Raw genomic sequence first — 288,358 nt, forward strand, 5'->3', positions numbered from 1 at the left:
TACTATTACAGGCTTCTAAGGGACACTGTAACAACCCTGGTGAAAATTCCACATAATAAAGGTTAAAAACAATAACCACATATGACTGGGACACTTGTTCCAAGCTAAATGATGGGAAAGACATCCTAGAGGGTGTTCATTTGGTTGTTTATGGCTAAGGAAATTAGAAAAGGGAATTTCTAAGGAATTGGAAAGGAAAAATGGCATTTTAGCACAATTATTTATGAAAATAATGGAAAATAGGAGAAAAGGGAGGTGAAAGGTCACAAGTTTCATGTCAGGAAGAAAATGAAGGAAAATAATGGAAAATGAAGAAAATAGAGGCCTCATTCATAAAAAGGATTCTAAGGATCAGTTGGTAACCTTTTTTCAGTTTAGCTTTGGAGCTCATTCATTATTCTCTCTCTCTCATACTCTTGGATACATAGAGTTTTCTTGGAGCACTTTGGCATTGGTGCAAGAAAGGAAAATAAGGAAAGAGGAATTAAAGATCAAGAAGGGAAAGGCAGGATCAAGTAGCTACAACATGATTCATTACAGGTATTGACTTGCATGTGTATTTTCTTTGCTAGATTTCACATGCATGGCAGTGCATGTGGTTCTTTTCTATCATGGCATGGGTGTTGCTAGGTGTGAGAGTATTTTTCAGCATAACCTTTCCATTTCTAGATAGCCATGGTGTGATGGGGTTCTCATGTTTGGTTAAGCTAGATTATCGTATGGATTTTCAAAGCTGACTGAGGTGGATCTCCAAAATCATAGAGCACATGGCCTAGTCACCACTGAACCTGACTGTGGGTTGCAGTAAAGTTAGATTTTGTGTTGCTTCGAATGGCCTAGGAATCCTTGTTGGTGAATGGAAAGATATACGGTAAAGCCTAGAGGTGGTTTTCTCTCTGTTGGGCCTAGTAATCCCGGGTTTGGGATGTGTGATAAAGCTTGGAGAGTGGATCTCGATTTAGGGCCTAATGATCTGGGTTTGGATTGTGGTAAAGCCTGAGAGACTAAGATATATGAAAATTCCTCATGGTGTAGGTGGAGAAATCAGTGGCATCCATACTTGTTTGGCCTAGTGATCAGGTGGAGATCATGGTAAAGCTGGTTATTATGTGTTCATTGTGTTGGCCTAGTGATCCGAGATGGATTACGGTAAAGCCTGGTTTCTATTGATGAGGGTGAGATGGTTTAGCCTCGGTGTGTCATGGTTGATTTCTTTTGGTTTGAGTCCCACATTCATGCTTGGAATATGGCATGGGCGTGAATGGCTAAAGAGATATTTCGCTCATCCATTCTATGGTCAGGTGGAATATCATAGTCCCATCTCTAGTTGGTTGATTGCATTTGTTAATGAGAAATTCAATTCATTCCCTTGATTTTCGTGTGAAAATGTATAGATGTATATATGGATTTTGATGGCTGATATGTTTATTGTATTTTTGTTCCTATTATGCTAGTTATATGCACATTTTATGACACTGTCTATGTATGGCTCTCAGCATGTTTTTACTTGTAATTGAATGGATATGGTATCTATGACCTAATATATGATAATGCAGAAAATGAAATGAGGGGAAAATGGTTCATAGAGATTCTCAAATAAGTATGAGATCCCTACACTTAATTCTTCTATTTACACCTGTAGGTTACATGTTGATGATATGTTTGATGAAATGCATATCATGGCTAGTAGGGGTTTGTTTAAGGTCTTGATGAACTATTTACTTTTGCACCATTGTTTCCCTATACTTTACTTGATTATGAGATTTCATTCCATTATGGGTAGTGGCCTGGGCTCTGGGCCTGAAAAAGGGCTTAAATCCTTGGGTTGTTGGCACAAAACTCACAATTTTGGTCTTCTTGTGCTATTCAACCACCCCCCATTTGCTAATAGTAGTAGCCAAGATTACATTAATAAATGGGGACCCTTTAAAAAATCCTTCCAAAAATAAGTTTAGCATTTATGCATTTTCCTTATTAAATTTTGGAATAAAACAAGATATCAATCAAACACCTTTTCAAAAAACTAGTAAATGCCTGCCTTTCCCACATATTGCACGATCAAGCGTGATTGAAAGCCTTGGTAATCCACCAAATCTAGTGAAAAGCAATCAAAAGAGGACTCTACACTATAACACTATGAAACAAGTACGTTTCTTATATAAACTAAGTCCTAAGGCATTTCTTATTAAAACTAAGGCCTGCATCGCATATCACTATTTTTAGAAGGCACACCTTAATGAGTTACTTTAAAATGTATGAGATGCGAAATTGCGATGACAACATATCCCTTATCGCATCACATTTCGTACATTAAAAAGAACACCACAAACTTACCATCCGATGAGATTGCGAAATGCAATTGAGACTCGGACCCACTGCCGAGATACATCACAAACGAGTATTTAGTTTCGTTGCTTAATAAAAAGGCCTTAACACAAGAAAACCTGACAAATGAGTTATGCTTTAGAGACGATATTAAGCAGCCTGCATTTTTCATCTCGCACAAACAAAAGAAATGATAAGGAAAGCATACAAACATAATGCGATAATGTGATCTGCGATATTGCTTCACAAATCACAAAATTGGCATTTTCGCAATTTAAAGGCTCGCCACCCTAGAAGCTTTCTTACCAACTTACAATGCAGGCATTAATGAGCAATAAAGCTAAGAGATAACGAACCATTAGTGGGCATTTAATAAAGTTTAATGGCATTTATGTGTGAAAATCCATTCAACGTGATACGATATCTTCTCACTTGCGTTCAAATAAAACTCCTTTCTACGTGGGAAACCATGTATGATTTGTTAGAAGAAGAGGAGCCAAGACCTCTGGAAAAAAATATCACAACTGACGGTAATATTTCCTCAGATGCCTCCATTTTTTAGACGACATGATCATTTCTTCATCGCATAGCCGCACGAACAAAGATAATTCCTTATACTGATATGGTCAAGTGGATAATTGATCAGGTCGATATCTAAGACAGAGAATTTAAGAATAGCAGCTAAGAAGTTATGGGATCTTTTTCACCAAACAACCTACAGCTTATGTACCACCTACTAGAGCCAAAAACAATCTACAAAAAATAGTTCCTCAAGAAGTTTTCCAAAGAGAACGAGGACCCAGCAGATGTCACGAGGACTTGGTTGAAAAATGAGGGCAATATCAAAAAGGACAAAGTGGGTATGTACTCTACTACATCTATTTCTCCCTGTTATTTTTTGCAGCAGCCATGCTATGTAGGATGTTTGGAAAGCCCGATAGCACTAAATTTTCCCTAGAATGGTTGTCATTAATAGATGCAGCCATAAACAAAACCATAATGAATTGGACCCAAATTCTTTCTGATAATTTAGCAAGGACGATAATCGATTATAGGAGGAAAAGGAGTATCTCTTCGAGGGTTTACCCTCCATTTTTTATGAGTGCCTATGTAATGTACACAATTTGTTTTGGTTCAAAATTTCCTATCATGGGATGGAAGTGGACTGTGAAGGATCCACTTCCCATTCATATATATCATAAGGACATGTGGGAGTCTCAGTTTCACCCACATTTTTACAAAATTTGTCATGGAGTCGTGCTGCCTATCCATAAACGGGTTTACAACTAAAATGCCCATAGGTTTTCTAAGGAAGCTAAGGTAGATATTCTCCCATTGGCCTGTCACACGGAATCTGTCAAGGGTGCGGACACGACTGACCTTCCTAGAAGTCTAAGACATTCTAATGACAAACAAGACAAAATGGAGTGATCTTTCTCTAAATACACCTTTTACAACATGAAAACTACAAGTGTTTAGGCTTACCTTATTCCAAAACGCTGTTGTTGAAGTCCGTTCTTGACGATCCGGATGAGCTCCTCCTTCAAGTCAATTCCTGCAACCACAAACAATCAAACAATTACCAAGCACTTGCATTTCATATAATAAAACATATATTCAACATGCAGACCAAGGAACACATGAAATAACTCATTAACACAAGCTATTGAGAAAAATAAACCAGTTTGTATTAATAACGAAACAAAGAAACTCTTACAACCTGGCCTTGGTGTTGTGCAAGTTCCTCCCAGGGTCCATCAAGGGTTTTCCTCTACTTTGACAAAGCTCACCCTCTCCCAAGTAGAATCAAGTGAAGACAATCTCTCCTCACAAAGGCTCTAATGGAAGACCTAAATCCTGCAGCATTTACCCAAAGAAAATGTATAGCTCCAACCTCCTCTCCTTCTGGCTCAATGCCTTCATTTATAGTGCTGTAAAGAGGTTATTCAGGTCCACTATCAATGGGATCATCCCCCTCTATGGGTGGGATAGCTCCCTTATTGATGGGATAAGTTCCCCCTTAATAGAGATACATGAACCAACTGGAGGCGCATCCATTTCATCAAACCGACCTCTAGAATGTTCTAGAAGTAACCACAAGTAACTTTTTCAAGATAAAACTCGCGCATTTTGCCTTTTACAGAGGGACGCACCTGTCCCTTAACATACAGAGCGTCTATGGACGCAGATTTTGTGAACATGGTCAGCGTCCCCGCAGGTAAGGCTAGAGAGAACCTGCGACCCCAGAGATAAACATGATTTTTATAAGACTTTCTCTCTTCTTTGAGTTTGAGATGGATAACAGAGGCATGAGACTTGCCTAAGAGGGTAGCATGACTTGTTGATTTGAGCCATACTAACTGTAAGTAGTCAAGGTGACATTTTTTAGTGTAACAGATTGCCCCCTAAAGTGCGAAGCCTGGAATAGAATAGGGTTTTGTAATTCTAGGAAGGGTGAAGCGCTTTATCATTTCAAGGATTGCCTTGTGGATGGCCTGGTTGGAACCTGCAATTTTCAACACAAAATACATGGATAAGATTATATCATCACTGAGGTAGGCATTCCCATACTCAGATTCAAAACTTTAACTAATGGACTAACTATCCTGATACAGGAATGATCTTGCAGTACATTATTTTTATAGACTTTTGTAGACACAGTATGGACGCAGCCATCTGTTTATGATAAGTCTACATAGACAATGAATACAAAACTCCTCGCAGCCTGGATGGTAAACTAGATCCAGGGTCTTCACTTCTACTTCCCGAATTGGTACGATTCTAGTCATGTGATTAAATGATTCGATGTCGAACATGGTAGAAACCACTTGATTACCAGTCAATGATGTAAACTGTTAACAAGTGTGAGAGAAACCACCAGTAATGTCAATGGTTCTCAAAGTACCAAGCACAACCCGTGAAATGTGAATAGATGTTTTGATGTCGAACACTTCACGGAATCCTCTGATCGAAAGTCAATGATGTAAACTGACGTCAAAGGCGAGAAACCTGCCATTGATGCATGCAGACTTCAAGGTACTGTCGATTCCTAAGTCATCTTTCTAGATAATGTGTCGATGTCGATAGAAAGCGACCCGTTGCAGGCAAGCCCGCAACACGAAATCATTGTTCAAGTTGAAGAAATGTTGCTGTAAGGACTGACTCAGGGATGGTCAATGGATGACAAGTATTTTGCAGATGAAAGTTTTGCTTGCAGACCTCTTGAACACATAACGACACAACAGATGGTTTGGTGACGAATAACTCAAAGTTGATCCCTGAACCCGGTTAAAGATTTTCAAAGTGATTTAGTCAACTGTGAGGTAAAAGATTTCCCAACCCAGGTGAATGAAAAGTGTCGTGTTCAAGAGCGGTAATAAAGTTTCTTCTGAGGCAAAAGGTGACAAATAGGTTCATTCTTCTCTTTTTTCCCCCACCATTTCTGGCAAGTACCTCTTTATTTTTAACAAGCTTGAGGAGGATAACATATGCTTGATTATAAGCTCATCCTTCGGACGAGTCCAACCTAGTTTAAATGCGAACCCTAGGAAGGAGTGGTTCGTTCCTGTTTGTAATTGAACAGGTCCTTTACTGTAAAAGTTTAACGAGCCCAGTATAGGAGAAACTCGGCGTTTTTCAATTTTAGAGAGTCTGAAAAACTTAAGGAAACTCCACGTTGAACTTTTTCGTATATTTGTGTCCCTCAAGCCCGAAAAAGTATAAAATAATACCTGGGGGAACCGCTTGATCTTGCGACCAAGGAGTACTTTCATAATAGTATCGTTGACCTGAAAAGTAAAAAGCGATCAAAGACACGTCGTTTTATTTCCTTATCGAGTTTGAAACGACAAAAACCCGGCAATCTTTTCCTGATTTTGCGGTCAGAAAAGAGCTAAAAGGGGACCGTCTTTTAATTCCGTTTTAACGAGTGAAAAAGAAACACTCGGCGATCTTTTCATGTTTTAGGAGTCAGAAAAGGGCTTAAAAGATGACTCTGAAATTTTGTTTGTGAAAAATTACAATTTCCCTTGAAATCCCTTCGTCCTGCACAAAAGCGACACATTACTCATACCTGTTTAAAATAGGCAAAAATACATTTGAAAACATCTTTTCATGGTAAAAAATGAACTAATTCATCCAAAAAACCTATAAAAAGACCTTTTACCATGTCATTTTTACCGTTTCACTGTTGAGGTTGAAAAAAGAGCTTTTGACAAGAAACTTCCCGTGGTTGCTGCGGAAAATCTGACCGTCGGAATCGAACGCCGCTTCACCGAGGTATTTTACACATCCCACTCTTCATTTTTATCCGTTTAGTTTTTGTTTTTTTTGGTCTCTGTTTCATTTTTTGGGGGGGTTTTGGGTTCAAAATGCGCCCCTCGGCGGACGCAGGTGCCCTTCGGGTGAGCCGCGTCCCCCGACTTTTTCTCACACGGGAAAAAGGTCTGGGGACGCAGTCCGCCTTCAGGCGAGCTGCGTCCGGACGCCCTGTGCTAAAAAGCCGGGGTGCGTCTTCCGCAAAGGGCGCATTTCAAAACCCTAACTCTCTCAAAAAACCACCAAATTTTCTCAAATTAATTTCTAATTGACTCTTTTGATGTGCAGGGCCCAAAACATGTTAGACTGGAGAGAGAGAGAGCACGTAGAAGACGATGAAGCTGCGATTAACCACCAACCCTCTCTGGATGCCTTAAGAACATGTGGATTGTACAAATATTGGACCATACCGGGCATGAGGGGCCAGGTAAGATTTTTGGAATGGCTAGTTGAGCGATGGAACGTTCAAGATCAATGCTTTTACATTGGAGGGCACCAGCTCGAGATAGAGCCCTCGGATGTATACTTTCTCACTGGCTTGCCAAACAGAGGTGAGCAACTCAACCTTGCGGGGACCAGGCCGGGTGGCCAATCCCTTGATGATCTCCGCGAGGAGTGGTGCAGACCAGGGACTCGCCATAAAAAAGGCGTGGAGATAAAGCACATCACTCTGGCGGAACTTAGAGTTATTGCATTTACGGTCACTAGGATTTGTGGCGCGGCCGCCTTGCACATTGCCTCCGGATCCCAAATGCGGATGGCAGTTGACTGTTACCAAGGCACCATCTTCAACTGGTGCGAAGCTGTGTCGGCTCATATGAAGAGCCAACTAACCAAGGCAAAGAACGGACGACTAAAGACTTTTGGATATGGGCCTCTAGTCGTGAGCTTTGCCTTGGAGAGAGTTCCTATGCTGATCCCTCAGCAACTCACTGTTGATGACTTGGGTCCTCGGGAGCCAAAGCTTGTTCGATGGGTTGCGGTGATGGCCCGGCATCCTGACGAGGGTGTTGCAGTGGTTCGATTCTCAGACAGTTACTTCGACTGGCTAGAGGGCCAGCTTTTTGTGATACAAGACTTTCCATATGCCGGAATGGATTTCAGAGGTGATCCGGACATGGTTCTTCCACAGGGAGAACAATGGGATGACAGAGGTACTTTCATTTTCACAAGTTTCCTAATTATGTATTTTTTATTTTTCATATATATCGTCTCAAAGTAACAGTAAAATTTTAAAAATGCAGATGTTGGACCACAGCGTCCAGCCAATCTCCGGCCTTACGACAGACGACATCCAGCTGCACCGGCACCGGCCTTACAGGATGCGACAGCAGAAGTACTAGCCGATTTGGAGCATGATCTAGAGCGTCTCACGGCAGATATACCTGAGACTACTATGGATGATATTCCAATGAGGCTTCAGCGCTTCGTGGTCGCAGTCCCTGGACCGTTTAGGAGATTTCTGCGCAAGATAGCCCGCGCAGTGGTGTCGTACAGAGAGCACCACCAGTGATTGACTAGTCACTTTTGTAGTCACATGTGACATTTTTGACTTTTTGCACTATCATTTTGCCGATCATAAGGTGTGTTAAACCTATGATCGAAGACGATGTATATATTTTTGGACACACTTCTATCTATATCTATATATCACTATTATCGGCTTATCTTGTTTAACATGTATGATAAAATGTCTTTAAATTTACTTGCATGATTATTATAAATGTTTGTCCAACACTTGAGAAGCAATTGCATCTGCTAATGTATTCAAAGACCTTGGAATATGTTGATATTCAATGTAATCAAATTCACGTTCCAAGAGACGCACTCTCAAAAACAACCTTAATAACACAGGATTTCTAATGGCATAAACTCTATTAAGCTGTAATACAACAAGTTCAGAATCTAACCTCACTATCAAACGTCGAATTCCAAATGAAATAGATTCGGATAATAATTCAACCACTGCACTGTATTCTGCAATGTTATTCGTTGTTTGACCGAGGCTTACCCCATGCATAGAAACTAACTCGTCAGAGGGCGAATAGATAACCCAAGCTGCGGAAGAGATATTCCGTGTACTACGACAAGCACCATCAGCAAATCCAATGTATGTTTGGAGAGGCGTCGACATCTACAATATCAAGAGTAAAACCAAGATGAGCAAAATAATGACGAAAAACCACACTTGCTAAGCTAAGCACACTGACTAAACTAACACACTTGCTAGCTAGAAAGGAAATCTAACCTATCTAAAAATTTCTCCATCCATCATTTTAAGCATAATACCTCTTTAGGTAAAGTCCATTTCTGGGTTTGCCCAAAGAGTCCCCATCAAAATCAACTAACTCATAAGCCCCTTTTGCTAGCTTTCGCTTTACAATGTAGGGCCCATGCCACATGGGAACGAATTTTCCAGCACCTAGCTTATCGTTCGCTTGATCATATAATAGTACTAGGTCTCCTTCCGAAAAACTTCGAGGGGTTACATTTTTATCGTACTGAGCTTTCATTCGTTTCGCGTGAGTCTCGATAGCTAAAGTAGCATCACGTCGAGTCTCATCTAATTTAGCTAAGTATAACAACCGTTTCTCCTCTTCGGAAGTAGCTGGAAGTAATTCGACAGCCATTTGAAGTGATGGGATTTCGCACTCAATAGGTAACACAGCTTCTAAGCCATAAACTAGCTGAAAGGGGTGAAACCTGTTGAATTTTTCACTGAAGTTCGATATGCCCATAGTGCCGAAAATAACATGTTATGCCAATTCGTTCGATGGATACCAATGATCCGTCGAATCATGACGACTAGAACTTTGTTGATTGACTCAACCAAACCGTTGGCTTGCGGATAATAAGGTGTAGAGCTATCGTGGCGCAAACCAAGCTGGCTTGTAAGTTCAGTCATCATGACATTTCGAAAATGGCTTCCATGGTCCGTAATGATTGCTTGTGGGACACCAAACCTAGTTATGATATGATTGAATACGAAAAGTGCAGCTGTCTTGCCGCTTGCGTCGAATGTAGGCATCGCCTCGGCCCACTTAGTAAAATAATCAACCGCAAGGATGATATACGCATGCCCCCCGGCCGAGTGAGGGTTACAAGTAATAAAGTCAATGCCCCATTTGGCGAATGGACCAGCGGCAATTATAGGGTGGAGAGGAGCAGGTGGAGCGTGCATCTTGCGATCAAACACTTGACAGTTGTGGCATTTTCTGACGGCAAGGATACAATCTTTAAACATAGACGGCCAGAAATAGCCAGCGCGCAACACCTTCTGAGCTGTGGCATACCCAGACATATGACTGCCACATGCTCCAGAGTGACAATCATTCAAAACTCTCTCAGCCTCATCGTGAGTTAAACAACGTCGAAAAACTAAGTCTGCCCCCAGGCGATAAAGTGTATCTCCAATAATTCTGTATTGCTGGGATTGAAACCGAATTTTTCGACGGTTTTCCTTGGAAGTTTCAGGCCGAAAGGTTTGGGTTTGGAGATAGATGATTATATCCCCATACCACGGATCTACAGTGCTAATAAGAAACAAGGATTCGTCCGCAATGGACTCCTCTGCCACAGTCTCTGTGTCAGCACTCGGGAAATCACACATCAATTCCGCGAAGACTAAAGATTTCTTAGACTTGGACTTCTCAAACTCCAAGTCGAACTCTTGCAGGATGACGATCCATTTAGAGTACTTGCCCCCTAGCAGTTGTTTTGTCAAGATATAAATCATAGGGTTGCAATCCGAAATAACAGTAGTTTTGCGGAGAAGAATGTAGTGACGAAAACGCTGGACAGCTTGAACGGCTGCCAGGGCCAATTTCTCCACATGCGAATATTTTAACTCAGTTGGATTTAAGGTTCTGCTAAGGTAATATATCACATGCTCTGCCTTGAATTCATCTTCTTGAACTAACACCATTCCAATGGTGGAATGCGAAGCTGCGAGGTATAAGAAGTAGTCCTGGTTGTAGTTGGGAGGATGCAATAACGGTGCATGGGTCAACGCGTGTTTCAGTGCATCAAAAGATTGTTGAGCAATCTCGTCCCAAAAGAATTGTACGTTCTGTTTCAACAACCGTGTAAAACCTTTAGTGACCTCGGCGTAGTTAGGGATGAATCGGCGTAAAAAGTTTGCTTTCCCTTGCAAGCTTTGGAGTTGGCGCAAACTCGAAGGAGGAGGCAATTGGATGATAGCCTCGACTTTCGAGGGATCGACGCGAATGCCGGTTTTGGAAACAACAAATCCCAGCAATCGACCTGTTTCTATACAGAAAACACACTTGTGGGGATTCAACCGAATTCGATAATGCCTACACCTCATAAAGATTGCTCGTAAATGGACAAGGTGATCAGCTCGGTGTAAAGAATGAGCAGGCAAATCATCGAGATAGGGTTGCACAATGTGCTTGATGTCATGAAATGCATAAGACATGGCCCGTTGAAAAGTAGCACCGGCATTCTTAAGGCCAAAAGGTAATTTGCAATAAGCAAATGTCCCCCATGGACAAATGAATGCTGTTTTTGGTTGATCGGCAGGTAGAATATTGATTTGATTATACCCGGAGAAACCATCCATGAAGGAAAACATCTCACTTCCGGCACAATCATCAATAATTTGATCGATATAAGGCGTAGGATAGTTGTCTTTTGGACAAGCTCGATTGATATCCCTATAATCGATACAGATTCTTATTGTTCCTTGTTTTTTATTGACGGGAACAATATTCGATACCCAATCCGTTAACGGGATCGGATAAATGAAACCTGCTTTCAACAGCTTTTCGACTTCGGCTTTGATTGCAGCTGCTTTTCGAGGGTGAATCTGACGCAACCGTTGCCGAATGGGTTTAGCATCCGGGTAGGTTTTGATTTCATGAACAACAATGGCAGGATCGATTCCTGGCATTTCTTCGTAGGACCAGGCAAACACGTCGCGGAATTCTTGGAATAGGGCCTTGTAAGTTTCAATTTCTTCGTCAGTACATGCGGCACCTATATGAATGTTCTCCTTGATTCCGGGCTTCACTGAAATATCAATGGGAATAGTACGAGAAATATTCCCTAAATTCAGCTCTGAATCAGAATGTTTCGTTGGATCCTGAGCGTCTTTGACATATTCAGCGGTAAAGATAGATGAAAAATCATTTTCAAAGGCATCATCCTTAGGTAAAAACGAAGATCTGTGATGGAGATCGTCCCATGGTAGATCATCTACACTTAGGATTTCGCGAAGTTGTTCGTCAGATGACACTTCTTCGGGAAACGTTATCCGTTCTAAGGGTGAGGTGAAAAGTGACTCTTCACTGACCACATTCATTTGGTCGGTTGAATGAAAGTCGGTAAAAGACATAAGAGCTTCATAAGCAATCTCATACGGACTCAACGGCATAACATCACCGAGTGAGTCTAGCTCAGAGTCAGAGGGAACATACCAAGGATCATCATAAATAATGTTTTCTGACGTGATCATATGAATTGTTGCGAACGAAGGGTCTGCATTGAGTGGAGGGAGAGGAAAAGTTCCCAGTAAACCGGAATCCTTAACTAAACCTACACCAATGTCCCTATAAGGGATTGTCGTTTTACCAACATGCTGGATAGTTTCTAAAGAGGTTGGGTCGGATGAAAAGTATGTCAGCTGATCAATAGTCACGATCTTACCGTTATGTGGAAACTTAATGACTCTGAAGACCGATGAAACGACCGCTGTCATAGCATATGACCAACTTCGACCCAAAAGAAGGTTGTAGTCTAGAGGGGCATCAACCACTTCCACATCCAGACTAACGGTTTTACCTTCGACCCCTATAGGCAATTCTTGTAGAATACCAAACGGACGGAACCCACGGCCATCAAAGGCCTTAAGGATGGTGGGGGATTGGTTCAACGAAGGAGAACCAAGCGATCTCCAACATTGAATCGACATAATACACGTAGAAGCTCCCTCATCAATCACAGTCCGATGAATAGGCCTGTTTTTGACTATCACTGGAATTTGGAAAGCCATTTGATGGGGGAGACGCGGTGTACTACTTTCTAGATCAAAGATCATTAGGTTCGGGTCCTGAACATCGACAGCTCCAATAGCCGACAAAAGCAATTTTCGTTGCGCTGGACATGATTGCAGCACTTCGAGTGCCGACATTGCTGAAGGTGAAACAGCTAAATCTTCAACAATGTTGTAATTCTGGGCTGCTCTCGCATGTGGATTGAAAGCAGACCTTCGAAGTACACCCTTGGCGGGCGGCTTAATCACTAAGTCTGGGTTAGGTTTTTCGATCTGTAGTGGATCGGAACCAGGAGCTGAGGTTGATGGGTTAGAGTTAGAAGATTCTGCTTCTTTACCATCAACAGGAGCCTTACTACCATAATCTTGCGATCGAGTCGCAATCCTGACATGAGACATCATCAAAATGGGTTCTTCACTGGCATTCGAAGAAGAACCTATCATCTTATTTTCCTGCTCGGGGAATGGATTCTTTAACACAGCAGGAGTCGGAGAACCTTTAACTATTTTCACTACCTCGGCCCGATGAGGGCAGTCTCTCGTAAAATGATCTTCTTCACAAATGAGACAAGGATAACGAGGTTTGCGCTTTTCGTCATTAGTTTCCGACTTTTCCGTTTTCTCCTTTGGAGCCTTGTCTGCTTTAGCCTTCTTCTTTCCTTTCTTCTTTCCACCGTTTTTGGATTTGGCCGTAGATGACTCTACAGCGTGAATGTCGGCGGTAAGTTCAGGAGGAGAAGACTCTCCTGTCGGAGAATCAGGCAAAGTGATAATTGGAGTATTGGAGGTCTTGGAAGACTTCTTCTTACTCTTCGTAGTCACGATACCGATCATACCATCAGCGGCATGAGATCCCGAAGGAGCAGCAGCGATTTGGTTTGACTTTGGAAGATCCGGAATTTTCTCGTGTAACGTACCCGACTGAGTGTAAACTAAGTCAAGGTATTGTGCCTGAGCAATGACTTGCTCCTCAGTAACTACGCCGGCCTTAGCTACATCTTCAGTAATTCTTGGTAATAATGATTTTACAAACCATTCAGCTAAAATTTGGTCCGGGATAAAAACTTTCACTAATCTCCTTCGACGTCTCCACTCATGGATGTGATCAGAAATGTACGTGGATGTCGATTGTTTTAGCGAAGTTAATAATTCCGTACCATTATCGTATCTGACTGGTAACTGAAAATGAGTTAAGAATGAAGTAGCTAACTGGCTAAAGTTGTAAAAAGAAGCCCGTGGCAACTCAATGTACCACTTGGCTGCGAGACCAATGAGTGTACGCTGGAAAAGACGTAAGCGGATAGAATCATCTGAGATGGAATTTGATGCACACCAGAGGTGGTAAGTCATCACGTGATTAGACGGATCCTCTCCAGACTTACCTTCGAACTTGGGTATATCGCTGGGCAACTTATTTGGCATTGGCGGCCAAAACGGAAGATATTGAATTGGATCGTTCGTTAGGCGCGTCAAGTCGGGTAAATCTAAAGTCGCAATAAATGGTAACTGCCGGTTAGGATCTCTGAAACTCTGAGTCACAATACCAGCCCCAGGAGGAGGATATCCAGGATAACTAGGAACAGGATTCGCATTGGGGATATTATATCCTCCTGGAAAACCAGGATTAACCGGACCGTACTGGGGTTGTTGAGGTGGTTGATAATTGTACCCAGGATACGGTTGATACTGGTAAACCGGTTGTTGGGCAGCTTGACCAGGTTGATACTGTCCCTGGTACGGAGGTTGAACAAATTGAGGTTGAGTAGTAACAACCGTACTTGTACCAGGTTGACCTGCAGGCATCTGGACTGTGGTTTGAACCGTGGGTCCAGACAACGGTACAGATGTCTGAGGAGCGGTTACAGGGACAGTAGAAACCGGAGCTGCCGATACTCCAGATGTAAGCATGGTAGATGAAGCGGTAGCTGCTGCAGCCGTGTGAGGTGGAGTACTCGGTGCAATTGGCGGCTGAGTAACTACAGAAGTTACAGGGGTCTGAACACTTGACTGGACAGGTTGCGGTTGCTGGGGTGGACCAGGAACTGCAGGTTGTCCTGCTTGAGGTACCGACTGTATACTTGGTTGCGACATCTGTTGACCCTGTGACGGATCCCATGTTAACATTCCAGGGTATTGACTCGTAACAGGTTGAGGATACTGAGATCCATAGCCGTATTGAGGATAGGGTTGATAACTGTAAGGTGTAGTCCCATATGATTGCCCTTGAGGTGGTTGATAACCTTGACCAGGGTATTGACCCGTAGGTTGATAACCTTGAGGTAAATACGAATACTGGGGTTGACCTTGACCTTGAGGTTGGTATCCTTGAGGTTGATACCCTTGGGGTTGATACCCTTGGGGTTGCCATCCTTGAGGTTGCCATCCTTGAGGTTGATACTGATACTGAGGTTGACTTTGGGGTACGTATTGAGGCTGGGGTTGATACCCTTGGGGTTGATACCCTTGAGGTTGCCCCCCAGTCACAAATGAAGTACCTTGAGGTTGCCCCCCAGGCATTAACGAAGGTTGCCCCCCAGGCGGTAATTGGCCACCTTGAGGTTGGTTAATGGGAGTTGAACCTGACATCATATAAACTTCACCTATACTCAATGGTACATTACCACTGTTTCCAACTAATAACCCATGATCAACAGGTTGAGGAGATGCTCCCGCAAAGGTACCAGAAAGTGACTGATACCCAGTAGGAACAGAAGGACCGCCATGTAAAAATGATTCAGGACTTTGTGAAAACACAGACGACTGACCAGACATATTTACAGGAGAATGAATTCCTCTAGGTGGAACCGGAGTACGAGGTGTAGAAAAACCTACTGAGTTGTCTAAAAAATTGGTTAATGCAAGGTACCAAGACTCACTTCTAGGAGGACTGTAAAAGATGGATTCACGCTCCCTTAGATCAAGGGTAATTAGATCTTCAGAATCAGAAACGCCTATTTCTTCCTCTGGAACAAGTTCTTCTATAGCAATTAATCCAACAGGAAGATTTTCGGTGATAATTCTTTCTATTCTTGGTGAATCAGGAACACTAGGAGTTGGAGTAACAGGTTCTGAAATTTCAGGTTCTTCGCCTGTTTCACTGGCAGATGAAAAACTACCAGCAAGCTCGGAAACTGTAACAGCTTCGGGATTGTAACCTGTTTCTAATCTTTGGTAATCTGGATGGACTACCAAAGAAGATTCTCCTTCTTCAGGTGAACCTACTCTACTGCCACTAGGAGGAGTTACAAGGACCTTTAAACCCTCTAAATAACTGGGGTCGTCTCGAGGAGGTGAACCCCTAAGTTCACGGGATCTTCTCAACAATTCGGCCACAGAAACAACTTCAGGAGACTGGCCCGCAATGCGACGGGACCTTCTCGGTAATTCCGCCACAATTAAAGATTTTAACTACAACACACGAAATCAAAGTAAAAAATTTCAAATCAAACCACCTAAAGTCTTCTAAAGAACCAATCAAATTTGAAGCACACGCCTAAATAATCTAGAGCGTCAAACCACACACAAACAGTAGTCTTCCGGACCAAAAGCGCTAGTTGGTGATTAGGCCCAACCTCGCAGGATTCAGTACAGAAATAGTGGGTGGAACAGTTACCCCGGCAACCTGCTTAATGAATAGACTGGACCAAGTTCCTCCACTTTAACCGTCTCGAAGTGAAGCGAACCCCCCAGAAAATCCAAGTGAGTATAACCGACGTCTGCTCCAGGTACAGTGGGACCTTCCCTCCACCGTCACCTTGGGTAGAATCCTAGATATTATGGCCACTAAGGTTACCAATCACAACAATTACACCTGGGGGAACAGTCTAAACTCCGACAGCACGCAAGGGCAGAGTAGCAAGCTCCAATCCCCTTACCGGCTCCTTGACAACAATCCAAGGTTTACCGATAAGTGACCCCTGGCTCCTCGACAATGGTTAATCCGAGGTTTACCGTTTGTAATACGTACTGCCTGGCGTCGTTCCCAACGAGGGAGGAATGATCCCCTCACTGGTTCGGACACGAGCTCGTGTTTCTCCTTTAAGAGGAGCTTTCCCAGAATGTAACTGAAACAATTGGATTTGTTCTACTCAAGATAGACTATCTGTTTGGTTTTGTAGTCTTGGAGAGTTAAGTACTCACCTACTCCAAGACCCTAGCCTAAGCTATGTTGGTGCTTCAGAGCCCTAGAAAAATAAAGATTACTAGATTGATTTTAATTTAAGCGTTACTTTTAAGGTTGTTTCTTAAGTCAAAAGGTGATGGAAGTGAAACTAGTGGTATGTTGACTCGACTCGAAACCACTACAAAATGCACCTAAAATGATTTATCCACTACTTTACTTTTTCGATGAATTGCTTAACTAAAAAGTTGAGAGAATGCAATCCTTATAAAAGCAACTTCTTAATTGAAGACAATCAAAGAAACAATTCGTTTTTCTTTTCCAAGCATAAAAACATAACTTCTCTTTACATGCACGAAAAAACTCTTTTCTTCTTTTGAAAACAAAAAGCTACTTGAAACAAGACTTTTTAAGAAGATGTTTTTGTATTTTTCTTTTAATAAAGCAAATAAATCTAATATAACCCAAAAAACAATCTTAAAAACTCTTAAAATCTATGAAAATGCACTCATAAGCAAACTAAAGGCAAATTTACTCTAAGCAATCTTAACGAGGCCAAAACTAACAATGATTATTTCTAAGGTGTTTTACTTGATCACAATCAAATCAAGGACTAGCTTATTGCAGAACCAAAAACTAGTCAAAACAAAATTCTAATCTTTTTGTCCTTTTTGAAAATGGAAATCAATACTTTAAAAACAAGCAATTCGAAATTTGACCCAAAACAACTCAAATGACAAGTTGCTCAAACAAGGAGACTTTACGGCAGGCTCAACTTCTAAGAAGGTTGACTAACCAGAGATATCTAAGGCTGGACAACTTTCTAAGCTCAAAGTCACTACAAAGCCTTACCAAAAATCAAACCCTAGGTCTAAACTTCGTTGAAAACCACTAAAACACTCAAAGCTCACAAAACGAGTTCAGGTGAGAATTCTTGACAGGGTACTAAAGGATCTGGGCAGAAAACACTAAGAAAAAACAAAATCTAAAAGTAATTTAAGGCAAAAATGGAATTTTCTTAACTTTTACAGGAAGACGCAGGCCAGCCGTTGTCACAGGTGCGGCCCCGCACTGTGCAGTCGACAACAGCGCGTCCAAGGACGCACTGTGCAGCACACAGAGACTGCGTCTTTCTGGAAAAAGGAAGAAAAACTAAAGCCAACTAAAGCTACAGCTAAGCCACCCAAATACTAATTCTCACAGTCAAAAACCAGAAAATAAAAATGATTTTCTCAAAGCAAAGTTCATATAAAGGAAAAGACTCTCTCATTAATGGATTCCCCAGCGGAGTCGCCAATTTGTCACACGGAATCTGTCAAGGGTGCGGACACGACTGACCTTCCTAGAAGTCTAAGACATTCTAATGAAAACAAGACAAAATGGAGTGATCTTTCTCTAAATACACCTTTTACAACATGAAAACTACAAGTGTTTAGGCTTACCTTATTCCAAAACGCTGTTGTTGAAGTCCGTTCTTGACGATCCGGATGAGCTCCTCCTTCAAGTCAATTCCTGCAACCACAAACAATCAAACAATTACCAAGCACTTGCATTTCATATAATAAAACATATATTCAACATGCAGACCAAGGAACACATGAAATAACTCATTAACACAAGCTATTGAGAAAAATAAACCAGTTTGTATTAATAACGAAACAAAGAAACTCTTACAACCTGGCCTTGGTGTTGTGCAAGTTCCTCCCAGGGTCCATCAAGGGTTTTCCTCTACTTTGACAAAGCTCACCCTCTCCCAAGTAGAATCAAGTGAAGACAATCTCTCCTCACAAAGGCTCTAATGGAAGACCTAAATCCTGCAGCATTTACCCAAAGAAAATGTATAGCTCCAACCTCCTCTCCTTCTGGCTCAATGCCTTCATTTATAGTGCTGTAAAGAGGTTATTCAGGTCCACTATCAATGGGATCATCCCCCTCTATGGGTGGGATAGCTCCCTTATTGATGGGATAAGTTCCCCCTTAATAGAGATACATGAACCAACTGGAGGCGCATCCATTTCATCAAACCGACCTCTAGAATGTTCTAGAAGTAACCACAAGTAACTTTTTCAAGATAAAACTCGCGCATTTTGCCTTTTACAGAGGGACGCACCTGTCCCTTAACATACAGAGCGTCTATGGACGCAGATTTTGTGAACATGGTCAGCGTCCCCGCAGGTAAGGCTAGAGAGAACCTGCGACCCCAGAGATAAACATGATTTTTATAAGACTTTCTCTCTTCTTTGAGTTTGAGATGGATAACAGAGGCATGAGACTTGCCTAAGAGGGTAGCATGACTTGTTGATTTGAGCCATACTAACTGTAAGTAGTCAAGGTGACATTTTTTAGTGTAACAGATTACCACCTACTAGAGCCAAAAACAATCTACAAAAAATAGTTCCTCAAGAAGTTTTCCAAAGAGAACGAGGACCCAGCAGATGTCACGAGGACTTGGTTGAAAAATGAGGGCAATATCAAAAAGGACAAAGTGGGTATGTACTCTACTACATCTATTTCTCCCTGTTATTTTTTGCAGCAGCCATGCTATGTAGGATGTTTGGAAAGCCCGATAGCACTAAATTTTCCCTAGAATGGTTGTCATTAATAGATGCAGCCATAAACAAAACCATAATGAATTGGACCCAAATTCTTTCTGATAATTTAGCAAGGACGATAATCGATTATAGGAGGAAAAGGAGTATCTCTTCGAGGGTTTACCCTCCATTTTTTATGAGTGCCTATGTAATGTACACAATTTGTTTTGGTTCAAAATTTCCTATCATGGGATGGAAGTGGACTGTGAAGGATCCACTTCCCATTCATATATATCATAAGGACATGTGGGAGTCTCAGTTTCACCCACATTTTTACAAAATTTGTCATGGAGTCGTGCTGCCTATCCATAAACGGGTTTACAACTAAAATGCCCATAGGTTTTCTAAGGAAGCTAAGGTAGATATTCTCCCATTGGCCAGATGGTTTGGGGAGGAAAAATTCACATATATCAGAGTATTTGGTAGCATTGCCTCACCACATTTCATCCCATATTATGTCCCCGACAAATTGATGGTTAGCCTACCAAACAACGAGTGAGGGTGGGTTGAGTAAAGGTAAGGAGTCAAAAAAGGATACAGCTGGATCTATAGAAAAATGAGCTGAGCAAACTTTAGCTAAGAAACAGGCTGAAATTCACTCCACCTCCACCCAGTCAACAAAATCCCCGGTGATTGATTTAGAGAGAGAATGGGAGCATTTTAATAAAAATATCCATACAGATGGACAAGCACCTGAGCTACATAATCCACAACATAAAGTAACTCAACAAATTACAGTACAGAAAACTGTAAGTACTCAAGAGGTAGAGCACATTCCTGTCATTCCTACCTTTGAAATTGTTTTGAGAATTGAGGAGATTCCTCCTTTAGATGTATTCTATAGCCCAGCCCACAAAGCCATCGTCAAAAGGAAAAGAAAGAAGAGGAAGTTGGATGCTACAGTTGCTACTACTCCTGATAATGAATCAATAGATATTGTCTAGAAAGATTCACACATCGATCCATCTAAGAACCTTACTAAACTGTCGCAGTTTGTAGGAGCCTATGCTACAATGACTATTGATAAAGAAAAATAGGTACAAATGTTGCTCAGAGAAAGGGAAAATAAAATTTTGTTGTTGGAACAACAGATAGAGAAAGAAAAGTCTAACCAACAAGCGGAATTGCAAATAGCCAAGCTCCAACAAGAATTTGAGCAGATGCAAATAAAACATCAAGCCATCTTAGCAGAAAAGGAAGCGCAAATACAAGAAATAACAATCAAGTATAAGGATAGTCCAAAAATTGATCAGTTTATAATTGAAGCGCTCATCCTTAACTCCCAACTAACGCACCACAAAGAACTTCTATGCCATAAGATGTCGCAGTTGAGTCCTTATTGCGAGACTAGTGACAAGCTAATGAGTCAAGTCATTGACATAAGATTTGAATATGATGAAGTCTTGAAAAGAGTTTCTGACTTCATCACTTGGCAGAATTTAGAGGATGGGAGAAAGGCTGATTTACCTAAACTGGAAGAGTCACATAAAGAAATTTTATTTGTTGACTAGGATTCTTGGCTTAGACAAGCAGAAAAGGCAACAGTGGTCGCATAAACAACAACAAATAGTGTTATTGAAAACATCAATGAGAATTTACACAACGCCAACCTGCTGGTAGAGATTGTACCAAGCTTTTTTCCAAATGTCAAACAGCTCTAACAACAATGGAGGCAGTCAACACAGGAAAAAGAGGAAGCAATTAGGCAAATGACCAGGTTAAATTGGGAAGCGTACTAGCAATGTTTAATTAAACCTTATAGCTAGTGGATGACCCTGTGATGCCTAACCACTTCCATGTAGAAAATGGTGCCAACACTAACCGATGTTGTGTTCACTGGGCAGTTGAAATCTACAATCGGTCGATCGACACAACTCAAACTAATGACGTTCATCTGTGATCTCAAGGATAAAATGCAAAGGAGTTAGTCACCATGTTTTATTTCTATTTTAGTTTTGTTTCGCATAATTTGAGGAAGTTCGTTTAAACCTCCTCAACTATTTTTGTAATAATCTATTCTTAGGATTTATAATTTAGTATTTAAACCCCTCTCATGCATTGAGAGAGGGTTCCAGAAATTTTATCAGAAACAATCTTCAAAACATGCAATTCTGTCCCTTTGAGGAAGTTTTGGTGAAATGAATGGAACAGGATTTAGTTTCATTTTATCTGGCATATTCTACTAAAATTGTACTTTTGTACTCTTAGATGGTGTTGGATTGATTGGAAGTAGGTCAATATTGTTGAAACACATGAGCAAAACTTATTACAAATGGTACTTTTATCTTGTGATTTGGTTTTATTTATGTATAAAGAAATACATTTTTCTTCAAATTGTTTATGTATGAATGTTTAATGCTTGGTTATCATTATTGAACTTTTGTATGGCATTGGCCTAAATTTTATGCTGAATATGTGAATAATTTATTATGCGATATATATTGCACAATCGTTTCAGCTAACTATTTATCCGAAATGATTATTGTTAAAATGATTTCAATTCTTATTGCAATTGAATGATCTTTATTACCAATTGCTCTAGGATATTATTGTAGATTGCATATTTCAATTTTATTCTCAGGTATAGTCATAGTTAGATAGTGTATAAATTCGGATATATGCATGTGATTATTATTTTAGATTAGATTAATTTTAGCTTAAACATTCCTTCAAACTATCATATATCACCCCATCAACACTATCATTATTTATATTAAGAAACTTGTCCCATTATCCCCAGTCGGAGCCACTACACCAAACGGAAAAGGAACTGCCAACCAAGTTTTGGACTGGGTGGTTTTCCCCCATGTTGTAAGCAACGATTTTCGAGGCATCAAAATTGGCACTAGAAGGAGGGTATAACTGTGAATGGAAATTAAATCCAAATTAACTGGCCATTCTAAGAGTAAAAATCTCTCACCATCACCTCCAACTTCTCGATCGCATTCCAAATCTCCTAATCCTAAGCGAGAAGTTATAAGGGCAACTTCATAGCCCACTGCTAAAATCCCAAAGAAGCCAGATCATTCTTCTTCTACCGAAGTGCCTGAAGTCCAATATTTTATTCATAAATTACAGGGGATTTCAATATCTCAAGAGGAATTTGAGGTATCTCAAGATAGTGTTGCCTCTCAGTTTACCCCATCTCAACGGTTAACTAGAGCACAGAGTGAAAATTTTGGAATCCCACCATTCGAATTCCCTCTACCAAGCCATAAGAAAGCTAAGAAGACATTATATGAATCTCACAGCGAGGTTCTTTCATCAACACAATCATCATCTTCATTCATTCCATCCATACCATCACAAGACCAATCATCCACCTCACCACTCCAGATCGTGATTCACATAGGTACTAGAACTCCATCTTGCTCTACCTAATCACCTTCAACCACTGGAACATCTTCCTCTTCTCAAATACCAAAAATGGCTCAACCTCCTCAAAGGCCATGGAAAAATCCAGGAGTTGTTAGGATAGATGCACCTTTACATTAATTGCCAGCTCATCCAGAGAAATGGTTTCCAAAGTTCAATCCTGATAATAGCCTATTAGTTAAGGAACACATAAACAATTTTATGTTGTCCATTAACTTGAATGAAGTAGTAGAAGAAGATGTAGTTGTAAGATTATTTCCATATGCTTTGCAAGGAGTAGAAGGATCATGGTACTTCTCATTACCATCAAGTTCTATTAATAGTTGGGATGCTTTTCAAGAGAAGTTCTTAGCTAAATTTGGAGATGATAGATCTATGGCTACCCTAATCAATGACCTCTCCAATTTGGAAACTGAACCTAAGGAACCAATAAAAGACTTCAACTCTTGCTTCAATAAATTATTGAATAAAATACCAACAACATGTAAGCCCAGTGATGAGGTCCAAAATGAGTGGTATATTTTTGATCTCCCTTCAAATACAACTATTTTCGTCGATAGAGCTGCCAAACCAACTTTGGCAGAAAATATGAAAGAGGCAATAGCTGTAGAAAAACGCATTCTAGCTGTAGATAAGAAAAATGCATTAGAAGAACAAAAATCCAAGAAAGTGACTTTTAGGGATGAATCCAAGAAGAAACCACCAAAAGATCCTTTTGATCTTGAAGGTTTTCAAAAAGTCCTCAAAACCATGTCTAATGAAATGGTTGATATTAAAAAATAGGTAGCAGAGACTTCCTCTAAGAAATCATTTAGACCATTTAAAAGGAATTCCCCTGCTGATCCTAAACCTCCAAACGCTATATCAAATATCGAATCAGATGGAGAGGAAGATTAAGTTTCAAAAAATGAAGAACAAACAGATGATGAAGAAGTGGCAGAGTTATAAGGAATGGGGGATTTTATACTTCCCAATGAAGAAACGCAAGAAGCACTGCACGTTTCCACCCAAAGTAAAAACCTTGTTGATTTGCCACAAACAAATCCAAACCAGAAGGCTTCAATGCCACCTCCCAGGGACAAAACAATAGGTAAGAAATCTTCACCAAAATCCACTCAAACTACTCCTTCTCAATTGAATTCTTCACCTTCAACTAAAACCCTGATAGTATCTGATGAAATGGAATATAATATTGTTGATGATATGAAAAAGACTAGGGAAAACATCACCTTTCATGAGCTTAGAAAGTTGAAACATTAGCAGAAGCTACTCCTTAAGGAACTCAAAGCAGTACCTACTTCACCTCTTCTTGCTGCTGTGATCTCACAAGCTTCCCAAGAAATGGGAAGACCCCCTAGCACCTCTTTAAACAAAATTGATCCAACCGACATTGCTTTGATTGGAGGAAGATCTAAATCCCATACTCCTCCATTTCTCCTTACTTTTGAAATTTTTAATAGAAACTTACACAACTGTTTAGTTGATTCAAGAGCTTCATCTAACATTTTACCTAGAACAATTTGTGCAAAGTTGAATGTTCAGCCCCAAAAATCTGTTGTACACATTGTGCAGTTAGATCGATCTCAAGTCAAAGTTGTTGGGGAACTTAATCAAGTAACCATCAGACTCTCATCAAAACCCAAATTCTATCAAGTCATTGACATTCTTGTAGATGATATTCCCGAGTTCTATGTCTTAATGCTTAGTAGAGACTGGTCAAAAAAGCTTCATGGCTATTTTGTGACTGACTGGTCTCACATGTGGCTTCCCTATAATGGAAAGCCAAATCAAATAAGGGTTGATCACGAAAAACATCAAAAGTACATAGTCACAGAGCTAGAAGGAGAAAATGAACCAGTTGCATATAGCAACAATATCATCGGAAACTACTCAGTAGAATCATTTCTAGGAAATTTTAATGCTTATACTTCACCTTTCTTGGAAAACTCTGTTGTATCTCAAGTTGAAAACTTTTCCCAAACAGATACTTCTAAGTGTGTAAATTTTGTAGATAAACCTGTAGTTAGCTCTTTATTTTGGAAATTATTTTTTGATGGATCTAAATCCAATGATGGAGCAGGAGCAGGATGCATATTAGTTAGCCTAGAAGGGGAAAAGACTATGTTAGCATGCAGACTTGAATTTGATTGCACAAACAACACTGTTGAATATGAAGCATTAGTTCAAGGTTTGTATAAAGCCATTGGCCTTAATATCAAACACCTCCAAGTGTTTGGAGATTTAGAAATTGTGATAAAGCAGGTAAGAAATACTATACATTGTTTTTCTGGACATTTGAAACATTATCAGTTGTTAGTCCAAGACCTGACTTCCCACTTTACAACGTTTAATATTTCCCCTATTCTGAGACTCCAAAACGCAAGCACCGATATCTTAGCTAATGTGGCTTCCAAGCTTATTCCACCAAGAGATTATAGTCCTGATCGCTTTTCTATTGAATTGATTTTTAGGCCTTCTATTCCCAACAATATCACCAATTGGAGAGTCTTTAATAACGATCTTGATATCATAATATTTTTGACATCAAAATGCTCTTATGAACCAAATAGTTGATGAAGATCAGCATGACAACCAACTTAAGAAAGAAACAACCAATAATTCTATACCAAGTCTGTGGTTAAGTTGGAAGATTTATATGACCTCAAGGACAGATTCAAACGATCCACCAATTCAAAACTTCAGAGTTCAACTATGAGGTTTGAATTGATTAACCTTGGAACTGACCTTAAACCTCAAAATATTAATCTAGGTCTCGGATTTAAGTCAGATAAGAAAGCAGCCTTTATACATTTGTTGAAGAAATATAAGATTGTTTTCGCATGACACTTCTATTATTCAACATACTATCCCCATGAAATCTGATGAAAATCCTGTTCAGCAGAAATTAAGAAAAATCCATGTTGAGAAAATCAAATTAAATCTAAATTGAACAAACTGCTGAAATCTAAGATTATTTTTCTTGTCAGAAATTCCAGGTGGGTCTCCAACCTTGTCCCAGTCAGAAAGAAAAATGGTGATATTCGAATATGTATAGACTTCCACAATCTAAACAAAGCCTATCAGAAGGACAAATTTCCATTGCCTCCTATGGAACAGATATTGCAATCAGTTGCAGGCTCAGAACTAATGTCTTTCCTGGATGGATTCTCAGGTTATAATCAGATCCTAGTACATCCAGATGACCAACTAAAAACTACATTCAGGACAAAATGGGGCACTTATGCTTATCAGAAGATGCCATTTGGACTAATTAATGTTAGTGCTACTTTCCAAAGAGCCATGGACATAGCCTTCAAAGGTGTAGTAAACAAATCATTAGTAATCTACTTAGACAATATAATTGTATATTCCAAAAAACGCAATAATCATCTGAGATATTTAAAACAAATCTTTGAGTGTTGTCAAAGGTATGGAATTTCTCTTAATCCTAAGAAATATTTTTTCGCATTAAGAGAAGGAAAACTCCTCGGATTTGTTAGAGCCTAGATTTACCTCAGGCTGAAAATCTAAGATTCTAGGTCCACATCAAACCACGCTCAGCCTCGTAGCTAGCCCTATGAGGACAGGAGAGGGCTCTCTCCGGGTCAATCTCAGCAAAAGATAATTAGTGGGCCTTGAGATGACTGATTTAACAACTGATCTTAGGCTAGGTATGAAGTGCAAATATTTGTTTTGGCTTTTTGGGATTTTTGTTGGAAACAAGGGAAAGGCAAATTTGGGTCCGGGGATGAGGCCAATTTTTCGCAGAGTTCCAGTTGGGGCAAGGTAGGCAGTAGTTTTGATGCTTTAGATTAAATGAATGGATGGAAAATACCACTGAGGAGCTAAGGAGGGCAAGATGGTACCAAGAATCCTCTTCAAACTGGAGAAAACATTGAAAACTAAACAAAATTTAAGGCAGAGCACAACAAACTCATGAATTCTACCATTGTCACTCAATTTGTTTAATTTCAAAAGAAAAGAGAAGGGAAATTCCATACATAAAACATCAATGAACTTATGATTACATGAAGAAACACACCATCAAAACACAGATCCACAAGGATCCCAACAAGTGCTGCAAAACCCTGGTCTTTCCTTTGCCAAAAATGCAGAAATCAGATGTACAATGGAATGCCAAGCAATCCCAAGTGTCCAACCATGCTAATGACTAAAAAACAACATAATATAGACAAACATAGCTCATCCTTGCCTCTAGGGGTCGAGCTCATGAGTTTAGGAGCTGATCCAACTAATTCTAAACTGAGAACTAGAAACTAGGCAAGATAACAACATGCCTCTAAAAACAAGGGAACTGATTCATTTAGTTTGAAACAACCTCTAAACTGATGAATCTACCTCTACAAGTGAAAATAAAACATATTTACATCATAATCCATCAATTTTCATCAAATTACATCATAAATTTTCCATTAGGAAAGTGAAAAAGTCAAACTAGGCGAAACTGGGCGAAAAACAGAGCAAAACTTGGTCAAACTGGCAATTTTTCCTCTATGCGTAGCGCATGATTCTCTATGCGTAGCACCTGTTTGGACCCACTTTTGGAGGCCTTCCCGATGTCCAAATGATCTCTAGGTGTGCTTGCTGGAAAGATCTTCCTTTCTAATTTCCAACCCAGGTGGAATGTTTCAATTTGGCCTCCATTTTCCCCTCCAAAAGTCCATTTTCCCAACACTGCTTCCTATGTGTCAAAATAGGGGCAGTGAGGTCATTTTTGAGTGTTTTTTTACCTTTTGAGGGCCCAAAACCTACCCAAATTTCTTCGCCATAGGTAGACATGTTAATTTTACATGAAAATTCCAAAAATGCAAAGTTTTTGTGATTTATAGCCCCCTAGAAAAGCGAGCGCCACGTGGCGCAGCACATAGGGAGGAAAACTCTATTTTTTGTGCCAAAAATTTTCAAAAATACAAAATTTGCTCCAAATTTCTTGAAATTTGGGTTGAGTCATCTTTATCAAGTGTTGTGATGGGCCAAGGAAGTCTCAACCAAGATTTGAAGTCCTTCATCCTCTTTTTGCCTCTTTGATGCTCTCTTTAGCTTTGCTTTCAAATTCCTGATTCTTGCTTGGCACACCAAGTTTCGGGACAAGTAATGATATGAAAAATTTCTAAGCATATTATTCTCATTTATTGCCTTCTCCAGTTTCCTCTCTAGGTGGATATTGACTCTCTTGAGCCATGACTCCCTATCGGCATTGATCTCTTGCTCCAAGGAAGTGAATTCCATCCTCCTCCTTCGGGCACTTTGGCGGTTTTGCCGAATGTTCTGTAGTTCCATCACCACCTGCTGATCGTCAAGCTGCTTGTTCCTATACTCCAAATACTATATAGTCCACTGGGCTCTATCCAACTTGGTGGATAAGGCATCAATGTCCGCCTGGTGCTATTGAATGATCTCTCTAATTTTTGCACTCGGTGGGCCCATGTCAGTATCATCACCCTCAATGAGGATGAAATCAATCTCTCGCTAACCTGATGGTCCTTCCTCCTGCAGAGGCCTCTTGCCTCGGTCCTGAACCTACTGTGCTGATGGACGAAGCGAGGCCCCTTCCACCCTAGGTGGAGATAACACTCACTTCGCTGCTGCAAACAACCGTCTAGTGCCTCTCTAATAAGAGATGAACACCAGCACACTAACGGTCTCATGGCCCTCATACTGATGAGAAGGTCCACCTGTCTCATGCTTAACCTCTGATGGTCCCTGTGAAGCTCTAAAAAACTCACGTGAGATGAAGTCATCCCAAGTGATGCCCTGTAATCCAAGCTGATGAACAACTACAATCTTGATGAAAGCAAAATGATAAACATTGTTAAGCTACCGCTGAGGGATCTTGTGTTGCACAAGGGTGGTCATACTTTCTATGTTTCGGCATATGAAATAAGGAATGTTCATCATCCGTACCCGAGTGAAATGCATCAACAACCTGATGTGATAAGCATACAAGCGGGAGAACCGGCCCTCACATGGGAAATACTTCATGATGAGTTTCATTAAAGGAGCATACTCATCCTTGAGAAATTGAAAAGGAAACACTCTCCTAAGCTGCCTCAGAAAACCAGGTTTGATGTATGGTTCATAGTGTTTCTGATCAATCTTTTGTCTCCTATTCCATGGTTCTCCAATGTTTGGTATGTCGGTTTCCATTGAAATGGTTTCTGGCGTTAATGTGAAAGTAACACCAGAAAGAGTGGCTTGATCACCATGCAAATGCAACACAAATAAGCGAGCCAACTCACGATGATACTGAATATGAGCAACCTTCTCACAAAATTCATAGCATGAATGATGCTGGAAACAAAACATGGCAAGAGGACAGGCTTGCAACTCAGTAAGAGTGGTGGTTTCTTCTCTGATATGTCTGCCATCTCTATGATGCCTCCGGGGTGCATGTCCCTCCGTGGGTGAATCACTTTGGGTCTCCTCTTCAATATCATATGAAGGATCTAATGCCATAACTACTGGTGAACAAACTGCCTTGAAGAAATAGGTGTTGATATGTCAAACTGTGTTTGGACTGCCTTTGAAGATTGTTTGACCTCTATTACCAAGGGAAAATAGTGAAACAAGGGACTGTTAGGAGAGGGAAAAATAATGGGAAATTTGGGATTGTTGGGATAGAGTTAGCTAGGGAAAAAAGGGTTGTTATGGGATTTTTTGTGTAGGATTAGGGTTTAGGATTTTATAATAGGAAATTTGGGAAAGGGAACTTGGGATAGGGGATTAGTGAATTTAGGGGGTAGGGGAACTTAGGGAACCATGAAATAGGGAAAAATGGGGTAAGGGAATGATGGACGGAAGATGAATTGGTAGCAAAATAGATTTTCAAAACTCTAGGCATCAATTTTTGTTTGAGGAATTTCAAATGATAGGGTTTGATTGTTTTTAAACACTCACCACATCAACCATCATAACATCAACACCAAACTTGGATAAACATTAGAGGTGAAGCTTAAGCTACTTGGAACAAGGTGAACTCGTGTGATTGGAGGTCATTCTGGTGATTTTCGGGTCCTTTGACTGTATGCACCGTGCAACATACCCAGTGCACTGTACCCCACCAGTGCATCATGCCCGTGCAAAAATACACTATGTTTTGAAGCCCAGTGCACCGTGCCTCCTGCTTAGCGCGCCGCGCCGGTCTTCTTACAAAGATTTTCGCCCAATGCTCACACTCACTCACCCAATTTGTTCTATCTTGCTTCTCTTTTGCAAATGAGCTTATTACATGAAGGAATCACTTATAAACAAAGAGATTTTGAAATCTTGGCTTATGAAACCCACTTTTATAATGTTTTGTATTTGAATTCATTTTACAAACTCTATTTTTGGACATTTTTCACTGCTTTTTCACTTTGTGATGAATTTAATGACCCGAGCTTGCTTTTTTTTGCAGGTGTTGGAGCTTCTAGGCTAAGGAAAGAAACCAGGGTGCAGATGAATTAATTTACAATGAGGAAAACAAAAACTTTCATGATTTTGTACAATAAATGCTAAATACTCTGTTTTTTCCTCAAAACAGAGTTTTGATCTGTTTTGAGGAAAAACACATTTGCGAACACTTAGCGATGAAATTTATTGATGTTGAAACATCCTCATGGCCTGCTGGAAATTATTGAACACTCTGACACATTTTTTGACGAAACCCTAATAAAACCCTAAACCTAATTGACCATGAAACCTTAAAGACAACTTTTGCAATTTTCAAGATAAAAAGGTTGTATATGTTTTTTTTTAAATGAACACACATGAGCCAACAGGTAGATAACATGAGGGGAATGAATGATAAGGCCCTTTCGTCAGATAATGACATGCCCCTAACGGAATGCAGATGAATGAACTGTATGAGACACCTAAAAAATGAAATGCAATAAGAGAAATGATCTCTGATGGAGGGATGTAAAGACCGACTCTAACATTGGCTCCAATGGGGAGGTAGCTCCTGGGAGGTGCCAAGAATGGTATATCTCTGGGAGAGATAGACAGTGCCTTCATCCATTGGGCAATGGAGTCAAAAACTCAAAACACCCAAAAAACAATTACTACGAAACTTTGACTCAAGACTCATAGTTGAACTGACTAATCCAAAACTAAAACAAGACTCTCAAAAGTTGAAACTGGACACTCAGCTAAAACTATCTTTAAACTGAACTGACTAAAACAAAAAATGACTCAAGACTAACTTAACTGAAACAAGTACTTACAAAGCTTTCAAAGGGCAGAAATCCATCAAGATTTGAGGGCTTCAAATCATGATGACAACTACCTGCTTACTAATGAAATATGTACAATCATGTGAAGTGGGCCTTCCAATGTAACCAATCCAACAAATGGCTACTCAATGAAATTCTGCTCTCACTTTCCCCGAGTAGGCAGAACGATGTACATGTAGGAAACCCACAATAACCACTGAAACCAAGGCTTATGATAACGAACCAGGCAACATTTATCTTCTCTAATGCTTGCAAAAGAATGTCAAAGGGATCTTGATAATCCTGAAGCACTATTTTGTCTTGAGATCCAATAGCAAAAATATAAGTACTCCCTTCATTCTGATCTGAAAGAACCACTGGTTGCTGAGTGATAGGAAGGCACATAGAGATATAAGCTTCTGCCATTTGAGTGTTAGCTGTAAATTCCTCGAGCATAAAAAATTCTGGCATATTGTCTCTCTCAGGCTCGTATTCCTCAATTTCATGGTCGAGGTCATTCTTAAACAGAAAACAATCTTCCAGATTATCAAACATGATAGCCTTATCATCTTCATGAAAGAAAAAATTATATGTTTGCTGATCTATAAAGCTAATTTCAAGACTATCATTATTTTCAAAAGTAGAAGAAGTTTCTCCAACTATTTCTTGACCATGTGCACACTGCAGATCTCCGTTAACTTCAGTTGTAACATGACATTTTAGGAATTGATCTATCTCATCTTCAGACAGAGGAGATAAGATTTTTTGTTTCCTTTTGCTCAAGCAAGTATTTTCTTCTTGAAATAACATTTCTAAACATGAAAAACCTGAATGACAGTCATCAATTCCCTGATCTTCTGAAATTTGAAGACATTGTTGATCATCATATGACATGGCAATCAAATTATCCAAATTATCATTTACCACTGAGTTATCAAAAGAAAATTTTTCACTTACTTGAACAAAGGTTTCATCTTGTTTTTCATCAAATGACTGGATTACCTCCTCATGAAGGCTTTGTTCTAATGAAATGAGAACACTTGGGTCAATAAATTTGTCTTCTTCATTCCAGATGATCTCAACAACAGAGCTCTCCTTCATGGGATTCAAAACAAGGTTGTCTTAATCATCACAATCTGAATCTAGATCTGAAATAACCCACTTGACTTTATCACATTCTGAAATTGAAACTTGACTTTCCTGCATGTTGTCTTCTTCTATGGACAGATCTGAAATAAAACCTTCTCTTTCATCGTCTTCCACTGTACTAAGATCTTGATCTTGCTGAAAATTTTCCTGATCATCTTGATAAGTATCACTCTCTTTATGCTGTTGAAATGGATTTTCATACAGGGCTTCCATGATCTCATCATCCATGAAGTCATCATGTTCATAAACTTTCTCAAGGTTTTCAATAAAACTATAAGCATGTTTGCAACAGTTCTGAACTATATTTAATGATGGATAAGATTCTTTATACCTTTCAAGGAACATGGCATGGAAATATTTTAAACAGTAAATACAAGCAGGCGGCAAACTTTCATACCAAGATCGGGCTTCACCTTCTAGAGTGGCCATGAATATCTTCATCAAGCAATCTTCAGGAAAATCAACCTTCAACTTGCGAATATGCATGTGAAATCTAACTATATGTAAAGCAACATCCTTCCTATCATCATCTTTAAACGTAGGAAAATTCCTTTGCCAATCTACCTTTGGAATTTTATTTGGAAAACCTGGAATGTGATCTCAGCTCATGGGAGCATACCGTCGAGCAAGCAAATCCATTTCGATAACAATGAATTGACCAAGAAATTATTCAGGCTACTGATTCTTGAAGGGTAGAGTCGCCATAAAAATTTTGAACCTTGGGATTCTTCAACACTGGAGTCGCCAGGTGAATGATTTCAGCCTTGCTGCGTCTGATCGTTGTCCACCATCAACAATCAGATCTGAACTTGATACATGTTACTCGGGAAATTTGCAAGTTATATGTTTCCGTTTATAAGACTAGACCAGAGATTGACTGAAGCAACGTTTATCTACTTTCGCTAATGCAAAGCAAGAGCGTTTTGAAGGCTACCTGGCATAACTTCAGGCTCTATCTGTAGTCTATAAAACAAAGAACACTAACAAACAAATAAACTTTTCTTCCCCAGTATGGTCACCACTATGTTAGAGCCTAGATTTACCTCAGGTTGAAAAGGTAAGATTATAGGTCCACATAAAACCACGCTCAGCCTCGTAGCTAGCCCTACGAGGACAGGAGAGGGATCTCTTCGGGTCAATCTCAGCAAAAGATAATCAGTGGGGCTTGAGATGACTGATTTAACAACTAATCTTAGGCTAGGTATGAAGTACAAAGATTTTTTTTGGCTTTTTGGGAGTTTTGTTGGAATCAAGGGAAAGGCAAATTTGGGTCCGGGAATGAGGCCAATTTTTCGAAGAGTTCCAATTGGGGCAAGGTAGGCAGTAGTTTTGATGCTTTAGATTAAATGAATGGATGGAAAAGACCACTGAGGAGCTGAAGAGGGCAAGAGGGTACCAAGAATCCTCTTCAAACTAGAGAAAACATTGAAAACTAAACAAAATTTAAGGCAGAGCACAACAAACTCATGAATTCTACCTTTGTCACTCAATTTGTTTAATTTCAGAAGCAAAGAGAAGGGAAATGGCATACATAAAACATCAATGAACTTATGATTACATGAATAAACACACCATCAAAACATAGAGCCACAAGGATCCCAACAAGTGATGCAAAACCCTGGTCTTTCCTTTGCCAAAAATGTAGAAATCAAATGTGCAATGGAATGCCAAGCAATCCCAAGTGTCCAACCATGTGAATGACTGAAAAAAAAAAAAAAAAAAAAAAAAAAAAAAAAAAAACAAAACAAAAACAAAAACAAAAAACAAAAAACAAAAACATAATATAGACAAACATAGCTCATCCTTTCCTCTAGGGGTCAAGCTCATGAGTTTAGGAGCTGATCCAACTGATTCTAATCTGAGAACTAGAAACTAGGCAAGATAACAGCATGCCTCTAAAAACAAGGGAACTGATTCATTCAGTTTGAAACAACCTCTAAACTGATGAATCTACCTTTAAAAGTAAAAATAAAACATATTTACATCATAATCCATCACATTTCATCAAATTGAATCATATATTTTCCATTAGGAAAGTGAAAAAGTCAAACTAGGCGAAACTGGACGAAAAACAGAGCAAAACTTGGTCAAACTGGCAATTTTTCCTCTATGCATAGCGCCTGATTCTCTATGCATAGTGCCTATTTGGACTCACTTTTGGAGGCCTTCCCGATGTCCAAATGAGCTCCAGATGTGCTTTCTAGAAAGGCCTGCCTTTCTACTTTCCAACCCAGGTGGAATTTTTCAATTTTGCCTCCATTTTCCCTCCAAAAGTCCGTTTTCCCAACACTGCTTCCTATGTGTCAAAATAGGGGCAATGAGGTCATTTTTGAGTGTTTTTTGACCTTTTGAGGGTCGAAAACCTGCCCAAATTTCTTTTCCATAGGTAGACAAGTGTAATTTTGCATGCCAAATCCAAACATGCAAATTTTTTGTGATTTAGAGCCCCCTAGCAAAAGCGAGAGCCACGTGGCGCGTTGCATAGGGAGGAAAACTCCGTTTTTTGTGCCAAAATTTTTCAAAAATACAAAAATTGCTCCAAATTTCTTGAAATTTGGGTTGATTCATCTTTATCAAGTTCTATGATGGGCCAAGGAAGCCTCATCCAAGATTTGAAGTCCTTCATCCTCTTTTTTCCTCTTTGCTGCTCTCTTTAGCTTTGCTTTCAAATTCCTGATTCTTGCTTGGCACACCAAGTTTCGGGACAAGTAATGATATGACAAGTTTCTAAGCATATTTTTCTCATTTATTGCCTTCTCCAATTTCCTCTCCAAGTGGATATTGACTCTCTCGATCCATGACTCCCTATCGGCATTGATCTCTTGCTCCAAGGAATTGAATTCCATCCTCCTCCTTCGGGCACTTTGACTGTTGCCGAATGTTCTGTAATTCCATCACCACCTGCTGATCCTCAAGATGCTTGTTCCTCTACTCCAAATACTCTATAGTCCACTAGGCTCTATCCAAATTGGTGTACAAGGCATCAATGTCCACCTGCTACTCCTGAATGATCTCTCTAAGTTTTGCACTCGGTGGGCCCATGTCAGTATCATCACCCTCAATGAGGATGAAATCAGTCTCTCGCTCACCTGATGGTCCTTCCTCCTGCAGAGGCCTCTTGCCTTGGTCCTGAACCTGTTGTGCTGATGGAGGAAGTGAGGCCCCTTCCACCCTGGGTGGAGATAACACTCGCTTCGCTGCTGCAAACAACCGTCTAGTGCCTCTCTGATAAGAGATGAACACCGGCACACTAGCAGTCTCATGGCCCTCATACTGATGAGAAGGTCCACCTGTCTCATGCTTAACCTCTGATGGTCCCTGTGAAGCTCTGAAAAACTCACGTGAGATGAAGTCATCTGAAGTGATTCCCTGTAATCCAAGCTGATGAACAACCACAATCTTGATGAGAGCAAAATGATAAACACTGTTAAGTTGCTGCTGAGGGGTCTTGTGTTGCACAAGGGTGGTCATCCTTTCTATGTTTCGGCATATGAAATAAGGAATGTTCATCATCCGTACCCAAGTGAAATGCATCAGCAGCTTGATGTGATAAGCATACAAGCGGGAGAATCGGCCCTCATAGTTGAAATACTTCATGATGAGTTTCATTAAAGGATCATACTCATCCTTGAGAAACTGAAAAGGAAACACTCTCCTAAGCTGCCTCAGAAAACCAAGTTTGATGTATGGTTCATAGTGTTTCTGGTCAATCTTCTGTCTCTTATTCCATGGTTCTCTAATGTTTGGTATGCCAGTTTCCAATGAAAGGTTTTTGGTGTTAATGTGAAAGTAACACCAGAAAGAGTGGCTTGATCACCATGCAAATGCAACACAAATAAGCGGGCCAACTCACGATGATACTGAATATGAGCAACCTTCTCTCAAAATTCATAGCATGAGTGATGCTAGAAACAAAACATGGCAAGAGGACAAGCCTGCAACTCGGTAAGAGTGGTGGGTTCTTCTCTGATATGTCTGCCACCTCTATGATGCCTTCGAGGTGCATGTCCCTCCATGGGTGAATCACTTTGGGTCTCCTCTTCATAATCATATGAAGGATCTGATGCCATAATTGCTGGTGAACAAACTGCCTTGAAGAAATAGGTGCTGATATGTCAAACTGTGTTTGGACTGCCTTTGAAGATTGTTTGACCTCTGCTACCAAGGGAAAATAGTGAAACAAGGGACTGTTAGGAGAGGGAAAAATAATGGGAAATTTGGGATTGTTGGGACAGAGTTAGCTAGGGAAAAAAGGGTTGTTATGGGAGTTTTTGTATAGGATTAGGGTTTAGGATTTTATAATAGGAAATTTGGGAAAGGGAACTTGGGATAGGGGATTAGTGAATTTAGGGGGTAGGGGAACTTAGGGAACCATGAAACAGGGAAAAATGGGGTAAGGGAATGATGGAGGGAAGATGAATTGGTAGCAAAATAGATTTTCAAAACCCTAGGCAACAATTTTTGTTTGAGGAATTTGAAATGATAGGGTTTGATTGTTTTTAAACACTCACCACATCAACCATCATAACATCAACGCCAAACTTGGATAAAAAGTAGAGGTGAATCTCAACCTACCTGGAACAAGGTAAAATCGTGCGATTTTGGCGATTGGAGGTCATTCTGGTGATTTTCGGGTCCTCTGACTGTAGGCACCGTGCAGCATACCTAGTGCACCGCGCCCCACTAGTGTGTCGCACCCATGCAAAAATACACTGTGTTCTGAAGCCCAGTGCGCCGCGCCACCTGCTCAGTGTCCCACACCGGTCTTCTTACAAAGATTTTCGCCCAATGCTCACACTCACTCACCCAATTTGTTCTATCTTGATTCTCTTTTGCAAATGAGCTTATTACATGAAGGAATCACTTATAAACAAAGAGCTTTTGAAATCTTGGCTTATGAAATGCACTTTTATAATGTTTTGTATTTGACTTAATTTTACAAACTCTGTTTTTGGACATTTTTCACTGCTTTTTCACTTTGTGATGAATTTAATGACCTGAGCTTGCTTTTTTTTGCAGGTGTTGGAGCTTCTAGGCTAAGGAAAGAAACCAGGGTGCAGATCAATGAATTTACAATGAGGAAAACAAAAACTTTCATGATTTTGTACAATAAATGCTAAATACTCTGTTTTTCCTCAAAATAGAATTTTGAGGAAAAACACATTTGCGAACACTTAGCGATGAAATTTATTGATGTTGAAACATCGTCATGGCCTGCTGGTAATTATTGAACACTCTGACACATTTTTTGATGAAACCATAATAAAACCCTAAAGATGACTTTTGCAATTTTCAAGATAAAAAGACTGTATATGTTTTTTTTTAAATGAACACACATGAGCCAGCAGGTAGAAAACATGAGGGGAATGAGTGATAAGGCCCTTCCGTCAGATTATGGCATGCCCCTAATGGAATGCAGATGAATGAACTGTATGAGACACCTAAAAATGGAAATGAAATAAGAGAAATGATCTCTGATGGAGGGATGTAAAGACCGACTCTAACAGGATTCATTATATCCAAAGTAGGGATTCACATTGACCTTGATAGAATAAGAGAAATATCTGAAATTCCATTACCTCATAACAATAAATCCATGCAATCTTTCCTAGGACAAATAAATTTTGTTAAAAGATTTGTACCTGAATTCTCACAAATTGTTTTACCTCTTCAATCAATGATAAAGGAAAAATCTCTTTTTAAATGGGGACACACATAACATGAAGATTTTAATTTGATTAAATAAGCAATCATTAATGCTCCCTCCTTAGCAACTATGAATTTTTCAAATCATTTCATTCTGTATACTTTCGCTTTAGAGAAATCGTATGCAGCCATATTGACGCAAGTCAATGAAGAAAAAGTTGAAGCCCCAATCTCTTTCTTTAGCTCCAATTTGTAAGAGGCTGAATTGAACTACTCAGATGTTGAAAAACAAGCTTTTTCTATTTTCAAATCAATAAATCGCTTCAGACCTTTTCTCCTCAGAACCCACACTAAAGTAATAGTGCCATTCTCAGCAGTGAGAAATCTATTGATACAAATGGATGTAGGTGAGAAGAGAGGAAATTGGGTGACAGATCTGCAAGAATATGACATTGAAATTAGGCCAGCGAAAATTGTAAAAGGTCAAGGTTTTTGCAGGATGTTAGCAGGAGCATCTAATTTATCAACACTACAAGACTCAGGTGATGATGTACAAGTTTATGAGGTAAGCCTTAATGACATTGAGTCAAGATATGCTAATATCATATTTTACTTAAGAAATGGATATGCCCCAATGCAATTAAATTATAAGAAGAGAAGGGCCTTGAGGCTAAAAGCTATATAATATCAAATCGTCAATGTGTTGTTTAGAATAAATTATGATTCTTTTTTGCTTATATGTCTTGAAAAAACTAAGGTAGAGAATGCGTTGCAGGAACTCCATGATGGACCAGCTGGTGGACATTTTGGAGGAGATACCACCGCACATAAAATCCTGCACGCTGGCTATTACTGGCCAACATTATTCAAGGATACACACAGTTATGTAAGGAGATGTAAATTTTGTCAAACAGCTGCTGGAAGACAAAGAAAACCTGTGTTACCATTATAACCAGTCAATATTGAACAACCATTTGAGCAATGGGGATTGGACATAATAGGTGAGATTGTTCCTCATTCTTCTAAGCAGCATAGATATATCCTTACAGCAATTGATTACTTCACAAAATGGGTGGAAGCCATTCCACTCAAGGTAGCCAATTTTGAAAACATCATTGAATTCATCGATCAATTTATCATTACCAGATTTGGTCTGCCATCTACCCTGATGTTTGATAATGCATCTTATTTTTCAGGCAATGCTATGATAGAATTTGCTCTTAAAAGAGGTTTTAAGCTTAAATACTCTGCTAACTATTATCCACAGGGAAATGGGTTAGCTGAATCTACAAAAAAAAATCTCATAAGGATTATTAAACGAACTATTGACCAAAATCATAAGAACTGGCATAAGTATTTAATATTCGCTTTATGGGCAGACCGAATAGCTCAGAAGACCTCCATTGGCACTTCTCCTTTTAATTTGGTCTATGTGAAATAAGTTTTCCTACCTACAAATGTAGTTATTCCCTCTCCAGCCCTAGTTCAGTTCATTGAATAAACTCCTTCCTCCGCTATGCAAGTTACACAGTTACAAATCCTTAAGCTTGAAGAGGAAAGGGAAAAGGCTAGAATCACACACACACATCATCAATAGTTAGTCAAAGCTTCCTTTGATTCAAATTCTGTAAGTTAAAAATATTTTCAACTCGGAGACCTAGTATTGAAATGGTTTAAAGCCCATGAAGAAAAATGTAAACATACCAAGTTCCAACACATGTGGCTTGGCCCATTTCAGATTGTGGAACAAATAGGCCCATCAACCTTTTTATTGTAGGATTTATCAGGCAAGAGAGAATCTCTACTTGTTAATGGGAAGATCTTAAAGAAATATTTTCCATAGAAGATGATCTCTTCTATTCCCTGTATATTATTGCCTTTATTTTTATTTTTTTAGAAATAATAATACAAGCTGAAGAACATTTACTTTTGTCTTTACAAATAATAGTCTTTTTTTATTTTTGACTTTTCGCTTGTATAAGTAAAGATTGTTATGAAAATGAATTTCACACATAAAATATAAGGTTAAGTTCTGTTGCTTTAAAATTGCTTGTTCTCTGCCAAAATTATTTGATCTTTGATAAAACTTAACTTCAGAAAGGAACCTTGCCTCTACATTAGTCAAGAAAAGTATCAATAACAAAGCAAAGTTTCTCTAGAGAAAAGCATCTTTAAACTCTACAGTTGTCATTCAGAAGCTCTTAAGGAGCCAATGATTCTCCCCATCTATTCAGTTTTCATTTTTAGAGTGTAATTCTAAAATATACTTAAACTTAAAGGATAAGAGGTCTCATCAAGATCCGGCTTACCATGATCATAAGGTTATAACTAGCTGACATTACCAATACTGCATATCAAAACAGGGTAATGGCTTGAGATTGTATTGATCAAAAGATGAGGGGTCTCATTAAGAGCCAACTTGTTCAGTTAAGTTATAATCAAGTGAATGGCATTGTCAATTTTGGTCATCAAACCAAGACATTTCCCTTTAAGGGATAAAAGATGAAATTTTGAAGAAAAAGAATTATTTTAGAAAATAAAAGGCATTAAGTATACAGATATGAACTTATCTTTAAAAATTTCATTCTAACCTAGGTGGGATACTGAACCATTGTTGGTTAAAAGGTAACCCTTTCGAGGCTATGAACACCTTGTGGCAGCAGAGGCTTTACCTTTGACAACTGAGTATACCAAAAACTGATCTGTGAAGTGCCTCCCTGTTTTTATCTTTAAAACCAAGTAATGACTGATGTAGACAAAGTAACTTTCTTATGTGAAGATGATAATCAAAAGGATGATAGTTAAGTGGATGTTGTTTAAATATTCAAAGAGTAGTATTACTTACCTTATATTTCATGTAATTTTTATTTTATAAACCATCTTTATTTTGGAATTTCTTAGAAATTTCAAAACTCTCAGAGATAACTGGTTCTTCCAAGTGAATCGCCAATTGTTGTGCTATTCAAAAACCCCCCATTTGTTAATATTAGTAGTCAATATTACATTAATAAATGGGGACCCTTTAAAAAATCCTTCCAAAAATAAGTTTAGCATTTAGGCATTTTCCTTATTAAATTTTGGAATAAAACAAGATATCAATCAAACACCTTTTCAAAAAACTAGTAAATGTATGCCTTTCCAACATATCGCACAATCAAGCGTGATTGAAAGCCTTGATAATCCACCAAATCTAGCAAAAAGCGATCAAAAGAGGACTCCATGCTAAAACACTTCAAAACTAGTACATTTCTTATATAATCTAAGTCCTAAGGCATTTCTTATTAAAACTAAGGCTCACATCGCATATCACTATTTTTAGAAGGCACACCTTAATGATTTACCTTAAAATGTGTGAGATATGAAATTGCGATGGCAACATATTCCTTATCGCATCACATTTTGGAAATTAAAAATAACACCACAAACTTACCATCCAGCGAGATTGCGAAATGCGATTGAGACCTGGACCCACTCCCGAGATACGTCACAAACGAGTATTTAGTTTCGCTTCTTAACAAAAAGGCCTCGACACGAGAAAACCTGATAATGAGCTATGTTTTAGAGACGATAGTAAGTGGCCTGCATTTCGCATCTTGCACAAACAAAATAAACGATAAGGAAATCGTACAAACATAATGCGATCTGCGATATTGCTTCGCAAATCGCAAAATTGGAATTTTCGCAATCTAAAGGCTCACCACCCTAGAAGCTTTCTTCCTGACTTATGATGAAGACATTAATGAGTAATAAAGATAAGAGATAACGAACCATTAGTGGGCATTTAATAAAGGTTAATGGCATTTATCTGTGAAAAGTCGTTCAACGTGATACGATATCTTCTCACTTGCGTTCAAATAAAACTTATTTCTTATCACCTTTTCAAGTTATATGTATTATTCCATCTTACGTTCATTCTTATCTCTGTATATCTAATAGTTATTGTTTTCTCCATTTTTAGGAAAAATCCACAGAAGGAGTCTTTGAGATCAATGGCAAAGAAGGGAAAAGCAGCTGTGTCTGAGAAATCAGAAATGACTCCTTTATTCATAGATACTATGTGCAGTAGAGAAGGAGGAACCTCTACGTGGGAAATGATGTATGATTTGTTAGAAGAAGAGGAACCAAGACCTCTGGAAACAAAGGTCAAAGATGATGGTAATGTTTCCTCAAATGCCTCCATTTTTGAGATGGCATGCTCATTTCTACATTGTATAGCCGTGCGACCAAAGATAATCCCTTATACGGATATGGTCAAGTAGATAATTGATCAGGTCAATATCTCAAACAGAGAATTTAATAATAGTAGCCAAGAATTTATGGGATCTTTCTTGCTAGATAACCTACGACTTATGTACCACCTACCAGAGCGACAAACGATCTACAACAAATAGTTCCTCAAGAAGTTTGCCAAAGAGAACGAGGACCCTATAGATGTCACAAGGAGCTGGTCGAAAATTGAGGGCAAGATCAAAAAGGACAAAGCGGGTATGTAATCTATTGCATCTATTTCTCCCCCTCATAGTTTTGGAGCAGCCATGCTATGTAGGATGTTTGGCAAGCCCGATAGCACTAAATTTTCCCGAGAATGGCTTCCATTAATAGATGCAGCCGTAAACGAAACCGTAAAGAATTGGGCCCAAATTCTGTCTGATAATTTAGAAAAGGCGATAATCGATTATGTTATGCTCTTAACCTACAAGATGATTACCAGAATACCAAATATGCGAAGAAATATACCCAAAACATAGAATAGTGAGAAACAAGAGCAAGTATTTTATTATTTAGAAAGCAATTGTTCACTTGCCTCTTCGAGGGGGCAACCTCCAATAGAGCAGAGCTCGATTACAAAATAAGACGCGATGCTCCTCGCAGGGAGTCTCTACCCTTTATATATGACTCATACATGCAATACCATGGATCAATACCCTGGTTCTTAATACCATCTATCTAATACCATGGCCCATTTGCAACTAACTGTGGTCCCATCATTAATTGCGGGTTAACCACTTACAATTATTAATATGGGCTTTATTGACTCTTTACTTAACTATAACTATGACTCGATCCTACTACATAAATAAGGGGTTAGGGTGGGACCCTAACATGCCCTCCCCCTTAAGAATATCCTTGTCCTCAAGGTTGAAGCTGCGGAAACTGCTGAAGAATAGTGGCTGGTTCCCAGGTTGCATCTTTCGGAGAGGTGTCTTTCCACTCATGCAGCCACGCAGGTGCCGTTGTCATGTGTCTAGGACCCGTTTAGGTTGGAGCAAGATTGACCCTTCTTCATCCAATTTAGGTAGACTGGTTTGAATTCTATAATTGTTCCCAATCACTTTCTTGAGGCATGAGACATGGAAAAATGGATGGATTTTTGCAATGGGTGGCAAAGCTAGCTTATAGGCCACTTCTCCAATGCGCTGAAGTACTTGATATGGTCCGTAGAATTTTGGATATAGTTTATGACAACCCTTGTATTTGAGTGAAGTTTGCTTATATGGTTACAGCCTCAAAAATACCTGATCCCCTTCTTGAAATTGGCGCTCTGAGTGGTGCTGATCTACCTGTTGCTTCATGCAGTTTTGAGCTTGATGAAGATTCTCTCTAAGATGGGCGAGCATGGTTGTGCGGTTTTGTAGGAGTCTATCCACTGCTTGTACCTTTGAGCACCCCTTGATATAAGAAGTAGGGGAAGGAGGGAGTTGACCATAAACTGCTTCATAGGGAGTCACTTTGGTGGTGGCATGATAGTTGGTGTTATACCACCATTCAACTAGAGGAAACCAGTGTACCCATAGATGTTGCTTTTTTGAAGTGAAACAACTAAGGTAGGTTTCTAGAAATTTGTTGACAGCTTTAGTTTGACCATCCGTTTGTGGATGATAGGAAGTACTAAGTTTTAGTTGGGTGCCTTGTAGCCTGAAGAGTTCCTGCCAAAAATTACTAGTGAAGATCGGGTCACGATCAGACACAATAGAAGTGGGCATGCCATGCAATTTGAAGATCTGATCCATGAAAGATTGAGTGACCAAAGTCGGTGTAAACGGTTGGGGTAGGGCACAGAAATGAGCATACTTAGAAAGTCAGTCCACAACCACCATGATGACTGACTTGTTTCCTGAATTTGGAAGACCTGTAATGAAATCCATAGAAACCTCCATCCATATAGATGTCGGGATGGGCAATGGTTGTAATGCGCCTGGTGCTTTGACTGTCTCCCCTTTGTGGCATTGACAAACATCGCATTCTGCTACAAAAGTAAGGACGTCATTTTTCATGCCTATCCAAAAAAATGATCTTATAGTGAGACCATATGTCTTCTGAAAGCCTAAATGTCCTGCAATGGGGGATGAGTGCAATTATGCCAAAATGCAGCTTTTGAGGGTGGATGTTGGTGATATTACGACTCTGTCCTTGTAGCGAAGAATCTCATCCTGCCACGAGTAGCCCTTGGTGGAATTTGGATCCGCCTGCAATTGAGTAATGAGTTGGGAGAGCCAAGGATGTGAAAACCATTCCCTATGAGCCTCTTCAATCCATTCTGGAATGGGAAGGGAAATTGCGAGCAAGGTACTTTCCTCCTCAAATTGGCGAGATAATTCGTCTGCTACACTATTTTCGTGCCCTTTCTTGTAAATGATCTCATAATCATATCCCAGTATTTTGGTGATCCATTTATTTTGTTGTGGGGAGGATAGGCGTTGCTCCAAAAAATATTTAATACTGTGATGGTTTGTGCGGATTTTGAAACGTCGCCCCAGTAAGTAAGGTCACCAGGTATCTACTGCATGTAAGATGGCCATCATTTCCTTATCATAGGTAGATTGTCCCAGATTCTTCCCACTTAGTTGCTGGCTTGTGAAGGCCAAAGGTCGACCTTCCTACATTAGGACTGCCCCAATACCCATACCCGAAGCATCACATTCAATGACAAAAGATTTGGTGAAATCAAGTAGTGCTAAGACTGGAGTGGAACACATGGAATTTTTGAGAGCTGTAAATGCCTGTTGTGCATCATCATTCCAGAAGAATGAATTTTTCTTGAGGAGTTGAGTGAGGGGCTTCGCAATGCGACCATAATTGTGGAAAAATTTGCGATAATAGCTTGTGAGACCCAAAAATCCTCTCAAGCTCTTCAAGGTCTTAGGTTGAGGCCAATCCTGCATTGCCTGGATCTTTTTGGGGTCCATCTTGACACCTTCACGCCCCATAATGTGGCCCAAATGAGCAACCCGGTGTTAGGCAAGTTGGATGACATTAGAACTACTTCCTTGGACTCATCTGATTGCGTACATTAGTGCCCGCTAAGTGCTAGAAGGGGTTCAACCCTATATTCAGGGAGCTTTTTCGAAAGAAAGTATTGGTTTCGGGGTCAACAGAAGAGATAACGGGCTCTATCTCCAATACCTTTGCTTTTCTCTTAACCTCCGTGGGTACTCTCTCTGCTGCTTTTGCTTCTGATGGCACAGGATCCAACCGAATGGCATGACCAGGAACTCATAATGGCCTTCATGAGTTATGAAAGCAATCTTTGGAATGTCGACTTCCTTCATGAGAATTTGGTGGTAGCCTGAGCGAAGATCCAGTTTAGTGAAGAATTGAGCCCCATTGAGTTCATCCAGCAAATCATCAACAACTGGGATGGGAAATTTATCTTTGACTATCAACTTATTGAGGGCCCTGAAGTCTGGACACATCCGCCATTCCCCATCTTTCTTGAGTACCATGACCACCGGTGATGAATAAGGACTAATGCTGGGACGAATGACACCTGCTTCCAAAAGTTCCTTGATTATTTTTTCTATTTCATTCTTTTGGGTGAATGGATATCTGTATGGGCGCACATTTGGTGGTTGGGCCCCTGGAACCAAGGTGATGCTATGATCATGTTCCCCTCTCGAGGGTGGAATCTCATGAGGCTTGTCAAAGACTGGCAGATGGTTATTTAAAATCTATTGCATCTCAGGATGAATCGGCAGAGAATTGGGTTCGATGGCTTGGATGGCATTAAATTGAGCTATAATTCCATGATGGCCCTTTTTTAGCAATTTTTCCATCCTATGTGAGCTGATGATAGAGGAAGCTCCCGCCTGGAGTCCATGGAGGGTATGTGTGGAGTTGTTCTGCTTAAAGCTCATATATAACTCCTGGAAATCCATTGTGATTGGCCCAAGAGTGCGAAGCCATTCGGCACCGAGGACAATGTCGCACCCTCCCATGTGTATGGCAAACATGTGGGTCTTCAACTGATAATCCCCCATTTGAAGTTTGACATTTTCATAGCGGCCTTCACATTTCCTTGTTCCCCCATCCGTAATTTGGACTTGGAAGTTAGAAACTGCTCGTACAAAATAATGCACTGCTTCCGCGACTTTTTGATGGATGAAATTATGTTTACTTCCACTATCAATCAAGACTACTACTAGGCCAAGCTCTGGGGGTCACAGACTATTTTTTTTTTCTTCTGAAAACTCCTAACAGAGTTTTACTTCTTGCTTAGGAATACTGCAGTAGACGAATCCTCAAAATGTCAATGCTACCAAAAGTCCTGTGAAAATCACGCCCCGGTATAGGAACCCCACACAACTACTCAAATCTAGTGGATCTGAGAGATATGAATGGCTAATCAGATAACTCTGATCGGCGGATAGATTGCTGTTGCAGATTTGATGGATCTAATAGATTGGAAAGGCTGGTCTGCTAACTCAAAATTGTGGGACTGATGTCTGCTGCTGCTGCAAACCCCCTTGCGAGATCTGATCTGACAGAGATTATGCATGATCCCAAGATAGAAGAGGGAACTATGGTCTCGAGGAATGTCAGGTGCTACAAATCGCAATATACATAAGGGTGTGACAGTAGTACTCGGCCCAATGTTTCAAGGCCTAACTAAGGAGGATCAGCCGTACCCTTAGCCGTACAAACCGACTACCCTATCATACAGGTGAGTAATCTCTCCAAGTGTTGTTCTCGGTGTACTGTAGCAGCAAGACGGCTAATGGTTTATCTATGACGAGGTTTCAAAGGAGCCAGGGGGCTTCCGATATACCCAGAGGGTACTTGGAAGACAGTCCGTGCGCGGTAATGTCTAATGCGCTACTACTCGAACGGGTACCCACAGGGATTACAAGGGAGTCCAACAAGTGTGACCACCTCTTGTATTTCCTGCATGCATGCCTCCCCAAATCCGCAGGTTTATGCGCTCAATGATAGATCGCATGGTTTAAAGACGCCAGAACACATCTCTAGCCAAAAAAGAATTTGCTAAGAAATGGAGATCCCACCTGCCATGGAAAGTGCTCTGATACCTCTTGTTATGCTCTTAGCCTACAAGATGATTACCAGAATAGCAAATATGCGAAGAAATATACCCAGAACATAGAATAGTGAGAAACAAGAGCAAGTATTTTATTATTCAAAAAGCAATTGTTCACTTGCCTCTTCGAGGGGGCTACCTCCAATAGAGCAGAGCTCAATTACAAAATAAGACACGATGCTCCTCGCAGGGAGTCTCTACCCTTTATATATGACTCATACATGCAATACCATGGATCAATACCATGGTTCTTAATACCATCTATCTAATACCATGACCCATTTGCAACTAACTATGGTCCCGTCATTAATTGCGGGTTAACCACTTACAATTATTAATATGGGCTTTATTGACTCTTTACTTAACTATAACTATGACTCGATCCTACTACATAAATAAGGGGTTAGGGTGGGACCCTAACAGATTATAGGAGGAAAATAAGTATCTCTTTGAGGGTTTAACCTCCATTTTTTATGACTGCCTACATAATGGATGTAATTTGTTTTGGTTCAAAATTTCCTGTCATGGGATGGAAGTGGACTGTGAAGGATCCACTTCCCATTCATATATATCATAAAGACATGTCGGAGTCTCAGTTTCACCCACATTTTTAAAAAATTTGTCATGGATTCATGCTGCCTATCCATAAACAAGTTTACGACGAAAATGGCCCTAGTTTTTCTAAGGAAGCCGAGGTAGATATCCTCCTAGTGGTCGCATGGTTTTGGGAGGAAACATTCACATATATCAGAGTATTTGAGAGCATTGCCTCATCACATGTCCTCCCATAATATGTCCCCAAACAATTAATGGCTAGAGAGATGGCCTACCAAACAACACGTGAGGGTGGGCTAAGTAAAGGTAAGGAGTCAGAAAAGGATACAGTCAGATCTACAGAAAATGCATCTGAGCAAACCTCAGCTAAGAAACAGGATGAAATTCACTCCACCTCCACCCAGTCAACAAAATCCCCGGTGATTGATTTAGAGAAAGAATGGGAGAATTTTAATAAAAAGCGCCATACAGATGGACAAGCACCTGAGCTACAAAATCCACAATGCAAAGCAACTCAAGAAATTACAGTAAATAAAACTATAAGTACTCAAGAGGTAGAGCACATTCCTACCACTCCTACCTCTAAAATTGTTTTGATAATTGAGTAGATTCCTCCTTTAGATGTGTTTTATATCCCAGCCCACAAAGTTGTCGTCAAAAGGAAAATAAAGAGAGGAAGTTGGATGCTACAGTTGTTACTACTCCCTATAGTGAATCAATGGATATTATTTGGAAAGATTCACCCATTGATCCATCTGAGAACCTTACTAAATTGTCGCAGTTCGTAGGAGCCTGTGCTACAACAACTATTGACAAAGAAACAGAGCTACAAATGTTTCTTAGAGAAAAGGAAAATAAAATTATGCTATTGGAACAACATTTAGAGAAAGAAAAATCTAATCAACAAGCGGAATTGCAAATAGCCAAGCTCCTGCCAGAATTCAAGAAGATGCAAATAAAACACCTAGCCATCTTAGCAGAAAAGGAAGCGCAAGTACAAGAAATAACAAACAAGTATAAGGATAGTCCAAAAATTGATCAGTTTATAATTGAAGTGGTTATCCTTAACTCCCATCTAATGCACCAAAATGAACTTCTATGCCAAAAGATCTCGCAGTTGAGTCTTTATTGCGAGACTAGTGACAAGTTAAATTGTCAAGTTGTTGACATAAGACTTGAATATGATGAAGTCTTGAAAAGAGTTTCTGACTTCATCACCTGGCAGAATTCAGAGGATGGGAGAAATGCCAATTTGCCTAAACTGGAAGAGTCACATAAAGAAATTTTATTTGCAGACTTGGATTCTCAGCTTAGACAAGAAGAAAAGTCAGTAGCGGTCGCAGCAGCAGCAACAAATAGTGTTATTGAAAACATCAACGAAAATTTACACAGCACCAACCTGGTGGCAGAGACTGTATCAGGTTTTCTTCCAAATGTCAAACAGCTTGAACAACAGTGGAGGCATGACACACAAGAAAAATACAAAGAAATTAGGCAAATGACTAGGTCAAATTGGGAAGCGTATTGGCAATGTTTAGTTAAACCTTACAACTAGTGGATGACCCTTTGATGCCTAACCACTTCCATGCAGAAAATGGTGCCAACACTGATCGATGTCATGTTCACTGGGCAGGGAGTCTCTACCGTTTATATATGACTCATACATGCAATACCATGGATCAATACCATGGTTCTTAATACCATCTATCTAATACCATGACCCATTTGCAACTAACTATGGTCCCGTCATTAATTGCGGGTTAACCACTTACAATTATTAATATGGGCTTTATTGACTCTTTACTTAACTATAACTATGACTCGATCCTACTACATAAATAAGTGGTTAGGGTGGGACCCTAACATATTATAGGAGGAAAATAAGTATCTCTTTGAGGGTTTAACCTCCATTTTTTATGAGTGCCTACATAATGGATGTAATTTGTTTTGGTTCAAAATTTCCTGTCATGGGATGGAAGTGGACTGTGAAGGATCCACTTCCCATTCATATATATCATAAAGACATGTCGGAGTCTCAGTTTCACCCACATTTTTACAAAATTTTTCATGGAGTCATGCTGCCTATCCATAAACAAGTTTACGACGAAAATGGCCCTAGTTTTTCTAAGGAAGCCGAGGTAGATATCCTCCTAGTGGTCGCATGGTTTTGGGAGGAAACATTCACATATATCAGAGTATTTGAGAGCATTGCCTCATCACATGTCCTCCCATAATATGTCCCCAAAAAATTGATGGCTAGAGAGATGGCCTACCAAACAACACGTGAGGGTGGGCTAAGTAAAGGTAAGGAGTCTGAAAAGGATACAGTCGGATCTACAGAAAATGCATCTGAGCAAACCTCAGCTAAGAAACAGGATGAAATTCACTCCACCTCCACCCAGTCAACAAAATCCCCGATGATTGATTTAGAGAAAGAATGGGAGAATTTTAATAAAAAGCGCCATACAGATGGACAAGCACCTGAGCTACAAAATCCACAATGCAAAGCAACTCAAGAAATTACAGTAAATAAAACTATAAGTACTCAAGAGGTAGAGCACATTCCTACCACTCCTACCTCTAAAATTGTTTTGATAATTGAGTAGATTCCTCCTTTAGATGTGTTTTATAGCCCAGCCCACAAAGTTGTCGTCAAAAGGAAAATAAAGAGAGGAAGTTGGATGCTACAGTTGTTACTACTCCCTATAGTGAATCAATGGATATTATTTGGAAAGATTCACCCATTGATCCATCTGAGAACCTTACTAAATTGTTGCAGTTCGCAGGAGCCTGTGCTACAACAACTATTGACAAAGAAACAGAGCTACAAATGTTTCTTAGAGAAAAGGAAAATAAAATTATGCTATTGGAACAACATTTAGAGAAAGAAAAATCTAATCAACAAGCGGAATTGAAAATAGCCAAGCTCCTGCCAGAATTCAAGAAGATGCAAATAAAACACCTAGCCATCTTAGCAGAAAAGGAAGCGCAAGTACAAGAAATAACAAACAAGTATAAGGATAGTCCAAAAATTGATCAGTTTATAATTGAAGTGGTTATCCTTAACTCCCAGCTAATGCACCAAAAAGAAATTCTATGCCAAAAGATCTCGCAGTTGAGTCTTTATTGCGAGACTAGTGACAAGTTAAATTGTCAAGTTGTTGACATAAGACTTGAATATGATGAAGTCTTGAAAAGAGTTTCTGACTTCATCACCTGGCAGAATTCAGAGGATGGGAGAAATGCCAATTTGCCTAAACTGGAAGAGTCACATAAAGAAATTTTATTTGCAGACTTGGATTCTCAGCTTAGACAAGAAGAAAAGTCAATAGCAGTCGCAGCAGCAGCAACAAATAGTGTTATTGAAAACATCAATGAAAATTTACACAGCACCAACCTGGTGGCAGAGACTGTATCAGGTTTTCTTCCAAATGTCAAACAACTTGAACAACAGTGGAGGCATGAAACACAAGAAAAATACAAAGAAATTAGGCAAATGACTAGGTCAAATTGGGAAGCGTATTGGCAATGTTTAGTTAAACCTTACAACTAGTGGATGACCCTTTGATGCCTAACCACTTCCATGCAGAAAATGGTGCCAACACTGACCGATGTCATGTTCACTGGGCAGTGGAAATCTGCAATCAGCTAATAGACATACCTCAAACTGATGACATACATCTGCAATCTCAAGGATAAAACGGAAAGGAGTTAGTCACCATGTTTTATTTCTATTTTAGTTTTGTTTCACATAATTTGAGGAAGGTCATTTAAAGCTCCTCAACTATATTTGTAAGAATATATTCTTAGGATTTATAATTTAGTATTTAAACCCTCTCATGCATTTAGAAAGGGTTCCAGAAATTTTATCAGAAACAATCTTAAAAACATGCACTTCTTTCCCTTTGAGGAAGTTCTGGTGAAATGAATGGAACGAGATTTATTTTCATTTTATCTGGAATATTCTACTGTAATTGCACTTCTGTACTCTTAGATGGTGTTGGATTTATTGGAAGTAGGTTGATATTGCTTAAACACATGAGCAGAACTTATTACAAATGGTACTTTTATCTTGTGGTTTTTTTGAATTTATGTATAAAGCAATAATTGTTTATGTATGAAATTTTAAAGCTTGGTTAGCATTATTGCACTTTTGTATGGTTTTGGCCTAAATTTTATGCTGAATATGTGAATAATTTATTATGCGATATATCTTTCATAATCGTTTCAGCTAACTATTTATCTGAAACAATTATTGTTAAAACAATTTCACTTCTTATTGCAGTTGAATGATCTTTATTACCAATTGCTCTAGGACATTATTGTAGATCGCATATTTCAATTTTATTCCCGGGTATATTCATAGTTAGATAGTGTATAAATTAGGATATATGCATGTGATTATTAATTTAGATTAGATTACTTTTATCTTAAAAATTCCTCCAAACTATCATATATCACCCCTTCAGCACTGTCATAATTTATATTGGGAAACTGGTCCCCTTATCCCCAGTTGGAGCCACTACCCGAAATGGAAAAGGAACTGCCAACCAAGGTCCGGACCAGGTGGTTTTCCCCCATGTTGTAAGAAATGGTTTTAGAGGCTTCAACAGGTCCACATTTTCTAGAAGACAGACCTATGAGATCAACTTTAGGTCTTTGGACACTTCCTTGCCCATAGCATGAGAGCAACTATGGCCTAAGAGGTCCAGAACAGTAGTGGGGCCCAGGGAAAGGTTGTATGAGTGGTTGACTTATCTTCTGAGGGTTTTGTTGATGATGTTGGATGACTTTGTGTGATGTTTCATTGATTCCACTTCCTTAAGGTCACCTAGGAGGTCAAATTTGATCATAGTAGCCTCTCGTCTCATGTTTGCCCCAGTTGGCATGGTTACTTAGGTAGATGTGGGAGGAGGGTGCAACAGAGTGGTAACATAGCATGGTTCAACTCTCAGATTGGATGGGTTGAATGTGTTAGCCATGTATGCATGTAAGTTGCATGTGTGTCTCTTACACTTATATAATTGTTTCAATTGCTTGATGTTGGATTAGGATTGTAGTATGGTTCTCATGGAGAATTTGATGTTGATTTCGTGAACAATATTTGACATGAGTATGTGACTTATTGTATATGGTTATGTGTCTCTTACATGTTTATTTGATGTCACCTACTTAAATCCTTGTATGTTAGGTTACAATTTAAATATTTTATTACATGCATCAGTCTTGTAGGTTGATTACAAGAACTAATCGATTATGTTCGACTACATGCGGTTATACATATTTGTAGTTGGTTAGGCATTGCTTATGCATATTGTCAGTTGCATGTAGCAATGTGTATAATGGAGTAATGGTTTCTGTCATGCATGAGGTCATAACATGCATTGTTGACATGGCTTTGCATTGATGACTGGATCCTAGTTAGAATGATGTTTACGTGTTGATACATTTACTTTCATATGTCGATATGTTGTTATGTTTATGTTGTACATGTATCACACTGATTTGGTGATATTACCGATAAGGTATCCTCCTTGAGCTATATTTAGGTACGTTAGTTTATTGTGATTTGGTTTATCTGACATATTATGCATTGTAGGAGGAGAAAGATCAAATGGCTAGCAAGGTGGTAGACTACATATAATCTCCCTATGCATCAGATGAGCAATGTGGTGTGGGGCATACTTCTAGTTTGGTCGATGCATTGAGAAGCATGAAGGAAGAGATAAGGAGTTGTAAAGTAGATAATGATAGGATCATACAGGCACAAGAGAAGCATGCAAAGGTTAATGCTATACTTCTTTAGAGTTTATCAAACTTGCAACGATAAGGGCCGCTTCATATCATCCATGCACATGAGGATGGGAATAATGGGGCATATGCTAGTATATCTCCTAGTAGACATAGGTCAGATAGATCTTATACAGTGAGAGATGGAAGATTGTTGGACATTCCGAAAATGAGGGGTGATGAGTACAAGTATTATTCTAGTTCTGGTTCTGATAGACATCAGGATCGTCACTGCTATCATCCTTATAGGAGGAATGATAGGGGATACTTATTGGATGAATTCAAGAAAGAAAATCCACCTACTTTTGACAGAGATGTGAAGAAGTCGGAAGATGCAGAGGCTTGGATACTTGGAATGAACAAATTCTTTGAGTTCCATGATTACATGGATAACATGAAGGCCGAAATAGATATCTTCATCTTGAAAGGTAAAGCAGACATCTGCTGGGAAGATGTTAAGTGGGTTAGATACATTAGGATAGATGACTTGAGATGGCTAGAATTCAAGAGGATTTTGAGGAAGAAGTACTTGTCAGAGAGGTACTATGATAGTAAGGAAAAATAACTCTATGAGTTAAAGGTGGGAACAATGACGGGTGAAGAGTACGTGACCAAGTTTCTAGAACTATTGAGGTATGCACCAGATCTTACTGATGAGAAGGATAAAGTTCAATAGTTTTTCAGTGGTTTTCCATTAGCATTTAGAGATCGGATTGAGTATCATGATCCTCAGTCACTTGAGGAAGTTATTGGGAAACTCAAGCATTTCTATGAACAATCAAAGCGTAAGAATGAATCTCAGCATGGATGGAAAGGAAAGGAAAAAGGTAAATGTAAGTGGCAACCTAAGAGGATAAGGCACCAACATGCATATTAGAAAGAGAATGTGGCACCACAAAAAAGATTTAATGCAGCTAGATATGGATATGAGTCACAACAGCAACATAGAGGTGTTGGTACTAGTTGGTTGGAGTGTTGGACATGTGGTAAGGAACACCTTAAGAGATATTGTCCACAAAATCAGGGTGGTTGGCCTCAGATATACAGTTCACAGGAGACACAAACTATTGGGGATGTTGGTTGGAGTATTCCACATATCTATGCAACAGTGAAAAATAGGCAACCAGGACACCATGCATCTAACATTGAGATAGATGGTAAGATTTGTGATCAAGTTATTTATATTTTGATTGACCCTGGATCTAATTATAACTATGTTAGTCCTAACTTGGTGGATAAGCATGTTTTGAATAAGGAGTTTCATGTAGAGTCTTGGTTAGTGCAGTTGGATACAGGTACAAAGAAGCAAGTTCATCATTGGGTGAGAGCTTGTGAATTTAATTTAAATGGTATGCCTACAATAACACATTTGAATTTGTTACTATTGGGATCATACAATATGTTGTTGGACATAGTTGTATCTACATAGAACCAAGGTAGAATGTTATGTTAAATCTATTGAGTGTGTTAGTGATAATGGAGAACCAAGAGTCTTGCAAGGTAAGAAGAAAGCCACATCAGTTAGGATGGTGATAGCTATGCAAGAAAATCGTAGCCATAGAAAATGGTGTAAGCTATTTGTAGTACACACTTCTAGTGATAAGGGTAAGGAGACTAAGGATGTGGATGTGTTGAACAAGCATCCAGTGTTGTAGCAGTTTTGAGATGTATTCCCCAAGGATATTACAGAGTTGCCACCTCACAAGGAGGTAGATGTTTTGATTGAGTTAGTGCTAGGAGTAGCTCCAACATCAATTACAGGATGAGCATACCAGAGTTGGTTGAGTTAAAGTTTTAGTTAAAGGAAATGTTGGACAAGGGATACATTAGGCCAAGTGTATCACCTTAGGGCACACTGACCTTGTTTGTGAGGAAGAAAGATGTTACTCTCAGATTATGCATTGACTATAGGCAGTTGAACAAAGTTACTATCAAGAACAGGTCCCATTTATCAAGGATTGATGACTTGGTCAACCAACTAAAGGGAGAAGTAGTGTTCTTGAAGATTGACTTGAGATCTAGATACCATTAGCTATGCATCAAAGAGGAGGACATTTAAAAGGTTGCGTTTAGGACCAGGTACGAGAATTATGAGTTTGTTGTTGTTCCATTTGGATTAACTAATGCTCCAACTACATTCATGTGTTTGATGAATAGTGTTTTGCATCCATATTTGGATAATTTTGTTATTGTGTTCACTGATGATATACTGGTATATTCTAAAAACGAGTAAGAGCATGCTGAGCATTTAGCAGTAGTATTGAGGTTGTTGAGGGAGCATCAGTTTTATGCTATGCTTAGCAAGTGTAGTTTCTTTCAGACTAAGGTGCACTGCTTGGGGCATGTGGTCTCCAAGGAGGGAATTTCAATAGAACCAAAGAAGATAAGGTCCATCATGGAGAGGGTAGCTCCTAATAATGTGGATGAGGTGAGATATTTCATGGGTATGGCAAGCTATTATAAGAGGTTCATCAGGAACTTCTCACAGATTTCTTGTCCCATTACATCCTTGCATAGGAAAGGTAAGAAGTTTGAATGGACTGAGGAGTGTGAGGCTATCTTTGAGAAACTTAAGAAGTTGTTGACACATGCACTACTACTATAGATTGCAGATCTCAACAAAGAGTTTGTGGTATGCACATATGCTTTCCAGAGAGGGCTTGGTGGAGTCCTTATGTAGGATGGACAAGTGGTATGTTATGAGTCCCGGAAGCTAAATGAGCACGAGAAAAACTACCTGACACATGATCTTGAGTTACAACAATTATACATGCATTGAAGATGTGGAGGCACTGTCTTCTTTGCAGGGGGTTTTTGCTTATGAGTGATCACATTAGGTTAAGGTATTTGTTAGACCAGCTGAATTTGAATGACAAGTAGGCTAGATGGTTGGCCATGATCAACGAGTTTGATTTTGAGATCAAGTACATCAAAGGTAAGGAGAACATGGTGGCAGATTCTCTCATTAGATGGGTACAGGTCAATCACTTGGTAGTTGTGAGCTCATATGGGATGGACTTACAAGGTAGGATCTTGCAAGCAAGATAGAAGGATTTGAAGTATATGGAGATAGTGAACAGGTTGCAGCAGGGTGGTAGTACAAGCATGGGTATAGGTGCAGGTGCACAGTGCATGGACTATTGTCTTACAATAGATGGATTGGTCAAGTTTCGAGACATGATATATGTATCAGATAGCAGTGAGCTCAAGAAGGTGATCTTGATGGAATTTCATGCAAAACCATATTCAGGTCACCCACGTTACTAGAAGACACTGACATCAATGAAGAGATCTTACTATTGGTTGAACTTGAAGAGGGATGTAGTAGAGTTTGTGGCTAGATTTTTTGATTGTCAGAGAGTGAAAGCAGAGTGTAAACATCCAGGTGGAATTATATAGCCGATTGCGATTCCAGAATGGAAATGGGAGGTCATTTCCATGGACTTCATCATAGGGTTGTTGAAGACAATGAAGCAACATGATTCCATCATGGTCATTGTGGACAATTTGACAAAGGCTGCATACTTCATTCTGGTGAAGTCTATGTACTCGGCTAGTGATGTGGCATAGGTGTTCATCAGAGATGTGGTTAGACTACATGGTGTTCCAAAGAATATTGTTTCAGATAGGGATGTGAAGTTCACTTCCAAGTTTTTGAAGGCATTATTTGTAGGTCTGGGAATAGAGTTAGCCTTCAACAAAACTTATCATCTACAGACATATGGACTGACAGAGAGGGTCAACATGATATTAGAGGATATATTGAGGATATATGTGATGCATCAGCAGAGGAAGTGGGAAGAGTATCTCCCTTTAGTAGAGTTTGCATACAACAATAGTTATCAGGGTTCATTGAGCATGAGTCATTTTGAGGCATTGTATGGGCAGAGTTGTAACACTCCCATCAATTGGAGTGATCTAGTTAGCAGAGTAATGATTGGACTAGATATGTTGGCAGACATGGAACATGAGATGCAAGTGATCAAAGAAGAATCTAAAGGCAACACATTATAGGTAGAAGAGTTATATAGATAGGAATAGGTTGTTCAAGGAGTTCCAGGTTGGGGAATAGGCATACTTGCACATAAAACCAAAGAAGATCTCCTTTTAGATTGGATCATGTGCCAAGATGGCACCATGGTTTTGTGGACCCTTCAGTATCATTGAGAGGATTGTGCCAGTAGACTATCGACCTGCACTGCCTCCGACAGTGAAAGTCCATGATGTTTTCCATGTATATTCACTTAAGAAGTATGTTAAGGATGATTTTCATGTGATTGACTGGTCTGTATTGCAGGTGGAACTAGATGGAGAATTCCAGCCAGAGCCTCAGTGTATATTGTAGAAAAAGGTGCTCATCCTCCAGAACTAAGAAATCGATCAAGTTAAATTGCAATGGAAGCACTTTGGGCCCGATGAAGCTACATGGGAGATGACGGATTAGATGCAGGCCATGTATCCTTCCTTGTTTCTCGGTTGAGGCAAAGGAGCTTGATATGGTGGTTTGGTATTTTCTTATGGTGGTCTAGTATTTTCTTTATGATGGTTTCATATTTTCTTTATGATGGTTTGATATATGCTATATGATGTTTTGATATATTCTTAGACATGGTGTTTAGTATACATTTTGATATTTTCTTTGGTATATGATTTGGCATATGTTTTGGTATCTATATTTTTGATGATGTTTCTATATGTACACTCAGGTATGGATGTAAGTATCGTAACGAGCTATGTTATAAATCTCCACTATGTGGTATGGGTGTCATGATATTATGCTATCATGTGGTTATGTTATCGTGATGTTATGATGTTATATGAGTTGGCACTCAACATGATGATCATTGTAAATATCATAATGAGTTGTGCTATAAAGCTGCACTATGAGGTATGTTGTCATGTTGTCATGATGTTCTTCTCTTGAGAAGATCTTTCATTGTAAATATTGCATCAGGCTCTGTTATAAAGCTCCATGAGAAGTATGTCTTCTTTCAGTAGGTTGATGAGGTATATGTGTGGTTGAACACTGAGGATGGTGACCCTTAAGGGGAGGGTCCTGTAACAGCCCTGGTGAAAATTACATGTAATAAAAGTTAAAAACAATAACCATGGATGAATGGGACACTTATTCCAAGTTAAACATTGGGAAAGAGATCCTATAGGGTGTTCATTTGGTTTTTTGGCTAAGGAAATTGGGAAAGGAAATGGATAAGGCTTTAGAAATGAAAAATGGAATTTTGGCACAATTATTTATGAAAAAAATGGAAAATAGAAGAAAACGGAGGTGAAAGGTCACAAGTTGCATGTGAGGAGGAAAATGAAGAAAATAGAGGCCTCACCCATAAAAAGGATTCTAAGGATTAATTGGTAACCTTTTGTTAGTTTAGCTTTGGAGATCTTTCATTATTATCTCTCTCATACCCTTGGATACTTAGATTTTTCTTGGAGCACTTTGGCATTGGAGCAAGAAAGAAGGTAAGAGGAAGCAAATATCAAGCAGGGAAAGGCAAGATCAAGTAGCTACAATGGGTTTCATTGCAGGTATCAACTTGAATGTGTATTTTTCTTGCTAGATTTGGCATGCATGGAATTGCATGCGGTTCTCTTCTATCATGGAATAGGTTTTTCTAGGTTTGATAGTGTTTTTTAGCCTAGCCTTTCCATTTCTGGATAGCCATGGTGTGATGGGGTTCTCATGTTTGGTTGAGCTAGATTGTCGGATGGGTTCGAAGCTGAGTGAGATGGATATTCTAAATGATAGAACACATGGCCTAGTAACCCCTGAACTGGACTATGGGTTGTGGTAAATCCATATTTTGGGTTGCCTCAGATAACCTAGGAATCTTTGCCATTGAATGGAAGGATATACGGTAAAGCCTAGAGGTGGTTTGCTCTCCGTTGGGCATAGTAATCCTAGGTTTGGGATATGTGATAAATCTTGGAGAGTGGGTCTTGGTTTAGGGCCTAGTGATTTTAGTTTGGATTGCGGTAAAGCCTGAGAGACTAGGAGACAGGAAAATTCCTCACGGTGTAGGTGGAGAAATTCGGTGGCATCCATGCTTGTTTGGCCTAGTGATTGGGTGGAGATCATGATAAAGCCAGTTATGATGTGGTCATTGTGTTTTCCTAGTGATCATGATGTATTACAGTAAAGCCTGATTTCTATTGGTGCAGGTGAGGTAGTTTAGCCTCTGTATGCCTTAGTTGAGTTCTTTTAGTTTGAGTCCCACGTTCATGCTGGGAATATGGCAAGGGGGTGAATGGTGGAAGAGAGATTTGGCTCAACCATTCTATGGTCAAGTGGAATGTGGTAGCCCCATCTCTGGTTGGTTGATTGCATTGCTTAATGATAAATTCATTCCCTTGATTTTAATGTTTAAATGTATTGATGTATTTATCAATTTTGATGGCTGATATGTTTATTGTATTTTTGTTCCTATTATGTTGGTTATATCTACATTTTCTGACAACAACTATTTATGGATATCAACATGTTTTTACTTGTATATGAATGGATAATGTGTTTGTAACCTAATAGAGGATAATGTAGCAAATGGAATGAGGGAACAATGGTTCATGGAGATTCTCAATTAAGTATGATATCCCTACACTTAATTATGTTGTTTACACCTATAGCTTACATGTCAATGATATGTTTGAAGAAATGCCTGCCATGGCTATTAGGGTTCTAGTTAAGGTCTTGATCAAATTATTTCTTTTTCATCATTGTCTCCCTATACTTTACTTGATTATGAGCTTTCATTCCATTCTGGGCAGTGGCCTAGGCTCTAGGCTTAAAAAAGTGGCTTAAATCTTGGGGTCGCTGGCACAGAACTGGTAATTTTAGTCCACAGTCACTGGCAGGTAGGCCTATGAGATTAACTTTAGGTCTCTCGTGGATCCCTTGCCCATAGCATGATAGATACTATGGCCTAAGAGGTCTAGAAAAACAATGGGACCTAGGGACATGTTATCTGAGTGGTTGACTTGTCTTTTGAGGGTTCTGTTGATGATGTTGGATGACTGTGTGTGATATTCTATCGATTCCACTTCCTTAAGGTCACCTAAAAGGTCAAATATGATCATAGTAGCCTCTCGTCTCATGTTTGTCCTAGTTAGCATGGTTACTTGGGTAGATGTTGGAGGAGCATGTTACAAACACTCTTCCTTTTCCCCTCTATGTGTTAGAACCCCCATGCATCTCACTTGGCTCATTGCAATATCACAAAATTTATTTCGAAAAATATATCACACTTACCTCTACTTGCTATCGCAGTCAAGGCATTACTTTACTACCCACAATTGGGGCTCCTACTCCAAATGGTCTGAGGTCTAGTTGGGACTTCTTACTAAAGAGATCCACTGAGATGTTGGTGGGTCCAGCAACGTCAACATTTCTGGCACTAGAAGGAGGTCCAGATGACAAGTTGAGTCCTCAAGGCCTATTTTGAATCTCTGCACATCTTTCATGACTTACATTACAATTAATCCTCTGACATGTCTGTCTCGTGGACGTGATTGTGAAGTGTTGGAGGATCTCATTAATGAATGTTCATGTAACACATATGATGGTGAAGGAAAAGAAAATTTTCTTAGTCACAGAGTTGGTTTCATGGGTTTTTGTTAAAGAAATGAAATTCATGTGTTAGTGTCGGTATCTTCATCCCTCCGTCAGTGATCAAATTCTCTTGTTGCATTGCATTTTAGGTGTCTCGCTCAGTCAGCTGCATTCCATTAGGATCATGAATCATTTGAAGGTAGTGGCTTGTTGTACATTTTCCCTCATGTCATTTACCTGCTGGCTCATTTCCATTCATCAAGATCATCTGCAGTCAATTTTTGTCTTTAAATTGGAAAAAGTCATTTCTAGGGTTTCAGTTTCATTTAGGTCTAGGGTTTCATTAAAAAGGTATTCAAAATCTCCAATAATAGTCAGCAGGCGCATGAGGAGGCTGAATAAAGTTTAAGTACCATGAAATTTCATAATCAGTTGCTCAGAAATGTATTTTTCCTCAAAACTCTATTTTGAGGAAAAACAGAGTATTTTAGGTTTTCATTGTATAAATTCATGTATTTTCAATTCTCTTGTATGTAAATCACTTTAGTGGCAACCCTGGTCACCTTGCCAAGCTTCAATAGCTCCATCCCCTGCAAGGCAAACAAAATCAAGTCATTCAGTTCATCAAAAGGCTCAAATAAAGAAAACTGCTCAAAAAACAAAGGTAAAAAACAAAGTCACATGGCAAACATTATAAAAATGGGTTTTATGAATCAAAAATTAAAAGGCTTTTATATAGAAACCATTTTTTACAATTCAAAAGCTCATTGGTATTCCAAGAAGAAAAAATTGACCAAGGTGAAAGCCGTGTTGGGAAAGGGAAGAAAATCGCAACAAAAACACAGAGTTTTGGAGGCACGGCGCACTGGGTGAGAGGCGCGGCATATAGGGCCGACCTCCTCAGTGTTAATTTGTACTAGCGCGACGCACACAGGGGGTGCGGTGTCTTGGGTTCGAGGTGCGGTGCATAGAGCTTCCAAGCCCGATTCTCTCACAAACTCCCTCAAATTGCCAAAATCGCTCAAAATTTCCAGTGTGCAAGTAAGTTAAGCCCTCTTCCTTGCTAGTAAAGGCGTTTTTCTTGAAAATTTATGGTGGTTGTGTGAATAAAATCAAACCCTATTTCCTTGCAATTTCTTAAACACCATTGCCTAGGGTTTGCACTATCATTTGCTGCCAAGTTTATTCTACCAATGCCTCATTTTTTCACTCCTCCATTCATTTTCTCAGCTTATCCACCCATTCCCTGTTATAGACATTTTTGGGCCCTACAACCCCAAGCATGAAATGTCCATAAACCAAGGGCTCCTAAGTCCCTAAAAGTGTTGTTCTAACCCCTAAAGGAACAAGGTCAACAGATTACAACTTCTCCCAGAAGTTCTCCATGAGAAACTGCTCAGAATTGGTCAAAACAAGATCATTGCAGCTGCTCCACTGGCTAGGTGCGTTCCATCTCACCCAAATACACTGTGAGGGTGCGTTGCATTTCAAAAGTCCCTTCTGTGGGGTGCGATGGGCGAGAAATGACAAATGGCAGTGTCATTCCGCAAGGTGGAGAGGCAATGGAAGCTTCCAGAATCTTCTCCTGTGACACTTGCCTCACTAAATTCGACCAAGGATGAGTAAGAGGCCCTCAGTATCCAAGTGGAAGCAAGAACTATCAGAGAGAAGACAATAATCAAATCACAAGCTGACTCATCCCCCTTATAGATATCTATATATGGATCCCTCATCTCAGAGATCCAGAGGCTGGAATTTTGCATATTGTAAGGAATTGTTGTTGGTTTCTTGAGACAAACATCAGATTGTTGGGTGATCTAAGCTTTGTTTGAGGTGAAGAGGGGCTTCTTTGCTGGGAGGTTGATACTGGGTCAGAACAACTGGTTGTAACTCCTCTTGGCTCTTTTCTTGTTTATCAATAAAAGCTATTTTAGTTTTCCTCCATGCTTTTGTGTCATTGATGCTTGTTACATTTGTATGGTCAATTTACATCTGATCCTAGATTGTTTATGATTATAGATCCATGTCTTTGTATAGTGCTATGCTTCTGTGATCTTACAGGTACTTTGTGAAGCTGGGCGTGCAAGGGAGCAGGTAGCTGAGGACTATCAAAGAAGAGAGGAATCAAATCAGGAGATTAGCGCAAGACAAAGGTTGGTCTTTCTGTTCCTCTCTATCTATAATTCATAAAGGAAAAACGAAAGTAGCTTTTCTCTGTTTGTTTCTAAGGCAGTTGTCACACCTTAGTGGGATAGAGCAGTTCTATATAGACACTTTTCCCCCTACCTGGCGCGCCAAAATGGCGACTCCACTGGGGAACTAATTAGTTTGTTTGTTTATCATTCTTTGTTGTTTGTTTCATAAACTTACAAGCAGCATTCGAACTGCATTTGCCATAACAAATGCAAAGTAGACAACTGCTGCTTCAATCCATCTACTGGATCTGTTTATGATTTAAACAACTGATTCACAAAATATCTAATTGCCCTTGTGATAGCTCTTAGATCCTCCTTAGATCTACCCCTGATTGTTGCATTACTGATTGCTTTTTGCTCGGCCAAAACCCAAGAACTGAACTGCAAACTGTGACCCAGAACCCGAACAGAGTCTTGTTTCTGGCCCAGTGCAGGTACTATTCAAAGATTCTAAATTTTAGCGTACTTCTTGAGTGGACAACCTGCGCTGCATTTCAGATTCTCTGTGTTACAGGTGCGCTGATCAGACTAGCTCTATGCAGTTGTGGTTTCTGTGGTTCATTCTTTCCAGTACTATTCCTGAATTTTGTTGCCTGTGATCAGTATATGTCTGTTTGAAACCCATTTTCCTTGCTGTTATTCTGCCTCCTTTGTACAAAATAATTGTAGATGTTTTTGTGTGTTTTTTGAGTCATTTACAGTTTTCCTTTGCAAAAGTAGCATAATCGTACTGTCGTCATTTGATTTGAAACTGTCGCAAGTGTCGATTTCAATCGTAGGAAAGAGTTTGATTGCTGTTGATGGTCGATTATCCTGTTACTTTTGCTTTTGGTCTGAATTTGTAATTTTCTAGTGTTAAGAACAAGTATTCATTTCAAAATCGTAAAGTGTTGTGATCTTCTCCATCTTTTGATTTCAAAAAGAAACTTGTTGATATTTGTCGCTTGAAAAGAAATTCAGATTTGTGCATCAACTTTCTTTTTAGCATTCATATATTAAGAAAGTGGAAAACAAATACATGCATGTGCATTTGCATATAGACTGTCTGATTGGCTTGATTTAGGAAAGTGCATTTAGAGTGTGCTCTTTGCTCTTTGTGAAAAGATTCTGTCTTTCTTTTCCCTAGTAGCTAGGATTTTCATTGCATAAAAGAGATAAAAAGTTTGTTTATCATCTTAGATTACATTTTAGGAATTACATCTACATCTCGTGGTGAACCCGAAAGGCAAACTTCATAAACAAGATCAACTTAAAATAAATTCAATGAATCTAACAATGCTTTGGAACTTGACGCACAACATTTAGAAGTCTAGGCTAGAGACGTATTCCGGCGTCGTAAAGCCTGGTAACTGTTGTTCTCACTGATGGTTGGGTGATTCCTCCACTTTGAGACGATAAGTGCCAGTACGGACTTGTGCTCCCACGTACCGTCAAGTATATTTTGGGAGACCCCAATAGGCTTAATCCTTTATCCATAGGAAGCCGTGTCTGCCACCCTATCGATCGCAATGCACTGAACACAGCATTCGGGAAGATTGACTGCCGTACCGTAAAAAGTATTCTGCAGTTTTGCAATTGGTTTGGTAATCCCTCTACCTAGATTTCCAGAGCAGTCCCTTTCATTTCTTTTCAGACTCCTTAATGGAAAAGGTCCATCTAAGCACTTGTCACTTCAGGCTCATTAAAAATCGAAGGAGACTAGAGTCATCTTTTGTTTTTTCTCAACTCTTAAAAATTGAAAAAACAAGTTGTGTCAAAGCGTCTAAAATTTATTTTAAATGGAATATTCATTACCCTTTCCTACGTTGATCTTGGGTTGAGAAAATGGAGTCCACCAACCAAGGAGTTCCCCTTGGAGGAAATCCTAGTCCCTTCTCCTCTTGGGGAGATGTTGGTGCACCCCATATGGCCACATTGTCGCTTCCAGGACTAACAATTGGTTTGCCTGTATGGCTCTTCTCAACCTCTGTCGTTTAGAACACCACAATTCCTGAACAATCGAATCAGCAATTAGACGAGTCCAGAGTTACCCACCAACCTTCTAATTCCTCTAATTCTTCCTCTCCTCCTTCCTCTTCGCTTGATGGGGCTGGTAAAGCCAAAAGTCAAGTACCCAAGGAGAAGAAGGAAAAGAAGAAGAAAGAGAAGAAGAAGAAGGAGCCAAAAGCAAATGGGGGCAAACGAGTGTCGTCTAGCAAAAATCCACACACTGCACCGACCAGGCCTAAATCACCATGTGTCATCTACAAAGGAGACCACTATCACAGAGATTGTCCTTGCATCCCTCAGATCTTAAGGGACTGGTATCCTCGTTTTCACAACCCGGTGTCATCAACCTCTGATGATCATGTTGGAAACGCACCATCAACTAGTGAAAGTGAAGCCCCAGGACAAAAAGGAAAATATAGATTTCCTTGTAAACTGTGCGAAGGCGATCACGCCATCCACCGTTGTCCCTTCTTAGACGAGGCTAAAAGAGTTTTGGACGATCGTCCGTTTCACTGTTACGACTTCCTCCTGGATATAAAAAACTCTTGCCGAGTCCGTCACCAGTTGAAAATCCGGCTGGCCCACTGAGGTGGTCGGCTGAAGCATCTATCATTGAAGATAAACCATCTGAATCCATACCAGATGAAATTCAAAAGGTCGAGGCGGCAGTTGGCCCAGTCTTGCCTTCAGAGGTTCCATCTTCAGATGATACAGTCACTGAAGAGAACAAGGATGACACCGTCCAAATTCTTTTCATAAGCACAGACTCCAACGAACATAGGGGCAATTTACCCATTCCTTTACCACAGGAAGGAAGTTCATCAGAGTCGTACCCGGCCGTCTATTCGGTCCCACCTCCAAGCAACCTAGTTGTCTCCTTCGACTGGAACCAACTAGGAAGACCCCGTTTACCAGCTAGTGTACCATTCTGAATTATTGTTCAAATATATAGAATGGTTATGGCTGGTACCATCATAGATGAGGGGGCTTCTGTGACTATCCTTTCCTCAACTGCGTGGAAAGCTCTTGGTTCGCCATCGCTTTTGCCTGAGATGAGAAATCTAACAGGCTTTGATAAAGGAACCAGTCGACCGTTATGGATCCTTCCCAATGTGCCCATAACATTGAGAGGGAAAACCATTCACATGAACGTAATGGTAGTTCAAGGACCCCTGGATTACAATCTACTCCTTGGACGAGACTATATTTATTGCATGGGAGTAATTGTCTCCTCACTCTTTAGAGTAATGTGTTTTCCGCACGAAGGAAGAGTGGTCAAGCTCGTAGACCAGCTTTCATTTCCCGGATCATACAGAGCAAATAGTAATATACCATCCCTGAATGGTCTTTTCATGCAAGAAATGTCTCAATCTCCAGTCCTTCCACCCGATGAGCGCGAGTGATTTGGTGGGACATGACTGAATCCCAGGGGGCATGCACCCTGGTCTGCTTCGGCAAGAAAACTTCGGGTATAGGGTAGGTTTCTGCGAGAAAATATGACTAGTCTGTACTCCCGTCCGTGATTGGAAGAGGGAGTTATTCTAGAACAAGATTCTCTTGTCAAAGTTATGTGAGTGGAGTAGCCTCCTTCACTCACCTTTGTTTATCTCAGTAGACATAGCCGAAGAAGTGTTTTGTTTGCACTGTGAATAGAACAATCTTTGGGTAACCTGTAAGAGGTAGGCCTCTCTCGGTAAAACGAATGTTTTAACAGACTAAAGAAGGGGTAACCTTGAAACTCTGTTTTATACCTAGGGGCATGCAAACCTTTTGGAGTGCAAGCGAAGAGCGACTATTTATTTTTTGAAATTTGTAGGTCCTCTAACCCAAATTAGTCATTTCCTAACTTGCATAAAGAAAGGATGTGGGGCAAAACTCTAAAAGTTGTCGTTTTTATATGAGACATTCTTATCACATGACTGGATTAATCGAGCAGTTTTAGCACATAGTTCAAGCTCGTTAAAAAATAAACATAAGACATGAGCAAATGTTTCCCACCGCATTCAAGCTCGTTAAAAATGAACTATTCCCTAGTAAATAACCATCGTGAATGTAGTACTTCAGTCGTTAAAGCCTTGGTCGTGTTTGCACCATCACCTCCACTTTTGCATTGGCCAATCATTCACCTCCATTTGATTGTTTACCCATTTTGAGGAATAGCTGCAAAGAGATATTTCACTAGCCATCCTTGTAACACTGTCATGATTGGAAAATTCCAAACCTTACCTGGAATCAGTTGCTATCCATTTTATCACTCGTTCCTCAAAAGACGAGTCTCCTTTAAGCTCTTTTCAACTGACTCGTAAAATATGAAAAGATTACCGAGCCATTGGCCTCTCCAGCTCGTTAAAGGGATAGGAAGTGCTATCCCTCCTCTAGATTTTAATCTTTTTGGACCTGAGGGATTATTACACAAAAAGATCGAGCGCTTGTTTTGTTCGGCTCATTAAAAGTATTGAAAATTCATCCATTCTGTATTGTTTTATACTTTTTCGGACTTAAGGGATTAGATGACGAAAAAGGAAATTTGGAGTTACCTTTACATTCCATTTCAGACTCTCTAAAATTGAAAAGGACCGAGTTATATTTGTCGTTAAACTCGTTAAAAAGATTAATAGCGACAAACTTGTCTATAGACGAGAACGAGTTTCACTATCGCTAGGCTCGTTAAAACATAGCGATGGGTTTGCCCGAAGGGAAAATTATAGAACAAGCATATGTTATCCTCCTCAAGCTTGACAAAAATAAAGAGGTACTGGTCAGCAATGACTGGGGAAAATTGGGAACAAAACTTGAAGAAACTTTGTTGGTAGCAAGTCGCTCTTGAACATGACACTTCCACTCCGTGTCCGAGTCGGGTTGGGTTGTTTCATTCACCGTTCACATCACCATGATCATGCCATACCATCCACATTTGGGGTTAATGCTACCAATCCATCACATCAGTGTCGTCGATATGTTCAAGAGAAGTCATTCAGAGAATTCACCTATGTCTCAGCCACTACCATACATTATACTCCATTCTTTCATGACCGCCACCCTGAACTTTATATCACCAGATCGTTTTCACCTCCATTAAAATCATTTGCTCCGTTCCGTGTCATCGATGTGGGATTCATTAAGGCCCTCCTCTGACGGATCACTTCTTATCGACATCAGCTCATTATCCAAGAAGTTGATCTAGGAACACCCCATTCAGTACTTTGAAGCTTGCATGCCTCAATGGCAAGTTTCTCACTTCTGGCGACAGGTCTACATCAATGGCCTTCGACCGAAAGATTTTGCGTGGTGTTCGACGCCAAGTCCTTTATTCATACCATGTGAATTGTACTGCAGTACCTTGAGGGTCATCATCATTATCGGTGATTCCTCTCGCGCTTGTTAACAGTTTACATCATTGAATGGTAATCAAGCGATGTCTTTCCATGTTCGACTTCAGAACATTTCTCACATGGATTGACTTGCACTTTGAGTGAAGGTCAGACGAGATTGAAGACCCCGGATCTAGTTTCATCCATCTAGGCTGCGATATATATTCAGGGAAATAAAGATATTAAATGTACATCATTGCTGAACAGATAATCATCCACTCAAAAGGATGATGGCTCTATCAGAATCATCAGTCTACACTCAGACGATTGTTTGTCCTATGTACATGAAAATGAATTTATAAAGCTGAGCATGGAAATGCCCGCCTTAGCTAGATCATTATGAAGATAATTTATTGTATTGTATCTTATTACAGGTCTCCTCCCAACATTGAAAGAACTTCGGATCCTCATAATAAAGCATTTCACCCGACACTAAAAGATTAACTGCCTCATACTTTAGGGGGCAACTGTTATAGACATTTTTTGGCCCTACAACCCCAAGCATGAAATGTCTGTAAACCAAGGGCTCCTAAGTCCCTAAAAGTGTTGTTCTAACCCCTAAAGGAACAAGGTCAACAGATTACAGCTTCTACTAGAAGTTCTCCATGAGAAACTGCTCAGAATTGGTCAAAACAGGATCATTGCAGCTGCTCCACTGGCTAGGTGCGTTGCATCTCACCCAAATACACTGTGAGGGTGCATTGCATTTCAAAAGTCCCTTCTGTGGGGTGTGATGGGCAAGAAATGACAAATGGCAGTGTCATTCCACAAGGTGGAGAGGCAATAGAAGCTTCCAGAATCTTCTCCTGTGACACTTGCCTCACTGAATTCAACTAAGGATGAGTAAGAGGCCCTCAGTCTCCAAGTGGAAGCAAGAACTATCAAAGAGAAGACACTAATCAAATCACAAGCTGACTCATCCCCCTTACAGATATCTATATATGGATCCCTCATCTCAAAGATCCAGAGGCTGGAATTTTGCATATTGTAAGGAATTGCTGTTGGTTTCTTGAGACAAACATCAGATTGTTGGGTGATCTAAGCTTTATTTGAGGTGAAGAGGGGCTTCTTTGCTGGGAGGTTGATGCTGGGTCAGAACAACTGGTTGTAACTCCTTTTGGCTCTTTTCTTGTTTATCAATAAAATCTATTTGAGTTTTCCTCCATGCTTTTGTGTCATTGATGCTTGTTACATTTGCATGGTCAATTTACATCTGATCCTAGATTGTTTATGATTATAGATCCATGTCTTTGTATAGTGCTATGCTTCTGTGATCTTACAGGTACTTTGTGAAGCTGGGCGTGCAAGGGAGCAGGTAGCTGAGGACTATCAAAGAAGAGAGGAATCAAATCAAGAGAATAGCGCAAGACAAAGGTTGGTCTTTCTGTTCCTCTCTATCTATAATTCATAAAGGAAAAACGAAAGTAGATTTTCTCTGTTTTTTTCTAAGGCAGCTGTCACACCTTAGTGGGATAGAGCAGTTCTATATAGACACTTTTCCCTGTAACATTCCCTAACTCCCATTTTCGGTCATCCCTATCCCCAATTCCCATTTTCCCAAATCCTAACTACAAATCCCTAAACCCTAATTGTTGTCCCTAAGCTTACATATTTTCCCTAATCCCCTATTTCCCAAACAAAATCCTATCCTAACATTCCCAAAACCCCTCATACTCTCTCCCCCCACAGTCCCTCATATATTTTTACCCTTGGTGGCAGAAAATTAAAAACACCATAAATCTCCTACTACTCATCAAGAAAACTCACCCACTAGCAAACATGGAATCTGATCCTTCATATGACCATGATGAAGAGACACACAGTGACTCTCCTACAGAGGTACATGCACCAAGGAGACCTCATAAGGGTGGCAAACATATACGAGAGGAACCTACCACACTTGCTGAGCTGCAGGCCTGCCCTCTTGCTATCACATGCTTCCAACACCAATCCTGCTATGAGTTCTGTGAGATGGTTGCTAGAGTCCAATATCATCATGAGTTGGCCTGGTTGTTTGTGATTCATCTACATAATGGCCAAACCACTCTAGCCAGTGTGACATTTATCTTCACACCGGAGTTTATTTCTCTAGCAACTGGCATTCCTAATGTCAGAGAGCAGTGGAATAAAAGGCAACAGATTGATAGGGAACACTATGAACCATACATCAAGCCCGGTTATTTGAGACAACTCAATAGAGTGTTTCCCTTTCGGTACCTGAAAGACTCATATGCTCCCTTGATGAAATTGATAATGAAATATTTCAGCTGTGAGGGCCGGTTTTCTCGCCTATGTGCCTATCCCTAAGCTTACATATTTTCCCTAGTCCCCTATTTCTGAAACAAAACCCAGTCCTAACATTCCCAAAACCCCTCATACTCTCTCCCCCCACAGTCCCTCATATATTTTTACCCTTGGTGGCAGAAAATTAAAAACACCATAAATCTCCTACTACTCATCAAGAAAACTCACCCACTAGCAAACATGGAATCTGATCCTTCATATGACCATGATGAAGAGACACATAGTGACTCTCCTACAGAGGTACATGCACCAAGGAGACCTCATAAGGGTGGAAAAAATATAGGAGAGGAACCTACCACACTTGTTGAGCTGCAGGCCTTCCCTCTTGCTATCACATGCTTCCAACACCAATCCTGCTATGAGTTCTGTGAGATGGTTGCTAGAGCCCAATATCATCATGAGTTGGCCCGGTTGTTTGTGATTCATCTACATAATAACCAAACCACTCTAGCCGGTGTGAAATTTACCTTGACACCAGAGTCTATTTCTCTAGCAACCGGCATTCCTAATGTCGGAGAGCAGTCGAATAAAAGGAAACAGATTGACAGGGAACACTATGAACCATAAATCAAGCCCGATTATTTGAGACAACTCAGCAGAGTGTTTCCCTTTTGGTACTTGAACAACTCATATGCTCCCTTGATGAAACTGTTAATGGAATATTTCAACTGTGAGGGCCAGTTTTCTTGCCTATATGCCTATCATATCAGGTTGTTGATGCACTTTACCAGGGTGAGAATGATGAATCTCCCCTACTTCATGTGCCGAAATATTGAGAAGATTACCACCCTAGTACAACAAGAGACTCTTCAGCAGCAATTCAATAGTATATATCATTTTGCTCTCATTAAAATTGTGGTCATGCATCAGCTTGGTTTGCAGGGCATCTCATGGGAGGATTTCATTTCTCATGAATTCTTCATAGCTCCTCGAGTACCTCCAGAGAATTTTCATGAGACGGGTGGACCTTCTCATTAGCAGGAGGGTCATGAGACACAGACCGCTAGTGTGCTAGTATTTATCACATATCAGAAGGGCACTAGACAGTTGTTTGCAGCAGCAAAGCGAGTATTATCTCCACCTGGGGTAGAAGGGGTCTCCCTTCCTTCATCAGCACAATAGGTTCAGGACAACGGCAAGAGGCCATTGTAGGATGAGGGGGCTTCAGGTGAGCAGGAGACCGATTTCATTCTCATTCAGGACGATGACACAGATTTGGGCCCACAAAGCTCAAGCTCAAGGAATTCATTCAAGAGAAACAGGCGGACATCAATGCTTTTTCCCTCAACTTGGAAAGAGACGAGTGGATAATAAAGTACCTAGAACAAATAAGCAAGCAACTATAGGATCAACAGACCATAATGGAGCTTAGGAACATACGAGAAAACCGGCAAGCTGCCAAACGGAGGAGAGTCAAGTTCACAACACTTGAGAAAGAAATCAATGTTGATCGTGAGTCTTGGTTGGAGAGGACTAATATCCCCTTGTAGAGGAGGTTGAAGAAAGCCATCAATGAAAATAATATGTTGAGAAACATGGCATATCATTATTTGTCAAGGAATATGGTGTGCCAAGCTAGAATCAGGAGCTTGAAGGCAAAATTGAAGAAGAGATCAAGGAGGAAAAAAGAACAAGATAAACTTCAGATCTTGGCTGAGGCTTCCTTGGCCCAAAAAAACACTTGATAGAGAGCACTCAGCCCAAATTTCAAAAAATTTGGGACGTTTTTTGCATTTTTGAAATTTTTGGGCTAAAACACAGAATTTTCTACCAAATGCGCTGCGCCACCTGGCGCTCGCTTTTGATGGGAGCCTCCAAATGACAAAAACTCAGCATTTTTTGATTTTTCATGAAAAATTATGCTTTCCTACCAATTTCCAAGAAATTTTGACAGGTTTTGAGCCCTCAAAAAGGTCAAAAACACCCAAAAAATGACCTCATTGCCCCTATTTTGACACATAGGAAGCAGTGTTGGGAGAACTTAGTTTTGGAGGGTCAAATGGAGGCCAAATTCAAAAATTCTACTTGTTCTATAAAGTAGGCAAGTAGACCTTTCCAACAAGCATAGTTGGAGTAATTTTGGACACAGGGAAGGCCTCCAAAAGTGGCTGCAAAGAGGCGCTATGCATAGCGAAATCAGCGCGGCTCATAGGGGAAATTTTGCTCCGTTTGACCAAGTATACTCTATTTTTCGCCTAGTTCCTTGACAGTTTGATTTTCCTCTTTCTTAATGTCAAACTTATGATGTAATTTAATGTAAATTTATGGATCTTTATGTAATTATGTCAAATTTTCACTCATGGAGGTAGATTCATCCATAAAAAGTTAGTTTGCAACTGAATGAATAAGTTCCTAGCTTTTAGAGGCATGTTGTTCCACTGCCTAATTTGTAGTTCTTAGATTAGAATTAGTTAGAACAAATCCTAAAATCATGAGCTCGACCCCTGGAGGCTAGGATGAGTTGCTGTTTGCCTATATCTTATCTTTTTTCAGTTATTAGCATGGTTGGACTTTTGAGAAAGCTTGGAGCTTCATTGTATACTCATATCAGCAGTTTTGGCTAAGGAATAGACCAGTGGTTTGCAGCACTCTTTGGGATTCATGTGGAATTTTGTTTTGGTATAGTGCTTTCTTCTGTAATTGTGAATTTACTTATGTTTTATGTATTCCATTACCATCTTTCTTCTTCTTAACTAAATCAAACAAGGGTAAAGGTGCAGTGCTCTACCTAGGGTTTGTTTTAGTTTTTGATGTTTTCAGCTGTTTGAGGAGGATCCTTGAGTTTTCTTGCCCTATTCAACTCCTCACTTGTATAAATCTCTCCATTTCATTCACTTTAAAGTGCCAAATCAGTTGTCTACCTTGCCCCATTGAGACCTCTGCAAAACTGAGCCTCATTCCCAAGACCCAGAAATTGCCTTTCCATTTGAGCCAACAAAACATCACCAAATTCAATCAAGCCCTTTTGCACAAATACCTAGCCTAAAATCAGTCTTCATTCAAGTCATCTCAAGCTTCATTGATCATTTTCACTGAGATTGACAGGAGAGAACCCTCTCCCAACCCGGCAGGGCTAGCTACCAGGTTAAGCTTGGTTTGATGTTACCCTAGATCCTACCTTTCTCAGCCTGAGGTAGATTTAGGCTCTAACAATGAGGATCACATTTCTTGCTCACTATTCACATTCACATTTTGAGGGCATGCATTGCAATGGTGTGTCACATTTCTCGCAACCTCCATTCACTCTTATGATTAGATGATCGGAGAGTTTTCCCACTATTTCTATCATTATGATCGTAAAGCACTCAATAAAAGAATTTTGGAATTATAGCCTGATGAATCCCTTTTGCAATTTTGGAAACACTTCCAAAATCTAACTTTTCAAATCCTAGAAGATGAAATTGATTGGAAATTTCTTCATGAAATATTTTATTATCTTCTTCACATATCTTAAAATCCTCACGTGTTAGAACCATTCCAACCCCTCCCAGCATACCTCGGTGTTAGAGCTGCCAAATCCAAGATAAACAAGGTTTCTATCACAAGTGACCCTCTGTCCACTTCTCATCAAACAACTTTAGCTCCACAGTGTGAGGTGAGAGAAGTTACGAACCCATATTTTGAACTGTCACATCCTCCCACCCCACCTGCTCTGGATATCTACGCAGATTTGGCTTGCAATCTTGTTGGTTGTCATGTGAACTTGTTCTCTCAAACTCCATCCTCTCGTTCTGCTGATCCTTCGGATTGTACTGTGTTGTGTTCTCCCATTTTGGACTCCACATCATTATTCATAAGGATTAAGTTTTTGACGAAGTTGGCATTGAGAAACCAACCTGTGTTATCATTTATTATGAGTATGCATGGGAATATGAGGAAGAACCTACCGTGAAGTATGACCTTCTTCCATCCACGCCTCATTCGTTGTTTCCTGACATCTTTTGTGATTTTTCCATTCTTGTTTTGTCTTGTGAAAATCCATCCCCAGATGTTACTGCTTCCGATCATTCACAGAACACACCAGATGTCAGTACGTCATTTCATTGTAGAGAGGACACATCTTTCTTTCTGAATCCACCCAATCTATCATCTTTTATTTCTAGAAACTCATAGGGTGAACATTCTTGTTTCTCATCAACCCCTCGATATGATTCATCATATCAAGAGTATGTCGATGAACATATCAAATTTTCTGATCATGGTTGTCATGATCTCTTTACTCCTTCATTCGATCACAATGTCGATTCACTCGATGTTGATATTTCTAAGCCACTGGTCTTTGATTATCTACCTGATGAAGTGGAAACCCCTCAACTTGTTGAGGCACTTCAGCCTGCACTGATTGTTTTTTCAGGTCCTTGTTGTCCTAAGGTCAATTCTACTTCCAATTAGAAATCTATTGAAACACCCCAGGCTCCTCATCACTCTCCTGTTTGCATTGAAGATCAATCTAGTTTACATATTTCACTTCATCCACCATAATCACATGATCCCATCGCTCATGCATTGGAGGAATCATACACAACGAGCACTCTTGCTATGTGAAAGTTCTCTTAATTTTTCATGTTTTCTCATTTGTCAAAGTTAAAAGAGTGTACATGCTCATAATATGTGCATAGTGTATTGTATCACCATGGTATGCCTGCGGAGTGTTTGTCTTTCACTTTTACTCTTTTCTTTGTTGTGACGCTTTTAAACTTCGAGCGTGTTGGTATTCATTGTCTTATTTTTTTTGTATGCTAGTTTACTTGTATATCATTTTGGTCGACTATGCCTTCACCAACATGGGTCAACCAATGCATTGGTGGCTGCATTGGAAATATCAATTTACGTGAGTAGGCACATGCACTATTTAGCGTAGGAGTAGGATGCTTTCTTGTTATGCACCTGTAGGTTTAGCTTCGCATGAAATCGTGTTTGGCTCTTGAGACAAGCAAGGTGAAGTACAAGAGGACTTGAGTAGTTGTCATTAAATTGGTTATTTGTTGTCCTCTCTCTTTATGAAGAGCTTTTTGTATTCATTCAATGATACCCTAATGAAAAATACATTCTGTTCAGAACGAGTCCTGGTGAAATCACAACGCTTACACTTTTAACTAGTACCACCTACTCTAATCAAGTTTTCTATATTCTTTTAACCCTTTTCAATTCATTCAAGTAGAGTAAGGCGAGGGGGAAAACCTTAACAAGTATGTCAAAGGTATATATAACATATTTATCTGAAGGGACAACCTCTTCTACTCTCAATAATTCGGGATCCCTCTTCTGCCTCATGGAATAACTAAGTGCATATGCACAATTTTCTGAAAATGAAAAAAAAAAAATGAAAAATGAAAAATAAAATAAAGGTTAAAGAAGAGAAAGGCTTCCTATGCAGAGAGGTGATGCAAGCAATTCCTTCGGGGTACTGACCAGGCTTACTAGCAACTAAGAGATACATGTGTTCCTACGTGACTCTGTTGGGGTACTGTCGAGGCCTACTGGCAGCAGAGCAACACCAGAGATGAAACTAAAACTCTGACAGTCTTATTACTTGTGCATCAATATACCCCTCTTCCCCAATCAAAACAACTCAGTTGACTTGGCTTGGTATGTGTGCTGACCGATCAAAAGAATGGCAGGGACTATATCTTTAACTCAAGGTAGTGAGGAAGACACGACAATCAAAGAATCAAATAATACTTCTAGACGAGTTAGACTCGCTTTACACAAAACAAGGTCCATAAAGTGAGCTGGAGTTCTACCATTGTGTCACCAATGTTGTAACAGCTACAACCACCCTCCAAAATTTTGCCTTCGCTTTGTTTTGGAGCCTCCCTCCTTAAAATATTAGCATCATGTCTTGCACTGCTTAGGTACTTGTGTTCCATTCAAGTTTATCTTTCACTTTGTAGCTTGTGTTCACTAACTTGTTTTGTTGACCAATCAAAAGCCAACCTCATGACCTAGTTTACATCTGGTTCTTGCACTGTCTTGGAAAACTACACAATCCTAGATGGCAACCAACCTTGATATCAGGAATTGCGCAGAGGAGCCTAGTAGTCAGCACTACTCTCCATAAATGTATAGAGTAGTCTGGCAGACAGCCTTGATCAGAGAAATTACACAAAACATCCCAACACTGGGCTTCGGATCAGGAATTATGCATATGTAGCTGACAACTTGTCTTCAGTTTAGACATTGTGCATAGCATGAAAGGCATCCATAGCCACTCATCCCAGGAATTTCATAGAAACATTCCTTCAGCCATTTTCCAATGCATGTGTCGGAAAGTTGCCCAGTTCCCTCCAGACCTGTGCAATCTTCCCATGCATGCATGGAAACCCTTTCCTAAAAAAGAAAAAAATAAAAAGAAAAAAGCATCCCTAAAAAATAGGGATCTATTTTTAGCACTGGGAGTTACACTCAAGTTGATTTTAGAAACTTCCTGCCACTTGTTGCTTTTTCTTATATTTTTGGCATGCACGTCATAAACCCTAAATCTACCAAACATATTTAAACAATTCCCCAGAGCTCATTCTAAACATTCGATCTTGCAGCTCTAGAATTCCCAAGGCATCTAGGAACCTTAGGCACAGTTGGCTTAACTTTTCTTGGTAAGTTTTACTTTTCAAGTATTTGCTGCTTTTTTTGTCTCTTTTATTCCCTTGGCTTGTGTGAGTTTTTTTTTGCGTGTTTTACTGAATGACCGCTAGAATTTTTGTTTGTTTTAACTTGTAGAAGTGTTGTTTCAAGTTTTGAATTATCTTTCTTAAGCGTCACATGCATAACACTATTTTTGCACTAACGGTCCTCATTGCGGCAACTCTCCCCACCACCTTCATTGTTCATCTGTTTGAATTATTCCTACATTAGTTTTGATTGCATGCATGATCATCCACTCCTATCCAAACCATCCTTCACTCATGCATTCATATCTACTCATTTTCAAGTTTCCCTTGGGAAGATATGGGCTGCCTTGGCTCAAATCTTTCTTTCCTCGGCATGCATTACACGTTTCTAGAACTCAGGGCTCTACCTTGGCTCTAGGAATTGTGTAGAGGGTGCCTGTCACTGGCCTCCAGCTGTGCTCTATGTAGTTCTGGGAGACAATGCCCAGTATTTCCCACTAGGATTATGCAATGCGCTGTCCCAGCCAACAGTCAAGTTGGACTGAACTGCACATTTTGCAGTTCCATTCCATAGTCAACCCAGCTAGATTATGCTTTGTGCAGTTCCAGTCAATAGTAGGTAATGCTGGCAGCTGGGACTGTGCAATGTGTAGTTCTAGCTGACAGTCTCCCAGCCTCTAAGAGTCACTATTGCACAATCTTTCCCAGCAGTCACCCAGCTTCTTGCGTGATCGATCCCTTAAGTGATTTCTGTTTTTTAACTGACATTTTCTTGTCGTGAGTGTTTGCTTTGTCTCCAGGTACATCATTTGTTGAGCAATCTCTCAGTAATACATGCATCATGGTTTCCAAGAGACCTGGATCAAAGGACACTTTAGAGAGTAGCATTGGAGACTTGGTTGAACAGGTGCCATTGAACTTGCCCATCTATGAAGACGCGCAGTTGTTCGTAGAGAAGGACATGAAGATCACATGCAAAGAAATAAAAGACATATTTGCAGGCAGTTTCAAGGAATCTAAGGAAGACCAACAAGTCTATGTCAACATTCACAAGTCAAGCTTGTACAGGGTTACATGCAAGTACCCTGCCTTCCCGTGCGCAGATATCATTCACTGGGTTGTCTCAAATACCGATCCCAAGATGATGACATTGAGCAATAACAGTGGGACACAACTTTCCACTTTTACGATGGAAAACTACCATTAGATGTATCACTTACTGTAGTCAATGACCTACATGGATGCACTGTTCTTCACTCCCAACAACAATGTAAACCCTAGAGGTATCATGAAGCGATGGGTAAAAGAGCCATTGAAGTTGAGGATGACACCCAACTAGGTGTACAAGACAAAGTCACTCAGGAAGGCTTACCAACTCCTGGTCATCTTTGCATGTCACTTGTATGGCCAAGAGAGCATGGAGATCTTCCCGCAGATTTAGGTTGTTATGTTAGATCAATTGGAAAATGAAGGAAGGCCTTTCAACTAGTCAGACATGTTGGCTCTCCAGCTAAAAGTGGATGTGCAAAATGCCCAGAATCCACCTAAGGATGGACAAACAAGATTATATATGTCGACGTATGTTCCTGATGCAATATGTGCCCAATAACAGTTCCTTAGCATGGGTTGGACATGGACACCATGAGAGGAAGTTGTGAACATTTATTGCAAGTTTCTCTCTAAGTGCAGTTACCGAGGAGTCATGGCAAGGTTGTTTGACCACTTCATCGGCCCACTATACATAATGATATTCAAATAGGACCCACCTTGCATGTCCCAGGAAGCAATGTAGACATTTCTTAACATTGTAGATTGGTATGCCTCACCCGGTGGCACCTTCATCAGAATCATCGGCAAGGAGAAGCCTCCACATGAGCTACCAAGGTTTGCCATAGACAAGCTATTCATGCAAGAGGTAGCATACAACATCTCCACAGGGTTATCAGTAGGACTACACAGGAGGAAGAAGGAACCATGGCCCACTCTTCCTTTGCGAATTGGGTTGTACGGGATTCATACCTTAAAATATGTAGATTTCGAGGCCGGGGACTTAAAGAAGTTTAGGTGCAACACCAAGAGTTTCAATGCATATGATTCCCACTACATATGCAAGAACCACTGTGCAAAGATATACTACCCATGGATCCATGGGGCATATCATTGGCCTGAGGAAGATCCTTGGAGGTATTGCTATAACTCCTTTAGGCTCAATGAACCAGTCAGCATGGTAGTAGAATGGAAAGTAGCACTGCAGGCAGCAGCACCATAGGAGGCAACAACAACAACAACAGTGGGTAGAAAACGGATGCAAGACAAAGGCAAGAAGATGATTTCCAAGAGTGCAGAGGCTGAGCAAAGCTACAAGTCAAAGAAAATCCTCTTGTTGAGAGAGTATATTTGGAGAGAGATGTAAAGAGGTGACAATGAAAAAGGAGAGTAGCACATAGAAAGAGGGAGAAGTAAAGATTGGAAAAAGTAGAGAGGAAGTTGTAGGAGACAGAGAAGAAGTTGAAAGTAGAACAAGAGCTTAGGAGCAGAGAAAGAGAAGAAAGGTAGAAACAGGAACATGAAGAAGTACAATGTGCACTGGTAGAGAAAAATGCATAGATATAGGTTGAGACAACAAAGAAGACAACAGAAGAAGAAGAGGGTAAGCATGTGTAGGTTTGGGAACTTTCTCAGCATGTTGAGAAGTTGGTTGAGGTAATAGATATGGAGATGAAACATGACCTAAAATACCAAGACATTGGTCTCATGCCGAGAGCATCCGAGGCTGCACCACAGTCTCTTCCACCTCTGAAATCACAACCAGTACCGAGCAAGCAAGGAGAAGTTGTTTTCCTTGATGATTATCTGGATATAGATATGTACAATTTGGCATTTGACAAGTCACAACAAAGGATTGTACAGACACAAAGAAAGAAACTTCTGAATGATCATACATCACCTATGGGCAAAGAATAAAGGGTGATTGTACCAGATGTTAGAAGACATCTAGTTGCCATGGTCGAGCCTTCTAAGGCCTATGTTGAAGCCACAAGTTCAACATTCAAGTTCTTGATAATAGAAAATGATCAAATTGTGAAGGAATTGCAAGAGGCCAGGTAGAGAACAAAGAAGTCTACAGGATTTGCCATGACAGAGATGAAGAAAGCGATAGTGGCGGAGATATCAACTTTGGAGGCCACCATGCAGATAGTGTACAAAATATTTGTCATCATGCATAAAGCAGTTGTTCATCTATACGATTTTCAACAGCAGTGCACGCAAATGGACAAAACTCTCAAAGACATTTACATTGCTATTGTGCACATGCAAGAATGGACAATGAGGTACAAGGGATCCCCGCTTTACTTGCACAACAGGATGAAGCCATAGGCTAAGCTAGATAAATGACAGATTCAGATGTTGATCTGGAACTATAAGCAACTCCCTCCACTGATGACTAGCATTAAGGCTTCCTATGCATGGTTGTTAAGGAATCTGGGTGTCATAGTGTGAACGCACAAGATCCCTTCCATTGGAATCCTCACCCAGGCCATGAGGAAGAACCAATTCATGCTAGATGTCCACAAGTACATAGAGCAATTGATGCACATAGCCACTAATGATGACTTGCAACTCAGCACAAAGAACATGCAAAGGTACATCAATGGTCCAACCACACTTAGGACAATGTTGTGCATGCTTCAGGATGAGATGGACATAGGTTTCAAAAACATATACCCCGAAGCCATGGAGGCAAGAGTATGCTTCGACAAATATGTCATCAAATAGTACGGGGACACAATAGTGTAGTACCAAGCTTGGTATCAGTTCATCAACAAAGATTAACACAATGAGGTTACTGAGTTTCTCTTTCCCCAAGACCCTGAGTGATGTTGTTTGTCTTGTCAAGCTGAATCAAGCCTATTTTTGTCCCACATGGGTATATGTGGAAATTGTATTCTTGTAAACATGTTGTAAGAAAAATTGCAAGTGTCATTAGTGGAATGTGAAAAATCATTGTTGTAATGTGAGGAATCATAAGGGTAGTCCAAGAGTAAAAGGGGAATGTCAAGGATCACCCCACCCTTTGGTATATATAGAACCTCATAACTCATAGTACAAGCTTTTGGCTAGGAATTGCTTAGAGAAGGACTAGAGAGTATTGTGACGAGCCTTGGCTTCTCCATAGTGTAGAGCGAGTACATATCTTTGGAGGAGTAGGTGATGTTGACTGTAATGTTCCACTATTGGGCTTAGGGGTTGCCAATGGTGTATGTATGGATGGAACTTTCACTTTATATATATAATAGAGCCAGTAAATTTTCATGCATATGTTGTTACTATAGTTGGACTAACCTAGTTGCTTTAGAATTGTATGTTATTTAACTTACGCATTTCTGTATGAAATATTTTATACGCAGTTGTATGAATCTTGTTGCAAATGTGTTGTTGGTTTAACCTGTCACTTTGGATTGTGGGCTATTATTCTTTCCAACTTGTGATGCCATTTTTCTTGTATGTTCCTTTCACGATACGTACTATTATAGGCTTCTAAGGTGTTGTTGCTAAATCTTGCACCTGTAGCACAAGTGTAGTAGGAGGCAAGGAAAGATCCCTAGAGAAAGCCTCTAGGTTTATTATAGACCAGTGCATAGGAAATCTTAAATATAGGAGTGCTTGTAAGGTTATATGTGAGGTGGTTTGTGGCACTCCAATTATCACGTAAAAGGTAATAGGAGGTGCTTGGTTCAATTAGCTTTCAAAGAGGTAGATTCAAGCCAACTGATGGATCCAAACATTGGGGTATATGGGGCAATCTCAAAGAGAAGTTGTTTCTTCATCTGGTGACTGACACATGGAAATGAGACAGCTTAAAATTGAAGTCATAGGAATGATGGAGAGGAAGAAAGGAAGGAGAGAAATAGATGCCTAGGGTTGTAACAAACATAATCCTAGGCAGCAAGTGGAATTCGATGGATAGGGTTGTAAGAAACACATAACCTAAACCACATTTTTCCTATGAAATGATAGAAAGAGGGGTGCAAAATAAGGCATCAGATCAAACATGACATGGGTATCATTCTCTACCAAAGCTAACATAGATCTAAGTTAATACAGGTCTTACAGGTTAGTCAAATGCACAAGTAAATCTGTAGTTTTACAGGTACTAAAATGCTTGTGAATAACACATATAGGTCTATGATAAGCATAGGTCCTGTCTTCTATGAGTAGCTAAGATAAACCATAGATTGAAGAAGAACCAACTACATTCATTTTACTATTTCAAGGGAGGAAAAACATAAGTGAAAGGAGGTTATAGAAGGGAATAATTATTGCACATTAATCATGTTAGGAATCACCAGGAAAATACCATTTAACTCAAAGGGTCCAATAACTATTCCATACACTCAGCATTGATATTAGTGAAACCCATTGTTACACTAAAATTTTTCACCATGACTATTTTCAGTTAGTATGGCTCCATCAACTGTCATACTATCCTCCTTGGCAAGTCTTATACCTCTGCTCTCCATGTCAAACTCCAAGAAAGAGAGAAAGTCTTTAAAAATCTATATATCTCTGGGTACGCAGTTTCTCTTATCCTTACCTGCGTGTACACACCCCAAGTTCACAATACCTGCGTACTTGTACGCTCTGTCTGTAAAGGGGAGGGTGCGTACTCCTGTAAAGGTCAAAAGGCGCAAGTTTCACTCTAAAAAAGTTACTTGTGGTCATTTCTAGAGCATTCTAGAAGCTTGTTTGACGTGTATGAAGCGCCTCCAGATGGTTCATGTATCCCTATGAAAGAGGAACTTATCCCATCAAGAGGGGAGCTATCCCATCCAAAGAGGGGCTTATCCCATTGATGGTGGACCTGAATAACTTCCTCTAGAGCACTATAAATACAGGCATTGGGCCAGAGGGAGGAGAGGTTGAAAGCTGAACATTCCTAAGGGTAGATGCTGCTGGAATTAGGACTCCCTTGTAAAGCTTGAGAGGAGAGATTCCCATCCTTTCCTAGCCTTATTTGAGAGTGGGTGAGCTGATCAAAGTAAAGGAAAACTCTTGCTGGACCCTAGGAGGGACTTGCACAACACCAAGGCTCAGGTTGTAATGGTTCCTTTTGTTTCCTCTTAATACAAATGAACTCATTTTTCTCAACAGATTGTTATTCATGATTTGTTTCATATACTCCTTGGTCTGTATGATAGATATGTATTGTTTTATGAGTTTATCAGGTGCTATTTAATATTTTGGCTTGTTCGTGAATGCAGGTTTCGAAGAGAAGGAGGAGCTCATCCGGATCGGCGAGGCTGGACTACTACAAAGCGTTGGACTAAAGGTATGTTAAAGATCCCCTGATTACTTGTATTTGCAATGCATGTTTAGAGAAAGGTAGGATTTATTTGTTTTGTTTGTCACTAGAAAGCTTTTGCTTCTAGGGAGGTCGGTTGTTTCTGCACTAACAACTCTTTCCGCATGACAAAATGGAGACTCCACTGGGGAATCCATTGATGTGAATGATTTTTCCTTTGTGTGAAACTTTGATATGAGAAAAGTCGTTTGTTTTCTGGTTTTTGGCTGTCTAACTGTGTGTTTGGGTGGGCTAGCTTAGGGTTAAATTAGATTTTAGTTTTTCTTGGTTTTGCTAGCAGTACGCACCCTCTGAGTTGAGCACAGTGCTTACCTGTACGCACTGTAGCTTTGTACACAGAGCGTACCCGCACCTGTGAAAACAGGCTGCCTGCGTACCCCTGTCAAAAGCCTAGAAAATTTCAATTTCTTCTTTTTTATCTTTTAGATTTTGTTTATAGCTTGTTTTTGCTGCCCAGATCCACTGTTCACCTGTCAGAAGCTTTCATCTTGTCTAATTTCATTGGCATTCCTGCTTTAAGCTTTCATTAATTAGGTGTTTTGAGTATCTTTTTTGAGAAATTCTTAATTGTGAATGAGTGTTAATCGCCTTTGAGTGTTTTTATTTTTTGATCTTTGGAACTCTCACCCAATTTTCTTGATTTGCACGTGATTGATTCTTAGATTACATTAGAATCGTCTTGTGTTTGAGAATTCTCTTACATAGATCACATTTGCATAATTAGAATTCTCAATTTTCAGAATATGAATGAAAAATGTGCATAGATTACATTTGCATACTTTTCAAGTGAATTGTGCATAGATTATAATTGCATAGTTTAGATTCTGAAAAATCAATCGTCGATTTAGATCAGTTTTCTTCGATTTGAATTTGCACAAAAATAAAAAATAAAAAAATGGTTTGGAATTGATTTGCATTAGTTTTTCTTGATAAAATTAGTGCATTAGAGAATTTGTTATATTTTCTCTTAGTGATCAATTTTTGCACTGTTGGAAGTGAATGGAAACTCTCTCCTTACTTTAGATAGGATTCATCGAATTGAAAAGATTACATTATCATATTCGATTGCATTCAGTTGAGTCGGGTCATAACACCATTGGTTTCGTATCCATTTACCCATTTGAGTAAAAACAGCCTTAATAACACATCGCTTAATTAAAATTCATCTAGTAATTTTTACATTTCTAGGGCTCTGAATACACCAACATAGCTTAGGCTAGTGCCTTGGAGTAGGAGAGTAATTAACTCTCCAAGACAACAAAACCAAACAAGTAGCTTATCTTGCAGTAGGATAAATCCAACTGTTACATTTATACTCTAGGAAAGCTCCTCTTAAAGGAGAAGCACGAGACCGTGTCCGAACCAGTGAAGAGACCAATCCTCCTTCATTGGGAAAGACGCCAGATACACACGTACTACAAACGGTAAACCTCGGATTATTGTCGAGGAGCCTGGGGTCACTTGTCGGTAAACCTTGGATTATTGTCAAGGAGCCGGCAAGGGGATTGAGCTTGTTACTCTGCCCTTGAGTGCTATCGGGTCGTAGACTGTTCCCCCAGGTTTATTTGTTACTGTTGGTGACCTTAGTGACCATTATCTTTAGGGTTCTACCCAAGGTGATGGTGGAGGGAAGATCCCACTGTACCTGGAGCAGACATCGACTAGACTCACTTGGATTTTCTGGGGGGTTCACTTCACTCGAGACGGTTAAAGTGGAGGAACTTGGTCCAGTCTATTCATTAAGTAGGTTGCCAGGGTAACTGTTCCACCCGCCACTTCTGTACTGAATTCTGCGATGTTGGATTTCATCACCAACTAGTGTTTTCGGTCCGGAAGGCTACTGTTTGTGTGTGGTTTGAATCCTAGATTTGATAGCGCGTGTTAATTTGTTTGTTTTTACTTTTTGAGACCATAGGTGGGAATTGTGAATTTTAATTCTTAGGTGTGAATTGTGAATTGTTAATTTTAGTTTTAAAAATTGTTAATAAAATTCACTGAAGTTGAATACAATGGCAAATGTTCCGGAATTTACCAACCTAGGAACCCCTCCTAACGAGAATCCTAGTACTTTTCCTTACTTTGGAAATGTTGGTCCTCCTTATATGGCTACTTTGTCATTACCTAGATTTACAATAGGATTACCGATATGGTTATTTTCAACTTCGTTGGCCCAAAGTACTCCAATTGTTCCACCTCAACCGGATGCTTCACCTCAACAGAGTTCACCATCTCAACATCACCAACCTTCTGTTGACCCTTTACCTTCTTCGCCTAATTTTTCTTCCTCCATTTCTTCCTCTTCGCTTGGTAAAAGCCTTGATGCTAGTAACCAGGTGGCTAAGAAGAAGAAGAAAGGGAAGAAGAAGAAGAAGAAGAAGAAGCAAGATAAGAAAGAAGTCAACCAACCAACCATGACTGTAAGTGTTAGTTGTGTTGAGGAAAACTCCGACATGCATCGTAAACCCAAATACCCTTGCAAGCTTTGTAAGGGTGACCACTTCCTTGTCAATTGTCCTGGTATTCCAAAGGTCTTGGAAGTATGGTCAGAAAAATCTCATCAACTTTCCATTGATCCATCAACCAGTGATAGTCAGGTTCCTGGGAAAAAGTGTAAAGTTAGGTTTCTTTGTAAGTTATGCAAAGGGAGTCATCAAACTCACATTTTCCCTCACATGGATGAAGCCTCAACATTGTTGGAAAAACTTACTGTTCCACAACGAGAATTTCCAACTGGTTACCGTAAACTTTCTCCCAACCTACCGTCAACTGACGGAGTGATTGATCTAAATTCAAGTACAGTCGATCACACTCTTCAATTGGAGAGTGAAACTCATGTCACTCAGGTTGATGATCAATTAGTTGATCAAGTGGTCGATTCAATTTCACATTTGGTCGATCCCACTTTCTCTTTAGAGAGTGAACTTCATACGGCTCAGGTTCTTCTTGTTACATCAGATTCTTCTATGCCGGGGGGCATTTCACCTGTTTCTACAGAACCCCCTCCAAGTACGGAGGTCTTTTCCTTTGATTGGAATAGACTGACAGAACCTTGTCTTCCTTCCTCCATCCCTTTCCAAATCATTGTCAAGGCTGGTGGTAGGGACATACATCGTACTCAGGTAGATGAAGGTGCTTCTGTTAGTATTTTATCCTCAACTGTTTGGAAAGCTTTGGGTTCCCCTCAGCTTGCGCCTATTACGCAGAATCTGAATGCTTTTAACCAAACCATTAGTGAACCTTTAGGGATCCTTCCTAAGTTTTCTATTACCTTGGAAGGTAAAACTGTCTGTATTGATCTTATGGTAGTTCGAGGTCCCTTGGATTTCAATTTACTCCTTGGGCGAGACTATGTTTATGCAATGAAAGCTGTCGTATCGACACTCTTTCGCGTGATGTCTTTCCCTCACAATGGCAGTATTGTGACTGTAGACCAGCTTTCATTCCCTAGTCTTGTTTCGGCTACCAATAATATGACACCCCTAAATGTTCCTGATTCTAAAGTGGTATCTACCCTGCCACGGGTTAATTATGTGGCAACTGGTCCCATGTTTTCCGTTACCGATGTAAGTGAGCCTCTCACTATTTGCTCATCTTCCTTTGATTTAGATCCGGTAATTGACATGGAAAACTCTATGGGATTTCTTGAACACGATGTTCTTATCCCTTTTGAGTCCCTTGACATGTGTTCCTTCTAGAGAACTATTCTTCCTTCTGATGAAGACCTCTTGGAAGCCATGATCAAGGAGTGTCCATTGACATGTTTTTCTTCCAATTGGAAGCCATGATCAATGTTACGAGGAAAGTTCCTTTTACTGTGTCGACCTCGTTAAAAAATGAATCAGTGAGTATGAGGACAGTTATTTTCCTGTGTCAACCTCGTTAAAAAATGAATCAGTTGTTTAGAGGAAAGTTCTTTTACTGAGTCAACCTCGTTAAAAAATGAATCAGGTGCGAGGATAGTTTTTTCATGTATCAACCTCGTTAAAAAATGAAATAGGCTGCTACGAGGATAGTTCCTTGTCTTGTGCCAAGCTCGTTAAAAAATGAATCAAGGATTTTTGAGCATAGTTCCTTGTCTTATGTCAAGCTCATTAAAAAATGAAACAAGGATTTTAGAGCATAGTTTCTTGTCTTGTGTCAAGCTTGTTAAAAAATGAATCAAGGTTTTTAGAGCATAGTTCCTTGTCTTGTGTCAAGCTCGTTAAAAAATGAATCAAGGTTTTTAGAGTAGAGTTTTTGTTAGGTAGATTGTAGAGAGTAGTTATGAGCATAGTTCCTTATCTTGTGTCAAGCTCGTTTAAAAAATGAAACAAGGGTTTTGAGGATAGTTCTTTTCCTGTGTCAACCTCACTAAAAAATGAAACAACTCCCACGAGTCTTTCCAAGATCTTGAAAGTAAAGCTTCATTCCATCCACTTCATTGAATGCAATGAAGCTTGGGGGGCATGTACCTCGTTTTGCGTCATTATGTTGGGGGCATGTGAACTTATAACAAGCATAGTTTTTTGTTTCAAGCTTGCGTAAACATGAAACTGAATCCGAGCATAGTTTTTTTTTCCTGTGTCAAGCTCGTTAAAAAATGAAACAAATCCTCCTTTAGATTTGAGTCGAGAGATTGACTAGATATCATAGATGTTAAGTTGTATATTTAGGTTAGTTATTTCAATTTTTGCATATTTTTCTTACAGTTTTAGGTCAAGTCTTTCAAATGATCTCGTAACTCAACCTTCATTTCATCCAACTGGTTGAATGAAATGAAGCTGGGGGGCATGCGCTCTAGCAGTTACGCTTAGGGGGCATCAAGCACAGTTTTCTCTCTGTTTCAAGCTTGTGTAAAAATGAAACCACTTTGAAGCATAGTTTTTATCTGTTTCAAGCTTTTGTAAAAATGAAACCTATCTCGAGTCAATTTCAGTTATTTTAAAGACTCGTTAAACTCATGAAAATCTCGAGATTATTTTGCTATCTTTCATTCTCATAAAACAAATGAAAATGCCGAGTTCTTTCCGTCTTTTCCTGCTCGTAAATTAAATTGAAAGTCGGCCATATGAGTACATTTTTATCATTTTTTCGAACTCATTAAAATTTACGAAAAAATGAAAACCATGAGTACATTTTTATCATTTTTTCGAACTCGTTAAAATTTACGAAAAAGTTCAACCTTGGAGTTCTCTTTTAAGCCCTTTTCAGACTCCTAAAACATGAAAAGATTGCCGAGTGTTTCTTTTACACTCGTTAAAACGGAATTAAAAGACGGTCCCCTTATAGCCCTTTTCTGACCGTAAAAACAGGAAAAGATTGCCGGATTTTTGTCGTTTCAAATTCGATACTGGAAATAAAACGACGTGTCCTTGATCGCTTTTTACTTTTCAGGTCAAAGACACTAATCATTAAAGTACTCCTTGGTCGTAAAAGATCAAGCGGTTCTCTCAAGTATTATTTTATACTTTTTCGGGCTTGGGAGACACAAATTTACGAAAAAGTTCAACCCTGGAGTCTTCTTAAGTTTTTCAGACTCTCTAAAATTGAAAAACGTTGAGTTTCTCCTATACTGGACTCGTTAAAATTTCACAGTAAAGGACCTGTTCGATTACAAACAGGAACGGACCACTCCTTCTTAGGGTTCGAATCAAAACTAAGTTGGACTCATCCGAAGGATGAGCTTATAATCAAGCATATGTTATCCTCCTCAAGCTTGTAAAAAATAAAGAGGTACTTGCCAGAAATGGTGGGGGAAAAGAGAGAAAAATGAGCCTATTTGTTATCCTTTGTCTCAGAAGAAGCCTTATCACCACTCTTGAACACGACACTTTGCATTCACCTGGGTTGGGAAATCCTTTGCCTCACAGTTGATCAAACCACATTGAAAGTCTTCAGCCGGGTATTAACTTTGGGTCAAATTTCACCAAGCCATCTATTGTGTCGTTATGTGTTCAAGAGGTCTCTACAAATAAACCATTCATCTGCAAAATACCTGTCATCCATCTTGACCATCCCTGAGTCAGTCCTTACAGCTACATTTCTTCAACTCGATCTATGATTTCGTGTTGTGGGCTTGCCTGCAACAGGTCGCTTTCTATCGACATCAGCACATTATCTAGAAAGATGACCTAGAAATCGTCAGTACCTTGAAATTTGCATGCATCAATGGCAGGTTTCTCGCCTTTGACGACGGTTTACATCATTGACTTTCGATCGAAGGATTCCGTGAAATGTTCGACATCAACTCATTCATTCACATCTCATGGATTGTACTGGGTACTTTGAGAACCATTGACATGACTGGTGGTCTCTCTCACACTTGTTAACAGTTTACATCATTGACTGGTAATCAAGTGGTTTCTACCATGTTCGACATCAACTCATTTATTCGCATGGATAGAATCGTACCTTTTCGGGAAGCAGAAATGAAGACCCTGGATCTAGTTTCCACCATCCAGGCTGCGAGGAGTTTTGTATTCATTATACAGTAGACTAATCATAAACAGATGGCTGCGTCCATACTATGTCTACAAAAGTCTATGATTATGATGTACTGCAAAATCATTCTTGTATCAGAGCAGTAGATAGTTAATTAGTTAAAGTTTTCAATCTGAGTATGGGAATGCCTACCTCAGCGATGATATGATCTTATATATCTATTTTGTGTTGAATACTTGCAGGTTCCGACTGGGCTCTCCACAAGATAATCCTTGAAATGATAAAGTACTTCACCCTTCCTAGATGATATGAAACCCTTATCTACTACAGGCTTCGCACTTTAGGGGGCAATCTGTTACACTAAAATTTGTCACCATGACTATTTGCAGTTAGTATGGCTCCATCAACTGTCATACTATCCTCCCTGGCAAGTCTTATACCTCTGCTCTCCATGTCAAACTCCAAGAAAGAGAGAAAGTCTTTAAAAATCTATATATCTCTGGGTACGCAGTTTCTCTTATCCTTACCTGCGTGTACGCACCCCAAGTTCACAATACCTGTGTACTTGTACGCTCTGTCTGTAAAGGGGAGGGTGTGTACTCCTGTAAAGGTCAAAAGGCGCAAGTTTCACTCTAAAAAAGTTACTTGTGGTCATTTCTAGAGCATTCTAGAAGATTGTTTGACGTGTATGAAGCGCCTCCAGATGGTTCATGTATCCTTATGAAAGAGGAACTTATCCCATCAAGAGGGGAGCTATCCCATCCAAAGAGGGGCTTATCCCATTGATGGTGGACCTGAATAACTTCCTCTAGAGCACTATAAATACAGGCATTGGGCTAGAGGAAGGAGAGGTTGAAAGCTGAACATTCCTAAGGGTAGATGCTGCTGGAATTAGGACTCCCTTGTAAAGCTTGAGAGGAGAGATTCCCATCCTTTCCTAGCCTTATTTGAGAGTGGGTGAGCTGATCAAAGTAAAGGAAAACTCTTGCTAGACCCTAGGAGGGATTTGCACAACACCAAGGCTCAGGTTGTAATGGTTCCTTTTGTTTCCTCTTAATACAAATGAACTCATTTTTTTCAACAGATTGTTATTCATGATTTGTTTCATATACTCCTTGGTATGTATGATAGATATGTATTGTTTTATGAGTTTATCAGGTGCTATTTAATATTTTGGCTTGTTAGTGAATGCAGGTTTCGAAGAGAAGGAGGAGCTCATCCGGATCGGCGAGGCTGGACTACTACAAAGCGTTGGACTAAAGGTATGTTAAAGATCACCTAATTACTTGTATTTGCAATGCATGTTTAGAGAAAGGTAGGATTTATTTGTTTTGTTTGTCACTAGAAAGCTTTTGCTTCTAGGGAGGTCGGTTGTGTCCGCACTAACGACTCTTTCCACATGACACCCATGAACAAGAAAATTAGAGCCAAAATGGAATCACAGAGTTCAGCCCTCGCGGGTCAAAAATTATGTAACTAGAACCTTTGTATTATGTTTCATCCCCATATTTATATGAAGAGGGGGAGAGCCTTGAATTACAATCGAACTATCTAAGCCTGATCCCCAGCTGTCATGCTAGACTAGATGTCTCGGCTCTGTCAGGGTCTGATATCACCTACCAAATATTACAATAGGGATTGAATTCCTTTCTTGGAAAAATATAGAAATAAATGCTCAAAGAAAGAAAGTTGAGAGAGGAAGGAGGAGGTGTCCCCTTGCTGCTTGAGTGGAGGCCTTGGATAGAGCCATGTCCCTACTGTCTTCCTACCCTTTTTAGTTGCTTGAGGCGATTCACTGTTGCTCGCCCGGCTTATGTCAATTCTACCTTTACTGCGTGGGTGACCTATTCAGTGGAGAAGGGATGGAGTGTTTCTTGGTAGTGTTGTGTTGTGTAGAGGAGTGAGACTCCATTTGTGGCATTAAGTCTCTGTAGAAGCCCGCCATACTATCATTTATGCACTACCCCCTGCTTTATTCGATGTCGGGGCTGCTGACCCATCCACCATTAAATCTTTGTACCATTCCCTCGGGGCCCTATTGTAGTGTAACAACGAAGTTTCTTGGTTGAGGGCCTTTTACCTTAAAATATGATCCCCCTTAGCACCTATGCCTTCAGTCCCTTTTGTAACTTCTCGCATATGACTGGGGGCTGGAACCAAGGGGTGAGCCCTTTGGGCGCTAAGGATTTCGATAGTTGTGTGGGGGCCTTATTTCCTTTGTTAATCAAAATCTCACATCCCAGTGTTGCATGCACTTTTCGTTAAGCTTTCCCCCTGGACAACTGGGATTGTTGATAGGCGAGATTGGGCCCACTGAGGACATCACAATCACAACATGGGGAGGGTAGCTCTTTACCACTTTTCCATAGCATGGGCTAATTGGTTCGGATGAAAAAAACTTATCACATAGATCACCATACTTTATCACATTCGGGGGCCACTTTACTTATCGCAATTGTAGCCGGGAATGAATTTTGGTGGAAGAGAAAGCTTTAAATTGCACGATCGCCAATTTCCAACTACAATGGGTGATGTCATCACTACCACGTGTCACCTAGTGAGTGGTGACATGTGTCACCCGGCAATGGCTCCATCTCACCCCTGAAAATGTTGAAACTGGGTGACATGTGTCCCCCGTACGACCACGTCACCCTTCATACTGCCACATCACTACTGATGTCAGTTGCCCTATCAGTTTTGAAGAAGAATCAGAGGCTGCCACATGGCCCCCGTAGAGGAGAGAGAAAGAGGCCCACCGAGCCCTATTTTTCCATGCTTTCCTTTGTATTTAAAAATCAGCCCTCCCTAGTGATTTTGGTCCATATTGTAATATCGACGATTTCTTATAGTTTTAGACTTGTGACCCCATCGATTAGCCAATCGTCAATGCCACGTGGAGGAGAGAGAAGGGGAGGCCGGACCTTGGTTTTTTGATGAAATTCCTTTGTTAATGGTTTTCTCGGCCCCCCAATGGTTTTAACTTTTACCGTGGCATCAGGCACTGCAAGGTATTTTAAGTTTAGAACCTGCTGATCTTTGGGACTGTGGGGTCACCGAGATGTAGGATGCGTGGCCCTGTAGGACTACGGGATTGTGGGAACTGTGGGGTCTCTGGAATTCAGGATGTGGGCAACTGCGGGGACCTGTGGGATTGTGGGAATCTTTGGGACCTGGAGTCAATATTATATGAGCTTTGTTACAAGAAAAATCTCCATGAGACTTTCCTCGTCACTCTAAAAAGCAGAAAATAAAAAAACTCTAACAACTATAAAGTAAATGCTCAACTGATGAGGTTATTTATATACACTCCTAATTATGAAAAGGGCTCAATTTACCTAAGTGAGTTGAACCCTCCAATGGATCCAGGCCAGCATTTGAGTAATGGGCCTTATGCCTTCACATTGCTGAAAAACAAAAATTAAAATGAGAATGCACCATGAAATTTTCTCAAACAAGGAACCTGATACATTCTCTTGAAATGACCTCTGGTGATGACTTAAGAATAGGCTCATGTACGTAGCCACATGGTCATGGAAAAGTTAATGAATGTTTGCAGCAGCCCCTTCTTCATATATGGTCTATTGGCCGATGTATTTTTGGTCATGGCAGCCACAAAAATTATCCAACTCTTCAGCTTTGGCCTTTTTTGGAAAATCTTGTTACTGCTGGGAGCCTTCTCCCCACTTGCTGGTAAAGGGCTCCTTCTGGACCTTAGTAACCATCTATCCCTCCTCTAAATAATATGAATAACAAATTGGAGGGGGGGCTTGATCTTGTTCTCCAGTTGAAGGATGAGCATTGCAAACTGGAGGCTCTTTGTTGACTTCCTGATGGGCTTCCTATTCTTGTGCAGCTTCCCCTAACTGGAAGTGTTGTGGCTCTGCATCACTTGACTCTTCACCAAAGTCGTATTCATCATAAGAAGGGGAAACGTCGTACTCAACTGACTTAGACCCCTGAGGGTTTGTAGGAAGCTTGATGATATTACTTTCTTCACTTTCTAGATTAGTGGGTGATGTTTCTTGATGCGAGAGGATGTTTTCTTCGAGTGGAGCTCCACAAACATCTTCAGTCGGGTCTTCGACCTCAGGAATGTCTTCACCATTAAAATTCATGTAGCAATCTTCAAATAGATCATTCTATGGATATAATTCTTTAGAATAATGATTGAATTCCATATGAAAACATATCAGGGAAGATATACTGCCATGAGATATTGTTCTATACCAGACTCTAGCACCCTCCTCTAAAGAATACATGAACAATTTCATTTGTACATCTTCAAGGAAAATTCCCTGTTGTTCCATGCATTCATGAAATTCTTTGAGGTGTTGGTCAGGCCTTCTAGCTGTGCTTCCACCGAATCTAGGAAAATAGGTATTCCATTCATGAAATGCAGGGACATGATTGGGATAACAAAAAATATAAGAGAAGTATAGTGGGGAAAATTTGTTGGACAGGAATGCAGGAATGGCCATCTCGAAAACATCCCTATATGAGTGATTGCAGGTTCAAAGGTAGGGAAAGTTTTCGGCTACTGCAACATTAGAGTGACTATGGGATTGTTTGAAGGCCAGGAGGATCAAATAGAGATTTGGACAGTGGAGTCACCAGGATGTTTACCATAAAATTGATAGTGGAGTCGCCAAGGTGAGATATCTTCAACCCACACTTTCTATTCTCACCTAACAGAGGAAATGAAATGTTTTGACATATCCAGGGAAAAATATTCTAATCTATTCCCGACAATGGTGCCAGAAAGATGTTGTCGCTAAATCTTGCACCTACAGCACAAGTGCAACAACAGGCAAGGAAAGATCCCTAGAGACAACCTCTGGGTTGATTGTAGACCAATGCCTAGGACATCTTAAATAGAGGAGTGTTTGTAAGGTTATATGTGAGGGGGTTTGCGGCACTCCAATTGCCACATAAAAGGTAATAGGAGGGGCTTAGTTCAATTATCTTTCAAAGAGGTAGATTCAATCCAACTCACCGATGCAAATGTTGGGGGTATATGGGGCAATCTCAAAGAGAAATGGTTTCTTCTTCTGATGGCTGACACATGAAAAATGAGACAGCTTAAAACTGAAGTCGTAGGAATGATAGAGAGGAGGAAAGGAAGGAGGGAAATAGATGCATAGAGCTGTAAAAAATAGAATCCTAGGCAGCAATGTTCCAGCAGAAAGTGGAATTCAATGGATAGGTTGTCAGTAAAATATAATCCTAAACCACGGTTTTCCAGTGTAATGATAGAAATAGGGGGGTGCACAAGAAGGCTTCAGATAAAAAATGACATGGGTATCATTCTCTGCCAAAGCTAACATAGATCTGAACTAATACGGGTCCTACATGTTAGTCAAATGCACAAGTATATCAGTAATTTTACAGGTACTGAAATGCTTGTGAATAACACATATAGGTCTATGATAAGCACAGGTACTATCTTATATGAGTAGCTAAGATAAATCCATAGATTGAAGAACAACCAACTGCATTCATTTTACTATTTCAAGGGAGGAAAAACATAAGTGAAAAGAGGTTACAAAAGGGAAGACTCATTGCACATTAATCATGTTAGGTATCACCAGGAAAATACCATTTAACTCAAAGGGTCCAGTAACCAGTCCATACACTCAGCAATGATATCAGTGAAACCCCATGAACAAGCAAATTAGAACCAAAATGGCATCACAGAGTTCAGCCCTCGCGGGTCAGAAATTATGGAACCAGAACCTTTGATTTATGTTTCATCCCCCTATTTATAAGAAGAGGGGGAGAGATTTGAATTACGATTGAAATATTTGAGCCTGAGCCCCAAATGTCATGCTGGGACTAGCTATCTCAGCTTTGTCAGGCTCTGTTACCACCTACCTAGGATTAAAATATGGATTGAATCCCTTTCTTGAAAAAATACAGAAATAAATGCTCAAAGAAAGAAATTCGAGAGAGGAAGGAGGAGGTGTCCCCTTTCTGCTTGAGTGGAGACCTTCGATAAAGCCATGTCCCTACTATCGTCCTACTCTTTTTGGCTACTTGATGCAGTACACTGCTGCTCAGATAGCTTATGTCAATTCTACCTTTACTCTGTGGGTGAGTTGTTCAGTGGAGAAGGGATGGAAAGGTTCTAGGCAATGCTATGCTGTGGAGAGGAGTGAGACTCCATGCCGAGGCATTAAGTCTCTGTAGAAGCCCCCCATGCTGTCATTTATGTATTGCCCCTTGCTTTATTCAATGTCGAGGTTGCTGACCCATCCACCTTTAAAGCTCTTTACCATGCCCTTAGGGCACTATTGTAGTTTAACAACAGAGTTTCTTAGCTACGAGCCTTTTACCTTAAAATATGACGAACACGCGGGCTTTTTTTATCTCTCCCTTAGACCCTATGCCTTCAGCCCCTTTTGTCTTCTCACATATGACCAGGGGCTGGAACTAAGGGCTGAGCCCTTTGGGCACTAAGGCTTTCGACAGCTGTGTGGGGGCCTTATTTCCTTTGTCAATCGGAATCTTGCATCCCAATGTTGAATGCACTTTTTGTTAAGCTTCCCCCCTGGACAATTGCAATGACCAATACATGGGATTGGGCCTACCCAAGACATCGCAATTGGGACACGGGTAGGGATGTTATTTACCTTTTTTCCATAGCATGTGCTGATTGGTTGGGACGTGAAAACTGTATCACATAGATCACCATACTTTATCACATCTAGGGGCCACTTTCCTTATCGTAATCACAACTAGGAAGGAATTTCGACGAAAGAGAAAGCTTTACATTTCCCGATTGCCGATTGCCGAGGGTGATGGGTGACATCATTATTGCCATGTGTCACCCAAAAATGGCTCCATCTCATCCCTGAAAATGTTGAAACTGGGTGACAAGTGTTCCTTGTACCGCCACATCACCCTTTGTATTGCCACATCATTGTTGACGTTAGCTTCCCTGTTAGTTCCGAAGACCAATCAGAGGCCACCACATGGCCCCCCTCGAGGAGAGAGAAAGAGGGATGTCAAGCCCTGTTTTTCCATGCTTTCCTTTTCATTTAAAAATTGGCCCTCCCCAACGATTTTGGCCCATATTGCAATATTGGTGATTTCTTAAATTTTCATACCTGTGACCCTGCCGATCTGCTAATCGCCGATGCCATGTGGAGGAGAGAGAAGGGGAGGCCCAACCTTCGTTTTTCAATGAAATTCCTTTGTTAATGGTTTTCTCGCCCCCCTAGAGTTTTTACCTTATACCACAGCATCGGCCCCAGCAAGCTATTTTAATTTTAGAAGCCACCGATTTGCTGAACTACGGGGTCACTAAGATGCAAGATGCTTGGTCCTACCAGACTGTGGAAACTACAGGTTGTTTGAGATGTGGGATGTGAGAAATGGCAGGATTGCAGGAATCTGTGAAATGCAGGATACCGCCACATGGAGGGGAGAGAAGGAGGGTGACCCCTCCTGCTTTTTTAACCTTTTTCTTTGTAAATATTTCTTCGCCTGACTCGAAACTTTAACACTACATCACAATATCAACCCCTGCAAGGTTTTGGAGTATTAGCCCATTATTCCGTTGGTGTGTCGATAATGTGGGATTGTGGGATTCATTGTGCTTAGGGCCCCCAGCTAATGATATGCAATATGCTCTGTGCCCGGACCCACCGATTTCCAATATGTGATATCGACGATGAGCCTACCGGGTCTCGATTGTGATTTTTCCTCCATACTTAGCCATTTTCCTCAATTAACGGGGCCTTTCAGGGCTAGTCTTCAACAGGCTCTAAATTTTGATCCAGGAATCTCTTTTTGGACTTCTATATACCACTGAAATTCTTTTTCCAATAACTATGTGATGGGGAGGGTATGAACTGGCTCTGATAGCTTCTGTAGCCCAAAATTGAGCATCAAACTTCACTACTATTGGGTATTTGAAGAAATTTCTGACTAAAAGAGCAGTGAGTGACAACGTTGGCTCCTACTATGGACATTTCCTTGCAAGCAAGATGTTGAGAACCTGCATACCAGTACCCTTCACCATTAGGCATGGAGTCAGTAAGATATGATCTTTGTAACTAGTAAAATCTCCATGGGACTTTCCTCATCACTCTAAAAAGAAGAAAATAAAAAACTCTAACAACTGGAAAGTAAATGCTCATTTGGTGAGCTTATTTATTTACACTCCTGCTTATGCACAGGGATCAATTCACCTAAGTGAGTTCAACACTCTAATGGAGCTAGGCCAATATTTGAGTACTAGGTATTATGCCTTCACATTGCTGAAAAACAAAAATTAAAATGAGCATCCACCATGAAAAATTTTCAAACAAGGAACTTGACACATTCTCTTGAAATGACCTATGGTGCTGACTTAAGAATAGGCTCATGTACATAGCCACAGGGCCATGGAATAGATAATGAATGTTTGCAACATCCTCTTCTTCAGATACGGTCTATTGGTCGATGTATTTTTGGTCATGGCAACCACAAATATTATCCAACTCTTCAGCTTTGGCCTTTTCTAGAAAAGCTTGTTCCTACTAGGATCCTTCTCCCCAATTGCTGGTAAAAGGATCCTTTTGGACTACTAGCACCATCTCTCCCTCCTCTGAATAATATTAATCACAAATTAGAGGGGGGCCTTGATCTTCTTCTTCAGGCAAAGGATGATCATTGCAAACTGGAGGCTCTTTGCTAACTTCCTAATATGCTTCCTCTTCTTACACAACTTCCCCTGACTGGAAGCGTTGTGGCTGTACATTACCTAAATATTCTCCAGAGTCATATTCATCATAAGAAGGGGAAACATCACATTCATTCGACTCAAACCCATGAGGGTTTGTAGGCGGCTTGATAATATTTCTTTATTCACTTTCTATCTCAGTGGGTAATGTTTCTTGATGCAAGAGGATGTTTGCTTGGAGTGGAGCTCCACAAACATCTTTAGTTGGGTCTTTGACCTCCGGAATATCTTCATCGTTAAAATGAACACAACGATATTCAAATAGAGAATTCAGTGGATATAATTCTTTTAAATAGTGATTGAATGCTAAATGAAAAAATCTCAGGGAAGATATACTGCCATGAGGTATTGTTCTATTCCAGACCCTAGCACCCTCCTCTGAAGAATACATGAACAATTTCATTTGTACATCTTCAAGGAAGATTCCCTATTGTTCCATGCGTTCATGAAATTCTTTGAGGTGTTGGTGAGGCCTTCTAGCTGTGCTTCCACCGAATCTACGCAAATAGGTATCCCATTCATGAAATGAAGGGACATGATTGGGATAACCACCAATAGAAGAGGAATCGAATGGGGAAAATTTGTTGGCCAGGAATGCAAGAATTACCATCTCGAAAACCTCCCTATATGAGTGATTTCAAATTCAAAGGTAGGGACAATTTTCGGCTACTACGACATCAGAGTGAGTATGGGGTTATTTGAAGGCTAGGATGATTAGATAGAGATTTTCAAAGTGGAGTCGCGAGGATGTTTACCATAAAATTGATAGTGGAGTCGCCAAGGTGAGAGATCTTCAACCCACACTTCCTATGCTCACCTAAGAGAGGAAATGAAATGTTTTTTCACACCTAGGGAAAACTATTCTAATTTCTTTCCTGGAAACGGAACTATAAATATGTTGTTGCTAAATCTTGCACCTACAACACAAGTGCAGCAGGAGGCAAGGAAAGCTCCCTAGAGACAGCCTCTAAGTTGATTGTAGACCAGTGCCTAGGACATCTTAAATAGAGGAGTTCTTGTAAGGTTAAATGTGAGGGGGTTTGTGGCACTCCAATTGTCACGTAAAAGGTAATAGGAGGGGCTTGGTTCAATTAGCTTTTAAAGAGGTAGATTCAAGCCAAATCTTGGATCGAAATGTTGGGGGTATATGGGGAAATATCAAAGAGAAATGGTTTCTTCTTCTGGTGGCTGACACATAGAAATGAGACAGATTAAAACTAAAGTCGTAGGACCGATGGAGAGGAGGAAAGGAGAGGGAAATAGATGCATAGGGCTGTAACAAAAAAAATCCTAGGCAGAAATGTTCCAGCAGAAAGTGGAATTCAATGGATAGGGCTGTAAGTGACATAGAATCCTAAACCATAGTTTTTTGGTGAAATGATAGAAATAAAGGGGTGCAAAGGAAGGTTTAAGATCAAACATGACATGGGTATCATTCTCTGCCAAAGCTAACGTAGATCTGAAATAATACAAGTCCTACAAGTTATTCAAATGCATAAGTAAATATGTAATTTTATAGGCACTGCAATGCTTGTGAATAACACATATAGGTTTGTGATAAGCATAGGTACAATCTTCTATGTGTAGCTAAGATAAATCCATAGATTGAAGAAGAGCCAACTGCATTCGTTTTACTATTTCAAGGGAGGAAAAACATAAGTGAAAGGAGGTTACAAAAGGGAAGACGTACTACACATTAATCATGTTAGGAATCACCAGGAAAATACCATTTAACTCAAAGGGTCCAATAAATAGTCCATATAGTCGGCAATGATATCAGTGAAAACCCATGAACAAGAAAATTAGAACCAAAATGGCATCACAGAGTTCAATCCTCACAGGTCAGAAATTCTAGAACCAGAACCTTTGTATTATGTTTCATCCCCCTATTTATAAGAAGAGGGGAGAGATTTGAATTACTTTCAAAATATCTTAGCCTAAGCCTCAACTATCATGCTAGGACTAGTTGTCTCAACTCTTTCAGGCTCTGTTACCAGCTACCTAAGATTACAATAGGGATCGAATCCCTTTCTTGGAAAAATACAAAAATAAATGCTCAGAGAAAGAATGTCGAGAGAGGAAGGAGGAGGTGTCCCCTTCATGTTTGAGTGGAGGCCATGGATAGAGCCATGTCCCTGCTATCGTCCTGCTCTTTTTGACTACTTTAGGTGGTTCACAACTGCTTGTCTAGATTATTTCAATTTTACCTTTACTGCATGGGTGAGTTTTTTGATGGAGAAGGAATGGAATGTTTCTAGGCAGTGCTGCACTGTGAAAAGGAGTGAGACTCCATACTGAGGCATTAAGTCTCCGTAGAATCCCCCCATACTATCATTTATGCACTGCCCCCTACTTTATTCAATGTTGGGCCTGCTGAGCCATCCACCTTTAAAGGTTTGTACCGAGCCTCTATGGCCCTACTATAATGTAACAACAAAGTTTCTTAGCTGCAGGCATTTTACCTTAAAATATGATGAACAGGCAGGCATTTTTATCTCCCCCTGAGACCCTATGCCTTTAGCCCCTTTTGTAACTTCTTGCATATGACCAAGGGCTAGAACCAAGGGTTGAGCCCTTTGGGCACTAAGGCTTTCGACAACTGCACGAGGGCCATATTTCCTTTGTTAATCGAGATTTCACAAATTCCCGGTTCTGAATGAAATTTTCGTTAAGCTTTCCCCCTGTACAACTGCAATCACTGATACACGGGATTGGGCCCACCCAGGACATCACAATCACAACATGGTGTGGGCGGAACTTTACCCTTTTTCCATAGCATGGGCTGATTGGTCCGGATGCGAAAAGCTTATCAAATAGATCACCATACTTTCTCACATCTAGGGGCCACTTTCCTTATCGCAATCGCATCCGGGAGGGAATTTCAGCAAAAGAGAAATCTTTACATTACATGATCACAGATTGCCGACAATGATGGGTGATGTCATCACTACCATGTGTCACCTAGTGAATGGTGACATGTGTCACCCAAAAATGGCTCTGTCTCACCCTTGAAAATGATGAAACAAGGTGACATGTGTCCCTCGTACAGCCACATCACCCTTCGTACTGCCACATCACTGTTGATGTCAGCTTCCCTGTCAGTTCTGAAGACCAATCAGAGGCTGCAACATGCCCCCCCTAGAGGAGACAAAAAGAGGCTCGGTGAGCCTTGTTTTTCTGTGCTTTCCTTTGTATTTAAAAATCAACCCTCCCTGATGATTTTAGTCCATATCACAATATCAACAATTTCTTATAGTTTCAGACTTGTCACCCTGTTGATCCGCCAATCGTCAAAACCATGTGGAGGAGTGAGAAGGGGAGGCTCGACCCTGGTTTTTGTATGAAATTCCTTTGTTAATGGTTTTCTCGACCCCTTGAATTTTTTACCTTATATCACAGCATTGACCCCCGTAAGGTATTTTAAGTTTAGAACCCGTCAATCTGTGGGACTGTTGGGTTGCCAAGATGTGGGATGTGGGGCCTTGCAAGACTATGGGATTGCGGGAATTGTGGGGTCTCTGGGATGAGGGATCGGGAAACTGCGGGACTGCAGGGACCTGTAGGACTGCAGGATGTGGGATACTACCATGTGGAGGAGAGAGAAGGAGGGTGGCCTACTCCTGCTTTGTTAACCTTTTTCTTTGTAAACATTTTTCGGCCCGACCTGGAACTTTAACACTGCATCGCAATATCAGCCCCCACAAGGTTTTGGAGTGTCAACCCATTGTTCCGCCAGTGTGCCAATAATGCGAGATTATAAGATTCACTGTGCCCAAGGCCCCTGGCTGCCGATATGCTATATGATCTCTGACCAGACTTGGTGACTGCCGATATGCGATATCAGCGATGAGCCTCCCAGGTCCCAATTGGGATTTTTCCTCCATACTTAGCCATTTTCCTCAATCAGTTGGGCCTTTCAGGGGCAATCTTAAACAAGCTCTAACTTTTGATCTAGGAACCCCTTTTTGGACTTCTATATACCACCAGAGATATTTTCCAAGCATTATGCAATGGAGAGGGTCTGATCTAGCTCTAATAGCTTCTATGGCCCAAAATTTAGCATCAAACTTCATTGCTATTAGACATTTGAAGCAACTAGTGACTAAAAAAGTAGTGAGTGACAACATAAGGGACACACTTGCTTTTCCCCTCCATGTTTTAGAACCCCCATGCATCTCACTTGACTCATGGCAAGGTCACACACTTGCTTCCAACAAATATATCAAACTTACCTCTGCGTGCTATCATAGTTAAGGCATTGCTTTACTGCCCATTCCTGGGACTTCTATTCCAAACAGTCTGAGGTCTAGTTGGGAATTCTTACGGGGGAGATCCCTTAACATGTTGGAAGGTCCAACACCGTCAACAATATCTTAGTTCTACCACTATAGTACTATGGGAAATCTCTCTTGCGATGATCTCCGCCAAAAGTCCAACACCGCACGAGCTCCTTATTATGTTCCTCATATCAGTGTCCCTGTACTCTATTTGATGCATTGAACCTCTTAGGTGGTGCAACATTATCCTTATTACCTGAATCGAGAGCTTTTTCTCGTTTTTTGTCCCATTTTCATTTATCCTTTGCATTGCCTCTCCAATATGGATTAGTTTCAGACATCCGCTTCAATTGTTCATATCAATGCCTTAGCTTTTGAATGGCCTCCTCTAATGATATAGGTTGATCAAACTCAATCCTATCTTTAAATGCAAGCAGTAATCCACTAATGAACCTTTGAATCTTGGCCTTTTCCTCTGTGAGATAAGGCACATACCTCAACAACTCTAAGAATCTTCTAGTGTACTCATCATATGTCATGGAACCCATATTTAGCTTATAAAATTATTTCACCCTATCATCAAAGTATCTCTCTAAAAAATACTTCTTCTTGAATAGTCGCTAAAACTCACTCCAAGTCAGATCCTCCTCATGAATACATCTAACGTTCTTCAAATCTTCCCACCAAACGTCTGCTTTACCTTTGAGACTGAATGTAGCCACTCTAGCTTTCATGTTCTTTGAATAGTCATGCAACCTAAAGAATTTCATCAAGTCAAGCAACCATGCCTCTGCATCCTGCAGTTTCTTCATCTCTCCATCAAATGTTGGTGGCTTTGATTTCTTAAACTTATCCGACAAATATCCTGTATCACTCCTCCTATAAGGATGATAACGATGATGATCATGATGCTTATCTGAATCAGAACTAGAATAATACACGTGTCTATCCCCTCTCCTATCTGGAGTGTCCAAAAATTTGTCATCTCTAATTGTGTCATCTCTATCTGATCTGTGACCACCATGCTACTAACTACCCCCATTAATTCTATCCTCCTGCTCATAGCTAATCTGACGTGGTCCCTGTCACGACAAATCTGAATAAATTTGAAGTATTATTGCATTTACCTCTGCTTGTTTCTCTTGTGCCTGCATGATTCTATCATTATCTGCCTTGCAACTCCTTATTTATTCTTTTAAGCTTCTTAGTGTAACTGCAAAATCATAAGAGTTCCCAACACCATACCACTCTTAAGATTCATAGGGAGAGTCTTTGTAGTCAACCATCTTGCTAGCCATTGATATTTCTTCCTGTAAGGTATATCATATCAACTAAACCAAATCAAAATAAACCAAAGTACCTTAGTATAGCTTCGGGGGGATACCTTGTCTACAAGATCAACAAATCAACATGATGCATGTATAACATAATCATGACAACATATAGAAACATACACCATAAGCACATGACCATGCAGCCATCATTCTAGCTAGGGTCCAATCATCAATGCATGACCTCAACAACAACACACACCGCGACCTCATGCATGACAACCACCATCATTACGTCACTATACATTTTACCACATGCAAACATCAGCATGCATAAGCGATGCATAACCATCCACACATATGCATAAACACATATGATCAAGCATGAATGAATAATACTTGAAATCAACCCTACAAGAATGACACATGCAACCAAGCATAAAAGAATGTAACCAACAAGAAGGATTGCAACTAAACATTCTACAATGATACATGTAAGTGACATAAGTCGACACGTAACCAGTCATACACTCACAACAAAGTATCCCACATCAAAACACATCAAATATACATGAAGAAATCACTACAACCATGAAAAGCATCATGCAAATGCAACAAGCACATGGAATAAAAGTGTGAGAGACACACGTGCAACTAATGTGCATGCCTGACCAACACATAGCCCATCTAGTTCGAGGGGTGAACCATGCTCTGATACCACTATGTAACACCCTCCTCCCACATCTACCCAAGAAATCGGGGAGCCACGGTAAACATGCGATGAGAGGCCACTATGATATGATTCGACCTCCTAAGTCACGTTAAGGAAGTGGAACCAATGGAAACACACCATATAGACATTCAACATTAACTTCAGAACCCTTGGGAACCAATCCAACACTTCAGACAGCTTGTCCTTGGGTCCCACTAAACTTTTGGACAAATTAAGTGTCGGTCTCTCTCATGCTATAGGCATGATAGTGTCGAGAGACCCAAAGTCACTCTCAGAGGCTTCTTGTCAGCGTCCAGAGACTAAATTTGTCAGTGTTATGCCAACGTCCCTGAGATTTAAGCCACTTTTTCAGGCCCAAAGCCTAGGTCACTGCCCATAAGTTCATGACACCTTCAGAATAGTAAAATAATGTGGAAATGATAGTACTAAAGAAAATTCTTGAATGAAACCTTGACTAGACCCCTACTATCCATGACATGCATTTCATCAAACATATCACGAAAATGTAATCTACAGGTGTAAATAACAATTTTGAGCATAGGGGTTTCATACTTAGCTGAGAATCGCTAAGAACAATTAATGCCTCAATACATCAACTACCATTCCATCTATTAGATGATCCATAGATACATTTATCATTCAATTACAAGTAAAAACATGGTGAAATCCATACATGGTTGTTGTAAGACATACATAACCAACATAATAGCAGCATAAATACTCATGAAAATACAACCATATAGACCACATATAATCCATCAAAATTCTCATATAAATACAAGGCGAAATAACCTTTTATTGATGATGCAAAATCCAAACTAAGGATGGGACTTCCACGTTCCACCCGACCATAGAATGGTTGAGCCAAATCTCTCTTCAGCCATCACCCCCATGCCATATTCCAAGCATGAATGTGGTATCTCATAGAAAACATCAATCAAAACTCATCCAGGGATTCCATAGGCCATCCACCTCAACCCATCAAAACAATGATTCCACCTAATGGCCATACATTAAAAAACCATCATCAGATTGGTCTCTATCCTAGCCATCCAGGGCTCTAGAGTGTTTGTTCCAACCAAGGCTTCAAGACTAGTAACTCAACCCACAGTCGTTGCTGGTCTCCAGAGTGTTTATCCAACCAAGGTCTCCAGAGCGTTTTCCCAACCAAGGCTATGAGACTAGTAACTCAACCCAAGCTGTTACAGGGCTCCAGAGCATTTTTCCAACCAAGACTCTAGGAACTAGTAACTTAACCCAAGCTAAGGAAACATGTGAAACAACCAAAAACAAACAATGAAAATAAACCCACAATCACCATGGCTATCCAGGAAATGGAAAGGCTAGGAAATCTACTGCCAATCTATGAAATCCTCCATGCTAATGACAAATCACAACCAACAAACCACATGCATATTCCATGCATGCCAAAACTAGCAAAGGAAACATACATGCAACTCGTTACCTGCAAGAAAATATGACGTAGCTGTTGATCCCTATGCTTTCTTGCACTTTCTTTCTCTTCCTTTGCCCTCTCTCTCCATGAATCCAAGTACGCCACACCCACCAAGAGTGCTCCAAGACATCTCTAAGTCTCCAAGAGTATGAGGGAGAGAGAGGATAATGAGAGAGATCCAAAAATGAACTGACAAAAGGTTATCAAATGATCATCAAAAACCTTTTTTTAAATGAGGCCTCTATTTTCTTCATTTTCCTCCTCACATGTAACCTGTGACCTTTCACCTCCTTTTTCTCCCAATTTCTATTATTTTCATAAATAAATGTGCCAAAAATGCGATTTTACCTTTCCAAAGCCTTAACCATTGTCTTTGCCAATTTCCTTAGACATAAAAAATCACAAGTGGTCCCCATCACTAGGATTTTCCCCAATATTCGGCTTGGAATAAGTGTCCCATCATCTGTGGTTATTATTTTTCCTTTATTTACTTTTATTACATGGAATTTTCACCAGGGCTTTTACAAACAACATATGCAACTATATAGAAAGAACAATAACATCATCAATGCAGAGCAACATAAGGGAACAATAGAAGAAAATCATTCACACATAGTGACACCAAGATTGGTCGAAGACCAGGAAAAAAACCACTACGGGGAAAAGGAATCTTATTCATCCTCCCTCTAATGGAGGAAACAATCACAAGCCTAAGCTTGAATCGTACAACATAACTCACTCAATATATGCAGGTATCTTAGTCACAGTTATATACGAGATTCTCTATCAACCATATCCCACTAAATATAATCACAATGTGTCCTTGTCATATCTAAAACCTGCTCAAACAACTCTCCAAAGAGCTTCTTCAACCTACTTCACTGCTAGTAATGCTAGTAATATCATACTCAACCTTAGTCGTGTTTGACGCTACAAACTTTTCATCAAAGTATCATGGTTGATATCATACTAAGATATCACCCAAATTTTCTCATATTATCAATAATGATCCTAAACAACATCAGAACATCCATGCAGTTACATATCATAGGAAGAATATCTTTAACCAAAAAATTGACTGTCCCATGCAAATATATCGAAGTGTTATCGGCAAAAAATCAATGTGTAGGAAGTGGCTCAATCATGGATTCACTTAGGTTGTTCTAAGAAAAACATATGTATACAAATGGGTGTTCACACGAAACATCAATGCTTTTGATTGTCAGTTGCCAAGTCAGGTTCAATAACATCTCTTCATAACTTCTTGAAATTCAATTAGAGTGTCCAAGGATTTTCATTTCCATTTTACAACAAATCTTCAGTAGCTTCATGATATAGATTTTTTTCTTTTCCGAACTTCAAAATGTAATTCATCATGCCATGATTCTTCATTTCGAACTTTAGAGGCCAACTCCCTCTTACTTTGATCATCAGAAGCTCATTACTTGTCAAGAATAGACCATCAAAATATAAAACCAAAATCAAAGTCATACCTAGACATCTTTCGAGGTAGAGGTTTTTATTTTCACATCTTCCTCGCTTCACAGGGTAATTTTCAATGTGGAGACACCAGGCTCATGAATCTTTCTTTATAAAATGCTTTTTGCAAACATAACACTTGACCAAACCAATATACTTAGCCTTACAAAAATAAATATTGTGCAATCAAATAAACCAATTCAAATTATAGATACCAAAATAAAACTAATATCAAAGTCATAAAAGTTTCTACTAATATCACTGTGACACACTCTTCATACCATGTGTCAAGTAGAGTGCACATCCAAATACTATTGTTATGTCAACAACTTGTTATTAAGCAATATAAAATTCTATCAGGCCATCATCACATGAGTTGTCTCTAGACACAAATGTGTGTACCAAGGATAAGTCACAATTGTTTATACTTCAACCAATGTTCCAAATCCAATGAAGCCAACATCACTCACTGAAAGTCACTATGCCCATATAACATTTTTATCAAGTCAAATCATTAGTCATCAATTCAAAAACCCTAATTTGTCATATCTTTGAATTCAATCAATCCATAAGGAAAAAACAAATGAAGCATCATTTCAATGTTCTAAATCATATTTATGAACTATTAAGCATCATTTTAATGTTATAAAGCATATTTATGAACTATCAAGCATCATGTCAAAACTCCAAACATTGCTCATCTATACTAATCAACCAAATCTTGTCAAACCCTTGCAACTGCCATCAAATACTGCCATACACTAACTTCAATGGTTAAATCATAATGACATGTTGATATGCATATTTTGGTCACCTGCAAACACTAGTTTAGTCAACACATTCACATTCTCTAAAGTAAAACATTCAAAATTCCCTACCTATAGAACTTTTTGATGTTTGCTACATATCTATGGGACTGTCATACTCTAGGTGCATTCCTGATTTTATGTATAAAGCTTCATATTTTGTGACCTGCAAGCATAACCCCACCCATAGTATTTATTCCATGTGGTTGGGGTTTAAAATAATGGAAAACCTCTCTTCTCAGACCCAAACTTGTCGTAGATTATCAACATCATATATTTATTTTATTCATGTCAAAAATCTTATTTCAACAATAAAGAATCTTCTATACATATAATGCAAGTGATAATAGATGTAGGGATCTGATGGAGAGATTCTCCCTCTGAATAAGAAGCCCCTTCATCCATTATTATTCAAGTCATCAATTAGTCTATAATATTTTCATGGATCAAAACTGTTAGATCATAAACTCAAGCTCCATCATATTCTAAAACATATATCCATCATGGTTATAGCTTGTTAGCATCCACTACTTCATAATCACATCAAACTTTCATCGGGGGTTTGTTGGAAATAATACTGAGAAGGGGGGGGGGGGGGTGAATCAGTATTATCAAGTCAAATATTTCCTTTTCCAATTCCAGATGATATACGCTACTTCTCTTAATAAAAACCGCGTATATACACAACTATAGATAAAGAAACCCATGTATACAAAGTAGACTTATAATTTGATTTATCTTTCAGATGTCAGTTATTAATCTGTGATTCAGAAGCAAATAACCAGTAACCAGAAACAGTAAAGCAGAGCAGAAAGACAATCGCACACAAGAACACAAGATATAAGGTGGAAACCCAATGTGGGTGAAAACCACCTGCTGCAATTCGTCTCTATCTTTTCTTTAATTAGAAACTTCTTTTTACAAATGTACTGGTGCAGTCCTTTTACCAGTACGCAGGCTGCAACCTGCAGAGAGCTACAACTCTCTCTCGTTTTCCAGCTTCTCCTGGAAGGGAGCTACAACCCCCTTAGCTCTTGCACTAGCCAAGATACTGGTACGTAGGTGCTGGCCTACAGAAAGCTACAACCTTCTCTTTCTTTCAAGGACCATGTTTCATAAATTTTCAGACTGGATCCACAAATAACATCAATCAACCATCAAGAATTTCTACATCAACCAATCCCCTTTTCACCAAAACTAAATCAACATAAACACCTCTGTGACGACTGTATCCAGATCACAGTAACAGTACCACACACCAAAACTGAACCCAGAACACTGCAGCAATAAACAGAAGCAGCAAAAACACAACTCAAAATGTATACGCTACTTTAATGGCCTGAAACCTGCGTGCATACGCTTCTGCGTATGGAACAACCTGCGTATAAGTTGTTTTCCTTCACTTAACCTGCGTATATACGCGCCTTAGCTGAACTGAACCTACGTACAGATCTACAAACATAATTCACTCTTTCAAGTATTCAGGCACTGATTAACCCAGATTATCAGATTTATAAATCACGCATGTGCCAGATATAACAGATCAAAATCATGCAAAGATATTATCATTCAAGCCAAGAGATTATGACCCATCAATAGAACTTATCCTTCTTTTCGCTAAGGTTCCTCCTTCATTCAGATCCAGATCTGCTCCATAATGCTAATCGCCAATATTTCAGATCCCGTACATTATCAGATATTCAATAATAATTCAGATGATTCCTTGTCACATGATCTCCTTCCTCTTTTATAGTTTTAGGCCTTCCACAATACCACGGTCCAAAACCATAATAAACCAATACCAAGGGCCCAAAACCTAGGGTCAACACTTTTGACGAGATACCTTGGTCCAAAACCATAGGTTTAAATTCCAAGGACTAACAACCATGGAACAAAAATAATTTTCCCACCATGTACGCGCTTTTTTGTGCATAAAAGTGCGTGTATACGCATACGCGACTTCTAAACGTATAACCCGCGTGTATACGCGTCTTCGGCAAGGTGAACTTGCGTATACAAGATTTCCTTCATTCTGAGTGCCTGAAATGAGGTTTGACACCAAAGTGAGTTGCCATCAAGGACAACACCTGTACCATAGGGCCACACCTGTGCCAAAATGCCAACAATCTCCCCCTTTGGACTTGATGGCAACCCCACGATCCTCAAAGTCATTCTCCCCCTTTGTCATCAAGGGCAAAGGGCTGTGCTCCCCCTGAGTACATGCTAATATCTCTGCTCTGTTGTGCTGAACATGCTCCCCCTGACTGTAGGCAAGATCTGCAAAAAGATGTTCTTCAAGAAGAACCATATACATCATAAAAGACCCTCCTATCACCAAAAGATTCAATACATACAACCATCACCCAACCAAGTGGGGATCCATAAGAATTTTACATATGACAACCAATCACATCAATCATCCCAGGCATAGTGGGGAAACAAAAATAGGCCGTTACATGACCTTGATAAAATAATATACATGACATAGAGACGAAATATCAAGACTTATGCAAATGACCAATAACTACTATCAGCAACTTCTGACAATCACTGTATATATTAGCAACCATGTTCTCCTTCTGATCTCCTTTCTGCAGCTGATCCACCTGAACCAAAAACAACTTGAGTACTAGAACCAAGAGCTTCTAAGGTAATGCCAACAATGAATTATTAGAAGATTATCTGCTCCCCCTGAACCCGTGCCTGATGGTCTCTGACAGACCCATATCAGACTCTCTTCAACCAGAGTCTGTCCTTGCTGATTTTCTCCAGATACGCGACTGCACCTGCATAAATCGGCGTATGTACGCGGATTCCCCTCATCCAACTCGCGTACACCAACTTTTCTTTGATATAGACAAGCTTCAACAGCAGGATGAAGCATCAACTACTCCCAGCTTCTGTCTGAGATATTCAAAAGTTTCCCTGGGCAGTGGTTTGGTGAGGATATCAGCAATTTGTTCCTTAGAAGGAACATACTCCAACTTGACTTTTTGCTCAAGCACTTGTTCCCGAAGAAAGTGATATTTGATAGGTATGTGCTTGGTCTTTGAATGCATGACAGGATTCTTTGAAATGCTTATTGCACTTGTATTATCACATAAGATAGAGACAGGTGGAGTACATGTGATTTGAAAATCCTGCAAGGTTTGCATCATCCAAAGAAGTTGAGTGAAACAAGATGCAGCAGCCACATATTCTGCTTCAGCTGTAGATAAAGCAATCAAACTCTGTTTCTTGCTGAACCAAGATACTAATCTGGAACCCATAAAGAATGCACCACCACTTGTGCTCTTCCTATCATCCACGCATCCGGCCCAATCTGCATCTGTGTAAGCATGAAGTGTGAGATCTGTATCTCTAGGGTACCATAAGCCATAGTTTTGAGTTCCTTGAAGGTACTTGAAGATTCTCTTGACTGCCTGAAGATGAGTTTCCTTTGGATTTGCCTGAAATCTTCCAACTATTCCCACTGCATGCATGATGTCTGGTCGGGTACCTGTCAAATAAAGAAGACTTCCAATCATAGATCTATAGGTTGGTTGATGCACTGCTGCCGATTCATCATTTTCACTGAGGCTGCATCCTGTAACCATGGGGGTACATACTGGTTTTGAATCTTCCATGCCATACTTCTTCAGAATCTGCTTGAGGTACTTGGTTTGAGACAAGAAGATACTGCCTTCATTTTGTTGGATTTGCAATCCAAGAAAGTATGTCAGTTCTCCAAGCAAGGGCATTTCGAATTCTTTCTGCATCACCAAGGCAAAGCTTTGACTCATAGATTCTTCATTGCTTCCAAAGATAATATCATCTACATACACAACAAGTATTAGAAATTTGTTATTTTCAATTTTTATATAGAGATTGCTATCTGCTGATCCTTTTGAAAAACCTTATTGATGAAGATATTTATCCAAACGATAGTACCAAGCCCTTGGAGCTTGTTTAAGCCCATAGAGAGCCTTTTTAAGTCTGCATACAAGATTTGGATCATTCCCAAGGATAAAGCCATCTGGTTGCTCTATGTAGACTTCTTCTTCTAAGTCTCCATTCAGAAAGGCTGATTTTACGTCCATTTGAAATACTTTGAACTTCTGGAAGCTAGAGAGAGCAAGGAACATTCTGATGGCCTCAAGTCTAGCAACGGGAGCAAAATTTTCTTCAAAGTCTATTCCTTCCTGTTGAGCATACCCTTTGCAAACAAGTCTGGCCTTGTTTCTAATCACTTCCCCATTTTCATTCAACTTATTTTTGAAGATCCATTTTGTTCCTATCACATTTTTGTCTTTTGGTCTAGGAACCAACTCCCAAGTGTTATTCTTTTCGATCTGCTGAAGCTCTTCATCCATTGCCTTAACCCAACACTCATCTTTGCATGATTCTTTTACATTTTGTGGTTCAGTGGAAGAGAGCAATGCCAAATAGCTTGAAGCTTCTGCTATTGTTCTTCTTGTTTGTATACCTGCTTCTTTCTGCCCCAAAATTTGAGATTCTGGATGATTCTTCTGAACGTACCTAGATGGAGTCTTTTCTTCTATCCTTATTTGTTCCTCTGGTGCCTCTTGGGGTTCTTCTTCATCATCTGTCTGATTTAGAGAGTAGTCTTCATCCTCATTGATATTTTCATGATTCACTTCCCTAGGGATGTATCCTTTTTCATCAACCACTACATCAATGCTGTCAACAATTCTTCCAAGCCTTTTATTGTAACACTTATATGCTTTTCTGTAGGGAGAATAACCAAGGAGAATGCCTTCATCTGCTCTAGGTTCAAGTTTGCCAAGCTGCTCATCAGTATTCTTAATATAGCATTTGCTCCCAAAAATTTTGAAATGCTTTACCGAAGGAGTTTCACCATACCAGAGCTCATGAGGAGTTTGAGTGTTGTTCACTCGGACATTTGTTTTGTTGAGAATAACAACCGTTGCGTATGCAGCTTCACCCCAGAAGGTTGCGGGAGTTCCAGACTCATCAAGCATAGCACGAGCCATTTGTTGGATTGTTCTGTTCATCCTTTCCGCCACTCCATTTTGCTGAGGAGTCCTAGCTGTAGAGAATTCCCTTCTTATTCCATGTTCTTCACAGAAATCAAAAAATTCATTTGAGGTAAATTCCCCACCTCTGTCGGACCTGAGGCACTTAATTTTGTAATCTGATTCATTTTCAGCCAAGGCTTTGAAGGATTTGAATTTTTCGAATGCTTCGTCTTTGTGCTTCATAAGTCCTAACCAAACAAACCTGGAGAAGTCGTCAATGAATAGTATAAGGTATTCTTCTCCTTGAGGTGACCTTGTCCTAAATGGACCACATACATCTGTATGGACTAGCTCAAGAGGCCTGCTAGTTGATCCTTCCTTCTCAGGAAAGTTAGTTCTGGTTTGCTTACCAAACTGACATGATTTGCATATGGTGTTTTCTGGAATTTTGATATCTGGAAGACCACGAACTGCCTGGTATTTGCATGCTTTCCTTATTTGTGAAAAGCTTAGATGCCCCAACCTCCGGTGCCATAACCAGTGTTCATCATCCTTGCTTAAATAGCATTGTTGTTGTCCTTCTTCAAATATGTATAGATTATTTGGAGTTCTTTTGCCTTTGATCATTGTTTCTCCTGTATCAAGATCACGAACACTACATCCATTTGATCGAAATATTACCTCGGTTCCTTGATCGCACATCTGACTAACACTTAGTAGATTATGCTTCAAGCCATCAACATACAAAACATTTCCAGCTTTGACCTGTTCTTTCAACTGAGCAGTGCCTTTTCCTTTTATGGCTGCAGGGGTATCATTTCCAAAAGACACCTTCTTCCCTTTTCTACTGCAGTATATGGTTCAAGTTTTTCTTTATCCCCTGTCATTTGCTTTGAACATCCATTGTCGATATACCATATATTTTCTTGTCTTTCTGCATAGAAGGCTATCCCACATCTTTCTGGTTGTGGTTCCTTCATTCTCCATGTTCTGGCACTTGAGGTATGTTCCTTCTGAGTTGTCTTCCAAAACCTGCTCCTGCATTCAGAATCTTCATGACCAAAGTTATTACAAATAGAGCATTCAACTTCATTTTCAAGGGCCGAAAAGTTGTTATAAGTCCTTTTCGTGATTCCATTCATATTCCTTTGTTTTTGAGCTTCTCTAGTCATGATTGTCTTATAGGCAACACATTGAGCTACTTTGTGACCAAAATTATGGCAAGAGAAACATTGGCCATTGAAGAAACTGCTACGATTATCAAATCTATCATCCAATCGATTGTAGTTTCTACTGACATCCATTCTTGAGGAAAATTGGGAAGATTTTACCTGTGGCTGATTGTAGCTTTTGTTTGTCCTTAAGGTAGCTTGTCCCCGATTTTCTTGATAGTCTTTATTCGTTCTTGAGGTAAACTGTCCCTGATTTACCTGATGATTTCTATTAGGCCTTTGCTCGCTCTTCTTTGCTGCATCAAGATAACTTTTGGAGGTAGAGGCTTGAGATGTTTCTCCATTATATCCCAGACCTGTCTTGATTAGTGGATAACGCTGCACATTGATAATCTCATCCAGATTTTCAGATCCTTTAACAAATTTAAGATTAATAGCTTTTGTTTTCTCAATCTCCTTTCTAAGACAAACAATTTCACATTCCAATTTTTCAAGATGTTTTTCCCTTTCAGCCAGTTGATATTGTAGAGACTCAATAATTGCACTTTTCTCTTCTAAGCAGATTTTGAGATTAGTCATCTCTTCAGAATAACCTTCTACATCTATAACATCCATGTAGTCATCATCTTCAAAAGCCATTAAAAGTTTATATTTATTACCTCGTTCATCTTCGTCACTATTTGAAAGTCCATCACTATCTTCATGAGTGTAATAACTTTTCTTATTTGCATTCTGTTTCTTGTTCCATCTAACAAGTTCCTTCCCTTTGTCAATCTTATCCTTGTGAGGACATTTGGCAACATAGTGACTGACTCTTCCACAAGCAAAGCATTTGAAAGGTAACTTACCTTGGAACCATCCAGTACCCCGTTGAAGATTTCTGACAAAATTTGATTCTTCTTCTTCTGGCACGCATCCTGACTCATAGCACTTGCCTTTGCCTGAAGCCTTGAAGGCAGCTTCTCTTATGTCTGATGGTCCTCCTTTCCTCATTTCATAAGCAGTTAGAATACCGTGCAGCTGTGACATTTTAAGGCTTTGTAGATTCTCCTTTTCTTCTATTGCATAAACTTTAGATTCAAACCTAGGGGACAAAGATCTTAGAACGTTTTCAACCACAACAACCTCTTTTATTTCTTCACCCAAATTTTTCATACAATTAACAATCTCATCTACATGAAGAAAATAGTTAGCCACACTTTCATCATTATACATCTTGAGATTTTCATACTGAATCCTGAGGGTTTGAAGTTTTGCTCGTTTTACCTGATCATCTCCTTCATAGCTTAGGACAATCTTGTCCCATATTTCTTTTGCTAATTTTAACTGCATAACTTTCACGAATTCTGATTGAGATAGACATCCCAATAGAGTATTGACTGCCTTTGCATTTGTTTCATATTTCTTCTTCTCAGCCGGATCTGTAGGAGTTGCTGCTGGAAAAGTATATCCTGTATCTATGATATCCTAGACTTCTGTACCCAACGATTGAAGATAGGCAGTAACTCTTACCTTCCAATATACGAAGTTTGTCCCATAAAAAACCGGTGGCTTGATTGATGCTTCCCTCTCGTAGTTGCTCATGATGAAGGATCTTCCTTCAAGCGATCAAGCTTTTCCAGAAGGAACTGCTATGATACCAATTGTTGGAAATAATACTGAGAGGGGGAGGGTGAATCAGTATTATCAATTCAAATATTTCCTTTTCCAATTCCAGATGATATATGCTACTTCTCTTAATAAAAACCGCATATATACACAACTATAGATAAACAAACCCGCGTATACAAAGTAGACTTATAATTTGATTTATCTTTCAGATGTCAGTTATTAATCTGTGATTCAGAAGCAAATAACCAGTAACCAGAAATAGTAAAGCAGATCAGAAAGAGAATCGCACACAAGAACACAAGATATAAGGTGGAAACCCAATGTGGGTGAAAACCACCTGCTGCAATTCGTCTCTATCTTTTCTTTAATTAGAAACTTCTTTTTACAAATGTACTGGTGCAGTCCTTTTACCAGTACGCAGGCTTCAACCTGCAGAGAGATACAACTCTCTCTCATTTTCCAGCTTCTCCTGGAAGGGAGCTACAACCCCCTTAGCTCTTGCACTAGCCAAGATACTAGTACGTAGGTGCTGGCCTACAGAAGGCTACAACCTTCTCTTTCTTTCAAGGACCACGTTTCATAAATTTTCATACTGGATCCACAAATAACATCAATCAACCATCAAGAATTTCTGCATCAACCAATCACCTTTTCACCAAAACTAAATCAACATAAACACCTCTCTGACGACTGTACCCAAATCACAGTAACAGTACCACACACCAAAACTGAACCCAGAACACTGCAGCAATAAACATAAGCAGCAAAAACACAACTCAAAATGTATACGCTACTTTAATGGCCTGAAACCTGCATGCATACGCTTCTGCGTATGGAACAACCTGCGTATACGTTGTTTTCCTTCACTGAACCTGCGTATATATGCGCCTTAGCTGAACTGAACCTGCGTACAGATCTACAAACATAATTCACTCTTTCAAGTATTCAGGCACTGATTAACCCAGATTATCAGATTTATAAATCACACATGTGCCAGATATAACAGATCAAAATCATGCAAAGATATTATCATTCAAGCCAAGAGATTATGACCCATCAATAGAACTTATCCTTCTTTTCACTAAGGTTCCTCCTTCATTTAGATCCAAATCTGCTCCACAATGCTAATCACCAATATTTCATATCTCGTACATTATCAGATATTCAATAATAATTCAGATGATTCCTTGTCACATGATCTCCTTCCTCTTTTATAGTTTTAGGCCTTCCACAATACCACGGTCCAAAACCATAATAAACCAATACCAAGGGCCCAAAACCTGGGGTCAACACTTCTGACGAGATACCTTGGTCCAAAACCATAGGTTCAAATTCCAAGGACTAACAACCATGGACCAAAAATAAGTTTCCCACCATGTATGCGATTTTCTGTGCATAAAAGCGCGTGTATACGCATACGCGACTTCTGAACGTATAACCCGCGTGTATACGCGTCTTCAGCAAGGTGAACCTGCGTATACAAGATTTCCTTCATTCTGAGCGCCTGAACTGAGGTCTGACACCAAAGTGAGTTGCCATCAAGGACAACACCTGTACCATAGGGCCACACCTGTGCCAAAATGCCAACAGGGTTAGAGTCATATGATTAGGGAAGATAGACAAGTGTATTATAATATTTGAAGGATTATGATCACTTCATCACTTCTTTATCATTAACCATCAAGTCAAGGCATCCAATTTTAACACATGTCATAATTACCAAGCTAACCAAGGTCAAATAAAGGATCATGAATATCAATCTTATTGTTACACTTCTATCATCAAGGTTTTCATGCTTATCACAAGAATTATCAATAGTATCGAGCTACCATATATAATAATTAATGAGATAGCCTTCTATATGAAATCCATCATGTCTATAATGAAATATGCATGCCAATTATCAAGTATACTAATATATAAAAAATCAATGTAGCTTTAGCATGACTAGAATGTAAGATACTTGTCCAATACCAAGTGCAACATCTCATCATAAGTACCATGAATAAGAATTACTTCATTTACATGAATGAGCCATTTGTGAGGTGATATCCTCACCATACCTTGCAGTATTCAAATACCTGTGCACCTTCTTATTTGACATTGGCGGTGGGAGAACTTTGTCAACTACCTTGTCATGGGAAACTATAGCTCTTCTCTTCCTGCACTAGCCATCTTTTTCGGCATCTCAGATGATCCTCAAGAAGGATCTACTTATCACATCCCATTATGAGGTTAGAATTATCAAATACTCGAATATACATGTAGGAAGCATAATAAATGATCAAATTAAATCTAAACAAAGGTAAAGACATAAAGAATCAAAAAGTACTTATCTTTTAATGAGAGGATATCATCTCCCTTTTGAACCAAACTTCAAGAGTCATGACTATCCATTATCAACATGACACTTATTTCCTTCAATACATATTCATCAACTTCATCAATAACCAAGGTTTAATTGAGACTATCCCATATAGGGGCTACATCAAATCTTTCATAAGTGCTAGAACATATTCACACTAATCATGCTAGGATTTCTAGATCTCATATCTCAATTAATTTCCATAAACCATGGTTTCTCTCAAACCCTAACCTCATAATATCTATCAAAACCTATTACACAAATTTCATATGGTTTCCTTCAAACCCTGGCATTCTTTTAGGTCTCCTCCATCTTCTTTTGCTTCCGTTAAAGGTGTCTCGATAGGGATGATCTTCAATGACTTTTCTTAAGCCCCGGATCTGATACCATGTAATTATTTCTTAGGGTTATATTGTTCTTTGCTTTGATAATTGCATTTGATTATTTCCCTATTAAATTCACCACATATCATTATAACATTATTCAGATTTACATCATTATTCAGTGACATATGAAACAATATAGAAAGAAAAAAACCATCAATGTAGTGGAACATAAAGGAACAATAGAAGAAAATAATTCACACATATAGACACCATGATTGGTTGGAGACTAGGGAAAATCCCACTATGGGGAAAACCCTTTCAAATTATTCTTCTTATTAGATTGTCATTGAATAATTCAGCAAGAGAGAGTACAATGATCTATATGAGAAACCGTAAACCTATCCAACAAAAATTAAATAAAAAATACTCATGAGATGAACCCAACCATACCAATAATCAAAACCAGATTCAAGAGCCTCTAATCAACTATCACTTTCTGCGGTTAACTTTAGAACTCTATGGTCAACTGGTGAAAACTTTGGTAAACTGAAAAATAAAATTTTAGATTCCAGTTACATGGAGGAAGAGAAATTAATGTGATTGAAGGATTCCAGTCACTACCTTCAGCATACAAGCCTATGACTACAATTGAAAATTACCTTTGACAAGCTTGTGATTGTGACCCAAAACCCTAGAAACACGTGTGAGCTTTGAACCCTGTAATCTCGAACCTATGCTAACCAATTTCCACAAAATTGCCTCATACTTGTGTGAGCCAAAACAAGGAAGAGAATAAAATAATGTCTCATGATGATGTCCAAATGAGTTTGAGGTTGCTTGTATTTATAGCCTTCCAAGGGTGTCAAATTTTCTTTAGGGTCGACCTGATCAAATATGCACATGTGGGATTTTAATTCAAAAACACACTTTCCCTTTTCCAAATTGGGTGCTTCAATAGTCAAAATTAGTCCTCTCTAAAAGAGGAATCTAGTCCCATGGTTGGAATTTGTCACTGACCTACCAAACTGCCAATCCAAACTAAGGTTTTACAACAATGTGTGCCATGAAGATACATAACATGTTGAATTCATATCTATTGCCACTATGTCACAATATTTGTTTCTCAAGTTAATATTAAACTAATAATGAGCCTATTGCATGGTTATTGTTCTTCTCATGAAGGAGAAATTTGTTGTATGTTTTTATAACAACAAAATGGTCATAGTTTCATTGTATAAACTAACAATCTTCCTTATAGAAATAGTGTACAACATGTTATATCAAGTACTATTGTTTATATTATTTACACTTAGTCCTAGTATATTTTGTTTTGATTCAAGATGGTGAACTTTAGGAGTCAAAATTTAATTCTATGCTTATTGTCCACCTATGTGCACTTGGAAAGTCTACATTGACTGCTTATAATTTTATAATCATCACATTCTTTCAATCATAATGGTATTGATGACTGAGGGAACTCCAAACCACCCTCCCTGGATATTTTATATTGATTACTTTAGTTCAGTTCAAAACCATGAGCAGCCAAGCATAATGGTTCCAAATGTGATGTTTTCATGGCTAGTTTTCAAGGTATGGTGTTTTATAATAAGAAGATTTTGTTTTCACTTGTAAATATATTATGCGTGGCTATTGGTGGAGGGAGGAAAACTTTGATAGAATACATAAAATTTGATATTATGTTATTGATGTGCCTACTAGTCTATTGTTGGGCTTGTTAATAGTAAAACTTGCACCCCTATAATCCTCATATTAATTTCCATATTGCTTATTGAGACTAATGCTAGATTGATGATCCTTCAAATTTTTGGGATGTGATGTGCCTAAAGTGGAGGGATTTATTGTAGAATGGGAGTATATCCCCATATTAAACATAAGGACAAAGTTATAGTGTTATATTATGTTGTTTTGATTGATACAATTTAAACCTTAAAACTACTATTTATGCATGATGTTGATGTAAATTTTGGTCATATGATAGTAAGGGTGGAAACTTATGCAATCTTGTAGTGAAAAATAGGACAAGAGTTATGAAAAAAAAATGGTAAATGGTGTTGAGAAGAGAATAAGGATAAGGATAAGGAACACTCCTTTTGATGCAAATATAAGGTTATAGGAAAAAATTATTTGCGTGACTTGTTAAAACTTCATAAATGGGCATGGAATTTCTACAACTATGCTCTAAATTATTCTTGTGTTTCAAGTCTACATGAATAGCTTAGGTTTTCTCTATCCTTTCTATTGGAACAATGTTGAACATCTATCTCAAGATTCAAATGTTCTATGGACTTTTTCCTAAAAGGAAACAAAAGGATTTTCTAGTTTTGAAGTATCAAAACATTGGATTTGTACAAACAAAGTTGGGACATTATGGGTTTCCTTTGCATGGTTTGTATGGGGGCATGATAAAAAAGTATAAGAGAGATGAATACCATGCAACTATAATTTCAAGTGTTAAAAATGAATTAATAGAGCAATGAAATACTCAAAATATTTTGGAAACACAAATACAAAAATGCTAAAACAAGAGAGACACACATATATGTGGTTCACCCAATTTGGACTATGTCCATGGAGAAACAACTAGTCCTTCCATTCATATTATCAAAAAAAATGAAGAGATACAACCTACAATAGATCCATTGTAATTTTCCATTATCTCTCACACAACCTCCTCTCTCTCTTGCTCAGAATAATAATCCACAACCACAATACAATTCAATCATATAAACCGAGGGTTGCCTTATGGGGAAAAAACCCTAAATTAACACAACTTCTATCGCCAAATAATTCAACTAATGAATGACCAAAATTGACTATGAAATTACCAAGGAAATTTTACATATATTTTTAGCTTCGAGGGCACTTCCCCCAACCCCTGCTGGGGAGGGCTCATAAAATTAATCGTCCCCCCCAAGACCCCTCTTATGATGATTTAATGGGCGATGTTGCCACCCCATTAGGAACAAGGATACAACACAGCTGAAATAAAAAACCTCTGAACAATTAGAAGGATAATCAGGCTCCACACCCAACAATCTCCCACTTGGAGAATAATTATATAAACTCCTTAGTTTCTTCACTTGTTGGACAATTAGTCCACTTGGACTTGGTTGTTTCACATATTAACCATCATACTTGAAGACCAATTGAAACTGAGAGGAATCTCAGTTTCTCCCTGGTTATAAGTTTTGTTAACATATCTACAAGATCTGGCTAGTGTGTATCTATTCTTGCCCATCTCCTACTTCTTTCCCAATTCATCCATAAGCCTTTTTAACCAAAGAATTTCTTTACTAGCCTATATAGCAGAAACATACTCTGCTTCTGTTGTTGAAAGTGTAATAATATTTTGCAATTTTAAAACCCAACTAGTAGTTGTTCCACCTATAGTAAACACATACCCTGTGGTGCTCCTCCTATTATCTCTATCACCTGCCATATATACATCAACATATCCTTGTAGAGAATTTTTTTTAACAACCAAATCATAATGCTTGATTTGTGGTACCTCTCAAATACCTAAGAATCCATTTCAATACCATCCAATGCTCTTTTCCTGGATTATTCATATACCTTCTTACAACTCCCACAACACGTGCAATATTAGGTCTTGTGCAGACCATTACATACATTAAGCTTCCAACTGTTGATACATATGAAACTTTACACATATAATCCATCTCTTACTAAGTCTTGGGACACATCTCCTTACTCAGTTTGAAATGGCTAGCCAAAGGTGCACTAACTGGTTTTTCATTTTTCATATTAAATCTTTCCAACACCATTTCTATGTACTCACTCTGAGACAATGTTAATTTTTTATTTTTCCTATCTCTAGTTATTCTCATACTAAGGATTTGTTTTGAAGCACGAAAATCCTTCATTGCAAATGAATTTTCCAATTTTCCTTTAAGCATATTTATTTCCTGCATGTTAGACCTTACAATAAGCATGTCATCTAATTACAATAACAATATAATATAGTTGCCATCATTTTTTCTTTTAAAATAAACACAATGGTCATAGTGACATCTAGTATAACCTTGTTTAGACATAAACCTATCAAAATTTAGATACCACTACCTTGGAGTTGTTGGGAGAAACCCAACTTGGCCTAAATTTTGGCAAAGACTTCGCATTTTGAGGAGCAAAGCACATAGTGGAGCGTGAAGTGAAGTGCGAAGTGGACCACACAATTAAGAAGTTGGAATATACCGCGTGGTATAAGGGTGTCAAAGTGGGTCGAGGTCCCTCCCTTTTGTAAAAGCATGTGATAATGTAGAGGATCAATGGTTTTAGTTGCTTGTTTTAGGGAGTCCATGGTATTTGGACCATGGTATTGTAACGATGTAACCCTTGATGTAATAGTATATATAAGGTGACATAATGAGAAATGAATCATCAGATCATTGTGATCTAGATATGTGTTATGGTTAAACTTTTGTGATCTGTTGTTTGGAAAAAGAAGGCGCGACTCTGTAGTTGAGTGCGCAGAGGCATGAGTCTGCAACTGAGTGCGCAGTCGACCTGCAACTTAATGCGCAGGTCAAGAACTATTTGTTGTACAAAGAATCATTATATTAGCAAAAATTATTGTGGATGTAGCCCCACATTGGGGTGAACCATGGTAATTTGGTGTCTTCATGTGCATATTTTCTTATTATTTGTTGTAGCATAGCAGTTTATTACAGTTGCACTTAATTTCATCATAGTGATGATTTATGGCTTTATATGATTAAATGAAAGCGACAAAGTAATTTATGAATGTCAAGTATAAAATATAATATAAAACACCACATCAAATCATCCCTCATGGTTGCAGAAACCTAATTTTTCATCCTCCCATAGTCATTTCAAGTGAGATTGCAATTTGCTTGCAGGTCATTGCCGAAAGGGCCAACAATTGAGAATTTTGTTGGTACATAGTATATATTGAACTTGGGTTGGCCCAAATTAGAAACCAAAAAATGGTTTCATTATTGGTACTAGGATATGTTTGAGGGATATGTCTATGTGGCACCCGTTAAAGAAGGAAATTCAAGTTCGGCTAGACTTGAAAGAGCGAGAATTTACAAATATAGAGAATAGAAACCCTCGTCTAATGTCCAAAGCTTGGTTACAGAAGCATATTTTTACATATCAATACGATATTTTCTTCGCAACATTTCTTATTGAACTGCATGAGATTTATTAAAAGAAAGACCTATTTTAAAGGCGGAGAACCTACGGTGTGGACTTCTAAACTAATACAGTGACTCAAGAGCATTGAAAATAGGATTTCAACGACTGTCAATTTCTGGATTTATAGCATCTTGGGAGGATTTATTACTGAGTTCACAGTAGACTCGACTGTGTCATACAATGAACTATAACAATTTTTCTTCATAGTACCGCGATGTAAGTATTTGAAATCTTTGAAACATTGGATTAAGATGATCCTGTGTGAAAAGGGAGTTTTACAGATGTAGTCAAATTTCTAGTTTACTTATGTTTGGAAGAAAAGAGAATAAATTTGAGCCAAAAATCATAGTAACAAAAAGTGGAAAGAGATATAGAGTAGATACCAGAAAGAGATCCCATGGAAAAGGCCCGAAGACATTTGTAGAGAATGAGTATAGTCCTATTTTGAGTGAATCTAGAAGTGAAAGAGAAGATACCCACCCTGATAAACCCCAAGTAACCTCACAATATTCACCTTCCCAGCCTGAGAGTTCGTAGAAACCAAAATCCAATAATAGCCAGGGTGTTTTTGGCTCTCCCCCTCCCCCTCCCCCTTTTCCTTCTCCTCCAAGAGTATGGCTGATGATATTAAGCTTCATATTTTCAAATAAATTGGATCAGAGGATCCAAAACAATTTTGGTTGTTATGTGAAGCTGTATGGACCATGAAGTAGATCAACGATGAAAATATAAAGAAAGTGCAACTCATTACAATGTTTCGAGATAGAGCCTTGACATGGTATATGCAGTATTCAAATAATTATATCAGAACATTTAAAGCAACATTGATAAGAGAATTTAAGAAATCAAAGTCTAAATCGCAATGCATCACTGAGTTGAAAGAAATTAAACGGAAACCTACTGAGTCTATTTGGGAATTTGATTAGAGATTTAAGCTATTGTTGGATCAAGTGATCTTCAACATAGTGCCACAACAACATCAATAATGGTTTATACTAGAGGTTTTACCACATATCAGATTACCGTTGATGCAACAAAAGATAACAAGTCAATTCTAAGCTCTATAGATTGTGATGAAGTTGGAAGATTCACCTATTGGAGATACTAATGCAGGTATGCAATAGTTTCAGAGTCATCTAACGAACCTAACCCTGCATATACAAGATATCAAGAAAAGAAAATAAGTCAAAGAAGAAGTATGGTGTATGAACTACAGATCAGAGGGCCATTCTAAAGAACAATGTCATATCGTTAGGGATTACATGGCTAGTGGGGCACTGAATCCATTAAATGTAGGATCCAGCCTGAGGTGCGAGATATGTAAGAAAAAAGGCCAACATCAATCAAAAGAATGTTACCTATTACAAAAATATGTGCAGACACCAAGGAACCTATATTGCAAATTCTGCAAGTCAGTAGGACATGATAGAATAATTGTCAAGCTTATGAACTAATGATGGAGCGCAGTGCTGAGACTTATAAAATGCAATCAAAAGAACATGGACATGAAGGAAGTGGAAAACGTGATGGTCAAGGAGGCTACCAAAGAAGAGGTTGAGGTGCTGGATCTAGTCAAGGACATGGATAAATAATTTCTTACAACTATAGCTAGGTAGATCATTTTGCAAGAGATTGTCAGAACCCTACAATGACATGTAAGTACTGTAAATCCTTTGACCATGTAATTTAAGAATGCCCTGTACTTATGGAAAAGATGCAAGAAAAAATGAATCAACAACCGACAAAGAATATTCAAATGATGACTGCTGAAAGGAGGACATACAAACCTCAAATTAGTATTATCACTAGAGGTGGAGCTATGACCGAAAGTGATAAAGCATATGAGAAGAAATAATTTGAAAGTACATGGGTTAGAAAAATTGTCGAAAAAGTTCTTGTTTTTTATATTCAGAAGGAAAAAGAAGTATTTATGGAAGCAAAAAAAATATTTATGGATGTTGGATATTTGACCTCCAGTGCGTAGCCAAAGCAGAGAACTAGTTGTAACGTGTCATCAAATTCGACATGAAATCAAGCTTCGATGCAAAACCAAGCTTCGACACATGATCAAGCTCCAACATAAGACCAAGATTCAACAAATCAAGTAGGTATTTTAAAGTATTTTCTGTAGACTTGTATGAAATTATTAAGAGATCAAAAGGTTGTAGAAGGACTTCAGGAGTTGATATATTCCTGTGCATCCAAAGAAACATTGTGAAGTGAGATGCGCAAAGTCAATAATTTTCATTGACAAAAAAGAACCAAAAGAGAGATGAGGCTTAGTGTGCAGATAGGAGTATATGAGATGGATCAAGTTATCCTGAATTTGGGATCTGATGCTAATGTATTAATAAATAAGACATTGGAGTTAATGGGTAAGCCAAAGCTTTTTTTTTCACCTATTCAGTTAAGGATGGAAAATCAACAAAATATCTTCCCCTTAGGAATACTACTAGGTGTAACAGTGTACATTGAAGGAGTTCACACTAGTACTGATTTTGAAGTAATAGAGGTCGTTGATGATAGTAAACCCTATCTTGCGTTGCTTGGACTTGATTGGGCATTCGAAAATATGTCTATAATTAATCTGAAGAAAGGATAGATGATATTTGAAGGGAATAATATGAGAGTAATTATTCCCTTGGATCGATCAGAAGGAGTAATATATATAGAACTAGTTAGAGAAGAATATTGCGCAGCTGATGTAGATAATATCTAGCAAATGATAGCAAAGGAACATGATTAGGTTAACCGTACTGCAGAAGGCAAGTTGAATTGGGAGAATGATAGTTTTTGTACCCCAGACTCAGAAGAATAGTTGGAAAACTGGTAGAATAGACTACATGAAGTATCCACAAGGTGTTGTGCAAGAATTACCAAATCAGTTCAATGTACGATATCTAAGGTATGTAATATGCATTCTTATGATGGCTTGGGTAATGTAAACAATTTTATTTATGATTATGAAGAACAGTTTCCAGAGAATCAAAGGTTGTTAGCCTTGGATATAGCCTTAAAACCTACCCCTGCTAGATGGTGGGGTGCACACAAGAAGAATATAGAAGGCTAGCATGAATGTCAAATATTGATGTGGATAAGGTTTTCCAGGCAGAGAGATACAAAAATAGAGATAAAATATGATGGTGAAACTAATTCTAGGAAGCATATCCAACTATGCACTACAATATGGAAGGATATTCCACAACAAGAATGGGTACATGGATTCATTCATACATTAGAGACAATCCATAAGAACTGGTACTTAGAAACAGAGCTTCAACATGGTACGGTAAATTGGGCATACATGTTTGATGGCTTCATATTAACATTCAACTTTGAGGATGATTTTCCATACATAGATTTGAATCTTCAGACAGTTAAGAAGAGTACCTTTGACAATATGACACCACTAACACGGAAACAACCTGATTGGGCTGTGCAGATAGAAAATGAACTAGAATCCTACAACCTTACTACAGAAGAAGAAGAGGATCCTCGCGACATCGGAATAGCAGAATCAGAAGGATACCACAAAGTAACTGGACCTGAGTTAGAGATACTAGATATAAAAAATCCACTAAAGACAAAGAAGGTGAACATAGGATCGCATAAGGAACCTAAGTTAACAACAATAGGAGACCATTGGGATGAAGAGGCAACCAGTAAAGTTACATAGTCACTTCATGAATACCAAGAATTGTTTCCCACCAAGTTTTCAAAGACGAAGGGTATAATAGGAGATCTAGGATTCATGAAGATTCCACTTAAGCCTAATGTGAAGCCCGTCAAACAAAGACCTTACTGTCTGAATCTGAAGTATAAGAAGAAAGTGAAAGTAGAGCTTGATAAGGTGATAGCAGTAGGAATTATTGAACCAGTAGAAGAATCAGAATGGGTGAGTCTTATGGTGGTGCAAGAAAAGAAGACTCAAGGAGAGATTAGGATCTGTGTGGATATGAGAAAGTTAAATAATGCATGTTTACATCATCCCTTCACTACCCCTTTCACAGATGAAGTGCTAGACAATGTAGGAGGTCATGAAGCTTACTCATTTGCAGATGGATTTTTAGGTATCATCAGATTAGGATTGCACCTAAAGATTGGCATAAGACAACATTTTCTACAGAATGGGGATCATATCAATACATAGATATGGAAGACCCTGATATAATGGAGGAAAGAATGTCGCATTTGATTTCTTTGGAAGAAGACACATTTATAGTAGGATTCCATCAACAAGTACAGAAAGCAAGAGAAAAATCTTGGCATGATAGACATATTAAGCAGAAGAAGTTCCAATTAGGAGACCTTGTTATACTCTGTGATAGTAAGTTTATGAAATTTCTAGGAAAATTCAAGATGCATTGGTTGGGCCTCTATATTATCAAGCATATTACTGATGGAGGCGTAGTTCAATTAATGAAGTTAAATGGAGAATTGATCCAAGGAAGAGTAAATGGTAGTAGGTTGAAGTTGTATAGGGACAACCCTTCCCCTATAGCCTTACTCTAAATAAGAAAGGGGAAAGTCTTAGTGCCACCTGTAGTTGAAAGTGGGCACTGGAATATAAACTACATTGCAGAGAGCCTTGACATAGGAAGTTACTTTGCTACTATTATGTGGAATTTTGCATCTACAAATAAATATAATTTCCCTAGGTGGGTAGCTACACCTAGAACAACAGAGTTAAAGTGTTTATCCTTTTTCTATAGAAGATAAATAAGACAAGGGACCTACCTATTATCTTTTGCTTTCCCTTTGTCTCCTTTGTATGGCTCCCATCACTCCTTCTTGAACTTAATATTCTCAACAAGTACCTGCAATCATAAACAAAGGACAAAAACCAATCAAAGCAAGAGATCTATCTACTATAAGCAAATGGAATTGAAAGAATTTACACATATAATCATCATACATAAAGACATGAATATGGGAAAAGGTGTAAATAGCTTTATTAAGTAGAAGGAAGAGTTACAACCATGAAGTCCGATCCAATGTCACTCCTCCAGCTTGAGTTCCATCCAACATCACATCAAAAGCACAACACTCTGGCAGCATAACAATACTTTCTTACAATCTCAAACCTCACACCAACAATATCTCCTTACAAATTCTCAAAGTCCAACCCTTGATCACTTAGATGAGTGCTCAATTTATAGGAAAATGGTGGTGGTTTGGTCATAAATGAGGGTATTAAATGGCCTTCCAAACTTAGAGTTAGTTTCCACGGAGGAAGGGAGGAGAGGATAGGAGGTTACTTAACTCATTCACTATCCAATTTCGAGCTCATAGGAGATGATAAGTGTGGGAATCTTCTAAAAGGCTCCAGAAGATAAGAATATTCCAAGAACCCTATGAGGATTTTGCTCAATCTCGCCCAACACAGGTCAAAGTGCATTTCAGTGCATTTCAGTGTATTGAGCCAACTCTATTCAACTGGTGTGAGGTTGTACTTTCTTCATTGAAAGAGTAGCTGACAAAGGTAAAGAGTGGTAAGACGAATAATTTTAGCTATGGATTGCTCTTAATCGCTTTTACCTTAAAGAGAATTCCATTGATGCAACCTAAGCATGTAACACTGGGTGTAGCTAGTCCTAGAGATCCACGAAAGCAGAGGTTGGTCGAATTGATGGCTAGACATGCTGGTGAGTCATCAATCACATTTTCCACTAGTGCGCTGAAATGCACCCTGACATGGGCCTACCTATAGTGAAGCACATTTACCCCTGACCAAGGCTATGTTGGTCCCTCAAGGAGGCATTTTTGGAGGGCTTCAGGCCAGGAAACGTTTAGGGAAGGAGGCATTTCTGGAGGGCTTCAGGTGAGGAAACGTTTAGGGAAGGAGGCATTTTTGGAGGGCTTCAGGATAGGAAACTTTTAGGGAAGGAGGAATTCAAAGTGATGACTTGTCTAGGCATGTAGTAACTAGATTAGGGTTTTATGAGCCCTAATAGTATTGATCTAAATGCTTGAGAGTGATGTGCCCAAATGGATCTGTAATAGCTGTCCCCTAAAGAATGAAGTTGAAAATGATAATGTCGAGTGATATGCTTTACAATGTGATGAGGAGGTTCCAAAGCGGATGCTGATCTGCATCAATTACAATACATAATATCATGATATTTTGAATTTTTCATGAATCGCTGAGGGAAGGCATACTCATGCTTAGCATATAAAATTTCATTACAAGTACATAGATAGTCGTCTACAGATATAGACCCATGATGGGATGACCATCAGTGCAAATCCATTGTACAATTGATTTAGTACTATCCTGAAATTGCAACCCGAATGGATGAAACTAGATCTGGGGTATTCTGTCTCGTTCAATCATTTTCTCAAGTATGAGTCTAACCATGTGAATATGTTATCTGAAGTTGAACATGGGAAGACACTGTCTGATTACCATCCAATGATGTAAGCCGTTAAAAGATGTGAGAGAAATCATCGATAATGATAATCATCCTCAAGGTACTGCAGTACATTCTGCATGGTGTGAATAAATGTTTTGATGTTGAACACCATACAAAGTCTTTCGGTCGAAGGCCAGTGATTTCAACTTATTGCCAGAAGCGAGAAACTTTCCATTGATGTATGCAAGCCTCAAGGTACTGAAAGGGTGTTTCTAAGTCCACTTCTTGGATAATGTGCTAATGTTGACAAAAAATGACTTGTCACAGGAGGGCCTTGATGTATCCCACATCAATGACATGAAATGAATGTAATGCTTTTTGGAGATGGAATTTGACTGACGACACAAGGTTCAGGAACGACGGTCATGAAAATGAAGGTTTATGAGTATTGCAAAGGATGAATTTAAATTAGTGACTTCTCTTGAACATGTCAGTGACACTAAATGAATTGGCATCATTGACCCAAAACCAAAGTAATGGATGGTCTGATAGACCAAGGTATGATGACCATCAAGCAAATAACCCAACCCAAATAGTCACAGGGATGAAGTGAAATTGTCATGTTCAAGAGCGATCTGCTGCCATAAAGTGGTTTAACCCTTTTCCCATTTTCCCCAGTTATTGCCGATCAATACCTCTCTATTTTTTATCAAGCTTGAGGAGGATAACATATGCTTGTTGTATAATTCCACTCTTTGGGTGAATCCATCACGATGTGATGTTTTAACGAGTCTAGCGAAGGTGAAACTTGGTATTGTCATGATGGACAAGTTTTTCACTATTTGATGTTTTAACGAGTTTAACGACAATGATAGCTCGGTACTTTTCATGTTTAGAGAGTTTGAAAAGGGACAAAAAGAAAACTCCACAAGTTATTTTCTTAGATTTGTCTCTCAAGTCTAAAAAAGCGTAAAATAATATGAGAGAGAACCTATTGACCATGTTCGATCAATGTATTCCTTTTTCGTAAATAATTTATCTTAGTCTAGAAAAGGGTTAAACTTATATTGAGTAGATGTCGTTTCCAATCTATTAACAACCTGAAAATGACAAGCGCTTGACAATCTTTTCATATTTCGAGAGTCTGAAAAGAGCTTAAAGATGACTCCAAGGGGGTTCCTTTTTCGATGTTTAATAGAGCTCGAAAAAGAGATAAAAGTATGCTTTGTGGTCAAAGTACAATTCACGATTGTGCACATCAAATTCTATAAGTCAGCTATAAATCTATTCAAAACAACACAAGATGGATCAAGCATACCTGTTTCATTGGTAAAAGTAGGTAAATACTAAATTTTACTCAATTAATGATCATGAAATAAACATAAAACAAGAATATACCATGTCATTCTCACCATTTGATATTTACCATTCAGTTTATGCTCTGAACCTGTTTTTTACCTCGATCTTCAGTAGCTAATTGTGAGAGATTCTATGGATAATTTCTCATGTTGTCTAGACTAGGTAGAAGACCTACCCCTCCTCTTTCTTTTCATGTCATTCTTTTATAGTTTCATGAAAATTGTTAGGGATTTTAGGGCCCCTGGGGTTAGAATAGTTAACCCTGGGATCAACGCAACCTTCCATGTCGAAAATTATGCTACAGAGCACCCAAACAGAAGGGTAGATGCTCTGCGGTGCACTGTCTCCTTGCCTGGGCTGTGCTATGCAAGTTTCACAAATTTGTTTCACCTGTTTGGCCCAAAATTTCTCCATTTTTTTGCATTGATTTCAAGATTTCATCAGATCAGAATGTCTATTACTTGGTGAGAAAGAGAGCGTGAAGAACAAGACATGATTTCCCTAAATGATCTGGGTACTGTTGAGGCCCTAAAAAATTGTGGGTTTGTCAAATACTTCAGGTTGTCTGGGATATGACAACAATCAGAACTATTGCAGTTCCTAGTTCATGCATGGGATCCAACGGATCAGGCTTTTCACATAAGGGAAAAAGTGGTCCCTATTATGATCGATGATGTTTAATTTCTTATAGGGTTGTCGAGACATGGTGCCCCCATTTCTCTTTCAGGTTCTTCCCGTGGGGGTGAATTAGTGAGGGACTATGTTCGAATTTTTTTTTGGCTAGGTACACAACCTAGAAAAGACGAAAAGATAATCATCAAAGATATTTGTGATTTTCCTTTGATAACAATGCTTTTCACTATCGCAAAGTTGGAAAGCAATGTGATACCTCATCAGGCGAACAGATCATATGTGCAATATGCACTTGAGTGTATTGAGCCAACTCTATTCAACTGGTGTGAGGTTGTACTTTCTTCATTGAAAGAGTAGCTGACAAAGGTAAAGAGTGGTAAGACGAATAATTTTAGCTATGGATTGCTCTTAATCGCTTTTACCTTAAAGAGAATTCCATTGATGCAACCTAAGCATGTAACACTGGGTGTAGCTAGTCCTAGAGATCCACGAAAGCAGAGGTTGGTCGAATTGATGGCTAGACATGCTGGTGAGTCATCAATCACATTTTCCACTGCATTCTTCTGTTGGCTCAATCGACAACACATTGTCGTCGAGGAGCATCCATATGTAGGGATGGATTTTTGTGGAGATCTAGAGTTGAGTTTACTAATGGGCGCTCAATGGGGTGCTATAGGTAAATTGTTTTTTGATCAAATGTTTTTGTTTTTTAAGTTTCTACATGTTTTTGTGTTTTTTATGTTTCCAAGACTAAACTAAAATTGTTCTCATGCATACAGATGTTGGTGCTGTTCGACTTATGGGACACCAATAGGAGGCAGGTGGACCAGCACAGAGAAATGTCGGGAGGGCAATTCTCCAGGATTTGGATTTTACCAAGACACTGGTAGAGTTGCAAGATCATGTAGAGGGGTTAACCCTCGATATTCTGGATATCTAGATCGAGGAGTTACCTATGAGGCTGCAGTGCCATACTGTTGGTGTTCCTAGCCATTGGATGAGGCTATTGTGCATGATAACTCAGGCTGTGACCTATTATCATGAGCATCACTAGGTCTACTTAGGATGATTTTTGTATGCATTTTGATTTTTTAGGTCAGATGGCCAAACATGTCTTGGATACAAATTTTGTAAAAAAAAATTAAAACATCTATCTATTTTTACTTTCAAAGTTTTTATATATGGTTATGTGCAATCCTATTCAACTAATGATGTGAATTGAAAATTTACTTTTACATGTGCCGCAAATGTCTGGCTAACACATAGTTCGCTAATGAATCAGTTAATGTGTTAAACTTTCTGGAAATATGTTGAAATTGAATATACTCAAAATGTCTTTCCAAAAGATGAACTCTAAGGAAAATATGAAGAATCATTGGTTTCAGACGATATACACATTTTATAGTTGTAGTACGATGAGTTGTGTGTCCAGCCTAATGATGATTCAGTGAATGCCAAGTGGAATAGAATCAGAGAGAAGTTCTATCAATGCGCTATACTCAATGATATTGTTCATAGAATGACTAATACAAATCCCTTGAAAACTCACTAACTCGCCACTTGGAGCGAAAATGGCCCATGCTACAGAAGATAGGTTCTGTGTAATATGACTAGCACCATCAACGTAACCAACAAATGGTTCCAAAGATTCTGATATCTGTAACAAATGCAAAGCGGATTACTTAACCACATAAAAATTCTAAAAGACACACTGACACACACACACATGCAATTAAAGCATATATACAGTGATTTTACTACACTCAATTAAGCATAGTAACGTTTGAGGTACAACCCATTTCAATGTTGTGACAATGGAATTCCATCACAATCCACCAACTCGTAGGCACCTTTTGCCAAAACACGCTTGACAATCTAAGGGCCCATCCATAGTGGTTCAAATTTTCCTGCTCCTAGTTTATCAGTTTCTTGGTCATAAAGCAAGACCAGGTCTCCTTCAGAGAAAACGTGAGGCTTGAAATTTCTGTCGTATTGCACCTTGATTCGTTTCTTATGTGCTTCATTAGCCAATGTGGCTTCACAGATATATCCAATTTTTTATGTGGAATTTTGCATCTACGAATAAATACAATTTCCCTAGGTGGGTAGCTACGCCTTGAACAACATATTTAAATTGTTTATCCTTTTTATATAGAAGATAAATGAGACAAGGTACCTACTTGTTATCTTTCGATTTCCTTTGTCTCCTTTTTATGGCTCCTGTCACTCCTTCTCAAGCTTAATCTGCTCGATAAGTACTTGCAATCATAAACAGAGGACAAAAACTAATCAAAGCAAGAGATCCATCTACTATAAGGAAATGGAATCAAAATAATTTACACATATAACCATCATACGTAAAGACAAGAATATAGCAAAAAGGTATAAACAACTTTACTAAGTAGAATGAAGAGTTACAACCATGAAGTCTGACCCAGTGTCACTCCTCTAGCTTGAGTTCCATCCAACATCACATCAAATACACAATACTTCAGTAGCATAACAATACTTGCCTACAATCTCAGCCTCACACCAATAGTATCTCCTTGCAAATTCTCAAAGTCCACCCCTTGATCACTTAGATGAGTGCTCAATTTATAGAAAAATGGTGGTGGTTTGGTCATAAATGAGGGTATTGAATGGCCTTCCAATTAGAGTTAGTTTCCATGGAGGAAGGGATGAGAGGATAGGAGGTTACTTAACTCATTCCCTATCCAATTTTGAGCTCATAGGAGATGATAAGTGTGGGAATCTTCTAGAAGGCTCTAGAAGATGAGAATATTGCAAGAACCCAATGAGGATTTTGCTCAATCTCACCCAGTGCATGTCAAAGTGGGTCTAAGTGCACTAAAATGCACCCTGACATAGGCCTACCTACACTGAAGCACATTTTCCCCTGACAAAGGCTGCATTGGTCCCTCAAGGAGGCATTTCTAGAGGGCTTCAGGCTAGGAAACTTTCAAGGAAGGAGGCATTCAAAGTGATGACTTGTCTATGGCATGTAGCAACTGGATTAGGGTTTGATGAGCCCTAATTGTACTGATCTAAATGTTGGGAGTGATGTGCCCAAATGGATCTATAACATCTACAGTCTCGATTATGTCAAATTTCGTAGTAGCCTTGATGTAAGATGAGATGTTTTCTACAATATGGATGTCTCGAAGTTCGCCGGAAAAATAAAAACATGACCATTAAAATGGGAAAGTTAACGTTAAAACATGCGGAACGTTACATTTATGAGGACAGATTGGCAAGATCTAGGGATAGATATGAAATTAAAGATTATAAGGAGAAGATCATCGTATTACAATTTAAATATGCAATGTAGATCAATGAATTACAAATTAAGCTACATCTAACCACGTCGCAGGTGCTAAGAGAGTAGAGGGAAACTAACCTGAAGACCGTAATCACCAACATCTCTATAATAGTGGCAGACTATGGAAAACTTTTAAATGAGAGTTTACATATTTGGAATTCGCTAAAGGAAGATCCAAATGTACAAAAACTATAGGAAGAGATTCAACAGAAGCAACAATAGTGGGAAGAGGTTTGGGCATCTTGGAAGACATTACCAATCTCATAAAAGCTAGCCAAAATAAATGAGGGAAAGGCCCTCCAGAAGAAGATCGTGGAATTGAAGAAGGAAGAACAAGTTTTAATAGAGAGGACTCAGACATGGAAGGATGAGACTCTCCAACTATCATAGGTAGTAGATGAGAAGCTCCAAGATCTTTGATAGAGGGAGACAACAATGGTGCAGAAGGTTGCAAAACATGTCACAGAAGCACTATCGGAAGAGGTGTATAGTGAAGAAAAGCAGTTCACAAAGACTCTACAATAGTTCAATAACACTTACAACAATTTTGTAGTAAAAATCAAAGGCAAAGCAGCTGAGTGACTCGCGATGAGTTACATGTGGGTGTTGGGGGCCTGTTAGACACATCTCAACTTGGCCTAAATTTTGGTAAATACTTTGCATTTTGAGGTGCGGACCACATAGTGGAGTGTGTAGTGGAATGTGAAGTGGACCACACATCGAAGCAATTGTAATATACCTCATGATATAAGGGTGTCAGAGTGGTTCAAAGCCCCTCTTTTTTGTAAAATCGTGTGATAATGTAGAGGATAAATGGTTTTAGCTTCTTGTTTTAGGGAGTCCATGGGATTTGGACCATGGTATTGTAACGATGTAACCCTTTATGTAATAGTATATATAGGGTGAAATAATAAGAAAAAAATCATCAAATTGTTGTGATCTAGATCCGTGTTATGGTTGAAATTTTGCGATCTATTGTTTAGAAAAAGAAGGTGAGGCTCTGCAGCTGAGTGCGCAGAGGCTTGAGTGTGCAGTTGAGTGCATAGATGACCTATAGCTTAGTGCATAGGTCTAGAAATGTTTGTTGTACAAAGAATCATTATATTAGCAACAATTCTTATGGACATAGCCACACATTGTGGTGAACCACGGTAATTTGGTGTCTTCACGTCTATATTTGCTTATTATATGTTGTAGCATAGCAGTTTATTACTGTTGCACTTTATTTTAGCAAAGTGATGATTTATGGATTTATATGATTAAATGAATGCAGCGAAGTAATTTATGAATGTCAAGAACAAAATATGATATAAAGCACCACATCACATCATCCTTCAAGGTTGCAGAAACTTGGTTCTGCATCCTCCCATAGTCACTTCAGGTGAGATTATGATCTTCTTGCAGGTCGTAGCCAAAAGGGCTAATGATTGAGGGTTTTGTTGGGGCATCGTATAGATCAAACTTGGGTCAGGCGAAATCATAACCAACAAGATCTTGTTTTAAGAAAATCATGCTCTTTTTCATTTTGCACACTAATTTATCCTTCCCTTTAACCTCATACCCTTGTGGTTGTTTCATATATTTCTTCCTCCAAATACCCATGGAGAAAGGTTGTTTTTAAATCTAACTTCTCAAGGTTCAAATCTTCTGCTTCCACTAGAATTAAAATAGTTATGATGAAGTCATTTTAACAATAGGAGAAAAAACTTCAACAAAGTCTATACCTTTATTTTGTGCAAACCCTTCACCACAAGTCTAGCCTTATACTTCTATTTACCTCCATATTCTTCCTTGAACATGTAAACCCATTTATTCTGCAACGTTGTTTTACCTGCAGGAAACTTGACTAAGTCCCAAGTCTGCTTATGCATCAAGGAGTCCATCTCTTCTTCCATGGCTTTCTCCCACTTCTTCCTGGTTTCTACCTTCATTGCTTCTTCATATATTTCTAGTTCACCAAAATCAATCAAGAATACATAATATAATGAAGTAGAGAATCGTTCAGGGGGTCTACTTATCTCGGTATATCTTCTAAAACCACTTTCAGGTGTTTGAGGTGTCTGTTGTTGTTGTGGTTGTTATTGTTGTTGTGGTTGATGATCATTATGATTTTCAGGCACCTTTACTTTTTCTACAATCTCATCAAGTAGTATGTATTATTTTTTTTATTTTTCCTATTTCTTTCCCGGCATTTGATCCTTATACAAGACCTTTTCATTGAATATGACATCTCTGCAGCTAATGATTTTGTGATTTTCGTAATCATATAAGTGATAACCCAAATCATTTACACCATATCCAATAAAGGTACATTTCTTTGATTTTGCCTCAAGCTTTGTTCTATTTTCTTTATTTATGTCGACAAAGCCTTCACAACCAAAAGTCCTTAAAAATTAGTAGTTTACCTTTTTACATATCCATTCCTCCTATGGAATACTACCATCCAAGGAACTGTAAGGCCCTATATTTATTAGATAAAAAACATTATCTACAAAACATGTCCAAAATTATAAGGGCAATCCTGCATGTAATCTCATGCACCTTTCATGCTCCCTGATTATACTGTTCATCCTTTCGGACACACCATTTTCTTGTGGTGTTCTTGGAACTGTCTTCTCTCTGCTAATTCAATGCTCTGAACAATACTTATCAAACTATTTGATGAAATATTCACTTTCATTGTCTGATCTGAGACACTTCAAAATATTTCCTATCTCATCCTAAACCAAAGCTTTCCATTTCTGAAAAGTATCAAATACATCAGATTTATTTTGAATATAATAAATCCAAGTTTTCCTAGTTGCATCATCAATTAAAGTAACATAATAGCGAGAGCCACCAAGAGATGATACTTGAGTAGGTCCCCATACATCTATATGCATAAGATTTAATTTTTCACTCTTCTTTTCTTTCCCAACTCTAATAAATTTGACTCTCTTATGCTTTCCATAAACACAATTCTCACATAAATCAAAATCAACATGCTTCAAACCTAGGAAAAAAATTTCTTGAGTGAAGAATATGCATTCCTCTTCTCACTCATGTGCCTATGCCTACAATGCAACAATGTCGTATCTACTCCTATGGAGGTTAAACCATTAACAGAATTAGAAATACCATTGCATAATACAACATACCAATCATTTCTCCTTTTTCTATTATTCGGGCTCCTTTAGTGACCTCTTAGCTGTTTTTTTTTTTTTTTTTCTGTAAAAGTAGTTACATAACCTTCACCACCTAACTACCTTGTTGAAATTAGATTTTTCTTCAGATCTAGAACATTCCTTATCTCATTTAACAACCATTAGTTTCAATTCTGTTGTTTTATAAAAACTTTACCCATTCCATTGATTTTACAGGGCTTATCATCACCCAAATGAACCTGTCCAAAATATACTTGAACATAGTCATGAAATTGTTTCCTATCAGGTGTGCCATGGAATGAGGCCCCTCAATCTACCACCTAAGCATCAATAATATTTTTTAATGAAAGAATCAAGTCATCTTGAAAAAAATCACCTACCACATTCGATTCATGATCATTCTCTTATTGTCCATCTCCTTAATTTTCCTTCCAAGATTTATAGTCTTTAAGTGTCCTTTCTTCCCACATTTCCACCCCACTATCCGTGATCTAGATTTGGACATTCCTTTTCTTGACTTTCTATGATTTCCTGGGCTCCTTCCTCTTTCCATTTTTCTTCCCCCAGTCTCTACAATCAAAGCATTACCTGATGTCTCGTTGAAGCTTTTCCATTGCATTTCGTCGCTAAGGATCACACCAACAACATCATCAAACTTTAAAGTACTAGATCCAGAGAAAGAGTTACTAATATCCATAACCAAGAAATTCCAACTTTATGGCAATGAGCACAAAGCCCTAACTTCATCATCAAACTTTACCCCTACAGAACTTAACTTGCTGGTAACCATGTTAAATTCATTTAAACGATCAGAAATAGATCCACCTTCTGAAATCTTCATATTAAATAAATGATTCATAAGAAATACCTTATTTGAGGCCGAGGATTTTTCATATATTTTGGCCAATGTCGTCATTAAACTTTTTGTTGTCGTTTCCTTTGAAATTTAGAATGCCACTGATGCTGCCAGACACAATCATATTCTTCCTAGTGCCTTTCTATCAAGAATCTCCCATTTTTCATCTGTCATTGTTATGAAACTAGCTCACAAAAAGATAGAAAAGAGAGATCCACGCCTTAGAATTCAGCCTCTTTGAGGAGGCAACCTCCTTTACATTACATAAATGAGCAATTCTTGGATGATTCAAATGACAAAACCTCCTTTCTATATATAGGAGTCTAAGGAGTCACAATATAACCCAGTCGACCTAACAATAATAATATAAAGCCACAAAAATAACAATGAGGGATTCTATGGAGCACAATAATAACAATATGGGCACAATAGGGGCACAACAATATTAATAAGGGATACAACTACAATAGTAATGGGATAATCACTAGTATTATAGGGACCCAACATGCCCCTCTCCTTCAAAAAAGTGTTGTCCTCAACGCTTCAATAGTTCTGGATGCTTCTGTATAAAATTCTCATCCTCCCATGTGGAATATTCAACGAATAAGTTCTTCCACTTGATAAGATACTCCGAAATTGATCAATTTTGTAACTGTCGAGTTCCTGTTTCTGTGATTGCTTCTGGTTCCAATATAATTTTTCCTTCCTCGTAAAGTTCTGGCAATATTGTTTGAACTGGGAGCTTGTCGCCTATAACCTTCTTTAAACATGAAACATGGAAAACTGGGTGCAATCGAGAAGCTTCAGGAAGCTCCAATTTGTATGCCATAGTACCAATCTTTTGCAACACCTTGTATGGACCATAATAATTTGGTGATAATTTATTATCCTTCTTAGCTTGCTTGAGGGACATTTGCTTATATCGTTGTAGCCATAGGAATACCCAATCACCTACATCAAAACTTCTTTTGCTGCGATGTTGATCTGCCAGTTGTTTCATTCTATTATGTGCCAACACGAGGTTATCCTTTAAGAGTTGGAGGACATGTTGTTGATGTTCGATGTGATGTTCCACTGCTTGAACCTTAGAATTTTCTCTTAAATATGATGTGATGGATGGTGGCTGATATCCATAAAGTGCCATAAATGGGGTAATTTTTGTTGTTGTATGGAAGGAAGTGTTATACCACCATTCAGCCAGAGGCAACCATTTCAGCCATTGTGTCTGTTTATCAGATGCAAAGCAACGCAGATATCCTTCCAAACATTTGTTTACTATCTCAGTTTTCCCATCAGATTGAAGATGATAAGATGAGCTATGAGCTAACTGAGTACCAAGACAAGAAAATATTTCTGTCCAAAAATTTCTAGTGATAATGGGATCTCTGTCACTTACAATAATCTTTGGGTTTCCATGTAGCTTTTGAATTGTTTCCATAAATGCAGTAGAAACTGTACTGGCTTTAAATGGATGTGATAATGCACAAAAGTGTGCATACTTGGTAAGTCTGTCAACTACCACCATGGTGACACTCTTTCCCTTAGACTTGGGTAAACCTGTGATAAAATCCATTTAAACCTCCTCCCAACGTTGGCTTGGAATGGATAAAGGTTGTATATAGACCCGGTGTCTTAATTGTTTCAACTTTATTTTCTTGGCAAACCAAACATTCCGCCACAAACTTTTGAATATTTGATTTAAGGCCCTCCCAAAAAAATTCCTTCTTAACCCTGTGGTAAGTTTCTAAAAATCCTGAGTGCCCTCCTAAGGGAGAAGTGTGCAATTCCATAAGAATCTTTTGTTTTAGCTGGGAATTCTTACAAAGATATAAGCAATCATTGTACCATAACGAATCATTTTGCCAGCTAAATGTATCAGACATACTGGAGTCTTGTTGTAACTTTCGAATAAGTGCCCACACTTCTTCATCATTCTTCCATTCCTCCCTTGCTTCGTTTATCCAATCTGGTTGGATAATAGAAATGGCGCACAACAATGCTTCCACATCCTCATCCTTTCTTGAGAATGCATCTGCCACCGCATTTTGCTTCCCTTTTTTGTAGATGATTTCAAAGTCATAACCCAACATCTTTGTGACCCACTTTTGTTTCTCTTCAGAGGATAATATTTGTTCTAAAAATTATTTAAGGCTATCATGATCCGTTTTTACCTTAAAGTCTCTTCCCATTAGGTAGGGTCGCCATTTCTTAAGTGCATGGAGTATTGCTAGCATTTCCTTCTCATAAATAGCTTTGTGTAAAAAATTTCCCTTGATTTTTACGACTTTCGAAAGCAATGGGTCTTTCATCTTGCATTAAAACAGCACCAATTCCATTCCTTGAAGCATCACATTCCACAATAAAGGTTTTTGGGAAGTCTGGTGTAGCTAAGACCGGTGCTTGGCACATTGCCCCTTTAAGATGCTCAAAGGCCTTTGTTGCTTCTGGAGTCCATGAAAATGCATCTTTCTTCAATAATGTTGTTAGAGGTGCTGCTATTCTCAAATAATTCTTAACCAACTTGCGATAATACCCTGTCAACCTCAGAAAGCCTCGCAGATGCTTTATGGATGTGGGGATTTTCCATTCCTTAATGGCTTTAATTTTGCTAGGGTCTACCTTAACTCCTTCATGAGATACAATATGACCCAGATATTCCACCTCTTGTACTCCAAAGAAACATTTGGATCTTTTTGCATATAATTGTTTCTCCTCCAATAGTTGTAGCACCTTTTCAACATGTTCAACATGATCCTTCCAAGACTTGCTGTAGATTAGTATATCATCAAAAAATACTAACACAAATTTTCTAAGGAATGGTTCGAAAATGGAATTCATCAAAACTTGAAATGTTGAAGGTGCATTGGTAAGGCCAAAAGGCATGACCAAAAATTCATAATGACCCTCATGAGTTGTAAATGCTATTTTCGAAACGTCTTTAGTCTTCATTTTGATTTGATGATATCCTGAACGAAGATCCAACTTGGTGAAGTAAATTGATCCATGCAATTCATCCAGTAATTCATCAATGACAGGAATGGGAAACTTATCTTTAATAGTGAGCTTGTTGAGCTCTCTATAATTCGGACAGATGCACCATGATCCATCCTTCTTGTGCACCAATACTACTGGAGCAGAGAAAGAACTTTGACTCGGTTGAATTATACCAACCTCTAGCATTTCTGCAACCATACGTTCAATTTCACTCTTTTGGGCATTGGGATATCTATACGGCCTAATGTTTGGAGGAACACTTCCTGGAATCATATGAATAGCATGATCATGATCACGAATAGGTGGGAGACCTTTTGGAGTCTCAAATACCTTGGAATGTTTGTCCAAGAATTTTTGGAGATCTGGAGAGATAGATGATTCCAATGTGGAAACATCTAGCGAACATAATTGTGCAATTACACCTCTTTGTTCCTTTTTTAGAAGCTTTGTCATACCGTTAGAGCTGATTAACTTTCCCGATTTCCCTGCAATACCCCTTAATTCAACTTCTTTTCCTTCCATAGAAAATTTCATGAAAAGTTCTTGAAAATTAAAAGCTATTGTACCCAAGGATTGTAGCCATTGGACTCCTAGTACAACATCAACACCTCCCATTGGAATGGAAAGCATTGGGCTAGTCAATACATATTCTCCTATGGATAGCTTGATATTATGGCACTTTCCAGAGCAATTTATTGTTCCTCCATTTTCAACCATCACTTGACACTCTGGTGCTGGATATAAGAAGAAATTCAATTCTTTTGCTACATTACAATGAAAAAAATTGTGGCTACTTCCTGAATCAATCAACACTATTACCTTTTTCTTCTTGATTTGTCCTTCTATCATGATGGTTTGAGGAGTGGTAATTCCCGCCAATGCATTAAAAGATATGGTCAGATTCATTTCTTCTTTATCTAGGCTTTGTTCCTAGAGTATATCCTCTTCTTTTAACATTTCTAGCTCCTTTTCTTCTTCCTCTTCACAATCTATGTAGAATAATTTCTTCTTACCACACTTATGACCTTTAGTGTATTTGCTATCACCACTGTAACAAAGCCCTTTTACTCTTCGTTCTTCCAATTGTTGTGGAGTCAACCTTATAGGTTGTGGAAGACTAGGGGAAACAACACTTCCATCTTTATAGTTGTGAGTGGTATGCTTCCTGGTTTCCATAATTTTGCTTTCCATTTTTCTTGCTAACCTGAATGCCTTCTCTAATGAATCAGGTTCCCAAAGCTGAACATCATGTTGGATATTATCCTTTAAAGTCCCTATGAACACATCAATCCTATGCTCCTCTGGAATATTTTTTACCCTTATGTTCAATTTTTGGAACTCCTCAATGTGCTCCATTATTGAACCCTTTTGTTTGAGACTTATCAATTGGCTAAAAAAGGTGTTGCTTGTTGTATCCTCATAATGTGTTGTCAAATCTTCCGTAAAAATTACCCAAGTGATAATTTGTTTATGAGAGCAAAGGCATTGATACCATAAAACTAATTTGGTTCCAAATATAAAGTTGCAATACGTACCTTTTGTTTGTTTTTCACATTATTGAGATCGAAAAATTGCTCCATTTGGAATATCCATGTTGCAGGATCCTTGCCATCAAACTTCCTCATATCGATTTTTGGAATATGGTGGGTCTTCGATCCAACATTAGAGTCTATGGAATCATGATTAACATTTCTTTTGTTCTCATCATGAGTTTCCTTTACCACCCTTTCGCCATTAGTGACCATTTCTTGTAGCAACTTATTCGTATTTATCTTCAATTCTTCCATCTTATCATCCATGCCATCAATTTTAGCATCCATGCAATTCATCTTAGCTTCCATGCCATCCATCTTAGCTTCTACACCTTTCTTTAAACAATCCATCTTAGCTTCTACACCTTTCTTTAAACCATCCATCTTAGCTTCTACATCTTTCCTTAAACCATCCATCTTACATTCTGTTGCTTTTTGTGCAAGTGACACTTGTTGCACTTGGTCTCGTAATTTTGATATATCATGTTGCATTTCTTCCTATTCTTCATAATTCATGTTAGAGCTTTCAGGTTGCTTACTAGGTGTTTTCATTTTCTTTCCTCGGGGCATCAATTACTGATTCAAACTAATTTTTCAAACCAAGCTTATGCAAAAATTTAAAAAAAAACTACACACCTTTTTTCACTTTGTAGAAGCTTGATATTGAATCTGATGTATCTCTGCAATTTCAGATCATCCAGTTCTAAAATTGCAACCTGTAGTAGCCCTCTCCTCTTTCCAATGCCACTAGTCTGATCCAAGTTGGATTCTCCAAGGAAGAGTTATGCACAATCTCCCAAGATGACCTGATTATAGATTAGTTCAGTAGAGGGAACTTGTACGATGTGCCACGAGGCACTGTTTCTACCTTTGGATCTGAAAATATATAAAAGAAACTAGAGTCCGTCCTCTTTCTGTACGTTCCTATGAAATTTCAATCCGATGCTCAGAGAGAAAGTTATGACAATTTTCCCCAGGTCACCTGTTTGGAATGTAATTCAGGAGTCTGCAAAAGACCAACTTCCTTGGATCATATCTCCATAAATATAGCACGAAAAGCTCTGAAATTCAGACCCGAGGTTTAGTACAATGTCTTCTCAAAAGGGTTTTTTGTTTAGCTTCTGAAATTTCGTAGAAAAAAATTTATAGCGAAAATTCCACAATGACCTGTTTGGAGCAGCAAAACCCTAGAATCCAAAGCTCTGATACCAAATGTTATGAAACCAGCTCACAAAAAGATAGAAAAGAGAGTTCCACGCCTTAGAATTCAGCCTCTTCAAGGGGGAAACCTCCTTTACATTACATAAATGAACAATTCTTGGATGATTCAAATGACAAAACCTCCTTTCTATATATAGGAGTCTAAGGAGTCACAATATAACCCAGCCGACATAACAATAATAATATAAAGCCACAAAAATAACAATAGAGGGATTCTATGGGGCACACTAATAACAATATGGGCACAAAAATATTAATAAGGGATACAACTATGATAGTAATGGGGTAATCACTAGTATTATAGGGACCCAACAGTCATACTCTTCAACTTCTTTGATTTTCCGCTCAATGGTGGGTATAGATCTTTCTAATAGAGATAATCTTCCATATGTATCTTCCACATTTAGTAGTTTTGGACATTAAATTTCTTGACCCTAAACTTACTATCTTCTACCATTGCTCCCACTCGAACCAGGAACCCTTCTCTCCTACCACTTTATCAACCAAATAAACCTTCAACTCTGATACCAGATGTTAGAGATTAATTAACAGAGTAATGAAATACACAAAATATTGTGGAAAAACAAATACAAAAATTCATAAAACAAGAGAGACATATATATATGTGGTTCACCCAATTTGGGCTATGTCTATGGAGAAATAGCCAATCCTTCCTTTTATATTATCTAGCAAAATGAAGAGATAAAACCTACAACAGATCTGTTGTAATTTCCTCTTCTCTCTCACACAACCTCCTCTCTAGGGAAAAAAAGCCTAAATTAACATAACTTCTACCATCAAATAATTCACCTAATGAACGACCCAGATTGACTATGAAATTACAATATTTTACAAGGAAAATTTACATCTATTTTCAGCTTCAGGGGTGTTACCCCTGAACCCCTTTAGGGGGCAGCTCATAAAAGTCATCGTTGCCCCCCCATGGACCTCCCTGACACAAATTAAATGGGAATCTTTGCTACCCCATTAGGAACAGGGGTCCAACATGGCTAAAATAAAAAACCTCTGAACAATCAAGAAGATAATCAGTCTCCACACCCAACATCAAGAAACGAAATAGGAGTATATTTATTGATCTAGGTGTATATTGGTGGCCACCCACCTATTCCAATTGGACCCCCACCATTGTTTCTTTCATTTTTTCAGTTTCCTTAATTGTAGCACAGTTTACTATTTTTGGCAGTTTTTCAGGTCCTGAACTTCCGGAGCCATTTTGATGTCCTAAATGATTTTTTTGGGAAAATCACTAGTGGGGAATATTAGCTCTCAACTTGATATTCCCTATTAGCAGTTGTAGTCCTCAGATATATCTTTCTAACAAGGTATTGTGTGCGTCAAACATAGATCGTATGCCAAAGTTATGACCCCAGGAAGTTGATGTACCAATTTACCCCAACGGGGCCCGTAGTTTGGCGTTTCATCTCCTAGGGTTAGGTTTTTGTATTTTTTAGGGTTTTCCATTGTTTCTAAATAGTAAATAGGCCTTCAAGCCTCATTTTAACACATTTTAGAGGCATGTAGCCACCACATCTCTTCTCAAAGATAAGCTACCATCACCCGAGCTAGTTTATTTCCATTCTATATGTAAGCATATTTCAGTTATTTGACATTAATGAAATGAAGTTTTATTTCTACTGAATCACTGTGTTTATGGTTATATCTGTAATTTTTTTCATTCCAGTTTAAATTCAGATCAGTGGTATCAAAGTGGTCTTCTCTTTCTTGATCCTTCTTTGCATTTCTCCAATGCGGTTGGGCTATAAGGAGTTAGGGCTCGATCTAGTTGAGCCTTTGCAAGATCAACCTCACAAACCCCGACTGCTGCCGATGGGGGAAGGAAATAAAGACATGGGAGCATAAGATCTTATCAAAATATTGCTCGAGGAGGCCTTAGAGAAACAAAGGAATGGGTTGATGGATAAATTTTCCAATATCCTTCAATGGTTGCCCACCGGTGGTGCATCCACATCCAGTAGCCACTCTGGAGGTGCCACTCCTTTTAAGGTACAAGTAAAATTTGACATTCCCATATTTGAGGGCCAAATAGATGTAGGCACCATAGATAAATGGTTAAATATGCAATAAGGATATTTGTTTATTCATGATTTTTCCAGTGGGGAAAATATTACTTTTTCTCTTCTCAAAGCTGCCTCGCACGTCAATGACTGGTGGGAAACCTACTATGAGTAGAAGGATGAAAGTACGCACTCACTTTTTTCAGCCACACCAACTTGGAATTCATTTCGGGATTCCATCAAGGAGTAATACTACCCTATCAAGAGCTATGAGGAAAAATACATAAAGTGGACCACACTGTAGCAAGGAAGGGACCAAGACTTGTCGGAGTTTACCAATGTTTTTCATAACCTTCGCACAAAGTTGGGTATCAAGGTTTCTGTGAAACATTTGGTACTCAAGTACTATGGTTTCCTACACAGGCACATCTAGGATGAGATGGAGTTCCTGGACATCTCCTTGCTCAGCATGGCATACCGATACACTGTCAAGATTGAGTAGAAGCTTAAAAAGAAAAAGCGAGACTTTGGATCTGTGAATCCGAAGCAAGGGAAAGGTGTCCCTGAACTGCAAAACAAAGGAAAAAACCAAGGCGGGGTGGCCGAGGACAACCCACCAAAGCTGAAAACAAATAACAACACCGTAAAGCCAAAGAAGGACACGGGAAAGTGGTTTGAGTTCCATAATAGCTCCACTCACATAACAAGTGAGTGTCGGGCCAACAGTCACTAGTGGCTGAGCTGAAGGCTTCTGAATCAGACGCATGTTCTGACTCTGAGTAAGAACTCGACAAGGGGAATTACAAAGGGAAGAAGATTATCGATGTGTAGCCCAATGCCACCATTTCCACCACGAAGATCTAGAGGAGGTGGAGCACCTCTTCCACACTGAGATATGGGTAAAGCGTTCCCCAATACAGTTCATTATTGACAGCGAGAGCCAAAAGAACCTCATTTTAGTAGAGGTCATGAAGCGGATGGGCTTACCAACCACAACAAACCCACAAATGTACACCATTGGGTGGCTTCACCAAGGACAAGATCTTCGCATCAACCAATAGTGCTGCCTTCCATACAACATCAAGACCTTAACAGATGAGGTATTATGTGATGTTTATCCTCATGATGTTTATGATTCATTATTACGCCAACCATACTTATGGAAGCGACATGATTTGTATGAGTCAAGGCCTCATGTTGTTATTGTTACCTTGGGAAATAAGTTGCATAGTATACCAGAGGTAGCACTGCCTACTGCCATCTCTTTGGTTACTACAAAACAATGTAGTAATCTCATTTCCAAAACTGGGAAAATTATTTTCCTGATGATGCACCCTCAAGGAAAGAAGAAGATGGTGGTCACGACCTCTAGACAGGTCCCCTCCACATGAAAACAAAATATGGACAAGGTCATGGGGGAGTACGAGGACATCTTCACCTCCCCCACAAGGGTGCCTCTACAATGTGAGGTCAAGCACTATATCGATCTGACCCCAAGTGCATCGTTGCCTAATGGACCAATATATCAGTGATTTGTTCTAGAGAACAATGAAATCAAGAGGCAGATTTAGGATCTGTTGCAGAAATTTCACATCCGACCGAGTTCATCACCCTGTGGGAGCCTGATCGTGTTGGTACAGAAGAAGGATAGGACTTGGAGACTCTATATTGACTATTGGGTGTTGAACAAGATCACTATCCAGAATAGGTACCAGATCCCACAGATTGAAGACCTTCTGGACCAACTCAAGGGAGCCAAATATTTCAACAAGATCAACTTGAAGTTTGGATATCACTAGGTACCAATCGAACCCTACGATGTGTGGAATATTGCCTTCAAAGCGAAGGAGGGCCTTTTCAAATGGATGGTTATGCCTTTTGGGTTGACGAATGCTCCTGCAACCTTCATGATGCTAATGGATGACATCTTGTGCCCATTAACCAAATCATTTGTAGTGGTATAACTGGATGACATCTTGATCTTCTGCCAGAGTTAGGAAGAGCACCTCCACCACATTCAACAAGTCCTCCAAACATTGAGGCAACACAAGATGTGTGCCAATTTGGAGAAATGAACTTTTGGCATGACCTAGGTTATTATTGATGAACATGGGGTGCATGTGGATCTAGCCAAGATCCAAGTCATTCGGGATTAGCCATCCGCAACCACTCAGATCGATCTCCACATCTTTCTAGGTATTTCCAATTTCTATCGCAGGTTCGTGTTGGGGTTCTCTCATATACCTTGGCCTTTGAGTCAAGTCACCAAGGGAGGAGTGAAAGAAAAATTATTTTGGTCTAAAACTCAACAGAAGGCATTCACAAAGTTGAAACATCGCCTTTGCTCTACACTGGTGCTCACATTACCAAACTTGCAACAACCATTTGAGATCGAGACAAATTCCTTTGACTATGCTATTGGGGTAGTCCTTACTCAACAAGGGCATCTAGTGGCATATCATAGTGAGACACTTTTAGACAATCTAAAAGTATATGAAAAAGAAATGTGTTCCATTTTGAAGGCTTGCTGACATTGGAAGCATTACATTTTGGGGAAGGATACGATCATACACACAAACCACTGACCCTTGTAGCTCATATAGATGCAAGGGAAGTTGCAGAATGAGTGTCATCAGAAGTAGTCCACATACCTACAATAATTCCATTTGAATATCAAGTACAAGAATGTTGCAGATTGCCTCATCCAACCACAGATCATGGCTTTAACCACTGTGCTCAACTCTTGTGGGAACGAGACTTCTAATTGGCCACTTCTCTACAAAAGTCACCCAGAATTTGGCCATGCATACCAAACGCTCTTGGAGAGTTAGAAAGTTCTATATTTTCGCCTTCAGGATGCACTGTTATGCCACCTGGGAAACGTTTGTGTTCCTTCAAGAGAGCATGCCAAGATGATTTGGGAAGTGCAATACAGTAAGTTCGCTTGGAATTTTGAGGTCGACAAAATAGTGGCAAACTACAGAAGTATTTCTATTGGTTGAGTCTTCAACAATATGTTAGGAAGTACATTAGATACTGCACTACCTACTCCATTTCAAAACTCACCATCAAGAAGTAAGGCCTATATACTCTTCTTCCTACCCCTAGTTGACCTTGGGAATCCATCTCCATGGATTGCATTTCATGCCTTCCTTCCACTAAGCATGGCAATGAATGTGCTTTGTGGTCATCGACATATTCTCAAAGATGGCCATTATGGCAACCTGCAAGAAGAATATCACAGTAGAAGCCATTGCTAAACTCTTCTTTGAACAAGTGTGGGTACACTTTGGGATCCCATAGTCTATCATCTCAGATTGGGACAACATGTTCTTAACTACATTTTATTCCAGTATCTAGTCAATGCTGGACACCAAGCTCACTAAGTCCACAAATTTCCATCCCCAAACTGATGGCCAGACAAAGCTTGTCAACAGGATGATCGTACACATTCTGCGCATGTACAACTAAAAGCATCCATGCACATGGGATGAGAGACTCCTCTATGTCCAATACAGCTATAGCAGGGCTCTCCACATCTCGACTAGCCACAGACCTTTTCAGATGGGCTTGGGATTCCATCCATTATGTCCCATTGATGTGGGCATACCATTTACAACTACTTAGGCAAATTCGACTCATGTCTAGTATGAAGCCAACAAGATAAAAAACTTCATTGAGAACATTCAACACATCCACCAATAGGTCAATGACATATTGGACAAATCCAATGCTAAGTACAAGCAGCAACATGATCAGCATCAAGTGCCACACAAGTTCCAGGTGGGCGGCAAAGTTTGGCTACATTTGCAGAAGGATCACCTCGTTGGGCCTCACCGTAAGCTTTTTCCACTCCAATATGGACCATACACCATCACCAAGGCAGTAGGAGATAATTCCTTCGATCTCAATATTCCATGATTCCTTGGTTTGCACCCAGTGTTCAATGTGGACTGCCTTCATCCCTACTTTCCACCATTGTTGGACACATTCGACATTGCAGAACAACTCACACCAACAGAGTTAAACCTAGACTGCATGGAACAAACCATAACTGAATGGATCATGGACACATAGATCAAGAACATGCGATAGCAAAGGGTCCAAATATATTGAGTTTTCAAAGCAGGCCAACTCCTTCACCAGGGTAAGTGGTTGATCAGGGACCAAGTTGAGCAAAAATTTTCTCATCTCATGGAGGAAATCAATGCAACGGTGACCATTGCTTCCTAAGGGGGGATGAATGACCTAGGTGGATATTGGTGGCCACTTGCCTATTCCGCTTAGACCCCCACCATTATTTCTTTCAGTTTTTCTGTTTCCTTAATTGTAGCACAGTTTAATATTTTTGGCAACTTTTCAGGCCCTGAACTTCGGGAGCCGTTTTGAGGCCCTAAACGACGTTTTTTGGGAAAATCATTGAGTAGAGAGTACGATTTTTCTACTCAATATCTACCATTAGCGGTTGTAGTCCTCAGATAGATCTTTCTAACGAGGTATCATGTGCATCAAACAAAGATTGTATGCCAAACCTAGGACCCTCGGAAGTTGATGTACCAATTTACCCCAACATGGCCCATAGTCTGGCATTTCATCTCCTAGGGTTAGGTTTTTGGATGTTTTGGGGTTTCTGTTATTTCTCAATAATAAATAAGCCTTCAAGCCTCATTGTAACACATTTCATAGGCACGTAACTGCCACATCTCTTCTTAGAGATAAGCTACCATCGCCCAAGCTAGTTTATTTCCATTCTGTATGTAAGCATATTTCAGTTCTTTGATATTAATGAAATGAATTTTTATTTCTACTGCGTCTCTATGTTTATGGTTATATATGTACTTTGTTGCATTCCTGTTTAAATTCGGATCATTTATCATAGCCCAAACTATCTTGAAAATAAATGATATTCAACTAGACCTGAAACTAGAAAAAAATCCATTGTTAAGAAAAGAGGGGGGTTATTTTACAAGAACCACACAAGAGTGTTGAAAAAGTAACTAGGTTTGGTCTTCATAATTACCATTGTACTTGTATCAATATGTATTTCATGTAAAATAAAAAAGAAGAAAAATAAATTTTATTATTATTATTATTTTCTAGTCAAAGCATGTTCTTCATGCATGTATGGTTATTTGAGTCAAAGATACTTTATTCTTGAGTCAAAAAAAATGTTTTTGAGTCAAATCCTCAGTTGGAATTCTTGGAAGAAAATGAAGATTTTTTTTTTAGTAAAAAAGAGTCAAAAAGTCAATTTTTCCCTTTACCAGACCAAGTCAGCCCTCCTAGACAAGTCAACCTAGAATAGACACCTATTCAATCTCTTGGGAAGTTTATAAATACAAGAGAAGTTCGACCTCTTTAGCATCCATCATCACTTCGATTTCTATGCAAAAAAAAGAGGAATTTTAGCGAAAATTCAAGGAAAATAAAAGGAGTTAAGTCAAGGGGAAAAAACAAAAATTTAATGCCATCTTTTGTTCACACATGCGAGTTCTTCCACAGTTGTTACAGAGCTGAGATTTCAGGAAGGCTGAAATTTCAGGGATATACTAGAATTTAGAAGCTTATCCAACATTGACTTTGTTGACTTTGACCTGCAAGAAAAGGGATAGAAGGAGGGCTAACTTGGGACATTTGCGAAGGTTTTGGTCTTAGTCTTGGGTCTTGTATACCTCACTTTGATTTGATTCTATAAGAAAAATATTTTTTGGGGGTTTTCCCCCTTGTGCGGTTTTAGACTTGGCTTGGAGAGCCTAATTTCGTATGTTATCTTGTTTCTTTGTGATCTCCATGTACATTTTGGTAATTTCTTGATGAAGAATAACATAACATAATAATAAAAATCTTACAAAAAAACTCACAAGTAATTATCATGAAAAATAAATCTACCCTAATTTGTTACACTATTGATTTCTCAATATGGTATCAGAGCTAAGGTTTATGGAAGGTAGTTTTAATATCACATCTTGTTGGAACATTTAAATACACTTCTACAATAGTTACACCTCTTTCTATCGAGCCTAAATAAGAACACATGAAGCAGGCCCATAATCATTCTCTAGAACACATTGTTGGAAGCTCTCCTTTGATAACTAAGTATTCTAAGACCGAAGCTTATTGGGATATTTTTCGTGATGCAAAGTCTCTTGAGGAAGAAATTTGAATCATTCTGAAACATACATACCTTCATCCAATTTTGATTTCTTCAAGTTATCTAAGACATCATTATATCAATATGACATGGTGTTATTTCCTTACAACTTGGATTGAGACCTCTAAGACAATATCACAAGAAAGTAGTATATGAACTCTTAGGAAAACTACTACATGAATTACCCAAAAGGTTCTATGGCACTGTGATTGTCTACAAGTTCTAAAATTATATACCTAAAGGTAGAAGAACATAAATTGCATTTGAATTATATGACCTCATTCAAGAAAGAAAGGACAACTAGTTTCTATGATTAGTGAACTATCCATAGCTCCATAATATACGAAGTTCTATTTTGAATTTTGATAAGACCTACTCAAATGGTCTATAATGAACAAACAAGGTTGAGACTATGGTAGAAAAGAAGTATCTAAGCCCTCTTTAAGACATTTGAATCATATATGATAATGTCAACATTCGCTAGGGAGAGATAATTTGATACATATACAAGCTACAAAACAAGCATTCATAATAATGTCAATCATCTACATCTTACCTACAACACTATATCAATCGCAAAGAAAGGAATCATATATAATAGATCTAAACCTATAATAATGACATTTGATTTTTTTATGGCATTCAAGTCTTGAAATATTTGTGGCATCTGAAGTTATATAACCATAAGGAAAGTCCAAAATTAATTCTAGAACGAGACATAAAAATTCTACATATTTTTTGTACATTATGAAGTTAATCTCTAAGTTGATACCTAGAGAGGTTAGTGATTAGATAGTGACTTAGAACATGAATAGTAGACCTATACCATTTTGAAATAGTGGAAGGGACCGAAATTATAAAGCTCACCTTTGAAGTATAACTAAGAGAAAGTAATCGAGGCATATACTTAAGACAAGGACAACAATTAAGAAAATTTCACCTTGTTGTGATAAGTAAGATCCTTTCCAAAGTTATAAACCAAGACATTGAGGAGAAGACTTATCAAAGAAGTATTTTTATATCTTTCTAAAGCAAGGACCATAATATATGAAGTTTCTCTCTGTAGTACAAACATGTGAAGTAGCCACACTACTAAGACTCTTTACCTATACATAATAGAAGAATGGATCTCACCATGAAGTTGATCTATTCGAATTTTTGAAGTATGAGAAGCATAAGGCTTTGCATAGGCATTTATGTGCTTCGTATCCTAGGATGAAGGATTTAGATCTATATTCAACCTTTTGAAGACTATATGATGGCTTAAGTGTGTGGACATAATTGAATGAAATGTGAACAAACTAGTACCACACTCAAAGAATAGGTAAAGTTAAAGGAGGTATGTATAGACTATGTTCATTTTCAATTAGTAGTGATGCTAATTTCTTGAAAGATAGGAATATATTTAGAAATAGTTTTTGTATATATCATTAAGATTTTGAAGTATTTCCTTGCATATAAGAAATAGATATGAAATGAATTCTATACAAAGCTTTCTATTGGTACTTCGAGGGTTTGTGAATATATTAAACTTGAATTTTGAAAGTTGATATATCTTAAAGATTTTTTTGGAATTTAGGGTTTGTGAAACCTAGCAGAGTTTGGATCAATAAGCACCCTAGAAGAAAAACCCTATATAATCATGTACGTTGTTAGAGGTATATTTAACCCTTTATGTTTAATGTGAGAACAAGGTTGGTGAAAAGTTCCAAGATTAAGAGGAAGATATTTCATCTCAAAAGGTTAAGGGATTTTTTATCTAAAGCTTGAATAACAAATGAAATATTTGAAAGAATGTGGCATAGCATGAAGATTGTGAAGGAAGGAGAAGTTTGATGTATCAAAGAAGACAATTAGATGGAAAGAAGTTCACATAGGTCAGATGGATAGAGGGAGTTGTAAAGATATTGATGGACACAATATTAATTGAAGCTTGGCAAAAATCCTAGAGAAGGTTACAACCAAAATAGATGATGATTGATCTAGGACAATGTCCATAAGCAAGAAGGTGAAGAGTTATGATAGTTAATTGGTTCATTCCAAGAACACTTTAAAATTGACAATAATGATGTTAATAGATTGAAAGATGAATAACATGAAGCATAACTCTGTTGCAACATGAAGAAAGAACATGCAAAGGAATGTTAACCTCAGAGGGAGTGAGTATCAACATTTGACATAATATTTGGAAACTCTAATGATTTTTTTGCTTGGGATATGTTTTGGCTCCCTAGAAAGACATTGCAGAAGTATATGCAAAGGATGAAAGATAACAGTTGAGATAATTTGTTTCCAGATGATATTGATGTACCTATAGTTGTTTGCTTTAATTAAGGAACATATGGATTGTGTGGAAAACACTAATGATGGTTTTGTTGCTACGACAAACACCCTCCAAAATTTTCCTTACATCTGAATTTTGTAGCCTACTTATGATCTGATGATCTTTCACTTTAGTTTTTCTTGGTTACTTTGTGATTGGTTTTGTTGAAACCACTTTCTTACACATGCTCAGTCCTTGATGTATTGATAATCACACTCCCTTTATAACAAGTTTAGTAACCAATTTTTATCCTTGAGAATATCCATTGTGTAGTTCTTCAAAGTAAGTTTTTTGTAGTCTCTATGAATAGTGCCTGCGTAATGTTTAGTTACAGTGTTTTGGTGGTCCTTCTGGATAGTGACTACGTAATCCATAGAGATAGTAAACTGCATGATATATGTTGACAATCAATGCATAACATCACTTGACAGTCTCCCTCTCACTCTCAGTTGCATTGTATCTTCATTTTAGTGATTTTTTTCAATTGTCTCTTTTGCGCACCTTCACTTTCGCAAGTGTCTCTTTCACTATTGAGATTGTCATTTTTTCTTTCTTTCACTTTAATAAGTGTTTCTTTTTCTTTTTCTTCACTCTAGCATGTGTCACTTTCATTTTTTAAAGCTTTTTTAAGTGTCATTTTAACTTTATTTTACCGTTAACTTTCGCTTTAACTATTTGTACTTCTGCAAGTGTTGCATTTTAGCACATCATTAGAGGCTGATCTAGTGCATTATTTTACATTAGTTGATCACATATATCATAAGAATATGCACTGTATACTCTCTCACAACTCAGCGTACTTTCTGATTTCATTCGACACTCTTGTCGTAACTTGAATTCTAAGTGTTGCATAGTGACGTTTCAATTTCCACACTTAGAAATAAGTGTTGCTTCGCTATTTTTTTAAGGCATGCATATGGATATTGAGTTATGTGTATTATTTTGGTGTGTTTTGATTTTATCTGATTGTGATATCACCATTTCAAGACTTGTTTCCATGCCTTTTTCTCTCTTGTCTTATTGATCCCACACCTAGCCATTTTGGAGTTTCCACTGTCTTTGCAACTTGCTCAATATTTGACCTATATTTCTTCCCCTTGGTACTATGCACTACACAGTCCTAAGCCACAGTGAAGGACCCTTTACCTCTTGAAACTACGCATGAAACATTCCTAAGCTAAACTCTCCCTCCAATAGCACATTGAGCAACCTTGAAGCTTAGGCCATCAATCTAGTTGCCTAACCTTGACAACTATGAAGTTCATGTTATCTCTTGCCTTAGATTATGTATTACATAGTTATAGTGGGTAGTGATGCCTCTATATGTCACTAAATTTCTAAAATTCCAATTTCCTAAGCCTTCCCTTCAGTTATTGTGCATTGAGTAGTTTCAATGAGAAACCCTGCCTCCTTGTCTCTCTGAGGTGCTCAACTGTGTAATTGTATTCATCATGTGGGCCTCCCACTATGCATTGCATAGTTTCAGTGAGCAAGGGATCACTTCTACATCACTCAAGTCTTTAACTATGAAATTCACTGAGCTTGTACCTTAATCACTATGTATTGCACAGTTACAATGATTATTCATGCTCCTCCAGTTCACTAAGACCCCTCACTACGCAATCCTTTGTCCTGGATTGCTTCCTACTATGCATTGTGAACTTCTAGTGGATAGTGAGGCATCCCCTTAGTCCCTGTGATGCCCAAATGTTCAATCTCTGTATCTTGCTTATTGGGCCCTCACTGAACATCATCACTCAGCAAGCTCAATACCTTTACTTTTGGATTCCCTCACTATGAAAGAAGACTTTTCATTCCCTCCTTTACTACACATGAAATTATAGTCAGTAGTGAGGCATACTTGATTTTCTATAGCCTCAACTGTGGAATTCCTAACCTCCTTCTCTCAAAACCCCTACATGTTTCCTCATCTAAATAAACATATTCCATAGGTAAGAAGAGGTAGATTATGTGGTTTTTAAAGTAATGTTGGATTTTCATGAGTGGTCTCCATCTGCAAGTTTTACCATTACAACGTGACAAGGTAATTATTAAAAGAGTTCATTGAGGAGAGGGTAAAAGAGAGCACTTGTGAAGAAGGGGAAAAAGAAGAACCATCATGAAGAAACCATAGACAATGGAAAAATGGTGACATCTGATGCTAACTTGGAAGGTTTTGATAATCATCCAGATTCTTTGGAGGATGAAGATGAAGAACAAGAAAATATGAAAATTCATAGCAACAAAGAGAAGATCTTGGAATTTCTACATCATCATGCAGTTTCATGTCATTATTTCTAAGTCACAGCTTGTACAAGTGTCATCAAAAGAGTCTCATGTGTCAATGTATTTTGCCACATCATTTGTGGATGTAATTATTGAATTAAAAAAAATGAGAAATGTAAAATATGTGGAATACCAAGGGTCCCACATGGAATGGGAAGAGTCACTAGAAAGTTCTAGAGTCATTAGAAGCTTAAATGTCATGCAAAAATTTGAAAATTCATTGTAGAGGCTCAAGCGTCATGAGGGAGGTCAAGAGTCACATGGGAGGTGGAGAGTCACCTCATTTGTTATAAATCAAGCCTCATAACTCAAGCAAAGGACTCTGACCTTTGGATGTTTCACCTTGGCTTCTCTATTTTGGCATAGGAGAGAAGATATTTCTTTGGAGGAGAAAATAGTGACTTAATGTTCCACTATTGGAACTAGTGTGGCAAAATTGTATTTGTATATCTTGGGACTTTCACTTAATATATATGAAGTTCTCAGAGCTGATGCACTTTCATGCATATGTCGTGAATGGTTATGAGATTATTGTTTCATTGTTTGTGGTGTATGTTCATGTTAACACATACTAATGAAAATGAACTATTTCATTGGCTTTAATATGCATCTTGTTGAATGTGCATTATTACTTGCTTTTATAATCGTTGTTATCTTGTGAACTACTTTGAAGATTAACTAGTGATCCATTTCCATGCTCTTGTGTGTATATTTTAGGATAGTACTATTAATTTTATTCCAGAGGCTCACTCTCTCTTTTCCCACACCCAATTGGAATTATTTTCGAGATGCCATCAAGAAACAATATTATCCTATTAGGAGCTATGAAGATAAGTACATAAAATGGACCACACCATGGCATGGAAGGGACCAAGACATGTCAAAGTTCACAAATATATTTCATACCCTTCACACGAAATTTGGTATCAAGGATTCTGAGCAACATCTAGTGCTCATGTACTACGACTGTCAACAAAAATACATATAGGATGAGATGGATTTCCTTGACATATTCTCGCTTGGCACCGCATACCAATACACTGTCATGATCAAGCATAAATTTAAATAGAAGAAGGGAGACTTTGGATCTATGAATTTGAAGCAGGTAAAAGGCACCCCTAAAGCATAGAATAAATAATAAAGCCAAGGCAAGGTGACCTAGGAAAACCCATCGAATCTGCCAGTAAAGAATAGCACCACGAAGATGAAGAAAGACACAAGGAAGTGGTGTGAGTTCCACAAGATCCCCACTCACAACAAAAGTGAGTGCTGAGCTAAGCAATCACTAGTGGTCGAGCTGAAGGGGAATGAAAAAGGGAAGTAGATTATTGATGCAGATCCCATCATCATTGTTTCCACCACTAAGGTGTAGAAGATAGAGCCTAAATATCCAGAGGAAGGGGAGCATCTCTTCCACTCACAAATGTGGTTGAAGTTGTCTCCACTGCATTTCATTGTCGACAATAGGAGCCAAAAGAATCTCATATAAACAAATGTCATTAAGCATCTAGGCCTACTGACCACACCACACCTATAGTCACACACCATCGGGTGGCTCCACCAAGGATGATATCTACACGTCATCCAATAGTGTCATCTTCCCTACAACATAAAATCCTTGACGGATGAGGTATTGTGTGACGTTTCTCCTCTTAAAGTTTGTGATGTATTATTAGGCCAACCATACTTGTGGAAGTGTTATGTTGTGTATGAGTCTAGGCCTCATGTTGTTATTATTACTTTGAAAAATAATATATATATGATACCAGAGGTAGCTCCACTTACTACCATCTCCTTTATCTCTTCTAAGCAATGAAAAAAGGCCATCTCCCATACCGGGAAATTCGTTTTATTTTTTATTTGCTCTCAAAGTAAGGGGAAGACCGTGGCAACATCCATGGCCCTCAAGAAGGATTCCTCCATGTAGTAGAAGTAGGTGGATAAGGTCAAGAAAGAATACATGGACATATTCTCCTCACCCTCGGGGGTACCCTTGCACTATCAAGTCAAGCATTTAATCGATCTAACCCCAGAGAACCTCTACCTAATAGGCCAATATATTGCCACTCCATTTTGGAAAATGAAGAGATCAAGTCGCAGATATAGGAGCTGCTACAAAAATGGCACATTCGACCAAGTTCCTCACCTTGTGGGAGCCCAATTGTACTTGTACAGAAGAAGGATAGGACCTAGAGGCTCTGCATTGAATATCAAGCACTAAACAAAATCCCTGTCAAGAATAGGTATCTGATCCTATGGATTGATGACCTTCTTGAATAGCTCAAGGGGGCCAAGTATTTCAGCGAGATTGATCTAAAATATGGCTATCACTAGGTTCCAATAGGTCCCACAGATGTATGGAAGTCTGCCTTCAAATCCAAGGATGGCCTTTTTGAATGGTTGGTCATGCCTTTAGAGTTGAAAAATTCCCATGGAACTTTTATGAGGTTGATGAATGACATATTTTGGCCCTTCACCAACTCGTTCATGGTTGTATATGTGGATGATACTCTTATCTTCAACAAGAGTTGGGAAGAGAACATGCAACACAATCGACATGTCCTTCAAACCCTACAACAACATAAGCTATGTTCCAGCCTGGAGAAATTCACCTTTGCCATAATCTAGGTCCAATATCTAGGTTACATAATAGATGAGCAAGGAATGCATGTGGATCCATCTAAGATCCAAGTCATTTGAGATTAGCTAGTGGTGACCATTCTAATGAAGTTTCACATGTTTTTTGACCTTGCCAATTCTTTAAGGAGGTCCATGTTGAGATTCTCTCATGCAACTTGGACTTTGATTCAGGTCACAAAGAGTGGACTGAAATAAATGTTTTCCTGGTTCGAGTCCCAATAGAAAGTGTTTGTTTATCTAAAACAAAACCTCTACTCTGCGCCTATACTCACAGTTCTATACCTACAACAACCATTTGAAATTGAGATAGACACCTCAAACTATGCTATTGGTGTAGCTCTCATCGAGAAAGGGCATCCGGTGGCCTATCAAAGTGAGACACTTTCTAATACAAGTCAAAAATACCCCACCCATGATAAAGAGATGTATTCTATTGTGCAAGATTTAAGACAATGGAAACATTACATTCTAGGGAAGGAGATGGTCATCCAGATAGATCATCGACCTCTTCAATTTATACAGACACAAGGGAATTTGCAGAATGATCACCATCAGAAGTGGTATACATATGGACGTAAATGTAAAAGAATGATATAGAATTTTCCAACGCATACCAAATGCTAGTGGATGGAAATCAAGTAGCATATTTCCACCTCCAAGAAACATTATTACACTACCTAGTGAGTGTGCCAAACTGATTTGGGAGGCGCACTATAGTTGGGACAAAGGACACTTTGGTTTGGAGAAAATTGTGGTCGTACTACAAAAGTATTTTTATTGGCCAAGACTGTGTAAAGATGTTGGAAAATATATAATATTGGGATAGTAGGTTCCTTAGCACATTCTGGTCCAGCCTCTAGACATTTTTGGACACCAAGCTCACCAAGTCTACTGCATTCCATCCCTAGACTGATGGTAAGAAAAAGGTCATAAATAGGATGATAGTGCTCATACTATGCCTATACAACTCCATGAATCCATGAAACTGGGAGGAGAGCATTCCTTATGTGAAACATAGTTATAGCAGAGCTCTCCATAGCTCGATTGGCAGTAGTCCCTTTCAAGTGGGCCTTGGATTTCAACTGTTGTGTCTGATTGATGTTGTCATGCTTCATCCGACTACACAAACATAATCTGTGCATGCACAATCCATGGTTGATAAAGAAACCAAGTTTATTGAATGCAGCAATCACATCTGATAGAAAGTGCACAACTTCTTGGATAGATCCAATGCCAAGTATAAGTAGCGATATGATCAAAATCGGGTGCCACATAAGCTTTAGGTGGGCGACAAAGTTTGGTTACGTTTGCATAAAGAATGCTTTAATATCAAAGCCCAATATCGAAAAATCCAACCACTCTGATACAATACTTACACCATCACCACAGTTTTGGGAGACAATTATTTCAAGCTTAGCATTCTCCCATTCCTTGGCCTACAACTAGTGTTCAATGTGGATCATCTTTGACCATATTTTCCACCATTCTTGGACACATCAAACATTGCAAGACAACTAAAACCAAAAAATCTCAACCTAGACTACATGGAACAATCTACAACTAATCAAATCATGGACACATAGATCAAGAACATTCACAAATAAAGGATCCAACTGTATCAAGTTGACAAAGCTAGCCAACTCTTGCACCAGGGAAGGTGGCTCAATAGGGAGCAAGTTCAGCAAAATTTACCCATCTCATGGAGGCATTCAACGCAATGGGGACCATTTATTACTAAGGAAGGAGGAATAATCTAGGTGGATATTGGTGGAAAATCACCTATTCCAATTGGATCCCCAACACAGTTTCTTTCAATTTCCTTAATTGTAGCACAATTTACTACTTTTGTAATTTTTTGGGTTGTGAAATTTCAAATTCATTTTGAGTCCCTAAACGATGTTTATTTTGGAAATTGGGAAAACTAATAGCTCGATCCATTGGTTTGCATAAAAAAGTTGTATTCGTCAGATATATCTTTCTAATGAGGTGTCATACGCATCAAATAGATATCATATGCCAAAATTATGACCCCAAGAATTTGTTGTACCAACTAACACCAACAAGACCCACAAACTTTTGGCACTTCAACTCTTAGGGTTAGGTTTTTGGATGTTTGGGGTCTTCCTTTATTTCTCAATAATAATAATTCCTGCAAGCCTCATTGGAACATTGTTCAGAAGGCATGTAGCTACACATATCTTCTCATAGATAAGCTACCATCACCTGAGCTAGTCTTTTTCCGTTTTGCATGTAAATAGTTTTCAGTACTTTGTTATTAATGAATTGAAGTTGTATTTTCACTATAGCTCTATGTTTCTCTTTACATCTATATTTCATTTTGTTCCTTCATAAATCTTGATCAGTGGCATCAGAGTGGTCTACTCTTTCTTTGCTTTGTTGTGCATGTCCATAACGACATCAAGGTACAAGGACTTAGGGCTTGAACTGGTTTAACCACTACAAGACCAACCTTGTCGACCCCAATGACCTCCCATGGTGGAAGAAAGGAAAGATGAGGGAGCAAGAGATCCTTTCAAAATGCTACTCAAAGAAGCTCTCAAGTGACAAAGGAATGAGATTCCCACAGGTGATGCATCTTCATCTAGTAGCCACCTTGGAGGCACCACTCCCTTTAAGGCACAATCAAATTTAACATTCCCATATTTGAAGGCTAGATAAACAAAAATGTTGTAGATAAATGGATAAATCTATTGGAAGGATTCTTTTTGGTTCATGATTTTTCTAATAGGTAAAATATCATTTTTTCACTACTCAAAGCCACCCCCCATCTCAAGGATTGGTGGGAAAAATACTGTGAGAAAAGGGACAAGAGGGAAACCTCATTATTTTCAGCTACGCCCAATTGGAATTCTTTCCTGAATGCCACTGAGGAACAATATTACCGTGTGAGGAGTTATGAACATAAGTACATAAAATGGACCACACTGTGGCAGGGAAGGGACCAAGGCATGCCAGAGTTCACAAATATCTTTCATACCCTTCGCATGAAGCTAGGTATCAAGGATTCTGAGTAGCATATGGTACTCAAGTATTGTGATTGTCTATACAAATACATCGAGGATGAGATAGATTTCTCGGACATCTCCTCGCTTGGCATCGATATCGATACGTTGTCAAGATTGAAAATAAATTTAAACAGAAGAAGTGAGACTTTGGATCTTTGAATCCAAATCAAGGAAAAGTTGCCCCTAAACCACATAATAAAGGATAAATCCAAGGAAATGTGACCCAATGAAAACCATCGAATCCACCAAAAAAGAATAGCACCATGAAGATAAAGAAGGACATAGGGAAGTGGTGTGAGTTTCACAAGGGTCCCACTCACAAGACAATTGAGTGTTGCGCCAAGAAGTAACTGGTGGAAAAGATGTAGGATTCAAAATTAGATGCATGTTCCAACTCTAATTTTGGCCCGACAAGGGGAATAAAAAAGGGAAGCAGATTATTGATGTAGATCCTAGTGCTACCATTGCCAACACCAAGGTGAAAAATATTGATCCTGAAGATCCAGAGGAAGGGAAGCATCTCTTTCACTCATAAACATGGGTGATGGGGTCTCCACTATAGTTCATTTTCGACAATGGGAGGCAAAAGAACCTCATCTTAGTGGAGGTTCACCATCAAATTGCTCCACCTACATCCATTCACCATCAGATTGCTCCACCAAGGATGAGATCTCTGCGTCAGTCAGTAGTGCCATATTCCCTACAACATCAAACCTTTCATGGATGAGGTACTATGTGATGTTTCTCCTCTTGAAGTTTGTGATGTATTATTAGGCTAGCCATACTTGTGGAAGCGCCATGTTGTGTATGAGTCTAGGCATCGTACTATTATTATTACTTTTGGAAATAATTTATATAGGATACTAGAGGTATCTCTGCCTACTATCGTCTCTTTGATATATGCTAAGAAATGTAGTAAGATCATCTCCCAAACTGGAAATTTTGTTTTATTTCTTATTCACTCTCAAATTAAGGGGAATATTATGGCCACATCCATGGCCCTCAGGAAGGGTTCCTCCATGTTGCAAAACTAGGTGGATAAGGTTGTGGAAGAATATAGGGACATCTTCTCCTCATCCACAGGGGTGCCCTTTCATTGCTAAGTTAAGCATTCGATCTATCTGACCCCCAGAAAACCTCTACCCAATGGGTCGATATAACGATCCATTTTGGAAGATGAATAGGTCAAGCGGCATATCCATGAGCTTATGCAAAAAGGGCACATATGACCAAGTTCATCACTTTGTGGGAGCTCAATCATACTTGTATAGAAGAAGGATGGGACTTGAAGGCTCTGCATTGATTATCAGACACTCAAAAAAATCACTATCGAGAGCATGTATATGATCTTAAGGATTGATGACCATCTTGACTAGCTTATCGGGGACAATTATTTAGAAAGATTGATCTAAAGTATGTTTATCACCGGGTTTGGTTCCAATAGATCCCATAGATGTATGGAAAATCTCCTTCAAATCCAAGGAGGGCCTTTTTGAATGGTTGGTCATGCCTTTCGGGTTGACAAATTCCCCTGCAACGTTTATGAGGCTGATGGATGATATCTTGCGACCCTTCACCCGCTTATTTGTGGTTGTATATCTAGATTATATTCTTATCCTCAACAAGAGTTTGGAATATCACTTGCAACACATTCGACCAGTCCTTCAAACCTTGTTATAGCAGAAACTATGTGCCAACCTAGACAAATGCACCTTTTGCATGAGCCAGATATAATATCTGGGTTACATCATAGATGAGCAAGGCATGCATGTGGATCTGGCTAAGATCCAAGTCATTCGGGATTGGCCAACCCCAGCCACTTTAATGGAGCTTCGCAACTTTTTGGGCCTTGTGAATATTTATCGGAGATTTGGGTTGGGATTCTCCCATATCACTTGGCCTTTGAGTTAGGTTACAAAGGGTGGAGTGAAAGTAAATTTTTCTTGGTCCGAGTCCCAACAAAAGGAATTCATTGAGATGAATCACCACCTCTACTCTACACTTGTACTCACATTGCTAGACCTGTAACAACAATTTGAAATTGAGACAGATGCCTTTGATTATGCTATTTGTGCATTTATCACCCAATGAGAGTATCTAGTGGCCTATCACAGTGAGACACTTTCTGATACAATTCATATGTACCCGACCTATGATAAAGAGATGTATTTTATCATGCAGGCTTGCTGAAAATGGAAACATTTCATTCTATGGAAGGAGATGGGCATCCACATAGATGACTGACCTCTTCGATTTATATAGGCACAAGGGAAGTTGTAGAATGATGGCCATCAGAAGTGGTCTACATATCTGCAACAATTCCACTATAACATTAAATACAAGAAGGGAAGCATCAATCTTGTTTTAGATTGCCTCAGTCAGCCCCCAATTGCAGCACTAAATACTTTTCTAAAATCTTGTGGCCATGAGACCTTTGGATGACTGCAATTGTACAAGAATGATCTAAATTTCGCCACCACATACTAGATGCTAGTGGATGGTGATAAAGTTCCATATTTTCACCTCTAGGACACATTATTATGCTATTTGGGCCACCTTTACATTCCTTGTGGTGAGCGTGCCAAACTGATTTAGGAGACACACTACAGGCGGGTCACAAGACACTTTGGTGTGGAGACAATTGTGGTCATACTAAATAAGTATTTTTATTAGCCAAGACTCTGATAATATGTTGGAAAATATATTAGATTGGGATAGAAGGTTTATAATCACATTTTGGTTGAATCTCTCAACATTATTAGACACCGGGCTCACCAAGTCGACTACATTCCATCCCTATACTGCTGGCTAGACAGAGGTCATCAATGGGATGAGAGCTTGTACAACTCCAAGCATCCATGAACTTGGGATGATAGCCTTCCTTCTGTGCAACATAGTCATTAGAGAAACCTTTAGGTCTAAAATAGGCCTTAAAATAAAAGTGTACAAAACAAATCAAATTTATAAGTGTTAATCAAGGTTATCATTGATGTCAATATGGCATTGGCCGAGATGGAAAATATTATTGAGATGCCTAGTTCTAGATGATGATGTCATGACTCTTGTTTGACAAGGATTCCATCAAATAATATGTCAAACCACTAATGAAGAAGTCTTAAGAAGTGCCAAGTGCCAAATTCCAATCACATGCCTTATTTGATGATCGAGACCTTAACCCTTGATGACATATGGAGGGCTACACTTGATGAATGACCACACTTGATGATGGAACTTGATTAGGTCTTGATAACATGGTTGGAATACTAGATGATGGCTTGGAAGATCTCATTTGATGGTTGGAAGACTACCTTGGAACTTTCCTAATGATGATGCCTATGACATATCACATCACCATTATATGGTGAAATGGGATGACACACTCATTGATGGATATTATCATGACGACATGGATGTCCTACATGATCTTATGATGATGAAGAAGCCAAACAATGGAGAAACCATACTATCCCAAAAATTCCTCATGTTATCCCAAACCTTTTATGAATAAAATTTAAGGACAGTCACAAAGAAAAAATATTTTTGGCACCTTAGAGGCATATTTTCTCAATGGGACCTAGACCATCTTAAAGAGGATTTTTTTCTACTTTCTAATGAGCCCTTACTTCACCCGAAACTCCCAATGGTTTCTGAGAAAATGAATTTTAAGTTGAGAAATCTATATTTTAATGCAATTCGACATGAGCCGACTCATGCAACTTGACATCTCATTGAAGTGACATGTCTCCTCACTATTGGGATAGGGTCCCCAAGGTCAATTTTGGGTTAGTTTAACCAATTTTTGTAAAATATTTTGTAAATGATGTAAAGTCTCTGCGAAATGTGGATGTGGAGTGCGCAGTTATGTAGGAGTTAAAGGGGATTTAGCCCCTTATTTGGGTAAGTGATAAGTCGGTTTTGAGACTCACCCATGGGTTGTGGGCCATGGTATTGTATTAGAAATGATATATATATATATTTGATTCATAGCGAGTCTAGTAAAAAAAATGAAGTCAGGGTAGAAGATTGGTTTGGAAAATGCTGAGATAGGAATGATTTGTTTCCTGTACTTAAGCAAAAGGGGAAGGCTCCTATAGATGAGTGTGTTGGAGACCTTGGTAAGTCCACAATTGAGTGTGCGATCCCTGCAGCTAAGTGCACAGGGTGGAAGAAGTCTATAAACTGAACGTTGAACTTAATAAACACTGATTTTGGGACAATTAACTTTCTTTTGAGTATTATTCTTATTTTTGTTCATGTTATGCTCTATCGCTCAATGATATGTTTGTTGCGGATTAATGTGTAAATATTGTGTGAACTTATTGAATATTTAATATTTATCTAAGAACTAAGTAATTATCTATTTTCGCAAAGATAAGGGTTAATTCTGTTATGATTTCTGATGAATTGGATAAATCTGCATGAAGGCATATTTAGGGTTATTAATTAATGCATGAAAGTGGACAGTTTGCTTCTTTAGGGTCTATAAAGTTTGATCACAGACCTTCGCGAAGGTTGAGAAGACGTTTTCTTAGAGTTACAGTAGCGGATCATAGAAAGATATATATCTGTGCAAAGGAAGATCTGAGCTACAAAGGCTTAAGATCACTTATCACACAGTCTCTAGATGTAGAAACCTGGTTCTAGTATCCCCCAATACTACTTCGAATGAGAATATAGCCTGCGGTATGTAGGTTGTTTCCGAAAGGGCCAAAAGTTAGGGATTTTTTGGTTGGCATGAGCAACTCTAAACCTGGGTCAGGCCCCCTTAAGCTAAGAAATGGTTCTGTTGCTGGCACAGGGATCTATCTAAGAGATGTGTGATAAATGGTTTCCTACAAAGAAAGAGATTGACAAGTGGATTCATCGAAATGTGCACGTGTTCGAGGCTCAAGAGAACAAGAGCCCTAAATTATCCAAGGAATAGTGCTTGCAGAGATTTTTGTACACAGATGAGACTGACGGGTTCTCCTATTTATTCCTTGAAGAACTACATGAGTGGTTGTTTGAATTGGCCAATAGTCAAGGGATGTAGATGCTTGACAGTCCTATAGTGTAGACTCCTGAACTGGTGCGATGTCTGGAGGCATCAGAAAGCAATATGGTGTGGCCTAAGGATCATTGGATTGATCGCACACTGGGAAGTTTTGTGACTTATTTCACAATCGATAGAAATATCAGCTATAACAAAATGGAATGAAGTCTCTTTAAAGCACTGTGAGGTAAGTGTTTGAAATCAATAAAAACTAGGATTAAATGTTGTTATGTGAAAAGAGGGTTATGCAGTTACCTTGATGTTTGGGGCTATGCAAAGCAGGAGATTATTTAGAAGAAACAAAGGATCAAGCCCAAAATATAGTACGCTCATTGAACCCCCTTCAAGCAACGATGAAGGGACGACGTTGACTACGCCGCAGAGTGTAGTTTAGTTAATTATCCAGGGTATCCTGAGGATACCTCATCCATCCACTCCACCTTTGTCTCATACACCTACACCTTCACCCCATCCAGGTCTACTTCCACCATTCAACATGGAAAATGTGATGAAGATGCCGATTTTTAAAGGAGTCGGGAGCGAAGATCCTGAACAGTTTTGGTTTGTCGCAGGATTTGTATGGACAACACAACAGACTACAAATGATAACATCAAGAAAGCGCAGTTAGTTATAGCCTTACAAGACCACACATTAACATGGTACATCAAGCATTACACTGATAACCCCAAAACGATGTTGGTAGAGACCCAACAAGCTCTGAATAAGGATTTCAACAAGCCTAAGTTAGATGCGTAGTCAGTAATTGAGTTTAAGGAAATTCGACAAAAGATAGATGAGACACCTTGGGATTCCGATCAAAGGTTGAAATGCCTGATTAGGAAAGCCAATATGATAATCACAGATTCCTAGCAACACGACTGGTATATATCATCGCTCTTGCCCATTTGAGAGTGCCTATGTCCCAACAAAAGATAGCAACACAAGCAAAATCTTTGGAAATTGCGATGAGGTTGGATTCTTCACCCATACAGGATACAAATCTGGGAGTGCAACAAATTCACTCACAACTGGAAAGCCTACACTTCGAATTGCAAAGTCTGAAGAAAGGAAAGGTGACCTAGCCAGAGGTGTGCACTGAGGTTTGGTATTTGAAGTGTAAGAGCCATGGACACAATAAGGACCATTGCCTGGTCTATAAGAACTATATTATTGGGGGAGGTCCTGTTCCCCATGGAACTAGAGAATAATGTTGGGATGAGCATGGGAGTTACACTATGGTGCACTGTCTTTCAGTTACATGACAACACGCGACTGATAACTACCAGTTACTAAAAAAATTGTACAGACCCCTCAGTGGTTGTTTTGAAATTTCTATAAATATGTGGGACATGATGAATGCCATTGTAGAATTTATGAGCTTATGATGGATGGAACCCCAACCTATCGAATGCAGGTAGAGAACCAGCCTCAGGATCAAGGCATAGGAGCAACACGTGGAGGATTCCAAGGCCAAGGACAAGGAAGAGGTGGTAGACCTGGTTGAGGGTGTGGGAAGGTAATATGCTATAACTGTGGCGAAGCGGGGAACTTCACGCGAGATTATACAAATCCCACACATCCGTCATGTTAATATTGTTGACAGTTTGACCATGTGATAGAGGAAAGTCTAGTCCTTAAGGCAAAGATGCAAGAAAAAAAGGTGCAACCCCAGAAACCTATGAAAAACATTCAAATGATGAGGGCTGAGCCCCGCGAAGAAGATCAGAGCATAAATATAGTAATGGGAAGTGGTATCGCGACTGGTGCAGATAAATGTAAGAAGCCTAAGGATGAAGGGTGGGTGCGCAAGGCTGCTGAGAAGGAAGTAGACATTGATATTAAACGCACTAAAGAGACCTTCATGAAGGAAAGAAGGACTTCGTTGAGGCCTCAACCTCATGTAGTCAAGAGAAAATGCCTGAGATGAGTGCGACACAAGAAGTCGATCCTTCAATAATAGCTACTTTCCTAAAGACCTGTATGAAGTTACTGCACGATAAGAAAGAAGTAGAAGGGTTGCAAGAGTTAATTGACAAGTGCACGAATAAAGAGAAGACTCCCGCTGAACAATGCACAATAAGTAAAATTAGTAAGCATAAGAAGTGCATGGGACGCGAGATGAGGCTGAATACACAGATAGGTGAATATGAAATGGACTAGGTAATCTTGGATCTGGGGTCTGATGTGAATGCCCTACCTGAGAAGATCTGGGAGAAGATGGGGAGACCCGCGGTGTAGTGGCCTCCTATTTAGCTACACATGGCAAATCAACATAATATTATTCCAATGGGGCACTCATACGGTGTAACGATGTACATTTAAGGTGCAAGCACACTAGTTGAATTTGAGGTCATTGAAATAGTGGATGATAGTAACCCATACCACGCACTACTAGGAATTGATTGGGCTATTGATATGAAAATGGTGATTAACTTAAGGAAGCAGAATATGACAATCAAAAAGAAGTCGCTCAAGGTTGTAGTGCCACTAGACCCTGAAGAAGGAGCGCATTATATGGAACATGTTCATGATTTTGTGGAAATTGATGATGATCTGGATCATATATACAAGATCACTGTACGAGATGAATATTGGATCAATCCTATGTCCGATGGATGAATTATGTGGGATAGGGATAGCTCCTGCACCTCAGATTAAGATGAAGAGCATGAACACTAGAAGAATCGATTGCATGAAGTATCTACGCTCCGTTGCAATATGATGACCAAATCACTATAGTGTGTCTTGAATGAGGTAAGAAATATTCTGCATTATGATGGTTTGGCTGATGTGGAGCTATTTTTGGATGAATTTGAAAGGGAAGTACCAAAAGAGCATCAGGTCCAAGCACTGTAATTGGCGCTGTGTGCTACCCCTGCCCGTTGGCGGGGTACACACAAGGAGAACTTCGCTAGATGGAAGGAATACAAAAGCATGATGAAATTATGGTTTGGGTATGCTAATACTAGGATGACAAAAAAATACAGTAGGAAGGATGATTCATGCGACCATTTGGCACGATGGACTAAGGCTTGGGGAACAAAACCATAACGAGAATGGGTGCACATTTTCTATCATTGCTTAGATACAATCCCAATGAACTAGTATTTGGAGACGGAGCTTCGCCATGGGACGACTGAATGGGGCATCTTAAGGGAGAGCTTTCTATTAACTTTCAGCTTTGAGGATGGGTTTGAGAGCATTGATGAAGCGCCCCAAGAGATAAAGTAGTTATATTCATAACAACGAAGGAACCGGTAGAATGGGCTCATCCAGATTGGAGTACACAGCTGCGCCATGCACTGGAGTGTTACAATGTGACTAGTGAAGAATAAGAAGAAGATCCATGGAATATTACCATTATAGAGATAGAAGGATAGCGCGAAGTTGAAGGTCCGAAGGTGGCAAACCCATATATATTAGAACCTTTGAAAACTAGACAAGTAAACATTGGGTCTGAATAAGAACCTAAGTTTGTGAAGATAGGAAACTATTGAGATGAAGATACAATTGATAAGGTTGCTCAGCTGTTGCGTGAGTACCAGGATTTATTCCCAACAAAGTTCTTAGATTTGAAACGTATCATCAGAGATTTAGGTGTTATGAAGATTGCATTGAAGCTGAATGTGAAGCCTGTTAAGAAGAGGCCTTATCGACTAAATCCAAAGTATAAGGAAAAGGTGCGCCAGGAACTAGATAATATGTTGGATGCTAATATTATTGAGTTAGTAGAGGAATCAGATTAGGTAATCCCAATGGTGGTCCAAGAGAAGAAACAAAAAGGTGAAATCTGAATGTGCATAGATCTCAAAAAGTTGAATGATGCATGCATGCAGGATCCATTTCCAACACCATTTACTAACGAAATATTAGAGAATGTTGGCATGATCTTCATTTGATGATATCCCGAGAATCCATCAGTAAATCAATACATTGGAAGATCAAAGAAAAACAACCTTCGCGACTGAATGGGGTTGCCTTCAATATATAGTAATTCCATTCGGATTGAAGAACGCGCCTGCAATATTTTCCTGGGTTGTGATCGTAGTGTTCAAAGAGTTTATTCATAAATTCCTGGAGGTGTATTTTAACGATTGGACTGTGTTTGGCTTGGTGAAGCGCCATGTTGCAAGTATGCGCCTTCTGATGGATACATGTCGAAGGCATCAGATCATGCTGAACTTGAAGAAGTGCATATTCTGTGTGCCCTTTGCGATTTTGCTCGACCATGTTGTATGTAAGAAGCGATTAATGGTGGACCCTGCGAAGATCACTGTAATTGTGAATTTCGAAGCTCCTAGGAATGTGAAACAACTGCGCACAACATTGGGGCACACTAAGTATTACAGGAATTTTATCAAGGCATATGCTCAAATAACTACGTCGATCGAGAAATTATTGAAGAAAAATACGATGTTTTACTTGGATAAAGATTGTCAGTGTTATTTGGATGTCTTCAAGCAAAAGATGGTGATTGCACCTATTTTGGTGTTTCTAGACTGGAAGAAAGTATTCCATGTGCATGTAGATGCCTCTTGTATTGCGTTAGGTGTGGTATTGACACAAGCAAGAGAAGGAAAAATTGATCATTTGATAGCCTTCGCTAGCAGAAATCTATCCAAAGCTGAGAAGAATTGCTCCACTATAGAGCGTGAAGGGTTGGCGATGGTCTACATGCTGCAAAATTTTAGGCATTGTTTGTTGGGTGGACACTTTAAAATGTATATAGATCACTCTAAATTGAAACCTGGAAGGCTGAATGTAGGACCAAACCATCTGTTAAGGATTGAAACAGGCGAAGAACCAAGTAGTTTGGAGGAAGGACTGTCGGAAGCCCAACTCTTTGCGGTGCGCGTCGTGGATGACCGTTTCGTGGATATCATTCAGTTTTTAACAATAGGAACAACTCCAGAAGGCTATTATACCCAGCAAAAGAAGGAGTTAGTAATCTGCATTGCATATTTTTCAGTGATTGCAGGTCATTTGTATAAGATGGGAACAGATGAGATACTACAAAGATATATTCTAGAGTTTGAATGTGCTAGTATCCTCACTGAAGAACATGGCGGAGTGGCAGGAGGTCAATACACCGGGAAAGTGTCCACACGTAATATTTTTCGTGTTGGGTTATGGTGGCCGACATTACACAAGGATTCTAGGGCATGTTGCAAGGCATGCGATGCTTGCCAAAGGACAGGGAAGCCTTCGTGAAAGGATGAATTTTCTTTAAATCCTCAGGTTTCATTGTAGGTATTTGATAAATGGGAAATTGAATTATAGGTCCAATACAACCACCAGGTAAGAAGACGGGTGTGCAGTATATCATTATTGTGACTGAGTATTTAACTAGATGGACAGAAGCACAACCAGTGAAGGATTGAACAACTGCCACTGCTACAAAATTTTTGTTTGAATATGTCTTAATGCAGTTTGGATGCCCTAATATATTGATGAGTGACAGGGGTACACATTTCTTGAATGAAACGATTAGCGCGATGCTTGAATAATTCTAGGTGTATCATCAAAAGAGCATTATGTATCACCCATAGGCGAATGGAATGGTGGAAGGATTTCATAAAATTTTGGGGAATGCATTAACGAAGGTCTGCAATGTGTAGAGGAATGACTGGGATATGCATGTGCCAGTAGTACTATGGGCATATAGGACGACCTGCAAAAATTTGACAAGCCAAACACCATTTAGGCTGGTCTTTAGAATTGAAGCAGTGATGCTTTTGGAGTATATTGTTCCAAATTTATGTATTGCATCTTTGACAAAGATGGTGGATCACGAGACCTTGGACAAATAGCTCACACAACTACTGGAGTTAAAAGAGGACCTCTTTCTTGCAGGATTTCACCATAAAGTACAAAAAGAACGCGAGAAGGCATGGCATGATAGGCATATTAAGTTGTGCACTTTTAAGATCGATGATTTAGTGCTGCTATATGACAACAAGTTCACAAAATTTATAGGGAAATTTCAAATTCACTGGTTAGGGCCATATGTTGTTAAGGAGATCACAGATGGTGGTGCACTTCAGCTCATCAAGTTGAATGGGGAACCATTCCTTGGGAAAGTGAAAGGAAGTAGGTTGAAGTTGTACGTAGGGGATCCTGCTCCTACGCAATGACTATATGGTAGCAGGACAGTCTTTGTAATCTAGGTAGTTGCAAGGGATTGCGAGACTATAAACTACCTTGCCTAATGAGGAGCCAAACGTAGTAGGGAGGTTGTGTGATAGAATATAGGAGTGTGATAGGAAAAACTGCTCTGGATGAGTTGCGCCATAGAGGATGGTGCCACACAGAAGGGTCCAAAAGTAGCCGTTGGAGTCACTATTCATGACTTGATGGAAAAATTTTCGTTAAGAGGAGTAGGTAGGCACCATTTATGGTGAAAATATTTATAGATCTGCCACCAAAGATGCATTTATGATAAAAAAAATCAGATGGAATGGTCATATTTGAATTCAAAACCTCCTATAAATTGGGCATATTGGTCCACCAAAGAACACTTTACATTCTAAGAATTTTCTATGAGCCTTGTTGTTTTAAGTTTATGAAACACGTAGACTGAGAAGAACTCTTATCATTTCCTTCATTCATAAACATATCTGTAGTGGCCCATGAAATTATCTTAGAATGAATGACTACCACAAATCCCGCAGAGGTTGTTAGTTTTGAAGCTATCGTCTCTGACATAGCGGCACCTAAAATAACGAGCATGGAAGCTACTCCCACTGTGCTTATGCATCGAGGTCATCTAGGCTGAAGCAATCAATTGCAAAAGAGAATCAGAAGAAACCTATGACAGTGAAACAGTCACCGAGGAAGAATACGGAGGTTCGACAGAAGGAGAAGAAGGATAAGTAGCTGGAGAAATTTGTGGATTTGGAGGAAGAGGAATTCCAAGTGGAGGAATTAGATGCTGAGGAGGGAGAGCCTATCACATGGATCCCAAAGTATATCCCTCCATGGAAGGGGAAGACAAAAGTTACGAAAGATCCTGATTCTGAGAAGTTTATAGTTTCAACACCCCTATTGCCAAAACATGTTGAATTTGAAGGCACGGTCTTAGTGCACATTCCAGTGCTAAAGATGGAGGATTGGGATCTTGCAGACCATGATAGATTCCCTCATTTGGCTACTAGCAAGTACATCAAGAATATTTATTACGAGGAGACTGGGGTTACGTGGTTGGAACCCATGAAGTGGGTCAGAGGTGTTGAGCAGGCTGGGTTGTTGCACATGCTTTGCGTCCCACACTTTCACAGATCAATCATCAACACGATGTGTGTGTGCTAGCTTCTCGTGCGGGTGCATGATGGGTGCTTATGGCGCAGAGAACTCATCACGATCATGGATATGCTCATCCATCGGATTACAAAGCTACCCTAAAAAGGGGGAGACCCTGCCAAGGAGTTTGGAGGGAAAAGTGGAGAAAAGGAGTTGGCAGATAAAATGAAGGCAAAATTTGGTCTCGTAAAGAAGTCATGTGGATACTCTATCTGCTCCATTCAGGACTAGGCAGTGTAGTTTTCCACCCAAATTATTGCAGACAAGATTATGAAGAAATGTCGTGCGACAAAGTTCCGACTCCTATAGTATCATTGGCTACCTACTACGCTAAGGGAGTACAATATAACTAGGAAAATTATTTGTGCAAGGAGTTCCTCGTGAATTTTCACCAAGCACAGGAGGACAACAAACTGTTTCATTATGCATGGCTCTTGTTGTCAGTTGTCTTAGTATCATGGAAATTTCCAGAGGATAGCCAGTTTCCTCCATAGGCAGAAGAGTTAAGAGAGGTAGTGAAGTTCGCTTTGCTGTGGGAAACAAAGGACCTGGAGAGGATGAAGGAGTCGAGTATTTTTGGGATACTAATGGAAATGGATCTTCGCATGGTAATCAGTCAACGGGAAAGGTTGTCCCCAAGCTTGTTCGAGTAGTTAAGGGCCTTCGTGGAGTTCAAGGCCAATTTCCACAATGTATCAATTAGGGCATGGAAGGACCCTAAGCATATATAGCAAAATCTCCCATACTTAGTCTCAGAGACGAATGTGCAAGAGATTGTGGGGAGTTTTCCAGCAGAGTGGCATGAACCCACGAACCTTGGTGTAGGTACCAGTAAGGGTGCTGAAAGCTTTGCTATGCAGTCGGCCACTATGCAGAAGTGTAAAGAGGCAGCACAAAAGGCAGCACGAGCTTTGTATGAACAGAAGAAGAAAGAAGTTTTTGCTAAGGAAACTAAGGAAAAAGAACACGCTACGAAAGAGCATGCTGAGGTAGAGCGCACAGGCACAGAGCAAGTCGAAGAATCGGCTTCCCAGAATATAGATGAACAGGAGCACTCAGAGAAGGAAGGAGGAAGTGGAGAGGGGAAAAGCACTCCCTTCACATTAAAGAAGTGTGGTATGAAAACGACTATCGGACAAAGAGAGAAACACAAATCTGACAAGCAGGTGCACATTGACTCGATGGTCTTCACATAAGGGGATCTTGATGAGATTGGCGACAAGGTCAGAGATACCACAATAGAGTTGTGGCAGCAATTTGAAAAACAATACATGAAAACGCTGGGGACCATCTAGAAGGATCTGTGTGAGCTGTAGATCCAAACTGGTAGGATTCAAGCAAGTGTTGGGAAAGAAAGCTGGCTGCAAGCGAGCCTAACATAAGGGAGAGAGAACATAGCAGAGCTGGAATGGACTCTGGACCTTAGAGTCATACCTTTACCAGGAGGATCTATTAATGTGGAATCAAAGGAATACTGCATTGTATTAAGTATAGTTATGGACATGGGGGTAAACTTGGTCGTGCTACCACTTCATAGCCTCCATGCGCTGCATCAAGGGGTTTCAAACGAGCTAAGGATCAGAGAGAAGCATGCCCTTGCAGTGAGTGGTGAATTCAAAGTCAACAACAAACATATGTTCTCAGAGAAATATTAATCTCTAAAGGAAAAAGAGGAGATGTAGGCATGAAGTCAGAGCCTGGAGACAATGATAACGCAGGCGTGCAAGATAGTTCCTGAGTTGAACATTCCGGAGGATGCCATAGCTACAAAAAAAATTAGAAAATTGGCTGTTGTAGTTCACACATCCAAGGATGAGATTGGTAAAGTTACATTCGATTTTTAGATGAAGATCTCAGATATTTAGCTAAATTTGTAGCCAACCACTCCACCAGAGGTATGGGAGAAACATGGAGTAGCGATCAGGGAAAACGTGGGCACATTGGATATAGCAGTCATGGACTGCGTGATGATGTTTGTTCAGGACATGGAGTTATGAATGAACTTGCAGGAGGACCTAAACTTGTAGAGGCTTAACAAATATATCAAGGAGACACAGTGCAAGTATAATGAAGTCTGAGCGACTACGTGCACTTTGGCGCCAACCCAACGTGTCGCGTGATTGTAGGAAGGAAAGCAATTGCATTCACAAATAAAAGAGATATAGAGAAAAGAGGCCATTCTCAAGGCCATATTATAGCCATGGATAGAGGAAGTCTATTAGATTACTCTATCACTTTAGGAAAAGTTAAGGATACTGTAGTAGAAACAAAGGACGATGCGCCTAGCATTTGAAGGCCCAACAACAGAGAAATAGTTAGAGTAAGTGCAGCAGGCTGCGGTGCATAACTCTACTGACATAGAAACATTACAAGTGGAGTTAGGTGGCCTCCACAACAAGATCAAGGCGCCAGTCGAGTGACTCGAGGGTGAGTCACCATATTTGTTCTGGGAGCCTGTGGGATAGGGTCCCCAGGGTCAATTTTGGGTTAGTTTAACCAATTTTTGTAAAATATTTTGTAAAGGATGTAAAGTCTTCGTGAAATGTGGATGTGAAACGTGCATTTAAGTAGGAGACAAAGGGGCTTTAGCCCCTTGTTTGGGTAAGTGATAGGTCAGTTTTGAGACTTACACATCAGCCGCTGGCCATGGTATTGTATTAGAAATGATATATATATTTGAGTCATAGCAAGTCTAGGAAAGAAAACAAAGCCAAGATAGAAGATTGGTTTGGCAAGTGTTAAGGCAGGAAAGCTTTGTTTCTTGTACTTAGGTGAAAGGGGAAGGCTCCTACTACTAAGTGCAGGAGACCTTGGTAAGTCCGTAGCTGAGTGCACGAACCCCTACAGTTGAGTGCGCAAGGTGGAAGAAGCATGTAAACTGAACGATGAGCTTAATAAAGACTGATTTTGGGAAAATTATCTTGCTTTTGAGTATTATTCTTATTTCTATTCATTTTATGCTCTATCGCTCAATGATATGTTTGTTGTGGAATAATGTGTAAATATTGTGTGAACTTATTGAATATTTAATATTTATGCAAGAACTAAGTAATTATATGTTTTCACGAAGATAAGGGTTAATTCTATTATCATTTCTAATGAATTGGGTAGATCTGCGCAAAGGCAGATCTAGGGTTATTAATTAGTGTGCGAAGGTGGACAGTTTCCTTATTTAGGGTATATAAAGTATGATCACAGACCTTCGCTAAGGTCTAGAAGCCGTTTTCTTAGAGTTACAGTAGTAGATCATAGAGAGATATTGATCTGCACAAAGGTAGATCTGAGCTACAAAGGCTTAAGATCACTTATCACACAGTCTCTGGATGCAAAAACTTCGTTCTAGCATCCCCCAATACTACTTCAGGTGAGACTACAGCCTGTGCTATGCAAGTTATTTCCGAAAGGGCCAACAATTAGGGTTTTCTTGGTTGGCACGAACAACTCTAAACCTGGGTCAAGCCCCCTTAAGCCAACACTCACCTAAACGAAAAACCAATATAAATATAAGTTCATCTCCTCATTCTAGCCATCAGATTTCATTGATCTTTTTTTAGATTGAGCATGGAATTCAAACAAAAATTACAAGAGAAAATAAGAGCCTGAGGAGGACATTGAAGTTTACTATTTAGGCAACTTTTTATGGAAGTTTTTGTCAAAGTTGTCATAGTTTCCGTGGTCGAAGTTGTCATAGTTGACATGTTCACTGTTGTCGTGATCGAAGTTTCCATAGTTGTCATGGTCACAGCTTCTGTAGTTGTTGTGGTTGAAGCTATCGTGGTCGAAGTTGTCATAGTTTCCATGGTCGAAGTTGTCACAACTGTCGTAGTAGAAGCTACTGTAGTTGTCGTGGTTGAACCTACCATGGTTGAAGTTTCCGTAATTTCCATGGTCAAAGTTTTCATAGTCTCATTGGTTGAAACTTTCGTGGTTGAAGTTGTCATAGTTGTCGTGTTCGAAGTTTTGATTTATTGGGATTCGACAAATAGAGCTTGTTGAAGTCTTCTCTTGAGAACAGAATAGGGAAAAGTTGGAGAACTTCGTGAAGCAGCATATTGAATATTTGTGGAGATCATTGAAGACCATGATACATTAAAGCCACCATGAGGTGACATTGAAGAAGTTTTGTTTGGGTAACATGAAGAGAAATGGTGGCACCTTCATGTGAACAACAAGGTTTTCATTGATGATGAAAAGTGGGGACTAAAGTGAAGGGATATCTAAAGATTAACAGGGCTCGTTGAAGAAGACATTGGGAGTCGTGAAGTATAACCAAATATATATTGATGAAGTAAAGCTAAGGGTTAGAGCCCAAGAGGTTGGAGCATTGAAAGGACAAGGTTGGTGCCTTGGAAGATAGGGTTGGATCCCTTGAGGTTGGTGCCTCAAAATTGACAAGGTTAAAGCCTTGGAAGTCCAAGTCGGTGCTTGGAATATTACAGGTTGGAGCTTGGGAGATTGAAGATCGGTGTCTTCATCTAGGGTTGGAGCCCTAAATATATTGTACTTGATTTATTGTAAAGAAGAAATTAATAAAAGCATTTATTCTTATTATTCATTTTATGTTCTAAATATAAGTGATCTAACTCGTAAAAATAAAAATTGAAAAGCAATACTGATTCACTCCCCCCAACAGATTGAAGGTTGATCCTTAGAACACAAATGGCAAAGCCAAGGAAGAAAGCCTCCAATCCTCCTAAAGATGTCTCTTCCTCAACAGTGAAAACCGAAGATAACCAAATAGGGCAAGTTCCATTGTTCAATGGAAATTTTGATGTATGGAAGATAAGAATGAGAAATTTATTAATGGCTCAAGGCGTTGAAATATGGGAATCAATGATTACTGATAGCATGATGAACAAATAATCCAAGGAGTACAATGCAAGAGAAATGAAGGAGATTTTGAATGGGCTACCAAATTCTATAAAGGCCAATTTGGATAAATGTTTGTCAGCAAAAGATATATGGGACAAACTTCATGACCTTCACTTGAAGGGAGTGTTGACCATGAACTCTAGTCAAGAAGATGATGGAAAGCAAGAAGGAAATGTAGAACCCATCAAGGAAGCTAAAAATAAGAGTAATGACATCAAGGCCATAGAAGACCTAGAAGAAGAAGAAAGTGAAGAAGACTTTGAAGAAGATCTTCTGGCTAAACTTATAGCTACCATGGAAGAGATTAATAGTTTGAAAAATGAAAATGAGGAACTTAAGAAGAAAGTGCAAGATGGTGACCAGGAAAAGACAAGGAAGGAAGTCAAACTTTTCAAGCTTCAAGTACAAGAAAGAGATGAGGATATCGCCAAGCTTAAGAAGGAATTTCATCAAAAAAAAACGAAAACATCATGAAGAAGTCATATCCATGACAAACCAATTAGATAAGGAAAAGAAAGGGAACAAACTTTGTCAAGCCACATTGAACAAAGACTCGAGATTTTAAAAAAAACTTAAGCATATATTGGTCAATACAAGGAAGAGGTCTCCTCCCTTAGATCTCAACTAGAAGAAGCAAGGAAACAAGCACAAGGAGCTAGAAAGGTGATGGAAGCTTTGGCATTCATAGAAGGACAAGTTGATGAAGAAGAAAAGGAGAGAAACACCATGATATGCCAACTAGAAGAAAAGGATGATGACATCACCAAGTTAAGATCAGAAAGCACTTCTCTTAAGGCCCAATCATGTGAAGCAACCAAGATGAAGGGAGAAATGGAGATCATTCTATCAAAGAAGGATGAATAATGCAAGACAATGAAGGAAGAAATTGTCTTTCTTAAAAAGGAAGTTGACTTACTGAATAAGAACATGAAAAGTTCTAAAACCCTAGATGACATCCTAAGTCATCAAAGGTCTCCCCTCGATAAATCAGGTCTTGTCTATGCAGGTGAATCCTCAAGCAATAATGATAATGCTTCAAACAACAAGGATGTGAGGAAGCCAAGAAGAAATGTTGATTCTCCCGGTTCCAGCAAAGGCAAGGAGAAGGGTTAAGACAAAAATGGAAGAAAGCTTATTCCAAGGAGACTTGCAGATGATGTCAAGAATACAAAAGGTAACGAATATCATCAAAGAATCCCAAGGAAAAAGGACTTCAGAATGACATCAAGGAAATCTTCATCTCCTAGGTATCAAAGTATATTACTTGGTTAATGCTATTCTTGTACAAACTTTGGGCACATGGCAAAAGATTGTAGGGCATATCATAAATACAAATATAATGGTCTCCGTCAATCTCCTAGAAGTAATTTAACAAGAAGAAGTCAGGATTTCTTATTCATGAACAAGATGGAGTGCTTCAATTGCCATAAAATTGGCATATGGCACGTGACTGTAATTTGACTTGGGTCCCTCAACAAGCTAAAAGTATGTCAACCAAGCTAGAGAAGAAAGTTACTCAAGTATGGAGAAGGAATAAAATTGGATCTAAAATTCTCTTGATCACTCCAACCAACAATACATGTTATTGATTTGATGAATTCATCCTTTATATTCCAAATATTTGATGGTGAGACTCTGCCAAAAAGGAGATCATGAATACAATTAGCAGGAGTTTATGATTCTTGAGCATTCTTGGAGAAGCTATCCATAAATGGGCCCTATGAAATCCTTGATGATTCATACATGGACAATCATCCTTTGATAGATATTCTCTCAGGAGCAACTCCATTAAAGAATATGATCCCTTTCTCATCCGGTGGACTATTGTTGAGGATCTCTTTTTTTTTATCACTAAGAAAGTAATCTTCTTGAGTAGAGGAGTTTATGCAGATAGGGGGAGTTGGTTCATCCATGACGAAATGAAACCTGGACAATATTGCCAGGTGAAAGAGCACCATGAAAGGGGGAGTAACATACCTATGAAGAACTACTATTGATGAAGAAAATATGATGAAAAGAAGCAGCTTCACAAGGGGAGTACTTGGGCACCCCATTTGCCATTGATGTCAAAGGGGGAGAGAATGTTGGAAGGGAAAGAATAATTCCATCAATGACAAAGGGTGAGATTGTTAATCAGGGTTGTCATTGATGTCAATATGTCATTGACCGAGATGGAAAATATTCTTGAGATGCCTGGTTCTAGATGATGATTTCATGACTATTGTTTGACAAGGATTCCATCAGTTAATATGTCAAGCCAGTAATGAAGAAGTCTTAAGAAGTGCCAAGTGCCAAATGCCAATCACATGCCTTATTTGATGATCTAGACCTTAACCCTTGATGACATATGGAGGACTACACTTGATGAATGACCACACTTGATGATGGAACTTGATGAGGTCTTGATAACATGGTTGGAAGACTAGATGATGACGTGGAAGATCTGATTTGATGGTTGGAAGACTACTTTGGAACTTTCCTAATGATGATTCCTATGACATATCACTGCACCATTATATGATGAAATGGGATGATACACTCATTGATGAATATTATCATGATGACATGGATGTCCTACATGATCTTATGATGATGAAGAAGCCAAAAAATGGAGAAACCATACTGTCCCAAACATTCCTCATGTTATCCCAAACTTTTTATGAATAAAATGTAAGGACAGTCACAAAGAAAAAATATTTTTGCCACCTTAGAGGCATATTTTCTCAATGGGACCTACACCATCTTAAAGAGGATTTTTTCCTCTTTCTAAGGTGGTTGCTGAGAAAATGAATTTTTATGTTTAGAAATCTATATTTTAATGCAAATCGACATGAGCTGACTCATGCAACTTGGCCTCTCATTCAAGTGACATGTCTCCTCACCTTAACACAAAACCAATATAAATATAAGATCATCTCCTCATTCTAGCCATCAGATTTCGGTGATATTTTTTGAGATTGAGCATGGAATTCAGACAAGAATTATAGGAGCAAACAAGAGGCCAAGGAGGACATTGAAGTTTACTGTTTGGGAAACTTTTTAAGGAAGTTGTGGTCCAAGTTTCTGTATTTTTTATGCTCGAAGCTGTTGTAGTTTCCGTGGTCACAACTTCAATAGTTGTCGTGGTCGAAGTTGTCGTAGTTTTCGTGGTCACAGCTACCGTAGTTGCTATAGTTGAAGCTACCATGGTCGAAGTTGTCATAGTTGCCATGGTAAAAGCTATCACAACTGCCGTAGTTGAAGCTGTCGTAGTTGTCATGGTTGAACCTACCATGGTCTAAGTTGTCATAATTTCCATGGTCGAAGTTGTCATAGTTTCCGTGATTGAAATTGTCGTGGTCAAAGTTGTCATAGTTTTCATGTTCGAAGTGTTGATTTATTGGGATTGGACAAATAGAGCTTTTTGAAGTCTTCTCTTGAGAGAAAAATAGGACAAAGTTGGAGAACTTTGTGAAGCATCATATTGAATATTTGTGGGGATCGTTGAAGACCATGATACATTCAAGCCACCGTGAGGTGACATTGAAGAAGTTTCGTTTGGGTAACATGAAGAGTAGCGGTGACACCTTCATGTGAAGAACAAGGTTGTCATTAATGACGCAAAGTAGAGATGAAGGGATAGCTAAATATTGATAGGGCTCCTTGAAGAAGACATTGGGAGTCGTGAAGTATAACCAAATATATATTGATGAAGTAAATCTAAGGGTTGGAGCCTTGAAAGGACAAGGCCGGTGCCTTGGAAGATAGTGCTGGAGCCCTAGAGGATCGGAGTCCTCAAGAAACCAGGTCGGAGCCTGAACTGGATATAGGGTTGGAGCCCTTGAGGTTGGTGCCTTGGAAGATAGGGTTGGAGCCCTAGAGGATTGGAGTCCTCAAGAAATGAGGTCAGAGCCTGAATTGGATATAGGGTTGGAGCCCTTGAGGTTGGTGCCTCAAAATTGGCAAGGTTGGAACCTTGGAAGTCCAAGTTAGTGCTTGGAATATTATAGGTTGGAGCCTTGGAGATTGAAGATCAGTGTCTTCATCTACAGTTGGAGCCCTACATATATTGTACTTGATTTATTGTAAAGAAGAAATTAATAAAATAATTTATTCTTATTGTTCATTTTTTGTTCTAAATATAAGTGATCTAACTAGTAAAAATAAAAATTGAAAAGAAATATTGATTCCCCCCCCCCCCCCCCCGACAATATTTCCAACAATAAGAACTAATAAGATTCAAGATGATGCTGTCAACCATGGGGGATGATTCACCTTTTTTAGAGTAAAAAAGTAAAAGGGCAAAAAATAATAAAATAATAAAACTACATTTTTAACTCGTATTTTCAACTTAACTCCCTATACTTTTACTCAAATTTTGAGTGGGAGCACTCATTGGATGCAGAACTCCATTCCTCACCAAAGGTATAACCATGTAACATACTTTCAATGGACCCTACTACATGGAAAAAAAGAAATTCATGAAAAATGTGATTGCCATCACGTTGTTTCATGTATTTTTCATTTTTCATGTATCAAGGTCCACTAAAAGTATGCAAAATGGGTTATGAGGAATTAAATTTTGCATCCAATGAGTGCTCCCACTCGAAATTTGAGTAAAACCATAGGGAGATAAGTTAAAAGTATGAGTCTAAAAAGTAGTTTTTCCTTTTTGCCTCTAAAATTTGATGATGTAATCTAATCTTGTTTTATTGTTTCCACCATTATTTTATAATATTCCTTAAGGGGCCCATTCTAGACCTAAAAATTTCTCTAATGTATAATAGATCTCTCCTTAGATCTATTGGTCGTATTCCCTTTCAAGTGGGTCTGGGATTTCAATCATTGTGTCTTAATGATGTTTCCATGCCTCATGCAACTACACAAACAGAATCCGCACATGCATAGTCCAAGGTTGATAAAGAAACCAATTTTATTGAACGTATGTATCACATCCACCAGTAGGTGGATGAAATATTGGATAAATCCAATGGCAAGCAAAATTAATGGCATGATCAACATCGAGTGCCACATAAGTTCTAGTTGTGTGACAAAGTTTGGTTGAATTTGTAGAAAGAACGCTTTTCCGGGGCCCATCAAAAACTCTGACCACTATAATATGGGCCTTACATGATCAAAACGGTTGTGGGAGACAATTATTTTGAGCTCAGAATTCCGCCATTCCTCATCCTGCACCTAGTGTTCAATATGGACCACCTTTGGCCATACTTTCCACCATTGTTGGACCCATCAGACATTGTAGAACAACTAACATGAACAGAGATCAACCCAGACTGCATAGAACATGACACAATTGATCAGATCATGGACACATAGATCAAGAACACTCACAAAAAAAGGATCCAACTGTATCGATTTATTAAATCTGGCCAACTCTTGCACTAGGGAAAGTGGCTCCCCATCGACCAAGTTCAACATAAATTTCCCCATCTCATGGAGGCCCTCAATGCAATCAGGACCATTGCTTCCTAAGGGGGAGGACTGATCCAGGTGGATATCGGTGGCCACTTTCCTATTCCACTTGGACCCCCGACACTATTTATTTCAATTTCCTTAATTGTACCATATTTTACTATTTTTGGTAGTTTTTCAGGTCCTGAACTTCCGGAAACATTTTGAGGCCCTCAACGACATTTTGTTTTTGGAAAACAACCAAACTAGATGCCTTTGGCAAGGGTTTACAATTTAAATTTGTAGTCCTCAGATAGATATTCCTGACAAGGTATCATATGTGTCAAACATAGATCATATGCCAAAGTTACTATAACAACCCCAGGTTAAAAGTTTATGTATTAAAGTTAATAGAGGAAAAATAAGACCAAGGCCATGGGACATGTATTCCAAGATGAATGTTTTGAAACATCCTAGTGGGTGTTCATTTGGTTTGTTATGGCTAAGGAAATTGGAAAAGGCAATGACAAATGCATTAAAAAGGAAAAGAGGCATTAACTAGGATTTTATTTATGAAAATAAAGGAAATTAGGGGAAAAGGAAGGTGAAAGGTCATAGGTTACATGTGACGAGGAAAATGAAGGAAAATGAAGAAATTATAGACCTCAATAATAAAAAGGCTTCTTAGGATCAGTTCATGGCCTTTTGAAAGTTTTTGGGTGGAGCTCTCTCTTCATTCTTTCTCACACACTTAGATAATTTCTTGGAGCACTGTAGCATTGAAGGAAAGAAAAGGAAAGAGAAAATCAAGTAAGGAAGAGTTGGATAAAGTGGCTATAGTGGGATTACATATAGGTATCAAGTTGCATGTATTATTTCCTTGCTAGTTTTGGAATTCATGGTATATGCATGTATGTGTTGGATCAATTGTTGCCATTGGCATGGGCTTTCTCAAGTGTGACAGTGGTTTCACCCTTGCCTTTCCATTTTTGGATAACCATGGTGTGATTGGGTTCTTTTACTTGGTTGAGTTGGATTATTGAATGATTTCAAAACTGAGTGGGGTGGTCCTAGGAAAATTCCCAAAGGCCTAGGAATCCTTGGACTAGTATATGGAGGGATACACAGTAAAGCCTAAGGGTAGAGAAAAGAAAATTTCTCATGGTTTAGGTAGAGAGATTCGGAGGAATCCATGCTTGTATAGGGCCTAGTGATTCCTTGACCGGTATATGGTGGGATTGCGGTAAAACCTAGGACGATATGTTTATTGATTTGTCCTAGGAATCCCTTGACCATTATATGGCGGGATACATAGTAAATCATGGTTGTATAAATGAGGGTTTCGGTCCTAGGAATCCCTTGATCGGTAATGGTGGGATACACGGTAAAGCCTGAGGAAGCTCTAGTTGTTTTTTTTTGAGTCCCACATTCATGCTTGGAATATGGCACAGGGGTGATTGGCTAAAAGAAAGATTTGGCTTAGTCCAATCTATGGTCGGGTGGTATGTGTAAGTCCCTGACTTGGTTGGATTTTTCATATGTTAATAAGAACTATTTTCCTCTTGTATTTCATGAGTATTCATACCTTTTATGATGTGGCTTTGATGGTTTTTTTATCATTGTTAATCTGTTGGTTATATGCTGGTTATATGCATGGTTTTATGATAGAATTTAGTTATGGCTCTCCTCGTGTTTTAGTTATTAAATGAATTTTTAATGAATGCATGACCTAATAGATGATAATTTAGCTATTTTGAGAGGACATTAAACCTTCCTAACAATTCTCAGATAAGTATGATATCACTATGTTCAGAATTGTAATTATGACCTATACATTACATGTTCATGATGTGTTTGACAGAATGTATGTCATGGTTAGGCCTTGATAGGTCAAGTTCTTGTCTAAGTTTTGTATGGAAGACTTTTTCCTTGTGTCTTTCATTGTTTTCAAAAGTTTCATCAAGTTCTAGGTAGTGACCTAGAGTCTAGCCCTAAAAAGGTGGCAAAGATTTCGCGGTAGCAAGAAAAAAACTGTGAAATTAAGATTGCAGTCACTCTCTTGCATGATTATGCATGCGATTGGAGACATTCATTCACATGGATTTAGGCTTGTGCATGCAACTAGGAGTTCAGGTCAGTGAAAAGTAAAGTTATCTTAGGGTCTGGGCACCTGGAAGGGTGGTTTAGCCTTTGGGGGTCATGTAGCACCTAAGGGAAGTCATTTTGGTTTTCTTTTGTCGATTCCACTTCCTTAAGGGGATCTAGGAGGTTGAGTCATATCATAGTAACTTTTCGTCACATGTTTACATTGGTAGGCCAATTAACTTAGGTAAATATGGGAGGAAGGTGTTAGAGGGTGGCATCACTACATGTTTCATTCTCTTTGGGTGATACCTGATACCATAGAGTGGTATCATGGCATGGTTCAACACTTGGACTGGATGGGCTTAATGTGTTTATCATGCATGCATGTTAGTTGTATATGTGATTGTTATGCATGCATTGGGATAGTCAGTGTTGTATTTTATGTCATAATGATTCTAATATGTTGGTTGTGATAGAGTGAGAGAAGAATATTATTAGAGCAAGGTTGCAGCATTGGACCTCAGGGTAAAAGAAAATCATCATACAAGTTTGTATGGACATGCATGTATGTTGTTTAATGGTTGATATAGGCATTATGGTTATGTATATGACTATCATCCTATTGTTGTTGTGGTTACATGCATGATAGATGCTAGTTGTTTAGTGTTGTCATATGTACATGAGTTAGATAGTCATGCATGGTAGTAATTTGTTGTTGTATGAAATCTGGCCATAAACATTATGATTATGGTCATTGCATTTAAGCTCTTGATGTTATATGTATCGTGATAATATGGATTGGCTTGTACATATGTGATACATTGAGGTATGAGTGTGATTATGTTTTCTATTTGGTTTATCTAACATTTATGTTTACAAGTTGTTTGAATGTTTGATTAATTACATGATATGACTATGTGTCTATAATATTGCATGAAGGAATGATCTTGTTTTAAGGAAAATGTACTAACATAATATGTGTTGAGCAAACTCATATGTACTTGAGTGAAAGTGGGTGCTAGCTTTAGCATTATGACTCTGAGTTGATTTTTAATTATGGCATGGTTGTTAGACATGGTCAAGTCTGATTTCAAATTAATAAACACAATGATCCAAGTGGATATTGGTGGCCACCCGCCAATTCCACTTGGACCCCCATTATTGTTTCTTTTAGTTTTTAAGTTTCCTTAATTGTAGCACAGTTGATTATTTTTAGCAGTTTTTCAGGTCCTGAACTTCCGGAGCCGTTTTGAGGCCCTAAACGACGTTTTTTGGGAAAAATAGGAGCAACATGCACCCATGGGCCTATGATCCTCTTCCCAAAGTTGTATTCCTTGAATAGATCTTTCTAACGAGGTATTGTGTGCATCAAACCAAAGTTACGACCCCGGGAAGTTGATGTACCAACTTACCCAAAACGGGGCCCATAGTTTGGCGCTTCATCTCCTAGGGTTAGGTCTTTGGATGTTTGCGGTTTTCCATTGTTTCTTGACAATAAATAGGCCTTCAAGCCTCATTGTAAGACAAATTATAGGCATGTATCCGCCACATCTCTTCTCAGAGATAAGTTACCATCGCCCTAGCTAGTTTATTTCCATTTCTGTTTGTAAGCATATTTAAGTATTTTACAGTAATTAAATGAAGTATTATTTCTGCTCTATCTCTATATGTATGGTTATATATGTAATTTGTTGTGTTCCTATTTAAATCTGGATCAGTGGTATCAGAGTGGTTTTCTCCTTCTCAGTCTTTCTTTGCATGTCCCCAACAAGGTCAGGATATAAGGATTTAGGGCTTGAACTGGTCGAACCTTTACAAGACCAGCCTTGCAAATCCCGACGGCCTCCCATGAAGGATGAAAAGAAAGATGAGGGTGCAGGAGATCCTATCAAAATCTTGCTCAAAGAGGCCCTCGAGTGACAAAGGAATGTGATGATGCACAAATTTGCCTAGATCCTTCAGTAGCTACCCAGGGGCGACAAATCTACTTCTAGCAGCTACTCTGGAAGCACCACACCCTTTTGAGGTACAAGTTAACTTTGACATTCCCATATTTGAGGGTTAGATAGATGTAGACGTCATGGATAAATGGTTAAATCTGCTAGAAGGGTGTTTTTCTATTCATGATTTTCCGGCCGCGAAAATATTACTTTCGCTCTTCTCAAAGACGCCCCCCACATCAAGGACTGGTGGGAAACCTACTACGAGCAGAAGGATGAAAGTATGGCCTCACTATTTTTAGCTGCACCCACTTGGAATTCATTCTGGGCTGCCATCAAGGAGCAGTACTACCCTATCGGAAGCTATGAGGATCAATACATAAAGTGGACCACGTTGCGAAAGGGAAGGTACCAAGACGTGTCGGAGTTGACCAGTATTTTCCATACCCTTCGCACAAAGTTAGTTATCAAGGATTTGGAATAGCATTAGGTACTCAAATACCACAACTTCTTGCATAGGTACATCTAGGACAAAATAGAATTCCTGAACATCTCCTCGCTCAGCATGGCATACGGATATGCTATCAAGATCGAGCAAAAGTTTAAATAGAATAAGCAAGACTTTGGGTCTGCGAATTCAAAGCAAGGGAAACGTGCCCCCAAACAACAGAACAAACAAAAAATCCAAGGTGGGGTGGCCCAAGACAACCCTCCAAAGCCACAAGCAAATAACAATACTGCAAAGCTGGAAAAGGACACGAGAAAGTGGTGTGAGTTCCATAAGAGCTCCACTCACAACACGAGTGTTAGGCCAAGCAGTCATTGGTGGTCGAGCTAAAGGTTTCAGAATCAAATGCATGTTTCAACTCTGAGTCAGAACCTGACAGGGGGAATGAAAAAGGAAAGTAGATTATTGATGTGGACCCCAACACCACCATTGCCACCATGAAGATCCAGAAGGAGGAACCTAAAGATCCAGAGGAGGAGGAGTGCCTATTCCACTCCTAAATGTGGGTAAAGGGCTCCACGCTACAGTTCATTGTTGACAGCGGGGACCAAAAGAACCTCATTTCGGTAGAGGTCGTGAAGCAGCTGGGCTTACTAACCACAGCACATCCACAACTGCACACCATCGAGTGGCTTCACCAAGGACGAGATCTTCGCATGAGCCAGCAGTGTCGCCTTCCATACAACATCAAGCACTTCACGGATGAGGTATTCTATGACGTTTCTCCCCTTGATTCTTGTGATGTATTATTAGGCCAACCATACTTGTGGAAGTGACATGCTACGTATGAATCAAAGCCTCATGCTGTTATTGTTACTTTGAGAAATAAGTTGTACAGGATACCAGAGGTAACACTGCCTACCTCCATCTCTTTGGTTACTGCAAAACAATGTAGTAAGCTCATTTCCAAAACAGAGAAATTTGTTTTCCTAATGATACACCCTCATGGACAGAAGAATACGGTGGCCATGACCTCTAGACAGGGCCCCTCCACACAACAAGTACAGATGGACAAGGTCGTGGAGGAGTATGAGGACATCTTCACCTCCCCCGCTGGGTTCCTCTACACTGTCAAGTCAAACACTCCATTGATCTGACCCCAGGGGTACTGCTAACCAATGGACCATTCTATCAGTACTCCGTTTGGAGAATGATGAAATCAAGAGGTAGATTCAGAAGCTGCTGCAGAAAGGTCACATCCATCTGAGTTCATCGCCCTGTGGGAACCCAATCATGTTGGTACAAAAGAAGGATGGGACTTGTAGACTCTGTATTGACTATTGGGCACTGAACAAGATTACTGTCTGGAATAGGTACTCGATCCCATGGATTGATGACCTCTTGGACCAACTGAAGGGGGGAAAATATTTCAGCAAGATCGATTTAAAGTCAAGATATCACCAGGCACCAATTGAACCCTCCGATGTGTGGAAGACTACCTTCAAAGCCAAGGAGGGCCTTTTCTAATGGTTGGTTATGCCTTTTGAGTTGACGAATGCTCTTGCAACCTTCATGAGCCTAATGGATGACATATTGCAACCATTCACCAACTCATTTGTAGTGGTATACTTAGATGTCGTCCTGATCTTCAGCTAGAGTTGGGAAGAGCACCTCCACCACATCCAATAGGTTCTCCAAACACTGCGGCAACATAAGTTATGTTCCAATTTGGAGAAATGCACTTTTGGCATGACCCACGTTCAGTATTTGGGATACATTATTGATGAATGGGGGGTGAAGGTGGATCTAGCCAAGATCTAAGTCATTCGAGATTGGCCATCTAAAACCACTCTAATAGAGCTCCACAACTTTCTTGGTCTTGCCAAATTCCACCATAGGTTCATGTTGGAATTTTCTCATATCACTTGGCCCTTGATTCAAGTCACCAAGGGACGAGCGAAAGAAAAATTCTTTTGGTCTGAATCTCAAAAGAAGGAATTCACAGAGTTGAAACAATGCCTCTTCTCGGCACCAATGCTCGCATTACCATACTTGCAACAACCATTTGAGATCGAGATAGATGCCTCTGACTATGCTATTGGGTTATCCTTACTCAACATGGGCATCTAGTGGCATATCACAGTGAGACACTTTCAGACACAGTCCGGAAGTATCCCACTTATGACAAAGAGATGTATTCCACTATGTAGGCCTGCCAATAATGGAAGCATTACATTTTGGGGAAGGAAATGCTCATCCACATAGACCAATGGCCCCTACAGTTCATACAGACCCAAGGGAAATTGCAAAATGATTGCCATCAGAAGTGGTCCACATACCTGTAATAGTTCCATTTGAATATCAAGTATAAGAAGGGAAACACCAATAATTTTGTATATTTCCTTAGTCGACCACTGATCATAGCATTAACCTGTCGTGCTCAACCCTTGTGGGCATGAGACTTCTGATTGGCCACTTCTCTATAAAAGCAACCCAAAATTCGGCCACACGTACCAGACACTCTTTGAGGGTCAGCATGTTCTAGATTTTCACCTCCAGGATGCCATGTTATGCCACCTGGGTCACCTTTGTGTTCCTTCAAGCAAGCATGCCAAGATGATTTGGGAAGCACACTACAGTCGAGCTGCTAGGAATTTCGGGGTCGAGAAAATGGTGGCAGTACTAAAAAAATATTTCTATTGGCCGAATCTTCGACAAGATGTCGAGAAGTACATCAGATCCTACACTGTCTGTGCCATTTCCAAACCTACCGTCAAGAAGCAAGGCCTCTATACCCCGTTGCCTACCCCTAATCGACCTTGGGAATCCATATCCATGGATTACATGTCGAAAATTCCTTTTACTATGCATGGAAACGACTGTGTTTTTGTGGTTGTTGATAGGTTCTCGAAGATGGTCATTATGTTGGCCTACAAGAAGAATATCACAGCAGAAGCCACTGCTAAACTCTTCTTTTAACGAGTGTGGGTACACTTTGGGATCCCACAGTCTATCATCTTAGATCAGGACAATAGGTTTCTCAGTACATTTTGGTCTAGTATCTAGTCGATGCTAGATGCCAAACTCACTAAGTCCATAACCTTCCATCGCCAAACTGATGGCGAGACAGAGGTTGTCAACAGGATGATCGTACACATTATGTGCATGTACAACTCAAAGCATCCATGGACATGGGATGAGAGCCTCCCCTTTTTTCAGCACAGCTATAACCAGGCTCTCCATAGCTCAACTGGTCACAACCCTTTTCAGGTGGGCTTGAGATTCCAGCCACTATGTCCCATTGATGTGTCCATGCCAGTTGCAGTTACTCAGGTATATTTGACTCATGTCTAGTCCAAAAGAAATAAGGAAAACATCTTCATTGAGCACATCCAACATATCCTCTAGTAGGTCCATGACATTTTGGAGAAATCAAATACTAAGTACAAGTGGCAACATAATAAACATCAGGTGCCACACAAGTTTCAGGGGGGCAAAAAAGTCTAGCTGCATTTGCAAAGGGGACGCCTTAATGGAGCCTATCGGAAACTTAGACCACTCTGATATGTTCCTTACACCATTACCAAGGCTATGGGAGACAATGCATTTAAGCTCAACATTCCCCCATTCCTTGGCCTACACCCAATGTTCAATGTGGACCACCTTTGGCCATACTTTCCACCATTACTAGACACATCCGACATTGCAGAACAACTCACACCAACAGAGTTAAATCCAGATTGCATGGAACAAGCTGCAATTAATTGGATCATGGACACAAATATCAATCACACTCACCAGTAGAAGATCCAACTGTATCAAGTTGTCAAAGTAGGCCAACTCCTTCACTAGGGCAAGTGGTTCACCAGGGACCATGTTCAGCAGAAGTTTCCTCATCTCATGGAGGAACTCAATGCAATGGGGACCATTGCTTCCTAAGGGGGGAGGAATGATCTAGGTGGATATTGGTGGCCACCCACCAATTCCACTTGGACCCCCACCATTGTTTCTTTCATTTTTTTAGTTTCCTTAATTGTAGCATAGTTTACTATTTTTAGCAATTTTTCGGGTCCTGAACTTCCAGAGCTATTTTGAGGCCCTAAACGAAAATTTTTGGGAAACCTGGGAGAAACATGGATCCATGGGCCTATGCTTTTCTTCCCAAAGTTAAATTCCTCAGATATATCTTTCTAACAAGGTATTGTGCGTGTCAAACGGAGATCACATGCCAAAGTTACGACCCTGGGAAGTTGATGTACCAATTTACCCAAAATGGGGCCCATAGTTTGGTGCTTCATCTCCTAGGGTTAGGTTTTTGGATGTTTAGGATTTTCCATTATTTCTGAACAATAAATAGGCCTTCAAGCCTCATTGTAAGATAGTTTAGAGGCATGTAGTTGCCACATCTCTTCTTAGAGATAAGCTACCATCGCCCTAGCTAATTTATTTCCATTTTTGTTTGTAAGCATATTTCACTATTTTACAATAATGAAATGAAGTATTATTTCTGCTGCATCTTTGTATGTATGGTTATATCTATAATTTGTTGCATTCATATTTAAATCTGGATCACACAATGTCTTGATCTTTGGAACATGTGACTGACACGTGTGAATAGTTTTAGGGCAACATGGTTTGTATTAGCATGACAAGGTAACAATTGATTCGTCTATATAACTAATAGTTGGGTGATGTGATAGCACCTAATAAGACTAAATTGTCACAAGGTAAAAGGTAAAAGAAAGGAATTGGGTGAGAATTCCTTTGGCTATTTTTGGGAACCAAAATTCCAAACGAATGAGTGCTTTGCAAGTAGGAAGTCTTCTTAACCTTGATTTTGTTTGGCAATATGTGGATATATGCTATATTTGTGAACATGTATTTGACAGGTGTAATAGTTGATTCTCAGTTATGGCCAGACTCTTCAAGGAATTGGAGTCCCTTGAGAGATGATATATGTACATGTTCAGCTACAAGGCAATGTTCCTAGCACAACAAGGTAAGATAACCGGTATATTGTTATATGTATTTATACACTGATAGTTATGTGTTTATGGTAGTATGACGTAGGGATTGTTGGAAAAAGAGTCTCCCATGGAATATTGAAGAGGACTTGGGTTGATATTTCCCTTGGAAGCATTGGGAATCCATGGGGATTGAATCATGGTGTTTGTTGCTAGTTTTGTGCTTTCGATGCTTTATGATTGTTTGCGCTTAATTTGTATTTTTTTCTATGTCTAGTGCATGGACATGCCACTTCATTTGTGGTGTCGTATTTTTATTGGTTTTCATGGTTTTCTTCTTATTTTTTTATTGTATTTCATTTTATGCTTTGAGACTCTTGGATTTTTTTTGGGAAAGAGGAAAGTTGATGGAGCTTGGGGAGAGATGAATGAAATCTAGTAGGTAATGTAAGACCCGGATGAATCTCGGTGCATGAGTAAAAGGAAACTAAAGGCAAGAGTATGACAATTGGTTGGATTGGTTGGGTCCATTGGTGTAAATGGATAGTGGCAGGACAGACATGAGAAAGTTAACAAGAAAGGTAAAATAAATATATGAGAGGTGACCGATGCCTTAGCTATGATGGGAACTGTTGTTCTCAATGTTATGCATGCTTTGCATGGATAAAGGGATTTATCTTAACCTAGAGCTTATGATATCTAGTAATTATTATTATGATCATGAGGATTCCTACCAAGAAGCTCAAGATGAAACTACCCCCATGGGATGAAGGTAACCATAGTGACCAATATTAGGAAAACACCCTATAGGACTGGTTGTGGGAAGTAGTTGGTTCTCTACCTTACCTATCTTTGGGAAACTCTTCTTCTGGGCATGAGATTCTATAAAGTAAGAAGTCCTTTGGAAGGCCATCTGAAACAATAGATCTAGTATTGTTTGAGGATTTAGATCACCTATAGGCTAGAGGTATTTTGCTTTGATAGGACTTGTTTGTTTGTATTAGAGTAACAACATTAAAATAGTGAGTTTACACTTGGCACTACTGCACTAGGTGTTTTCTTGTTGTTTGTTGCTCTTTTATTCTTATCATCACCCTTTAGTCCTTAGATAGCTATTTTCTAAACATCATTACGCCCCCTAGGCATTTGTCACGTCGAATTTGAGTTCTTCACCCTCAGCTCCCATTAGAACATATTACTCCTCCCTGTCGAGTTAGAGTATATCCTCCCAATCCTCCATTGAGTCATCATTTTGATTCTGATTCTTCTGATTCATCTAGTTCATCCTTTGATTCCGCATCTTATAAACTTTGTATCACCACTATGTCAGGCACCAATGTGGGTGTAGGAACCTAGGGTGATAACCCAGGTACCAACCAGGGTGCCCCCACCAGTGTGGTCACTCCTACTCCCTTGCTTCTTTTTATGGTTGGTTTAAGTCTCCTTGATTTTATCTAGCTTATCAATGATCCTCTTCTCGAAAATCCCACATGGCCAGATATGCCTACTAAACGCCCTTCAGACATCCCAAAGTTTGAAGGTAATCCTGGAGAAGATCCAACTAATCATGTTCGCTCCTATCACATGTGGTATTCATAAAATTCCAGTACTAAAGGCTCCATCCATCTTCGTTTGTTCTAATGCACGCTCACTGGATCTGCTGCTAAGTGGTATGTCAATCATCCCAGAGACACTCATTCCACTTTAGCAAATTTTTACACAACTTTTCTATCATATTTCTAGTTACCTCTCCATTATGATACCAGTACCAAACTTTTGACTTCTTTCTGTCAAACTTCTACCACTCACCTTTCCGACCATGTTCAGGAATGGTGTAGAAGGAGGAGTAATTGTAGAGATCCTGATTTCTAAGACTGAGCCTATATGGATTGGTTCCTTAGATCGTTGTTAGCCCCCATTGCTAAAGATTTCACGTCACACTTCCCCAGTCTGAGGAAGAGGCACTCCAAGTAGCCTTAAAATTTGATCTAATCTATGCCTAGTCAGGTTGTGTTTACACTGTCATCCCTGATCTGTCTTGGCCTAGTGTTGCTAATGCACTAGGGGAATCTCATGTCACAGATGGCATAGTTGGATCCATATCACACCCTCAACCATATGAACCACCTCAGATGAGTTATGGTCCACCTCAGGGAGGGACCATTTCCACTTACAATTATCCCTCCCTCAATCCTCCACCCGGCAGCCCTTATCCAGGTTCCAACACACCATATGCATATCCCCATCCACAACAATAGATGCAAAGGCCAACTGTTGCACAGTTTATTTATAACAATGTTTCCCCATCTCCTTATTATCAGTATGCACTGCCTAGCTCTCAAGCTCCTCTAGCACCAACACCCTAGCTCCCCATGCCTACTCCCCCTCCGCCACAACAATCACCTCCTCCATAAGGAAGAGTGTATGCTCAGCAGAGTGGATCCAATCCCTCCAACCCCAAGAAAAGGAAAAAGGGAAAGTGTAATCAAAACTATCAATTTCAAGGTAATCAAGGAAACTAGGGTCCTCCACCTAATGCCCCTCAGGGTCCTCAACCTAATCCCACAACCCATCAATAGGGTGATCAACCAAATCAAAACAAGGGTGTTCGTATGAAAAAACCTTGTGCTTGTTGCAACGTATATTGTCATTATACCCATGATTTTCCTCTTTTACCTCATATGCGGCAAGTATAGGAAGCTGCAAGAAGCTTCATGAGGATCACAACCCACCGCGCCTCCTCCCCCTACTACTTCATCTCAACCGGCAATGCTTACCATCCTTTCCCTCACCAAGGATATATAGCTACCCAACCTAAAAAATGTCAGGAAACTCAAACAGCTCCACCATCTGGTCATCATGATTATCAAATTCTTATGATGAATTCTCATGATTTCAGTATCAAGCAATTCAACCTTCAGACTTGATCACACTAGTATGATAAGCCACTTGCTAAGTCAGTGATTGAGTCCCAACCTAAAGTTTTCATTGAGCTTCTATCGTCATCCAATGGTACCTTATAGATCCCTTAGCTTAAGGTTGAGGTTATTCCCAAGATCCCCAAAAGTTTGTTACATCAAAATGTTGCTTCTACCAAAGCCACCCATACATATAACATAGTATATGACTTGGCGCAGTATCCTTCTACCACGTCAATGCTAGAAGTCCTCTAGATGTGCTCAGCCCAATCGAAAGATCTATTATCTACCTTGGGTGCCATGGATCCTCAAGATGATCAGATGATTGTCTTTCATGTTGACAAGTCAGAAAATCCTCCCCTACCTTCATCCATTACATTTCAAATACCAGTCTCCATTAGAAACGCCACTGTTCAGTGATGTATCATCAATGAAGGTGCCTCCACCTATGTGATGGTCGCCAGTGTTTGGAAGACAATTGGTTCCCTTGACCTATTCCCATCCACCATTACTCTTTGGGCATGGGATGGCCATCCTTCACAAGCCCTTGGCTTATATCACAACGACCTAGTCATAGTTGTTGGCTAGACTGTATGGATTGACATTGAAGTCATTGATGCTCCCCTAGACTATAACATCCTTTTGGGTCACAATTATACTTATGCCATGTCAGTTGTCACTTCTGCGGTTCACCATAATATGTGTTTTCCCCATAATGGATATATCTTCACTGTCGATTAGTTGACATACTATGACCCCAAAGCCCAAACTTCACCTCAGTTCAACATTTCCTTCATGGCTGACAATACGATTGTCTTGTCCTTCACCAATGTCTCTCCAAGGGTCTACAAATATTTCACTTTTCTTGGTTCTTACTATGTTCCACGACCTACCCCATCTGAGCCTAGCTCATCCACTTCTTTCATGCTCGAAGCATTGCAGGCCACCCACAAATGGTTCTGTATGCCTTCAAAACAGACCGAACCTTAACAAACTATTGGTCCTAACTCAACCCAGCCTCTTGGTACTACTCCTCAAGGACCCTTTCCTTCAGCTGGTGTCTCTCCTAATCGATTTCCTCCGAGAACCATTTCCTCAGGCCTTAACCATCTCAGAGAAGTTCCTCCAGGCCACTATCCTTCTGGTCAGATATCATTCTTATTTCCACCTCCTCAAGTTAATTCTACACCTATCATGGCTACATAAAGTCTACCTAACATTACCTTAGGGATCCCAATTTGGTACATCGATTCTCTCGCAAACACTCCATCCAATCAACTTAAACCATAGACTACTTTGACCCTGATCTAACCTGTTGTTCCTACCCCTACCTTTGCTTTAGTTCCACAACAACCTCTACGGGAGCCTACTCCTGTTGTAAAAGCATCTTGCGAGGGGGGAAAAGCCTAGAAAAAGGGAACTAAATACAAGGCTCCCCCAGCAACTCTAGCTCCTCCTAAGCCGCCAAAGCTTATTCCTCCATGTGCTTTGTGTTATGTTTCTAGTCATGCCACCAATAATTGTCTTGAACTGCCTCATGTTAAGGATGTGGTCGCTGGTACCTTCCCTAATTCTAACATTCTCGAGGTCCATGTCACCTTACCTTAGTCAGCTAAGAAGAATATATCCTTATGCAAAAATCGCCCATGTGATTTGTGTGATAATTATGGCCACTATTATCATCGTTGTCCCCATCTCGAATATTTCCGTGATACACTTCAAGTACTTCACGAATTAGAGGCTGCTCATAGTGAGTCCACATCTCCTCTACTTCGAATTCTGGTCCCACTCCTACACTGGAACAAGAGGTCTCTCAAACACCCATTGTGATCCCTCCCCCTGATGTTGAGATGATGGATGATACTGCTCCTATTCTCTACCTGTTGTCATCCATGAGATCAATGCATTGGAACTCCCCAAATGTATCCTATTGTGATTTTGTTGAACCTTCTTTGACAAACACCATGGTCTCAACATTGATAGATATTCCATATACTTGTCATATGTCTGCCAACCTTGACGATGCGTATGTGAACCTTGTCTCTCATGAAGATGCTTCAGGTATCTCTTCACCATCATGTGGTCATTCTTCCTCCTATCCATCCATCTTCCATTCTAATGAAGACATCATGGAAGCTATGACTGCTCTTTATTATCCTTGGGATGATATGAACTAGTGTGCATACTTCCTTTCGTAGCAAGCCCATGACCAATATTTTGTGGACTCCAAAGACTTCAACCACCATGAGGTCAATTGGTTCAATAACCCCTTACTTCAAATCCACAAATTCAAAAGACATACACCTTGTGGCCATTACATTACCACTCAATGTTTGGACAAGGGGGCATATTTGTTAGAGGGCCAAGAAGGATAAATCTTTCCCAATCCTAGAAATGCACTCTACCTTAAGAAATTTTACCCATAGCATTTCACATTGAAATGCATGTATATCTTTCTTTCTTCTTGAATTTAGGTATTTTTCATCCCCCACATTGTTACACATTTTATTCTTGCATCTTTCAGATGGATCCATCATCCACACCTTATCTCAGCTTTTCCAATGCTGCGAGTCACTTCACCAAGAATCTGGCCTCAACAACTTCAGCCATTTTCAACCCCATGCATTCTTTAGTCCACTCTAATGGCTTTTGCATTGGATTTTCCATCAATAAAAATACCTAATATGATGTTGTGATAGGTTTGTTATCCAATTCCCTTGATTGTCGCATCCTTCACTTCATTTTTGTCTTGATTCCTTGCTACTTATCATGCAATTGAATGGCATTTATTGTGTGCATAATATTGTCCTATTTATAAAATGTCTGCGAGTTAAGCTTTTCGTCCGTGAATTTGAATCCATTTCATTCAATCATGTTCCTACAGCCCAGAATCATTATCTAGATACCATTGCTAATAACATTCTAAATTGGCATTTATCACATGTAAGAAGACATCCATAGACAAATGGCAAATGACAATCATCACAAAAGATGCATAATCATAAACATGTATTGTAATGTATTGTTTTTAGTCCACTACTCTAAATACATCCAACATGATCATTTGCATGTTATAATAAAACAAAAATGGGGACCCACATGTCCCTATGCCTAATCACTATCATCTAGAGGCACCTGAGACAACAACTCCATTCCCCCGATCCGTATATCTCATACTGCCTGACCAGCCATTGCAAGGCGCCATGTGATTCCTCACCACTCCGAGGGAAGACCTGTGCACTCATATGTATACCAATCTTCTAGGTCATTCCACTTGCGATCTGTCACCCCAGTCAGTAGCACATCGAATCTGCATTGGAGATCCTCTTGTATAGCACCATCATCTGGTCTCTATCATGATCAGGTACCACCCTGATCTCCAACCCCTGGCACTACAGCTCGTCCTGTGTATTCTGCTGGCCTCACCGGTGCTATATATGCATACCACAAAGTTTATAAATAATTTCCACATACAGATATTTCTTAAACTATAAATGCATCAAATGTATAACAACTTTCACTTACTATTTGGGCCCCATGCTCATCCAGGTGGAAGTGGTAAGTCAAGATCCCCTTGATAGTTCATGCCAATATATGGATAGTCATCTATGTATAGTTTCATCTAGTCCCAATGAGAGAAAAACGCAGGTTAAAACACTTTCCCGACTCCCCCTCCTCCACCTTGTCTCAGTAGCTGCCCCTAGCGGCACATCTTGGGCTTCTGTGGGCCCCCTTCATGGATCTAAACATGAGGTCACATAGTGGGGATCTTCTCAAAGAAGAGTGAGCATAAAACTATCCCAAATGAAAAACTATCATTGGTCCTCCATCTGCATAATGTCAACTATTGTTTCAACAACGACAGCATCAACAAGGCCCACCCATAGTAGGTCCCTCCCAGTGCACTCTCCAATAGCATCATCTACCCTCTAGTGATATGGTGGAAGGCATGGATACCATAAATCTATAACACTGGTGCGGTTGTATCACATGTCTGAAGCCTCTCCAATTCATTTATTTGTATGGTCGATCCCTTTTTATGACTCCCCAGTACATAGTGACGATAAAAAAACTCATCTATGTGCCTCCCACGAGGCAACACTGGATGTATCTCCCCTACCACCCCCAAGGGGGATAGTTTTGTAAGAAAAATATGTCTTGGATCGTGATATTGATCCTATGCCATTGTACTACAAAGGCCTCCTGATATGGTTCCCAATAACTCACTATCCTTGACAACAAGGGCTCACTAGACCTCATCACGGGGTTCTCTAAGAACTTCATCATGCCATATTGTGCTAACACCCCTTTCACTGCTTCATTCCCATGAATGTCAGGATGGAGGGACTCCAAATATCATTGTCACTGTGATATATTTAACTCCTCCATACCTGCAAAATACCATTCTATTTTTTTAGTCAAGAGTCAAAGGCATTCATGTCCAATGCTTAGCTTCAGCGTCCATAATACCATCAATCCTACCCATCCTCTCATCCCAAAACGTAGTTTTTTCCCTCAAAACTACATTGGACGCACTTGTGGGCCCCATTCGTGCATTCTAGATTGTAGATTATGCCCCTAAAAGTGCATTGTCACCGTGAGGATGAGTAGGGATCCCCCATAGAGAGTTGAAGCCCTAATATGAAAATCTAATCCACCAAAAACGATGAGTAAGGTTAGGCCACCTACCTGCAATTTGTAGATACTGGTTCCAATGGTTTATTTTTCCGCTGCAATATCCACAAGTTTTAGGGCCTTCTCCTCCTCTCCAAATTCTCCATGGTTCACTATGCAAATGAAGAGGATTTGGAGTCTAAAGGCCCTTTTATAGGAAAAACCTAGTTTTTTCATCACCCATTGTGACTAAACCATAGCTCTGTTTCATGAATCGTCCACACCATTGGAAATCTCTCATTGAGTTCTATAATCGATATTTTTTTCTGGTAATTTGACACTTCACCGGAAAGAAATTTTTTCCATGAGGTCTCACTTTTACATCTCTTAAAACCAAATTTCTTCATTTGAGCCACTCGTACTTTTGGTACCACTTTACCTTTGCAATGGTTGACTCACGTGTCAATTTTAGTCATGAGTAACCATCATTTACTCATGTTTTCATGGTCCTCTCCTAGCCTCCCCCACATGGAAACATCATCGAGTCACCCTTGTTCAAAGCATCAGAGATGAGTCACCCTTGTATTTATGGAGTGTGCACTGTGCTCCCTTGTGTCCCGTTACAGTGTTTCATACATTGTTGTGTCACAGCGCTACCATTTTTATCATATTTGGCCTCCAGTTGTACTGCTCTGTCTTTGCCAAACCCCTGTTTGAGTCATTGACCATGCCCTCAGGAATCGAGTTAGTCACTGCCAGGCCAACCATTCATATTATGCTCTGACAAGGGAAGTCGTCAATATTCCACCCATCTTCTTTCATTCTATCATCATCCCTGTTGTTAGTCCATAAGTCACTCTACTATGATCCCTCATGCCTTTGTTGAGGATTCCTTGTTGCCTTAGTTCTGGCGGGCCTTCTTCTGTCAACCTCAACACATTTATTCCAAAATAATGGTCTCAAGGGTGGTGTACCTTGTTTCCATCATCCATCTTTGTTCGGTGCCTCAGATCAAGCAATGGGACTCATTACTGCTCTTTGAATTAGTTGTTTCTCATGTGCTCGATATCAGCTCTTTATCACATGATTGAGATACGTACACTTGACGGTTCAGTGATCTAGGCGACTGTCCCAGTGATTCCTGGGTGTGTGTGAGATTTTTCAGACCTCATGAGGGGGTGGCCCTTCAAGTGGCCCCCCACATGCCCAGATGACCACAGATGTTGATCCAACCTCAGATGTAGTTCCACAAATGTAATGGGATTGGTTTTTGCCGCTTGAAACACCCACAACATGCATGTCTCCTTCAAATGATCCATTCTAATCTTCAGATACATTTCTTGTTCAGTAGGTCTTCTTTGGTTGTGATCCCACCCCTCACCATGTTAGCTCAAGGGGAATTATATCTCATGTACTCATATGTTATTGTATTAATTCCTAGCCTATTTTTTTTCCAGGTGCATTATGTATATGGGATCCATTGTATTATTTCGTGACCCATTGATGCCAATGTATCATGTATCATGTACTTTGTAGCTCAGTCCCACATTGTTGGGCTCATCATTATTATTTGTACGTAGTTATCTCGGCAGGTATGGATATGCCTCCCACCCCTCATTTGAGATCATGTACTCCCACATAAAAGGAGACTTTTATCAATTTAGTAAATCTCACCCCCTCCATTATTCATCTGTCCTTAACCTGCTTCAATTATCTCTCTCTCTCTTTGACTCCTTGTTTGGTGTCTCATGGAAGTGTAATCTACAACTTATTTCGGTTATACGATTTTCTCCTAAAACTCATACGTGAGGGGGCAATCTGTTTTCACCATAAAATGATCACCTAGCCTTTTCTAACTAGATGGATTGAAATACACCATGTAGATTTAATTTTACCATAGTAAAATCACTTTCACTGTGGAAAATAATTTAGTAAACCACTGTTATTAAATTATTTTCTAATTTAAATAAAAAAACCCACGATAATAATTAGATAAATCATTGTTTATTTAATTTTCTCTAGGAATAACTATTAAATCACTATTTAACTAATTATTCCTTGTCACATTTGACTAAATCCCTTAGGAATATTTAAATAAATCACTATTCATTTAATTTTCCATATTTCTATTATTAGAATAATTATTAAATCACTATTTAATAATTATTTTGATTTCACGTCATTCTTAATTCTCGCGAAAGAATTAATAAATCATTTTATTTGTTAATTATTTCTAAATAAAAATATTTAACCATTTTAAATATTTTTTCCCTCTCCAATAAAATTAATAAAGTATTCCAAGCAATTAGATCTTGATTTGGTTAATATTATTTTATTATTCTCCATTTTCGAGATTAACTCCATAATTTGTTATAAATAGGAGGGTTTTTCATTCATTCTTTACCATGACCATAATCATCTTCACAATTATCATCTTTTTTCTTTGAGCTCCCATTTTGATTTCTACACACCTTGTTTGGGTTTTTCACATTTTGAGAGAGAATATCATTTTTCAGAACCGTCAAGGACATAAAAGGACCCATCCCATGGAGGGGGAATTATAGACCCATCTATAGATATCCTTCACCGGGTGCTATTAAGTATTTCCATTTGGGTTATTGCATCAGATGGCTTTACTGTTGCTTTTTAGTATGGACCGTCTATACTTTTATTGTAGGTTTTCCATTTTTGTTGCAGATCTGAATCACTAGCAGCTATCAACTTGTTGTTAGGTTCACTTGTCACCTAGTGACTTAAGTGAAGTGTTTGTGGTACACCTTCCAAGAAATTTCACGCTGACAATATGTATACATATATGTATGTATGTCATGTTGTCAAGGGTCATGATTGTTTTATGCTAGTGTTTATATATATATATATATATATATATATATATACACACACACATACACACACACACACACACACACACACACACATATATACACATATATATACATACATACCTAGATATATATATATATATATATATATATATATATATATATATATATATATATAGATATATAGATATGTCATTATATGGCAGGATCATTAGAGATCATGATTGTTTTATGTTAATGGTCACATGTATATATATGTATGTATGTATGCATGTCATTATCTGATAGGGTCGTCAGGGATCATTCTTTTGGAGGAATGATTGCTTATGCAGGTGAATGGCATGAAGAGGTTCCTAGTTTATGAGGAATCAAGTGTGAAGAGTAACCCTAACAGATCTATGAGGTTAGTATCATGAGATATGAATTGATATTATATGTTTATACTATGCCTATGTTTAAGTGATTTCAAGTAATGCTAAGGGATACATTGGTGGAATGAAAGCAATGTGACCTATGGCAAGTTGGGACAAGAATGAATAGTGGAAAGACACTAGAAGCAATGTTGCTTGGTATTAACAATTGGTTTCTGGGTGTGCAATACCACTGTTGTGTATATGTTGTACATGATGTACATATGGTGTTGTGTGCATGTTGCATATATATTGATGTGTGTGTGTTGCATATGCAGTATTATGTGCATATGGTTTTGTGTGCATGTTGCATATATAGTGTTGTGTGCATGTTACATATGTGATATTGCATAAATATGGTGTTGTATGCATGTTGTATGTGCGATACTATGTACATATAGTGATGTGTGCATGTTTCATATGCAGTACTGTGTACATGTTGGACATGCAGTGCTATGTACATATGTTGTTGTGCACATGTGGTATATGCAGCGCTGTGTACATGTGGTGCTATGTACATGTTGCATATGTGGTGTTGTTTACAAGTGGTGTTGTGTGGATATTGTACATGTAGTGTTGTGTGCATGATTGTACATGTGGTGTTGCGTACATGTTGTACATGTGATGTTGTGTGCAAGTGGTGTTGTGTACATGTCGTGCATGTGGTGTTGTGTGAATGTCATGCATGAGGCATTGTGTACACATTTTCCAAGGGGTTTCATGTACATGTGGTGTTGTGTATTTGTTGTGAAAGTGGCATTGTGTACATGTGGTATTGTGTACACAACATACATGTTGCATTGTGCACATGTGGTATTGTGTTATGTGTATTTTGTAGTCGTTGTATCATGAAATTTGCATTCGTTGTGTTATACTTTGTGTATGTACATGTATTGTGTTTTACACTAGGTGTAAGTGTGTGTATTGTGTTGTGGTGTACACCGGGTGTAGGTATATGTGTTGTGTTGTGCACTAGGTGTAGGTATATGTGTTGTGGTGTGCACCAGGTGTAGGTATATGTGTTGTGTTGTACACCAGGTGTAGGCGTATATGTTGTATTGTAAATCAGATGTAGATAAATGTATTTTGTGGTGTCGTACATCGTGTGTGGATGTATGTGTTGTGATGTATATTTTGTATGTGTATGTGATTGAAGATAAGAGAAGCATTGGGTGCTTTTTGGGTGTGTAAACCAATCCAGTGTGTGAATGAAAAAACAAAGGTGGAAGAAAAGAACCATTCGAAAGATAAGTATCAACATTATTTCAGTTTTATTATACATGTGATTCATGACTCCCATTTATGATGGTTACATGTGATCTATGATTCTAGTTTATGATGATTGCATGTGATTCATGATTGTGATTCATGATGGTTTTGTTTTAAGCTAACAGGATGTGATACGTTTATTCATGATGCTTTGATGAAAGAGTTAGTTTGACTTGCTGTGATAGGAAGTAAACAAAATTGTAGGTGTACCTTGTTGACGAGCTACCAATAAGGTATGGTTTAAATTTATTTCAATTTGTTTTGAGTTTAATGGCATTTATGTGCTTGGTACAGGAAAGCATGGAAAATGCTCGGTTTGGGTGGTTGGAACTGACTGCAAGAATTATCAATAATGGAAAAAAGAATTGGAATAGATAGTAGTATGTTGGTAAAGAATTTAGGAATAAAGCCATTGTGGGACACTAGTACCAAATAATGTCCATTGATTTCCACGAGAATACTATGACCGTTATGATGGTTTTGAGGCAACGATATGCCTTGGTTTTTGGACCTTTCAATGTGAGGAAACCTTTCCAAGGGATGGATTTCCCAGGAAAGGGGGTGCTGGGGAACTTGGAAGGTGAGTGACTGCATGAAAGGGGGTTACTAGATTGACCAAAGGACTGTGTAGCAAAGAAGGGAAGTTTGTGGATGGATTTATTTTGGTCATTAGAATTGTCATGTGGAAACATATGCACATTGGGAGTGTGCCTTGGAACAATGATTTGGTAATTGTTCACAGAGAGAACAAGTAGAGCAAGGAATGTACCACTGGACATTGGATGTAGGTTTGACTTTGGAAGTGGATTATGGACTTCCTGGGAAGGAGGTGAATCCTGGTACTATTATTTAGTGTGGAGGTGTGAACCTCTAGATTCCCTTGTTGTTGATATGGGCATCGTATCCTTTTTATTTGTTGGTTGAGCAAATGTGTATATGTGCATATTATTGTAAATATTGTATTGAGATGGATTTTAAAAACTCCATAAACAGTATGATTATTTATTGGTTGTGGAAAATGTGTATGAGTATATATGTGGTTGTTATTGTAAATACCATAATGAGTTGTGTTATAAATCTCCATAGGCGGTATGTTTTTGTTTTCAGTAGCCTTGTTGGTTGTAGGTGTCATAAAACATCGAGGAAGGTGTTCCCCTAAGGGGGAGGGGTCTGTAACAGCCTCAGGGTTAAAAGTTTATGTAATAAATTTAATAGAAGGAAAAATAAGGATAAGGTCATGGGACACATATTCCAAGTTGAATATTGGGAAAAACATCCTAGTGGGTGTTCATTTGGTTTATTATGGCTAAGGAAATTGGCAAAGGAAATGGAAAAGGAATTAAAAAGGAAGAGGCATTAATTGGCATTTTATTTATGAAAATAAAGGAAATTAAGAGAAAAGGAAGGTGAAAGCTCACAAGTTTCATGTGAGGAGGAAAATGAAGTAAAATGAAGAAATCAGAGACCTCAATAGTAAAAATGCTTCTGAGGATCAGTTCATGGCATTTCGATAGTTTTTGGGTGGAGCTCTCTCTCCATTCTCTCTCTCTCTCACTTAGAGAATTTCTTGGAGCACTCTAGCATTAGAGAAAGGAAAAAAAATATAAATCAAGTAAGAGTTTCATAAAGTGGCTATAGAAGGATTACTTGCAGGTATCAAGTTGCATGTATGATTTCTTTCCTAGTTCTGGCATGCATGGTATATGCATGTATGTGTTGGATCTATTATTTTCATTGGCATGGGGTTTTCCAGGTGCGAAGGTGGTTTCAACCTTACCTTGCCATTTCCAAATAGCCATGGTGTGATGGGGTTCTTTTACTTGGTTAAGCTAGATTTCTGGATGGTTTCGAAACTAACTTGGGTGGTCTCGGGAAAATTCCCAAAGGCATAGGAATTCCTTAACCAGTATATGGCGGGATACATGGTAAATCCTGAGGGTGGAGATTGAAAAATTCTTCGCGATTTAGGTGGAGAGATCTGTAGGCATCCATGCTTATTTAGGGCCTAGTGATCCCTTAACCGATATATGGTGGGATTTCAGTGAAGCTCGGTAGTGTATGTTTATTGTTTGGGCATAGAAATCCCTTGACCAATATCTGACGAGATACATGGTAAATCTTGGCTGTATAGATGACTGTTTTGGTCCTAGGAATCCCTTGACCAGTAATGGCAAGATACATGGTAAATCTTGAGGAAGCCCTGGTTGGTTTTGTTTTGAGTCCCACATTCATGCTTGGAATATGGCATGGGAGTGATTGGTTAAAAGAAATATTTGGTTCAGCCAAATATATATTGGGGTGGTACGTGGAAGTCCCTGACTTGGTTGGATTTTTCATATGTTAATAAGATCTATTTTCCTCATGTATTTCACGAGTATTCATACTTTTTATCATGTGGATTTCATGGTTGTTCTATCATTCTTAATATCCTGCTTATATGCTAGTTATAAGAGTGGCTTTATGACATAATATAGTTATAGCTCTCATCATGTTTTGATTGGAAAGTGAATAGTTAATGAATGTATGACCTAATAGATGATAATGCAGCTATTGTGAGAGGGAATCATACCTTCTTAACAATTATCAGAAAAATATGAGATCCCTATGTTAAGATGTGTAATTATAACCTGTAGATTACATGTTCATGATGTGTTTGATAGAATGTTTGTCATGGTTAGGCCTTGCTAGGTAAATTTCTTGTCAAGGATTTTTCCTTGTGTCTTTCATTGTTTTGGAAAGTTTCATCAAGTTTTTGGTTGTGACCTGGCATCTAGTCCTGAAAAGGTGGCACAGATTTCACAATAGTAGGCACAAAACTGTGAAATTGAGACTGCAATCATTCCCTTGCAGGCTTATGCATGTGACTGGAGGCTTTCAGTCACATGGATGTAGGCTTGTGCATGCAAATAGAAGTTCAAGTTAGTGAAAAGTAAAGTTAGCTCAGGGTCTAGGCACCTAGAAGGGTGGTTTAGCCCTTGGGGGTCCTGTAGCACCTAAGGGAAGTCATTAAGGTTTTGGTTTATCAATTCCACTTCCTTAAGTTGATATAATAGGTTGAATCATATCATAGTAACTCTTTGTCACATGTTTACCCTGGTAGGATGCTTAACTTGGGTAAATGTGGGAGGAGGGTGTTACAATTACAACCCCGGGAAGTTTGTGTACCAATTAACCCCAACAGGGCAAACAAAATTTTGTTTCTTTACCTCCTAGGGTTATTTTTTGGATGTTTAGGGTTTTCCCTTGTTTCTCAACAATAAAAAGGCCTTCAAGCCTCATTGGAACACAATTCAAAAGGCATGTAGCCGCACATTTCTTCTCAGAGATAAGATACCATCGCCTGAGCTAGTATTTTTCCATTCTGCATGTAAATAGTTTTCAATACTTTTTTATTAATGAACTGAAGTTATGTTTTCACTATAGATATGTTTTTCTATTTATATTTGTATTTCATTTCATTCCTTCATAAATCTAGATCAATGGTATCATAGTGGTCTTCTCTTTCTCTATTTTTATGTGCATATCCCCAACGAGGTTGGGGTATAAGGTGTTAGGCCTTGAAACTAGTTGAACCTTTGCAATACAGCAGGCATTTCTGACCTTGAAAACCTCCCATGGAGGAAGAAAATAAATACAGGGGAGTAGGATATCCTTTAAAAATGTTGCTCGAAGAAGGCCTCGAGCGAAAAAGGAATGAGATGATGGATAACTTTGTCTATATCCTTCGTCGGATGCCTACAAGCGACACATCTTCATTCAGTAACTACCATGGAGGTGCGACTCCCTCTGATGTACAAGTAAACTTTGACATTCCTATATTTGAAGGCCAGATAGATGTAGATGTTATAGATAAATGGATAAATATGTTGGAAGGATTTTTTTCAGTTCATGATTTTTCCAATAGAAAAAGATCATGTTTTCACTCCTCAGAGTCATCCCCCACGTCAAGGACTGGTGGGAAACCTATTATGAGTAGAGGGACGAGAGGGAACCCTCACTGTTTTCATCCAGACCCACTTGGGATTATTTCTGGGACATCATAAAGGAACAATATTACCCTATTGGGAGCTATGAAGACAAGTACATAAAATGGACCACACTGTGGCAATGAAGGGGCCAAGATGTGCCAAAGTTCATGAATATCTTTCATACCCTTCTCACAAAGTTGGGTATAAATTATTTTGAGCAGCATCTGGTACTCATGTACCGTAGTAGTCTGCACAAATACATCTAGGATGAGAAGGATTTCCTAGACATCTCCTTGCTTGGCGCTGCATACTGATACATTGTCAAGGCCGAGCATAAATTTAAACAAAAGCGAGACTTTGGATCTACAAATCCAAATCAAGGAAATGGTTCCCCTAAACCGTAGAAAAATGGAAATATACAAGGCAGGGTAAGCCATGAAAACACATTGAAGCTACCAGCAAAGAATAGCACCATGAAGAAGAAGAATGACACATGGAAGTAGTGTGATTTCCACAAGGTAACTACTCACAACATAAGTGGGTGTTGTGCCAAGTAGTTAGTGGTCACCGAGATGAAGGCTTGAGAATCAGATGCATGTTTCTACTCTAAATCAAACATTAAGAAGGAGAATTCCAAAGGGCAGTAGATTATTGATGTAGATCCTAACGCCACCATTTCCACCACCAAGGTGCAAAATATTGAACCGGAAGATGCAAAGGAAGGAGAGCATCTCTTCAACTCACAGATGTGGATGAAGGGGTCTCCCCTACAGTTCATTCTCGATGGGAGGAGAAAAAATAACCTAATCTCAATGAAGGTCATTAATAAGTTGGATCTATTGACAACACCACACCTGAAGACATACCCCATTGTGTGGCTCCACCAAGGACGAGATCTCCACATTAGCCAACAGTGTCGTCTTCCCTACAGAATCAAACCCTTCATGGATGAGGTACTGTGTGACATTGATCCTCTTGAATTTTGTGATGTATTATTAGGCTCACCATACTTGTGGAAGCGATATGTTGTATATGAGTCTAGGCCTCACATTGTTATTATTACTTTGGGAAATAAGTTATATAACATACCATAGGTAACCCCACCTACCTCCATCTATTTGATTTATTCTAAGAAATACAGTAACATCATCTCCTAGATTAGGAAATTTGTTTTTTTATTTTTTATACACTCTCAATGTAAGGGGAATATCGTGGCCACATCCATGGCCCCCTAGGAAGGGTTCCTCCACATAGCATAAGCATGTGGATAAGGTCGTGGAAGAATATAGGGGCAGCTTCTCCTCACCCACAGGGGTTCCCTTGCACTATGAAGTCAAGCATTCGATCGATATGAATCTAGAGCACCTCTACCCAATGGGCCGATATATCACCACTCCATTCTGGAAAATAAAAATATAAAGCAACAAATCCAGGAGCTAATGCAAAAAGGGAACATCTGGCCAAGTTCCTTAACTTGTGGGAGCTTGATTATACTTGTACAAAATAAGGGTGGGACCTAGAGGATTTGCATTGATTATTGGGCACTGAACAAAATCACTCTAAGGAACAAGTATATGATCCCATGGATTGATGACCTTCTTGACTAACTAAAGGGGGCCAAGTATTTTAGCAAGATCGATCTAAAGTCTTACTATCACCAGGTTCCAAGAAAGCCCACAGATGTATGGAAGACTACCTTCAAATCCAAGGAGGGCTTTTTTGAATGGTTGTTCATGCCTTTGATGTTGAAAAATACCCTTGCAACATTTATGAGGATGATGGATGACATCTTCCCACATTTCACCAACTATTTCATGGTTGCATATCTAGATGAAATTCTTATCTTCAGCAAGAGTTGGGAAGAGCACTTACAACACATTCAACAGGTCCTTAAACCCTGTGGCAACATAAACTATTTTCCAACTTGGAGAAATGCACCTTTGGCATGAGCCAAGTCCAATATATGGGTTACATCATAGATAAAAAAAGCATGAAGGTGGATCCAGATAAGATCCAATTCATTCAGGATTGGCCAACCCTGACAACTCTAACAGAGTTGCATAGCTTTTTGGGCCTTGCCAATTATTTCAGAGGTTCGTGTTGGGATTCTCCCATGTCACTTGGCCTTTGAGTCAGGTTACCAAGGGTGGAGTGAATGCAAATTTTTCCTTGTCTGAGTCCCAACAGAAGGAATTCTTTGAGTGGAACCAACACCTCTACTATGGACCTGTACTATCATTTCCAAACCTGCAACTACCATTTGAAATCAAGATAGATACCTCTAACTATGTTATTGGTGTATTTCTCACCCAAATAGGGAAACCAATGGCCTATCAGGGTGAGACACTTTCTAATACAATGAAGAAGTACCACACCTATGATATATAGATGTATTATATCATGCAGGCTTTCCAACAATGGAAACATTACATTCTAGGGAAGGAAACATTCATCCACACATATCACCAACCTCTTAAGTTTATACAAACACAAGGGAAGTTTTTGAATGATCGCCATCAGAATTGGACTACATGTCTACCAAAATTCCACTTGAACATTAAATACAAAAAGGACAAAACCAATCATGTTGCAGATTGCCTCAGTTGACCCCCAACTACAACACTAACTATTGTTCTCAAATCTTGTGGCTAGGAGACCTCAAATAGTAGCAAATATACAAGAATGATCCAAATTTTGCCACCACATGCTAGATGATAGTGGATGGAAAGCAAGTTCCAAATTTCCACCTCTAAGACTCATTTTTATGCTACCTGGGCCACCTTTACATTCCTTCCAGTGAGCGTGCTAAACTGATTTGGGAGGTGCACTATATTCGGTCCACAGGATTCTTCGGTGTGGATAAAACTATGGCACCTTCTAGTCAAGCCTCTGGACCTTATTGGACACCAATCTCACCAATTCCACCGCATTCCATCCCCTGATATATTGCTAAATAGAGGTCGTAAATAGGATGATAGTTCACATATTATGCTTGTATAACTCCAATCATCCATGAACCTAAGATAAGAGCCTTCCTTATGTACAACAACATTATAATAGAGCTCTCCATAGCTTGACTAGTCATAGTGCCTTTCAAGTGGGTCTAGGATTTCAACCGTTGTGTCTGATTGATGTTGTCATCCCTCATGCAACTACATATAAAAGATATACACATGCACAGTCTAAGGTTGATAAAGAAACCATGTTTTTAACACATCCATCACATCCACTAGTAGGTGCACGACATCCTGGATAAATCCAATTTGAAGTACAAGTAGCAGCAAGATTAATATCAAGTGCCACATAAGTTTTAGTTGAGCAACACTTTTGGTTGCATTTGTAGAAAGAATTCTTTTCTGGATCCCATCAAAAACTCTAACCACTCCAATACAGGCCTTAGACCATCACTAATGTTATGGGAGACAATTCTTTCAAGCTCAACATTCCTCCATTATTTGGCCTGCACCCACTGTTCAATGTGGATTTCCTTTAGCCATACTTTCCACCATTATTGGACACATTATACATTGTAGAGCATCTAAAACCAATAGATATCAAACAATACTACATGGAATAGGCCACAAATAATTGAATCATGGACACACAGATAAGAACACTCACAAACAGAGGATCCAACTATATCAAGTTGTTAAAGCTAGCCAACTCTTACACCAAGGCAAGTGGCTCACCAGGGACCAAGTTCATTAGAAATTTCCCCATCTCATGGAAGCGTTCAACACAATGGGGACCATTGCGTCTTATGGGGGGAGGATTGATCTAGTTGGATATTGGTGGCCACCCACCTATTCCACTTGGACCCCTAGCAATGTTTCTTTCAATTTCCTTAATTGTAGCATAATTTACTATTTTTAGAAAATTTTCAGGTCATGAACAAGGTTGCATGTTTTTCTTTCTTTGTTTTTATGTGCATGTCCCCAATAAGTTTGGGTATAAGGAGTTATGGATTGAAGTAGTTGAACCTTTGCAAGACTAGCCTCACCAACACCGACGACCTCCCATGGTAGAAGAAAATAAAGAGGAGGGAGCAAGAGATCATTTCAAAATGTTGCTCAAAGAAGACCTCGAGTGACAAAGTTATGAGATGATGGACAAAATTTCCTAGATTCTTCAGCTGATGCCCGTAGGTGACACATCTTCATTCGACAATGACCTTGGAGGCACCACCCCCTTTAAGGTATAAGTCAACTTTGACATTCTCATTTTTGAAGACAAGATTGATACAGATGCCATAGATAAATGTCTAAACCTATTGGAAGGATACTTTTTGGTTCATGATTTTTCCAATAGGGAATCGATCACTTTTGAACTCCTCAAAGTCTCCCCCCATGTCAAGGACAAGTGGGAAACCTACTGTGAAGAGAGGGATGAGAGGGAACCCTCATTGTTTGCAGCCACACGCACTTGGAATTCTTTCTACCATGCCATCAAGGAACAATATTACCCTATCAAGAGATATGAAGATAAGTGGATAAAATGGACCACACTGCGGCAGGGAAGGGACCAACATGTTTTGGAGTTCACAAATGTCTTTCATACCCTTCACATGAAGTTTGGTATCAAGGATTCTAAGCGGCATCTTGTACTCAAGTACCACAGTTGCCCACACAAATAAATCCAATATGAGATGGAGTTCCTGCACATCTCCTTACTTAGTGTCATATACCAATACACTATCAAGATCGAGCAGAAATTTAAACAGAAGAAGCAAGACTTTGGATCTGCAAATCTGAAGCAAGGAAAAGGTGCCCCTAAACCACAAAACAAAGGACAAATCCAAAGTGAGGTGTCCCAAGACAACCTATCAAAGCCACTAGAAAAGCATAGCACCACGAAGATGAAGGACACAGGGAAGTGGTGTGAGTTCCACAAGATCCCCACCCAAAAAACAAGTGAGTGTCACACCAAGAAGTCACTGGTGGTCGAGCTAAAGGCTTCGGAATCATATGCATGCTCTTGGAAAATTTTAGGGGCTAATATTTGCGGGTGGGATAATTTTTGATTCACCAATTCCATTTTTTATAAAAATGATTCACCCAAATTTTACAACCTTAAAACTCACCAACATTATATAAAGAGTATATATAGAATCATTATAAATTTGAATAATTTTACAAGTACATCAATAAACATTTTATAGTTTTCATATTAGGGACAGGGAAAATTTTAAGAACCCCCCCAAATTTATATGTATAATAATTGGGCGGATCTCCATGGTATATAGGAAAAATGGAAGGCGATTTTATCAATAATATAATATGTATATATAATTTTTTGGCGAATATCTCACCAGGCATGGTGAATATTTTACTCAATTATAAAATATTGTAAGATCTTGGTGAGTCTTTCACTAAATAATAAAACTTTGTAAGGTCCTAGTGAATCTTAGCATTGTGAACTCTTAGAGAATTTTTGAAAAAGTATAAAACCATATATGACAAGAGCCACATGGTGGCAATATCACTGTTTTTTTTTCACATTTCCACGAAATGGAACTTGTTTATAAAATTATAAAAAAGCCAACCAAGTCCCTTATAATATGCAGGTAAGCTTATAACAGAGTCTGATACATCTACTATGCTTGTCTTCATTCAAGTGTCATAGCTGCTATACTTAACACTGTGAATCACAACTCTCTCAGAACTCAACTCTATAGTGTAATTAAAACCTTTGGAAATTGAATCTGACAACTCTATAAAAAGGATTAGTGAAATAGAAGCTTTTGTGAATGAGCCCACTAATTATCACTGCTAAACAATCAATCCAAACTATGAAGTCTTCCATCTTGATCACAATCGTGCTCATGATCAAGGGAGTGCGACCACCTAGCCTGACATAATGGCCATCATAGCTTCCAATAATCAACAACCACCTTGCAAGGACATCCTAGCTCATGTCTCATGAATTTTATTCATCAATCTTAACTAATATAAATCTTATAAAGATAATATTAGAATCCTCTCTGGATTCACTGTTAATACAAGGGTAAAGGAAATTTTCTAGCTCAAGGCACTAGCCAATACCAACTGTGGTATTTGTGACCCCTTTGTGAGGATGCACCTACCCTACCCCGTTGGGTTTCTGCCTTGTAACGTAGTTCAAGGATCACAAGACTTTCCAATCTTCCTACTCCATTAGACACACTTTATATGCTATACATAGTGAATGGAAAAGAAGCATTATAGAACACACAATTTCACAGAAGGAAGAAAAATCTTAGCCAGTTCAATATCAAAATCTTAACCACTGATTAATAAAGAATAACAACTAGTGTAATGAATTGTTTCGAGTTATTTATTTACAAGATGTAAAGAATGTAGTGGAATGGAAAATATTACTTAGGCAACCCTTCAATGTTTTCTACTAATATGTCTGTGCATGTACATATGAAATTAAGAGCATTGTTGAATACAAAGTTTCCTTTTCTTTTGCCTCCATTTTGTCAAATCAGTGTGAAATCAGTGTCACTTTGAATCTCCTTTCCTGTGTGGATTTTTTGACAAATCAATGTGAAATCAAAGTCACTTTGAATTTCCTTTCCTGCGAGGGATCACATCCATAGTTGATTAGTAAAATATAATCTACTAAATATTATGTTCAAGAAACTAACTGCAATCTATAGTGGAAACATGACCTCAATTCTTATTCTGAATTTGAATGTCTCAGGACAACATAAGAGATAAAAATGCATATGGCCTTAGTAGCTAGAAAACAATCACTCCATCATTACAAGACCACCTAGATTTTGGCACTTAATCTAAATAATGGCACTAGTTGTAGTGCTTATTTGCATTAACACCTTGGAAAGGCAACAACAATGTTTCAAAGTACACTTACTAGAAAAGTTATAACGTTCTGAGAATATTTAATGATAGCATCTAAACCTCATAGCTATGGTGGGGAAACTAGGGAACCCAAATATTAGAAGATATCTCATACCAAATTTGAGAAAAAAAATCAAAAAGGGAAAAAGTCAAAATCTATAAATCAAGTAATGAATTGTTTACAAATCAAATACAATTCCTTTAACTAACATTAAATTGCGGTGATATATTTAAATATTTAGTAAGAGGATAACTTCAAACCATGGAATATTACCTTTGTCATTAGTGTCATCCCTCAGTGACTGAGATTACAAATCAATACTTATGGAAAGATTGTAAGAAATTCTGTGAAATAGTAAAGCGTAACCTCTATTTTCAAGTAACTAAATCAAGACATTGTTACATCAAGAGCCATAATTGATACATAATCAATGAATCAAGTCCTTGCATGGCACAAGCTTGTTTCACAACCTCTATTTTCTCAATAACAAAATCAAGACATTGTATGTGGTTATTGCAAAAAGGAAATTGTGTTCTAATTTGGAAGAGGATCTTATCAAAAGACATGGATTTATTCAAAGCTTGATTGGTTGTTATTGAACCCAGACATTTTTCCATTCTTCACTAAAAGCTTAAAGATAGCTTCTCTAAGTTATACATGACTTTACTATGCTCTTGAAGTGGGGGCACATGTAGGCTCTCCAAGTGAATAGTCTTAAACTAAGTGAAGATAAGGCTGATAGATCATTCAGTGTGGATCTCTTTAACCCATAATTGAATACTATGTCTCTCTTGAACCCATAATTGAATACTATTAGGACTTTCAAATTTTTCATGGAACTCAAAAATGTTGGAAGAAAGTATTTGCTTCCAAAAAGAGTAAAACTAAAGCCTTTGCTTGAGGACAATTGATGTCACACCACTAACACTTCTCCATGGAATCTATATAGGTAAACCACAAATGCAGAATTCCATTAGAATATTGTGTTTATTGAATACACAAATGAAATCATTGCATTTCTTTAAAATATCTTTTGAAATCAAAATTACTGAAATTACATATCGATAACCTAGTTGGTGTAGGATAAAATTCACCCGTGTCATTCACAGAAAGCATGAGAAAAAACCTAATACTATATATAAAAACAAGAAAAATTCAAATTCATCACTTCTAGGACCTCGTAACCACCTTGCCAATACACAAGTATTTTCCTATTTGTAGTTAGAAAAATTACCCAAATTACAATCTGTTTACTCCTGCATATGTTGGAAAGTTATAGAAGGATGACTAGTGCAATCAATCCATTCCTTTTAGCCCTGGATTTGCTTCAGTTTAAAACAGAAGTATACAAACATACTTGTCCAATGTCTATGCTTTAACCATTCACCTTAAGATGTTTTTACAATATAATTTCCTAAGTCTATTTAATATCTTCATTATCATAAAATCCAACCTATATACATCTTAACTCCACATCTACCACTCTTAGGGGGATGAAATCTATTTATCCCTCTGAGCACTTGGTAGACCCAGAATTAAGATGGATCTAACATGATAGAATTTCCCCTTTAAATAGTCTATGCTCACACGAATACCATGGTATTACCATGGTCAATACCATGGGTTATCATAAACCTGGAGCTTAAAAATTACTATTAGTAATTTATAAAAATTAATAAAATTAATAGTTGAATTTTATTTCATTTTTTATTTTAACCAAGCTAAAATGTTTAACATACATTAAATTACAACATCCATTTTTACTCTTGATCCACCAAGCCCTGAGAGGGATCAAATATTTTTTCACTCTATGCTAGTTTGCATATCATGATATTTGATACCTCTCGCGGGTTAGTAGATCCAGAGTAAAGATGGATCTATGTTGGTTTAATTCCCCCATTTAAATAGGCTACATTCCAGGTGAATACTATGGGTCAATACCATGTGCCATTTTGGTGAATACCATGGGTCAATACCATGTGCCATTTTTATTTTTATTAATACTAATATTAGGGTTAATAATGTTTTTTTGCATGGTATTAATAACAATCTAGTCCATGGTATTTGTCCCATAGTATTTTGCCCATAGGTTTCACCTAAATATAACGCATTTTTTGAGTGTTCGTAAATATAAGGTGACTTATGGAGTAAATATAAAAAAATGTTTTATTTGTTTATCATACCTCTCGTTTATTTATATTTTTATTAATTTACCATACCTCTTTTACAAATATGGTATTTGGCCCATAGGATTCACTTAAATAAAACCTCTTTCTTGAGCCTTCATAAATAGAACGAGGGTTATGGACTAAATATAAAAAGAGGTTTTATTTATTTACCATATGTCTAGTTTATTTATATTTTTATTTATTTACCATACCTTTTGAGTAAGTATAGAAAGACGTTTTATTTATTTACCATACCTCCACTTTACTTATATTTTTATTTGTTTACACCCTTGCATGTATATAAGGTGACTTATGAAGTAAATATAAAAAATGTTTTATTTATTTACCATACCTCTCTTTTATTTATATTTTTATTAATTTACCATACCTCTTTTATAAATATGTTATTTGGCCCAAAGGATTCACTTAAATAAAACCTATTCTTGAAAATGGGCGAATGGAAGGTTGTAACTCCTAGTTTCAAGGGCTAAATTTACCTTTTTTACCCTCTCCCTTAAACTAAGGTGGGCTATTTGAGGTGATTTGTAAAAATGTGCTATGATACAAAATATTCGCCCACTAAAAATTTAAAACCCCTTAATTTCGCCAAAGGGCAAACATTCACCCCTAAAATTTTCTATGATTAGGGACTAGTGAGATTCACCAATGTTTTTAATCCTCAAGATAATTTTCCATCCTTAAAATTTTCCTAGCTTGTTCCAACTCTCAGTTAGACCCTGACAAGGGGAATTAAAAATGGAAGAACATTATTGATATAGAGCGCAGTTCCATTGTTTCCACCACCAAGGTGCAGAAGACCCAAATATCCAAAGGAAGGGCAGCGTCTCTTCAACTCACAGACATGGGTGAAGGGGTCTCAACTGCAATTCAATGTCGACAGCGAGAGAAAAAATAACCTCATCTCAACAAAGTTCGTTAAGCGGCTAGGCCTACCGACCATGCCACACTCGAAGCCATACACCATTGAGTGGCTCCACCAAGGATGTAATCTTTATGTCATCCAACAATGTCATCTTCCCTACAAGATCAAACCCTTCACAGATGAGGCATTGTGTGATGTTGCTCCTCTTGAATTTTTTGATGTATTATTAGGTCAACCATACTTGTGGAAGAGTCATGTTGTGTATGAGTATAGGCCTTGCACTATTATTATTACTTTGGTAAATAAGTTATATATGATACCTGAGGTATCCCCATCTAACACCATCTTTTTAATATCTACTAAGCAATGTAGTAAGATCATCTCCCAGATTGAGAAATTTGTTTTCTTTTTTATTCTCTCTCAAAGGGGAAGAGCGTGGCCACATCCATGACCCCCAGGAAGTATTCCTCTATGTAATAGAAGAAGGTGGATAAGGTCATGGAAGAATATAGGGACATCTTCTCCACACCCACAGGGGTGCCCTTGCATTGTTAGGTCAAGCATTCGATCAATATCAAACCCAAAGCACCTCTACCCGATGGCTTGATATACTATTGCTCCATTTTGGAAAATGAAGAGATTAAGCCGAAGTTCCAAGAATTTCTGCAAAAATGGCACATCCAACCAAGTTCCTCACCTTATGGGATCCTTATTGTACTTGTACAAAATAAGGATGGGACCTGGAGGCTTTGCATTGATTATCAAGCACTAAGTTAAATAACTATCAGAAATAGGTATCAAATCCTGTGGATTGATGACCTTCTTGACCAACTCAAGGGGGCTAAGTATTTCAATAAGATAGATATAAATTTTGACTATCACTAGGTTCCAATAGAGCCTACAGATGTATGGAAGATTACCTTCAAATCCGAGGAGGGCCTTTTTGAATAGTTGGTCATGCCTTTCGGGTTGACAAATGCCCCAAGAACTTTTATGAGGTTGATAGATGAATTCTTGTTTCCCTTCACCAACTCGTTTGTAGTTGTGTATCTAGATGATATTATTATCTTCAAAAAGAGTTGCAAAGAGCACTTGAAACACATTTGACAGGTCATTCAAACACTACAGAAGCACAAACTATGTGCCAATCTAGATAAATGCACCTTTGGCATGAGTCAAGTCCAATAACTAGGTTAAATCATAGATGGGAAAGGTGTGCATGTGGATCTAGTTAAGATCCAGGTCATTCAGGATTGGCTGACCCCAACCACTCCAACAGAGCTTCACATCCTTTTGGGCCATTCCAAATTTCAGCGGAGGTTCATGTTTGGATTCTCCCATATCACTTGGCTTTTAAGTCAGGTTACTAAGGGCGGAGTGAGGGAAAAACATTTCAGCTTCAAGTCCCAATAGAAGGTGTTCGTTGAGTTGAAGCATTGCCTCTTCTTTGTACTCATACTCACATTGTTAGACATGAAACAGCTATTTGAAATCAAGACAAACACCTTTGACTATGCTATTGGTGTAGTTCTCACCCAACAAGGGCATTTGGTGGCTTATCACAGTAAGACACCTTCCAATACAATTCATAAGTTCTCCCCTTATGATAAAGAGATGCATTCTATCGTGCAAGATTGTCGGAAATGGAACATTACATTTTGAGGAAGGAGGCAGTCATCCACATAGGATACCAACCTCTTAAGTTTATACAGACATAAGGGAAGTTGCAAAATGATTGCCATCAGAAGTGTTCTACATATCTGCAAAAGTTTCACTTGAACATTAAATACAAGAAGAGAAGCACCAAACATGTTGTAGATTTCCTTAGTCAGCCCTCAACTGCAGCACTAACTATTGTTCTAAACTCTTGTGGCCATGAGACCTCTAGATGGACTCAATTGTAAAAGAATGATCTAGAGTTCACCACCACATATCAAATGCTAGTGGATGGCAAGAAAGTACCATATTTCTACCTCTAGGATGCATTATTATGCATTAGGGGAATTTTGAGGTATAAAGTGGGCCTCCTAAGGAAATTATAAAATAATAATGGAAATAATAAAATAATATTATATTACATCATCAAATTTTAGAGGGAAAAAATAATAAACTACCTTTTCAACTCATATTTTCAACTTATCTCCCTATAGATTTACTCAAATTTCGAGTGGGAACACTCGTTGGATGTAGAATTTGATTCTTCATCCAAGGAGTGCCCATGTTGCATACTTTTGATGGACCTTGCTACACAAAAAAATGATAAATACATGAAAAAATATGATTGCAATCACATTTTTCATGTATTTGTCATTTTTCGTGTAGCAGGGTCTGTCGAAGGTATGCAACATGGGTACTCCTTGGATGAGGAATTAAATTTTGCATACAATGATTACTCCCACTCGAAATTTGAGTAAAAACTTAGGGAGATAAGTTTAAAATACAAGTTGAAAAAAATAGTTTTATTATTTTATTATTTTTTAATTCTTTTACCTTTTTACCCAAAAAATGTTGAATGATCCCCCATGGTTGACATCATCATCTTGAACCCTATTGGTTCTTATAAATTTTATTTTGGTTGTACATTTTTCTTAGGAGGCCCGTTTTAGACCTCAAAAGTTATCTATTGCTACCTAGGCCACCTTTTCATTCCTTCAAGCGAGTGTGCCAAATTGGTTTGGGAGGCGCACTATAGTTGGGTCGCAAAACACTTTGGTGTGAAGAAAACTATGTTCATACTACATAAGTATTTTTATTGGCCAATACTCTGACATGATAGTTGGATATTAGGTTCATGAGCACATTTTGGTCAATCCTATGGATATTATTAGGCACCAAGTCAACTACATTCCGTCCCTGGACTGATGGCCATACAGAGGTCGTCAACAGTATGATAGTGCACATATTATGTATGTACAACTCCAAGCATCTGTGAAATTGGGATGAGAGGCTTCCTTATGTGCAACACAATTATAAAATATCTCTCCATAGCTAGACTCACCATGATACCTTTCAAGTGGGTCTAGGATTTCAATTGTTGTGTATGATTGATGTTGCCATGCCTCATGTGACTACACAGATAAAATATGCACATGCACAATCCAGGGTTGATTAAGAAACCAATTTTATTTAATTCATCTAGTACATCCACCAATAGGTGCATGGCATACTGGATAAATCTAATTCCAAGTACAAGAAGTGGCATGATCAACATGAAGTGCCACATAAGTTTCAAGCAGGTTACAAAGTCTGGCTGCATTTCTAGAAAGAACACTTTGTTGAAGCCCATTGGAAACTCCAACCACTATAATACGGGAGTTACACCATCACCAAGGTTATGGGAGATAATTCTTTCTAGTTCAGTGTTCCCCCATTCCTTGGCCTACATCTAGTGTTCAATGTGGACTGCCTTCGACAATACTTTCCACCATTGTTAGACACATCAAACATTACAAAACAACTAACACCAACAAAGATCAACCCTGACTACATGGAACAGGACACAATTGATAGGATCATGGAAATATAGAACAAGAACACTCACAAACAAAGGATCCAACTGTATCAAGTTGTCAAAGTTGGCCAACTCTTGTAGTAGGGGAAGTGGCTCACCAGGGACTAAGTTCAACAGAAATTCCCCATCTCAAGGAGGCGCTCAAAGAAATGGGGGAAAATTGATTCCTAAGGGGCGAGGAATAATCTAGGTGGATATTGGTGGCCACTTTCCTATTCCACTTGGACCCCCATCACTGTTTCTTTCAGTTTGCTTAATTGTAGCACAATTTACTATTTTTGACAGTTTTTTAGGTCCTAAACATCTAGAGTTGCTTTGAGGCCCTAAATGAAAGTTTTTTTTTTTTTTTTTGGAAAACATAGAAACCCATATCTAATGGTAAGGTTTTATAGTCGAAATTTGTATTCCTCAAATAGATCTTTCTAACGAGGTATCATATGCATCAAACAGAGATCATATTCCAAAGTTATGACCCAAGGAAGTTGATGTACCAACTAACCCCAACAAGGCCCACAAATTTTTGGTACTTCATCTCCTTGCATTAGTTTTTTGGATGTTTTGGGTTTTCCCTTGTGTCTCAATAATAAAAAGGCTTGTGATATGCATTGGAACACAGTTCAGAAGGCATGTTTTCGCACATATCTCCTCAAAGATAAGATACTATTGCCTAAGCTAGTATTTTTCCATTCTGCATGTAAACAATTTTTAGTACTTTGTTATTAATGAATTGAAGTTTTTTTCACTATAGCTACGAGTTTATATTTATAATGGTATTTCATTTGATTCATTCATAAATCTAGATCAATGGTATCATAGCCGTCTTTTGTTTCTTTGTTTTTCTGTGCATGTCCCCAACGAGGTCGGGTATAAGGAGTTAGGGATTGAACTGGTTGAACTTTTGCAAGACCAGCCTTGCCGACCCTAATGGCCTCCCATGAAAGAAGAAAATAAAGAATAGGTAGCAGGAGATCCTTTCAAAAAAATTCTTGAAGAAGCCCTTGAGCAACAAAGGAATGAGATGATGGACAACTTTTCCTAAATATTTCAATGGATGCCCACAGGAAACGCATATTCATCCCACAACCACCTTGGATGCACCAACCCTTTAAGGTAATAGTCAACTTTGGCATTCCCATATTTCAAGGCCATATAGATGTAGATGTCATAGCTAAATCGTTAAATCCATTGGAAGGATACTTTTCGGTTTGTGATTTTTCTAATAGGGAAAACATCACTTTTTTATTCATCAAATCCAACCCCCACATCAATGATTAGTGGGAAACCTACTGTTAGTAGAGGGACAAGAGGGAACCCTCACTGTTTTCAGTCACACCCACTTGGAATTCTTTCTGAGATGCCATCAAGGAACAATATTACCCTGTTAGGAGCTATGAAGATAAGTACATAAAATAGACCACACTTTAGTAGGGAAGGGACCAAGACATGTTAGAGTTCATAAATATCTTTCATACACTTTGCACGAAGTTGGGTATCAAAGATTCTGAGTAGCATATTGCACTCAAGTAGCATGACTGTCTACACAAATACATCCAGTATGAGATCGATTTCTTGGACATCTCCTCGCATGACACCGCATACCAATACATTGTCAAGATCGATCATAAATTTAAATAGAATAACCAAGAATTTGAATCTACAAATATGAAGCAAGGAAAAGGCACCCCTAAACTACAAGAAAAAGGACAAATCCAAGGAAGGGTGACTTAAGACAACCCATCGAAGCCGCAAACAAAGAATAGCACCACAAAGATGAAGAATGAAATAATTGGTCATGTGAGTTCCATAAGATCCCCATTCACAGCACAAGCAAGAGTTGCACCAAGCAGTCACTGGCAGCTGAGATGAATGCTTTGGTGTTGAAAAATGTAGCAAGAAATTCTCAATTTTATTTTACCTTGATTAAATTGAGAAAATTAGAATTTCCACATCAACAGAAAACTTGAATGATGTTAACTTGTGTGACATGGTTTGTGTCACCCATTTTACTCAACAAATTTGAGTTGGAGGAGTTAGAGTTCAATTATGCATGAGTGATTGCTAATTTGTAGCAACCAAGGTCAGTTATCTTAGGTTTTTTTCAGTTAACACAGTTCCAAATTTTGGAGGAACCAATGGTAGATCAGTTAATCAATGCGACTTTATTCAAACTCAGTGATCATCTAGTCAACTGATCAATCAACCCAAAATAGCTAGTGCATGCAGAGAGTTCGAGTTATCCAGTTGAGGTGGAGATTCCTAGGTAGTGTAACATCAGTTGTAGACTAGTCTTGAGTGTATAGGTGTTGCATGCAGTTAGATGGTCATCCTAAAGGAATTGAGGGAATTTCCTAAATAATAGGGGTTAATTCCTCAAGGAATAGCAAAAGGAAATAGGAGCTCAAGTCGAGGAAAAATTTGATTAGGTCTAGATCAAAGGCCTTAAGTGAGTAGAGAGATAGATTGTGCACTTGCAGGGTGAGTTCAGTTGAGCAAAAAAATTCTAATACATCTCTATTTCATTTGATTAATGCAATAGGAATTGGGGTTTTTATGTTCAGAATTCTTTCCCTAGATAAAAATACTTGTTGTATGTGTGTTATTTATTCTTGCATGTCTAAAATTTTTGTCCTAAATTGTGAAATAATGTCTACATAGAAGTAGTGTAGACCTTTGCCTTGTGATTTTGATTAAAAATTCATGAGTAGTTTCAAATATACATCCTAATTTCTACATGGTATCAAATCCAGGTTCATATTAGAGTAGGAAATTTGAAGTCTGTATCTCAGAGGTTTGAATTTGAAAAGCATTGTAGCAGGATTTCTTCATAGCTAAGAAGATGGCCTTCAATGGACTAAGGCTAGAGTATGCCTTAGAAGGCACTTCTAATTTTTTTTTCATGGAAGGACCGCATGCAAGCAGTATTGGATGACAATGGATTGCTAGAATACATCAAGGCAGATGTTGCAAAACCACAATAATTTGATGCCCAAAACCTTGCTTAATGGAATAATGATGTAGCCAAGGAAAGGAAAATAACCTAGGAGGGATTGTGGGATCATATTGTCTCGAATCTCCATAGAAAAGAGATTATGTTTGCAATGTGGAAAACACTGACAAATTTTTTAGAGAATAGTATTGACCACAAGAAACTGGCACTCAAGGATAAACTTCGAAGTATCAAGATGCAAAAGAATGACACGATTACACAGTATCTAAGCAAGATTACACAGTGTTGTGATGAACTTGGCAGGGTCGGTTTTAATGTCCCTAAAGAAGACTTGGTAACCTTAGCCCTTTTCAGCCTTCCCAAGAGTTGGCATAGTTATCAACATTCGTTGAACGGGAGGGAGAAACTACCGAGTTGGGAGTGCTTATGGTATGACTTGGTACAGGAGGAAATAAGGAGGAATAACAGAGATGGGACTTCATCCAAGGGCGAGGGTGAAGAAAAATTTACATTGGATGGAAAGGAAAAGAAGGGAAAACGGAATAAATCCCAATCCAAACCAAAATCCATTCAAGGGGACAATAATAAAAATTTGTAAAAAATTAAATTCTTCCATTGTCATGAATTCAGGCACTATGCCACAAAGTGTCCACACAAGAAGGAAAGAAATAAGACCTCAAGATGAGCACTAGGTGAAGCTTTGGCTTCATAGTTCAAGCTTGAATTTACTCTCATTGCATGCATGGAAAACACAGTGATGGGGAGCGTGTCGTACTTGGACTCATTTGCATCGTTCCATATGGTGGGAAATAAATATTTTTTCAGTGAGATGGAAGAAAAATATTTTAAGATACACATCAATATGGGGGACGACAGAAGGTATAGAATGACCAGGATTGGTACAGCCACCTTTCAGAGGGTGTCGGGCTCCCCCCTAGGCTCAAGGATGTCATGTTCATTTTAGGCATAAAGAAAAATATCATCTATGTTGTAGTTTAGGAAGACCATGGTTATGATGTGATCTTCAGCAAAGGAAAGGAATTCCTAAGACACATAGCCATAGGATAGGTGAAGCAGAACGAGGTTAGTGTGAATAACTTATACAAGCTAGATGTGGAGGATTGTGATGCATTGAGAAAAAAGGTAGAGAAGGTGTAGATTTGTGATGTCGGTGAACTTTCACATAAAATAATTAGCCACTTACATCATGGTGCTTTGAAGATCATGCAGCAAATGACCACAGGCCTCCCCAAAGGATCATTGGACAACAGTATGTATGAAAAGGTTATACTTTAGGTAAGTACACAAAAGCCACTTTCCATGATAGGGACAACAAAGTACATGCAGTCCTTGAAAGGTTTCATTCTGATGTCTGTGAACATTTCTCAACAGCCTCCACTACCAGGCATAAATATTTTGTCATTATTATCGATGAATTCTCATGGAAGTGTTGGATCTTCTTCATGCAGAAGAAGGATCAAACATTCTCCAAGTTCGTAGAATTATAGGCATTGGTTGAGAAGAAATGGGAAAGAAGGTGAAGGCTCTCAAGAGTGATAATAGGTGAGTACGTGTTAAATGAATTTAATTTTTTTTGTGCAAAAGAATTCATTTAGTGGGAGATTACAACACCCCACAACCCATAGCATAATGGGGTCATTAAGAGGAAGAATTGTATCATTGTGGGAGAAGTGAGGGTGATGTTGCATTATCAAAGGCCTACCTATGCATTTGTGAGCTGAGGCATGAAACACAACATTCTATTTGCAGAATTAGAGTCCTCATCAAATTCTTGGCATGATTACACCGGAGGAGGCTTTCTTGGGGAGAAAATTGGATGTGTCACACTTCAAGATTTTTGAAGCCTTTGTTTACTGCCATGTCTCCAAATAATTGAGGAAGAAGCTAGAGTCAACAATAGAATTGGGGGTATTTTTGGGTTACGCATAAAATCCCCACAACTACTGTGTGTACTTTCCATCCCTCATAATAATATTGTGTGAAGGTATGTAAAATTTTATGAAGACAATCAAATTGAGGTTCTCTCTTGAGAGGAAGCTTTAGATCCCACAAGAAGAGGAACTTTTATCTCCAAAGGAGGAACCTCAAGAATTTGTGGAGCATCCACAAGTTGAGGAGCAGAGAGTGGAGACAACCACTCAAGTAGAACCATCCAGAGAAGGTAGGAAAATGAGCAGGGAAACTAAGAGACTTGTGCAAGATGTGAGGGAGAATGTGGGTGCTCCTTCAAATCAGTGCAGAGAAGGTCACCAGATCAGTACATTGGCTACATGGTTCTAATGACTGAGCTTGTAGAGACTGATCCATCCTATTTTGAGGAAGCAATAGAGAAACATGTATGGGTTGATGCAATGGTGGAGGAATATGAATCCATTGTAAAGAATAATGTTTGTTAAGTGGTCCCAATATCAACAGATCAATCATTTTGTGGGTTCAAGATGGAACTTCAAGGTAAAGCATGCAACAGACAAAAGCATAGAAAAGTACAAGGCTAGATTTATGGCCAAGGGGTACTCTCAAGTTGAGGGGATTGACTATGATGAGACCTTTGCTCCTATAGCAAGTTACTCATCCATCAAATAAATTCTTACTCTGGCTACATAGGTGGGGTGGAAGATCCACCATATGGATGTACATATAGCATTCCTCAATGGAGTTATTGGGGAGGAGGTGTATATCAAGCAACCAGAATGCTTTGAGACTTTTGATTTAGGAGTATCATGTGTGCAAACTCAAGCGAGCGTTGTACAATCTCAAGAGAGCACCTCATGCTTGGTAAACCAGGATCGACAAATATCTCATCGTTTTGGGCTTAACCTAGAGTGAATTAGAAGCAAACCTCTATCATATTTTGGTAGAAGGTAAATTGTTTATTATTGTCTTATATGTTGATGACTTGGTTTTAAATGGTGACAAGCAGTTGATTAGGTCGTGCAAGGAGGACCTTGCAAGAGAGTTTTAAATGAAGGACATGGGTCTCATGCACTACTTCCTTAGATTGGAAGTATGGAAAGGTGATGGGGAATTGTTTGTCTCTTGGGGCAAGTATGCCAACAAGATAATTCAGAGGTTTCGCATGGATAGTTGCAAACCCACGGAGACACCTCTAGTGACCAACTAGAGGAAAGAGGATGCCACTTCAAGTGAGGAAGTGGATGCTACTATTTACTGGAAGTTAGTGGGTTCACTAATTTATCTTGTAAGCACATGACCAGATATGTGCTATGCAGTCAACCAACTGAGCCAAGCTATTTTTAGGCCCACCAAATTATTTTATAGGGCAACTAAGAATGTTCTACAGTACCTCAAAGGCACTACCCAATTTGGATTATGGTACAGATGGAAAGAGGGAGTGAATTTGTGTGGCTCCATAAATGAATATTTGGCAAGGAGTCCATTAGACTGAAAGATTACATTAGGTGGAATTTTCAGTGTTGGGTCCACAGCAGTTTCCTAGTACAGTAGGAAGCAAATATTTGTGGCACTCAGCTCGAAACATGAAGAATGCATGGTTGTCAGTCAAACAACATGTGAGGGGATATGGATGAGAAAGATAATTTTTGGATTGTTTGTCCAGATGATGGATCCAAATATGATCTATTGTGATAATTAGAGTTGCATCAAGCTCTCTGAAAATCTTGTTTTTTATGATCGATCCAAGGATATAGATATCTGGTATCACCATTTATAGGATTGTGTGCAGAGGTAGATAATGTTGTTGTAGTATATTCCAATAGAGGGACAAGATGTTGAGATTTTGACAAAGGCCTTGTAAAGAGGGAAGTTCAAGTTCCACAGGTGTGGGATAGGGGTGGTTGATAATCCCTTTCCTTTAGAGATAGAGTGTTGAAAAATGAAACAAGAAATTCTTAGTTTGATTTTTCCTTTTATTAAATTGAGAAAATTCAAAGTTCCACATTAACAGACAACTTGGATGGTGTTAACTTTTGTGACATGGCTTGTTTCACCCAGTTTACTCAGTAAATTTGAGTTGGAGGAGTTAGAGTTCAGTTCTACATGAGTAATTTCTAATTTGTAGCAATCAAGGTTAGTTATTTGAGGTTGTTTTAAGTTAAACTAGTTCCAAAATTTGGAGGAGCTAGTGGAAGGGCAATTAAGCAGTGAGACTTCAGTCAAACTCAATGATCATCTAGTTAACTGATCAATCAACCCAAAATAGCTAGTGCATGCGGTGTATTCAAGTTACCCAGTTGAGGTGGAGATTCCAAGGTAGTGTAACATCAACTGTAGACTAGTCTTGAGTGTACAGGTATTGCATGCAGTAAGATGATTAGCCTAAAGGAATTGTGAAATTCAATTGATGGGATTTCCTAAATAATAGGGGCTAAATTCTCAAGGAAATAGGAGCTCAAGATGAGAAAAAAATTGACTAATTCTGGTTCAGAGGCCTTCAGTGAGCAGAGAGATACGTTGTGCACTTGCAGGGAGAGCTTAGTTGAGCAAAGAAATTGTAATACATCAGTATTTCATTTTATTAATGCGAGAGATATTAGGGATTTTAGTAGATTTCTTTCCCCAAATAAAAATACTTGTTTCATGTGTGTTATTTCTTCTTGCATGTCTGAAATGTTTGTTATAAATTTTGAAATAATGTCTGCAGAGTAGTAGTGTAGATTTGTGTCATGTGATTTTGATTAACACTTCATGAGAAGTTGCAAATACACAACATTATTTCTATATTCAGAATAAGATGCATGTTCTAACTCTGGTTCAAACCCCGACAAGGAGAATGAAAAAGGGAAGTAGACTATTGATGTAGAGCCCAACACCACCATTTCTACCACCAAGGTGCAGAAGATCGAGCCTCAAGATCCAGAGGAAGGGGAACTTTTCTTCCACTCACATATGTGGGTGAAGGGGTCTCCTATACAATTCATTATTGACAACGGTTTCCAAAAGAACCTCATCTTAGTAGAGGTCATTAAGCGGTTGGACCTACTGACCATGCCACACCTACATCCATACACCATCAGGTGGCTCCACTAAGAAAGATCTTTGCATCATCCAATAGTGTTGTCCTCCCTACAACATCAAACCCTTCACGAATGAGGTAATGTGTTACATTGCTCCTCTTGAAGTTTTTGATGTATTATTAGGCCAACCATACTTGTGGAAGCATCATTTTGTGTATGAGTCTAGCTCTCATACTATTATTATTACTTTGGGAAAAAAATTATATAGGATACCATAGGTAGCCCCCCTGCTGCCATCTCTTTGATCTCTACTAAGAAATTCAATAAGATCATCTGCTAAACAGGGAATTTTTTTTTCTTTTTTATTCGTTGTCAAAGTAAGGGGAAGATCATGGCCACATCTATGGCCCTTGGGAAGGGTTCCTCCATGCAGCAGAAGTAGATGCATAAAGTCATGGAAGAATACACGAACATATTCTCCTCACTCGCAGGGGAGCCCTTGCAATATTAGGTCATGCATTCGATTGATCTTACCCTCGGGAGCATTTCTACCCAATGGGCCGATATACTGCCACTCCATTCTGGAAAATGAAGAGACCAGGTGTTAGATCCAAGATTTGTTGCAATAAGGAAACATATGACCAAGTTCCTCACCTTGTGGGAGCCTGATTTTACTTGTACATAAGAAGGGTGTGACTTGGAGGCTCTGCATTGATTATCATGCACTAAAAAAAATGATTGTCAAGAATAGGTAATTGATCCCATGGATTGATGGCCTTCTTGACCAACTCAAGGGGGGAAACTATTTCAGAAATATTGATCAAATGTTTAGATATCACCAGGTTTCAATAGAGCCCACATATGTATGGAAGAACACCTTCAAATCCAAAGAGGGTCTTTTTGAATGATTGGTCATGCCTTTCGGGTTGACAAATGCCCCTGAAACTTTTGTGAGTTGATGAATGACATCTTGTGGTCCTTCACTGTTAGGTCCCTATAATACTAGTGTATTCCCTCATTTTTATTAGTGTAGCCCCATTATTGTTCTTTTTGTGCCCCATAGAAGCCCACTATTGTTATTTTTGTGCCCTTACATTATTATTGTTATGTTGGCTCTAATTATATTGTGGCCCCTTAGCCTCCTATATATAGAAAGGAGGTTTTCTCATTTGAATCATTGAATAATTGTTTATTTGTAATGTAAAGGAGGTTTCCCTCTTGAAGAGGCTGATTTTTGAATTTGTTGATCTATCTTTTCTTCTATTTTGTGAGCTAGTTGCATAAAATATGGGATCAGAGCTTTGGATTCTAGGGTTTCGCTGCTTCAAACAGGTCATCGTGGAATTTTCGCTATAATTTTTTTTCTACGAAGCTTAAGAATCTGAAAAAACAAAAAAAATCCATTTGCGAAGACATCTTGAATAACTTTGTGTTCGATTTTCAAACAGTTTCTCTCAAAATGTTTGGAGATATGAACCAAGGAAGTTAGGGTTTTTGCAGGTTCCTGAATTCCATCCCAAACAGATGACCCTAGGAAAATCTACATTACTTTCTCTATGAGCATCAGACTCAAATTTCATAAAAAGATACAAAAAGAGGACGAATTGTAGTGTTTTGGTTATTGTTTTCAAGGTCGTAAGTTGAAACAATGACATGTGGCACTTTGTACAAGTTCGCTCAATGGAACTAGTGTATAATTAGGTCATTGTGGGAGATTGGGTATAACTCTTTCTTAGAAAATCAAATCTTGATAATACTTGTGGGGTTGGAAAGAGGACTCAGAATTCTACGACACGACAAAATTTAATACCCTAGAGATCTGAAATTTCATAGATACATCAGATTCAAAATCAAGCTCCTACAAAGCAAAACAAAAAAATAAAAGGTGTGTAGTCTTTTTTAAAATTTGCATAAGTTTTATTTGAGAAATTAGATTGAAAGTGATTCAAAGGGAATAGTGAAGCATAATTATCATTAATTGATGCCCCGAAGAAAGAAAATGGAAACACCTAGTAAGAAACTCGAAATCTCTTCTATGACTCATGAAGAAGAGGAAGAAATGCAACATGATATATCAAAATTACGAGACCAAGTGCAACAAATTTCACTCTCACAAAAAGTAACAGAAGCTAAGATGGATGGTTTGAAGAATGGCATGGAAGATAAGATGGATGGTTTGAAGAATGGCATGGAAGCTAAGATTGATGGTTTGAATAATGGCATCAATGAATCAAAAGGCAACATTGAAGATTTGAAGAAAGACATGGAAGGTTTGAAGGGAGGTTTGGAAAAGTTGCTACACAAAATGCTTCCTAATGGCGAAAAGGTAGTAGAGGAAACTCATGATGAGAACAAAATAAATGTTAATCATGATTTCATAGACTCTAATATTGGATTGAAGACCCACCATATTCCAAATATCAATATGAGGAAGTTTGATGGAAAGGATCTCATAACATGGATACTATAGATGGAGCAATATTTGATCTCCATAATGTGAAAAACACATAAAAGGTACGCATTGCAACTTTATATTTAGAACCCAATCAGTTTGTATGTATTGATGGATTTTCTCTCATAAAAAAATTTTCACTTGGTCAATTTTTACTGGGAAATCGTAGCACATTATGAGGATAGAAAGAGCAACACCTTCTTTAGCCAATTGATAAATAATAAAAAAAGGGTTCAATCGTGGAGAACATTAAGGACTTCCAGAAGTTGAATATAAGGGTAAATGATATTCTAGAGGAGCATAGGATTTATGTATTCATAGGTACTCTAAAGGATAACATCCAACATGAGGTTCGCCTTTGGGAACCTGATTCATTGGAGAAGGCATTCAAGTTTGCAAGAAAAATTGAAAGAAAAATTATGGAAATGAGGAAGCCTACCACTGACAACTATAAATATGGAAGTGTGGTTGTCCCTAGCCTTCCACAACCTACAAGTTTAACACCACAACAATTGGAAGAAAAAAGAGCAAAAGGCCATTGTTACAATTGTGATCTCAAGTACACTAAAGGTCATAAGTGTGCTGAGAAGAAATTATTTTACATTGGTTATGAAGACGAGGAAGAAAAGGAATAAGAAACATCAAAAGAAGAAGAGATACACCAGGAACCAACCCCAGAGAAAGAAGAAATGAATCCGATCGTATCTTGTAATGGATTGGCAGGAATTACCACTCCTCAAACTCTGAAGATAGAAGGACATATCAAGAAGAAAAAGGTAATAGTGTTGATTGATTCAGGTAGTACCCATAATTTTATTCATTGTAAGATAGCAAAGGAATTAAATTGCTTCCTATATCTAGCACCAGAGTGTCAAGTGATGGTTGCAAATGGAGGAACCATAAATTTCTTGGGAAAGTGCCATAATATCAAGCTATCCATGGGAGAATATGTATTGAATAGTCCAATGCTTTCCGTTCCAATGGGTGGTGTTAATGTTGTACTAGGAGTCCAATTGTTACAATATTTAGGTATGATGTCTTTTAATTTTCAAGAACTTTTCTTGAAATTTTTTTGGGAAGGAAAGAAATTTGAATTAAGGGGTATCCCAGGGAAACTAGGAAAGATAATCAGCTCTAATAGCATGAAAAAGCTCCTAAATAAATAACAATGGGGCATAATTTCACAATTATGTTCACTTGAGGCTCAAACATCGAAATCATCTATTTTTCCATACCCCAAAAAAGCCTTGGAAAATCATTCCAAGGTATTTGAGACTCCCAAAGGCCTCCCACCTATTCGTGATCATGATCACGCTACTCATTTGATTCCAGGAAGTATTCCTCCAAACATTAGGCCTTACAGATATCCCTATGCCCAAAAGAGTGAAACTGAACGTATGGTTTTAGAAATGCTAAAGGCTGGAACAATTCAACCTAGTCAAAATTGTTTCTCTCCTCTAGTGGTATTGGTGCACAAGAAGGATTGATCATGGCACATGTGTCTGTATTATAGGGAGCTCAACAAGCTCACTACTAAAGATAAATTTCCCATTCCTGTCATTGATGAATTATTGGATGAGTTACATGGAGCAATTTACTTCACCAAGTTGGATCTGCGTTCAGGATATCATCATAAGAATGAAGACTAAAGACATTCTGAAAACAACATTTAGAACTCATAAGGGTCATTATGAATTTTTGGTCATGCCTTTTTTCCTTACCAATGCACCTTCTATATTTCATGGTTTTATGAATTCCATTTTCAAACCCTTCCTTAGAAAATTTGTGTTAGTAGTTTTTGATGATATACTAATCTACAACAAGTCTTGGAAGGATCATGTTCAACATGTTGACAGGGTGCTCTAGCTATTGGAGGAGAAACAATTATATGCAAAAACCTCCAAATATTTCTTTAAAGTACAGGAAGTGAAATATCTGGGTCATATTGTATCTCATGAGGATGTTAAGGTAGACCCTAACCAAATTAAAGCCATTAAGGAATGGAAAATACCCACATCCATTAAGCATCTGCAAGGATTTATCAGGTTGATAGGATATTATCACAAGTTTGTTAAGAATTATGGGAGAATAACAACACCTCTAACAACATTACTGAATAAGGATGCATTTTATTGGACTCCACATGCAACTAAGGCCTTTGAGCATGCTAAAGAGGCAATGTTCCAAGCATCGGTCTTAGCTAGACTAGACTTCACAAAAACTTTTATTGTGGAATGCAATGCCTCAGGAAATGGAATTGGTGTTGTCTTAATGCAAGAAGGAAGACCCATTTCTTTTGAAAGTCGTCCAATCAAAGGAAAGTATTTACACAAAGCTATTTATGAGAAGGAAATGTTGGCAATACTACATGCACTTAAGAAATGACAACCTTACCTAATGGCAAGGCACTTCAAGGTAAAAACAGATCATGCTAGTCTTAAATATTGTTTATAAGAAATATTATCTTTAGAATAGCAGAAAAAAATGGGTCACAAAGATGTTGGGTTATGACTTTGAAATTATCTACAAAAAAGGGAAGTAAAATGTTGTAGATGCACTCTCAAGAAAGGATGAGTATGTGGATGCATTGATTTGTGTCATTTCTATTATCCAACTAGATTGGATAACCAAAGCAAGGGATGAATGGAAGAATGACAAAGAAGTGTGGGCACTCATTCAAACTTCGCGCACTTTGGCAGTGAGTTTCTGAATTCTCGCATCCACTGGCACATCTTCAGGAATATCAAGCTCTAGAATAGTCTTTCATGCCTTAGCCACCACCTTGGTCATGTGCTCATTCTTTTTTATGGTGGCCTTAAGAAGATCAATGGAAGAATTATTCTGTAGAGCCAATTTAGTGTTGTTGATGTTCTGATCACTGATAACGTTCAGGGCACGTTGTTCCCAAGCCCAAAGTTCCACGATCACACCATCTTGCAAGGTATGAAGGGCTTCACTTGTAAGCGCGGACAAATTTAGACCAACCCTCTTGAGGGCAATGACAGTGGCCTTGTTAGCTTCTGCTTCTATAGTTAGCACTCCATCCAGTAGCACTATGGCCCGGGGATCCACCGTACGCATGATTTCTACTACCTCTAAAGATTCAGTCACCAAACTAGTTGACATCGCGCTGCTTCGCCCCACACTGGTTTGTACCTATGAGACCTGGATCTACAGCTCGTGCAGACCCATTTGAATGGCACCCAAGGCCTGTTGATGTTACTACTTGAACTGTTGCAACAATTCCACCGTCGCATCCCTCACTGCATTGCCAATGTCATTCAAACCACCTTCCATCAAGGTGATTAGGTTGAGGGACGTTTTTTTGGCCTTGGACTTATTTCACAGCCCCACTTTCTCATGCTCCCTATTTCACTTAACACATAACAAAGTAGTCTTTGGGTCTGCTCCTCCCTGTTCGGATCACTGCTCTTCCTCTTCTGTATCTGGGGAAGCAGATTTCTAACTCCTGTTGGAGTTGCGCTCCTCCTCTTCTTCCTACCCTTTTGTCTACTTTTTGGAAGTGCGCTCCGCTTTGGATTTGTCCTCAGCCTCTTTGTATGTTATATGTGACAAGGTCCCAATTCAAACAATATTTCCAGAACTTGATGAGAAAGGAAAAATCATATTGGAACCTGAAGAAGTCATGGAAACAAGAACTCGACAACAACAAAACCAATCAATTTTAGAGTATCTGATCAAGTGGAAGAAATTACCCGCAGAAGATTCCACATGGGAGGATGAGAATTTTATACAAAAGCATCCAAAACTACTCAAGCATTGAGGACAACACTTTTTTTGAACGAGAGGGGCATGTTAGGTCCCTATAATACTAGTGTAGTCCCTTATTGTTATTGGTATAGCCCCCTTATTGTTATTGTTGTGCCTTATAGAAGCCCACTATTGTTATTGTTGTGCCCTTACATTATTATTGTTATGTCGACTTTGATTATATTGTGACCCCTTAGACTCCTATGTACTGAATGGAGGTTTTTTCATTTGAATCATCAAAGGTCTTCATTTGTATAATGTAAAGGATGTTGCCCCCTCAAAGAGGATAATTTTGAAGTTATTGATCTATGTTTTCTTCTATTTTATGAGTTGGTTGCATAAATATGTTCCAAACTAGAGAAATGCACCTTTGGCATGATCCAGATCCAATATCAGGGTTACATCATATATGAGCAAGGAATACATGTGGATTCAGCTAAGATCAAAGTCATTCAGGATTGGCCAACCCCGACCACTCTAACACAGCTTCACAACATTTTTGGCCTTGTCAATTTTTATCATAGGTTCGTGTTGGGATTATCCTATATCACTTGGCCTTTGAGGTAGGTTACCAAGGGTGAAGCAAAAGAAAAAAACTCACAGTCTAACTCCCAACATAAGGATTTAGGTGAGTTGAAGAACCACCTCTACTATGCACCTGTACCCACATTGTTATACCTGTGACAACCATTTGAAATCAAGAAAGGCACCTCTAACTGTGCTTTGGGTATAGTTCTGACCCAGCAAGGGCATCCGGTGGCCTACAATAGTGAGACACTTTCCGATACAATTTGGAAGTAGCCCACCTATGATAAATAGATGTATTCTATTGTGAAAGCATTTCGGGAATGGAAACATTACACTCTAGGGAAGAATATGGTCATCCACATAGATCACCAACCACTTCAATTTATACAAACACAAGGGTTTACAATTCGAAGTTGTAGTCCTATTGTAGTAGCTACAACCACCCTCTAAAATTTTTCCTTAGCTTCGTTTTGGAGCCTCCCTACCAACCATCCTCAACAACATGTCTTGCCTTATCAAGTACACAAGTTTCAATGGTTTTCTAGCAGATTTCCATCTTGTGAATGACATCTTGTTGCATCCCCCTCACAGGTTGTTTCTCTAGACTTGGTCCAGTTGTAGGCTGAGCATATCCCTCAAGAAATTGTGCAATTCTGGAGGGGAACCAGCCTTCCCTCCAGAAATTGCGCAATCCTAACTAGCAGCCTACTAGGCTCCAAAATTGCGTAAATCTTCCTGTCAACCTTCACTGGAAAAATTGCGCAATCTATCCCAGCAGGACTGCCCAACCTAGAAATTACGCAATTCTGGGCGGCAGTCAACTGCTCAGCCCATAAATTGTGCAATCCTTCTTGGCATCCACCCCATCTCCCTCCCAGAAATGCACAAATTTTCCCTTCAGTCAAGTAGGTTGTTACATGTGCCACTGGGTTGACCAGTTCTACCCGAGACTGGAAAAACTTGACTTGCATGCATGGGCTCCTTTTCCTGAAATAGAAAAAAACATCCCTAGATTTTAGGCAGCCATTTTTAGCAACTAAAGGTTACATGCAAAGATCTTTTTAGAATCTTTCCTCCAAGTGTCGCTTTTTCCTAGATTTGTGGCATGCACATCTGAGCCTCAAACTTATTTATTCGACACTTTAGAGCTCACTTATTCACATTGATCTTGGAGCTCTGATATCCCAAAGCACATCCAAGAGTCTTCAACACATCTAGCTCAGCAATTTTCAGGTAAGTCCTCTTAACTTGTCTTTTGCAGCATTTCTGTCGCTTTTTGTGTTTTGGCTTATGTGAGTGTTATTTTCTTGATTTCTATGAATGTGTGCTATCGTTTGCATGCATATTAGCTTGCACTAGCACCGTTTCATTTTTCGTTAGCATCTCACTACTTTCACATGCATGACACTGTTTTGCACGAACAGTCGCTGATTCGGCAACTCGCTTCACACACATGCATGTTGTTCCATTTTTTGAATCTTCCATTCATTGTTCACATGCATGATCATTCACTCCTGCTTACACTTAGTATCGCCATGCATTCATCTTCACTTTTGCTTTTAGTTTCCCATCAGCAGGTCTGGGCAACCTTGGCCTGACTCTGCCTCACCAAGACAACATTGCACAATCCTGAGAGGGAAGGCTCTACCTTCCTCTCAGAAAATGTGCATTTCTACCCAGTGACTATCCTCCAGTCTTACATTGTGTAATTCTAAGGGGTAGTGACTACTGGCCCAGAAAGTTACGCAATGTAGTCATTGGACCTACAACCCTTGCCAGCAAAAATTGTGCATTATGTAATTCCAGTAGCCAGTAGGCTAGCCTAGATCGCGGATTGCACAATTCCAGTAGCAAGCCAGTCTCTAGACAACCTAGACTACCCTTTGCGCAATTCTGGCAGCCATTCTCCCAGCCTCCCAGGAAAAATTGTGCAAACCTTTCTAGTCAATCGCTAGGTATGTTTCATGTCGTTCCTCAAGTTTGCTTTGGTTTTAGCTAACAAATTTCTTTCCATGCATGTTGTTATGTCTCCAGATCTAGTAGGTGTTCATCCACCTCTCAGTAGTTCAAGATCAATGGCCTCCAAGAGAGAAGGATTAAAGGACACTAACAGAAGTGCAACTGGAGCAACAATTGGTGTCTACAAGTCTGTTGATCTATGAAGACAGCAAGTTGATTGTAGACAAGGACATCAAGCTGAAATGGAAAGAGGTTAATGATGCATTTGCAAGCGCATTTGGGGAAGATCTCAAAGATCACCAATTCTATGTGAACATCCACAAGTTCGTCTTCTACCGGATTGCATGCAGGTATCTCATACTCCCATGCATAGACATGATGTACTAGATCATCTCACACATTGATCCCGAGACGATGACTTTGATTAGTGTCAGCAGGAAAGAGATTGTTATCTTCAGGGCATAGGATTATGAGCAGATGTATCATATCTCGAAGCCCATGATCACCATGGGGACACCCTTCTTCATACCCAGAAATGAAAACTCCAGAGATATCTTGAAGAACTGGGTGAAGGAGCCGACTAAATTCAGAACGACACCCAACCAAGTCTAGAAGACAAAGATACTACAAAAGGCGTATCAATACTTGGTCATCTTTGCATATCGCGTGTATAGCCAAGAGAGCATGGAAACCTTCTCGCAGAGTTGGGTGATTGGGTTGGACCAACTAGCCAGAGAAGGCAAAAGCATGCAACTCGTCCCACATGTTGGCTCACCAGCTGAAGGAACAAGTAATAAGAGCTCGACAACCGCCCAAAGGTCAAAAAGTAGAAATCTGCATTTCCACTTACATGTTGGATGCAATCTGTGCCTGTCAGGAGTTCCTAGGCTTGAAGTGGGCATGGCCATCGGTGGAGACATATGTGAACACTTATTGTAAGATGTTGTCAAAATGCAGCTTCAGAGGAGTTATCACACAACTATCCGATCATTTTGTCACCCCAGTGTACAAGATGATATTTGAACAGGATCCACCCTGCATGTCGAAGGCAAAAATGGAGGCACTGATTGATATAGTAGATTGGTATGCATCACCGTCTGGCACCTTCATACGGATGTACATCATGGAGAAGCCTCCTCATGTTCTACCGAAGTTTGCCTTGGACAAACTCATCATGCAGCAAGTATCATATCACATCTGGGTAGGATGGTTAGCTAGGCTGCACCGGAAGAAGGCACCTTCGCCCGCTCTTTCATTGCAGATCAGGTTATATGAGATACGAAATTTCTTGCATGCAGATGTCGAAGTAGAGGAGATGAAGAAATATCCATTCGATGGCCAAACTTACAATCTGTATGACCCACATTGTCTTGTGAAAGACCACTTCACGAGAGTACAGTTTAATTGTATCCATAGGGTGTGTCATTGGGTATAGGAAGACCCATGGAGATATTTTCACAGCTTCTCCAGAGCCAATGAATTGGTCAGCCTCATGGAATGGTTAGCGAAGCAGCATGAAGCATCATCCCGAAGAGCACCAACAACAGAGGTAAACATACCAATGCATGACAAGGGAAAGAGGAAGATTGTCGACAACATGAAGGAGGAACAAAGTTGCAAGTTCCGAGTAGATCCACTTGTGTAGAAAGTAGCTTTGGCAATAGAGGCGAAGAGGCAACATCATGACAAGAGGAATATGCAAAGGCAAAGAGAAAAATGGAGAGTGGAGGAAACAGAAAAGGAATTGCATGAGTTTAAGGAGCAACTCTGGAAGGAATAGGATATGTGTAGATAAGAGAAGGAAGCATAGAAGGAAGTGCAAGATGTACAGACAGATGAAACTGTGCCCGTACAGGTAGTCGATTCATCCAACAACTTCTAGATTTCATTTGATTTGTTTCTCTAGATTAGCATTTGAATTATGTTGAGTGCAATAGATTAAATTTCCAATTCAATAATGTGTGGTTTAATTTAGCAATTATTCAAGTTGTGTGATTAACATAATTTTTTTTCCTATCATTTACTTTCTTCTTTTTAATTTTAGTTTTATTATTCAAGTCTTACATTTTATTTCTTGTTAAATGAGCTTGATAGTATAGAACACAATCATATAGAACCAGTGTTAGTTGTTGGTATTGTTATGCATATATTTTTCCGATTGCCTTGAAATAAAAAGATGCTCCTCGGGTTGATAATTAATGTCTAGGTGATTAGTTGTTTTATTTATTTATTAAGCAATTAATTTTACCCAACATTTTGGCGTCGTTTCCGAGGAGGAAGTTAAATAGCACTACCACACTAATATCTGGTTGTAGATGCATACCAGACTTCATGAGCACTAGATATTGAAGATGGAAGGTAAGAACCTACATGCACATCACGGTGAACCAGTGATGGGTCTAACCTCAGTAGTCATGCTTAGGTCATATAGCATGCACTGATAGAAGTAGGAATTTTAGAGGTAGAATTTTGAAAAAAAAAATATCATGATTCCACTTAAGTGGTGATGTAAGCACCACCCATTCCACTAACCAATTGACAGGAACATTTGAAGGAGGAGCCTCAAATAAACACATGAAGAACACCTTCTATTATGGTAATAAATGGCTCACATCGCTACTTTTCAATTCCCTATCAAAGATCTAGGAGTGACACAAATGCACATCATTCCCCCATCTGCTCTACCAAATTTTCATGGTTTGGAAAATGAAGATCCAGATACATTCTTATTTGAGTTTGAAGTAATTTGTAGAGGATATGATTATTGTACTAATGCTCAAAGATTGAAAATTTTTCCTCTTACTTTAAAAGGAGCAACTCTCCGATGGTTTATGAGCCTCAATGGGAACTGCATTCAAGCATGGGAGGACATGAAGAATGTATTCTTGAAAAGGTATCAAGACTATTGCTAGGCCAGTGAAGATATTTTCATAATGATACAAGGGAAAGATGAAAGCTTGGAGGACTATGTAGACCGATTTAAATACAACATTCAAAAATCAAAGCATAAGCATTTGAAGAAAGAGATCTTAAAAACACTCATTCTTAAAGGAATCAAAGATGAATTTTTAGAACTCTTAAATATGATAGGAAAAGGTGACGTTTTTTCAGTTATCATATGATGATGTTTGTGAATTATGCATAAGGTATTTAAGAGGAATCTCCAAGGCTGGTAAGAATTCTACAGAATTTTCTTCTTTCTTTTCCAAATCTACTATAAGAACACGAGATATAGGAGTTGAAATCAATGTTTTATTTGAAAATTTTAAAAATGATTTTATTAGCTCTCTAAATTTAGAATTGGATGTTTTGTAGGTTCAGAAAAATCAAGAAGTTGATGAAGTGTTTTTCCCTCATTACCGAAAGGAGCAGCCCATAGATAGTCTAATTCATATTCATTACCAAAAAGCCTGAATTCAATTTCTTTATCTATATCCTCAATTTTTGGAAAATTATGAAGTTCTTCCATCAAGCCCTGATCGATAAAACGCCTCTTCCTTATCTAAGATGGAAGTAGCATATCAAAGGGATGGGGAAGCTGCAACAAGGTCAAAACTATGGAAACCATGGCCTACATGTATGGTTCAAAACACTTCCTATCCATTTTCTTACTTGCATAATCAATTATGGAATACACCTATGTTAGGGCAGCCATGTCAATCTCAATATAACCCTCACCAATCTTGTCCACAAGCTTGGCATGGCTCATCTTATGATTACATGACTACTCTCCATCATCTTGTAGAACAAACAAATCATCCATATTCTTTTCCAACTTTTCAACAACATCTTGCTTTCCTATCAAAACCATCCACACAATTCAATCAACAACATCATCAAAATTCTCCATGCCCTACATAATTCCCTGCTCAACTCATTCCACACCCTCACCATAATAAACAAGTACAACATGCTTACAATGTTGAACTGCAAAATTTACCTACCCTTCCCACCCAATCTATCTCACATGCACCATTTCAGAAAACATATATTGAGATTGAGAATGTTTCAAATCCAAAAATTGTAGAAGTCATGGAAGAAAATGAGGTTTCTTCTAGTTTGCATAAACAATCCATGATATGAAGGCTATGGGAAATCAATAAATTAAAGGATATATTGAAGATTGGTTTCACTCCATCATTTGTTTGTAGCATCACTTCATACTTCAACAATTTTTGATACCATCGTTTCAAGGGAAGTTGGCTTCTCATACCCTACTATTTATTAACATGCATTTTTCATTTTTGGTTATGTAACTTGAGGCCTTATTTCAAAAATGGCTTCATTGGGAGTACTATTATACGTAAGCATATTCATTTTTCAAAGAAGAGTAGGTTAGTGTAGAAAATAAAATAAATAAGGATATAAATAAATACATTTTTTATGTAAAAATAGTTGTTTTTGTTGCAACACGCTATGGAATTAACATCGGTGATAAATATTTTAATTTATTTGTGTATGTAGATGTATTATATTGAAAATAACAGTTCTAAAAACACTTGTATTCATTTTTATCACCAATATGGAAAAATTTCTTGAATATCATATTTTTTTGGCTTGTAGGCTTGATGAAAGTTTTGAAAACACAGTCGGGACAGTCATGTTTTGAGGAACCAAAAGGGAATATTTTTAAAACATGTTTCTATCCTAAGTAGCCCTTGATGTCTACTTTTCAACCCAATTTGAATCACTCCATTTGGATTTGAAACGAAAAAATTATAATCAAAACATTGACAGGGTGTCTAGTAGGCAACTCAGGAAAAGAGTTGGGACAATCTATTTTTGGAGGCCTAAATGACTATATTTTTAAAACCTGCTTCTATGGTATATTTCCCTATGAATCTAGTTTACAAGGAAATTTGAATCACTCAATTTTGATATCAAATGAGAAAGTTATGACCAAAATACTGACTGTCTATCATAAATTTGCACTTTCAAAACTTTTATTTTCCAGTTGTTCACTTGCATATTTAACCCATCAATTCTTCTTTTCTTAAAAACCTGTTTCTATTGGAGATAAATAAATGAATCTACTTTAAATAACTCTATTACGCAGGTTGTTCTAAGTAAAATTTACATATCATATCATGGAATTTTCAAAACCTGTTTCTATTGGTGATATAACTTTGAAGTAGCTCTCATTTGGCTTTGGAATCACTCAAATCAGATGAAAAACAAAGAGTTATGATTAAAATGTTGTTGGTTAGTATGGTCGACCACTACTCTCCTGCAAGTGACAAATAAATTTTTATTTCTTTATCTTTCTACAGATTTGTTTTACAGAGTAACTACTTGTTATTTTTTTTCATATGTTTTGGATTATGAGAGCCCGATCACCTCTCTTCTTCCACGATTTCAAGTTTTATTTTAGGTAGACACTCATTTTTTGCAGGTTCCAAGAGAATAAGAGAAGTCAATTTATTAATGAGCAATTCTTGAAAGAAATGTTAATGAAACAAGGGCATTTCATCAAATTCATTACCTAATGGATTCATAACAGAAGAAATGGAGAATTGATTTCCATTTGAAGATTCACATCACTGCTGCCAAAATATTTTTCCAAGAGATCATTTTTATCCATTGACAAATTGATATTCCCTTAGGAAATAACATCATAGCTGTTGTAAATTAATTAATTTATTTTTTTTCTGTTTTTAAATAAAGTGTTGTTTCTTTTCTTATTTCTCTTATGTTTTTGTGTTTCAGATGTTGCTTTCTTCAAAGTTGCAGTTTCCGTTCCATTGGCGAATGAACAGTTGTTGTTCAGTAGAACGAATAAATCTGATTTTTATTTGGGTGTGTTTAGTAAGTATTGTTCAATTAATTGAACATCACTTATTTTTTATGCATGTTGTTGTTCAATCGATTGAACGATTAATGTTCAATCGATTGAACAACACCTATTTTTGTGTGTGTGTTGGTGTTCAATCAATTGAACAACATTTTGTGTGTTTTGTTGTTCAATCGATTGAACGATTGTTGTTCAATCAATCAAACAACACCTTATTTATTTTGTTGTTCAATTGATTGAATGATTATTGTTCGATCAATTGAACAAGACTTATTTGTTTCTGTGTTTTTTGTTGTTCAATCGATTGAACGATTGTTGTTCAATCAATTGAACAACACTTTTGTTGTTTTGTTGTTCAATCGTTTGAACGATTGATGTTCAATCAATTGAACAACACTTTTGCATTTTTTTTTTTTATTTTGTTGTTCAATCGATTGAATGATTGCTGTTCAATCCATTGAACAACATTTTTTGCATTTTTTTTATTTTGTTGTTCAATCGATTAAACGATTGTTGTTCAACCAATTGAACAACACTTTTGCGTTTTTTTCGATTTTGCTATTCAATCAATTGAACATCACTTTTTGCGTTTTTTTTTTTTTTTTTTTGTTATTCAATTGATTAAATGATTGTTGTTCAATCAATAGAACAACACTTTTGCATTTTTTTTCTCTTTTGCTGTTCAATCGATTGAATGATTGTTGTTTAATCAATTGAACAAGACTTTTGAATTTTTTTCGATTTTGTTATTCAATCGATTGAACAATTGTTGTTCAATCAATTGAACAACACTTTGTGTTTTTATGATTTTGTTGTTCAATTGATTGAACGATTGTTGTTCAATCAATTGAACAACACTTCTTGAGCGTATGTTGTTTAATCGATTCAATGATGGTTGTTCAATCAATTGAACAACCCTAATTTTCCTTTTTGTATGTTTGTTGTTTAAATTGGTAGAATGAATAACTGTGATTTCTCTTTGTTGTTTCATCGCCGGTCATTCTTTTTTCCATGATTTAATGAAACCATATGTTTGTATTTTGAATTTGTACTCAAGATAAAGGAAAAACGGTAATATTAATACCATTATGACTTGTAAAACCTTTTGGTGGTCATCTTTATTCCGAAACTGACATGGTTAACCTATATAATGACTAGATGAATATCTTCTCTTTGGACACATCATAAAATGATTTAATACTTAATACCATGCTAGGTTATCTTTCACACTTTTAAATGGATAAATCTCTTTTATATGATGATATAGGGATAAAAGAATAACTTTCATTGGCATTTTTTTTACTTCTTACGTCATCCTTGACTCTTAAGGAGTAAATGAGCCTCCCTCTCTTTACAAAAAACAAGCATCAAAATATAAAAATATGAAAATGTAACAAGAATTGTCTTAAAGAGGATAGGTGGTCTTAGTATGAGCCAGCCTACCATGATCATAAGGATGTAACGGGTGATATTCCATTATGGCCACCACACCAAGGTAATGACCTTCTTGATAATTAAAACTGTCAGAAGGACAGTGGATCTCATCATGAGCCATCTTGATCACTTTGTTATATCCTAGTAAATGACACTATGATTATCTGGTTACCATGCTAGCATAGTGGTCTCTTTATATCAAAAAAAAAGAGAATCATCTAAATACTAAAAGGAGAACTCTGGCTCATTTTTGGGGTTAAAAAGCAACCCTGTCGAGGCTATGTATTCCTGCTGGCAGCAATGGTTTTGCTTATGGTATTGAAGTGCTATGCTACATTTCCAAATATTATTTATCCTATTATTTCATATTGATTCATTTCAAAAGGCGAAATTACCATTTGAACAGCATTTCTAATTCAATTAGCCAACATGCATGGTAAACTATATCTTTATATGCATTATATCATTATTGTCCAATGCATTATATCATTATTGTCCAATCACTTGATACCAACAGTCATCAACATTTATTGTCGGTCATGCATTCATCACCTTTCCACCTAAGGTAAATATCTATTTACATAATGATCTAATCTCTGTTTTATTCTTTTTATGGGCATTTCAAATCTTTTGACATGTACTGCTTTTATTGCTTTTGTCATATTTTACACCGCTCTGATTATTGTCCTGCTGCATTTATGAATCCTCAACGTCCTTTCCCTTTTTCCTATGCTTTATGGTTGTGGATGCCCTTTTCTAATTGGAGGGGGGAAGGTATGAATTATGGGATAGCATGTGTAATAATCACTGAACTCCACCATAACTTGCTGATTTGAAAAAATATTATTATTGCATTTATACAAAAGTTTTTTCTGATTGAAACTTTTGCATGTAGATTATCTTTTGTTGTTCAAAAGTAAAAACGTGGATTCAAGAAAATTGCATGCAGAATAATGAATTGTTTACAAGAGAACATCAAGTATGGGGGGAAAATCTATTTGCAACGAGCTCACACTATTGCAACTACCAGAAGAGGCTCAAGCAACTCGCGAATGTGAACAATTGTTTATACAAGATGTGCTTGCATGGCTTCCACCATGTGCATCACTTTCAGCATCAGCTCATCCTACATCAGCTTCAAAAAATGCTAGTCCATACATGTCATTCCACATTTTTTTTGAAGGTAAAACTTGAAGTAAAATAGCATAAGTTTCTAATTTATTAAAAATTTAGGAAAATTTCATGAAAATCCATTGAGCATTATTTATCATCATTCATTCCACATCTTTACCACTTCCCAATTTTCAAAGACATAGAAGCTTTAAGTTTGGGGGAGTGTTACTTTCATTCATTTATTTATTATGATCATGCCATCAATATTCTTTATCATCCATCGATCTCCTTGTTCATTCTCAGCACCTCCCTTATTCTATGTTGTTGTACACCAAGCATAGATTTCAACTAGCAACCACCTCAATCTGTTTTCCAGTATTGCATGAGGGCATGCTAATTCTCTAGTTTGGGGGAGGAATTGCTACACATTATGGATATTTTCTACTTTCTTTCTCATTTAAGGAATACAATTTCATTTTTATACAGTGCAGAGATTTATTTGTGTATATCTTTAAAACTATGAACTGAAATCTTGTGATTTTTGGACAGCAAAGAGGTATCATTAAAATACACAAACCCAGAAAATTTCAAGTTAAATTAGTTTGTAAAATTTCAAAAATCATGCACTCTCACCTACAACCATTTTTCTTATATCTCATGATCAGTGCATCAAAACGATCTGATTTTTCGATTAGAGAAGCATTAATATAGTGGAAATATGCTTGCAAAATTTCATAAAAGTCTGGTTTGTAGTTTTTGAGAAAATGGTTAATGAAGTTTGTCATTACTTAAATCATATTCTGCTGCAACTTCAAATACATATAGTTGAAAGTCAATGTGAAAATTGTTATATCTTCATCAACATTGCTAAAATTGAATATTCATTATTTGAAGATGAAGTCATTTGTTCCATCAATTTCATGAGTTGGGATAAAAAAATTTGTATTATAGCATGGTTAATATAGAGGCTTTGGGTTGCATGAGGACATGCAACATATTCAGTTTAGGGGTATGTTGGGCCACTAATTTTTCATTACTATTATCACTTTTTAACGTCTATTTCATCCATTTCTACCATTCTTTATCACATCATTTATCATAATTTATCATATAATTCCATTTTATAATTATTTATGCTCTTATAGATAAGTATTATTTCTTCTCCTTCATTTTTAATAAATTCATGATTATTATGCATGATTTTACCAATGATGGTTTATTAATGAATTTGTTGTAACATCGCTCACAATTTTAACATACAAGATCTTTTCCAGATTGCAAATTTGACCTCCAACTCATAATTAAATATTCCAACTCATAAATTTGCTAGAATAAGAAGCGACAGTTTTGCATTGGACATTTCAGACAAATGAAGAAGAATCTAGAAAATCTGAAACACAGGTTGTCCATAATGGACCAACTTAGTTTTGTACAGAGTAGTTTTGCAAAATACGGTTTGGATTGAGAGAAATGCAAGGTTCTTCGAAAGTGATTTTCTTAGATTTGATGTTGCGACCGTTTTCCAAATTCTTCGAATTGCAACACCAAATTCAACGTGTACCTGTTGAATGTTGATGGAAGGATCTTTCAGATATGATCTTGCTGATCAGTTCGTTTTGCACAATCCAAATTTGTAATGGAAATCCTTTTGTAATCAGCATTGTTGTAACTTCCCTTTGCTATCTGTGTGTTTAAATGAAAACAAAGATCAAAGAGGAGGGGGAGAATTGAGAGAATAATTGGAGATAATGGAGGGATAATTAGGAGATAGGAGATGGAAAATTGTTAGATAGGATGTAGGAGAAGAGATAAGAGATGGGAGATGGGAGATGAACGATTGTTGAATTTGAGAAAAGCTAAGAACTTCATTATGTTGTAATTATTTCTCTCATATCTTTTAATCAAAGAAGTTGTCCATTGAGTTTTACATCTATGATTTGTAATCTGATCTAAGTTATTTCTCAAGGAAAAACTGAGTCTTGGGTAGTTGGGCCGACTACCTTGGACGAGGTGCTGCCTTGAACATGTAAATTAGTGTAGTTATGTGTTTGTTTATTTGAATTTCAATTGTCATTCCTTAAAGTAGATTTTCATTTTTTTAACTAATTTGTTGTTTGTTGCCTTGAACATCTACAGTAGTTTAGTTGTGTGCTTATTTCTTTGAATTTCAATCATTGTTCTTTAAAGTAAATTTCCATTTTAGTCAAGTAATTTGTTAAGTTGTTGCATTTTCCATATTTGTTATTTTCTGCAACTTCTAGATTTCATTTTATTTGTTTCTCTAGATTAGCATTTGATTTCTGTTGAGTGCAATAAATTAAATTTCCAATACAACAATGTGTGGTTTAATTTAGCAATGATTCAAGTTGTGTGATTAGAATAATTGTTTTTCCTGTCATTTACTCTCTTCTTTTTAATTTTAGTTTTATTATTCAAGTCTTACATTTTATTTCTTGTTGAATGAGCTTCATAGTATAGAACACAATCATATAGAATCAATGTTAGTTGTTGTTATTGTTATGAATATATTTTACTGATTGCCTTGAAATAAAAAGAAGCTCCTAGCCCCAAGAGTTAGCTCAATCGGTCAAATCAAGTGCCTCGCCAATGGGAGGTCACAGGGTCGAATCCCGAAAGCTCTTGGGGTTAGGTCAGTAAATAGGCCGAGGGGTGTTGATGCCCTTCGGGTGGCGTCCACTCAGTGTTTAAAACCCTGGACGTAGCGGCTACCCACTAACCCGGGTATCCATGAACCAGTAAGTGAAAAAAAAAAAGAAGCTCCTCGGGTTGATAATTAATGTCTAGGTGATTAGTTGTTTTATTTATTTATTAAGCATTTAATTTTACCCAACAACATCTGCCTTAGTAGAGTTGAAGAAGGCAATAATGGATGAAGTATTGTCCCTTGACATAGTCATGCGGGCGTTGTATTCCAAGTTTGGTATCATGCATAAGGCATTTGTCCATCTCAATGGTTGGTAGCAACGATGTGCTAGAAGAGAACGTATATTGTCGAACATGCATGTTGTTGTTGATTACATGCAGACATGGACAATGATATACAAGGGATCCCCACTACAATTTCCTAAGAAGATGACGCCTAGAGTGGTCGAGTTGAATGCGCACATCTAGAGTCAGATCCGGAAGTATTAAGATCTCCCGCATCTCATCACTAGTCTACAGGCTTCCCATGCACGTGTATTCAGGAGAATGGATGTTGTTGTATGCGTACATATGATCCCATCTATTGGGACACTCACCCAAGCGAAGTCAAAGGCAAAAGTCCGATTGGAGCTTGACTCGTACTTTCAAAGTTGATGCGCATAGCTACCAAACCAGACTTGGTGATCAGTGCCGACACCATGCACAAGTATGTTGTTGATCCAACCACACTCAAGACAATGATGCAAATGCTATCAGACGAGTTGGAAAGAAGAGCCCAAGTAGTGTACCTGGATGTTATGGAGGCAAGAGTTCGTTTCTAGAAAGATATCACCTTAGAGTACACAGACACCATCGCAGACTACCGAGCTTGGCATCAGTTTGCTACTATTAACCACCATGAGGATGTCGAAGAGCTGGTCTTCCAGTATTTTTCCAAGTCATAGTGATGCCTTGCATGGCTTGCTCAGGCCTATTTTGTCTCACATGGTTACATGTGCAGATTGTAAGTAATGTCTTGTCAAGTGTAAGTTAAAGTGTTGATATTTGGATGTAACAGTCATGGAGTAGATGAAGAGTCATGAGGATATATGAACTATCACAAAGGGGAATGTCAAGGGCCACCCCACCCTTCGCTATATATAGTCCCTAATAACTCATTATAGAGGCTTTTGGTTAGCCAAGCTTCCAATAGGATTATCTTAGAGAAAGCTTGGAAAGTATTGTAACGAGCCTTGGATTATCCATTGTGCAGAGCTAATATATCTCTTTGGAAGAGCAGGTGGTTGTGGCTGTAACGTTCTGCTATCGGGGCTAAAGGGTGGACATGGATGTCTTGTATGGCTGGAATTTACACTTACTAATATAACAAAGCCAGCACGTTTCATGCATATGTCGTATTGTATTCCAGCTATCTTGTTTAGTCTTTTCGATATATGTATCTGTTTTCATACGCATGCATGTATGGACTATTATGTATAAGTATGTATGAATCTCATGGAAATGTGTTGATTGGTTTAAACATCACTTTGGATTTCTTGCTAACTTGCTTTCCAACTGGTGATGCATATTTGCTCATGTGTTCCCTTCCAAGCCGAGTACTATTACAGGTTTCCAAAGGGCGCACTCACCCCACTTTCCATGTATTAGAACCGTGCATGCACCTTCCTTGACTCACCGCTACCTACAGGGACATCTTATTTGCCTGGGTGCGAACCGTAGTCAAGGCGATATCATACGACCCACTGCTGGGACTCCTACAACAAACGATCTGAGGTCTAATTGGGACTTCTTACCAGGGAGATCCCCTGACATTGGCAGGTCCAATGCTGTCAACATTTCTGGCACTAAAAGGATGGCCAAATGACAATTTGTGTCATCCCATCCTGTTTTGAACCTTTGCACATCTATCATGGAGTCTTGCACACTCAACCCTCCACGATGTTTTTCGCATGATGAACCTCTCCACATCACAAGGGAGATTTTTGATCTGTTGTCCAAATACACATATGATGATGAAGGCGAAGTGGCATAGCCTGTGTTCTTACATGCCTTCCTTGCCATGCTTGGCAAGGAAGATGGATGTTCTCACAAATAGGCTAGCCTGTTGCTTGCATACACACTTCGTGAATCCCCACTACAATGGTTTTGTAGCCTATCGGCTGATAGCATGCACTCACTTGAGAATTTCTATGATATCATTGAAGATACTTTCAATCATTTTGATCCAGAACATCTTGACCAAAAATGTTACAAAAACGAAAGGCTCCGCATGCATCGCCTATGGATTTTTGGAAGCACTTCCATGATTTGCAGTTTCAAGCTCCAAAAAGCCAAATGAAATTTCCTTATCTTTGGGATAGATTCAAGTAATGGCTTAACAAATCTATCAATCCCAAAAGGAAATATGAGCCCAAGCCTCGCTCAACGTACTTTAGTGATGGAGATGCACAATCCCAGATGGACATGGTCACTATCACAAGTGACTATCCTCCGTTGCCTCATCAAACAACTCCACCACTGCAGAGTGATGCGGGAGGATAACCACACACATCATTTCAACTATCACATATTCCCCACATCACTTCACTTAATTTTTGCGCAAATTTGGTTGTGAGTCCATCGAGTTGTCATATGCATTTTGCACCACAACCTTCATCTTTGTACTCGAATGATCCTCCGGATGATACTGTCTTGTGTTCTTCCATTTGAAACTCTACACTTGTTGTAAACGAGGATCAAGCCATCGAAGAAGTTGGTGTTACACAACCAACATGCATTGTAATTCATGAAGAGTATGATTGGGAGCTTGAGCATCAACACTCAGCGAAGGATGACTCCTTTTTGTCCAAGCCTCCTCCGTTCTTTCCTGGCCTCTTTGGTGAACTTTCCATCCATGATTTCGCATGTGTATCTCCGTCTGCGGATGTACCCATTATTGATCACTCACAGGACACACCGAATGTCAGTCCATCATCCGAAAACAGAGAGGATAAATTATTCAATGAAAATCCACGTGACTTTTCATCTGGCTTTTCTAGAAACATAGAGGGTGAATTTGTCTGCTTCTCATCTACCCTTATATTTGATTCATCAGATCATGAGGATGCCAATGAAATCATTGATTTTACTGATTGTGGTTGTCATGATCTATTTTCTCCCATATTTGATCACGATGATGATCTATCTTTCGATGAAGTCAAAACCCCCCAGACTGTCGAGGCACTTCATCCCGAGATTATGGTTATGTTAGGCCCTCGCAGTCCTAAGGTTGGTTTCACTTCCGATCAGGAAATTGTTGAATCACCCAAGGCTCCTCATCACTCATATGTATGCATTGAAGAACAATCTCACACACAGATCATACTTCCTCCACTTGAACTGCACAATCCCATGGCTCATGCATTGGAGGAATCTTACATTACAAGCACACATGCACTATGCAAGTTGACTTTGTTTCTTTTGTTTGCTTGCATGTCACAATCAAGAGTATGCATATGCTTCACAACTACAGGTAGCGTCACACAACAGCATGACAAGTCCACGGACCGCATGTCATGTACTTTCACCCACTTTTGTCCTGTAGACACATTGAAAAATGGATTGTGTTTGTCTTCATTGTTATACATTTCTTGTTTGTTGGTTCACACAACCAGGTTGATCGCAGACCATGCCTTCACCAACATGGGTCAACCAATGCACCGGTGGTTGCATTGGAAGTATCACCTCATGTGATCAGGCCCATGCACTGTTAGCTTAGGAGTAGGAGCAGTTTTTTCTTTTGGTTGTTTTCTTCCATCCTTGTTTTCTTACTTACTTCGCATGTTTGTTTGTCTTCTTGTTTGTTTTCTTTCCGCTTTTCTTTTGCATTTAATTCTTCTTTCATTTTGTTTTTGTTTTCTTGTTTTACGCTCGTAGGTTAGTTTCACATGAAACCATGCATGACTCTTGAAATGAGCTAGGTAAAGTATAAGAGGACTATATAGCTATCAACATTTGGTTAATTCTTTGTCTTCTCTCTTATGTAAGAACTTGTTATCTTTAGCCTGTGATACGTCGATGGAAAATACATACTACTCGAAGTAAACCTTGGTGAAAACACAACGCTTGCATGCTAACTAGTGTCACCCACTCTAGTCGGTTGTTTTTGGGTTAACCCTTGGCAACTCAGTCGAGTAGAGTAAGGTGAGGGGGAAACCTTAATAGGCACATCAGATGTATATGATAAACTACTTCTCTAAAGGAAAAACCTATTCTTCTCTCAATAAGTCAGGATCCCTCTTCCGCCTCTGAAATGAATAAGTGCTATTCACAGTTATGAAAAATGAAAAAATGAAAATTGAAAATTGGCAAAAGTGAAAAATGAATAAAGCAAAAGAAGAGAAAGGCATCCTATGCAAAGAGGTGATGCAAGTAACACCACCGAGGTACTGACTAGGCTCACTGGTAGAGGAGTGATGCTTATATTCTTGCTTGACTCCCTAAGGGTACTGTCCAAGCCCACTAGCAGTGGAGCAACATCAAAGATGAAACTACGACTCTGATGACTATACTACTTATGCACCAATATACCCCTCAATCGAAACAACTATGTTGGATTGGCTTGGAATGTGTGTCAACCGACCAAGAGCTTGGCAGATGCTACATCTTACAATCAAGCAAGTGTGGAAACCAAGACGAACTGAGAACTAAACAATACCTCCGGAGGTGTTAGACTTGCTTTTCACGAACAAGGTCCGTTCAAAGAGCTAGAGTTCTACCAGTGTGTCGCCAGGTGTCGTAGCAACTACAACCACCCACCATAACTTTCTCTTAGCTTCATGTTGGAGCCTCCCTACCAACCATCCTCATCAGCATGTATTTCCTTGTCAAGTACACAAGTTTCAGTGGTTTTCTAGCAAATTGCTAGCCTGTGCATGATAGCTTGTTGCATCCCCCTCATAGGTTGTTTCTCCGGACTTGGTCCAGTTGGAGGCTGAGCAACTCCCTCGAGAAATTGTGCAATTCTGGAGTGGAACCAGCCTTCCCTCTAGAAATTATGCAATCCTGACTGGCAGCCTGTTGGGCTCTAGAATTGCGCAAATCATCCTATCAACCTTCACTGGAAAAACTGCGCAATTTGTCCCAATAGGACTACTCAACCCAGAAATTGCACAGTTCTGGGTAGCAGTCAGCTGCTCAACCTAGAAATTGTGCAATCCTTCTAGGCAACCAGCCCAGCTCCCTCCCAAAAATGCACAAATTTTCCCTTTAGTCAAGCAGGTTGTTGCATGTGCCACTAGGTTGATCGGTTCCACCCGGGACCAAGAAAACTTTACTTGCATGCATGGACATCTTTTTCCTGAAAGAGTAGAAAGAAACATGCAAAAAGCATCCCTAAATTTTAGGAAGCTATTTTTAGCAGTTGGAGGTTACATGCAAAAATCGTTTTAGAATCTTTCCTCCAAGTGTCACTTTTTCCTAGATTTGTGGCATGCACGTCTGAGCCTCAAACTTATTTATTCGATGCTTCAAAGCTCACTTATTCACATCGATCTTGGACCTCTGACATCCCACAACACATCCAAGAGTCTTTGACACATGCAACTCAACTGTTTTTGGGTAAGTCCTCTTAACTTGTCTTTCGCAACATTTCTATCGCTTTTTATCTTTTGGCTTGTGCGAGTGTTGTTTGCTTGATTTCATTGAATGCTTGCTATCTTTGCATGCATATTAGCTTGTACTAGCATCGTTTCAGTTTTCGTTAACATCTCACTACTGTAGCATGCATGACACATTTTTGCACAAACGATCGTTGATTCAGTGACTCACTTCACACAAATGCATGTTGTTCCATTTTTTGAATCTTCCATTCACTATTTGCATGCATGATCATTCACTCCTACTTACAGTTAGTATTTCCATGCATTCACCTTCACATTTTCTTTCAGTTATCCGTCGGCCGGTCTAGGCAACCTTGGCCCAGACTCTGCCTCACCAAGATAGCATTGCACAATCCTCAGATGGAAGGCTCTGCCTTCCTCTCAGAAAATGCACATTTCTGCCCAGTGACTATCCTCCAGTCTTGCATTGCACAATTTTGAGGGGCAGTGACTCCTAGCCCAGAAAATTACACAATGCAGTCACTGGGCCTCCAACCCTTGCCAGCAGAAATTATGCGTTACATAATTCCAGCAGCAAGCAAGCCAGCTTGGATTTCACATTGTGTAATTCTAGTAGCCAACCAGCCTCTAGACAGCCCAAACTGCCTTTTGCACAGTTCTGGTAGCCAATCTCCCACTCTCCCGGGAACAATCCTTGCTAGTCAATCCCCAGGTATGTTGCATGTTGTTCCTAAAGTTTTCTTTTGTTTTAGCTGGTAGATTTCTTTCCATGCATGTCACTATGTCTCCAAATATAGCAGGTGTTCGTCTGCCTCTCAGCAGTTTAGGATCAATGGCCTCCAAGAGAGTAGGATTGAAGGACAGTGACAGAAATGAAACTAGAGAAACAATTGATCAAGTGTCTACAACTCTACCGATCTATGAAGACACCAAGCTGATTTTAGACAAGGAAATCAAGCTGAAATGGAAAGAGGTTAATGATGCATTTACAGACACATTTGGGGAAGATCTTGTTGGCTTGTATGGGCCTGACCCAGGTTTAGAGGTGATTTAACCAAGAAAGTCCTGGTATTACTGGCCCTTTCAGCAACAGTCCACAGAGCGCAGACTGACGTCTCACCCAAAGTAGTATGGGAGGGTGCTAGAACCAGGTTTCTACACCATGGGATGTCTGATGAGCTTTTGGGGGTCCACGGTCTGACCCGTCGCTACGCACACTTGCTATCCCTTTGCAACCTACGATGCTACTTCTGCATGGCCCTACCCAGGGCATAACCCATATAGTACCCAAGTCCCTTGCTATTTAATCTATTATTATCCAATTACTTAACCTGTTTATGTAAGACTAATTATTATTACAGCATATTCAACAATCATATTAGTGCGTGTGATAAATAAAATAGTATAAACGTAAAGAAGGTAATGCACAACAGATACACAGAAATAGGCATCAAATTTGCTTTATTAATCTTCAATCCAGATTATAGACTCGACACCGCCCAATGCACTCAGCTGCAGGGGTCTGCGCACTTAGCTGCGGACTCTACTAGGCCTCTGTGCACTCAGCTGCAGAGCCTCTTCCTACTACTACGACCCAATACAATTAGACTCCTACTCTAATCTCGAACCATTCGTATTCTTCTCTCTTATTCCTTTGTTATGTTTACACTTAGAGCCTTGCTCTATTTATACAATACCATGGTCTGCGGACCATGGGTTGGCCGACATGTCTTTACATTACATTACATTACTTTAGGGCAGACAGCCCTATGACTTAACCTATACTTCGCGCTCTGCACCCGCAATTCACAGAGTCTTATATAACCTTTGACCAAAACTTGGGCTTTAAGCCCCAAAACATGTTGTGGGGGGATTCCATGTCCAACAGGCCCCCAACACAATCATCGTGACTCGTCCCGAGTCACTCTACTAGTGTGGTGACCTTGGCGCGGAGCCCCTCCAACTGGTCCCGTACTACTCAGAGGCCCGCGACACATTGTTCTGCGGTTTATTGGACCTGTTGCATGCATTCTTCTAATGCTTCTTTGTGAGGATCCACTACCTGCCTCAGTGCATAGAGGCCCTACATCTGTGCGAGCTTTCCCTTAATATCTGTTGTAATGGTGAAGGCCTCATCAATCCATGGGTGGATGCGCGCCTTGAGAAGTGCCTCTTTCTGTCTGGCGGCATCTGCCTATGCTTTTAGCGCCCTTGCTTGCTGCATCTTAGCCAACCATTGGGTGAGGATGACTATTTGCGTAGTTCCCCTTACATTATCATATTGTTCCTGCAGTTCACGTGCCTATGTTTCTAGGCACTGTATGTTGGGGTCCTCCTGCAAGGATGTGAGGACGTCAAAAGCTTGGTCCAACATACCGGTACAGTCCAGCACTACCCGTCCAATTTCTTCCAGTCCTATTTGAATTGCGCTAACATGCTACTCTCTAACTTCTAAAGGAGTGGAAGGCTGTGCCTTCAGCCGCGGCTTAGCAATCTGGAGGTTCAACACCAGCTGAACTTGCATTGTTTCCTTGTGCACGCTTCGGACTCCACTTTCCAGACAGTGAATCTTCATCTCTGTTGGTAGTTATGTGGTGATGGACAACTCTGGGACTCGCCGGCATGCTTCATCAAATATCTTCTTGATCTACTAGTTCGTCACGCTGAGCTATTCAATGTTGATCTTTTATTCACTCATCACCTGGATCGCGCAGCCCTCCCTAGCACAGAGCTCTGCTGTTATGCCATCCTATAGTTCACACAATGTGTCCCGCAGAAGGGCAGCCAAATTAAGGCCCATTCCCTTGATCCTGCCCATCGCGGCTCTGTCATCCTCTTTCTATGTTGTTAGTGCTCCTTGCAGTAGCACTATGGTGTTGGCCATATTTGCGCATAGTAGCTGCTCTGTTGCTGATTTCCTACTGCGCTGTAGGTGGCTATGGTTCCTTCCTGTGGGGGCCGCAGCTGTAGTTCTTGTAGCTGCACCCTTAGGGCCCCCAACACAATCTGGTGCTCCGACATGGCTTCCTGGAGTGCTTCCTTGGTGACCTCGTGAATCGTGTTGCCAATGTCGTAGAGGTCACCTTCTTTTAATGTGATCGGCTCGATGGCCAATTTGGATGCCTTGACCATTTTCCGTGGACCTGATCTCTCCATGACGCACAACCTTTTCAGCTGGGTGGACGTTGTGCCTAGGTCCGTGCCTTCTTCTGTGTCCTCTGCTCCCTGTCCTATAGACAAGTTTTGGCCCTCCTCATCCTCTGTTGTGTTGGACCCTGTTGCCTACGCTGTTGCTGCTTCTTCGACAGCCTTTTCCTGCTCCACGAATGCCCTTGTTGCCTCGCAAACGACCCTTACCTCCACGGCTGCCTGTTCATTGCGCCTTTGCTGGGCCAACTTCATGACACGCAACTTGGTTGCATCCTTCTGCTTTTTTGCTATTGTTCTATCCATATCCACCAGATCTAGGGCACGTCACTCATGGGGCCATGATTCTAGCACTAAAAAGATACCATCATCGATAGCGATGAAGGGGAGCTTGGTCCGTTGCTGCACTAGGTCCTTACACACCTTGACGTACACATTATGCATGTCCGCCTTGAAGTCTGCAAAGCTCCGCAGAATGTTGTACACTGTGGGGGATAGGTGCGGCCGTCTATTGATCCACATCTAGATGCTCGCCTCCATGAGCACCCAGAAGACCTTTGTCTTGCGAATCCGCTTGGTGTCCTTGGTGGCCCAGAGCGACATGCACCTTGCAACCTCTGGTAAGTCTTGTTTAATGCTAGAGAACTGACTGTCCTTGGGTAGTTCCCCTGTCACCAGTAAAATGGAAAAGAGCAACCATGTGTAGTGGAAGGTCTTGCCCTGCTCCTGGGCTTCCTTGTAGTTAGTTAGGAACTCCTCGCAGAGGAACTCGGCCCAATTGAATTGGACCCCTTCTACGCATTGTTCTACCAGCGCAACTACCGACGCTAGTACCTCATCTCCACGGCATTTTCTCATTACCTTCCTGGCCAGGAGCTGGGTGGCTACATGCACCCCTTTATCTTTAATGTTGTTGATGGTGTAACCCCTCTTTTTCTTCTCCAGTTTGTATTTTTTCTTCATGGCCTCTGCGAGCACCAAATCTTCGATTTTTCTGGCTATCACCACGGGGTCCTTTCCCTTACAAGGGAGCCAGGAAATCCTATGGATGAGATCCACCGTGATGGGAATAAGCTCCTCCAACCATAAGTAACCATTGTGCACCAGGAAAAGCAATTGCCTGATGACGAAAATAGTGATAAGCGTGCGGTGAAAGTGTGGAATCCACAACAAATGAAGTAATCTGGCCTTCTCCACACTGCATATCCATTTCCACGGCTCTAGTGTTGTGACTGACCCCTTTGTGCTTTGCTTCATGAGGCTCTCCACCTCCAAGTGTGGGAACTTCTCACTGTCCGTGAGGTTCCAGTCTTCAAACTTCATTGTGGGTACGCGACCCAGGTGTGAGCCCTCAAACAAAATTGCATCGGGGAGGAGCGGGTTCTGGAGTGTGCTTTTAGTGGCATCCAAGTCCTTAGGTATCTTGGCTTTCCCTTTTCATAGAGGGACATACTCGGGCAATTTCGCTATAGCACGCACCGACTGGATGTCCTCTTCCATGTCTTCTGCTGCCTCTATCTCATCGATGAGAGCCTGTAGGTCCTCCTCCTCATCTATCTCAATGATGATAGCCTTGCCCTTTTCTTCCATTGAAAGTTTACCGAACCACAAATTCCTTGAAGACATGCGAATTGGTCTCGTTGCCTGCTTATCTTTATTGGGCCTTGGTGTCCGGGGCAATTTTGGGATTTCCAGAGCGACCCTAGTGTCTCCGGGAACATCATGTATCGTGGGATTTTATGCAACCTCGTCGATGGTTCCTTCTGTCGAGCCCAAGCCTCTCCTGGTAGTCGTCATCTTGTTTGAGCTATCTGTCATTGTTCTCGAACTTCGGGGCTCAAATCTTGCTTGGCGCTCAACACTCTATGCTTTAATAAACTGCTCAAATCTCACATGAACAAGTGTTGTTTCATGGTTAGCCCTTGGAGTTTTATAGCGCCTTTTGAATTCAAATTCGACCGTTCCCCCCAATTCTAGGCCATCAATGCTTTCTTGGCGGTATATTGCCCCAAATCTTGCTCTTAATCCGTGTCTTAAATGCTCACCGCCTACTCCCTTTTGCCTTAAATTAGACATCTCATCATGAATAGTGACACCAATGGTTACTTCCCAGCCTACCTGCGCGGCAGCGTAGCCCCCCATGCGCGGGCATGAACCTTGTGTCATGCTGATTCTACTCGCACCTCCCTCATCGTGCAGCGCCCAAACAGACTCTTTTAGAGTCCCGTGCTCTCTTCCAAATATCTGGAGCGCTGAGACTATGCTCCCTATGGCTAGTCAGGTGGTCGCACCACCTGTGCGAGACTTCAACTCGCCTTGCAATAGAGTTTTCGGAAACTCCTCAATTTCATGCGCGACCGTCGGTGCTGCACGTTGTACTATATGTAGTGCGCTCCCCTGGTTACTACGTTTGGTGAGGTGCGGTCATAGCCATGGCAGTAGAGTCATAACTTCTCAGTGACAATCTTCTAACTCAGTGGTATGATTATCCGTATCGTGCATTGTCATCCTTGCCTTATGGACGAGTAATGCTTGCATGATCTCGTTTTCCAATCTCTTGATCGCAGCATCCATCAAAATGATTTTCTTCCTCAATCGTACTTGATTCTTTTAGAGTTCATGAAGTCTAAGGTTCCCTCGCCGGATGGTTTCCTGAATCCTTATATGTTCGACCTCACGTAGATGTGTGATTTCTTCCTCCTAGTCATCGCACACTATCACCACTTCGGGGTCCAGTACGTGCGGATTCTCTTTTGTATTTTCTTCAGTAATTACGATCTCCACTCTATTCCACACCTTTGGGATCGTCTCCACATTCAGGGTTTTGCACATGTTTCGGTAGGCCCATCAAACCGCTAGCACGCGTAGCTCCCAATCAGTTTGTTTCGCCTAGTGAACCTTGTTCAGTACTTCGCACACCCTATCGAGGGCTTCATCGTGGATAATTGGTAGCGCACATCGCCTTTCCTGCGGCTGTGATTTTTTCTGATTCTCTAGTTTGGGGGTGGTGTGTGCTTATGCGGACTGTACAGCATATGTTTGTACCCATCGGGAAAGGTGGGCACACAAGTTGTTCTACCCCTGTTGATTGGCTGTCGTTCAGAGCTGGGGTTTTCCAAAAAATAGGCGCATCATCCTTCTTCATCCACACCAATCCTCAAAATTTCCTTGATGTGTACCCCATCATCGTGCGGGTGTTGCGCGTAGCGCCCACTTCAGTGCATCAAACCGATGTTGTTCTGGTACTGTGCTTTCAAATTTTCTTAATAATTCATCCACCACTGTTAATCCATCATATGTCAGCAGCTCCCTTGATTCTGTTGTCACTCAACGCAATGATCGAATCATCATGTTTCAATTAAGTGTTGTCACTTCGTGCAGTCGATTCTACCATCACTCTACTTCTTCATCTGAATCTAAAGTGCAAGAGCTTTAGCGCTCCCACGAAATTCTTCCATCTGCAGTCGGATTCACCTAATCTTGTTCTCACACAATTATCTTGTAAATACAATCGAGATCATCATCACTATTGTCATCACACACCAGTTCAGTTTATCACACTCCTTCAACTGGATCCAGCGGTACTACTATGTGCAGTGACTTTTTCTCAAAGATCATTTTGTGCTTCTTCAGATTTATGACTCCGTTCATATCGGTGGCCCAGTCTATTCCTAGTAGCGTGGGATATGGATTACTATCATCGACAATCTCTATCACTTCAAAATCCACCTATGCGCTCGCACCTTCAATATCGACTGTTACCCCTTGCAATCTTCCCATGGGAAAAATATTTTGTTGGTTCGCCATTCGTAACTAAATAGGAGACCACTGTAGCGCAGGTCTGCCCATGCGTTCCCATGTTTGCTTTGGTAGTACATTCACATATGAAACCAAATCGAGGATTACTTGATCCATTTCATACTCGCCGATTTGCGTAGTCAACCTCATTTCCCTTCTTGTGCGCAATGCATGCTTTCCCAATTTTCGGACCATGCACGGTTCTCCTGACCCCGCACACCTAGTGATAAGTTCCTGTAGTCCTTTGACTGCCTTGCTGTCGCACAACAATTTCATGCATGTCTCTAGAAAGGTAGTGAGCATTGAAGGATCCATCCCTGGTTCTATTTGATCCTTACTACCTGAAGTGGAGGCCTCCGTGAAGCTCTTCTTAGCTTCCATGAATGTCTCCTTCGCACGTTCTAAATCAAACTTGTGTTCCTTTATATGAGCCTTGCGAACCCACGCACTTTCTTCTAGCTACTTCCCCTTATCATCTCTCGTGATCATACCGCTCCTGAGCATCATGTTTACATACGTAGCTCAGACCTCATCATCTGTAAATTCTGGGTCAGAGGGGGCTGGAGTACCCCCTTTTCGTGCACCCTCGCTATCAGCAAAGGGCAGTCTTCTACCTCATGATAAAATTGAGTACAGTACCAACATGATGTCCTCGTTGGGTTTGTACAGTCGCGGGCATAGTGCCCTGGTCCTCCGCAATTATACCAAACTAGCTGTCCACGACCCCTTCCTGGTCCCATTCTGCCTTGACCTCGACCTTTCCCCTGAAACCTAGCTCGTGCCATTCCTGCATTTGGGTCAAGGGCTCGAGTGTGGTCTGCACCATGTAGCGAGGAGTCTGATCCATCATTAGTTCATAGATTCAGCAGGTGCATTCGTCATGGCCTACTGACCTGCAGAATTTACAAAACAATTGCTAGGACATCTACGTATACTTCTGCAACCATAGAAAATTTTAGGGGCAAATGTTCGCCCTTTGGCGAAATTAAGGGGTTTTAAATTTTTAGTTGGCTAACATTTTGTATCATAGTACATTTTTACAAATCACCTCAAATAGCCCACCTTATTTTAAGGGAGAGGGTAAAAAAGGTAAATTTAGCCCTTGAAATTAGGAGTTACAACCTTCCATTCGCCCTAATTTTCAAGAATAGGTTTTATTTAAGTGAATCCTATACGCCAAATACCATATTTATAAAATAGGTATGGTAAATTAATAAAAATATAAATAAATGATAGGTATCGTAAATAAATAAATAAATAAATTATATTTACTCCATAAGTCACCTTATATACATGCAAGGGTGTAAACAAATAAAAATATAAGTAAAGTGGAGGTATGGTAAATAAATAAAAATATAAATAAATTAGACATATGGTAAATAAATAAAACCTCTTTTTATATTTAGTCTGTAACCCTTGTTCTATTTATGAAGGCTCAAAAAAGAGGTTTTATTTAAGTGAATCCTATGGGCCAAATACCATATTTGTAAAATAGGTATGGTAAATTGATAAAAATATAAATAAACGAGAGGTATGGTAAACAAATAAAACATTTTTTTTATATTTACTCCATAAGTCATCTTATATTTACGAACACTCAAAAAATGTGTTATATTTAGGTGAAACATATGGGCAAAATACTATGGGACAAATACCATGGGCTAGATTATTATTAATACCATGCAAAAAAACATTATTAACCCTAATATTAGTATTAATAAAAATAAAAATGGCACATGGTATTGACCCATGGTATTCAACAAAATGGTACATGGTATTGACCCATGATATTCACCATATAGCCTATTTAAATGGGGGAATTAAACCAGCATAGACCCATCTTTACTCTGGAGAGGTATCAAATATTGTGGTATGAAAACTAGCATAGAGTGAAAAAATATTTGATCCCTCTCAGGGCTTGGTGGATCAAGAGTAAAAATGGATGTTGTAATTTAATGTATGTTAAACATTTTAGCTTGGTTAAAATAAGAAATAAAATAAAAATCAACTATTAATTTTATTAATTTTTATAAATTACTAATAGTAATTTTTAAGCTCCAGGTTTATGATAACCCATGGTATTGACCCATGGTAATACCATGGTATTCATGTGATCATAGACTATTTAAAGGGGAAATTCTATCATCTTAGATCCATCTTAATTATGGGTCTACCAAGTGCTCAGAGCGATAAATAGATTTCATCCCCCTAAGAGTGGTAGATGTGGAGTTAAGATGGATATAGGTTGGTTTTTATGATAATGAAAATATTAAATAGACTTAGGAATTTATATTGTAAAAACATCTTAAGGTGAATGGTTAAAGCATAATAGTAATTTTTAAGCTCCAGGTTTATGATAACCCATGGTATTGACCCATGGTAATACCATGGTATTCATGTGAGCATAGACTATTTAAAGGGGAAATTCTATCATCTTAGATCCGTCTTAATTATGGGTCTACCAAGTGCTCAGAGGGATAAATAGATTTCATCCCCCTAACAGTGGTAGATGTGGAGTTAAGATGGATATAGGTTGGTTTTTATGATAATGAAAATATTAAATAGACTTAGGAAATTATATTGTAAAAACATCTTAAGGTGAATGGTTAAAGCATAGACATTGGACAAGTATATTTTTATACTTCTGTTTTAAACTAAAACAAATCCAAGGCTAAAAGGAATGGATTGATTGCACTAGTCATCCTTCTATAACTTTCCAACATAGGTTGGAGTATGTAGACTGTAATTTGGGTAATTTTTCTAACTGCAAATGGGAACATACTTGTGTATTGGTAGGGTGGTTACGAGGTCCCTAGAAGTGATGAATTTGAATTTTTTTTGGTTTTATATATAGTATTAGGTTTTTTCTCATGCTTTCTGTGAATGACACAGGTGAATTTTATCCTACACCCACTAGGTTATCGATATGTAATTTGGGTAATTTCGATTTCAAAAGATATTTTAAAGAAATGCAATGATTTCATTTGTGTACTTAATAAACACAATATTCTAATGGAATTCTGCATTTGTGGTTTACCTATACAAATTCCATGGAGAAGTATTAGTGGTGTGACATCAATTGTCCTCAAGCAGAGACTTTAGTTTTACTCTTTTCTGGAAGCAAACACTTTCTTCCAACATTTTTGAGTTCCTTGAAAAATTTGAAAGTCCTAATAGTATTCAATTATGGGTTCAAGAGAGACATAGTATTCAATTATGGGTTAAAGAGATCCACACTGAATGATCTATCAACCTTATCTTCACTTAGTTTAAGACTATTCACTTGGAGAGGCTGCATGTGCCCCTGCTTCAAGAGCATAGTAAAGTCATGTAGAACTTAGAGAAGCTATCTTTAAGCTTTTAGTGAAGATTGGAAAAATGTCTGGGTTCAATAACACCCAGTCGAGCATTAAGATTCCAATAATGCTAGATTTTAACCTGGAGCACTTTTGTGATTTGGAGGAGATGCCCCCTCGTTTTTGTGACAAATCTTCAGTTGTGAATTGGACTATTACTAACTGTCATTTCCTTCGAAAGTTACCTGATGACTTGGGGAACCTCAACTTTTTAAGAATGTTAAGGAAGGAAGGAAAGTACATTATGCTAAGTTCTCTTATTCTTTTCAATTTTTTCTTGGATATCTACAATGTTTCAAGTAGGAAACTACATTCTGTTAATGAAAATTTGTCTTGATAGAAAGGCCCAATTTCAAATTCTAATGCTTTCAAAAAACATTGTATAACTGTAATGTTTCTAAAAGGAAAGCATATTTTTTCAATTTAAGTATCATGATCCCATATTCCAACTTATTTTTCAGTAACCCGTTAGTCTTTGTAGCTTTGAATAAATCCATGTATTTTGATAAGATCCTCTTCCAAATTAGAACGCAGTTTCCTTTTGGCAATAACCACATACAATGTCTTGATTTTGCTATTGAGAAAATAGAGGTTGTGAAACAAGCCTGTGCCATACAAGGACTTGATTCATTGATTATGTATCAATTATGGCTCTTGATGTAACCATGTCTTGATTTTGTTGCTTGAAAATAGAGGTTATGCTTTACTATTTCACAGAATTTCTTACAATCTTTCCATAAGTATTGATTTGTAATCTCAGTCACTGAGGGATGACAGTAATGACAAAGGTAATATTCCATTGTTTGAAGTTCCCCTCTTACTAAATATTTAAATATATCACCACAATTTAACTGTTAGTTAAAGGAATTGTATTTGATTTGTAAACAATTCATTGCTTGATTTATAGATTTTGATTTTTTCCCTCTTTTATTTTTTTCTCAGATTTGGTATGAGATATCTTCCAAGATTTGGGTTCCCTAGTTTCCCCACCATAGCTACGAGGTTCAGATGCTATCATTAAATATTCTCAGAACGTTACAAATTTTCTAGTAAGTGTGCTTTGAAACGTTGTTGTTTCTTTTCCATGGTGTTAATGCAAATAAGCATTGCAACTAGTGCCATTATTTAGATTAAGTGCGGAAATCTAGGTGGTCTTGTAATGATGGAGTGATTTTTTTCTAGCTACTAAGGTCATATGCATTTTTATCTCTTATGTTGTCCTGAGATATTCAAATTCAGATAAGAATTGAGGTCTCGTTTCGACTGTAGATTGCAGTCAGTTTCTTGAACATAATATATAGTAGATTATCTTTTACTAATCAACTGTGGATGTGATCCCTCGCAAGAAAGGAAATTCAAAGTGACTTTGATTTCACATTGATTTTTCAAAACATCCACACAGGAAAGGAGATTCAAAGTGACACTGATTTCACACTGATTTGTCAAAATGGAGGCAAGAGAAAAGGAAACTTTGTATTCAACAATGCTTTTCATTTCATATGTCCATGCACAGACATATTAGTAGAAAATATTGAAGGGTTACCTCAGTAATATTTTCCATTCCACTACATTCTTTACAACTTGTAAATAAATAACTCGGAACAATTCATTACAATACTTGTTATTATTTATTAATCAGTGGTTAAGATTTTGATATTGAATTGGCTAAGATTTTTCTTCCTTCTGTGAAATTGTGTGTTCTAGAATGCTTCTTTTCCATTCACTATGTATAGCATATAAAGTGTGTCTAATGGAGTAGGAAGATTGGAAAGTCTTGTGATCCTTGAACTATGTTACAAGGAAGAAACCCAACGGGGCAGGGTAGGTGCATCCCCACAAAGGGGTCACAAATACCAAAGTTGGTATTGGCTAGTGCCTTGAGCTAGAAAATTTCCTTTACCCTTGTATTAATAGTGAATCTAGAGAGTATTCTAATATTATCTTTATAAGATTTATATCAGTTAAGATTGATGAATAAAATTAATGAGACATGAGCTAGGATGTCCTTGCAAGGTGGTTGTTGATTATTGGAAGCTATGATGGCCATTATGTGAGGCTAGGTGGTCACACTCCCTTGATCGTGAGCACAATTGTGATCAAGATGGAAGACTTCATAGTCCAGATTGATTGTTTAGCAATGATAGTTAGTGGGCTCATTCACAAAAGCTTCTATTTCACTAATCCTTTTTATAGAGTTGTCATATTCAATTTCCAAAGGTTTTAATTACACTATAGAGTTGAGTTCTGAGAGAGTTGTGATTCACAGTGTTAAGTATAGCAGCTATGACACTTGAATGAAGACAAGCATAGTAGAGGTATCAGACTCTGTTATAAGCTTACCTGCATATTATAAGGGACTTGGTTGGATTTTTTATAATTTTATAAACAAATTCCATGTCATGGAAATGTGAAAAAAAATAGTGATTTTGCCACCATGTGGCTCTTGTCATATATGGTTTTATACTTCTTCAAAAAATTCTCTAAGAGTTCACAATGCTAAGATTCACTAGGACTTTACAAAGTTTTATTATTTAGTGAAAAACTCGCCAAGATCTTACAAGATTTTATAACTGAGTAAAATATTCGCCATGCCTGGTGAGAGATTCACCAAAAAATTATATATACATATTATATTATTGATAAAATCGCCTTCCATTTTTCCTATATACCATGGAGATTCGCCAATTTATTATACATATAAATTTAGGGGGGGTTCTTAAAATTTTCCTTTTCTGCAACAGATGACAATTATCCGTGGTGTGTTTTTCTCCTATCTGGAAGATCACGCACCATAATGTAGACACCATGCTCAGCCCTACCTGTGCCTCTGATCTTAATAGCATCGATCTTCCTCCTTCCAAGTAGTTCGTGAACATTGGACAATGGTCCTTGTCGTGCCCTTGGCCTTTGCATTTTATGCACCATACTTCCTTGCGCACCTCCATCCGAGGTGTCCTGTCCTGTTTCAAACTTTGCATTTCTAGACACAGATTCTGCAGTTGCACATAGATTTGTTGGACTCACAACCAAGGGTCTTCTATAGGGGTGTCATGTAATCTCACTGCCATCTCCAACGCTTTGGCCTGGGTGGAAAGTTTTTGTTGTGACAGCGCTGTCCTTAAATGTGGCATAAGTGAGGCCACAAACCATGCGCGATGTTGTGCATCTGTTAACGTCATATTGGCTTCACGGATCGTACTCTTCAGCCTTTGGTCCAGATCCCAGGGGGTCTGGCCCGAGAGCATCGTGATCTCCTTAAACCCGATGATTGATTACATTTCTGATTTTGGCCTCCTAAATTTCCTGTTCAGCGTGACCTGGATCTTTGCGATTCCTGCATTCAAGTGGTCATTAGAGTGATTGATATACCATGTTAATGTGCGATCCTGCAACGTGCTCACTAGTGTAGCCTTTTTAATATTATCATCCACGACGCCTTGTGCTTCCCATACTGCTCTTACCACGAACCAGAATTGGTCCAGATATTCATTCCCCACTCCTCTGAATACGGTAGTTTGATCGCACTCACCATACTAAATTGCGGTCATGGCGGAGGTGGGGTGGGTGGAGATGGAGGTGAAGGGAGTGAGATGGGTGGCGGTGTGGGTGGAGGTGGTAAACACGGACTACGCTACCTTATCAAACTGGACGCGCTTCTCGGAGAAACTTTCATGAGCTCTTCCTCGCTTTCTCGCAAGGGTGAAATTAAGGGACTGGTTTCTAATTCTTCACTACTTCCGCTTCTGTAGATCTTCCCACTTTGCATAGTCCCAAACATTAATTTATTCACATAACCTGCTTTTCACAAAATAGCATCTTAATCCAAGTGTTCAAAGTTTTAATATACTTACCTCGCGGTCCTTTGAGAAAATGTCACTTCGCCTCACTGTAGCTGACGGTCATGTCTACTGCAAACTCAGTGATAAATCCTCATATGATTCGTTCAATCCAATGGTCCACAGCTCACGCTATCTTATCTTCTGACACTTCTAGTCTGTGCACTAATTCTGGAGTCCACACTATTGGTTTGTCAAGCCTACACCTTCCTTGGTTGTCTACTAACTTCACGATCCACTCATATAGCTCAGAAGGAAAGGATGCAAAGAAAAGTTCGTGGATTTCTGTATACAAGTAGTGCTCCAACCACTATTCCTTAGATACTCGCAGATTTCTATTTTCCTGCACCACGAACTCGTGAATCCTCTTGTCCAACCACTCTTAAATTTCTTTCTTTGTTGGATTCCAGTGGCACGACATCAGACATCATTTATTCAGATCTCGATCCCGGCAACTGAACCATTTGTTGGCTTGTATGGGCCTGACCCAGGTTCAGAGGTGATTTAGCCAAGAAAATCCTAGTACTACTGGCCCTTTCGGCAACAGTCCATGGAGTGTGGACTAAGGCCTCACCCGAAGTAGTATGGGAGGGTGCTAGAACCAGGTTTCTACACCCTGGGGATGTCTGATGAGCTTCTGGGGGTCCACGGTCTGACCCGTCACTACATGCACTTGCTATCCCTTCGCAACCTGCAATGTTGCTTCCATGTAGCCCTACCCGGGGCACAACCCATATAATACCTAAGTCCCTTGCTATTTAATCTGTTATTATCCGATTACTTAACTTGTTTATGTAAGACTAATGATTATTAAAACATATTCAGCAATCATATCAGTGTGCACGATAGATAAAATAGTATAAACGTAAAGAAGTCAATGCACAACAGATACACAGAAATAGGAATCAACTTCTCTTTATTAATCTTCAATCCAGACTACAGACTTGACACTGCCTTATGCACTCAGCTGCAAGGGTCCGTGCACTCAGCTGTGGACTCTACTAGGCCTTTGTGCACTCTATAGGACCCAATACATAGACTCCTACTCTAAGCTCAAACCATTCATATTCTTCTCTCTTATTCCTTCATTATCTTTACGCTTAGAGCCTCGCACTATTTATACAATCCCATGGCCCTCATACCATGGGTAGGCTGACATGTCTTTACTTTACATTACATTACATTGCTTTAGGCCGGACAACTGATTCAGGTGGATGTTGGTGGCCACCTACCTATCCCATTTGGACCCCCACAATTGTCTCTTTCAGTTTTTCTGTTTCCTTAATTATAGCACAGTTTACTATTTTTAGCATTTTTTCAAGACCTAAACTTCCGGAGTCGTTTTGAGGCCCTAAACGACGTTTTTTGGGAAATCCACCACAACGATTTTTTTGCTTAAAAATCGTCTTTTCCATCGTAGTCCTCGGAGAGATCTTTCCAACGGGCTATCATGCGCGTCAAACGGAGATAGTACGACCAATTCGCGACCCCGGGAAGTTGATGTGCCAACTTACCCAAAAACGGGGCCCACAATTTGGCGTTTCATCTTCTAGGGTTAGGTTTTGGAATGTGAAGGGTTTTCCATTGTTTCTCAACAATAAATAGGCCCTCGAGCCTCATTGTAACACGGTTGGGAATAGCTCATAGATAAGCTACCATCGCCCTAGCTGGGTTATTTCTATTTCTATTTGTAAGCATATTTCAGTATTTCCCATTAATGAAATGAAGGATTGTTTCCACTGCATATCTGTCTTTATGGTTATCTCTATATTTTATTGCGTTCCTGTTTAAATCCAAATCAACAACCCTATGACTTAACCTATACTTTGTGCTCCGTACCCACAATTCGCGGAGTCTTACAAAACCTTTGACCAAAACTTGGGCTTTAAGCCCCAAAAAATGTTGTGAGGGAATTCCATGCCCAATAGATCTCGAAGATCACCAAGTCTATGTGAACATCCACATGTTCGACTTGTACCGGATTGCATGCAGGTATCTCGTACTCCCATATGTAGACATGATACACTGGATCATCTCACACACTGATTCCGAGACAATGAATTTGAGAAGTGTCAGCAAGACGAACATTGCTACCTTTAGGGCACATGATTATGAGTAGATGTATCATATCTCGAAGCTCGTGATCACCATGAAGAAACCCTTCAGCATACCCAGAAAAGCCAACTCCAAAGATATCTTGAAGAACTGGGTGAAGGAACCAACTAAATTCATGACGACACACAAGCAGGTCTACAAGACGAAGGTACTATGGAAGGCATATCAATACTTGGTCATCTTTTCATGTCACTTGTATGGCGAGGAGAGCACGTAATCCTTCCCGCAAAGTTGGGTGATCACGTTGGACCAACTAGCCAGAGAAGGGAAAGCATGCAACTAGTCTGACATGTTGGCTCAACAGCTGAAGGAACAGGTAACAAGAGCTCGAAAACCACCCAAAGGTCAATAATTCCCAAGCTTGAAGTGGGCATGGACATCGACAGAGACCTCTGTGAACGTTTATTGTAAGATTTTGTCTAAATGCAGCTTCAGAGGAATTATGACACAATTGTCCGATCATTTTGTCACCCTGGTGTACAAGATGATATTTGAACAGGATCCACCCTGCATGTCGAAGGCAACAATGGAGACACTCATTTATATAGTATATTGGTATGCCTCACCATCCGACACCTTCATACGAATGTACACCGTGGAGAAGCCTCTGCATGTTCTACCGAAGTTTGCCTTGGACAAACTCATCATGCAGGAAGTATCATATCACATCTTGGCAGGATAGTTAGCTAGGTTGCATCAAAAGAATAAGGCACCCTGGCCCACTCTTCCATTGTGTATCAAGTTATACAAGATACAAAATTTCAAGCATTCAGATGTCGAAGCAGAGGAGGTGAAGAAATATCCATTCGATGCCCAAATCTGCAATCCGTATGACTCACATTGTCCTATGAAAGACCACTGCACGAGAATACAATTTAATTGGATCAATGGGGCATGTCATTGGGAAAAGGAAGACCCATGGAGATATTTTCAAAGCTTCTCCAAGCCCAATGAACCAGTTGGCCTTGCTGTGGAATGGTTAGCGAAGTAGCATGAATCAACATCCCAGAGAGCACCAGCAGCAAAGGTAAACATACCAGTGCGTGACAAGGGCAAGAGGTAGATTGTTGACAATATGGAGGAGGAAAAAAGCTACAAGTTCCGAGCAGACCCACTTGTGCAGAAAGTAGCTTTGGCAATAGAGGCAAAGAGGTAACATTGCGACAAGAGGAATGTGCAAAGGCAAAGAAAAAACGAAGAATGGAGGAAACAAAAAAGCAGTTGCATGAGTTGAAGGAGCAACTCTGGAAGGAATAGGAGTTGTGAAAATAAGAAAAGGAAGCACAACAAGAAAAGTAAAGCAGGGGGCACAACATGTACACACAGATGAAACTACATCCATACAGGTAGTCGATTCATCTGAACAGCTAGCATCAGGCAAACAAGGTGAATAATCGCAGGAGTAGGAATTTGTTCGAGAGATTGAACAAGCACTTGAAAAGATGGATATGGACATGGAGCAACAGGAGTTAGAGAAAGACATCTACCTCATGCCTCATCACCAAGAGATCAACCCACCAACTTCACCACATCCAGAAGAGGAGCAAGTCCCAAGCGACCAAGGAGACACTGAAATCCTTGGAGACAATCTCGCGGGACATATGCACAACATCTCATTTGATGAGTCCCAACATAGAGTTGTGAAATCTCGTAGAGTGTTGACTCCAGATGATCCTACATCTCCTGCGTAGCTTGAGGAACGAGTGATCGTGTATGACGTGCACAAACATCCAGCAGCATTGGCTAATGCTACCAGAGCATATGCTAAAGCCATTAGATGGAGTGTTCGCTTCCTTATAGATGAGAATGAGCGAATGGCTAAGGAGCTACAGACAGCCAAGAAAGGAGGAGAATTGGTTATAGCATCTGCCTAAGCAGAGTTGAAGAAGGCAATAATGGATGTAGTATTGTCCCTTGAAATAGTCATTAGGGCGTCATATTCCAAGTTTGGTACCGTGCATAAGACAGTTGTCCATCTCAATGGTTGGTAGCAGCAATGTGCTAGGAGAGCACATATCTTTTTGAATGTGCATGCTGTTGTTGATTACATGAAAACATGGACAATGAGATACAAGGGAGCCCCGCTACACTTGCCTAAGATGATGAAGCATAGAGCGATCGAACTGAAGGCATGCATCCAGAGTCAGATCCAGAACTATGAAGATCTCCTGCATCTCATCACTAGTCTATAGGGTTCCAATGCATGTGTATTTAGGAGAATGGATGTTTTGTACGTGGACATATGATCCCATCTATTGGGACACTCACCCAGGTGAAGGCAAAGGCACAAGTCAGACTAGAGCTTGACTAGTACTTTGACGAGTTCATGTGCATAGCCACTAGCCCATACTTGATGATTAGTGCAGACACCATGCACAAGTATGTTGCTAGTCCACTCGCACTCAATACAATGATGCACATGCTATCATATGAGTTGGACAGTGGAGCCCGAGCAGTGTACCTGAATGCTATGGAGGCAAGAGTTCATTTCTAGAAATATGTCACCTTAGAGTACACAGACACCATCGAAGACTACCGAACCTGGCATCAGTTTGATATTGTCAACCACCATGAGGATGTCGAAGAGTTGGTCTTCCAGTAGTTTTCCAGTCATAGTGATGTCTTGCATGGCTTGTTTAAGCCTATTTTGTCTCACATGGGTACATGTGCATATTTTATGTAATGTCTTGTCAAGTGTAAGTTCAAGTGTCGATATTTGGATGTAACAGTCATCGAGTAGATGAAGAGTCATGAGGGTAGATGAACTGTCACAAAGGGGAATGTCAAGCCCTTCACTATATATAGTCCCTCATAACTCATTTTAGAGGCTTTTGGTTAGCCAAGCTTATAATAGGAGTATCTTAGAGAAAGCTTGGAAAGTATTGTAACAAGCCTTGGATTCTCCACTGCGCAGAGCTAGTATATCTCTTTGGAGGAGCAAGCAGTTGTGGCCATAATGTTCCGCTATTGAGGCTTGCAGGTGGACATGGATGTATTGTATGACTGGAACTTACACTTATTAATATAACAGAGGCAACATGTTTCATGCATATGTCGTATTGTATTCCAACTATCTTATTTACTCTAAATGATATATGTATCTGTTTTCTTACGCATGCATGTATGGACTATTTTGTATAAGTATGTTTGAATCTTATATAAATGTGTTGATTGGTTTAAACATCACTTTGTATTTCTCGCTAACTTGCTTTCCAGCTGGTGATGCATATTTTCTCCTCTGTTCGCTTGTAAGTTGAGTACTATTACAGGTTTCCAAGGGGTGCACTCACCCCACTTTCCGTGTGTTAGAACCATTCATGCACCTTCCTTGACTCGCCGTAGCTGTCACACCCTTGCCACCAACAGGGACATCTTACTTGCCTTTATGTGAAACTGCAATCAAGGCAATACCATACGACCCACTGCTGGGACTCCTACACCAAACAGTCAAATGTCTAATTGGGACTTCTTACCGGGGAGATCCCCTGACATGTTAGCGGGTCCAACATCATGGACATTTCTAGCAATAGAAGGAGGTCCAGATGACAGGTTGTGTCCATTCATCCTATTTTGAACATTTTCACATCTATCATGGAGCCTTGCACACTCAACCCTCCACGATGTTTTTCGCATGCCGAAACTCTCCACATCACGAGGGAGATTTTTGATCTCTTGTCAAAATACACATATGATGGTGAAGGAAAAGTGGGCTGGCATGTGTTCTTAAATGACTTCCTTGCCATGCTTGGCAAGGAAGATGGATGTTCTGATGAACAGGCCAGCCTGCTGCTTGCATACATACTTCATGAATCCCCACTATGGTGGCTCTACAGGATACCGGCCGACAATGTGCACTCACTCGAGCATTTCTATGATCTCATTGAAGATACTTTCCATAATTTTGATCCAATACATCTTGACCAAAAACTGTTACAAAAATGGAAGGCCTCACATGCATCGCTTATGGATTTTTGGCAGCGCTTCCATGATTTGCAGTTTCAAGCCCCGAAAAGGTAGATGAAATTTCCTTATCTTTAGGATAGATTCAAGTACTGTCTTAACAAAACTGTCAATCCCAAAAGGAAATATGAGCCCAAGCCTCACTTAGCATACTCCAGTGATGGAGCTGCATAATCACAGATGGACATGGTCACTATCACAAGTGATTGTCCTCCGTCCCCTCATCAAACAACTCCACCACTGCAGAGTGATGCGGGAGGATAGGCACACACATCAGTTCAACTATCACATCTTCCCCACATCACTTTGCTTACTTTTCATGTAGAGTTGGTTGTGAGTCCATCAAGTTGTCATATGCATTTTGTACCACAACCTTTGTCTTCGTACTTGGATGATCCTTCGAATGATAATGTCTTGTGTTCTTCCATTCCAGACTCTACACTTGTTGTGAACGAGGATCAAGCCATCGATGGAGTTGGTGTTGCACAAACAACATGTGTTTTCATTCATGAAGAGTATGACTAGGAGCTTTAGCATCAACACTCGGGGAAGGATGACTCCTTTTTGTCTGAGCCTCCTCCATTCTTTCCCGGCCTCTTTGGTGAACCTACTATTAGTGCTTGCCAATCATGTCAGTCACTAGTGATAAAATATGCTCTTACAAGGTTTTGTTAGGGTCTTGAGGTAAAATTTTATCATTCCATTAGGTTTCAAAATAGAATTTGGTCACTAGCTATTGTGTCTAGGTCATTGCTACTCCCTTCACTTACTCATGGTCTTCATCACTCATCATGGTCATTGTCTTCTTCGAGGTATCATATCTTCATTTAAGTGTCTTGGGCCATGAAATGGTTAAATTCCTCATTTTAGGTCATGGTCTTGGGCTTCACTCCATGTGTTATCATGATACCATATGTCAAAACAAAAACATGTCCATCATGTGAGTCAGTGAGTAACAGGATTTAGTAGCTTAGGGAAAGCAAAATAAAGGTAAAGTTAATGTTTTATTTCAAATAAGATAATGTTGTAGTACACTACCCCGTCTCATCATTTCTCAAAGGGACATATGATGTCATGTCATTAACAAAGAAAAAAAAAATTCAAGCTACAAAGGACCATACAAAGCATCAAAAGGGTTTCATTCAAAATTCACAAGTTTAAGCATCTCCTTGGCAAGTAAATCAACATCTCGCATCTCTTATGCATCCTTCATTTTGAAGAACTCAATGAAAATCCCTCTCCTACGGTTTCATTGTGCTTTTGGTCTCTAAATGATTTTTCTTCATTGCAGTGAGAAAAATCCCAATACCTTATATACCCCTCCCAACCATTTCCCATACCCATTCCCTTCATTTCCCCTCATTTTCCCTAAACCCTAGCTCAATGTTGCATTTTTGCCGATTTCTAGGCTGGGACTGTGTTTCAACTTTTTGACACCTTTCCCTCACTTGTTTCAAGAAATTCCACCTCCTTACTCTACCTAATATCTATCCCTACCACTAAAAATTTTCCCAAGGATTTAGAAAGCCCCTAACCCCTTCATTCCCCTTCACCTACAAGACTATCTCAAATCCCCTGTTTTCCTAAAACTAAACCCTAATTCTTCCTCCTAGTGAGCTAGGGTTTCACCTTGGAAGCAGAGGCCACACACACTAAAAATAATAAGTACAATAATGGAGGACAAGTCTAAATATTTGAGCCATATAACATCAAAGAGATAAGTGTCTCACAAACTCATCAAGAGGTCATTTGTGGCACACAAGGATGATTTTTCTTCAAAGTGTGTTTTTGACCAAATGGAGATGAAATTGACAAAAGTGGAAGAGGTTTTTGGCAATAATATACAAAGGGACAAAAACCTCCTTCCTTCTTTTCACAGGTATCATATATTGGGATATATATGACTTTCTCGGAGACTTATGTCAGAAGAGCAAACAATTTCAAGTTAATTTCATGTCTTAGTCATGATCTTTGGACACGGATTACGAGAAAACGAAAATGAATTTCAAGAAACTGAGCGAAGGGTTTCTTAAAAACATCCTTATCTACAAATTTTCTCTCAATTTTTCAAATTTTCGTATGGTTAGAGAGATATCACTCCATATTTGAGCTCTATGTTTGCAGAAATACCCAAAATTTTGACCTTGCCAAAAATGCAGTGCCTAGGCACTACACTTTTTCCTCAAATTGCCAAATGACAAGTGGCTTGATTTTTTTGAAAGTTGATGCCCTCCTCGCAAAAATAATTTGCTCATATTTTCTAGAAAGGGCTTATATTTTGAGAAAAATGAGAAAAAGGGGTCAAAAATCATCATTCTACCACTCTTTTTTATAGGTGTTGCGCTTCTGGAGACACCTTGGGAGAATGAGTTTTTGAAGGCCTTCCCATGGGTCATTTTCAAAAATTCAAGGTGTTATTGAAACTAGATAGGCAAGGCTAGTTTACCGTTCTCTCATATATCAATGTGGACTTCACGAAGGCACCTCAAAGTGGGCTCAAAGTTGGATTTCTGCTTCTGCAAATTTTTGAGTTTTTATTTTAAATTTCACTGTGTAATTTCCTAGTTTTCAGTTTGACTTGGTCAAAGTCAAAAATCATGATGTAATTGAAGTTATTTTTAGGTTATATGGTGTAATCATGATAAATAGATATGATAGGTTGTTTATATGGCTTAATAGGCCTCATTAAGGAAGCAAAGTCCAAAACAAATTCTACAAGCAATGTTTGTATTTGACCTTCTCACTCTCACATGTTGGTTGAGAGAATCTTGGAAACAGTTCCACCACCAAGGAATTCGAATCCTGAAGGTAGGTAAGTGATTCAATTGAGTCTATATGTATTATTTCTCATTCATAGAGAGAGGTTGGACTTTTGTGAAGAAGCTTGGTACCTTATGTTCTCTTACAGCTAATATAGGAGCAGTTGCAGCTATATTTCAAGAATACTTGTTCAGTGAGCCTATGGTGTTAGTTTTCTTTCAGATCAGCTTCTAATTGATGAAATCATCCTTATTTTCATGCTTTATCTTCTTCCTATGATTTTACTTGCAGTTATATAGACATAATTCTTAGATTTAAGCTCTATTTATGTGTAAATCATGCTTGTGTTTCTTTTCTTATAAGGCTAATGAATTCATGCTTTCACATGCTCATTATGTTCTCTTAAACTCTCAGACCTATACTAGATTGACAAAACCTTTAGTTCACCAAAAAACATTGATATCTAGCTCCTCTTTATACCTCTTACTGTACACTTGAAGCCTTGACCTAATTACCTATTCTAATCCCTAGTCTAGCAAATTAAAAAACCCTAAATTCTCAAATAATGAAACAAGCCTTGTATATCTAGCCTAAAACCTATTTCTTTTCAATTATTCATTGAAAAATCCTTAGAGAGATCCCTCTTTGGTTTAGTAGGGCTAGCTACTGAACTGAAAGTGGTTCGAGTTTACCTCTTTCGATATCCTCCTAATCCTGGGACATTGTAGAAGCTAGCACCTACCATCCATGATTTCGCATGTGTATCTCCATCGCACCCATTGTTGATCACTCGCAGGACACATCAGATTTCAGTCCATCATCTGACAATGGAGAGGATAAATTATTCATTGAAAATCCACTTGACTTTTCATTTGCCTTTTCTGGAAACACAGAGGGTGAATTTTTCCACTTCTCATCAGATCATGAGGATGTTGATGAAATCATTGATTTTACTGATCGTAGTTGGTGTGATCTATTTTCTCCCATATTTTATCACGATGATGATTCTATCACAGTTGATTTTTCGAAGCCACCTGATTATGATGATCTATATGTTGATGAAGTCGAAACGCCCTAGATTATCGGGGCACTTCATCCCAAGCTAATGGTTATGTCAGGCCCTCATTGTCTAGAGGTTAGTTTCACTTTTGATCAGGAAATTGTTGAATCGCCCAAGGCTCCTCATCACTCATCTGTATGAATTGAAGGTCGATCTCACACATAGATCATACTTCCTCCACTCGAACTGCATGATCCCATCACTCATGCATTAGAGGAATCTTACATTGCAAGCACGCATGCGCGACGCAAGTTATCTTTGTTTCTTTCGTTTGCTTGCATGTCACAGTCAAGAGTATGTGTATGATTCACAGTTGCATGTAGTGTCACACAACACCGTGAGAAGTCCACGGACCGCATTTCATGTACTTGCACCCACTTATGTCTTGTGGACACATTGAAACATGGAGTGTGTTTGCCTTCATTGTTATATCTTTCTTGTTTGATAGTTTGAACAACCGGGTTGCTCACAGACCATGCCTTCACTAGCATGGGTCAACCAATGTGTCAGTGGATGAATTGGAAGTATCACTTCATGTGATCCGGCCCATGAACCATTAGCTTAGGAGTAGGCGTAGTGTTTTCTTTTGGTTGTTTGCTTGCATACTTGTTTTCTTACTTACTTCACATGCTTATTTGTCTGCTTGCTTGTTTTATTTCTTCTTTACTTTTGCATTTACTTCTACTTTCACTTTGTTTTTGTTTTTTTTTTTGCTCTTGTAGGTTAGTTTCACATGAAACCATGCATGACTCTTGAAACAAGCTGGGTAAAGTACAAGAGGACTTGTACAACTATCAACATTTGGTTATTTATTGTCTGCTCTCCTATGTAAGAACTTGTTATCTTCAATCTGTGATATGTCGATGTCAATAATGTATTGTTCGAAGTAAACCTTGTTGAAAACACAACTCTTGCATGCTAACTAGTGTCACCCACTCTAGTCGGTTGTTTTTTTGTTAACCCTTGGCAGCCCAGTCAAGTAGAGTAAGCTGAGGGGGAAAACCTTAACAGGAACGTCAGAGGTATATAATAAACTACTTCTCTGAAGGAACAACCTCTTCTGCTCTCAATAAGTTAGGATCCATCTTCCTCCATTGAAATGAATAAGTTCTATGCATAGTTATGAAAAATGAAAAAGCGAAAAGTGAAAATTTTAAATAATGATTTAGGACAAAGAAGAGAAAGTCTTCCTCTGCAGAGAGGTGATGCAAGTAACTTCGCTGGGGTACTGACTAGGCTCACTAGAAGCGGAGCGATGCTTGTGTTCCTGCATGACTCTATCGGGGTATTGTCCAAGCCTACTGGCAGCAGAGCAACACCAAAGATGAAACTAAGACTCTAATGACTATACTGCTTGAGCACAAATATACCTGTCAACCCCAATCGAAACAAATATTTTGGCTTGGATTGGAATGTGTGTCAATCAACCAAGAGCTTGGCAGATGCTACATCTTACAATCAAGCAAGTGTGGAAACCAAGATCAACTAAGAACTGAACAATATCTCTGGAGGTGTTAGACTTGATTTTCACGAACAAGGTCCATTTAGAGAGCTGGAGTTCTACCAGTGTGTCGCTAGGTGTTGTAACGACTACAACCACACTCCAAAATTTTTCCTTAGCTTTGTTTTGGAGCCTCCCTACCAACCATCCTCAGCAGCATGTCTTACCTTGTCAAGTACACAAGTTTTAGTGGTTTTATAGAAGATTTCCAGCCTGTGCATGATATCTTGGTGCATCCCCCTCATAGATTGTTTCTCCGAACTTGGTCTGGTTGCAGGCTGAGCATCTCCCTCAGGAAATTGCTCAATTCATGAGGGGAACCAACCTTCCCTATAGAAATTGCGCAATCCTGATTGACAGCCTCCAGGGCTCCAGAATTGGGCAAATCTTCCTCTCAACCTTCACTGGAAAAACTACATAATCTTTCCCAACAAGACTTCTCAGCCCGGAAATTGCGCAATTATGGGCAGCAATCAGCTGGTCAGCCCAGAAATTATGCAATCTTTCGGGGAAACCAGCCCAACTCCCTCCCAAAAATGTGCAAATTTTCCCTTCAATCAAGCAAATTATTGCATGTGCCACTGGGTTGACCAATTCCACCCAGGACCGAGAAAACTTGAATTGCATGCATGGGCTACTTTTTCCCGAAATAGCAAAAAGAAACATGCAAAAAGCATCCCTAGATTTTAGGGAGCTATTTTTAGTAGCTAGAGGTTACATGCAAAGATCATTTTAGAATCTTTCCTCCAAGTGTCGCTTTTTCCTAGATTTGTGGCATGCACATCTGAGCCTCAAACTTATTTATTTGACTCTTCAAAGATCACTTATTCACATTGATCTTGGAGCATTGACATCCCACAACACATCCAAGAGTCTTTGACACATCCAGCTCAACTATTTTCAGGTAAGTCCTCTTAACTTGTCTTTTGTAGCATTTCTGTCTCTTTTTGTGTTTTGGCTTGTGTGAGTGTTGTTTGCCTGATTTCTATGAACGCTTGCTATTTTTTGCATGCATATTAGCTTGTACATCGTTTCAGTCCTTTTAGCATTTAACCGTTGTCACATGCATGACACTATTTTGCATAAATGGCTGTCGATTCGGCGACTCACTTCACACACATGCATGTTGTTCCGTTTTCTGAATCTTCCATTCACTGTTTGCATGCATGATCATTCACTCATGCTTACGCTCAGTATCGACATGCATTCACCTTCGTATTTTATTTTAGTTGCTCGTCGGTAGGTTTGGGTAACCTTGGCCCCAACTCTACCTCACCAAGACAACATTGCGAAATCTTGAGAGAGAAGGCTCTGCCTTCCTCTCAGAAAATGCGAATTTCTATCGAGTGACTATCCTCCAGTATTGCATTGCGCAATTCTGAGTGGCAGTGACTACTGGCCCAGAAAATTGTGCAATGCAGTCACTAGGCCTGTAACCCTTGCCAACAAAAATTATGCATTGCGCAATTCCAACAGCCAACATGCCAGCCTAGATTGCGTATTGTGCAATTCTAGCAGCCATCCAGCCTCCAGACAGCCCAAATTTCCTTTTACGCAGTTCTGGAAGCCAGTTTCCTAGCCTCCCAGGAAAAATTGTGCAATCCTTGCCAGTCAATCCCCAGGTATGTTGCATGTCATTCCTCAAGTTTTCTTTGGTTTTAGCTAACTGATTTCTTTCCATGCATGTCGCTATGTCTCCAAATCTATCAGGTGTTCATCTACCTCTTAGCAGTTTAGGATAAATGGCCTCCAAGAGAGCGGGATCAAAGGATACTGACGAAAGTGCAACTGGAGAAACAATTGAGAGAGTGTCTACAAGTCTACCGATCTATGAAGACACCAAGTTGATTATAGACAAGGACATCAAGCTGAAATGGAAGAAGGTCAATGATGCATTTGCAGGCAAATTTGGGGAATATTTCAAAGACCGCCAAGTCTATGTGAACATCCACTAGTTCGGCTGGTACCGTATTGCATGTAGGTATCCTATGCTCCCATGCACAGACATGATACACTAGATCATCTTGCACACTGATCTCAAGACGATGACTTTGAGCAGTGTCAGCGGGATGGAGATTGCTACCTTTAAGGCACAGGATTATGAGCAAATGTATCATATGTCAAAGCCCGTGATCACCATGGAGACACCCTTCAGCATACCAAGCAATGCCAACTCCAGAGATATCTTGAAGAACTAGGTGAAGGAGTTGATTAAATACAGGACGACACCCAACTAGGTCTACAAGATGAAGATACTATAGAATGCATATCAATACTTGTTCATCTTTGCATGTTGCTTGTATGGCCAAGGGAGCACGGAAACCTTCTCGTGGAGTTGGGTGATCGCGTTGGACCAACTGGCCAGAGAAGAAAAAGCATGCAACTGGTCTAACATGTTGGCTCACGAGCTGAAGGAATAGGTAACAAGAGCTCGACAACCACCCAAAGGTCAGTAAGAAGAAATCTACATGTCCGCCTACATATTGGATGCAATTTGTGCCCGTCAGGAGTTTCCATGCTTGAAGTGTACATGGACATCGATGGAGACCTCTGTGAACACCTATTGTAATAGGTTGTCCAAATGCAGCTTCAGAGGAGTTATCACATAGCTATCTGATCATTTTGTCACCCTGGTGTACAAGATGATATTTGAACTGGATCCCCCCTGCATGTCAAAGGCAACAATGGAGGCACTGATTGATATATCAGATTGGTATGCCTCACCGTCTGACACCTTCATATGGATGTACAGCACAGAGAAGCCTCTGCATGTTCTACTGAAGTTTTCCTTGGAAAAACTCGTCATGCCGGAAGTATCATATCACATCTCGACAGGATGGTTAGCTAGGTTGCACCAGAAGAAGAAGGCACGTTTTCCCACTCTTCCATTGCAGATCAGGTTATATGAGATATGGAATTTCAAGCATGTGTGTGTCGAAATAGAGGAGATGAATAAATATCCATTCGACACCCAAAGTTACAATCTGTATGACCCGCATTGTCTTGTGAAATACCACTGCATGAGAGTACAGCTTAATTGGATCCATGGGGCATGTCATTGGGCGGAGGAAGACCCATGGAGATATTGTCACAACTTCTCCAGACCCAATGAACGGGTCAGCCTCGATGTGGAACGGTTAATGAAGCAATGTGAAGCAACATCCCGAAGAGCACCAGCAACAGCAGTAGTAGAGGTAAACATACTAGTGTGCGACAAGGGCAAGAGGAAGATTGTCGACATCATGGAGGAGGAACAAAGCTGCAAGTTCCGAGCAGACCCACTTGTGCAGAAAGCAGCTTTGGCAATAGAGGCAAAGAGACAAAAAAGTGACAAGAGGAACGTGCAAAGGCAAAGAGAAAAATGGAGAATGGAGGAAACAAAAAAGGATTTGCATTATTTGAAGAAGCAACTTCTGAAGGAACATGAGCTGCGTAGATAGGAGAAGGAAGCGTAGCAGGAACAAGTACAATAGGGGGTGCAACATGTACAGACAGATGAAATTGTGCCCATACAGGTAGTCGATTCATTCGAACAACTAGGATTAGGCAGAGAGGGTGAACAATCATAGGAGAAGGACTTTGCTCGAGATATTGAACAAGCACTTGAAAAGATGGATACATTCATGGAGCAGCAGGAATTAGAGCAATACATTGACCTC

The sequence above is a fragment of the Pinus tabuliformis genome, chromosome 3_2 (assembly GCF_031772625.1).
Source record: "Pinus tabuliformis cultivar Carrire ecotype Pingquan chromosome 3_2, CPIR1, whole genome shotgun sequence".
NCBI lineage: Eukaryota > Viridiplantae > Streptophyta > Pinopsida > Pinales > Pinaceae > Pinus > Pinus tabuliformis.